The 288,358-nt window shown below is 47.9% G+C and overlaps 7 protein-coding genes and 1 long non-coding RNA gene across 11 annotated transcripts in view; 5 read left to right on the forward strand and 3 right to left on the reverse strand.

The window, feature by feature from the left end:
- The window catches only part of LOC135818203 (eukaryotic translation initiation factor 4 gamma 1-like), a 55,849-nt gene extending 55,001 nt beyond the window's left edge, over nucleotides 1-848 (forward strand). For both annotated transcript variants that reach the window (XM_065331552.1, XM_065331553.1), the window contains exon 26: nucleotides 1-848. This exon is cut by the window's left edge and continues 860 nt beyond it. The gene's annotated coding sequence lies outside the window, so the exon portion shown is untranslated.
- Nucleotides 849-7,663: 6,815 nt separating this feature from the next.
- LOC135816944 (uncharacterized) lies at nucleotides 7,664-9,133 on the reverse strand. The gene has a single exon (XM_065330050.1). The coding sequence runs from the start codon at nucleotides 9,131-9,133 to the stop codon at nucleotides 7,664-7,666; it is 1,470 nt and encodes a 489-aa protein (XP_065186122.1).
- Nucleotides 9,134-14,686: 5,553 nt separating this feature from the next.
- LOC135818204 (uncharacterized) lies at nucleotides 14,687-18,616 on the forward strand. The gene is made up of 4 exons (XR_010553638.1): nucleotides 14,687-14,811; nucleotides 15,561-15,683; nucleotides 16,621-16,721; nucleotides 18,213-18,616. It is a non-coding gene; the product is annotated as an uncharacterized LOC135818204 (long non-coding RNA).
- A 44,660-nt stretch (nucleotides 18,617-63,276) lies between these two features.
- Nucleotides 63,277-193,731, reverse strand: LOC135818206 (protein piccolo-like). 3 transcript variants are annotated; one of them, XM_065331555.1, is made up of 35 exons: nucleotides 193,436-193,731; nucleotides 187,012-187,430; nucleotides 183,149-183,315; nucleotides 179,018-179,225; nucleotides 167,984-168,265; nucleotides 167,330-167,383; nucleotides 162,327-162,926; nucleotides 158,073-158,687; nucleotides 151,813-151,866; nucleotides 149,360-149,974; nucleotides 144,612-145,830; nucleotides 143,732-143,826; nucleotides 138,655-138,925; nucleotides 137,734-137,852; nucleotides 137,464-137,543; nucleotides 134,071-134,203; nucleotides 128,559-128,829; nucleotides 127,654-127,772; nucleotides 119,204-119,354; nucleotides 104,493-104,593; nucleotides 104,098-104,228; nucleotides 102,710-103,076; nucleotides 102,235-102,315; nucleotides 101,781-101,918; nucleotides 99,832-99,888; nucleotides 96,478-96,624; nucleotides 82,742-82,978; nucleotides 75,821-75,937; nucleotides 74,671-74,898; nucleotides 72,580-72,752; nucleotides 71,459-71,666; nucleotides 70,928-71,119; nucleotides 70,701-70,773; nucleotides 64,618-64,764; nucleotides 63,277-63,650 (listed from the first exon to the last, which is right to left on the reverse strand). In XM_065331555.1, exons 2-35 carry the CDS (start codon nucleotides 187,156-187,158, stop codon nucleotides 63,475-63,477), a joined length of 7,773 nt encoding a protein of 2,590 aa, XP_065187627.1. In that variant the 5' UTR covers nucleotides 187,159-187,430; nucleotides 193,436-193,731; the 3' UTR covers nucleotides 63,277-63,474. The 3 variants fall into 3 exon arrangements, with proteins under 3 accessions (XP_065187627.1, XP_065187626.1, XP_065187628.1); XM_065331554.1 differs by lacking the exon at nucleotides 193,436-193,731 and adding an exon at nucleotides 191,912-192,725; XM_065331556.1 differs by lacking the exons at nucleotides 162,327-162,926; nucleotides 193,436-193,731 and adding an exon at nucleotides 191,912-192,723.
- Nucleotides 180,833-181,668, forward strand: LOC135816703 (EEF1A lysine methyltransferase 1-like). The gene is given in 2 exon segments (XM_065329830.1): nucleotides 180,833-181,080; nucleotides 181,082-181,668. Coding segments are annotated over 2 exon segments (618 nt in total). The 5' UTR covers nucleotides 180,833-180,883; the 3' UTR covers nucleotides 181,503-181,668.
- A 6,946-nt stretch (nucleotides 193,732-200,677) lies between the features above and the next one.
- Nucleotides 200,678-201,310, forward strand: LOC135816704 (putative uncharacterized protein DDB_G0271606; the record flags this gene model as incomplete). The annotated part of the gene is made up of 1 exon (XM_065329831.1): nucleotides 200,678-201,310. A coding segment is annotated over one exon (633 nt), but the record flags the coding sequence as incomplete, so codon positions are not given.
- Nucleotides 201,311-216,731: 15,421 nt separating this feature from the next.
- LOC135816705 (eukaryotic translation initiation factor 4 gamma 1-like) lies at nucleotides 216,732-250,705 on the forward strand. The gene is made up of 7 exons (XM_065329832.1): nucleotides 216,732-216,898; nucleotides 230,715-231,133; nucleotides 236,468-236,634; nucleotides 239,570-239,777; nucleotides 241,779-241,955; nucleotides 245,264-245,394; nucleotides 249,718-250,705. Exons 2-7 carry the CDS (start codon nucleotides 230,987-230,989, stop codon nucleotides 249,851-249,853), a joined length of 966 nt encoding a protein of 321 aa, XP_065185904.1. The 5' UTR covers nucleotides 216,732-216,898; nucleotides 230,715-230,986; the 3' UTR covers nucleotides 249,854-250,705.
- A 10,155-nt stretch (nucleotides 250,706-260,860) lies between these two features.
- On the reverse strand, nucleotides 260,861-261,978 carry LOC135816946 (uncharacterized). Its single transcript, XM_065330051.1, has 2 exons — nucleotides 261,478-261,978; nucleotides 260,861-261,341 (listed from the first exon to the last, which is right to left on the reverse strand). Exons 1-2 carry the CDS (start codon nucleotides 261,976-261,978, stop codon nucleotides 261,153-261,155), a joined length of 690 nt encoding a protein of 229 aa, XP_065186123.1. The 3' UTR covers nucleotides 260,861-261,152.
- Between the last annotated feature and the right edge of the window lie 26,380 nt (nucleotides 261,979-288,358).

The following is a 288,358-nucleotide window of genomic DNA, read 5'->3' on the forward strand; positions in this document are numbered from 1 at the left end:
TCCGTTGAGGCCACCGATCATTGTCCTTTTACTTTTTCTTCTGATTGTTCTATAACTTTTTAGATAGGACGACGGTTGCTGAGCTGTTTTAACCCCTGTGTTTTGCGTCTCGCTTGTTGTCAGTCGAATGTTTTCTGAACTTGTTGCTTGTTAGCGAGCAGCACTCTGTGCAGCTAGCGTTCTCTCGTCTCTTTCGTCGATGTCCATTTTCTTTACAATGGCTATGCCGGTTTTTAAATATTTATTCTTTGCTTTGTGTACCCATCTGTTTTCTTAACCCCGTGCGGGGCGCGCACAGAAGAGGATTATTACAACTCGGAACCTAGCCCAGGGAGTTTCCAGTCTTCGCCCCGTGCTACCCCTCGTGTCACATTAGACAAGCTCGTTCATTTTGACAAGGGCACACAGAAGAGGTTTACAACTCCAAGCCTAGCCCGGTGAGTCTGTAGTCTTCGCCCCGTGCTTCCCTTTGCATCGCATCGTTGGACAGTCTAGTTGTGTCAGTGTGTCAAGTCTCCATCTACCGTTTCGTTTCAGTGCCACTGTGCGTTCATACTGGCAGCGTTCCACACAGCGTGACCTCACCGGCTGTGTGCCTGTATACAGCCATGTTCCAATGTACCGACGACAAGTGGCCAATGTTGACTTGTCAGTCGCCTGCTGGTGTTCAGCACAATGTCTCCTCGGTCGGTACAGATACTGCTTAGGAAGTCCTCCCAGCCAAGCCTGTTGGATGGTGCTGAGTAATGATCAGTGGTACTACTGGATCATTCTTCAATATGCAGTGTTGTGTAGTGACTGAAGCAACCGCCAAAGTGTTTCATTGACTGACATTATTGTTTCAAGAACTTGTTGAATGTGCTCTGGCCTGTGTGTGTGTGTGTGTGTGTGTGTGTGTGTGTGTGTGTGTGTGTGTGTGTGTGTGCGCGCGTGCGTGTGTGCGTGTGCGTGTCCAATTTCACTTCAAGGTACCGGTGCATCTATTGTCTGCTTTTATCAAAGCAGCGTGCTGTCTATACTGGTTACCCCAGCAAGTGTAGAATGTGCATAGGTAGCTGTCTTGGCCGTTTTATGCCGATGTACTCCGTGTGATGTAGACCAGGTGTGCATTGGTGGTCGATTCACATGGCTTTGCCAGTATTGTGGATTACTGTAAAAGCTATTATTCTAACGAGGCGCATATATTATAACGATTTCCCAAAATTGACTAGTTTACGTGTACCAAAGGTAACGATTCTCACTCATTCTCAACACTCAATAGGACAGTATACGTATCGATTTCTGTATAACGATTTCTATTCTAACGACAGATTTCTCCTCGTTATCTCGTTAGAGTTAGCACTTCGTTATAATAATTATAGCGAAGTGCTAACGAGAAGCACGCAAATCTGCAAATGCACTGGATGTGAACCCACAGATTTTCTCTTATACTTATAGCAACGATAGTGAACAAGATCTGAATGAGACAGATCAAGACTTGTGCCAGATAACTGTCTACTGTAAAAGCCATATACTGAGGACATGTACAGCTGTACATGTACAGCTGTACATGTCCTCAGTATATGGCTTTTACAGTAGACAGTTATCTGGCACAAGTCTTGATCTGTCTCATTCAGATCTTGTTCACTATCGTTGCTATAAGTATAAGAGAAAATCTGTGGGTTCACATCCAGTGCATTTGCAGATTTGCGTGCTTCTCTTGCGACGGGCGTATACCGTATTTCCTCGATTAATGGACCATGCTCAAATAGTACTATTAGTAGACCCTCCTAGAGGCCTCACGGAAAAATAGTAGACCATGCCCGAATAAAGAGACCCGGTCTCTTATTTGAGTTCATCGCTTTGCGTATGCGCACTAAGAAAGCACGTGGTGGATCAAAAAGGACGCGATTTTAGGTTGCGCAACTACAATTTTTGTAGTGGCTATTGCTTTCTTTCATTATTTGAGCACGGTCCACTATATTTTCATCGGCACATCGCTGGAAATGCTTCAACGCCCCTAGCCTCCTTTCCCGTAGCCTGTATCAATGCACGTTCCCTTAGAAACAAATCTGCTGAGCTACCCGACCTTCTCACGACCAGCTGTCCCCTTGTTGTTTGCATAACTGAAACCTGGTTGTGTCCACAAATTTCCCTCTCCTTCCCAGGCTATGAATGTTTTCGAAGGGATCGACCCACCTCCGAGAATAAAATTAACACCAACGACTTCCTGGCCTATGGCGGTGGTGCTATCTTAGTAAATTCAAGTGCATTTGGTCCTATTACCCACCGTACAGACCTACATCTTCCGCAATTCGAAGCTATCTGGGTAGAGATATCGCCATCCACTGCAACCTGTGCTTGCCCCACGCGCCAGCAGCCCATCCAAATTGCGGCTGTCTACCGCCCACCGTCCACCGACCCGTCGGTGATAGATAACTTTTACGCCTCATTTCAAAGCTGCTTGACTAAAATACGGACCCCTGGCTCGCCAGTCCTCATCATGGGAGATTTCAATGCTTAATGTTCCACCTGGTATGGAACAACAACAGACACTGCAGGCCACCACCTTTCATGTCTTCTTGACATGTTTTCCTTGCAGCAACACGTCACATTCTCGACCCACCGCTCCCACAAAAGCAATGAGGCTGCCCTGGACCTGATGATCACTGACACTGCAGCCAACATCTGCGATCCGCGCACCTCAGCCCCTCTCGGTCAGACGGACCACTCAATTGTTCTCGGCCGTCTGTGCATCCCGACATGTACCGCATCACCACCTGCACCCAACACTACACTGCTCCCATTCCTTCCAGATACCTGACTTCAGTCAGTTTGACATCTCCTCCATTCTTCCCACTCACCTAGTTGCTCTAAATGAATCCATTGCTAATGTGAACTGGCATGCTGCTCTCCAGTTGAAGCTTGGAGATCCAAACCGTACTGCTCCAGCATTTTATGACATCCTTCATGGTCTATGCTCCGCTTTCCTACCCACCCGGTCGCGCTCTTCAGCCCCTAGACGACGTACACCAAGTCCCCCGTGGCTGACACGTGCTGTTAAAGCTCAGCTAAAGAGGAAGCGAGACTCGTACAGCTTGTATCGCAAGTATCCTACCCCTAGCAATCACGAGCATTACAAGTGCGAACGTAACAGAGCACGAATCCTATCTCGAGAGGCTCACCGCCAGTATGTGTCCTCCATTAGCACTAACCCCTCATCCATTATTGCATCCACCCCTAATTTGTTCAAGTTGGTTAAGCAGCTTCGTTCGCCGTCCCCTGTTGGAAACCCTATCATCGCTGAACTCCATGAAAATAACACAGTACACAACGACCCTACCCAGATTGCCAATGCTCTGAATCGCCAATTCATCAGCTTTGGAACACCGGATGATCCTGCATGGTCTCTTCCTGGTTTTCCATACCACGGGCTCCCAGCACTACCCTCTTTTAGCACTACTCCCACCGCCATTGCCCAACACATCCGTCGCCTAAAGCCCAAGAAGGCGGCAGGTGCAGATGGCATATCCAATGAACTCCTAAAACTGTAAAAGCCCTGTCTCCTAGTATAGCTATCCCTCTCAGCCTAGTTTTCAACCAGTCCTTCGTCACCGGAATCTTCCCTGATGTCTGGAAGGCTGCTGTGGTTGTGCCTATTTACAAGAATAAAGGCAGTAAACTGTCTGCATCCAATTACAGGCCGATTTCACTCCTTTCCACCTTTTCAAAGCTCTGTGAACGTGTGGCATTTGGCCACTTATACCAACATGTGAACCCGGTCCTTGACCCGTCACAGTCTGGATTTCGGCGAGGCGATTCGACCGCCTGGCAGTTGCTGAGGCTTGTGCAGAAGCTATAATTATGAATGCAAGGATCAGAAGCAATTTAGCCTCCTATGTTTTTTCGACCTGAGCAAAGCATTTGACACTGTTTGGACAAGGGGTCTCCTCCATAAGTTAGCAGCGTTTGGCGTAGCCGGGACGTGTCTGCAGTGGCTTCTCGGGGCCTTCTATTCGGTACTCTTTGTAGTTGTACTTCTGTACTGTTGAGCTATCCGAATTCAAATAAACACTAAAAAAATAAAAAAATAAAAAAAGCATAAGGCAATGGTGCAGAAAAGAGGTGAGAACTTTACTTCAAGTACAAACCAGTCCGTGCGCCAGTTCAGAAAAAGTCGTCTAAAAGTTGCACTTTTATTTTCCAGATTTGCCAGATTTCGCAGTTTTCTCAAGATATCGCGAGACGAATACTCAATGGCGGCACCTTCGTCGTCCTTTGGTTTACGTCTCCTGTGAGTTCTTCGTCTCAGATCGTTGTCGAAATCCAACCTAATAGTTGTTCTCTGCCCCAAGTTTTGTCCGTGGCGATAACAAATAACGAGAAATTGAGTTCTCGCTCGTCGCTTGCGTTTTCGTTAAGTCGCTGATATTTTGGATGAACATGCTATAATTTCGTACCGTTGGTTTGTACAAGGGTTTCGCTATTTCCTGCTTATTTAATTAGAAAGAGATATTAGCCAACAGTGTATCCTCCAATTTTGGTTTGTGCAAAAAATCCGACAGCGGTGATACCAACCGTTTCGTCAACACTGTATTTTTGACACATTTTGACACACACATGTCTTCAATTGGTGGACTTAAGAACGACCGACAGAATCGTTCAAGGGGTCCTAGTATTCTGCGATGTACCAGCCAGACCATTGTATCCGTAGACCACGAATTTACAAACAACACGAACCCCAACAGGTTGCTGGAGCTCCAAACACAAACCCTCGCAGGTCAATGCATGTGCCTATACTTGTATGTACAACAGCAACAATATCAAGCCAAATACAGTACTGAGGTGGGAAAGAAATTTTAAATAAATAATTCATGCAGAGAGGATGACACTACAAACACAGCACCTGAGCCAATACAATGCAGAATTGAAGTGAAAAAATGGCATCTGCGGATGGCCAGGATACGGTGCTACTATTTACAGAACAACCGCCACAAGCTATGACATAAAGTCTCGTACCTTCATTCACGGCGGACGCATGAAGCAAAGAATACGTTTACTATACACCCGTACATACATGCACACGTGAATTGACACGTGTTCACGCGCTTTTTTCAACAGACCCACACACGTCTGCATGTACATGTACATGTAAACGCACAGACATGTACACGTACGTACGTGCACGAACATACACACCCATAACCATGCACACACATACACACACACACACACACACACACACACGCACATCCGCTAAGTATGGGAGCATATGTGCACGAAGCATCACATGATTGCATTCACAAGTTTATACAAGTCAGCCAGGTAATGAATACATACTTGTAGTTGTGTGGTAGCTGCTACCACAAATGGAGCATTGGCTAGATATTGCAATAAGGAGAGTGTTATGATAGTCATGCAAAGGTTCTGCTGTTATCAACGAAGTGCACGCCTCTCGTGCTAAGTTCAAGATCCATTGTACTCTTCTTTGCAACATACTTCGTGCAGCTTGCATCCAATCGTAGGCATCACGAGTCAAGGCAGCAGCCACATCAGGCACACGGACCAGTAAGATTCACTGATATTGAGGATTCGGACCAGGGTGCTGTTCCGATCAAACTTACAATAACACCTTGTTGAGCTGGGTCTTCCCCACTGGCACAGCCACCTTGTGTGGCCCTACCATTAGTGGTCTCTGCCCGTTGCCTTCATTTCATTGGTAGGGTTGTGTTTGACGAAAAGCCCACTTGACTGCCTTCCAGCATATAGCTTTCAAATGTAAGTGTGATGTATTGATATCACAGACATGCTGACGTTTGGTACATGCCTCAAGGCTAGTCAATAGAAGTGATAGTCATACATCACTTCAAGCTAGGACCACTCCAGTGGGAGAAATGAGGTGATCCACTGTTGTCCGCTGGAAGCGTTTGATCCTGTTCACACACAGACGCACGCACGCACGCACACACACACACACACACACACACACACACACACACACACACACACACACACACACACACCTGTCCTGTCCTGTAGAGTCACTGCCGCAAAAGGGTCACGTGATCCCATCACTGGGAAACTTGAGAAGAGAGAGAGAGAGGACACGACGCTCGATGACGCTCCAGGTGCACGGGTAGTCGCATCCGCTTGCCGCATATGCACACGTGCTGGAAGGCTGAGCGCTCCTCTGCTGTTGGTCTATGCGCCACCCTTGAACAGCGATGCCTTCCCCGTCCCCGGACACCGCGAAAGCAGCGACCACACCTGTCACAATGCGCGGCACAACATCCCTCCGCCGGTGCCGACGCTCCGGTAGTTCCAGGTGGCACTGCGGCATCCACCGTTGAGGCACACACATGCCGGACCAAGCCACCGCGGCTTCTCAGCCACCGCCCACACCGCCCGCACTGACTAACGCCCCGCTGCTCAGACACAGGCCGCGCACGCTCCTCCAGACACTTATGCCGAGCCATGTCTCCTTTCCGTGCAAAATCCCGTCCGCATACCGTACATACCACTCGGGGCGGAGGCTCAGGCACATTGTCAGGCTCTTGGTAGGTGCTGCGCCACTCCGCGCGAGACTCACATGCAACATCATACCATGATGCCTCCACGCCACGGGCACGTAGATCTCGGACAGCACAGTCCTTCCATCTGCGGCGTGGGCCATGTGCTGGGCGACGCTGCAAGAAGGAGCCAAACAGTACCTGTTTTGGGATGCGGTTGTCCGGCATCCGCGCCACATGCCCCAACCACTCCAACCGCCGATGTGCAATTTTGTCTTTAATCGTCTCGGAGTCTCCCCAGCGCACCAGCAGCTCTTCGTTGGTGATGTGTTCGTCCCACATCCGGCTTCGAGAGACCCTGAGGATGGATCGGATGCACCTCATGCTGAAGGTTGAGAGCTTCTGCAGGTCATGCTGAAGGGGCGTCCAGCACTCAGAGCCATACAACAGCAGGGACAGAACGCAAGCATTGAATACGCACCGCTTGGTGTGCATCAGCAGATGTGGATTGGAGAATACAGACCTCCGAAGAGCACCGCAGGCCCTGGAGGCTTGGGCAATCCTTGCGGCGATGTCCCGGGACGAACGGCAACCGCTGTCCACTACAGAACCGAGGTATTTGAAATGCGGTACGCATTCCACCTCCGCTTGACCAAGTTGGAGGGGAGCGCGGTCAGTAAGCGTGATGCCGGGGCCAACAACTACAAACTGAGTCTTCGTTGCACTGATGGTCAAGCCGAATCCCGACGCCACCTCGTGAAGACAGCACAATGCTGCCCCCGCTCCAGACCGAGTCGTAGCGAATAAACAAGAGTCGTCAGCAAACTGGGAATCTGTAAGGCAATGGTGTTGGTCGTCACGGCGGGGTTTACGGTATAAATCGCTGCTGTATGCTGAGCGGAGCTCGAAGCCAACCCCGTCAACTCTCCTGACGCGGTGTTGCCACTGGGTCATCACGGCCCACATAAAGATATTAAAAAGGACCGGCGCCATAGAGCACCCCTGGCGAAGCCCATTGCCAATGCTGAACGGGTCTGATAATATGTTGTTGAACTGCACCGATGCTGACATGGGGTCGTGGAACGACTGGATGATGTTGATAAGCTTTTCTGGTACTCCCGCACGGCCGAGGACCTGCCACAGACACCCCCTGGGCACTGAATCATAGGCCTTCTTCAGGTCGATAAACACAAAAATCCCTTGGCCTGATGTTCGATTGACTTTTCCATGAGCTGTCGGACGGTGAAGATCATGTCAGAGCAGCCACGCCCTCGCCGGAACCCGCACTGGGACTCAGGGAGAAATTCCTCTGCGAATACCTGCAGCCTTCTCTGAAGGACACTCGCCAAGACCTTGCCGACCACATCCAGCAACGCAATGCCCCGCCAATTGTCGCACTGCGACAAATCTCCCTTCTTTGGAATGGGGATGAGGGTAGCATCCGCCCACTCCCGCGGAACGCAGCCATCTCGCCACACATCTCCAAACAGCTCCATGAGCTTGTTGTTGAGCTCCTCGCCACCGAACTTTAGCAACTCTGGCTGTATCCTCGATGAACCAGCAGCGGTGCCATTGCGAAGTCGAGAAATGGCCTTGGAGATCTCATGCATGGTTGGTGGTTCCTCAAGGCTCGACACTACAGGTCGCTGCTCAACGCAAGCCATGATATCGGGGTTGTACGAGCTCTCTGGGTTCAGGACAGATGTGAAATGCCTCTGGAACCGCTTGCATTGATCCTCAGTCGACTGGCACAGGTTTCCATTCTCGTCCTTAATGGCGGAAGTCTTGCACGGAGTTAATCCCTCACATGCAGCGTGGATAGCATGAACGCATTTCCAGACGACTGCCCCGTTGAAGCGCGCCTCTGTTGCCTCCTGTGCCTTATTCAAAATCCAAGCCTCTTTGGCATTTACAACGGCTGCGCGCGCCTGCGATCGAGCAGCCCCGAAGCTGGCCCAATACGTGTCGCCCCTCTGCTGACCGTGGGCAAGCCACTCCGCGTAGCACTCATTGCGGGCGCGCAGAAGGGGCTGTATGGTTGCAGAGTTGTCATCATACCAGTCGGCCTGACGGCGTTCGATCGGGCCCAATACATCAGCGGCTGTGGCAACCACGGTATTGCGCACATGGGTCCACTTCTCCCCAACGCTACCATCGCTGCTCCAGCAATCTCGCAATCCAGCAGATAAAGCGGCACGATACTTGTCCGCGGTGGTCACGCAGCGCGGGGGGCGACGTCCCACATCGTTGACGTCTTGTAACGTGGATGCGCAGGAATCCGATTGATCATGCTCGGCCACCGCCTTACTCCGCAGCTTGCCGACATTAAATCGGCGCCCCCGGCTCGCTCCACGTCGGGCAACCCCCACCGGGCGATGCGGGAACTCAAAGACTATACAAAGCAGCTGGTGGTCACTGCCACACTCAGCACCACGAACAACGCGCACGTCCCTGCAAAATCGCCGATGATCCTGACGCATCAAGATATAGTCGATGCAGTGCCACTGCAGAGAGCCGGGGTGCTGCCACGTCCGCTTGAAGATATCCCGCTTGGGGAACCAGGTGTTGCAGATCCACAAATTATTTATTGCTGCAAACGACAGTAGCTCATCTCCAGAGGAATTCAACTGTCCAAAACCATGCATGCCGCGCACACCACTCCAGCCATCGTCAGCTGTTCCTGAACCCACACGGGCGCTGAAGTCTCCAAGCAGAATACAGCAGTCCCTGTCAGGAACGCCAGCTATTACCTCCTGCAACTGTTCGTAAAACTGATTTTTGCTGGCACGCGGAGCTGCATAAGTCGGAGCATACGCACTGACTACCGTCACCCATGCGACTTCTCCCCCACGCAGGGCGAATTTGAGACGTGCAGTGACAAGACGAGGGCCCACAGCCCGCCAGACCGAACCACCATTCTTCCACGCGTCTGTTGCAAATTTATTGAGTGCCAGGGCGACTCCTTCTCCTCGTCTGTTGCCCGGAGTTCCATCGCCAGGCACGGGGCGACCCGAACACAAGATAGTAAAACCGTCAACGACATAAAATTAATGTCATCGCCGAACCAGTGTGTCTCCTGCAATCCAGCCGCCGCCACGCTCAACCTGCGCAGCTCGGCAGCAACACGACGACATTTCTTGTCCTCTGCTACTCGGCCAGAAACGCTCGCCGTAGCTACGCCGCCACTCCTTTCCACAAGGGAGCGAACATTCCACGACCCAAACGTCAAGCAGCGCCGTCCCTCTCTCCCACTCTTCTCTCTCTCCTTGACGTACTTCATAGCTTTTCGGAGCTGGATGGAGATATTCCACTCGGGGGCTCGTCACACCACCGCGAGTGGCGACTTCGGGCGCAGCAAGAGGTGGCGGTATCAAAAAAACTCGCCTCGTCCTCCTGCTACGTGGCTCCCGTCGTCGGCAGCTCACTGTCTACGCAGTCGATGCGCCAGAGCGAAAAAAAAGCCGTTTTTTATTATCCCGGTCAGCTCATTTTGTACAGAGGTGAAGATGACGATTCCGTGAAGAAGTAATGGCTGACGTTGTCGAACATTTACAGAATGGCTCAGACCACGCAGTGGTCGCCAGCTATTCTGCATTATATGAAGAATGTGATGTCGAACATATCAACGTGTTTGGCCTAATTCTCTAACTACTTGACAGCTAGTTTGTAGTGTATTTTACATGTTTTCTGTGAATTTTGTGTTTTATTTTGTGCGCATGCCCTTTGGCATCTTGGAAAGCGCACATTTTTTTGTTGTCGAAACTGTCCGTTCCACACTTGCTCTTCGGCCTTTGATAGCGAGCCTCTAACAAGTGCATTATCCCAATATCAACGTAGACGGGTGGGAGGGAAGGGACGTTGATATGTTCGACATCACATTCTTCATATAATCCAGAATAGCTGGCGACCACTGCGTGGTCTGAGCCATTCTGTAATTATATTTCAGAATGCTCTGTCTCCATATCAACGTGATTTTGTAGCTTGTCAGTGGTCGACAGCTTGGTAGACAGGACAGCCTTCCCGAAGGTGTTGTTCTTCTGAGGCTTGTAGTAGAACTTTTGGAAGATACTCTCACTGCTCCAATCTGCTGCAGAGAGGATATCGGTCGTTGTGACCCCAGCGTCTGCTGCAGCTGAAGTTGCAGCACTTCGCACCGAGTGCGCTTTGAAGATATCCGTATCGATTCCGGCCTTCGCCAGAACTGTTTTAATCCATCTGGCTACGGTCGATGATGACACCGCTTTGTAGGGTTGTATTGTAGCAATCAGGAGTTGAGCTTGCTTTTCATCATCAGCTCGATTCGCCAAGGTCCTACTTTCGTAGTCCTTCAATGTTTGCACAGGACACAATAGTGCATTGTCCTTAAATGCTGGGAAGAAGAACTCTGTAATCTTCTTGTTCTGCCTGGACTGCTTTGCCAGTTTTGTCGGGTGAAATGTTACGCCCTCCGGGCTAAACTGTCTGAACCTTATATCAAGGTTCACAAGATCCACCGATCTCGATGGCCTAGTGAGGGCCAACAGCATCGTGATTTTGAACGTTATATCCTGGAGGGACATTTGCTCGTTCTGACCTAGTGAGATCAGGTATGTTGTGACCTTTGATACGTCCCACGTTGAGGAGTACCTAGGTTGGGGTGGTCTTTCATGGAAGACGCCCTTCAGTAGTCTGCTTACCATTGGGTGTGATCCCACTTCGTATCCATCAACTTTGTCGTGGATAGATGATATTGCAGATCGATAATTACACAAGGACCTATACTGGTACTTATTCTGATAAAGAGAAGCCAAGAAGTTAACCACGCCGGCTATATCTCCCGAAATGGGATCAATGTCCCTTTCGACACACCAGCATGCCCATTTCTTAAAGAGGGAATCATAAGTTTTTGCAGACTTCTGTCTCCAAGATGCGAGGAGAAGTTTTGAAGCCTCTCCCGAAAGCTTCTCTGCTGAGTATCTTGACCTGAGATATTCCACACGGCTAGGGGTGGGTTTATCTCCGGCTCGTTGACTGGGTGAGTTGGTTGGATCGGGCTTCTGGAGCTCGTTATGAGACAAGGCTCTTGGATCAGCATGTCCAATAGCATTGGGTACCACACTTGGCCCGGCCATACCGGTGCCACGAGCATAATCTCTGCATTCTGTTGTTGGACTTGTTGCAGGACTTTGCCTATCAAGTTCCAAGGTGGGTTGGCATAGCCGTTCGAAACTTTCCAGTTCATTGTGAAGGCATCTGTGGCTATTGCTACTGGGTCGGGTCTCCAACTCACATACTGTGGGAGTTGATGGGACAGTCGAGAGGCAAAGAGGTCCACATCCAGTGGGCCGAATCTCGAGTTTATCCTTTGAAAGATTTTCGGGCATAGCATCCAGTCCGATCTGTCTTTCATCACTCGGGATTCCTCGTCGGCAATCACATTCAACGAACCCGCGAGATGAGAGGCTTTGAGAGTGATATTCCTCTGAAAGCACCACACCCAGAGCTCTTTCGTCAACCGGTTGAGTTCCGGTGATACGGTTCCTCCCAGTTTGTTGATGTAAGTCAGGGCAGTCGTGTTGTCCATCTTTAGATGGATCACAACATCTGTAGCATCCTTGGCATAGCTCTTGATCGCAAGGGATGCCGCCAGTAATTCCAGGCAGTTGATGTGCATGTGTCGTTCCTGTGGGGACCATGGTCCGCCTGTTCGAACATTGTTGAAAGATGCTCCCCAGCCTATTGTGGATGCATCTGTCTCTATCACCATGTCCGGCTTCGCCAACAGGAGTTGTTTCCCGTTCTTGTGAGACAGGTGATCCGTCCACCATGTCAGTTCCTCTCTGGCATCTGGTGACAGATGGCAAGGATGGGAGTACTCTTGATTCCCCTCCTCGAGAGACACTTGTAGACACCTCTGCAGGTGTCTGTAAAACAATGGTGCCGCAGCGATTGCTTGGGCCGCATGGTTCAGTTTGCCCAGAAATCTGGAAACTGCCAACGCCGTCAAGGCATCTGCTTGCAGTAGACTTTTCGCCTCGGACTTGATATTCTTGATCTTGTCTGAGGGTAACTTCAGCTCCATCGTTGCGGAGTTCACTGTCAACCCGAGGAATTCTGTCTCCTGGGTTGGAATCACTTGGGATTTGGTTTGGTTTACTGTGAAACCCAAGTTTTCGAGTAGAAAGATCAGGCACATCGTGTGTTGACGAGCTTTCTCTTCGCTTTCTGCCAGAATCAGAATATCGTCTATGTAGATGATTACTCTCAGTCCGAGTGTCCTGAGAAAAACCATTATTGGCTTCGTGGTCTTGGTAAAGACCCATGGAGCCGACGACAGACCGAAAGGTAGGCAGTTGAACCGGTACGTCTTTCCCATCCACTGAAATTTCAGGTAGGATGTGTGTTCCGGCGTTATCGGGATCGCAAAGTAAGCGTCCTTTAGATCGACTTTCGTCATCCAGTCGCCCTGCTTTAGCAGGTCTTTGAGAGTGTGAATTCCTTCCATCTTGAAGGAAACTTTCCTCACAAAGGTGTTGAGACTCTTCAGATTTATTATTGGTCTCACACCCCCGTCCTTCTTCGGGACTGCAAACAACTGAGAAATGAATTCTTTCTCTTGTTTCTTCATCTGTACTTCCGTAACAGCATGTTTCTCTACCATCTTTTGCACTTCTAGTGAAAGACAGTTCATCTCTTCCCCGGAAAAGACTATTTCGTGGGGCGGTTTCACTTGATGGGGTTGAGCAATCCAATCTATTGCATACCCTTGCACACAATCCTGTACCCAACGGTCGGATGTGAGAACTTTCCAATTATTTTGAATGAAAAGTTGTATCTTCCCTGCAGGGGGAGGACTCTGTAAGGCTATGCTTTGAGCGATGTCCACAAAACCCAAGTCCTTCAGGCACACCATAAGCGGAGATTGAGACATATTTGGAAGAAATTTTATTTCTTTCAAATGATTCATGAGGAGGCACTTCTGGTCCCGCTGATGCTCGTGTGCTGGACTTGGACTTGTTGGAGCTGGATGTCACTTGGCAGAGTCCGAGGACTTCTTGCTGCTGCCGTGGCTGAAGCTCGAATTGCCGGCGTAAGGCTGGTACCGTCCTCGTCCCCTGAATCCTCCACGGGAATTGCGGGAGTCCCGGTGAAAAACCGGCTGGTGGCTCTTGAAACCGCTCGGTTTCTTGGCAGGAGCTGACTGGGTATGGGTCTTGCTGGCTGCAACGCTGTTCAGCACCCGCATCTCGTCATCACGCTCCTTCGCCTTCTTATAAAAGCCGTCGCCAAACAAATGTTGACGGGCTTCGGTAAAAATGGAGTCGTCCTCAGCCATATCCGCAATGCGGGGGTTCAGACTAGAGAGGGCAATTTGACGGCGTTCCCGATTACATTGGGCCGAAAAATTCCCGAGGAGTTTGACTGCTGACTGTACAGCCTCCAATATCTCGCAAGCAGAGATATCCCCACTCTCTGCTCCCTCCAACACTCGAGTTAGGGGACCAACGGCGTCCAGGCCCAAGCTTTGCAGGCGCGCCAATTGTTTGTCTCGAGACTTTGTCTCATTGGACATCCTGGACTTCATGACTTTGTCAAGTCCAGGACAAGCCGAGTGTGGACAGTTTGGGGCACCAAACTTGTCACGAATTTGTCGCCTACTCGGATTCGGCAAGGCGGAACAAAAACTCGACTTCAACAAACCCATGGTTGAATCAGACACAGGAAAAAGTTTGACCCCTTTGGAGTCCAACTCTTCCGTCTCTTTCTCCATTTCCTCCATCACACTGCTATCATCCGGCCATGACTTGGAGCTTTGCTCCTTGTATGGTGTGGACGTGCCGAGGAATGAGACAGTCGAAGGATTTTGTCTTTGACTATCCTCGATTCTCCGGTTACACGATCAGCAATGCTTTGCATGCTGGCTTGGATATTTTCCAGGATTCCAACCATCTCGCTGGACGGTGTAGACGACGTCTCCATACCAGTATCCATAACTAGAAGAAGTACAAAGACTAAGAAATGTTTCAAAACTGAAAAGGTACAAGACGTACAAAAACGCAGCCGTCACTCAAGGCGAGCTAGAAAAAAGGCCGAAGAGCAAGTGTGGAACGGACAGTTTCGACAACAAAAAAATGTGCGCTTTCCAAGATGCCAAAGGGCATGCGCACAAAATAAAACACAAAATTCACATAAAACATGTAAAATACACTACAAACTAGCTGTCAAGTTAGAGAATTAGGCCAAACACGTTGATATGGAGACAGAGCATTCTGAAATATAATCAGACCCACTGGAGGCGTTACACAGCCTGGAGCCCGCCGATAAGGAATTCGATGTGACTTGAGTAAGTACTAAAGTGATCCGTAATATTTTTTGGGGTCAGCTATTGAGCCATTGGGAAGTTTCGTGTTGTCGTTTTCTTACAGTACAGTCGTAGAAATTTCCTCCCTCCTTTGGTGTTCAGCCAGTAATGGACTCCATCACATCTTACACAATATCCGAGATAGCAGAAAGATAGTCCCAACCAACCTGTGTAAAGATCTGGTCATGTCTATGTCCAGACCTAGTCTATGTCCAGACCTACTGCTAACTCAAATGGCACGAAATGAAAGATTTTTTTTGTGATACGTGGAAAATCCACGAAAGTGACATTTCATCACACCTAAGTTTCAATATATCCCAGGTTACAATAGTTTCTCGCCCATATAGCAGCAGATGGATTGTGTTTCCGGTATATCACCATTTTCAGTGGAAGTATTGTGTTCCACGTCTATCCATGCTCATTGAAACTCAGGCAAATGTGTATATTTGTGTATTTCAGGTCAAAATTCGTAGCGCATTCCATGTTTCTAGCATATACGCCATAATTCCAGTAAACAATAACACGCACGCATCACCTGTGTGCACATTGACTCAATCTTGGTCCAATTCGTTGCTGGTTTCTTGCTTTTCAGTCTCCTCAAATGAAACAACCTTTTGCTTACTGGAACTGTCGCTTTCTTCCCTCGCGGAGGTGTTGTTGAAAGTGTGGCATTTTAGCCCTGGCCTGCATAACAGATTTGCCTTTTGCACTCGCATTGTATGATCCTGCAGCCGGACTTGCACCCACAGCCTTTTGTCAGGCCTGTGACAGGCTGTCTGACTGCTGCAAGATGTTTGTCAGAGCCCCACACCATGACTAGGTCATTGGTTCTTCACCATCCCTACCTTGAAGAGGTGGGTAGTTGATAGTGGATTTTGTTGCTTAAATTAAGCAATACTCCAGAGACAACAATTCCAGTTCAGCTGAATTCCACGTGTAGGTTTTACGGCACCGCCATCACCTGACTCCTCGGTGAAAGATCCCCATCAAATTACATGTTTGTTGTACATTTTGAGTCTTGCAGTCGTAGTGTGATTTCGTCACAAATACACGTCAACTGGTTGTACAGCTTCATGTTCCACTACATGTACATGTATTGGCAAGTCAGCATTGCAGTGATACTTCAGTACACTGTATAGCAAACCTCCAATACCTTTCAAATTGGTCTGTACCGATATAGCGTATTGCATGGTGCAAGGTTCTGCATAATAGTACAAGTACTTTATATCCCGTAGTATGTTACATGTATATCCATACTGTCAGGTGTCCGCATAATCCAACCCCACAACCCACAAGCGTGCAACTCTGATTTGCGGACTATGGGCTGATTCCCCAGTTCGTGGATACGTAATGTGGGCCGAGCGCAGTGCCAGAACCCACGTGCAGTCGCATACTCTTGACGTCATGGACTCTTGGTACTACTAGTACTTCATACTGAAGTTTCACTGTGTGGGGAACCCGCCTGTCTGTGTTAGTGTTTTGCTTCGATGTCACTTTGTTTCAGTTTCTTCCCCAGTGCTTGTGATTGGCATGTGGCAGGCAAATGGCCGTGGAACTTCAACAATTGGGCTCTAATGTGACAACTGGATGGTAGTTGATTTACATGTTGGACTGGTGTGCCACGTAGCCTTCTGCTGGCATCCCGGCACTACATTTTGTTGCCAGGGTACCTCTTTGTCGATTTTGTCCACAGACACCACGCTTACACTCGGCATGTATACATGGAGCTGCAGGTCTTGAATGCCTTTCCCTTTTGCTATGTTCACCATTGTCATTCTGTTTGTATTGTAGGTATTATGGCCAGCCGTTACTCCCCATTGAGAAAAGATCCCTGCAAGTGTACTTGACTGGCTGTATGTGTCTAACACGTCTGCAAGCACCAACTGAAGTGGGTGAGTGCGAACTGGATGACTTACTGTAATGTCGTTTATGAAAGCCAGGCGTATTTCTGTAGAAGCCGGTGTGGTGGCTAGGCCTCTATTTACATTATGTTGCATTATGTTTGTAGTCAAACCAAACTTTTTATGGTTGCCGATGCAAAATCCACACTATTGTGCTAATTGCCTATCTTGGAACTCAGGGTTGTGTTCAGAACAGGCTTCTGCATAAGACAGGCTTTTATAGAAAGCAGTGGAGTAAGTGAAGGACTGTTTATACAACTTGTAGACACCACAGGTACTACAGGTATGTGTGTGAAGCTTCATTCCAGGGGAGAAAACGAGAGCGAGGTGGAATTGTCACCATCCAATATTGTCCACCCCCATGACCATAGCTTGGGGTGGATAGTCTGACAAACAGGCAATAAGTCCTTTATTCATAGTTTCTCGGTACTCTCCTCCACTGTACATTGGCCTGCTGTAGGTCAATTTGGTGGATAACTTTGACAGCTGTGTCCATAGACTTGCCCTTTACTACATCGTGTTTTGGGGTTGCATTCGTCCTCCAGGGTTGTGTGTAGGCACCTGGACAGAGCCTGGTGCAGAGCTTGGGTGGTACCCAAACGGCTCACATGAGCATGATGCCACCTTTCTTAGCTTTGGGGTATGCAGTAGGAATGTGTGCCACTAGTCCCTCCTGCATCAGGGACAGTAGAGTTAGTAATGCTTGTAGCGGGAATGTTATGTGTCGGGTATTCGTCAAAGTAATAATATATTTATGCCATTTTAATAGCAAATAATGTTGCTCCATTGTGTAACAGTTTGTCTGCTACTACTTAGGGAGCATCTCATAAGTTCGCATTTTGTTTCTAAACCGTAAACGTAACGCATTTCGAAACGGGGGTAGGGGGTAGCACCCTTTTCGAATAGAAAAATGACTGTTCGCACATTTTCGGGAACTGTACAATCTACTACCATGCTAGATCCCTGCAGCAAATGAGTGTGTTTAGGTGGAGATCTACCTGTGTTTGCAGATCAGCTAACCCTTGCACTGCATGCATGCAGGCTACTCAGAGGTGTCAAATGTCACACCAGCCTGATCAAACCGTGTACCAGCAGTACAGTTGTCATGGTTGTTGTGGAGGAACTATGTTTATGTGCATGTACATGTCATTGATTGTACTTGTACTCAGTAAATGCGGTACTAATGTATGCCATTCACGACCGCTCTAGCAAAACATTCATATCCATATCCATGTACATGTTTATGTACAATCATCTACATAAGCATACCATAGTATGGGGCATGGACGTGTACAGTAGATAAACACAGAAAATGTGCGATAAGACTTTCGAATAGAGGGGGGAGGTAGGGGGGTAAAGTCTATTCGAAATGCGTTACGTTTGCAAAATAAATGCGAACTTATGAGATGCTCCCTTATACTCCGTCAAGCATTTCATCTTCTGCATGGTATTGTACTGCTTTGTCTGGTTTATTGCTGCCAGGTGCTGCACAATGTCAATGATCGATGCACGTAATCATTACCCACAGCAGTGGTGTCGGTCAGTGTGGTGTAACTACCTTCCTCAACAATCACCAGCTGCTGGCTTGTGACAGTTTTGACAAAAAATAGTCGGTCTCTCTCATTCCGTTATCCCTTTGTCGACTCTGAGGAGATGCTCAACAACCACATAATTTGGTACTTCCTGTTTAGCCTAGTATTTGCAGTATTTGCTTCCTACACCAGCCACAGTGCTTTTCTTCCCACGTTCTTTTTTTCCGCTGGTTTGGGATTATCTTTTGTGTTACATTCTTTCGTTTTCTGTTACATCCTTTTCCTGTTCTTGTGTGTTAACGTTTCAGTGGAATGGTGCAATGCATTTCCAAACAATACAGTCATTCTGGTCGAAATTGGATTCAACTGTAAAGGTTTCCAATGCTTATGGCGTACTTCTGATGTATTCTCAGTCGTATTGAGGACACATGGGTGGGTAAACCGCTTATAGGGCGGTTCTCATCGGCAGCAGCAGGTACACTGGGACCCACGTGGAGATTGTGGGTGGTGTCCAGCTAAAGCTTTCGTGCTTTGGCCTATGCCAAGGGCATGATACGTACCCTGTGCATGGAAAGACGATGAAAATCAGCAGCTTTGCAAATGCACCTCTACAGCCCGTTTCCGCAGTGACACACATTGTGGCTGTTTTTGATCCGTTAGTACACTATGTTTGCTGCCGCAGACATGTGTCAGTATTGTCCGGTGCTACTGCTAACTCAAATGGCACGAAATGACAGGTTTCTCGTTGCTCGTCAATGGCTGAAGCCTTTCTTCTTACAAACCCGCCCGCCATGCGAACGGTTTAGCAAAACCACCACCCTCGCTCATGCAAACACTAGGGCACACGTATAGTATCAACGGAAAATGCACAACAATGCCTCTGAATACTCTTCTTCTTGAGAAAATTGGCATTGACTGCCCGACTGTCGATAAAAAATACGTCTCCAAAATGCAGCTGTTTGCATTTGAATTTTCCCGCGCTTTGGCATTTGGGATAATAAAACTACCTCTAAACGTCGACTTTTCGCAAAACGGCGCATCGCCTGTACGTACTGGCCCTGGAGACAACCCTCAAGGGGTCGCTCCAGGCCTCTCTTTCGCCCAAAAGTACTCGAAAAACAAGAAAAAGTCAGGAGCAGAAAAATTTCAAACTGCCTCCTTGGGCAGCTTACTGCACACACACACACACACACGCACGCACACACACACACATACCAAGCAGCATAGCACCACAATTTCCACCATCTAAAGCAGCAAGTATCGCCCCCCCCCCCCCAAGCATGTATGCACAGAGTACATGATATGCCACAGGGGATTTTTTTATATTTGAATGCAGGTGCACAGACCCTGGGTCATTGGCATTGGTTTCATATTCATGTCCTAACTATAAATTGAGAAGTCAATAGTAATTTTGCTCTTCTGTTTCATGCATTGTGTGTAAAATACCAATATACAGGCAAATTGTACTAAAGTACCATACAGCTCTGCATCAATTTTGCCAATGCTGTTGATTGTACATTGTTCACAATCGCTGCAATCGCTGCCATTTCTCATAAATAATATTGTCATGCAGTATAGTTACGAAATACACCGCCAGGATGCCACAATACAAAGATGGCTACATTTTTTCAACCAACATGCAATTATTGCGAAAAAAATAAATATTTCCATAATTTCGTGCCGTTGGTTTGTACACAATTTCAGGGCTAAAATAATCTTACCCTGTCATGGCGATATCTCTGAGGAGTTGAATTCACCTAGTCTCCCTTGTGCAAAACATTCCCTCGTGGTGCTGCCAGCTGCAATGTAATGGCAACCCAGAATAGGGTGAAAATCGAAAACGATAAATTCCTCGCCTCCCGTCCATCCAACTGCGCTGGTTGCATCAAGTACGATGTTTAGAAGACGAGTGGCATCCGACTAACGACTGGCAACATATTTCTTGAAGAAGGAAGCCCTCATTTCACCGACTGGCCTCGAGGTAGGCAACAAATCGACCAACAATTTACTGACCGGCGTCGTCATCTTTCCCTGCATAACGTCTGTGTGTATGGTTCCCGCGCAGAAAATAAAAATCGGGCCAAAACAGGGTCTGGCGCACGGACTGAAACAAGGCAATCGTGCAGAAACAGAGGGAACTGAAGAACTAGCGGTTCTAGAGGCTAAGACACAAAGAGGTAGGGACCAGCGACTCAATACAGTGTCAGATGGTGCTCTTGAATTCATCCTTTTGTGATACACATCTAACTTCAGCCGGCAATTTATTCCAGAGAATGGCACCTTGGAAGCGGATGGAGGACCGTCCAGCAGGACCCGGAAGGAAGGGGACACGTAGGAGCCATGTCACCTGTCCGCGAGTGGCCCTTCGGTCATGATCTTCTTGAGAAGGTGCGGTTGGGGTGAAGAAAGACGAGAACAAGTGGCTTGACAGAGAGTGCAGGCAACGGAATACAAACATGAGGAGCTTTCGCTGAAACAATCTCTCAATGGTGGACAATGAGAGTCTCTCTCGTAGCGGCTGAGTCGCGATCGAGTTTTGCAGTCGTAGGATTGCTCGAACCCCGGACTTCGCCGATCTTTCGTGCCGAGTGAGACCAGCGGCAGACAGCGAGGGGAAGAAGGCGTTTGCGGCGTAGCACAGCTTGGCTTGTATCATGACAACATACCATATCCGGTGGGCCGTGATGCTAAGTGCATCCCCATGTCGCCATAGACGACTTACGGCCTTCCCTGTCTGGCTAGCAAGGTGTTGGATGTGGGACCGCCAGCTCAGGTCGTCGTCGAAAATGACACCAAGGTATTTTGCGGATGACACTGTGGCAAGCTCATCTCCATTGCAGCAGACGCGATCGACTGGATTTTGTTGCCCTCGAGGCTTCAAAAACATTACTTGGGTCTTCTTCTTGTTAAGACCAATGTCTCCAAGCCATTCCGCTAGCGCGGTTACTGCGTTCGAGAGGAACTGCACAACAAGCGTCTACATTTGCGTGTGAAAATTCTATCACGATGTCGTCAGCAAACTCCTGATGGGCGATAGCGGCTGGTAGGATGTCGCTAATGGCTCTAGTATATAACAGAAATAGGAGGGAGCCAAGGACACTCCCTTGCGGCACGCCTCGGCTGCAAGCTGTTTCGGGCGATAACTCGGCTCCAACCGTTATCCACTGATGCCGACCGGACAGGTAGCTCACGAGCCACTCCAGAACCTTGCCGTGAAAACGCAGTGAGTGTAGGTCTATGACGAGACGTTCATGTTGGACTCGGTCGAACGCTATAGTCATGTCGACCATAAAAACACCGACCGTTTTTCGCTGGGACTGTGCGTCTTTCCATCTGTCCACCGCTAAAACCAGCACATCCTCAGTAGAGTGGCTCGGCAAACTGCGTGCTGGGCAATAGACCCTGGTCGCTCAAGTACCGATCCAGCTGGTCCTTGACGAGCTTCTCTAATAAGCGTGAGATGATGGGAAGTAAGGAAATCGGACGATAATTGCTGGCGGCTGTAGGTGATCCCGACTTGAAAAGCGGAGATACATACGAGAGTTTAAATGCTGTTGGAACTTTCCCCGTCTGCAAAGAGTGGTTGAATATTGCGCGCAAGGTCGGTGCCAGTGTGCGGGCAGCCATCTTCAGAACCAATCCGGGAACACCGTCGCTACCAGTAGCCTTACTTGGGTCGATGTTAGTTATTCCTGATGATGGGCCTTGCCCGAAAATTTGAACTAATGTATATCAATAGCAGTGTAGCCTAGAGACCGTTAGAGAGAGTGTGTACAATGTGTGTGTACAGGATGTATGGATTCAAGTATTGGCTACAGTGGAGTCTCCAAACCTTGAGAAAAGATGTTCGTTAAAGGGGAAGTATACCTTAAAATCAAATTTTCACCAGTTGTAGTCTTCTGGGTGCTGAGTCGAATGGTCTTGGTCCGAGGAAGCTGCGACGCTCCCTTCCTACTTGAATCCCAATCGAACTCGCGCACTTCCACCGAAACTGGGTGACTGCGCCCTACTAGATGGGGATTTGTATGCAAAATGTCACTAAAAGCGCCATTTCGTTCTTATAAAAGCACGGATGACCGCGATTGGCCCATATGTTGTAGTCTTTTGGACGCTGAGTCGACTGGTTTTGGTCCGAAAAGGCTGCGATGCAGCGTTCCTCCTTTATTCCCAATCGAACATGGTTGAACAAGCGGTCACGTGCTCCTGGGTGCCCAAATCACCTGGTCACCGCGCCAGCAGGCGACAACTTTCACACCAAGGTTCAACTCGAGTTCAACTCGAGTGACAGGACTGTACCCAAAAAAGGTCAAACAGGCTAGTAAGTTTTACCCTGCAGGCACGGTGTACGCACTGGTGTACGCAGGAGCACGTGACCGCTTGTTCAACCATGTTCGATTGGGAATGAAGGAGGAACGCTGCATCGCAGCCTTTTCGGACCAAAACCAGTCGACTCAGCGTCCAAAAGACTACAACATATGGGCCAATGGCGGTCATCCGTGCTTTTATAAGAACGGAATGGCGTTTTTAGTGACATTTTGCATACAAATCCCCATCTTGTAGGGCGCAGTCACCCAGTTTCGGTGGAAGTGCGCGAGTTCGATTGGGATTCAAGTAGGAAGGGAGCGTCTCAGCTTTCTCGGACCAAGACCATTCGACTCAGCACCCCGAAGACTACAACTGGTGAAAATTTGATTTTAGGGTATACTTCCCCTTTAATTAACAGTTTCACTACTTGCTCTGTGGTGCATGGTTGGAAAGTGAGAAATCCAGGTTCAGTGTGGGGACCGTGAGGGACGGAGAGGACATCAGCACGTCGAGCATCCGTGACCATGGTGACGATTTCACCAAACGTCTTGCTGAGATCATCGAGTGATGCCTGTGGCTCTTGACGCGACTTCGACCTGCCAGTGACTTTATCGATGATAGACCAAAGTTTGTGGGAGGGAGTCGTGCAGCATTTGTTCATGAAATACGCATTTCGAAGCTGTCGGTCCAAGCGCCGAGCATCTCGGCGAGCCAGTTTGTGCTGATTTCGCAGGTCTTCATTTGTTGGATCTCTTACAACTTGCTTGTGAAGCGCGTTACGCCTGCGGACAAGTTGAACTAAGTTGTCAGTTAGCCATGGGCATGGTCGCCGTGTACGATTCTTCGGCAGCATCGGAGCGTGCCTATCGAGGACAGCCCGCAGAATGCGATACCAGGACTCGACTGCTTCATTTATGTTACACGTTATTGTGAAGGACGCAAGGGAGTCAGCGAGTTCGGCGTTGAAGACTAACCAATCCACTTTGTACAGCGAGCGAGATGTCACTCGCCGTTTGGTGGATTTGGGAATCGGAATGGCTAGTCGCGCCAGCAGACCAAAATGATGGCTTATGTCTAAAGGAAGCACCTCGTAAGTTCCGTCCAGCTCAGCAGACGTGAAGAAAAGGTCTATTACCTTCCTGGAGTGACTCGTGATACGCGTAGGCGAATGAACGTAGTTGACCAGATCAATATTATTTGCACATATTATCATGGAGCGGAGTGCCAGTGTAGTTGATTCAGCTGCTGTTTCGGTGACGCGAGCAAGATTGTGCTCCAGCTTCTCCCAATATGTGAGTGCTTCTGATGGAGGTCGATAACCGCAGCCGAGCATATGTTTCCTATGGGAAACGGTCGTTTCCAGCCAGATCACTTCTAGTTCGGTGGACTCCAGGTGTCTACAGCGGCGAACAGCAAGGCTCTCATGGCAGTACACTGCTACACCACCGCCGTGGGTTCCTCTATCCCTGCGGTGAATGCTGAAATGTGGAATGGAGAGTTCACCATCAGGAATTGTTTCATCAAGCCATGTTTCAGCCAGAAACATCAGTATGACGCCCCGGGCAGCAACGAGCTGCTCGATTTCTGGTATCTTACGGCGGAGACTAAAATTAAAAAATAAATAAATAAATTTCACGGTTCGCGTGAGACTCGGCTGAAAGCCGAGTTTTCCGCATCCGCCGTGGGAACGCCACCACCCTCTAGGATCAAAGGCGCAGATGCAGCGCCTAAACGGTGGGAGGTGAGTAGATCAGACCCACCACCAAGTGGTCAAAGACCGAAATCCCATTAGCTGCATCCATGCGGCGGAGACTACATACATTTAAAAAAGATACAGCTAAAGAAATTGTGTTCTGATGACCTATCATTACTAATAAGACATTATAGTTCTAAAAGTTCTTACGGTTTTCATGCTTCTACAGAAAGGTTGCTGAAGCGAGATCCAGAAACACTCTCTTTTCCCCGTTTTCCCTTCTTTCCTCGAGCTGCCACGCAAGGTTTGTGGATTTACTGGTTGGCGATGACTCATGGCGTTTTTCACGACGTAAGGGAGCCACTTCTACAAACTCCTTCATCCAGTGGTGGTCAGCGGCATCACTCAGGAGTTTGTTGATTCGAAGGTCCTGGGAGGCAGACAGGGACTTATGCTCCGATTGGTGAACAGGTTCCTCGGGTGGTGAATAGGCTTGGTCAGAAGCGCACTTGTCCAAGCACTGTTCGGCCGGTTTATTGGCAGGTTCAACAGTCCCATGCTCATCAACTGGAAGGGATTGTGCCAAACAAGGCTTCTGGTTAGTAGGGTTATCATCGTGTTGCTCAATCTGAGAGTTGTTGTCGGTGGATTTCGAAGAAGGCTCCGTGGCAACGGACATACTCGCAGAGCTAGAAGTACTCGCTAGCTGAGAGTCTTTCAAGACCGGTGCCTCAGCGTTGGATTAGAGGTAACACTTGCCGTTGCAATGGCGGACTCCTTCATGGCGACAACCTCCTCTTTCAGTCCTGTTATCTACATGACCAGTTTGTCAATCCGGTTTTGAGACGGACCTCCCGGTTTGCAGATTCCGACACGAGCGCTGACAGCGTCTTGACAATTTCAAAGACGGACGATTCAATTTCAGGGATGGAGCTCAAAAGTTTTATTTCCGATTCCGTCAGGCTGCGAGTGGCAGTTCTGGCCGACATAGCTACCTGTGCCTACCTACTAGTACTACCTAGACTATCAGATTCTACTACTCACCCCTCTGATCTACCCTGTACAGTCGGTATCGGCTATAGCGTACCCTTTTGATTTCCGTGATTTTATCACTATAACCGATGCATCGGTACGATACGATCGATCGGATCGGTACGATACGATCGATTTTTTCTTCTTTTTCGATCGACACGTGAAAGGCAAGGAAATATTTCCAGCATGGTACGTAAACAACCACTCTCCTGGCTGAAATCTTATCTCTCTGGGCGTTATCAGTACGTAACTGTGCTTGGCACATCCTCGGCTGCAGAGCCAGTACTGTCAGGCGTTGTTGTTGTTGTTGTTTATTTATTTTTCATCGCAAGGCAAACGGGCAGTTCTGCCCAATAATTATTATGAAAGCGATGACAACCAGTAAGAAGAGTCAGAAATGAAGAGAAAATAAATGAAAATAAAAATACGAAAACGGAAGTAGCAATGAGGGGAGGCAGGGTCAAGACGAGCAGAAAAAGTGGATCTCAAATTTACAAGTCGGGTCATGGTAGCATGATTCTATCGAGTCTCATCAGCAGGTTTTTTTTTTTTTTTTTTTTTACTAGAAAGCACTGGCCAGCAACATAAAAGGGGAGGTAGACAAAAGTGGACAAGCGAACTTTGACAACACAGAGGAGCGTGGCATGCGTGCCGATGAGGTAGGTCAACCTCCCCCGACCTAGTGGTCTCGGGTTCAACAGTTGGTCTACGCATCAGGAAGGGGAAATGGACAGAGAAAGGGAGAATGAGCATGAGGAGCTTCCCAGGAGAGGCAGAGTGAGAGAGAGAGAGAGAGAGAGAGAGAGAGAGAGAGAGAGAGAGAGAGAGAGAGAGAGAGAGAGAGAGAGCAGTGGCGGATCTAGGGGAGGGCGCGGTGGGCGCGCGCCCTCCCCTCATTGCCTCAAACAGTTCGATTTTTTTTAGTGCATGCACATGGGCAGTTGCGCAAGTGTTTGCACATGCTGTGACAAGTAGTTTCTAGTGTCAGATAAGAAAGTTCTTCTGAACACGGAGTAGTTGTTCTCTTAGACTTTGGTTGACTTTTAGGTTTGAAATTAGTGTTCAGTTGACGAACTTGTACAGCTAAGTCGGTGAAGGGGATGGCGCACCGCCCGCCCAAGCGGCTAGGGAGCCTACAAACTCTCCACGGATTTTTCGCAAAGCGAACTTGCGCTTCGTCAGCTGCTCAGTCGAGCGATCCGTCTTTGGAGGAGAATTCGGACCACCCCGAAGATCCTGAGATCGAGGTCTGCTCAGACTCTGATCTTCCCCAAATGGAATCCGAAGTAGATTCTGACGACGATGGTGGGACTGTCAGTAGTAGTGATGCGAGTCAGGAGCGTTTACCTGTTGAAACTATCGCAGATGACGACGTTGTGACTGTCACGAATGTGGCTGGTGGCACTGCTACGCAGCGAAGTTACTCGGATGCTGTTGATGCAGCTATTGGCGGTGCAACTCTCAGCGATGCAGAAAAGCGCAACATACTTAACTTGGGAACCGGAAGCCTGATAAGCAGACGGTGTTGCCATCTACTATATCTAGGGATTATCCCGACAGCCGCCGAAAGACCGGTACTTCCACTCGCTCGCTGCTACTGAAGTGGTTTGAGTGGCTTGCCTATTCCGGAAAGGCTGGCGAGGAAGGCGTTTTTTGTGCGCCGTGCGTCCCGTTTCCTACATTGCATCGACAAGGATCAACCCGAGGTGAATACCTCATCATCCATTCTTACTGCTGGACATGGCCATCCAAGTAATCGTATATTTTATTATTTTGCCATTGTTCTCGATCTCAGCAGGTCTTGAGCTTTGAAGCACTATCTTTACACAATTCAATGTAGTGCTGCTAACGTTATGTTTTACTACAGCCAGAGTCCTCAATGAAGTGGTTGAAAAAGTGGGAGTGAGTGCATGTGCTAAAATAGTAATTCTACATAACCGCTAAGCCTATGACGTAAAATAGCCGCTATGTTGTAATGTGTACAAAATACAGGTGCCGCATAGGTTCCCTTTCATGAATATTACCCGCGCCCTCCCCTCAGCTGAACTCTGGATCCGCCGCTGGAGAGAGAGAGAGAGAGAGAGAGAGAGAGAGAGAGAGAGAGACAGAAAATGATAATAATAGAGACAACCGGTTATTCTCAGTGCTGGTGGACTTCAGTGGCCCATAGCCAATTGGTCTGGCGGAGGTGATGGTAGGCCTTGGTCTTGAATGTCGGCAATTTCTTGAGAGTTGGGCGTTCGGCGAGGATTGGGGCAGGCAGTGTGTTCCAGCTCTCCAGGACAAAGTATGGGAAGGAGCGGCGGATGAACTCTGGACTGGAGGCTGGCAGAGGAGTTGCGAGTTGGAAAGAGTGGCCACCGAGGGACTGGCGTTGCCGGCGCGTCCGGGGTGCAGCGTTAACTCTTGCTGGGGGAGGTACCATGTTGGTAAGCAGAGCTGGACCTGGTATGCATTGCAGCTTATACAGGTAGCACAGCCCGTAAACATGCCTTCGGATTGCCAGGCTGGGGAGCAATGAGGGGCCAATAACCTTCATGGCTCGACGCTGGACCAGGTCCAGCTGATGGAGGTGACAATGTGCCGCACTTGCCCAGACGAGAGGGGCGTACTCCATTATAGGCCGTACAAATCCTTTGTACACAGTTAGGCGCCCTGCACTGTCCAGGATCCGAGATGCCTTTCGGAGCAGGCCGAGTCGCTGGTTGGCTCTAACGGCAAGGGAACGGATGTGGGCCCGGAAGGAGAGAGTACTGTCAAATAACACTCCTAGCAGCTTGAGCTGAGGGCTCTCAGGCACCTGCATGCCATCAAATGTGAGCTGTGGGACATCCAGGGATGGTCTGTGGCGGTCAAGGAGTATTGCCTGAGATTTTGATGGCTCGAACTTTATCTTCCATTGGGCACCCCAAGTCTGCAGGCGGTCAATCGATTCTTGGAGGCTATTGCAAGCAGCAGCGATGGTATCTGGGTTTCTGATTAGGGCATAGAGTGTTGTATCGTCCGCATAGACAGCTAGACTGGAGCCTGGGGCTAAACACTGTTCTGCATCGTTTACATATAACAGGAAAAGAGTGGGACCTAGGAGGCTACCCTGGGGCACTCCAGCCTTGATCGGGAACAGTGGGGAGGACTGACCGCCAACAACTACAGTCAGTTTTCGGTCATGGAGATACGACCTTAGCCAAGCCAGGAGTTGGCCGTGGATGCCACATTGCTGTGCCTTCGCAAGGACACCTGGGTGGGAAACCTTGTCGAATGCCCCGGCAATATCAACTGCCAGGGCATGCACAAGACCGCCGCCAGCCAGGGTAGTGGCCCAGGAATGCTGGAGAGCCGTCAGTAGGTCACTTGTGCCCAGTCCACGTCGGAAGCCAAACTGGGACGAGGAGAAGAGTTGATGGGTTTCCAGGTGGTTCACAAGCTGCCGATTGATGATACCTTCCATGATCTTAGAGATGATCGTCAGGAGAGATATAGGCCGGTAGTTCTTCATCATGGATTTGGGTCCTTTCTTGTGCACTGGAACGACACGGGCAATTTTCCATGATTGGGGCTGGACTCCATTTGCAAAACACAGGCGAAACAATCTAGCCAGCGGATGTGCTAGTTCAGCTGCACACTCCTTGAGTACTCGTCCTGGGATCTCATCTGGACCAGTGGATTTGGATGTGTTGAGACGCTTCAGGCACTGTTGGACTTCAGAGACACGGAAGCGGATGCGCTGCAGGCCCGGAGTGGTAGTGCGGGGTGTTGCTGGTAACTCAGCATTGTCGATGTCATTATTCCCAAGGCTACATTTTTCAGCAAAGAATCTAGCAAGGCACTCGCTCTTGGCTTTCGATGTACTGTGCTCGTGCCCGTCAGCATCAGTGAGTGTTGGCACGTCTGTAGTCCTACCCAGACGGGGGGCGCTTGACATTCCTCCACCAGTCCTTGTCTCTCATGGAACCACGTGTGAGACGCTCTCGGACTGTCTGCTCTTCAGCTTGTTGTGCACGATGTTGGGTTGTAATAGATTGAGTGACAGTTGTCATGAACGACTGCTTCAGGCATTCGCCGGGCCCCTGGTGACGCCAGGCCTTCCACGCTTTCTCTTTGGCACGTTGAGCCTCAGTGCATTCTGGTGTCCACCAGCTCGGATCGGACGGCCTTGTTTCCAGCATCTTGTGGGGAATAAACTGCAGCATCCCAAACACGATGTGCCTAGTAACAAGGCTGCATGCTTCCTCTGGGTCCTCCGGAAACTCAGCTGCCCAGGCAATGTGACGGTAGTGGGCACGCAGTCTGTTCCAGTCGGCTTGGCCATATCGCCACACACGCCTCCGTGTGCTGGGCTCATTTTCTAGCGGGGCTTGAGCGAGCACAGCGTGGACAACACAATGGTCTGACCTTCCTATCGGCGGCGAGATACCGGTGGTCACAGTACCAGTGAAGTCAGAGAGCACTAAGTCCAGGGTGTTGAGACCTCGGGTTGGTTCTTGGACATGCTGCATGAGGCTGTGGGCAGCGCTTAGTTCCTCCATGTACTCCCCTGCACGGGTGGTCTTAGAGCTGCCGAGCCAAGCCGTGTTGTGGACATTGAAGTCTCCGACCAGCATGGTGTGGGTGCCGTGTTTTCTGACGCTATCCAGGATGCCATCGAGGTGCTCAAGTGTTGAGATATCAGTGTCTGAGGCGGATCCTGGCCTGTATACAGCACCCAGCACTATCTTACCATGATGGGCAGACTGCACTGTGAGCCAAGTTACTTCGTGAACAGATGAGTCGTACTGATCTAGATGATGGTACGCCAATGGGCTGCGTATCCAGATTGCTATGCCACCACCATGTTCAGTCCTGTCACGCCGGAGTGGGCCGGAGTACCCTGGGATGGCTGACTCGTGAAGGGAGAATTTCTCTGCGGTGATCTTGGTTTCAGTAACAACAGCGATATCAGCTTTGGAGGATACAAGCGCGTGTTGAAACTCTCCAAATTTGGACATGATTCCACCGGCATTTGTAAGGAGGATTTTCATAGTTGCTTGCTTGCAGTATCTGCGCTGCTGCTTTTGTTGTTGCTTGCAGTATCTGCGCTGCTGCTTTTGTTGCTACCTGCGCTTTGCAGTGGATTGGGCAGGGATGGGGATGTCTCTGGCGTGTCAGTTGGTGGGCAGCCAGGCTGAGCTGACCCTGGTACTGTCTTGTGAGTGTCGGATGTGTGGAAGGTCCACCTCCTGCAATAAAGTGGCCTTGGCCAGAAGTTGGCAGCCAGCAGGATATGCAGGGAGCTGGCATCCACAAACGCTCTTGCAGACATGCAGCCGCTAGCATTGACATGCATGCTACAGGTGTGGAGCACTACTGGTGTGTCGGAGTTGACGGCCCTGCTACGCAAATCAACAAATTCGCGTAACCGGTCTTCAGTTGTCTCCCTGCTGAGGTTACCAACATATACGACAGCTCTCTTCGCTCTGTGGGGCTCATCTGCAATTAGTTTCCATGCATCGTCGGAGATGGGCTGCAACACCTTTGTGCTCTTGTTGCGCTTTCGTCTCCGTGGCTGCTGAAAACCGTCATCCGCGTCACTCTCGCTCACGCTGTCCACATTGTGGCCAGGGCTGGCTGCTGGGCGAGCATCATTTTCAAATTCAGTACGGGGCGCATCGGATGCTGGACCTTGGTTCAGCGCGCTGCTGTAGCTGGTAGATCTGCTCGTACTCGCACTCATGCTACACTGCCTGCAGGCTGTGCGGGGGTCAGTACGGGTACGGTCAGGGTTCGTAGTACGTCCTGGCTGGCATGGCTGAGGAGCTTTCGCCGCGGCAATGGCGGATTCTTTGAGAGAAGCTACCTCCTCCTTCAGCTCAGATACTTGTCTGGATAGCTCATCGAACCTATTGTTCAGGCGATCCTCGCGATCGGCGGCCTCGGAGACAAGTGCGGCCAGACTTTTTAGCACTGCCGATACATCCGACTCGATACTAGGCAGGGAGCCCAACATTTTCGTCTCAGATTCAGTCAAGGCTGATACACGAGAGTTAGTTCTCGTGGTAGCTCCGGGCATGGCAAGTGTCCGACACTACTCTACTTCTATTTCTAATCACTGATCTAGTCTACTTCCAGTCCGGCCTGATGCCGGCTGGGCTGCAAAAAAGGGGAAAAAAGGAGAGCCCGAAAAACGCGTGCCTCACTTTTCAAAGTAACCCTCAGGTAACGAAAGCCATTACATTTAACCGAAGTAGAATACGCGTAGCATGCGTTTGAATTCACGGACAGATACTATGGACTTCATACAGTCGGGCAGGCCATTCCAGAGTCGGCAGCTGGCTAGAAGCGGTCGGCATGCGCCAGAAGCACTGTGGGCCAGGGGGAGGGGAAGGTTGCGTCCCAATTGACCTCGAGTGGTCATGCCTGTCGGCGGGCCTTGCAATACAATTCGGGACGACAACAGCTCACTGACGATTCCAGAACGGATTCTAAATGTCAGGAGTCGGAGCTTGCATTCCCCTCGTTCCAGCACTGGGCAGACACCCAGCCTTGTGTACAGGGGAAGAGTGTGGGCCAATGGGTGCTCATTGGCCACGCAACGGATGCAACGTTTATCCAGTTTGGCTACTGTGTTCCGCTGCTCAGCGGACAGTCCTGGGAGAAACGCATTCGACGCATATAGAATATCCGGTATGACAAGGGCAGAGTAATACAGCATCGCCGCACTGTTAGGCAGTGCCGGATCTGGCGGAGGATCCGCAGCTTCATAGCCGTGCGTCGGACGATAGAGGTGACTTGCGGTGACCAGCGAAGATTTTCGTCCAGAGTGACTCCGAGGTAGCGAGCCGTACTGGTCTGGGCAAGAGGCGTGCCAGTGCAAGTAATGTGGAGGTCGAGGTGTGCCTGCCGTCTAGCTTTGATTGCAAGCACTTGCGTCTTTCCGGTGTTGAGGATAAGCCCTTTGGCATCGAGTAGCCTGGCGACAGCCGACACTGCTGCGGAAAGGGTGATGTTGGCGTTCCTCAAGGATCAATTCTTGGTCCCCTACTATTTATAATTTACGTAAACGATTTACCTGCAGTCTTCCCTGGAACGTCTCTGTTTGTAGATGTATGTATGTAGAAGTTTATTTAACGTCGCACCACAAACAGGCGATTTCGCCTCCTTTGATACATGTGGACGACAGAAGGAATGAGAGAGAGAGGGGGCGGGGGGGACAGAAGTATGGAGAGAGGAAGGGTAGGAATAAATAAGCAATCAACCTCAGGGCTACACCAAATCAAAAACGGAATGGGAACATACTATACAAAATAGCTTCATACATATATTGCAAAACACGTTTACTATTCTTCAGTCCGCTATACCACAGAAACACACTGGCCGAAAAGCATTTAAACGGAGCCATGATGCGCTTTTAGCAGGGCACAGAACTGAAGGTGGCTGGGCTCGGAACGGAGATCAGGCGGGAGCTGGTTCCACAGGACTGCGCCGATGAACTGCATGGTCGCTTGACCCGCAGGACCGGGCCAAAATGGTACTCGAACGAGGTGATGTGCTGCTCCCCGAGTGCGGTCACCAGTAACTCTCACGAAGAAGCTGGTGAAGATGGAGCTAGCTCGGGAGAACAGACAACGACGGACAAAGATGAGGAGCTTAATGTTAAACATGTCCTCCAGGGTGGTGAGGCGGAGCTGTTCAAAGATCGGGCTCGTGCGCGACCACGGTGGCAGACCGAAGAAGCCGCGGATAGCGCACTTCGTTAGACGTGTGAGGGGCTCCATGTTGCCAAGTTTGCTGACGACACGACCCTTCTCACCTCATCAGCTTCCCTCACTGGCCTGAAAAACAACTTGCGTGCTGGCATTCAGGAAATTCTTTCCTGGATGTCGTCCTGGAGATTGTCCCCAAATCTATCAAAAACAAAGATCATGCTCTTCCCGCCCCAGCCAGAGTTCACAACCCTCATCCATGCCAACTTTCCAAATCCAATTGACATAGTGTCTTCTCACAAACACCTTGGCATTGTGATTGACTCTGAACTCTCTTGGGTACCCCACATCGAATATATCTGTAAAAAATCAAGTAAATCCTTAGGAATTCTCCCCCCCCCCCCCACTGCTCCTACCTCCCACTTTCTTGCAAGCTTCATTTTTATTTAGCCTACCTTCGCCCAATATTCGACTATGCCGATACGTCTTTGGTTGGATTATCCTCTTCCGCTGCTGCAAAGCTTGAAATACACCACAAGAAAATCCTTTTTAAAAAATTCTCCTCCGTCAACCCCACATGCTCTCATCATCCGCCCTTTATAAAATCGCTCACACAACCCCGTTATCACATGGACGCAGTGCACACCTGGCTTCTCTTGTCCATTCTATTAAGCTTGAGTTGTGCCCACCTCATCTCATGTGTTTTAATTGGTTCTCTTCTAGGCCTCGACCAAATATGCTTGCGCATATTTCCGCATATTTTGTGAGACAGTTCATAAATGGCATATTGAGCGACAAAGGGAATATTGGAATGAAGCCAGCATATAATTCAAATATTCTGAAGAAAATGAGGAGAAAACATTCATACTATGGTCAAAATGCGTTCAGAAGTGCCTTTTATGGATGAATTTGGAATGGTTGGGGCGTTTGCTACATTCCCCATGGATGAACACTATCACTACGGTTGCTGCGGCCACACCCCAGCCATACTATTCCGCATGTATTTTGATTTGCACCATAAGCATGATAGCCGTGAAGCCAATGAATATTCCCAGGTTGTAATTTTACTGAAACGATCTACACTTTCTGCTAATGTCGAGCATATTTTGGCATATCTTTTTGCATATTTTGCTAAGCCTTTGGCATATTATGGACGTTTTCCCTGATATGCGACGAGCATAATAGGCTCTTTTTTTTTAGCATATTTGGTCGAGACCTATTCTCTTCTCTAAGAACTAGAAACTCGCTCTTACTCCCTAAGTGTAACTCATCCACTCTTTTGCGCTCCCCTCTCTTTATTGCTTATTCTGTTTGGCTCACTCTACCCAGAGAAGTTAAGGATCTGACCTCACTCCGCCTGTTTAAGATCCTTGCCGCCCCTTATTTACTACGACATAAATAGCTCATTATCTACCTGTCCTTTGCGTCTCTGTGTTTTTCACTGTTTTTATTAGACATTATCTTTCTTTACGGAGTTGTTGTTGCTTCTCATTTTGCTACTCTTTCTTTTTCCCTCCCCTTACCAGGCAGGCACAGTGGGTTGGTCAGAGACCATGATTGAGATACGAGAGGTACCTGGTTCAAGTCCTGCCTGGGAGCGGTTTTTCCAGCCGTGCTGCTACCCACAGTCAACTGGGAACTTGTGGCCAGGCACAAGGGGTACATGGATGCAGCTAATGGGGTCGTTTTCGGCACTTGTGCCAGTGGTTGTGAGGCTTACCCACTCACAGGATCTACCAGCTACAGCAGCGCGCTGAACCAAGGTCCAGCATCCGATGCGCCCCGTACTGAAAATGATGCTCGCCCAGCAGCCAGCCCTGGCCACAATGTGGACAGCGTGAGCGAGAGTGACGCGGATGACGGTTTTCAGCAGCCACGGAGACGAAAGCGCAACAAGAGCACAAAGGTGTTGCAGCCCATCTCCGACGATGCATGGAAACTAATTGCAGATGAGCCCCACAGAGCGAAGAGAGCTGTCGTATATGTTGGTAACCTCAGCAGGGAGACAACTGAAGACCGGTTACGCGAATTTGTTGATTTGCGTAGCAGGGCCGTCAACTCCGACACACCAGTAGTGCTCCACACCTGTAGCATGCATGTCAATGCTAGCGGCTGCATGTCTGCAAGAGCGTTTGTGGATGCCAGCTCCCTGCATATCCTGCTGGCTGCCAACTTCTGGCCAAGGCCACTTTATTGCAGGAGGTGGACCTTCCACACATCCGACACTCACAAGACAGTACCAGGGTCAGCTCAGCCTGGCTGCCCACCAACTGACACGCCAGAGACATCCCCATCCCTGCCCAATCCACTGCAAAGCGCAGGTAGCAACAAAAGCAGCAGCGCAGATACTGCAAGCAACAACAAAATCAACAGCGCAGATACTGCAAGCAACAACAAAAGCAACAGCGCAGATACTGCAAGCAACAACAAAAGCAGCAGCGCAGATACTGCAAGCAAGCAACTATGAAAATCCTCCTTACAAATGCTGGTGGAATCATGTCCAAATTTGGAGAGTTTCAACACGCGCTTGTATCCTCCAAAGCTGATATCGCTGTTGTTACTGAAACCAAGATCACCGCAGAGAAATTCTCCCTTCATGAGTCAGCCATCCCAGGGTACTCCGGCCCACTCCGGCGTGACAGGACTGAAAATGGTGGTGGCATAGCAATCTGGGTACGCAGCCCATTGGCGTACCATCATCTAGATCAGTACGACTCATCTGTTCACGAAGTAACTTGGCTCACAGTGCAGTCTGCCCATCATGGTAAGATAGTGCTGGGTGCTGTATACAGGCCAGGATCCGCCTCAGACACTGATATCTCAACACTTGAGCACCTCGATGGCATCCTGGATAGCGTCAGAAAACACGGCACCCACACCATGCTGGTCGGAGACTTCAATGTCCACAACACGGCTTGGCTCGGCAGCTCTAAGACCACCCGTGCAGGGGAGTACATGGAGGAACTAAGCGCTGCCCACAGCCTCATGCAGCATGTCCAAGAACCAACCCGAGGTCTCAACACCCTGGACTTAGTGCTCTCTGACTTCACTGGTACTGTGACCACCGGTATCTCGCCGCCGATAGGAAGGTCAGACCATTGTGTTGTCCACGCTGTGCTCGCTCAAGCCCCGCTTGAAAATGAGCCCAGCACACGGAGACGTGTGTGGCGATATGGCCAAGCCGACTGGAACAGACTGCGTGCCCACTACCGTCGCATTGCCTGGGCAGCTGAGTTTCCGGAGGACCCAGAGGAAGCATGCAGCCTTGTTACTAGGCACATCGTGTCTGGGATGCTGCAGTTTATTCCCCACAAGATGCTGGAAACAAGGCCGTCCGATCCGAGCTGGTGGACACCAGAATGCACTGAGGCTCAACGTGCCAAAGAGAAAGCGTGGAAGGCCTGGCGTCACCAGGGGCCCAGCGAATGCCTGAAGCAGTCGTTCATGACAACTGTCACTCAATCTATTACAACCCAACATCGTGCACAACAAGCTGAAGAGCAGACAGTCCGAGAGCGTCTCACACGTGGTTCCATGAGAGACAAGGACTGGTGGAGGAATGTCAAGCGCGCCGCCGGTCTGGGTAGGACTACAGACGTGCCAACACTCACTGATGCTGACGGGCACGAGCACAGTACATCGAAAGCCAAGAGCGAGTGCCTTGCTAGATTCTTTGCTGAAAAATGTAGCCTTGGGGATAATGACATCGACAATGCTGAGTTACCAGCAACACCCTGCGCTACCACTCCGGGCCTGCAGCGCGTCCGCTTCCGCGTCTCTGAAGTCCAACAGTGCCTGAAGCGTCTCAACACATCCATATCCACTGGTCCAGATGAGATCCCAGGACGAGTACTCAAGGAGTGTGCAGCTGAACTAGCACATCCGCTGGCTAGATTGTTTCGCCTGTGTTTTGCAAATGGAGTCCAGCCCCAATCATGGAAAATTGCCCGTGTCGTTCCAGTGCACAAGAAAGGACCCAAATCCATGATGAAGAACTACCGGCCTATATCTCTCCTGACGATCATCTCTAAGATCATGGAAGGTATCATCAATCGGCAGCTTGTGAACCACCTGGAAACCCATCAACTCTTCTCCTCGTCCCAGTTTGGCTTCCGACGTGGACTGGGCACAAGTGACCTACTGACGGCTCTCCAGCATTCCTGGGCCACTACCCTGGCTGGCGGCGGTCTTGTGCATGCCCTGGCAGTTGATATTGCCGGGGCATTCGACAAGGTTTCCCACCCAGGTGTCCTTGCGAAGGCACAGCAATGTGGCATCCACGGCCAACTCCTGGCTTGGCTAAGGTCGTATCTCCATGACCGAAAACTGACTGTAGTTGTTGGCGGTCAGTCCTCCCCACTGTTCCCGATCAAGGCTGGAGTGCCCCAGGGTAGCCTCCTAGGTCCCACTCTTTTCCTGTTATATGTAAACGATGCAGAACAGTGTTTAGCCCCAGGCTCCAGTCTAGCTGTCTACGCGGACGATACAACACTCTATGCCCTAATCAGAAACCCAGATACCATCGCTGCTGCTTGCAATAGCCTCCAAGCATCTATTGACCGCCTGCAGACTTGGGGTGCCCAATGGAAGATAAAGTTCGAGCCATCAAAATCTCAGGCAATACTCCTTGACCGCCACAGACCATCCCTGGATGTCCCACAGCTCACATTTGATGGCATGCAGGTGCCTGAGAGCCCTCAGCTCAAGCTGCTAGGAGTGTTATTTGACAGTACTCTCTCCTTCCGGGCCCACATCCGTTCCCTTGCCGTTAGAGCCAACCAGCGACTCGGCCTGCTCCGAAAGGCATCTCGGATCCTGGACAGTGCAGGGCGCCTAACTGTGTACAAAGGATTTGTACGGCCTATAATGGAGTACGCCCCTCTCGTCTGGGCAAGTGCGGCACATTGTCACCTCCATCAGCTGGACCTGGTCCAGCGTCGAGCCATGAAGGTTATTGGCCCCTCATTGCTCCCCAGCCTGGCAATCCGAAGGCATGTTTACGGGCTGTGCTACCTGTATAAGCTGCAATGCATACCAGGTCCAGCTCTGCTTACCAACATGGTACCTCCCCCAGCAAGAGTTAACGCTGCACCCCGGACGCGCCGGCAACGCCAGTCCCTCGGTGGCCACTCTTTCCAACTCGCAACTCCTCTGCCAGCCTCCAGTCCAGAGTTCATCCGCCGCTCCTTCCCATACTTTGTCCTGGAGAGCTGGAACACACTGCCTGCCCCAATCCTCGCCGAACGCCCAACTCTCAAGAAATTGCCGACATTCAAGACCAAGGCCTACCATCACCTCCGCCAGACCAATTGGCTATGGGCCACTGAAGTCCACCAGCACTGAGAATAACCGGTTGTCTCTATTATTATCATTTTCTGTCTCTCTCTCTCTCTCTCTCTCTCTCTCTCTCTCTCTCTCTCTCTCTCTCTCTCTCTCTCTCTCTCTCTCTCTCTCTCTCTCTCTCTCTCTCTCTCTCTCTCACTCTTCCTCTCCTGGGAAGCTCCTCATGCCCATTCTCCCTTTCTCTGTCCATTTCCCCTTCCTGATGCGTAGACCAACTGTTGAACCCGAGACCACTAGGTCGGGGGAGGTTGACCTACCTCATCGGCACGCATGCCACGCTCCTCTGTGTTGTCAAAGTTCGCTTGTCCACTTTTGTCTACCTCCCCTTTTATGTTGCTGGCCAGTGCTTTGTAGTAAAAAAAAAAAAAAAAAAAAAAACCCCACCGTTAGGCGCTGCATCTGCCGCTAGGGTTTATCGGGTGTTAGCGGCCGTCGTGAGTTCCCTTCGGGAACGGATACGATAATTTACTTTTACTTTTACTTTTTACTTTTATTTATCGCCGTGGTTGGCAATCACCCACTCTGTTCACATTGGCCGGTGTTTCCACCGAGTCTTGAGATGTTGTAATAAATATAAAATATAAAAAAATGGTGTTTGGACAAATGAGCATGCTGCATAGTTGACAGTGCCCGCATTTCCATAAAAACATTATGTTATGTACATGTACATGTATCACTATAAAAATAAGCAACGTGAAGAAAGTAAAAAAATAGGGCCTTTTATATTATTGCTACATGTATTTTAGAGTTATCACTATAGGCGATAATAATATGTATCTATTACCACTCTTCTATATCGACCTCCACTAATTCTCGTGATCCTTGACTGGTCCTATATTACCCATATCGCCGTAATATCGACCGCTTGGTTAAGAGGTGCGGGTGCGGCCAATTATCGCGATTCGGCAATAACAATGGACATGAGCGGAGTCTGTCCTCTATTTGTGCTGCTCCTTGTCCTTTGGTACAATGTCATAATGAATGTCTCCAGAAAATTTGACCTAATTCCAAAGAGAATTGGCTGAGATGTTTGTATTTTACGGTGAACTATCCGCGAAGGTAGATCGCCACCTTAACTCCACCTCTCCTTCCATCATGATCGAACATCAACAATACCTCACTTGATATTTTCTAGTTAGGGGCCGTCCGTAAATATCGATGTTTTTTTAGAGACGATATTGGTGCGTCTGGGGGGGAGGGGGTTTGAGCCATGTGCGTCTTTTCGAGCATCAGAAAAATATCGATGTAAATATCTGAAGTTTCGCCGATCCCTGCACGCGGACGTCTAAATGGCTATACAAGAAATGTGAAACCAGCTTCCGTTCGCGGAGCTAAAACTCGCGACACAAGAACAAAATCAAAAATTGGAAGCTGTACGCCCATGGCGAATTTCAAGAGCAAAAGAATGAGCTATTGATTGTGGAAATCGGCCGAACGATGCCTGCAGGAGACCTTTTTCAAGACGTAGAGGCAGTGCGAACAAACACGGACGAACTCCACAAGAGTTTCCAGTCTTCACTGTCTGAACAAGGATTTGAAAAAATTCAAGCCCGAGCGTAGCCGCTTTGGCTACACCAGTACACGATGGCTGTGAGCACTGCAGCGCCAACCCGGTTCGCTCCCCCCAGGCGATGCAGCGGCGGGATTTTCACGCCTACACCGGACCCTCAACATCCTGGGCACTTCATGAGCATCCAAAAATATTGATTCCATGATCTAGATGCACATGTACATGTGCGTCTTCTGGGGGGAGGGAGGGGGGTCAAGGGAGAGAAGCACCAATATCGTCTCTAAAAAAACATCGATATTTACGGACGGCCCCTTATTAGAGCAATATCCATAGCCTGCACGGCCACGGCTGCTAAAATCCCGAGGTCACGACTCACGACTTCATATCATGAATAATGTACATGTACGCAGAGTCCGTTTGCGGACTACCGGTACCCATCACTATCTCGTCCACCTCGGGATACCTCATAAAACCCTGCTTTTCACTGAAAACACTATCTGCATGACCTCCAAACCCTTTAACAAACTCACTAGCGCTGATCAGGTGCATTGTACACAATTCTGTAGCCTACATACTAGAACTGTGGTACAATCATGTAGTTATGCTCCTACCTCCGAAAGGATGCCAAATTATGCTCCAAATTTTCAACCACCCAATTATGCCAATTATTATGCCGGCATAATCCGCCGGTGCCTACTGCACATGCCAGGGGCGTACGCAGGATCCGGAATGAGGGGGGGGGGGGGGGGTGCTCCAATCTTTTTTCCCAAAGAACCGACTAATACATTGTTCTGTGCGTTTGATGCATGAATAGCTCCTGGGAGCGCTCGAGCTTATTTACTCCTGCCAGAAGTTTTTAAAGGGGAAGTGCGTCGATCTTTCAAGTAGGGCTCAGATGAAAGACAATTGGATATCGGTTCCGATGGTATATCTCTCGCTTGCGTACGGCAAGGGAAACTTGCCATATCGCCGATTTCCTGATCCCGTTTCCAGGGCGATTACAGGTGATGACACACATCATTCTGCTTAGCTCCGTGAGAGAGAAGGTCGATCACTGAAAAATTGTGTCATTTTCAGTTGTCTTCTTGTATTCACGAACTGAAAGAAGTACTGTGTTCAAGGCTGTTAGTGCCGTGAACTGTTTATTAGTAGTCCTCTCCGTTGTGTACTGGGACGTGACACCGACAGGGGAAAGCTGGAGTGCGGAGACGTTAGCTGGCAAGCGAAAATCGTGACGAACCAAGTGCTGAAATCTTGGTTGGGACAAATCAAACGTTCAGCATTTACCTCAACCAAGGACCATGCCGTTTGCTCTTTCCACTTCCTGAAGATGGATGCGCTGCCTGCTGGAGACTCTCCTATCTCTCGTAACATCTTCTGAAGCCAGGTGAGACGACGAGTAGCGGAGATTAGCGAACGAAATAATGTCGTATGTTTTGAAATTTTTGCTGAACATATCTCAGGAGAGATGGCATGTATGAACTTAGTCCATGTGAACTCAATCAGCCCATGAACTAACCCATGAACAAATGCTTTCCTTGCAGACGTGCATGTGCCTATCCAATCTACACGTAGAGATCATTCCATGCCCTCAGTGAATGGCCATTATTATTTGTCCATACACTTCATCTGCATGTTGTCTCTATGGAGAAGGGTATTGTTCATTTCAAATGAAGTTCGGGCAATAGATGCTTTCCTCTGGTACAATTCTGTTGACCTAATGTTCTTTCTAGCTTCATGGGTAGCTTACGCGAGGTACCATCACCATCATGTTTACATGAGGGTCAAACACTGCACCGTTCTTTGTTGTGACATGACGTAAGTTATTGTAAGTGCTCGCAGACTCCATACGTTCCAGCAACACCTAGCATGGTTTTCCGTGAACGTTGTGGGTGAACAAATTCCTGTCCAACATATTTATACAAACATGCCAGCACACAAAATGCACCATACACACACTTGCCCTGCCCTGTCGAGTCACTGCCACGTGGGTCCGGAGGGGCAGTGGAGAGAGAAAGGGAGAACGCCGCCCCATGGCGCCCGGGACACAAAAACAAGAGTTTGTCTACGTAGGGAGCAACACACATACATATACATACACCACACACACACACACACACACACATACACATATACACACACACACACAAAATGAGAGTTCGGGTCATCTGCCACGAGACTGACGTACGACCGGGGAGAGCTTCAGCAGCGGTGTCTATTCCTGCCCTGGACCGAACGGAAGCATCGGTCGCAGAACACACAGTATTCACCACAACACGGCTCCACTATCGTTGGGAGCTGAGCCACACACTTGTGACGAGCAAGAACGCCACAGCTAAGAAAGCAACGGCCACAGCGATCACACTGGCATGCTCCACGCTGCTCCTGCACACTCTCTCTCTCTCTCTCTCTCTCTCTCTCTCTCACACACACACACACACACACACACACACACACACACACACACACACACACACGTGCGCACATACTGCAAGAAAGAAAGAGAGAGCGTGAGTGTCAGATTCTTGCATAGGAAGTGTTTATCAGCACACACTTATACATGCACATGCAGGCACTCAACGACCAACTATGCACCATGCCGTATGTTCGTCAAACATAAGATTGCAATACCAAAGAACAACATAAACAAGATCACTTACTTCGTTCTCCTCCAAGTGTGTCCTCCCCAGCCAGGCCATCTCCTGCATTTCCCTAGGCGGAATGTTGCCTACGAAATGGTTTCTCTAGACTTGGAGAAGATGCTTGGTATTCGCCATCTCTCCTGAGAAATATTCAGCAAAAATTTCAAAACATACGACATTATTTCGTTCGCTAATCTCCGCTACTCGTCGTCTCACCTGGCTTCAGAAGATGTTACGAGAGATAGGAGAGTCTCCAGCAGGCAGCGCATCCATCTTCAGGAAGTGGAAAGAGCAAACGGCATGGTCCTTGGTTGAGGTAAATGCTGAACGTTTGATTTGTCCCAACCAAGATTTCAGCACTTGGTTCGTCACGATTTTCGCTTGCCAGCTAACGTCTCCGCACTCCAGCTTTCCCCTGTCGGTGTCACGTCCCAGTACACAACGGAGAGGACTACTAATATACAGTTCACGGCACTAACAGCCTTGAACACAGTACTTCTTTCAGTTCGTGAATACAAGAAGACAACTGAAAATGACACAATTCTTCAGTGATCGACCTTCTCTCTCACGGAGCTAAGCAGAATGTGCGTCATCACCTGTAGTCGCCATGGAAACGGGATCAGGAAATCGGCGATATGGCAAGTTTCCCTTGCCCGTTGCCGTACGCAAGCGAGAGATATACCATGATATACCATCGGAACCGATATCCATCTGATCTGAGCCCTACTTGAAAAATTGATGCACTTCCCCTTTAAAGGGGAAGTTAAGGCAAAAATTAAAATTTCACCAGTTGTAGTCTTCGGGGTGCTGAGTCGAGTGGTCTTGGTCCGAGAAAGCTGAGACGCTCCCTTCCTACTTGAATCCCAATCGAACTCGCGCACTTCCACCGAAACTGGGTGACTGCGCCCTACTAGATGGGGATTTGTATGCAAAATGTCACTAAAAGCGCCGTTTCGTTCTTATAAAAGCACGGATGACCGCGATTGGCCCATATGTTGTAGTCTTTTGGACGCTGAGTCGACTGGTTTTGGTCCGAAAAGGCTGCGATGCAGCGTTCCTCCTTTATTCCCAATCGAACATGGTTGAACAAGTGGTCACGTGCTCCTGGGACCTGGGTGCCCAAATCACCTGGTCACCACGCCAGCAGGCGACAACTTTCACACCAAGGTTCAACTCGAGTTCAACACGAGTGACAGGACTGCACCCAAAAAAGGTTAAACAGGCTAGTAAGTTGTACCCTGCAGGCACGGTGACCAGCTGACTGGTGTACGCAGGAGCACGTGACCGCTTGTTCATCCATGTTCGATTGGGAATATAGGAGGAACGCTGCATTGCAGCCTTTTCGGACCAAAACCAGTCGACTCAGCGTCCAAAAGACTACAACATATGGGCCAATCGCGGTCATCTGTGCTTTTATAAGAACGAAATGGCGCTTTTAGTGACATTTTGCATACACATCCCCATCTAGTAGGGCACAGTCACCCAGTTTCGGTGGAAGTGCGCGAGTTCGATTGGGATTCAAGTAGAAAGGGAGCGTCTCAGCTTTTACTGGACCAAGACCATTTAAAGGGGCACTCCGGCTTCATTTTCGACGCCGAGTTTTCGATGCCAAGACGAAGGTAGGTGAAAGAGAAGACCCCTCGAACAAGAACGAGTCTCCAGAAGTGATCGAGTCGAGCAGGAAGACGACTTTTGAATTTCGCCGAGCGAGCGCTGCTGACGTAATGAGGGATTAGCTTGCCAGTGGAAATGCATCTGCGCACATACATTTCACACACTTTTTGGCCAATTTTCAATCGAAGAGGAGGTTGTTTTCTATGTTCTTTCAACATCGTGAGCGATTCCGTCTTCTATACCCTTCCAGGTACCCTGAAGGTCCTCAAGAGGAGAATTTATCTTCAGCAAAGCGTTGTTGATCCGCTAAATTCGTCTCGAGACATATTCACCCAGTGCAGTGCTGATAAATGTAGAATGTTGAATCAGGCTGTGATAATTGTCGACAATGGAGAGAGAGAGGCTGATAGCCGCTGTCGCAGGGAGAGTGAAGCTGCTGGAAGTAACAACGGGGAGCCCGTTTGTATCACCTGAATAACCAGACTTCAAAGCAGCTGGACCAAATCGGACGGTGCCTCGTTGCTTATCGTGAATATTTATAATACACCGACACAATAGAGAGTTTGGAAGCTTTGTCACAACTCCGAGTTTTACGTATCTCTGCGATCATCAGGCAACTGATGGATCCAAAACGGGCAGCCAGAACATAAGGGGGAGCAAGGTGGAAAATTCCGAGGGGTGTCATAGGCGACGCGTATCATAGCGCAAGAGTCAGGTGCAGGCGTGAAGTTGCCAAGTCTTCAGACTTGGGGCTATGCAGCAGTAGTTCCGGCATGAATGATATAGAATAGAGCTGGGGGCAAATGCCAAATCCACACATGCCCACACCACAATACAAACATACACCCACACTCTCTCCCTTTTCTCACATACACATACACTCACAGGAGCGTCCGCACACACATTCTCTAAATCTCTCTCTCACACACACACACACACATTCATTCTCTATATCTCACACATGCACACGCACACACACATTCATTCTCTATATCACACACACACACACACACACACACACACACACACACACACACACACACACACACACACACACACACACACACACACACACACACACACACGCATTCTCCAAATCTCACACACACATTCTCTAAATCTTACATACACACACACACATTCTCCAAATCTCACACAAACATTCTGTCTCTCTCTCTCTCTCTCTCACACACACACACACACACACACACACACACACACGGCCACAATACTCATCCTTTCATTCTCACACCTACCGCACACATACTTGCACCCGCACTTATCCAATCACCCACACGCACTCTCTTTCTCACGAATGCACACAAACACACACACACACACACACATGCGCGCTCACACTCACACACACACACACACACACACACACGCACACACACACACACACACACACACACACACACTTGGCAGCGGGACTACCAGCTAGATTCACTTGACCTTGCGCGCAAAGTTACAGAGGTAGAACTTGTTTTCATGACGGCACTTGGACACAAGCTCTGACCTCTTGTTGAGGGAGCGGGTCTTGTTGGCCCAGGCAATCTCCAGCTTCTCGGCCAGACACAGGTTGCAGCGCTTCGAGATGTTAGAGTATGGTGCGGCTCTCCTCACAACGGACCACCTGATACTGTAAGGTTTGTTTTCATCCTTCAGTCTCCAGATGTGTCTGGACAGTCTCGTTGAGGTCTCGTGCTTCTTGTGGCGAATAGTATGTTGATGACCATTGAATCGTGTCTTGAATGTCCCTTCCGTTAATCCAGTGTACTCCTTCATGTCGCTGCCGGTTACATGTGCCCTGTACACAATGCTCGATGCTAGACAGTTTCCTTCCAAGGGGCAATCATTTTTGACACGGCAGTTGCAGGTTCGCACATCCTTGGTCTTATTCTGGTGGTCGCTGCGGAGGGTACTACTGTTGTGTTGCTTGATGATGGTGGCGACATTTGGCATGCAACTGTAACTGAACTTTAGCGTGTTCCGGTTAAATATCTTGTATAATTTGCAACCCTTGGGTTTTTTTGTGTTTTTGTATGTTTTGATGTCGTGGAGTTCTACCCGTCTATCTCGGAAGAACTATTATTAACGTCGTTGGAGTTTGCCGGAGGCTTCACGTCGGTGTCTTCGGAGGACCAGGAAGCTATCCTCCATGCACGGAAATCCCTGCTATTCGGCCTCGGGAAAGAGTGGTTGAAGAAGGGAAGCGGAGTATTCGATGTGACGATGGGATGCTATGACGGTGCTGAAGTCTGTGAGTTGGTCGGCACGCTGGCCCTGGCCAAACTATCCGAGGTGTACAACGGCAGTGACATTGGACTCTACCGCGACGATGGGCTGGCAGTGTTCCGGAACGTATCGGGACCGGAAGTGGACAAGATCAAAAAGGACATGACCAAAGTTTTCAACAGCCTAGGACTAAAAATTACCATCCAGGCAAACCTGAAATCAGTCGACTTCCTAGACATCACGCTGGACCTACGTACTGGCAAATACCGTCCATATCGGAAACCCAACGACCGGCCACTGTATGTCCATCACAAATCCAACCACCCACCAATTATCATCCAGAACTTGCCCTCTTCCATCAGCCGACGACTAACGGACATATCAACGGATGAGGAGACATTCCAGGACGCATCTCAAATGTACAACAATGCGCTCAGAGACAGCGGGTACAATGAGACCGTCCAGTTCTTGGAGGAACGGAAGACTCTCTCTCTCTCTCTCTCTCATTCTCTCTCTCTCTCTCTCTCTCTCTCTCTCTCTCTCTCGCTCTCTCGCTCTCTCTCTCTCTCTCTCTCTCTCTCTCTCGCTCTCTCCCGCTCTCTCTCTCTCTCTCTCTCTCTCTCTCTCTCTCTCTCTCTCTCTCTCTCTCTCTCTCTCTCTCTCTCTCTCTCTCTCTCTCTCTCTCTCTCTCTCTCTCTCTCTCTCTCTCTCTCTCTCTCTCTCTCTCTCTCTCTCTCTCTCTCTCTCTCTCTCTCTCTCTCTCTCTCTCTCTCTCTCTCTCTCTCTCTCTCTCTCTCTCTCTCTCTCTCTCTCTCTCTCTCTCTCTCTCTCTCTCTCTCTCTCTCTCTCTCTCTCTCTCTCTCTCGCTCTCCCTCCCCACCCACTCTTGGTGCGTCTAGGTGGCTATGATGTCGAGACCCTAGGTCGGCGGAGCTCCCTAAACCTCACCACCACTGCCACGATTCAGGTTGTGCGTGCTTCCCCTAGCTGCATCTCATGTTTGGCATTAAGTGGTCTTTGTAAAAAAAAAAAAAAAAAAAAAAAAAAAGAGTGGGAAAAGGAAGAGACAAAGGAAGAGACACCGGAATATCACATGGTTTAACCCACCGTTCAGTAAGAATGTGTCCACGAACATCAGCGATTTCTGCAACTCGTCAGCAAGCACTTCCACAAGGGTTGCAAATTATACAAGATATTTAACCGGAACACGCTAAAGTTCAGTTACAGTTGCATGCCAAATGTCGCCACCATCATCAAGCAACACAACAGTAGTACCCTCCGCAGCGACCACCAGAATAAGACCAAGGATGTGAGAACCTGCAACTGCCGTGTCAAAAATGATTGCCCCTTGGAAGGAAACTGTCTAGCATCGAGCATTGTGTACAGGGCACATGTAACCGGCAGCGACATGAAGGAGTACACTGGATTAACGGAAGGGACATTCAAGACACGATTCAATGGTCATCAACATACTATTCGCCACAAGAAGCACGAGACCTCAACGAGACTGTCCAGACACATCTGGAGACTGAAGGATGAAAACAAACCTTACAGTATCAGGTGGTCCGTTGTGAGGAGAGCCGCACCATACTCTAACATCTCGAAGCGCTGCAACCTGTGTCTGGCCGAGAAGCTGGAGATTGCCTGGGCCAACAAGACCCGCTCCCTCAACAAGAGGTCAGAGCTTGTGTCCAAGTGCCGTCATGAAAACAAGTTCTACCTCTGTAACTTTGCGCGCAAGGTCAAGTGAATCTAGCTGGTAGTCCCGCTGCCAAGTGTGTGTGTGTGTGTGTGTGTGTGTGTGTGTGCGTGTGTGTGTGTGTGTGTGTGAGTGTGAGCGCGCATGTGTGTGTGTGTGTGTTTGTGTGCATTCGTGAGAAAGAGAGTGCGTGTGGGTGATTGGATCAGTGCGGGTGCAAGTATGTGTGCGGTAGGTGTGAGAATGAAAGGATGAGTATTGTGGCCGTGTGTGTGTGTGTGTGTGTGTGTGTGTGTGAGTGTGTGTGTGTGAGAGAGAGAGAGAGAGAGAGACAGAATGTTTGTGTGAGATTTGGAGAATGTGTGTGTGTGTATGTAAGATTTAGAGAATGTGTGTGTGTGAGATTTGGAGAATGCGTGTGTGTGTGTGTGTGTGTGTGTGTGTGTGTGTGTGTGTGTGTGTGTGTGTGTGTGTGATATAGAGAATGAATGTGTGTGTGCGTGTGCATGTGTGAGATATAGAGAATGAATGTGTGTGTGTGTGTGTGTGTGTGTGAGAGAGAGAGAGAGATTTAGAGAATGTGTGTGCGGACGCGCGTGTGAGTGTATGTGTATGTGAGAAAGGGGAGAGAGTGTGGGTGTATGTTTGTATTGTGGTGTAGGCATGTGTGGATTTGGCATTTGCCCCCAGCTCTATTCTATATCATTCATGCCGGAACTACTGCTGCATAGCCCCAAGTCTGAAGACTTGGCAACTTCACGCCTGCACCTGACTCTTGCGCTATGATACGCGTCGCCTATGACACCCCTCGGAATTTTCCACCTTGCTCCCCCTTATGTTCTGGCTGCCCGTTTTGGATCTATCAGTTGCCTGATGATCGTAGAGATACGTGAAACTCGGAGTTGTGACAAAGCTTCCAAACTCTCTCTTGTGTACAAGGCTCTGCCCTACATGGGCATTGAGCACTCTTAGGACAGTGAAGCACACCACTTGACTACTAATACACCGACATGAATTACTACAATTACAAGTATACTGGTGAGTTTTTATCTTGTTTTGTTCGTATGCTAGTACCCTGGCTTGGAGTTGTCGTTAGCAAATTCCTATTCCCTGGCGTTTTCTAACCGTTCCGTGTAGTACTGAATACGTGATCAAGTATTCCGATTTGGGTAGATGTGGAATTTGGATATGCATTTTATAAAAAAATTCTATTTTCCAAATAGAGCGTTTGTAGAGAAATGGTTGCCCAAATACAACAAAATTGATTTTGCAGTTCTACAACTTGTAACTTGTACTGAAATCCAGTCAAAGTAAAAAATGATTCTTCATGACAGTTGGGGTCAATGAAATCTGATCCAGGCATAACGAATGGGGAACGAATGCCCATTTGGTGGGGGATACCACACTGTGTCACAGTACTCGAAAGTGGTGCGTGTTTCAATGTGGCATTTGGAAGTTATATATGATCTCTGGTCAATGCAACATACGATAGCCATCATGAATTGCAGGCCTCGAACGCAACTCAGACCAGAATTGGCAGTTCCCTAAATTAGATGCTTTATAATTCCATGGCCCTAGCTGTAGTTATAGAGGTTTTTTGCTCATTATTCTTATACTGTAAATATACAAAATTTCGGCGCTGCAAAATTTCGGCACTTCACGATTTTTGACATTTCGGCGGCGATGTATTTTCGGCGTGGGGTAGAGGGCATGGTATTACGACAGATGCTGTGAAAAATTTCATCGGCGTTTTAATTTAGGCGTTTTGGGTCGGTGCCGAATATAGCCGAAATTAAATAGCTGCCGAAAATTTGTATATTTACAGTAGTCGATAGGTTTATACTGATGGCCACAAACAACGGCAGTTCAAACTTCACTGATGTGTTTATGAGCTGAGAGATTTCTCTCCACTATTTCTGTTGTGCACACAGGTGTGTCCAATATGCATGGGTATGGTATCTGCTCTGAGAAGGGAATCGCTGGAGCCACAGTCCAACTAGACCGGCTTTCAAGAAACAGAGAGGAGCCATCTTTGCAAGCTGACACCTGATGTGTACCGACAGAATTCTCACGAGATACCTTACGGACTACGTCTGGTGTATACTTCATAGTACTCCTTCGACTACTGTCTAGAATCAAGTCGACTGAAACAAGTTCAAACAACTCTGGCTTCAAACGAGCCGTCGATTAGACAAACAAAACATTCTCTCAAAATACTAGAGCACTCTGACAACTCCCGACCTATTCCTAACGATTGCCACCGCTTATAAATATGTAGAGTGCTGATTGGAATGTGCTCATAATCTCAACAATCCAGTGCTATAATTATTTGAACAATGTGTTAGAAATTATTCCACTTTTCCTTCCATAAATGTTGTATCCACATATAATCCACAGTGCTGCACAGTTTCAGAGTTCTCAGGGTATCAAACAAAATTATTTCAAATACAGTGAAATTGTTCGTGGACATTATAGCGTAACTTGTAGTTCCCTGGTCCTTTTCTTTGCAATAAATTAATCCTTTGCTCTCTAGCCGCCGGCGAGTGCAACAGTGAAATTGTTAGTTCATATTTTATAATGTGGGTATGTAGGGGGGGGGGGGTGAACATATTTCTATATAAGGGACCTGCAACTGTAATACCACAGTATAGTAGCCGGCAAAATATGTAGAAAACAGAAATGCATGTTATCATCATTGTACATGGATGGGTGCAGCAGGCTGTAGCTATCAGCCAGAACAGGATTTACAATCACCTAGAGATACTTGAGCTATTCCAGTATTCTCCGTGAGCTGTCCCATTCCACAATGGTTCATGCCACCATTATTTCTGGTAGTATCCATGTGCATAATTCCAAGACCATCTCGGATTCTTCAGCAATTTGTGCCACGGCAAAAGACAACGCTCGACTTGGTCACTGGGGCTGTCAAACTTCCCATCACCAATGAACTTCAATTTCTCATCTGTTTCAAGTATATGTACTGCCATGACTTGACCATGCTTCATCCACAGCTGGGCGAAGATTGTGGCGTTGAATTCCATAGCGCACCTTCTTGCTGCCATGCAGGAGTATGTTGAGAGAAGTGAACATATATTTACTAAAAACAACAGCCACTGAAGAGGATAGAAATAGCCTTGGGTGAATTTCCTGCAGGTACACGTTGTTGGTAGGTCTACTGGTCCGTCTCCATATCGTCAAGTTCAAAAATCACCTGTACTACACTACACATCTTGTAGAAGGGATAGGGAAGGCCTCTTTTACGGGCAAAGCAAAGCACAATCATCACCATGTATCAGTACAGTGAGTAGTTCCCGTAAGAAGACCAGAAGGGATCCTGATCGAATAATTTCTGGTCATAAAATTCACTAAACTGAGGGCGACACAAATAGTCAGTACTCCCCGATTCCGTCAAGCTGTTTTGAAGTCTGGATGCTCATTTGATGCTAACAAGCTCCCCGTCGTTACTTCCAGCAGCTTCACTTTCCCTGCGACAGCGGCTATCAACCTCTCTCTCCATCGTCGACAATTATCACAGATTCAATATTCTACATTTATCAGCACTGCACTGGTTGAATATGTCTCGAGACGAATTTAGCGGATCAACAACGCTTTGCTGGAGATAAATTCTCCTCTGGAGGACCTTCAGGATACCTGGAAGGGTATAAGACGGGATCGCTCACGATGTTGAAAGAACATAGAAAACAACCTCCTCTTCGATTGAAAATTGGCCAAAAAGTATGTGAAATGTATGTGCGCAGATGCATTTCCACTGGCAAGCTAATCCCTCATTACGTCATCAGCGCTCGCTCGGCGAAATTCAAAAGTCGTCTTCCTGCTCGACTCGATCGCTTCTGGAGACTCGTTCTTGTTCGAGGGGTCTTCTCTTTCACCAACCTTCGTCTTGGCATCGAAAACTCGGCGTCGAAAATGAAGCCGGAGTGCCCCTTTAAAGGGGAAGTTAAGGCAAAAATTAAAATTTCACCAGTTGTAGTCTTCAGGGTGCTGAGTCGAATGGTCTTAGTCCGAGAAAGCTGAGACGCTCCCTTCCTACTTGAATCCCAATCGAACTCGCGCACTTCCACCGAAACTGGGTGACTGCGCCCTACTAGATGGGGATTTGTATGCAAAATGTCACTAAAAGCGCCATTTCGTTCTTATAAAAGCATGGATGCAGTGTCTGCTCCAGGATTGTAGGACAGCCGGGTACACGTGTACCTGGCGCAACCATTTCAACCGGGTGGAAGCCCGGTACACATGTACGCCCAATGATCTAAAGGCGAATGGATAAGCCGCATTTAGAAAAGAGAGGACAGGAATTAGAAAATTACGAAAGAAGAAGAAGTATCTGACACATACAAGCCATGTAGTCAGTCCTTTCAAAGTTCGAAAGTGTAAAGTACCAACCGGGTCACAGGTGACCCGGTACTATAATTTCAACCGGGTCCAAGCGCCGCCCAACCGGGTGGATTACCCGGCTCACCCGGCGCTGGAGCAGACACTGGGATGACCGCGATTGGCCCATATGTTGTAGTCTTTTGGACGCTGAGTCGACTGGTTTTGGTCCGAAAAGGCTGCGATGAAGCGTTCCTCCTTTATTCCCAATCGAACATGGTTGAACAAGCGGTCACGTGCTCCTGGGTGCCCAAATCACCGGGTCACCGCGCCAGCAGGCGACAACTTTCACACCAAGGTTCAACTCGAGTGACAGGACTGCACCCAAAAAAGGTCAAACAGGCTAGTAAGTTGTACCCTGCAGGCACGGTGACCAAGTGACTGGTGTACGCAGGAGCACGTGACCCCTTGTTCAACCATGTTCGATTGGGAATAAAGGAGGAACGCTGCATTGCAGCCTTTTCGGACCAAAACCAATCAACCCAGCGTCCAAAAGACTACAACATATGGGCCAATCGCGGTCATCCATACTTTTCTAAGAACAAAATGGCGCTTTTAGTGACATTTTGCATACAAATCCCCATCTAGTAGGGCGCAGTCACCCAGTTTCGGTGGAAGTGCGCGAGTTCGATTGGGATTCAAGTAGGAAGGGAGCGTCGCAGCTTCCTCGGACCAGGACCATTCGACTCAGCACCCCGAAGACTACAACTGGTGAAATTTTAATTTTTGCCTTAAAGGGGAAGTGCATCGATTTTTCAAGTAGGGCTCAGATGAAAGACAATTGGATATCGGTTCCGATGGTATATCTCTCGCTTGCGTACGGCAAGGTAAACTTGCCATATCGCCGATTTCCTGATCCCGTTTCCATGGCGACTACAGGTGATGACGCACATTCTGCTTAGCTCCGTGAGAGAGGAGGTCGATCACTGCAGAATTGTGTCATTTTCAGTTGTCTTCTTGTATTCACGAAGTGAAAGAAGTACTGTGTTCAATGCTGTTAGTGCCGTGAACTGTTTATTAGTAGTCCTATCCGTTGTGTACTGGGACGTGACACCGACAGGGGAAAGCTGGAGTGCGGAGACGTTAGCTGGCAAGCGAAAATCGTGACGAACCAAGTGCTGAAATCTTGGTTGGGACAAATCAAACGTTCAGCATTTACCTCAACCAAGGACCATGCCGTTTGCTCTTTCCACTTCCTGAAGATGGATGCGCTGCCTGCTGGAGACTCTTCTATCTCTCGTAACATCTTCTGAAGCCAGGTGAGACGACGAGTAGCGGAGATTAGCGAACGAAATAATGTCGTATGTTTTGAAATTTTTGCTGAACATTTCTCAGGAGAGATGGCGAATACCAAACATCTTCTCCTAGTCGAGAGAAACCATTTCGTAGGCTACATTCCGCCTAAGGAAATGGCTGGGGAGGACACACTTGGAGGAGAACGAAGTATGTGATCTTGTTTATGTTGTTCTTTGGTATTGCAATCTTATGTTTGACGAACATACGGCATGGTGCATAGTTGGTCGTTAAGTGCCTGCATGTGCATGTATAAGTGTGTGCTGACAAACACTTCCTATGCAAGAATCTGCCACTCATGCTCTCTTTCTTTCTTGCAGTATGTGCGCACGTGTGTGTGTGCGTGTGTGTCTGTGTGTGTGTGTATGAGTGTGTGTGTGTGTGTGTGTGTGTGTGTGAGAGAGAGAGAGAGAGAGTGTGTGTTCAGGAGCAGCGTGGAGCATGCCAGTGTGATCGCTGTGGCGTTCTTGCCCGTCACAAGTGTGTGGCTCAGCCCCCAACGACAGTGGAGCCGTGTTGTGGTGAATACTGTGTGTCCCGCGACCGCTGCTTCCGTTCGGTCCAGGGCAGGAATAGACACCGCTGCTGAAGCTCTCCCCGGTCGTACGTCAGTCTCGTGGCAGATGACCCGAACTCTCATTTTGTGTGTGTGTGTGTGTGTGTGTGTGTGTGTGTGTGTGTGTGTGTGTGTGTGTGTGTGCGTGTGTGGTGTATTTATGTGTGTTGCTCCCTACGTAGCCGGACAAACTCTTGTTTTTGTGTCCCGGGCACCATGGGGCGGCGTTCTCCCATTCTCTCTCCACTGCCCCTCCGGGCCCACGTGGCTGTGACTCGACAGGGCAGGGCAAGTGTGTGTATGGCGCATGGTGTGTGCTGGCATGTCTGTGTAAATATGTTGGACAGGAATTTGTTCACCCACAACGTTGACGGAAAACCATGCTAGGTGTTGCTGGAATGTATGGAGTCTGCGAGCACTTACAATAACTTGCGTCATGTCACAACAAAGAACGGTGCAGTATTTGACCCTCATGTCACTTGTTGAAACATGATGGTGATGGTACCTCACCTAAGCTACCCATGAAGCTAGAAAGAACATCAGGTCAACAGAATTGTACCAGAGGAAAGCATCTATTGCCCGAACTTCTTCATATGAAATGAACAATACCCTTCTCCATAGAGACAACATGCAGATGAAGTGTATGGACAAATAATATATAAATAGGCCATTCACTGAGGGCATGGAATGATCTCTACGTGTAGATTGGATAGACACATGCACGTCTGCAAGGAAAGCATTTGTTCATGGGTTAGTTCATGGGCTGATTGAGTTCACATGGACTAAGTTCATATAATGCCATCTCTCCTGAGCAGCAAAATTTCAAAACATACGACATTATTTCGTTCGCTAATCTCCGCTACTCGTCGTCTCACCTAGCTTCAGAAGATGTTACGAGAGATAGGAGAGTCTCCAGCAGATAGCGCATCCATCTTCAGGAAGTGGAAAGAGCAAACGGCATGGTCCTTGGTTGAGGTAAATGCTGAACGTTTGATTTGTCCCAACCAAGATTTCAGCACTTGGTTCGTCACGATTTTCGCTTGCCAGCTAACGTCTCCGCACTCCAGCTTTCCCCTGTTGGTGTCACGTCCCAGTACACAACGGATAGGACTACTAATAAACAGTTCACGGCACTAACAGCATTGAACACAGTACTTCTTTCACTTCGTGAATACAAGAAGACAACTGAAAATGACACAATTCTGCAGTGATCGACCTTCTCTCTCACGGAGCTAAGCAGAATGTGCGTCATCACCTGCAGTCGCCATGGAAACGGGATCAGGAAATCAGCGATATGGCAAGTTTCCCTTGCCGTACGCAAGCGAGAGATATACCATCGGAACCGATATCCAATTGTCTTTCATCTGAGCCCTACTTGAAAAATCGATGCACTTCCCCTTTAACTTCCCCTTTAATGTAGGTTTGCAACGGGCAAACCAAAGTTATCATGCCACAGAAGCACTCGCGGCCGTAAGCGTGGGACTCGCAGCCTTGCTGGCAAAGAACAGCAGCGAGACCTTTCTATGCAAACAAATTTGTTTGCAATATCAGCAGTGTTGTGCGAATTTTCTGCAGCGTTGTGCGACTAGTGTCTACCGCTAGCCTATCACGAGTCGTTTTCAAACAGCAGCAGCAGGAGGTTCGCGAGCTAATCCGCTCCTCCATCCGAGAAGCCAGCCCGGTTAGCTCAGCTGGTAGAGCATCAGACTTTTCCTTAGCTTGCAATACGAGTACCCTTAGCTTGCAATATCAGCAGTGTTGTGCGAATTTTCTGCAGCGTTGTGCGACTAGTGTCCACCGCTAGCCTATCATAAGTCGTTTCCAAACAGCAGCTCCAGGTGACCCGCGAGCTAATCCGCTCCTCCATCCGAGAAGCCATTTCCGGGGACGACTCTGGCGAGCCGGATGCTGAGATCGACTGCGCACAAGACCTGAACTCGGCAGGTACTACAATGTAGGTAGGCTTGACTCTGACGTGTCTGTACATGCACCTCCGCCACATGCCCACACCCGTCCCCTGTGTGTTGCACATGTGGCCGAGAGAGTGGTGGAGAAAGTGCTGCGAGGGGAGTTCGTAGATTTAGCACTCCTCCTCAGGCTCCTGCGCTCCTCAGCAGTGCCCGCTGAACCCTCAGCCAAACGTTTCAGGCTCGAGAACGACTCGGATGGGTCAGTAGTGCTGGCCCCAGCATAGCAGAAAAAGCGAGAGTCGAGTCTATAGACAGTGGCCTGGGCCGAAGCGTGGGCAGTGTTGTCCATCATTGTAGGCATGCAACGCACACACTGCCTGAACGAACTGTTGGTATACCAGCATCACGTCCTTACCCTATCCACACTATGTAATAAAAACGGCGTTCCGTTTTAGAGTACGTGACGTACACGCGATGCTCTCTCCACACTGCACTCTGTCACCAGTGTACGTCGTGTACGAGGTGATTCGTAGTTTTTTAACATTGCGTCATTTCTTAACAAATCGGTAAAATATCTCATTGCCAGCGCCTGCAAAAGGTCACGTCAAATTTCTTTTTGCCATTGCCATTGTCAATGTTCTGTCAAGTTCGCCTCCAAAATTGAGACTGATATTCCTTCAGGAAGTGACATTGCAAGAGCTTTCAGTCTGCATGTGCGCGATGTTTACGGTAAAATAGAGTATAAGAGAGTCATAGCCGCTGGTTTCAACCTCCAGTGACAATATATTTAGCTGAAAAGGAAGCATATGATAGCTACATACTGGAAACGACGTCTGGGAAGGAGGAATGGGGTGTGTTGGCCCTGGTAATGGCCAAACATTGGCAATTACTGAATTTGCTAACAGATGTTGATCACAATTGCATATAAAATCAGGGTGATACCCCTACTGCTATGCAAGCTTGAATGGCTTGTATTTGGATCAACATGATCTTGATCCAGTCTTGCTGGACCATCCTGGATACGTAGGATCTCTTTCTATTGAAAACTGACTTGAAATTGTGCTGCTAAGGCCTATTTTACCATGATGTTAAGAAATGACCACAACAAATAATATGCGGAAAAATTGCCATTTTTCAACTGCCCCCTGCTTCCCATCACCAAGGATTATGTGCATGAACAACCCACCATTGCAATCTAAGGACATCAGTATTACATTTTTGGAGGAAGAAATGGAAATATTCGCACCTCGAACCCTACGGAAGGCTTTTTTACTTTCGTGTTAAATAATGACGAATCACCTCGTACCTGTTCATATTTTCTCTAGATGCCGCGATTGCACAATGTTTGTAGCGCGTAGACCAGGAAAGGACTCCCTGGCTTGGTCTAGACCTACCCAGCTAGCTACAAAAACAAGTGGCGGCCCAGCGATGGCAGCACTGACGCCGAGCTCAAGGAATATCACCCTGAACTCTGTTCCAGGTGCGGAAATTTGGCCACCGTGTGACTCTCGCGGCATGCGCAGCGCCAAGGTCGAGGCCGGCTGTAGCATCGCTTGACGAACCAGTGTTGGTGGCCGCCGTGTATTTCCAGTAAAAATCCCTGGCTTTGGCCTTCATCTTGTCAATTTTGGTCACAAGAGGGTTCTGCTTCCTCTCCAAACAATTCTTTCAAATCAGTACTAGATCAAATCAGTTTCAGTGAATTCTCGGAGTCTCGCTACAACACCTTCCTCTTCATCAGTAGATTCAGACCCCGGGATTTCTCTGCATGTCCAGCCATGACTGTATCAATGTCGCCTCCGAGTCGTCACTGAAACGGACGTGTGGCAACTCCAAAGCGAAAACAAGCGGCAGCTGGAAACAGCAAGAAAAAACTTCGATCCGCAAACTCCATCGACTCCCACACAACAAACACTGCGAAAACGGCACGTAGATGAGAAACGTGCTTTGTACAGGGGTCCGCGACTCACGTTCCGCGTGAATCCCACGTTCCCCGTTTTCGGCCATTTTTCGTCACTCACCTTGGCAACAAGCATGTTTACGGCGTGTTTACGTGGTTTTCTACCTAGTCTGGACAGGCCCTAAGGGTGTTAAGCATTCTACCCTCAGCAAGAATCTTAGATCAGCTTTTGACTACCCTGATGTTGTGGATGCAAGAGGGCATGTCTTGGTGTCATGCCAAATAAATCGGGTGGGCATCGCTTGATCAAATATCTTTCAGCCCCGGAAGCTGGTCCGACCCGTGCGCATGTGCTAGTCATGTCTCTTGCATTGTCATTGCTGTTATGACTCTCGAGCGTGCAACTTGCGGAACAATTGTTCCCACACAATTTCCTTCCCACTCTCCCACCCGCTACCTCAACTCACGTTTCTGGCGCACACATGACGTTGTATTTCTCGCTCACTGACATGTTTCGGTTGCATATATGGCATCGGGCGTGTTCTTTATCTCTTGCCAATATGTGCTTGCCATGCCTACATGATGCCAAATCGCCATTGGGGTTATACACCCGGTTTTTCCCTCACTACTGCGTCCGTCGGCGCGAGGGTTTTTTCCCGGCTGGCTTGGTCCAGGAAAATTAATCTGACGGTCCCAAGTGGTTCTGCATCATGGCCTATTTCTGTTATCCGCATGCACATCTTTCCCATTTGAGACACACTCTGTTCTCAGTGCTTGCTTTCATGCCTCACTCGTGCTTCGGTTCACATCTGGCTGCGGCCAACTACCCTTCAATTTGTGTGTTGTCACTATTGCTGTTTATAATCTGCGTGTACCAGTATATATGTGGCGCGAGAATGTATTCTAACAATCCATGAGAATATTATGCTCTCAACTGTCATGCATACCTTTATATTTAGCATTAGGTGGCTCTACCCAGAGTCATTGGCGGCTCCATGCGGAGTCATTTGCCGGCTCCATGCGGAGTCATTTGCCGGCTCCATGTGGAATCATTTGCCGGCTCCATGCGGAGTCATTTGCCGGCTCCATGCGGAGTCATTTGCCGGCTCCATGCGGAGTCATTTGCCGGCCCCATGCGGAGTCTTGTGCCGGCTCCATGTGGAGTCATTTGCCGGCTCCATGCGGAGTCATTTGCCAGCTCAGCTCTAGCGGTCCCGAGCAGAGCTATCATACTAGTTGCCCGAATCGGCGCTCCCATGGAATGGCATTGCCCTAATCAGAGACATCAGTTGGTCCAAGTCCCCCAGCCTTCAGCTCTTCACTGACACGCCTGGCGTCGGTTTCGGCGGGCTTTACAACACAGCACGGTTCTATGGCACATGGTCAGCAGACCAGTCGGATGGCCTATTTCGCAGCATTATCTGGCGGGAACTCTACCCAATTGCCATTGCGCTCTCTTTATGGGGAGAACAATGGACGCATCATGCTGCCCAACGCCAACAAACAGTCTACTTCAATAGAGCACATCATCTCCGTCAGACGCTACTGATAAAGGCCGGCGACCTAATTAGGGACTCAGTAGCCCCAAGTTCTGCCCGCACATACCCACTGGGGACTGGGGCGTATCTGAAGCTGTGTACACAACTGGGATACCAGCCGAGTAGGCCGTCGGTAAATGACTTGCTTGCATGCATCACCCACTGCGTATCCGGTCACAGACCTAGCGCAACCATCCGAGTATATGTATCCGCCTTGAGGTATTACCTCCTCTGCATGGTGGGCCGTCACACACAACTCAGCACGATAGAGTTACAGCAGCCCTGAAGGGAGCGGAGCGTCAGAAATGACAGCACCGCCAGCAAGCAGCACCGACACTAGGCTATCACCCAATCAGACCTGCAGCAGCTGTTGACCATGATCCAGCGCTCCCACTACTGCGAATCGGACAGGTGCATGCTCTGGTCCGCCTTCATGACAGCCTTTGCGGGATTGCTCAGAGTGAGCGAGGATACTGCCGCCTCTCCCCGCTCCGCTTCGAATGGCCGCACTCTGACCCTGGGTCAAGTCTCACTCACTGGGACTCAGATCAGCATACGACTCGGGATAACGAAGACCTCCCAACGTGGCACTGGAGGCCAAGTCATCATGCAGCCATGGTCCGGCAGCCAGCTCTGCCCTGTCCAAGCAATGCGCAAGTACCACGCTATTCACCACGCAATGCCAACAACGTCACCGCTGTTCATATTCCGAAGTGGGCAATATCTCACAGCCAAAGATGTGAACTACTGGATGACGAGAGCCCTAGGTCCGGGTGTTAGCAGTCACTCCCTCAGGATCGGCGGGGCTACTGCAATGGCCGGAAGGAATGCCTCAGCTTGGCAGCTCCAGAAAGCCGGCCGCTGGGCTAGTGACACGTACAAAACGTACTTCCGTGTGCCGGCTGGCCTGCCTCTTGGCCAGCAATGAGCCGGCTACGCTGCCATGTGTGCATGCGCGTGCTGCTGGGCACTGTTTTTGTATCAATCCTGCCCAAAATACTCTAAGCACTCTGCACCCCCTTATGTAGGAATATGACCTCTCAGCAGCTTGCCCGATTAAGGATCTCTGCTCCAGCCTGGACCACATACTCAAACTCTTTAACGCATTGTGTTGCGCACTGTCACTGCTAAGCTTATCTGCATGCATGTAGCGCAGCGTTTACTCAACCGCGGAAAGAAAGCAAGAAAGGAAATATGGCTAAGAGCAGTGTGTATAAGCGGGGTTGCCACTAACCACTGACTCTTCTTGGGGAAGCAAGCAAAGCCCCTCAGCTAAATGCATTTTGGAACAATTCTCTGCATGAGCTTTCAAGCACTGGCGGCACTCGCTGCCCAGCAGCAGGACCACATGGTCCCAGCAGGACCAGCTGGTCCCAGCATAGACACATTGTCATTGCTTCGAGCAGCCGGGCCAATTGGCCCCAGCATACAGCAGGACAGTCCGGTCCCAGCAGTCATTTGACTACCTGCGCACAGCCGTGCCCCACAGCATTAGTTAGGACCACATGGTCCCAGCAGACACATTGTGGCCAGCAGCCGGGGCCAATTGGCCCCAGCCGCAGCAGCTCGGCAACCTCAACTTCCACTTGCTTGATGTACGTGTGGGTGATACAGGGGCATAGGAAGCAGTTTAATATTGGTGCGGCGAAATTGTGGGAGGGGGGTCCGGGGGTCCTCCCCTGGGATTTTTTTGAAAATTGGGCCTAAAAGGCCATATTACAGGATAATATGAGAAATAAGAATATGCATGCTGATAATACACCGCATTGTCGATGTAAAACATGGTACCTGTACAAGAGTCGACAAGCCATCAACAAGGTTGAAATGTAAAAAAAAAAAAATCGAAAATTATTATTGGTCCGGCGACCGCCGGGCCTGCCGGACCGGTTCCTACGCCCATGTGATAATGGTAGTTTTGCCTTCTCGCCCATTCAACGTGTGATGTATTGTAAGTAGTTGATACTACAGTGCTGGCAACTGAATTCCGACCCCCTTGCCGGCGCGCCGCGCCGGCAAGGGGGTCGGAATTCAGTTGCCAGCACTGTAGTACTTCAAAGTACAAGTACTTTACGTCAAATTGAAAATGTTTTTGTGATAATAATCATGTCATCTAGCCAGAGTAGTACACTGTTGGATGTAGCTCACAGAGGAAGTACATCTAGCTCACAGAGGAAGTACATTCTGTCCTCCAAAGGGAGAGGAATGTTTGGGATTGGGTACTTCAAGGCCTCATGGTTGCTCCTACAGAACAGGTCCTACATTGATGATTCCCTCCACTTGGTAAATCATGGCAAATTCTTGAACTTAAATAGCGTAAATCATGGTAAATTCTTGAATTTAAATAGCGTAAATCATGGTAAATTCTTGAATTTAAATAGCGTACTAAAAATCAATATTATATACCTACATACTCTTGCTTCTGGCATGGAGAAATAGAATCAGGTAATAGAGGAAGCAAGTGCAAAGGATGGTGGTAGCTTCACAAACAGGATAGTAGCAGAGGGCTGCTACTTTTCTGTTTTGTAAACATCAGAAGCAGTGTCTGAGGTGTTGGCAGCGAGGCAGGGGGCAGTGACCCCTTTAGAAGCCGTAGCATTTTTAGGATTTCAAGGGCCCGAAACAACAGATTACACTTTCGTGAACAATCGTTTTCAGTCGGTTTGTCGGAACAACTGACCGGAATGTTCCCGGCAAATCGGAATAGAACAAGGCAAGGCCCTAACAATATGGATAATCCTCTGTTCAGGCACATGCAAGTACATGTAACATGGTAAACAATGATCGACTACGGTGACAGCGAGTGGAAAGCAAAAAATCCGTTAGAAAAATCTGACTAGTAATTGTGCCACCAAAAATCGCGTTCAGAAGTCTGGTTTATGAACATCACCATTTCTTCTTTCAGAGTTTGGGCACAACGCAGTTTTCTAAATATCAAATTCAATCACATCTCAATAAATACTCACTCAAGGCCTTTCAAATGGCCCGTCATTTGCGTAAATCGGACAATCGGTTCCAAAAATATAGTACTTTTAGTGGCATGGGTACATCAAGTTGGCTTATGTCGAAAATTTTGAGGGGGGGGGGGAGGGTGCTTGAGCACCCAAAGCACCCCCCCCCCCCCTGGGTACGCCACTGCATGCAGAATGAACGGATGGCTCACACCACTATGACTGGATTGGAGCGCTAGTCCTCATTCAGAACATCAGACACAAGCGGCGGTGTTGCGCAACGGGTCTAGAGTGAAAGACTTTTCATGGCTTATTTATGTTGTTCTTTAGTTTTATTGTGTAGTGGTTTAGTCTTGACTTTGTTGCATTGTTTTGGTTGCATGTGCAGTCTTCTGTACATGTATACACCATGCAACGCTTACGTCATCGTCGCGCTTGCAACATTATTTCGTGCGCATGCTCATTATATACTGCCGCAACGTTTGTCCTTTTCTTTAGTTATCAGTTTTGCCTCGTCGTGTCCAGTCTTCTCGTCTGTCCGTCTTCGTCTTGTCAAGATATTATGTAGAACTTTTAGTTCAGTTGCGCTGTTGTGTGTGGCGAGTCGGATGGGCGGGGAGGCTGGGCCCCTGACGCCTGGAGAAGATGTGCTGGTGCACGAAAGGCGGTAAAAGCCAAGAACCATAGAAACGTGTGAATCAAACACGGAGCAGGGTGGCACATGAAGTATGAACGACGGGTGGCTCGCATATTGTTTCAGGAAATGAAGAAATCGGGACTGAGCATGAAAACAGATATCAGCTTGACAGTTACTGGAGATGCTGGCAGCGGATGAGCTGCACAACCTATGGCAGGAACACATAGACGATGGCGAGGAGTTGCGGAAGCTCTTGGTTGACTGACTGCTAGTGATCTAAACCCTAATGGTCAGGGTACGCAGAGTGCAAGAACGCCAAGAATTGCTTGACAGAGTTGAGCGCTACACCGTGGAGGCAATCGTCTCCAGTGGGTGTTGCCATCGCCTCCCACTTGAAGAATGCTTTCGCATCGGATGCATCTCCAGAGTAAAACGCATCAAATAAGGACTGGAGCATACCTGTGGTGCATATGCACAACATGCACACACACACACACACACGCACGCACGCACACGCACACACACACACACACACCAACAGCAGCAGCAACAGCAGCAGCATCAGCATCATCAGCAAAGGGACATGACATATGAGAACAGCACTATTGTGATACCTACTGTAATACCAGATGCTATTAGATACAGGTTTGGAAACGGAAAACGAAAGTTCCGATCGTCTAGCTTTGCAGGGGTACATGACCACGAGTGTGCAAGTCCGCAATCTCTCACACCACGGCAGAATTTTAATGATATCACAGTTTTCGCGGACATATGGCTCATTGACACCATCACGAGTAGCCAGGGATGCAACGTGCAAGGAATTCGCACATCACAGCTATGGAAATCGAAGCAGAACAACGGATGGAAGATCCATGCGTCCTAAAAGCTGGTGAGCCGACACCGTATATCGGATGTTCATTAGAAGCACAGAAAGGGGAGTACGAACCTGATCATACTTTCGCGTTTGCGATGGGTGCGAAGCGGCAAATGAAGCTTGTGCATAATGTACAACTGTTGCAATAAAACTACTAAAATAACTATAATCGCAAACATGTCCAGGTGCAAATTTGTCTGTGCAAGCAAATAATTGCGCACTAAAAGCGGCGCAAACGTTTACCGGTGTACAGTACTCTGCCCGAGCAGGATTTCCTGATTGCATGGTAGCAAGAAGCTCAAGAGTAGAGATGAACCGATTGTCTTCAACTGAACTCAGTGTGTAGATGTGTTGGGATGTAGTACATGCACTGGTCCATGAGGTTCTTGCTTCTATCGACTGGTCGGACTACTTATCAATTTCACTTACCTGCAACGGTGCAGTATTCACTTACTTCAATATGAATATGGCAACAGGCGACTGGCATATGCCCCCCCCCCCCCCCCCCAAGAACCAAGAGAAAACAAAATAAATAGCGACATCATCACTCACCGGGATGGTGATCGTACTGAGCAGCGACTTTCTCCAGGCCCAGGATGACAGCGTACCGGAGATCGGGGTCATGCTCAAAGTATCTGGAAATGCCGAGTATGAGCAAGGTTTCACATTTGGCATTCGCAAACTCTCGAGTGGTTGGGTCTAGAACGACAATGAGCAGAAATGTACCATAGTTAACACAGCAAAACCTGCCATTAACAGACGCCACTTCACACTTCCCTCATATGGCAGGACGCCGCTTGATCCCGGAAATCACATTCGATCCACAACATGCATATGAAATTGATAACTGCGACGTCATCACCAAAGTGTGTGTGTGTGTGTGTGTGTGTGTGTGTGTGTGTGTGTTGTGTGTGTGTGTGTTGTGTGTGTGTGTGTGTGTGCGCGTGTGCGTGTGTGCGTGTACTTGGGATCATTTTCAAGTCCACCCATAGTTTGGGGATTTCAGGGGGTGTCGGCCGTTGGGCGGTTCAATAGCCAATCGAGTCCTCTTTCCAAGATTCCTTTTGAGTTCCTCTCTTCCCTCTCCCGGGGAGACCCATGTGACCAATTTGGGCAGTGAGCAAGTACAGTACAGTACAGTACAGTACACTACAGTGTGTGTGTGTGTGTGAAAAAAATTTCGCGTAGAGGAAGCAGATTTGTTAGCTCCTGGTTTTCTCTTTGTTGGCCTCCTCCACGGGGCGGCCTTGGCCTTCTGGTCAGAGTCGTCCCTGGGTATTGACTGGCAGTAGGCTTTTCATGCCTTGCAGCCGGTTTCGCTCGCGCGGAGGGACATTCAGTGAGCTGACGACCAGGGCGGGTAATTTGTTGCCGTCACCGTCTTCTTGCGTCCTTTCCGCATCCTCCGCAGTGGCGTGGCGAGCCCTCGGATCAATCCCCAGCCTGTAACAATGCAGTGGCGTTCGGCAAAACAAGTGGATTCCTGGATGAGAAAGGATACAGGTCACACTCGCAACAATTTATTCCTGCGAGGTGATACCTGGAATTGTGAACTTGTCGTGTTGTTTGGACCTGAGTGGCCAGTCGTCGTGCGGCGATGGTGTAGTGATGTTAACTTGCTGCGCATACTTCTCGTCGTTTCGTGAAAGGACGTCTTGTGGAGCCCTTGTGGGACGTTCGGTGCCCACCCTCCAGCTCAAGATTGTGCTTTCCTGGTGCATGAAGGCCGAAGCAGTACGCGTACAGACGTTATTGTTGAACAGAACATCATGTTCACATTAATTTTGTTCCTTTTTCAGTCGTTGCATGTTATACTTATAGTGGACCTACAGCAGACTGTTCATCTGGTTTGTGATATTTCCTTCCTCTGTTTGTGAGTCCCTTTCCATCAATATGGCAGCTTGTTTTGATTTCCTTTTTTCAATTCATTTTGCTGTACTTCCTGTTTTGTTTGCGCCACTGCCCCTCACCTTGCGCTCAGTTCTCTGAGTGGAGGGCGGCGTGACCCCAAGGGGTAGCTGATTGATAGCAGTAGTAGTAGTAGTAGTAGTAGTAGTAGTAGTCGTAGTCGTAGTAGTAGTAGTGGTAGTGGTAGTGGTAGTGGTAGTGGTAAGGCAAGCTTGCTGTCGCGTCAGGAAGTCATCAGCCAGCTCCGAACGCATGAACGGATGAAGAAGCGCCAGTACGGAGAGCGGGTGACAGCAGTTGACAGAGGTACGTTTACACCTCTAGTTTTTTCTACCTCAGGCATGATTGGCAGAGAATGTTCAATGGCACTGAAGACACTGGCATGCCTGATTGCAGAGAAGAACGTCGACCTACACGTATCGGTTATCATGGGTCAGCTCCGTTGTAAGCTGTCAGTCTGCCTTATGCGATGGGCAGTCACCTGTTTGCGTGGTTCAAGATCGTCATACCGCCGCAACAGGATGAATTTCACGACGATGTGCAGGTTGCGGGCAGCCTGAGCGTGATAGTACCTCACAGACATTTGCCCAACATTGTCCCATGATAATGAATTCTTGAGTTTTTGGACATTGTATTGCATTGCTGCTCCATCTACATGGCTGTATTTGTGTTTCACATCTCCATTTCAAGTTTCCTAATAAAGATTGTGTCAAGTAGTAGTAGTAGTAGTAGTAGTAGTAGTAGTAGTAGTAGTAGTAGTAGTAGTAGTAGTAGTAGTAGTAGTAGTAGTAGTAGTAGTAGTAGTAGTAGTAGTCCCCCCAGGTGGGGCGGTCGGAGTCGGGACCTGGCAGCAATCGTTCTGGTGGTCGGAGTAGTTGCGGGCCCTGGTCTGTCGGGGACAAGCGGGAGTACGACATTGTCAGGACATTGTTTGACGAAGTTGTTCACTGGAAACGAAACATATTTATGCTTCCACTTGGATCTGCAGGGCGCGAGTTTGTCATGGAGATAGCCAATATTATATCATTCTTCAACTTGGATACACCCTTGAGTGGCATAGCCTGGACAGTACTCACTATTGCCTGCCATTTGCTCCTCCAAAAGCCTCTCGGATCGTCTCGAGGTGGGGAGAACGCTACCATCCTGCGGTCCAGGCTCGAGTTGTGGAAAGCAGGGAAATTGGAGGACCTACTCCTTGACGCCAGGTGTATCCAGGCTCATCTCCGGCCACGACGGGTCACCAGCGCACGCTCCGAGCGGGGTCATACCGACACTGACTTCAGCCGACACGTGTTCAGCGGCAACATCAACTCCGCCATCCGCTGCCTGTCGGAATCTAAGAGTCCGGGTGTTTTGAGACTTGACGACATCGCCGATCCGGCCACGGGGGAAACGGTCGACGATATCCTGCGGCAGAAACATCCAGCTGGGGCAGATCCGGACCCTGATGTGCTCCTGGAAGGCGAGCCCGAGCCCGTCCGTACCGTGCTATTCGCGGCCATCACCGCTGATTTAATCAAGAAGATTGCTCGCTCGATCAAGGGCTCGTCGGGTCCATCCGGGGTGGACGCTGATGGATGGCGAGCGATGCTGACCTGCTACGCGGCTGCCTCTGACCAGCTGTGTAGTGTACTTGCAGAAGCCGCACGCAGGATGTGCACGGACAGTGTCGGCGGGAGGGATCTCGAGGCGTTCACTGCAGCCCGGTTGATTGCCCTCGACAAGCGTCCTGGTGTGCGTCCCATTGCGGTCGGCGAGGTCCATCGCCGCATCATCGCCAGGGCAGTCATGCGAGTGGTGGAGAGCGATGTTATGGACGTTGTTGCACCTTCCCAATTATGCGTTGGAATCCCATCCGCCTGCGAGACTTGTGTCCACGCTATGCGTGAAGGGTTCAATAACCCCAGCACGGAAGGAATCCTGTTAGTTGACGCATCAAATGCGTTCAATTCCGTCAATCGTAAGGCTGCACTCCACAACATTCGGCGTCTTTGCCCAGCACTGGCAACGTTCGCTAGCAATACCCATACGGATCGCGTGCGTTTGTTCGTGACCGGCTCTGGCGAACTACATTCAACAGAGGGCACATGTCAGGGTGACCCTCTCGCCATGGCCATTTACGCCCTGGCCATTACCCCGCTTGTCCGCCGCCTGGCTCATCTGCACCCAGACACCTTCCAGTTGTGGTATGCAGATGATGATGCTGCCCTTGGGAGGCTGCTTCGTCTTCGCGGCTACTGGGACACGATCGCAGCTCTCGGACCACGCTATGGCTACAATCCAAATGCTCAAAAGACTGTGCTGGTGGTCAAGAATCATCTGTTGGAGCAAGCCAATACCGTGTTTGATGGCACGGGTGTCATAATCACTGGTGAGGGGTCCAAGTACCTGGGTGCACCGATCGGAACACCTGAGTACTGCAGCCAACACCTGGCTGCGGAGGTCGGTCGCTTTTCCCGCCAGGTCCGCCGGTGTGGTGATTTTGCGGAGACCCAGCCACATGCTGCGTATACAGCCGCAGTGAGAGGGCTGGTCCCCAAGTAGAGATATCTCATGCGTGCTTCGCTCTGCTCCGGCGAAACCATGGCGCCTCTCGACAGTGCAGTGGATAATCATCTTTTGCCTCCGCTGTTGGGTCAGCCAATTGCCTCCGGGAGCGCCTTGCGCAGATTGATGTCGGCACCTTCCAAGTGTGGCGGCATAGCCATCCCGATGTTGGCGGACACTGCCACGATAATGTACAACGATACAGTTAAGACGACTCGGCCAGTGCGGGGGCTATACAGGTTCCCGGACGTGCCTGAGACTGGTCGTGTGGGATCAGCTGCTGATGGCGGGGCGGATGGTGGTGGTTCGTCTGGCCTACGGGAGATGGCGGAGGCGCTCCAGGAGGCGGAAGGCGCACGGCGGGCTGCTGCACAATCAAGGCGTCGGGCTGGCAAAGCATCTTTGGCCAGTCTGCACGATCACCTATCCGCCACACAGCAGCTTTTGACGGACGTTGCCGGCTCTGCCGGTGTGTCTTCCTGGCTTACGGCGGAGCCTCGTCTGGCGCACGGCACCGTCTTGAATGCCAGTGACTTCCGTGATGCACTTGCTCTACGGTATGGCCTGCAGCTCCCTGGGCTACCGTCCACTTGTGTCTGTGGTGATGCCTCCACGATGGACCATTTGCTAACCTGCCCCGCCGGCGGGTATCCATCTGCCCGGCACGATAATGTGCGTGACATCCTGGCGGAGACGCTCTCCGAAGCTGTTCGCGATGTCGAGACAGAGCCACGTCTCCGGCCGCTGTCTGGCGAGGATCTGCCCTATGCGACGGCTAACCGGACTGATGAGGCTCGGCTGGACATTCGTGCCCGGGGCTTCTGGACAAGGCAGCAAGACGCTTATTTTGATGTTAGGGTAACCCACCCTAAGGCGTCTGTGCTGTCTGGTCCAGAAGTCCTTAACCAACTCAGGGCCCATGAACGGCAAAAGAAGCAGCAGTACGGTGCCAGGGTCACTGAAGTCGAGAGAGGCTCTTTCACCCCTCTTGTGTTCGCCACGAATGGGATGGCGGGGCCGGAGTGCTCACGATTCCTGGCGACACTTGCCGGTCGGCTCGCGGAGCGCAATAAAGACATCCGGTATTCAAGCATCGTCAGTGCATTGCGTGTTCGGCTGGCATTCTGCCTCGTACGGTGGGCAATAACCTGCTTTCGCGGTTGCCGATCATCCTACCAGCGTCGCGTCCGCTCGTCGTTGTTGGTGCAGTGTCGACAGGCTGCCGGCTGAGATTCAGTGTCCATGCGTCAATCTGGACAATATAACAATAGCTCAAAGACCTTAACAATTGATTACTTCTCTTGACATACTAGTGCATTCTCTTTCTTTCTCTCTTTCGTTCTTACTCACTCTTTTCCATCACTTGTGTGCTTACCATGGTATTTTTTGCCCGTAAAAGTGGTTTGGTCAGTAGTAGTAGTAGTAGTAGTAGTAGTAGTGTGTGTGTGTGTGTGTGTGTGTGTGTGTGTGTGTGTGTGTGTGTGTGTGTGTGTGTGCAGGAAGAGCAAACTGCACGTTCACATTATTTGAACAAAATAATCAATTGCAATTTCAAATTTCGACTTCACGGAAAATTTCAAAGTTTTAGGACATTAAAGGCCACATGCCACGTACTGCTCTTTTCTCTCCGAAACTCAACACTTGCAAGCCAGATATGAAAGAAAGAAAAAAATCATCAGTCACACCACCGGGACTCGAACCAGCGAATGGCCGAGGGCCCTCTTGATTGGTGTGAGTTGCCAGAATGATGCAAGCCAGATATGGATTGATCGAAGAAGGATAGATTTACCATCACCGTGGATAAGAGTCATACTGTAGCTCAGTTGGTTAGAGCATTGCTCGCGAATAGCAAGGTCCCTGGTTCGAGTCCCGGTGGTGTGACTGATGATTTTTTCATTCTTTCATATCTGGCTTGCAAGTGTTGAGTTTCGGAGAGAAAAGAGCAGTATGTGGCATGTGGCCTCTAATTTCCTAAAATAATCAATTACTTGCCCATTTTTTTGGAAAAATTATTGTACTCCGGATAAATGAAAGGACTCGTTCCCAAGCATGTGCTCTTGAGTTCTTGTTATTATGTCCCTCCTAGCATCCTCACGTTTACGCTCAGTGCTTTTTCTCTTGGTGTGCAAAAGAAAAGAACCCACCCACACACACACACCCACACACACAATAAGACTTACCAATGAAAGCACAGGCAATTCTGGATGCACAATCTTCAGCAAAGGAAGCAGTGGTTGTATCCTGGTAGGTGCGCTGAATGCATAGAAAGTTAAAACAAGACAAATCCAAGGTATGTGTCAGTGGAACATGTACACCCACATACCCACTTCTCAGTTCCTTACAACACTGAAAAGTCATGCACCCTGGGCGTGGATTTTACCGGGACCTGCAAGCAAACCTGACTCACGTCAATCCAATCCTTGACATCACGTCCGCGAGGTCGGTTATAACTGTCTTCCTGGAAATCTGGAAGGGACGGGCAGTCCAGAAACTGCACACCTTGGTCAGCAAGGAACTGATCAACATTCTGTCCATCTTGCAATAGTGAGCTCCACTTGAGATAGGCTGTTCCACACAATTGACGGGCGACAAACTCTCCCTGGAACAAACGGACAGTAAAAAAGGGTACTTAGTTACCAACATCCATCATTGTGCAAACTTGGCTCATTGACCCCCTCCCCCATGTGCCTATTTCAGGACCAGCAGCAGCATAATAAAAAAGAAATGACCCAGCAATAGCAGCATGAAAACGGGGTGAAATACGACATAGCTGCAGCAGAGAACACAAGGTTTGATCTGCACCATTGCCACTTTGCAGTTCTGGACCTACACACACACACACCACACACACACACACACACACACACACACACGCACGCACGCACGCACAGCGTTACGAAAGCAACAGAAAACTCGTTTGTGATAATTATGTACATACCTTTTTCTCGGCAATAGCCTTCAACACTTTCACCATGAAGACGGCTGCTTTCCCGACATCTCGGAGATGCTTGACGACTAGCTCTGATAGTGTGAAAATTTTTAACTTGCAGTTGAAAACGAGCGGAACAATGACAATCACCAGTAGATCATAGATATGCGGAATATCTAACGCCAAGTCTGGTGTCTCCTCCAGAACTCGATACAGTCTGTGGTAAGAGAACACAGAGCACAAACACACAGCGACTCAATCATTCCGGCAACAAAACGCAGCTGACAGTTTAGCACTATGATGAAAACAATTAAAGATAAACCTGAGTACTACAATGTAAAGTCCATTCGCCAATTCGGACCCATCAGTTTTCACAGTCTCACTTCATTCTTATTCAAGATGGTGAAGTCGGTGACTTATATAGGTCAGACATATGATAGCCGTTGTTTTTTTAAAGCCTAAGATGAAGTGCATGAATCCTGATTGTACACACTCAGACTGCATCACTGTAAAGATGTGATACAGGAATTTTGCCATGACAGCAGCCCATTTGAGTTGAACATTCTTGGTTTCATGTACAGTAAAACTGTCAAGGCGACCACTCGGATAAGGCGACCACCTGTCCCAAAGGCCACTGTAACCAGGACCAAGGGATGCGATTTCCAGTCAAATGACCCTGGATAAGGAGACCACTTGGTAACAGACCACATTTTGAATGTCCCGCGAACGGTGGGTCGTCTTAGACAGGTTTCAGTGCACTATACTTCATACTGCACAGTGCCACATGTGCAAACGCATCAGAAGTCTTTGCAAGAAATAGGATTGTAGTCCACATCAAAGGCACACTGTGCCTCGACACAAACTGCAAATAAAAGTGCACTCTGACTCCAGATCATACTAAAAAGAAAACTTTATCCGCGCAATGAATAGAATGAGTTACGCACTCAGTAGAGATGATCTGATGAGTTGGCCTAGAGTACGTTTAAGGAATATCCATGTACATGACAAGTGGTTTTGCTCATGGTGTTTGTACTGAGTGCGCAACTAACTCTATTCATTGCGTCTACTAGTATGTCCTTCTTATCGTCACGGAAACTTAATAAATTTATCATTAAATTCACTAATTTTACCCAGCCACTATGCACTCCAGCTTGATCGTGCCGTCAGGGACCAGTTCAGTGAATAGATCGGCAACTAGCTTGCACTGTTTGTCCTTCATCTCCAATGCACAGGTGATCATCGTAGAGACAATGGCTGGGTGACTTATGGGCGAATTGATGTCTGCTACACAAAGCCGAACCTCCTGAAAAGAGAGTGCAGCCAAAAAACAACAACACAAGAATAGGGCTGATGATGTCACAGATCCTTCGATACGCATAGAAACGATCCCACTGGGGACAAACAAAAGTAGCGTCCTCTCCACCGAACCAGTTGTCAGTGGCAACACATAAGAATTGTGTATTTGTCTTCTGTTTTTGACACGTTCAGCTGAATTTTATTTTTTCCACACGTGTAGCGTGAGGTTCTCGATCTATGCTTTAGGCTAGTTTAGCTGTATATAAGTTGCTGTATTTGGACATTTTTCCATTATTCCCTGTACTTATGCATGATGAGAAGGGAACAAAAACGATCGGTTACTAAATTGGCTTTACTTGACTATGTGGATTGTGTCGGTACTGACACCTTTCGCTTCGAAATTGGATATGCCTCCAACTTTTTCCTTGTATTTGTCTTTGTTTCTTCTTTGCTGTTTTCAGTGAGTGCACTGTTTTTCTCCTTGATGTCAACGATGTTGTCGTGCTCATTACCTTACAGAGATGTCTCTTGTGACTGTAGCCAGTGTCACGGAGGATTTTATTGGCGGGACGAGGTAGATCGCCGAGATCGAGCGTGAAAAACGCTCTGCATTAGCAGCTCCTGTAGAATGTTTTCTGCGATGGCGCATCCATGGTCAACAAAGCCAAGGTGCAAGGCAGCATGGGAGATCGCGTAAACGATGTGAACTCCAAACGGTAAGCTCCTGAACAAGTGGAAAAATATGTATATTTACAAACTCTCTCTTCATCCATCGATTGCCGCTACGCATTGCATGTTGTCTTCACAGATAATCTGGACAAATAAATTGTAACTGGAGAGTTCAATCGCGCTTGGGAACTGTCCCAATGTCATCACATGGCTGTGGTGACTAGTGTACACCTGGGAGAATATTTTCCTCGACTGATACCGGAGTGCAGGTGGATCGATCATAAGAAATACGAAAATGAGAAGTAAGTTGTGTAGAAGAAATGCGTAATAAAATGAAATTTACTTCGCACTCAAACATACCTTGTACATGCACATGTAACATCATGATACTGATTCCATCAAAATATACACGGAAACAACGGCGTGGAGTGGTCGCGATTTTTTTCCTTCAAGACCGCTTTTTGTGCATGCCAGGGATTTCTCTTTTGCCCAGCGCATGTGTTATGGACATCAAATGAAGAGCGTGGATCTGAGCATAGGAGAGCAGTTTGAATCGTGAAAATCGATTGAATAGGAGCAAGGAGTCGAAAAGGGACGTGTGACTGAGTTGTTGTTTCGTTCCGAGGTATAGTGGGCCAGTTTGGTGAGGTCGTGGAAGTGGCCGTGGTGGGGCTATAGGGCTTGAAAGTGATGACGTCAAAAACGGCCAGGGAGTAGTAAGTTGACATCAGATTTCTATATTTGATCCACTAAGGTGTGACTTTGCTATTGCCTCAGTATGTGGGTGCATAGCAACCTACTCATGCCGTATGCATGTGGGACTTTTACTTCGCCACCAGGTGTCACCCCGCCCTTATTAGCCAAATCAGTCAGTTTCACTGGCTACATCACCTTGCTGTGAGTAAAACCACTTGAAATGTGCTTGGATCCATACAAATTTTTGAAATTGTTGCTATGCTGTGACGTAGCACTTTCAAGCCCTAGTGAGCTGAGAGTTTCCAGGATGGATTCGCTTGGTCCTGATCTTTCCAACAAGCCCAGGATGATGAAATTCCATCCAGGTGACCTGAAATGAGAATAAATTTCGTTTTGGAGCAGTGTGCCCAAACTCCACCAGGAGAATACGTGCGCTGGAGTGCCAGTTTATTGGGGAAAGTAGGCCAGTATGGAAAGGGCTAATTGACCAAAACAGCACCTATGGATGCACAACAGGGCAGTGTACATGTAACACCCCTATGAACAAAAGGTGTACTTACGCCAGCGTCGGGATTGCTAAAGAAATCTTCAGTGAGAACTCGCGCCTTCTTCTCGACCTCTGCCACTGCAGGTGCAGTATCACTATTCATTGCTGCGGCAGCAGCTTGTGAAACTGCTAAGGCACCTCCAGGCATACTGAGAGACCGATCGATATCTGGAATATCTTTGCGAACGTCACGAGGACCTGGTGGCGGCTTGTTATCTTCCCTGCAATACGCCCTGAGACGCTACGGCATAGACAAGCAAAACAAAAGAGGCAGCAACAGAGAGGTTCTAATTTTTGGTCTGCGAACTGTTCTGCAACGCGATAACAATGCTCAGTTTTGTTCTTATCGGGCTTAACCTTATAGACTCTCAAAACGGAGTAGCAGTTCGAAATGAGTGAAGTGTATTAGGAATGCAGACTCTCGCCAGGTGTCCTGCAATAGGCATTCTGTAAAACCAAGAATCCATCCACAAGAGTATGGGTCAGCAGTGAGGCACGCTGCTGCTGCTGCTGCCGCCGCTGCCTCCATCACACCATGCAGCGTCATCATCAGCCAAAGAGTCTGGTAAGAAACCAGAGCACACCTCACATCTAGGTGAAACTGCTTGCTATAGTCTAGGTATTAAAGTGGGGACGGACACTAATGTGTGTGCACAGACGTAGCTGCACGCCTCATAGAGGCGTGCAGGGATTTGTCGTGCAAGCATTTCTGTAGCGACAAACTGAACATGAAAGCAAGCGCCGTAGAATCAAGCAAATGCTTCCCCCTTGTTCATCGCCCTAGAACTACAAGCTGATCATCTCCTCCCACAAAATTGGTGCACAGACCAACATGTATTTTCCTAACTGTTCGTGAACTCAAACGCAGCGTATTGGAAAAGCAAGGATTTATACAGGACCTAAAAATAAATAAAAGAAATTAAAGAAATATCACAACGGAGAGTCCTTTGACAACATGAATCCTGATACAGGAGCAATCATCATCTCACATCACAATTGAACCAGTAACCTGAGGCGCCACACTGATATCAGATAGGCTCGCAGTTCAAATCAAAGAACTGCGTTCCCGTATGCGTATAAGCAAGAAGAAATAAAGGAAAGAGAGATAGATAGACAGGTAGACACGTTCAGCGAGAGAACATTATATCGCACACGGAACATACCTTCAATTTTGAGACCAGCTCCTCGAGCAAGATTCGTGTCCTCGTGGACACGCCCTTTATTCCAGGTTTCTTCTTGATAATTCGTCCAATCTTGTGGACGTATTCAGGAATGCGAGTCTATGGAGGAGAGCAACAGCACACAACACAGTGAGCGTGGAGTTGTATCAAATGTAAAAGTTTCATGATTGGTTCTAAAGTCCATGTTATCCGGCTGTAGTAGTAGTATTTTATTTAACATCGAACAACTCAACAGTGTTGACACACAAATTCAAAGAGCGCCGATGAGGCAAAAAGGAAAAAAGAAAAGTTAAAAGATGAAGCTATAGACAATGTGAAGACCCAGTAAAGGTGAAGAAAGATAATGAAGAACATACAGTGAGTATCGTTTATAAAGTGACCGGGTGTAACGATATACCGGCTATAATGATCGAACTCGCCAAAATCAAAATCAAATCACAAAAAATACAGCTAAAATATCACTATACACAATATTTAAAAAGCTTCCGTGGAGATAAAAATTACATTTTTACCACTAAGCCGATTTTGTGTAGGCAGAAAAAGAATTTGTTTACGTTGAAATTGTTTGTGAATTTAGATCAGTAGTTCTCGTTTGTGGTTGCATGGTAACTTTCTAGTGGTGAATTTATCGCATCTGTTGTCACCTGATATCGTTGAATGGTGTAATGTTTCTTTCAGCTCTCATTTTATCGCGCTAGTTAGGGTCTAAATTATTACTTGCATTGTGCGTATATATATTGAGTTAAGAGCTTTTGTTGATTTGCCAGTAATCCTCTGATGAGATGGCGACGAAAACGTTTAGGAACAAGCTTCTTTATTTACATGAAAACAAGTTTTGCTTATGGTGTTTGTACTGAGTGCGCAGCTTACTCTATTTATTGCGTTGAATACACTATATTATGGTGTTTGTACTGAGTGCGCAGCTTACTCTATTTATTGCGTTGAATACACAATATTATCGGTTATACCGATATATCGCTTATTGTGATGGGTTTCAGGAAGCAAACCATATCAAATGCACAGGAAAATATCGTATATACTGATCAAGAGTGATGATCACAAAACAATTGTTCTTCAAATTTAGTTCATTTCTTCCGAAACTGATCCAGTGTTGCCTGGATGCATCTGGCAGCAGACGTGATTGAGAGAAAGTTCTTCCCTGTATGCTGTACGCAGCCACATGTACACATGGCTGCTTTTCATGCTTTTTCCAGCGTGTACGCATCATTTCATGCACAGTCATGTGCCATGTGTCAGTCATACATGCAAATCGGCTATAGTGATGCACCGGATATAGTGATAAATTATCGAAAATCAAAGGGGCACGTTATATCCACTATTTACTGTACATGGAGTGTGACTTGCACCAAGGAAAAAGAAGTCAATAAGGATATACAACGTTCACTACACATTCTTCTAATTTTGTTTTGATTGCTTCCATCCACAGGAGTGGATGTCTTTTTTTGGTAGGGGATAGTGTTGTACATGTGCCAGCACATGTTGTCTCTTTGTCGTATCTGCTGCTGTATTTGTGTCTCTGTGTGTACATGTAGCTGCACGTGCTGTCTCTTTGTCGTATCTGCTGCTGTATTTGTGTCTCTGTGCTGTTGACCCGTACATGCTGCTGCGCTGCTTTGTTGCTGACACGTGCACCATTTAGTGCTGAGTACACCACTTTTTGTGCTGACGAGGGCACCAATTTCTGATATCATGTTTCCTTTTGCCATGTCAGTCGTTCGTTGTCAGAGTCAGTCGTTCGTTGACAGTTGTCAGTCGTTGGTTGTCAATGGTATTGGTTAGTTATGAGTTCTTCCGTCGCCGCTTGAAGTAAAGTCTAAGAAAAGCTCTCTCTCTAGCTCTAGAGAAAAACCACTTGACTAGTCCGTTTGATGTGTGGCGTGGCGAGGGTAACGTAGAAGAGGCAGCTCGTTCTCCTTCCGAGACGACACATTGGTGACGTGGCCAAAAAGGAAGTTAAGAAAGCGGTTGAACTGCATTGGGTCCTTCAAAAAGTTGTTGAATTTCTGCATGAAATCCTGAGTGTGTGAAGAACTGCGGAGTTCAGAGGGTAGTGCATTGAAGAACAATGCAGCACGGTTAGAAAAAGAATTGACACCATCAGAAGTACAAAATCTGTTCACTGCAATGGATGGGGTGGTTTGGCTCCTCGTACAACGGGCAGCACGAGGCTTAGGGAAGAGGGAGGAGAGCGAAGGTAGAGGGTGAGAGACAAAATGCGATGTAGAAATCTAGCAAAGGACATTAGCACATATTGATCAAAAGGAAACAGCGATAACCTGCATAATAATGTACCAGGGTCATCAAGGTGGTCAGCCCCACATGCTGCGCGAACAGCACGCCGAAACAGGCCGAGATAATAGATTCCGCACAATGTAATTACGTTAGTAAAAAAAACGTACCGTTACGTATTTTCCAGGGTGTTAGCCACACTTTTAAGAGCCTAACATAACTCAAAAAATCGCCCCTGCGGCTTAGACTCCGAATGCTGGCCATGAATCGACCAGTGATACAGCGTGCCATGCAGAGTATGCACGTATGGTGTCATTCAACTACTTTCAGGTGTTTTTCATGCACAGAAATCCATCCCTGCACAGGCATGATCCTTCTATGTTGTCAGTTCAGAGTGAGGGATAAACAAAGAAACTTTGGCTGGAACGTCAGCCGTGCTTTTCAACGTGTTGACCCTTGTTAAATGCCGCGTATGAGTGTACTAGTACCCATCAAGTTTGGATGGCCAAAAATTCAAAATATGACGTGCGGCTTATAGTCCTAATGTCAGAACGAGAGAGCTTGGAAGCTCAGGGCCCTACGCTCTGCTTTTTTTGCCTTGATGACCTATACAAAAAAAGCATAGGGATGTTATAAATGCTTATACATTTCTCCTTTTTTTAAGACATAACCTGGGATTCGAACCCGTACTATCGCGCGCCCTGCATGCATCCCCCGATACACTTCGCATACATACTAATTCTTCCAAGTTGTTTCACGTTATGATCTTGCATTTGAAAGCCCTATTTTAAATATGCATTGTGGCCAACCCGTTACTTCTGGAGTCCCCCAGGGTTCAATCCTTGGGCCACTGCTATTTCTCCTGTATATTAATGACCTCCCCGATATTGCCCCTGGTGTCAGCCTTTTCGCTGACGACACAGCCCTGCTTTGCTCCAATGCTTGCCCTATACGCCTGCACGAAGCCATGCAAGATAGCATTGGGAAAGTTATAACCTGGATGCATGATTGGAAGTTGCAGCCAAACGTTGATAAAACGGCAGCTATGTTCATTTCCCCTTCTCCCCCTTCCCTGCCACTTTGTTTTCCTTCTTCAAGTTTTGCTATTCATATTGTTGAAGAGCATAAGCATCTTGGCGTTATTATTGACTCTAAATTGTCGTGGTCACCCCATGTGCAGTATGTCTGCAAGCGCACAAGCTCCATCCTTGGGGCTCTTCAAGCCCACTGTAGACATCTTCCTCTTTCTTGCAAACGCTTGTTTTATCGTTGCTATATATTGCCCTTACTTGACTACTGTGATACTGCTTGGTGTGGCATAACTACTACTGTATTGAACAAGCTAGAAACCCATAACCGCATGCTCCTTAAAATCTTATTTAGCAAAGATCGTCGCTTTCCCTCCGCTAGTCTTTACGAAATTGCCAAGATCAGTCCCCTTTCCACTCGACATAAGTACCACCTCTGTGTTCTCATACATAAAATATTACTAAATAAAATACCCTTGCATATGCAGGCTTATAATTGGTTCTCCGAAACACGGAATACCCGGAACTCACTCAGTCTCCCACGCGCTGCCTCCACCCTATTCACTAGATCCCCGATCTTTGCTGGCTATGTGTTTTGGGCAACATTACCAACGCAGGCCAAGACCAGCACGTCGATGGATAATTTTGTTGCTAAAATCTCTGCTCAATTATAGGTTTCATGTATATCCTGCTGGTTTGTCTCCTCCTTTGCCTTCTTTGCCTCTTATTTGTATTCTTTTATCTGTTTTACTGCTGTGGTTGGCTTTCACCCTTGTCTCAGTTTTATTGGCCGTCGTCATGATGTGCCATGAGATAATGATATAAATACAAATACAGCCGTCTTTGATGGTACCGTACGGTACGGGATAGGTACGGGACAGGTACGGTCGAGGGTAATACGACACCGTCTACCGCCTTGATGACGGCAAAAAAAGCATAGGAATGCAAATTTTTCAATTCTCCTATTTTTTTTTCAGGCATATCCTGGGATTCGAACCCGCACTATCGCCCTACATGCATTCCCCGATACACTTCGCATTCATACCCATTCTTCCAAGTTGCTTCACATTATGATCTTGCGTTTGAAAGCCCCATTTGAATATTGCGGCCAGCTGTATGTGGCCAGCTGTGTTTGATGGTACGGTACGGTACGGGACAGATACGGGATAGCGCCAGGCGTGACACAAACACACCAACAAACACACAATACCAAATTAAAGCTGTGTGGACCCTGGCTAGCGCCAGACGTCACTGAAGTAACGTCTTCTGCATAGCTACGGGAATAAATACGAATTTTGGGCCCGAAGGGGAGGGGGGGGGGGGGTGGGGGTGGGGCTCAGACCTCGGTGTGGCTAACACACTGGAAAGGAAAATACGCTGGTCAATCTACAGAAAGTCATACGTACACTGCATGTGGATCCATGTTCCGCCATACAACGTTTTTGAATCACATAGCTGCCCTTGACAACTCTGAACGCGTCAGTGTAAGACCTGGGGAGAGAGTCATTCGTACCCCAATCCACTTACGGAGCACCTCCGATAGTAGAGTTCTACTTACCTACTCTACGTAGACAACTTTCTGTAGTGGCGTGCAAACTTGCCAATTCACCGGATTTCCCACCCACTTACGCCAAGTTAGTTGCTCGACTTTACGTAGTGCGGAACCTGTCTAGTGCATTAAAAAAATGACGTTTGAAACCACTGTACAATTTGACACAACGGCTTACAAAGGTTTTAGGCTTGAGGCATTAACAGCAGCAGCCCAAACAAACAAAACGAAGGAATGTCAGCACCAACGTAGCTGCAAACCTCACCAGTGACAGAAGAGAGCAGGGAATTCAGTGCAATGTTAATCTAGCGGCCATATGAAAAAAAGCACAACCCTTGGGAAAAAACGTTAGCTTACCCTTGATGACCGCAAACACTAGTCTATAACCCCCAGACCCCACAGAGTGAGCAAGTCTGCATTGGGTCGTGTGCATAGAGACCTACAATTCCCATGAACTTCAACAGTAAATGAGATTTGAACATCTTAATCCTTTGAGGACGAAGGACGAATATATCCGTTTTTTAAGGTATAGCTGGATTCCAAAAGACGAGTATATCCGTTTTTGAGAAAATTGCGATATCTGGATATTTTTAGGTGCTTGAAGTCGCTCATATCTTGCTCAGATGAGTACGATCTGATTCTTCGTCAAGGTGAGACATGTCGCAGTCGATCCGCGTCGGTCCTGTGGAGAACCGGCCACATTTGAGTACACTCAGAGAATGCGCCGATCGAAAAATTATTTGGAATTTGAAACTAACTTGTTACTTTGTTGAGAGTGCCGATGGCACGTAACGTGTCAAGTGTCTCCTTGTCTGAGGCCCTCGGCATTATCTTTATGAGCAGCGATAGTGAGGATGAACAGTGTGATCCGTTTTTGTTGCCCACTGATGTCAATGTCTCTTTAGAATCAAACTCTCGGACACTATATCAATTTTGAAAATCCCTATTTTTGGAGAAAATCGCAACCTACACCTATTTTGAATAGACCATTCTGACCTCTATAATGGATATATGACTAAATGGATTACGATGTAGAAAACTTGGTTTTTCTTGTCTACTTGTCTATGTCTCTTTAGAACCAAATTTTATGACACTAGATCAATTTTGAGAATACCGATTTTTCGCCTGAAAATGGTAGGAATCCAGGTGGTTTTGGGTAGTCCTCAAAGGGTTAAAACGGATGGACAGGCCATACATTTATCGAGCACGGGTGATCGATAAATTAAACAATTTCTAACGATCGTAACTTGGTCAACTCTCAGTCGTTTGGGAAATTGAAATACCGTACTCGCGCGATTAGAGCCCCCTCTTGAATAGTGCTCCAGTCTTTAAGAGCCAGTGAATAGAACCGAATCTACTATAAACTTTTCTAATTGTCCGCAAACTCCAGCGCAGCCACTTACACATTTAGACTTCACTTCTCAACTCCAAAAACAGTCTCTTCACTGCGATTCGAACCAAAATTAAAATTAACAGTAATGTACCGTATTTTCCGGGGTATAAGCCGCACCGGGGTATAAGCCGCACCCCCCTTTTTGAGGCAAAATATTGACTAAAAGTTGGTATTCGGAGTATAAGCCGCACCCACAAACCAAGATTTTTCAGACTCATTGACAAATGGCCTTTCTACAAATTTATTATGGTTATGGAGCTAAATACCATGTTAGATCAGATTATGAAGTGTTAGTGCACCACAGGTTGCTGCAGAGATGTTAGTGTATTGCTGTGTTGACTACAGATCACTCCATGTCATCTGCACTATCTTCAGTCTCGCTGCCATTGATGTTGATCAGCAACACAGGCGCGAAGCTGAGTCGAATGACATGTCACATGACGTCAGCATGCATACTGATGTATGCTAAGCATTCATTCGCGCAAGCATATTCGGTGTATAAGCCGCAGGGGCGATTTTGGTCCGATTTTTAGCGAAAAAAAGTGCGGCTTATACCCCGGAAAGTACGGTACTAGGAAATTAGAGGCCTTTGAAATTCTCCGTGAAGTCCAAATTTGAAATAGTAATGTAGTACAAGTACTATACTAAAATTAATTATATCAACACCCAACAGGCATACTTACTTTGGCATTTTTGCGGTCGATCCCACCTCCTGTGGTCTCAAACAACTCGCACATCAGTTCCAGAGAGTGTTCGTCTCCAGCCGCCAGCAGCTTCCTCAAGCACCAGTAGATAACGGTCTTAGTCAAGAACCTCAGCATGAACAGCTGCCCAATGAATTTAATGTTGCCGAGTGAGTTCTTCTTGAGTACGCTGACCTCACTTTCGTACTCCGCAGTCTTCTGTTTCAGGTCTTCACTCTGCATACCATCAAAACAAAACAAAATGTCAGACAACAGAAAATTGGAACAACAAGAAATGGCATGGGAGCAGGAAGTTCTCCGATACGAGTCACGTCACAACACATGAAATGCAACACTTCATGCTAGACTAGAACTGGTGTCACTGTACTCAAAGCTCTGAAAATTCACCGAATATTCTAGAACTATTCTCTTGGAGAACAATTCGAAGTTTTGGAAATGAATACTGTGTATTTTGGTTTTAAACATTCCGGCATGTGCATATGCCAGTACTACTGCAGACAAGTACCAGATGTGTGTGCATGTGAAAGTTTGCAATACGAGCATTATGAGCGCAAGTCACACCTTGCGTGCAGAAATTTTCGGTACAGAGAAGGAGTTCCCTGTTGGATTATGTGTGTTAGTGTTTGTTCGGTGTATTGGAATTTTAGGTATGAAACAGATACACCGAAAGTACCGGAAAAAGTATAAAAACTCGGTGGTTGAGCCAATAGTAAGGCTACACGTTTTTATTTCTATGTTCCTCGTCACACGTGCGCATACGATCCAGGAGACTGGAGGGAAAAAACCCTGTGCTGCACTGTGGGGACAAGCACATGCACATGTGCACCCTGGCCTGGCCTGGCCTGGCCTGGCCTGGCGTGAGCGATACATGATGCGATGTCGCTAGCGTCATATGCCGGACTGACTTACCATGTACCGTGACTCAAGGTGCAACTTTCCGCACCCAAGCCTTCCAAGTTGGAAGGTTGTTGGTTTGCACTGCGTAGATGTGTGGAAAACTAGTTGTCAGGTCGTCGAATGTCTCAATATCCTGGTCAGTTTTTGCCTTGTTATCGCACTACCTGGCTGTATATGATCTCGTTACCTTGTAGACTGTTAATCATAACTAGTTATAAAAGAACATTTGTGAAATTATAGTATTCGTTTCACCCCTACTGAAAATTCCCCTAAGGCCGATTCGCAATACAACTTTCTGCTACGCGACACGCGATTTGCGACAAGAAACTGCCTGTCGCGAGCTGTCGCAAGCTGGCGCAAGCTGTCGCAGAAGTTGAAGAAAGTTCAACTTTTGCGACACGGGACATACACAAATGGAGTACAATTTCTACCCTGGGTGCACGTGCAGTGCACGTGCATAGTACTACTAGTGCATAAGGATGTCGCAAACATGAACAAGATTGTGAACCGTGTGTCGCTGTCGCAACTCGTCGCAGGTGTCGCAAGTCGCATGTCGCAAGAAATTGTATTGTGAGCCGGCCTTTCCTTCTCCTCCTCCCACCGACGGTCAAATTCTCCAATAGCATGAGGCATTCACAGTGAAAACCAGCCCTTGTCAAACATAGGCACCGCATTGTAAATTTCAGAGTTATGGAATTACGGCAAGGATACTGTAAACCGCCCAGTATTCGCATCAATAACTTTTTGCGATTTCTTAGAACCAGCGAGTTTGCGATGGCAAAAGTTCGCGAAGCACTGGGGCCACTTACATACACCCACTGTTGAAGTTTGATTTCACGCTGGTTAATATTGGCGATACGCTCTTCTTGCAAAAGTAGCGAACACTAATCCACCGCGAATATTAGGCAGTTTACAGTATCCAATCTGTGGAGTTGCTGGCCTAACCCAAATCATCAAGCCAAGACATGGGTTAGGACTGGAGTCTATCCTTTTGTTACGAAACTGCGCATGCAAAAGGTAGACTCGAAAATGTTCTGTCGCCCATACTACTGAGAGAAGTTCTTGTTGAGTTGTACTGTAATTTCGTTCCGGGTCCGATAAGCTACGACTGGCAAAAGCAATGGGTCGTTCTACACCATCGTCATCAAGCTGTGAAAGAACTGTGCCAAGTCCGGAATTCGATGCGTCAGTGTCTAAAATAAAAGGACGGTTCCAGTTCGGATACGGCAAAACAGGTGCAGTTGCAAGTTCGGATCTCAGTTTCATAAATGCGTCCAACTGTTCTTTACCCCACCGAGAAACTTGACCCTTCTTGGACAATTTCGTCATACCCGAGCAAAGTTACGAATGAAGCGGCGATAATAGTTTGCAAAACCCACAAACCCCTGTACATGTTTGATTGTCTTCGGCATCGGCCACTCAGAAACTTGATCGACTTTCTTTGCACTTGGTGTAACCCCTTTTTCTGAAATACAATGTCCCAGAAAAGAAACATCCGTACGCAGCAAATTGCATTTCCTAGGTTTAATCTTAAGACCTGCGCTCTCGAGAGCTTTCAAAACAGCTAAAAGATTTTCTGCATGCTCTTCTCGTGTGCGACCAAAAACAATGATGTCGTCGAGATAGATTAAACACTTAACATACAAAAGACCTTTAAGAACCGTATACATTAATCGCTGAAACGTGGCGGGTGCGTTAGTGAGTCCGAAAGGCATTCTGCGAAGCTGGTAGAGACCGTGTGGCGTGACGAAAGCAGTTTTTCTCGATCTTCGGGCGCTACCAAAACTTGCCAATAACCAGATTGCAAATCCAAAGTCGAAAAAGTATTTTGCGCCGTGCAATGCGTCAAGCGTGTCATCGATGCGCGGTAAAGGAAAAGCGTCTTTTCGTGTTACGTTATTCAAGTTTCGATAATCAACGCAGAATCGTGTCCCACCTCCGTCCTTCTTCGCTAAAACAATTGGGCTGGCCCACGGTGAAGAACTTGGTTCGATAATTTCCTGCTCTAACATGTCATCTACTAATTTACGCGTCAGTTTCGCTTTATCCGGTGATAATCTACGGGCGTTGTGGCGGATCGGACGATTGTCAGTAAGTGTAATAGTGTGATGTATTTCGTCTGTCTTTCCAACGTCATTATCATCTACCGCAATTACTGATCACACACATGCTTAACAAAAGTCGTTGTAAATGCTTAATCGCAGCGCTATCCCCCACACAACCAGACCAATTAAACTTAAGCAAACTCTTATCTTCTATCGGAACATTATCGTCAAGTTTTGGGAATAGAGGTGATGAGGAGGAGATGGTGTGTTTTGGAATTACGGAACTCTTCGAACGCAACGGAAACGATTTTCGATACGCGGTAAGTGTGTGGTCGGACTCGAATGAAATGCTCATGCCATGGCCAGTCAACGTGTTTACACCAATAATCACCTCCTCCTGTACCCCCTCCACTACCAAAGCTTTAGTCTTCACTACTGTCGAATGGTCGAATGCGATAAAAACCTGCGCGACCCCATGTACTTTAATCGAAGACCCCGTCGCACTTTGGAGTGCATCGATACCAACTGTGGACTGAGGCGCAAGTTTAGACATCGGTGCAAATGTTTCAAATACATCTTTTCGAATAACCGTGAATGCTGCCCCCGTGTCCACCAGAGCTGGTACCACTGCGCCCTTGCCTTTTTGTCGTCTGGAAATTTTTATTTGCAAATGGCAGCCTTTCATCCAACATTGACAAACGCAGTGGGCAGTTCGCGTGAACACAGGGGAAACAAGCCCCCTCACAATAGAAACCACGAACCCCAGTAAGCGTAACATTAAGGCAATGCACAAGAACGGAAATCTCATAATAATCGATGTAACAAATTTAAGGGCGTGAACAAGCATCGTAAAGAACAGGATAGAGTACGGTAATAACAGAGTGACAGTCGACTTAACAGAATTAACGGCATGGAGGAACATCGTGAATAACAGGATCGAGTACGGCAGTAACAAAGTGAAAGGTTTAAATGTTGAGGCAAATGTGTTCGTATCGGTGGTGATTTTCGATATCGGAGTCGAAGTGGTTGGCAGCCTCTCGTCAGCCACTAAAAGCGGTTTAAAGAATTACGTGAGTCCGAGCGGTCGCCAAAATGTTGTGAGTTTTGGGAACGCTTTTTGGTGAAACAGTCACGTTCAATGTGTCCTCGACGCTGGCAAAAGAAACAAACAGGCGGTTCGCGGAAACCAATTCTACGATCGGATCTACGATCCCCCATTTGGCTACGCGATTCCGAGCTGTGCGGACGTTTTAATTCTCGACGCTCAGGCGAAGGTGAGCGAGGTCGACTACTCGCCGGTCTCTGGTGTTCCAACAAAATTTTGCTAACACGCTCAGCTACACGCTCAACAAGTTCGTCTTCGTCAAAAGTTTTCGGTGGTGCGCGTACTTGAGAAACAGATGCAAATTCTGCGGCCGCAGCTGCGAGGACCGTACTCGACTTCTGTCAGTTTGTTTCCACTACCAGGGCTCTACGCTGCGCTGCGTCTAGTGTCTGCGGATCGAAATCAATTACTTTATCTTTAATGGGCGGATCTAAAGCATCAATAAACGCTTCTTTTGCGATGTCGCCGATTACTTCCGACGTCGCAGAAGGATATGCGCGCGCAGTCATTAGTCTTATATCGGTGGCGAGTTTTACCAAACATTTGTTTGGGGATCGTCTACGATGGCGCAATTTGACTCGAAACAAAGACGAGTTCTCTTTTGGCAAAAAATGATCAATCAACACAGTTCTCAATTGTACATAATCTTCGACTATCGATTTATCGCAAGCCAACAAAAATCTCGATGCTTCTTTCCTCAAAGACTTGCGCAAAAATCGGTACCTCAGTGCATCGCGATCATTAATCAAAAGTCTCGACGACAGGTGAGCTACAACTTTGATCAAAATCGGCATCTAACAAATTTTCGCAGTGCTCGACAGGTGGAAAACCATACGCCTCACAAGCCGAATCAAACTCTAAAAAGAATACCTCGATATCTTCGTCAGGCGCGCCAGAAAACACAGGAAAACTACCAGCAGGTATGCGACATGGATCAACAGTGTTCAGGTGATTCTACTCTCTCATGCATTCAGTGTTATAATTACTATCCAGCTCTGTCCGACTTGTGTTCAGTTGCCTGCATGCTCCAGTTTGTGTTTGTCTAGGATCTGCTGTGTGCGTTTCATCTCTCTGTTATGTCGGTAGTGATCTTGTGTCTTGGTGCCTGAGGCGCGCTTGCTGTCACGCATTCATGTATTCATGCTCTGATGTCTAGACTTTCACTTTGCTGCGTGCGCGGCGTACGTGCGCGTGCGCTGCGTGCGTGTGCCGGCTCTTTTTCCCGTGTATCTATGCATTATGTTGCTACACTACAGTTCCGGCTTATAGTTCCGTTTTGACTTTAGTTTTCTCAGCTGTTGCTGTTGTTGTGCTTTTAGTTGTTTTCAAGTCAGATTCCTTTTTCCTTCTCTGTTGTTGCTCATGATTATCAAGACTGTAAAAGTATGGAAGTAAGACAATAACTCCAGTGTGAGTTTATGAGCTATTGTTGGTAGTTTGGGTGCTTGCATCCAAACATCTGGTCCTTCGAGCCGGATCAGTGGATCTGAATCGGTTCGAGAGTTGTCATTTCGTAGATCTACCAGTGCAGTGATTAGAGAAATGGCGGAACCTAGAAAAAGTAGCAGGAGCACGAAAGGTGTTCCCCCAGTAAGGTTCAGAGAGCCTGAGGCAGAGCTAGACGATACGAAGAGTAGTGTCTCTTCCCTGACATCGTCCGCTTCCTCTACTGCTTCCAGGCGTCGCAGAGCGGAGTTGAAGGCGGCGGTGCAGCTAGCAAAGCTGGAGCAGGAGTTTGAAGTCCAGCAGCTCAAGCGACAGAAAAGAATCCTGCAGCTGGAGCTAGACGCCGAGTTGGCTTCCATTGAAGGAGACGAACTAGAGTCAGAGGGACGTCCGGAGGAGACGGAGCCGTCCACTGACGCGTCATTTCAGACCTGCGCTGAGAGCCTGGCGTTGTTTGCGGGGAAGATGGCGGCGTCTGATGATGAGACTGACGATGACGACCAGGCAGTCACGGAGCGAAGCGTCTCCGCTGGTCCTCCCGCTGCAGGTTTTGTAGCTCAAGCGTTCAAAACCGACGACCGGTTGAACGGGGAGCTCAAGTCTGAGACTCTCCAGAGCCGTGGCGTTTCTCGCCTTGATGGAGATGGCTCCACCGCAGACAAAGCGACCGAACAGCAGGACAGCGTTCCTGCTGAAACACAAGTGTCCACCCCTGTCGGTGTTGACAGGACGCCAGCTCCGGTCGCTGTAGGGCTTGACAAGCCTAGTGGTAGTAGTATGGAGATTACTCCAGTAGTACAAGGTCATTTGGGAAGATCGTGGCCTCAGGCAGCTTCAGATACAGCACGTGGAAAAGCTGACAGAGTGAGCAGCTGGGTACAGGGCGTTCAGAGTGCACCCTTCAGTGGTATCAGCCAACATCAGATCCAGCCACTGGAACTACCCAAGTTTGATGGTTCACAGAAGAACTACATCAGGTGGAGGCAGAAGTTTCTGAGGCTGGTGGACGACGACCACATGGTCTCAGAAGATTACAAGATGGCCCGTCTAAGGGAAGCTCTAGAAGGTGGCACGGCAGATGACCTGATTGCGGATCTGCTGGATGGCCCTGGCGCATACAGCGCTGCGCTCAAGGAGCTAGATGAGTGGTATGGGAGTAATGACCGCGAGCTCGAGCGCCAGCAGCAGGAACTTCTAGCACTTCCACGGATCACTTCAGAAAGGGACTCCGACAAGCTGCAGCAGTTGGCCGTCAGGCTGCGGAATGTTCTGTTGAACATGTCAACTGCCAGTTTAACACCAGGCCGTGATCTTTACATCGCAATCACGCAGAAGCTTCCCCGCGGGATGTTGACGAGGTTTGTCGAGTCTCATGACGATTCTTTAACGAACGTGAAGACACTATCCACCTGGTTGATGAAGCGAGTGCACACCCTGCGTCAAGTTGATGCCAGGCTGACCGAGTCTGACCAAGATCAGAAGAAGCCTGCACTGTCCAAGCCACCGCAGCGTCCAGCTCAGAACCGACCATGGAACCCTAGGGGGGCGGAGCGATCGTATGCTGCCGGTCCCCCCAAGCAGAGTGCACAGTGCCTGAAGTGCAGCGGCAGTCACCCCCTGGAGCGGTGTCCTGCCTTTGAGAAGATGTCTGTCCCTGATCGCTGGCAGCTAGTCAAGAGCAGTAGTCTGTGCATCTGCTGTTTCCGGCCCGGGCACAGAGCGTACAAGTGTGACACCGGCAAGTGTACGGTCTGTCAGAAGACGCATCATGCTATGCTGCACATAGAGCAAAAAGGGAGCGCTTCCAACACACGCACCACCGCAGGAGCGTCCGCCAACGGCACGCCTACAAGCGAGAAGGTAACCTACCATGCCAGTGCAGACTCAGTCCTGCACCCGTCTAGCAGCACAACGTTCATCGATGATGGGATCTCATTCATGACTGTGCCAGTATTGCTGAAGAACGAGGACCGAGTGGTCGAGTGTACTGCTCTCTTCGACTCTGGGTCGACAGCCAGCTACATCCAGAAGGACGTTGCAGATCTTCTTGGCATCCAGCCAGCATCGCAACCACTGAAGGTCCAGACGCTAGGAGGGAACAGCGTCAGCACAGATGCAACCCAGTCGACAGTCACCATCTCCAGCATCGACGGGAGCTATGTTTCCTCATTGGACGCTTGGGTCTTGCCACAGGTAACTGGAGACTCCAACATCATCGAGTGGCACGCGCGCAAGAGTAGTTGGGACCACCTACGAGAGATCGACTTCCCAGTCTCCCATAGTAAGAAGATTGGTATCCTCATCGGCCTCAATGCTACGCCGCTCCACAAGGCTCTGGAGGAGAGATGTGGCCCACCCGGCAGTCCAGTGGCATGACTCACCCCGCTCGGTTGGGTGTGCTACGGCCCGACATCAGCTCAGGCTGACCCAGCTCGTGTGGCCACCCATTGTGCTGTCCGTCTACCGAGTGACAGCGTGGAGCAGGCGGACGATCGCTTGGACGACCTGGTGAAAGACTTATGGAATGTCGAGAGTGTCGGTCTCGGAGTCAGCCCAACGTACCGAACGCCAGCCGAACAGGAAGCAGAAGCCATGACGACCGCGACCTTGTCGTATAGCGGTGGGCGGTACTGTGTCGGCATCCCATGGCGCAGCGCGGATGGCCCGAAGGTGCGGAACAACCGGCCAATGGCAGAGCGCCGTCTCCGTAGCCAAGAAAGAAGTCTTGAACAGAAGCCGCACATCGCGGCAGAGTACAACCGCGTCCTTGTATCGCACATGGAAAAAGGGTACATTAGGCAAGTGCCAGCAGAAGAGGTAGCTGCGGATGGAGAAGATCAGTAGTTCGTTCCGCACTTCCCCATCGTTCGCCAAGACAAGGTCACCACCAAGGTGCGGGTGGTGTTCGACGCGGCCGTCTCTTGGAGTGGATGTAACCTCAACGAGGAGATGCACGCAGGCCCACCACTGCAGAGCGACCTTGTACACATCCTGCTACGGTTTTGTATGGAGCCAGTGGCAATCGTCGCCGACATCAGCGAGATGTTCCTTCAAGTTGGCCTCCGGCCAGACGACAGGAAGTACACCAGATTCCTGTGGCGAAAGGACAACAACAGCGAGCCCGAAGTCTTTGAGTTCAACAGACTGGTTTTCGGGATGAAGGCATCGCCCTACCTCGCCACCAGAGCGTTGCGACAAACGGCGGAGGATTTCTCCAGCAGTGACCGAGACGACAGCATCGACATTCCAGCGCTGGTCAACAAGGCTTTCTACGTCGATGATCTTCTACACGCTACCCAGGACGAGTCCCAGGCAGTAGAGATTCAGCAGAAGTTGGACGCAACACTCAGCAAAGGCGGCTTCCACTTGCGCAAGTGGCACAGTAATTCAGCAGCCGTGCTCGACGCTATCCCACCAGCAGACAGAGCACCCCAAGCCCAGGTCATGTTAGAAGACGCGGCTTGCAACGCACCGCCTGTTTCCAAGACTCTTGGAGTGACCTGGATGGCAGACAAGGATCAGTTCACGTTTGTGTATAACGCGCCAGCCGAGGACTATGCCATCACGAAGAGATCGGTCCTGCGGAAGATGGCGACGATCTTTGACCCGCGCGGCCAGCTGCTACCGTTCACCATCAGAGCGCGGATCCTGTTTCAAGAGGCCTGTATTGCCGGCCATGGTTGGGATGACCCTCTCAGCACAACAGAGGTGAAGAAGTGGAAGACGTGGTTCGCGGAGCTACCGGACCTCACCTCAGTGTCAGTTGACCGTTGCTTCAAGCTTGCAGGAGCACTCCCACAACCATGAGCCACTGAGGTTCACACCTTCACGGACGCGTCCGATGCAGCGTTCGCTGCGGCATCGTATGTGTGAGTCACCTACCCAGACGGACAAGTGAAGGTCACGCTGTGCATGGCAAAGAGTCGTCCAACGCCAATCAAGAAGATGCCAATTCCGAAGCTCGAGTTGAAGGCAGCGGCCCTGGGCGTACGTTTGAGCACGGAGGTCGCCACAGCTCTTGACATCCCAGTAGCGCACCACTTCTTCTGGACGGACAACATGAATGTTCTGTTCTGGGTGCGTTCTCACAGTCGCAAGTTCGCCACAGACGTCGGTGTGAAGATAGCGGAGATCCAGACAGTGACCTCTGGTAAGCAGTGGCAGCATGTGCCCGGCAAGTCAAACCCAGCAGACCTCCCAACACGCGGAATGACAGCTTCAAGTCTCGCAGCGTGTGACGAGTGGTGGCAAGGCCCGAGTTTCTTGCAAGCGCCGCCGTCAGAATGGCCGAACCGTGACATCGTTGTACCGACGAATTTGCCTGGAGAAACCAAGCGCCACCAAGCATCGTCCCTGCTAGCCACCGGTCCGAGCATTGACCGCCTCCAACCAGATCGATACAGTTCCTGGATTCGCCTGAAGCATGTCACTGCGTGGTGCAGAAGGTTCTTTCGGCACGCCAGCAAAGGGAAATGCTGCAGGCAGGACACACCACAGACTGGAGGATCGGCAGCGGTGGAAGGCACCATGGTGTCCCTCGAATACCAGCGTACGAGAAAACCGCAGAAGTTTCTCGTGCAGCCCCTCACAGTTACTGAACTGGAGTCAGCTGAAGATGTGTGGTTCGCTAAGGCTCAGCAAGACGAGTTCAATGAGACGATTGAAGCGTGTAGAAGTCAGCGGCCCATCCCGGCGTCAAGTCCACTGCTACGCCTACAACCGGTTCTGGATGACAGCAACCCTCAGCTACTGCGGATGGACGGCAGGTTGAGCACGGCACATCACCTTCCCAGCAGCCTCCGTAGGCCCGTCATTCTGCCAACGAAGCATCCGGTCACAGCCCTTGTAATCGCTCATGAGGATGCGGCTCACAATCACACTGCTGGCGTCAACCACCTGTTGTCGACCCTGAACTCGAAGTTCTGGATTGTACATGGCCCAGCGGCAGTGAAAAGGCACCGGAGCCAGTGCACGGCCTGCAAGAAGATTTGGGCAAAGCCTGCTCAACAGCTGATGGCACCACTACCCGACTTCCGCACCGAGGAGCCTTTCCGAGCTTTCAGTCGGGTGGGCGTGGATTACGTCGGACCCTTTCTGACGAAGCAAGGGAGAGGAAGAAGTCGAGCAAAGCGCTATCTCTGCTTGATGACGTGTCTTCAGAGCAGAGCAGTTCATCTTGAGATGGCGTATGGCTTGGACACGGAGAGCTTTCTGCTGGCATTCACCAGGTTCGCGAAGAGAAGAGGTGTACCGGATCTCGTCGTGTCCGACAATGGTACCAACTTTGTGTCAGCCGAGCGTGAGCTACGAGAAGCCATCGAAAGCCTCAAGAACAGCCAGATTGCCGCTACCATGGCCTGCAAAGGCGTGGAGTGGAGGTTCAATCCGCCACGCTCACCGCATCACGGCGGGGTCTTCGAAGCAATGGTCAAGTGTGCCAAGAGAGCGTTGGTCGGCATCTTGCACAATGCTGTGTGTTCTGATGAGGAGCTCCAGACTGCCTTCACCACTGTTGAGGCTCAGCTCAATCGTCGACCTCTAACGGCCCAGAGTGGAGATGGACAAGACCCGGAGCCGCTAACACCCTCGCACTTTCTAGCGGGATCGACGACCGTGATGACCGCGGTCGAGGAAGATGGCCAGGCGTACCACCTCAAAGCCTGGAGGGTGTTGCAGAGCTGTTTAGCCGCGGTCTGGAAGCGCTGGCTACAAGAGATGGTCCCAAAGTTGAACATACGTCAACGATGGCAGAAGAGCCTTCCCAACATCCGGATTGGAGATGTGGTGCTTGTCCTGGACGCGCACACTCCCCGCGGCCAGTGGCCCCTCGGGAGGATCGAAGCGATCTACCCAGGCACCGACGGAAGAACACGTGTTGTCGACGTGAAGGTGAAAGGGAAGCAATACCGCCGACCTATCACTGTGCTCATCCCGATAGATGCGGTGCGCACTCCCTGAGCAGAAGAGTTACGGCAGTCTGCTATAGAGAAGATTACGCTCTACTTCTTTGTTGCTTGTTCGTGAAGCTACAGACGATTAGTACATTGCGATTTAGAGTGTTTTCGTTCCCATTCTGCTTATGGTCCCTCAAGGAGGGGGTGATGTTCAGGTGATTCTACTCTCTCATGCATTCAGTGTTATAATTACTATCCAGCTCTGTCCGACTTGTGTTCAGTTGCCTGCGTGCTCCAGTTTGTGTTTGTCTAGGATCTGCTGTGTGCGTTTCATCTCTCTGTTATGTCGGTAGTGATCTTGTGTCTTGGTGCCTGAGGCGCGCTTGCTGTCACGCATTCATGTATTCATGCTCTGATGTCTAGACTTTCACTTTGCTGCGTGCGTGGCGTACGTGCGCGTGCGCTGCGTGCGTGTGCCGGCTCTTTTTCCCGTGTATCTATGCATTATGTTGCTACACTACAGTTCCGGCTTATAGTTCCGTTTTGACTTTAGTTTTCTCAGCTGTTGCTGTTGTTGTGCTTTTAGTTGTTTTCAAGTCAGATTCCTTTTTCCTTCTCTGTTGTTGCTCATGATTATCAAGACTGTAAAAGTATGGAAGTAAGACAATAACTCCAGTGTGAGTTTATGAGCTATTGTTGGTAGTTTGGGTGCTTGCATCCAAACAAACAGTCATTTTCGTTTAGAAAGTTTGGAACGGTACAGAAGTTTGGAATGATAGAAAAAAATGGCGCCCAACAGAAGTTTGGTACGATACAAAAATTTGTAAGCTAAAATTGCGAGCAAGGTGCTACAAGAACGAAGTCGAGTTGAAACGAAGCGAGACACAAGTAAAACGCAATGCAGTTAGGAGTACTTACGGTTCTCAGGGTTGTGAGGTTAAGCGAAAAGTTGGGCGCCAATGTTAAAATTAAAAAATAGGAGAAATGATGACTGACAACACATTATCCAGACATTACAACGGGAACAGGTAGGTTGGTGGAACGACATTTATTATAGATGACGAGACAAGAGACCAAGACGAACGAAACGACTACATTCAAGAGTGAGAAAAGAGAAAGAGATAAAGTCGGAACGGCAAGATAAAGGGCCTGGGTAGCTATGGCCATTATGGGCGCGCAAGTAGCTACCCAGGCCAATGGAACAAAAGGAGACAAAAGGTGAGTACGCGAGTGCATGCAGACCAGCTAGAAAAGGTACAGGAGGAGGTACCTAACACTTTAAAAATTCCTGACGCTCAAAATTTCCGATGAACTGAAGAGTGGCATACTGTCATAAAGACCGAAGCACAAAAACACGAGAGAGCCAGCCCAGGACCCTTTGCTATGCCTGTTCATCATTGTAATCATTTTGCAGAGCTTGCTCACTTCATTGCTTACGTGATCAATCATATGCGAAGACAGCCAATCGGTCAGTGATGACACCACACACGCACGCACGCACACACACACGAAAAATAAGCCGTGGACCCTGGCTAGCTACTATTCGCAATATATTTTTATTTTACGTAGCTACGGGAACGAGAGAGCTTGGAAGCTCAGGGCCCTACGCTATGCTTTTTTGCCTTGATGACCTAGACAAAAAAAGCATAGGGATGTTATAAATTCTTTAAAAAATTCCATTTTTTAAAAGACATAACCTGGGATTCGAACCCGCACTATCGCGCGCCCTGCATGCATCCCCCGATACACTTCGCATACATGCTAATTCTTCCAAGTTGCTTCACGTTATGATCTCGCATTTGAAAGCCCTATTTGAATATGCATTGTGGCCAGCCGTCTTTGATGGTACGGTACGGTACGGGGTAGGTACGGGACAGGTACGATCGAGGGTAATACGACACCGTCTACCGCCTTGATGACGGCAAAAAAAGCATAGGAATGTTATAAATTTTTCAATTCTCCTATTTTTTCAGGCATATCCTGGGATTCGAACCCGCACTATCGCCCTACATGCATTCCCCCATACACTTCGCATTCATACCCATTCTTCCAAGTTGCTTCACGTTATGATCTTGCGTTTGAAAGCCCTATTTGAATATTGCGGCCAGCTGTATGTGGCCAGCTGTGTTTGATGGTACGGTACGGTACGGGACAGATACGGGATAGCGCCAGGCGTGACACAAACAAACAAACAAACACACAAATACCAAATTAAAGCTGTGTGGACCCTGGCTAGCGCCAGACGTTACTGAAGTAACGTCTTCTGCATAGCTACGGGAATAATGATAAATTCCATGCATTCACTAAACGCCCGTGTTATCAACGTACCGAGAGCTTGTCCGCATCGCTGAGATGCTTTTTCTCGAGGTCTGCGAAGGCCGAGTCCCTTGAGTAAAACTCTTTTTGGCATTTCGTCAACAGTACCTTGCGGAGCGATAGTGCCTCGCCGCCAGCAATGGCTGGCACTTCTAAATCCTACAATGGAATACAACAAAGAAACAAAAAGCACAGTCCAATGGTTCTCAAGATAGGAAGTGGAGAATGGAGCAGAAGCATGATAACAATACAGTTGCAGATTTCTGGCATATATGATTGACTCAGTAGAGCGTCCAGCCCCTATATGATGTCCAACCCCTATATAGAGTCCATTGGTCCAAAATCCACTGTACAGAGTCCAAACTTGGAATCAACTGTGAGCTCAAACTTTAGATGGGCATCACTCCCTGTATAGAGTCCAGCCAATTGGCTTCACCCCTATATAGAGTCCATTGGTCCAAAATCAACGGTATGGAGTCCAAACTTTGAAATCAACTATAAGGATTCTTTATGTGGACAACACTCCCTGTATAAAGTCCAGCCAATTAGGCATCCCCTATCCAGAGTTCGAAATTAGACATAGGATCTGCTGTAAGCAGTGAATATTAACCAGAAAACGGCCTCTCCCTTTAATCCTTTACATCATTCACTTCTCAAGATAAAAATGAGTATTGAGGCGCCACCGCAGCCACTTCATTACATGAAAAAACCCTACAAACACCATCCTCAAATCAAGTGGTCTCTTTGCAGACGCTGCAAATTACAATATCTCAATCATGTAGTGTTGCCAAATTATTGTGCACGCACACATACACACACATGCACACACCCACACAACGCCAAGAAAATACCTAAAAAAACCAAGAATCGAAAGAGAATAATGGAGAGCCAAGGATTAATTATTTGTTTTCAAATTATTGTGCGCGCGCGCGCACACACACACACACACACACACACACACACAAACTTATACAATGCCAAGAAAACACCAAGAAAAGAGTAGAGACACAATACACACGCAACTCCAACAGCCATGCAAACGTCCACCCATTTACACGTAAAGTCAAGAGGGATAACAAATAATTATACGAAACGAATGCATACGTGGACGGGTGCACGCACATTTACATACATGTAGTAGTGTAAGACTAAGAGAGTAACATAGTGCAGTAGTCAGCATAATGCTAGCACATGCTGAGAGTGCAATAGCAAGCTTCACCATTGCTCATGGCCGTGCAAATGTTTAGCAGCACTCAGTTCCGCAAGCTTCTGAAGATCAGCACACCTGCAACAAATAGATAACACAAGGATACGCTTATTACCGTAATGATGCATGGGAGCACACAACTACCAAGTTCTCAACGAATGTGATGCTCAATGAAAATCCATCCACTCAAAGACCTGTGAACAGGTGACGGTGGGGACAATAATCTATTAGTAATACGAGGAATAAGATCGTTTGTGCACACTCAAGACGCACAGACACACCACCATACATGTAGTGTACACAGTGTTTCACTTCACTGCAACTAAATTGAAATTCGATGATTTGAACAATCTTTACAGCGTTGCCGTCAGTCAACCTTCCCCAAGATGGAAATGCACTGATTTGTTGTCAGGAGGCAGTTTCACTGACACAATGTCATGTTTGTGACATCAAAAAACGGTTACTTCATGGAATACGAGTACATGTATTAGCTTGAGAAGCTTTTTCTTGTCATCGGCATACAAGAAATCCTCCTCCTACAACTACTAGCACACTGGCACTGCGTTTGTGGATCCCATTGTATTTGACATCATACTAGAGCCTAGTAGAGGAAGAGTGTTGTGGAGTTCACATAATTATCACAGGGATAAAAATACATTTCTCATGCAATAAAATAATAATTGATGATAGCTAGACGATCGTAAACAATTGATGCAAAGTCCTTGCAGTCCTTGAGGACTATTACGAAGTGGTTGATTACTTTTAGGGCATTCATTCAAGCAACATCAAACAAACGCGATACGATCCTTGCAAATGGAAAAAAAGTCAAGCATAACGACAGAACAGCAGACCAATCGAAACGAGCAAAAGCTTCCTTACCTCAGTCATCGTCCTGCCATGTAGTTGGACAGCCTTTTGACACGGTGGTACAGGCAGCTCTTGTCCAGTCAAACAGGGTATCCTTGTGGCGTCGAACGAAAGAGAGTGTCAGTGTATCCAACTCGTCAGATTGGAACTGTGCTGAACTTTTCTCGTTCTCCGCTTTCTGCTTTCATCCCTCGCTCTGATGAAACCGTTCAAACGCCTTACTGGCAGCAATAGCCAGCCAAACAGGGGATCCTTGTGGCGTCGAACGAAAGAGAGTGTCAGTGTACCTGATTCGTCAGATTTGAACTGTGCTGAACTTTTCTCGTTCTGCAATTTCTGCTTTCATCCCGCGCACTGATGAAACGTCTTCAGAGAACCACAAGACGCTTTCCAGATTTGATTTTGAACGTCTCCTTATCCTTCTTGGTTACCTCGAGACAGATTACTGTCAGCAACTGCACAGCAGAACTGGCAGCCATGGCTGAAGTGAAGAAAGGAATGCGCTGCCACGAGGCAAGCAAAACTGAAAAGTTGTTTGTTCTCTTTCGGGCACAACACACAGGACGTCGAGGACGGCGTGACTGGATAAACTGGACTCCTGGACCGTGAATAGGGGACTTGTAGAAAAAGTGTACTCCTTATAGGGGATTGCGCGGCAGGATGAAGCTGATCAAAACTGAGCGGACTCCTGGACTCTGTATAGTGGATTTTGGACCAATGGACTCCATATAGGGTGCTGGACATCATATAGTGCATGGACTCTATACTGAGTCCTACATATATATTAGCAATATCAAGAGCCCATAACCCCCCAAGAGTGTGCAACTCCTGATACCCTTTCTATGGGGTACACCGACAGCAAAAACTCACATAACGTGGTGCAGTGTCGCAGTTGTACATTTCCAGCCTGTTTTTAGCGAGCAGCGGAGTAATAAAAAATGCACTCTGACAGAAACTCACTCCGGGTATGCAAATCCCCAGGATGATCATGGCAGATATTCGGATTGCGCGCACACTGTCCTTCGTTTATACGTACAGTCAACTTTGTGTATAACGACACTCGGCGGGGCATCAGAAAAGTGTCCTTATTCACGAAGTGTCGTTATAACGAAGTCTCATTGTATGCATTACAGTTAGATGTGACATTGCGTCGTTATTAGCGAAGTTGACTGTGGTACGAACGTATCTTAGACACGTGATGTGAGTTTTTGCCGTCAGAGAAAGTTGCACACTCTTGGGGGGGGGGGGGGGGGTTATATACTCTTGACAATATGCGTAGCTGAGAAACTTACCGCTATACGCAAGCAAATGCGAGCGTAGAGTTCACAATAAGTTGGCTCCGATAATGACTGCATTGAACAAACACCGACGAGAGAGAGAGAGAGAGAGAGAGAGAGAGAGAGGGCGCGAGAGAGAGAGCGCGCGAGAGAGAGCACGAGAGAGAGAAAGAGCGCGAGAGAGAGCGAGAGAGACAGAGACAGAGAGCGAGAGAGAGCGCGAGAGAGAGAGTGCAAGAGAGAGCACGAGAGAGAGAACGCGAGAGAGAGAGAGCGCACGAGAGAGAGAGAATAAAAATTATGAGGCACAGAAAGCAAAGCGTAGGTAATAGCAACCACAGTAACGAGAGACCATCTCTCCTGAAAGACCAGTTGTCTCACTCCCATTAACTTTACCATGAGCACAACATATTGGTAGACAGAGGAAGAGAATCATCAGTGTGAGTAGTACCGTAAAGCCCACTTTGCAGCAAACGCCCACCCCAGCGGGTCCATACTATTTTCGTCTTTTTCAGGTCAATATAGTTGTAGAAAACTGGCATGAAGATCGAATGCGTACGAAAACGGCTGTGATGCCTACAAACTGCCTATGTCTTACCAGGAGGCTCTGCAAAAGCGATTGTCATTATTTAACTGCAAAGAAAAACCTCTGTGGGGATTTCCTTTCATTCAATAAATGAGTCGTCTTTGTGGTAGTTTGCTCTCCATGTGGTATTGCCGTAGAATCCATCTGGCTTTCATGAAATTTCTACAGTGCCACGATGTCGCACTTTCAGAACGGAACAGTGATTGTTCTGACGAAGCGTCAAAAAGACTCATGCAACGACTTGACTGGTTGCAGTATTGCTGTTGCAAATCGAACAGGGTATGTCACAGAAGCTACACCTACAAAGTTGCTGCTAACTTGTTGAAAACTTTGAAGTGCCCGAGAAAAACACTTGCCATTGAGCGCTGTGTGATTTGGAATTGATGGCTTGAAACACCGTCAGAAGTGTATTTTGGTTCCTGCAATACTCTGTTCTTCGCTACCTTGTTATTCAGAAGAAACTCCTGTTTGGATTTGCGAAATAAAACAACCATCATTATAACATCACTACGAGCTAGCTCGTGGCTAGTGCCGAAAGAGATTTTGAAACCAGGAAAGTGGACAAAGTTTACCGTCGCAAAGCGCTCTTCGCGCTACGGTGTGAGATGCACTTTCGTACAGTAGTGGTGACAGTGCATGGGGTCAGTGTGTACAGGCCAGCAGATCTTGCAAAAATGGGGTGGGCGTTTGCAGCGTACTTTACGGTAATGGCAATACGTACCGTTTCCACCCAGGTATAAGCAACACTGGGAGTGTAAGCTGCACCCAGATTTTTCCCGAAATACAGACATCCACCTTATTTATCACCGTTTACTGGACCATTGCAGTATAAGCCGTACCGACTCTTTTATTACCGTAAAGTACCGTTGATCCCCACGCCATGTCGCTTCCCAGCTGGGTTTTTGGCAGGGGGCGGGGGGATTAGATCAAGGCTATCAAGTGCAGTACGATGTACAACAACGCAGAGGATCAGACTAGATGTGCTGGATTGTGCACATTTTCATCCTGCTCTGGCACGTATTCTGTACAGCAGTGCACATTTTCATCCTGCTCTGGCACGTATTCTGTACAGCAGTGCATGCGTCGGTTCAACATCGTATTGCGTTGTATACGCCAAAGTCGCTTCACTGGCAGAAAGTCGACAGGGGGCGGCTCAACGGTACTTTACGGTACTGGTAAAGTGCGCATTGTACTCCGGTAAGCCAGCGTACACGAAAAACTTAATTCAAAATGCGTACAAATCATACTGAGAAGGACGCACGTTAGCCTCTTGAACAACATCTCGAATCGCATTATTGTATCCGAGGAGACTGGCCGCACACAAACTATCTCGGGTTTACTCCTGTGCCTACATTGTAGTGCGACTACGTCACCCTACCTTCTTGCAGATGAGCTCTACCACACCGCGCAACCTCTCTTCAGAGTTTATTTCCAACTCATCAAACGCCATGGCGAGCTTCTCGAACTTCTCCGGTGTCAATTCGTTAAGGATCGTCATCATTCGGCTAAGTACCGCCTGTGAAACGAAACAAAAAGATCAAAAATGAGGTGGTTGGAATAAGTTACAGAAAAGGAAAAGGATTGAATCACATCGAGCATTCGGAGTCCATTGTTCAAAATCGAACAATGCACATCTCGATGCATGTGGGTTCGGTCAAACTTTCGTAATCCGGCCAAATCTTGACCAAATTCAAAAGGTGCAGGTGATAAATCAGACTATCAGCTATCCTCTTCCTTTACACAACTTGGTATGACACGGCAAGCCACATGAACCCTGCCGCATGTGTTTGCGCATGTGTGTATAAGTGGGTACCAACAATTGTTACACTTACTTGCGTCTCGGCATCGCTGGAACCCTCCGTCTTTTTCTCGCAGGTTGGCTTCCAACGATTAGAGCTTTTCTGCAACGGCTCCTGAAAAGAGAAAACAATGAAACGCACAAGGTCAGGATCAACTGAAACATTAAAAAAAGAGTCACCACCGAGCGACGAGTGCTCAACACCGTAAGGTGGACCAAGGGTGGAGTCCGTGCACACAGTATGGAGAGAGGAAACTTGTAGTTACAACCCTGAGTTTGGCGTATTGGGCGATCATTTGGGGTAAGGGGTGCGTTGTGTCGCCCAGCACAGCAAACTGTATTGATTTCCGAGTAGGGGAGGGGGTCGGAGTAAGAAATGAACAATGTTCGTTTCAGGGCAGACGAAAACTTTGGCAATAACCCCGAAGTGCTTACTCAGATGGTGAGCCAAGGAAAGTATTAAATTGAAACAGCAACACCCCTACTGTATTAACAAAAGGTGTACTCACGCCAGCGTCGGGCACATTCACTTCAGTGAGAGCGCGCGCCTTCTTCTCGACCTCTGCCACTGCGGGTGCAGTATCACTATTCATTGCTGCGGCAGCAGGTTGTGAAACTGCTAAGGCACCTCCAGGCATACTGAGAGAGCGATCGAGATCTGGAATCTCTTTGCGAACGTCACGAGGAGAACCTGGTGGCGGCGGACCTCCGCGCACAACTTGGTCCGTGCAGCTAGTGCGGTTTGCGCTGGGGTGTGGCGCGGCTGAGCCGTGCGACAAGGATGTTGATCCTGTCCTGCGTGATGATGCAGTGGAGCTATCGTTTACACGCTGCTCTGGAGAGCGAACTGGATCAGCTGCTGCCAAGCTTGCATAACTGAGAATAGGAGAGAGAGAGAGAGAGAGAGAGAGAGAGAGAGTGTGTGTGTGTGTGTGAGAGAGAGAGAGAGAGAGAGAGAGAGAGAGAGAGATAGAGAGAGAGGCAAAGAGAAAGAGAGAGAGAGAGAGAGAGAGAGAAAGAGAGAGAGAGAGAGAGAGAGAGAGAGAAAGAGTGAGAGCGAGAAAGTAAGAGCGAGAAAGTGAGAGAGAGAAAGAGCGAGCGAGAAAGTGTGAGATAGAGAGACAAACACACACAGACACACCAATGCACCCACACCCACACACACATACACAAACATACACCTGTACACACACACACACCATGTACCATGTATACGCCCGTTGCAAGAGAAGCAAGCAAATCTGCAAATGCACTTGTTGAGCACCCACAGATTTTCTCTTAGGGGTCGTCCACAAAATATCGATATTTTTTTAGAGAAGACATTCGTTCGTTGGGGGGGGGGGGGGGGAGGGGGTTTGGGCCCTGTTTGTCTTTCCGAAAAAAATATCGAACTCTATCTTTCGACGGGTACTGTTCGAACATGTAGTTTATGACCTACACAAAGTGAAAGTCAACCTCGTGAACATAGCCATGGCAAGGTTGTGCGACCGTGGCAACGCAAACCTAGGTCACAGTAGGTGTATGGTGAAATTGCAGTTGCAGCTGGTCACGTGTCATGAGGAAATTGCACTTCGTTAAAAAATATTGATCCTCTGCATAAACATGTGTATGTTCGTTTCAGGGGGGGGGGGGGGGAGGGAGGGGTCTGGGGAGAAATGAATAAATAACGTCTTCAAAAAAATATCGATATTTACGAACGGCCCCTTATAGCAACGATAGCGAACAAGATCTGAATGAGACAGATCAAGACATGTGCCAGATAACTGTCTAATCCACACAACTGGCGAAGCCATGTGAATCGACCACCAATGCACACCTGGTCTACACCAGACGGAGTACATCAGCATAAAACGGCCAAGACAGTTATCTATGCACGCCCTATACTAGGAGTACTTACCGGTTGCCCCGCTCCACATCAAGAGGAGCACTGCCAGAGGTGCCGCCCATGCTACCCTGTCCCCCGAAAGAGAGACCACTCGGGCCCAAGCTCATTGTGTCATCTGTGCGATGCGAGAGTGCCGCACATTGCTGCAATCAATACGTACCAAACAAGATGAATTACGTGATGAGAGAAAGTGAAAGAAAAGGAGAGAGAGGGGGTCGGGGAGACAGGGGTTGAAATCCAGCTAGATGAACAAACTACCATGATATGATCTGTTTCTGAGGGATGGTCTTTCTGGTACAATGTACCTCTGCCAATGACCGTAAGGACAACAGAGTGACACAGAGGTTCCAGTGAATTGTGTTCACTGTCTGCAAGCACACAAGGCAGTCGAACCGCCATCTACTTACACTGGTGCCCCTTAGCCTATCAGGCTCAGAGCGCTGGCGTGGTAGCGCTGTCTGCCAGCCATCGCCCTCAGCGTTGGTGTTACGGCCTGAGTGGCTGCGACCTAAATCCACATTTAAGAGAGAGGTGAATGATGGGGGAAAGAGGCAGAATCAGAGGCAATGCTGACCGGTGTGAATATGTTGGCAGAAAGAACATCCCAGATCAGGGGCGTGCGCAGGATCCGGAATGGGGGGGGGGGGGGGGTGCTCCTACCTTTTCCCAAGGAACCGAAAAATGCACTATTCCTGTGCATGCGATGCATTGATGGTTGGTATCTTGATTCTTAGTGCGCTATTTACCACGATTTACCAAGTTGAGGGAAAATGTAGGATGTGTTTCGTAGGATGGAGCAAAATTGAAGCAAAAATCCCAAACATACCCCTCCCTTTGGAGGACAAAATGTACTTCCTTTTTAACCCTTTCAGCCCTTGAACCAATTTCAGGAAACGCGAAATCGCCGTTCTTGCTCATATTTCTCCGACACTGATAGGCTGAAAGTCCATCATTTTGATTCTCACAATCCTGGGCCTCCTGGAAAGCTCTATCCATAAGGAATACATTTGCAGTAGATTATGACGAGCAGCAACGTAAATATACAATGAGCGAAGCAAGGGTACCCGCCAGGGTCATGGCAATTGCGAGCAAAATACTCACCGCGATGTGATTCCCTCAAATTTTATCGCAGAGCGCTGGGATTTTTGCAAAGAAGTCGGGATGCCCGTAGCCTGATTGCGTCATAGCACCTGACTGGTTAGGTACGTGCGAAAATGGGGAAATCTCCAGCTGAAGTGCATTTTACAAGCTCAAAAAACCCAGCTTGAGACGTGATTTTTTCGATCGAGCGCCATAACTCCAGTCCAGGACATAGGATCGCGTTTGGGTTTCTTCGAGACGACAGCTGAGAGTCTTCTAATGCCGATAGACCTTTAAATAAGGCGAAGTTTGAAGTCACCCGGTACTAGTATTGAATGGCAAACTACCATTACCACTTCTGGCAAGAGTAAATAAGCTCCCAGGAGCTTACACTCTTGCTTCTGGTAAGTGGAGAAATAGAATCAGGTAATAGAGGAAGCAAGTGTAATGGATGATGGTAGCTTGACAAACACGGTACACTGTAGTAGCAGAGGCCTGCCACTTTCTGTTGGTAGAAATCATAAGCAGTGTCAGAGGTGTTCAATGATAGGGAGTCGAGGGGCAGCAACCCCTTTAGAAAATGTAGCCTTTTTAGGATTTCGAGGGCCCGAAACCGATTACTGTAAAAGTCATTATTCTAACGAGGCGCATATAATTATAACGATTTCCCAAAATTGACTAGTTTACGTGTACCAAAGGTCACGATTCTCACTCATTCTCAACGCTCAATAGGACAGTATATGTATCGATTTCAATATAACTATTTCTATTTTAACGACAGATTTCTCCTCGTTAACTCGTTAGAGTTAGCACTTCGTTATACAATATTATATGGCAACAACAGACTACACTTTCGTGAACAATCGTTTTCAGTCGGTTTGTCGGAACAACTGATCGGAATAGAAGAAGTCGAGGCCCTGACAATATGGACAACCCTCGGTCCTGGCACATGAAAGTACATGTAACACGGTGAACTATGATAAACTACAAGCAGTGACAGCGAGTTGAAAGCCAAAAAAATCAGTTAGAAAAATCTGACAGTTCTGCAACCAAAACAAGAATGATCGCATTCAAAAGTCTGGTTGAGGCCCTCTTCAGACTTGGCGTGTGTTTGATTGGTACAATATAGAACAGGATCGAACAGCTGGTGCACATGGAGTAGCCTCATGCCAACCAAACGGTACTCCAGAAACAGAGCACATTTTTGCGAAAACTGAAAAGTGTGCCAAACCTGGTGCATTCTTCAAAATGTGCACAGGTCACCATGGTCACTTTGTACGGTACAACGAGTCCAACTCAAAGGCGTATGCACATGATCATTTGGGACCAAAATCGATGTTCCCATGTATACATTCGCACTGCTATGATTACGCTTGGCCTCAGAGATTGTTCATTGGTAGTCATTAAACCAGCTATAGCCGACATTTTCACAACCAAAAACCATTATTCATCAGGCAACGACAAAAAGAACCCTACCTACCCCACCTCACAACACACACACACACACACACACACACACACACACACACACACACACACACACACACACACACACACCTCAGACCTCAGACATGCCCATCGCGGAAGCGATGATAGCGAACAGCTATGTTAAACATAGCAACTTGTGCTGGGATTACACCATTCAACAGCTTGCAAGGCTGATGAATTGACCGCCACTATTTTTAGCCTGTTATCCACCAAACAGCTGTTTGAAGTGACTTTTTCTGGCCAGTGAATCCCTATTTTTCATTTTTCCATTTTTTCTACACACACACACCACACCACATACTCCGGCATACACTGGCTGTTGGTAACCACCCAGGAGAAAGAAAGGAAAGTCAGGAAGAGTCCGAGAAAGAGAAGAAAGACGTGTGCGACCATAATCGTCGGGAATTGAACCCGCAACCTCTCGATTGGAAATCGACTGCACATACCACTGCACCATATGGGACACACACACACACACACACACACACACACACACACACACACACAAACACACACACACACTGTACTGTACTTGTTGCTCACTGCCAAAACATACCACTGCACCATATGGGACACACACACATACACACACACACACACACACACACACACACACACACAAACACACAAACACACACACACACTGTACTGTACTTGTTGCTCACTGCCAAAACTGGTCACGTGAGTCCCCCCCCCCCCCCCCCCCCCGGGAGAGGGGAGAGAGACTCAAAAGGAATCTTACTTCCTCCGCCCAGGCAAAGTTTTCGCTTATCTCCTTCAGCCCAATGACAGGTGTCTGACAGCCATTTTTGCATCTTGTGCACTTCACCATCACACATATCTGCTGGTTCAGGCGTACCAGTTCCAAACAAGTCGGCGAAGTCGGCAAAGAGTAAAGAAACACCTGGAGAAGAGCGCGTTGAACGCGAGTGAACTGGTAAAAAAGACACGAAGTCAGTCACTGGTCAACAAAACGGTGGGTGCTGCTAGAGTACCACTGGAGTACAGAGCAGAGCTAAGGTGTCATGTTGCGAAAAGCCAGCGTGTTCGATTGCATCCGGCACAGGATGTGTGTACGGTAAAAAATGCACGTCAGCTTGAAGCTGAGAAAGCCACTCAGCGACGCTCGCCCACATACTGCAAAAATGAACCAGAATCGGTACTGGGCAAAACAAGTAGGGGGAAAAGAAAGGCTTCGATGAGTCACTCACCCAGCTCATTCGCCTGATGCCAACGTGAACGATCCTGCAAAGTGACGCTGAGCTCGTCCGCTTCGGCTGGTAAGAAACACGACTGATCGTACTCATGAAGGAGATGAAGCGCTTGGAAAATTGTCGATACGAAGTATTTGCGCTTCTGGAAAGTTCGAAGTACTACCCGACAACAAGTACTGCGTCGGCTGATGACAAAGGACGACTTCTAGATTTTTCGACTTGGAGAGATTCTCTTGATGTTCAACGACTCCTTAACTCATTCTGAGTCGTCAGGAGCCATTCTGAGTACCTGGAATGTATCAGTAAAAAGTGTAAAGACAAAGCGAAAATTTTGCTTGGGCGGAGGAAGTAGAAAGATGACTCAATTGGTTATTGAACCGCCCAACGGCCGACACCCCCTGAAGTCCCCAAAACTCTGGGTGGACTTGAAAATGATCCCACTTATGGGCTCACCACACCTCAGTAAGTGGGTGGGGACAAGGTGCAGAAAAATGATTGACAGCATCAGGTATCCGTCCCGGGATCCAACTGCAGTTACCCCTGCCCCCAGTGAAGGTAATATTTGCTACTAGTGTGAGTGGCTAAATCAGAGTGGACCTGATAAAAGCTTCACTAGCACCATTGATCACACAAGAGTTAATCTAGCCAGAAGCAGTCCATGGTTAACAGGTGTGTATACTTCAAATAGAAAGTACTTGTATATGAACCCTGGAACCAACAAAGGTGTCAGGTACAACATTACACCTTCAAGCAGCCGAGCCTGTTGGCAACAGACCCAGCACAATCAGGCATAAGTGTACCTACCAGCCGAACTAGCACACACACACACACACACACACACACACACACACACACACACACACACACACACACACACACACACACACACAGGCACACACACACACGCACATACATGTACACATACACACACATACACACACATACACACACACACACACACCACGCACACACACACACACACACACACACACACACACGCAAACACACACGTACATCCTTCCTTCCTTCCTTCGCTCACTGCCACGATGGGCTGTGTCCCCAAACGGGGCGACTTGAAGGAGTGCTGTCTTCAGGACGCGGGATGAGGCCCTGCGAGTCCGGCGGGACGTGAACGGCTGTTTCACTATTTGCTTTTTTGCTTTTGTGGAGCGACGGGAGGTGCAACTATGTCTAGCGATGTCTTGAGAGGTCGGCTGAAACGGCGTGTGCAGACCATACACAGGAGTGGTTTCACGGCAGGTTGTACACGAGAGCATACCATGCTGTAGACTCCATCCTGACACCTGGTTCTCCACTCAGACTTATCATCTGCTGTCTCAAGCCACTCATTCATGCCAATGGACACCGCCGCCAGGTCATGTTTGACTGGGTCTTTCCACCTCTTCCGGGGGCCATGTGGAGGTCGTTTAGACGGCAAGGCACCAAAGAGCAATTGGCGGGAATACGGTCATCCATGCGAGCCAGGTGGCCCAGCCATTGGAGACGACGGCGCCGGACCTTGTCAGAGACCTTCTCCATGTCTCCCCACCACTGCCATACCTGAAGGGTTGTCACGTGCTCGTCCATCTGGTGCACCCGACTGATGCCCAGGACTATGCGTATAGATCGCAGGTGAAACGACTCCAGACGCTAGAGATCCCGTTGCCTCGGTGTCCAGTTCTCAGTACCATAGAGGAGTACCTCCAACACAGTGACTCTGTACACAACATGCTTGAGACCGATAGGAAACTTGGGGTTCGCAAACACAGCCTTTTTCAAGGCGCCAAATGCATCCGAAGCAGCGGCGATCCTGCGAGAGACATCAAAGCTACTGCTAGCATCAGGAGTGATCTGGCAGCCAAGATAGTGAAAGCTGTCCACGCATTCGACGGTTCCACTCAAAGGCAACATATCCGACGCTACCACACCAACGCCCATAGGCATGAACTTAGTTTTGCCCAGATTGGCTGACAGGCCAAAAGATGCTGCAACCTCCCGAAACGAGGCCAGGGCCCTTTCAGCACCGCCGTAGGTTTTGGCGAACAGCGACGAATCGTCCGCAAACTGACACTCCGTTATAGTCATTTTGAGACACTCTCTGAGGCGAGTCTTGAACAAGCAGTCTCTGCGGAACTGCGACACCTGAATACTGATATCCCCGTCATTGGCGATGGTAGCATGCCACTTTTCCACAACCGCACCCATGAATAAGTTGAACAGGATCGGGGCCATAGTGCATCCCTGACGTAGGCCATTTCCCACCGGGAAAGGGTCCAGCAGATCTGCGCCGAGGCAGATGGATGCAGACATGCCTTCATGGAACGACCAACTGATGGAGATCAGTTTATCCGGCACGCCGAGCCTGGAGAGAACCCTCCACATGGCTGCTCTAGGTACTGAATCGTATGCTTTGCGCAAGTCGATCAACACTGCAAAGCCCTTTGATGAATGTTCATGCAATTTCTCGGCAAACTGGCGTACTGAGAACACCATGTCTGAGCATCCCCTACCACGGTGAAAACCACACTGGAAGTCAGGCACGTATTCCTCTCCAACCAGCTGCAGGCTATTATTCTTGCCACCAGCTTGCCGACCACGTCTAGAAGCGCAATGCCTCGCCAGTTACCACACTCACTAAGATCACCTTTCTTGGGAATTGGGATTAAGATGGCGTCTGCCCAATCCTGAGGAACCCTTTCCGTCCGCCAGACTTCAGCCAACAACATCTCCAACCTAGGCACCAGTTCAGAGCCGCACTTGAGCATCTCCGCTGTTACCTCTGCTCGACCACATGCTTTGCCATTTTGAAGAGCTCCCATAGCACGGTGTATCTCGCTGCAGGCTGGGGCGTTCTCAAGGTCAAGCCGAATCGGTAGCTGCCCAATGGAATCAATGGCATCTGGGACAAAATCACTGATCACGTTTAAGAAACCGTCAAAATGCTCCCGCCATTGCGTACCCGTTGCCTCTGGCGTCTCGCACACAACACCCTGTGCATTATTGATAGCAGCTGTCTTGCGGGCTGCAATCCATCAAGTGCAGTCTGGATCCTCTTGATGCACTCCCAGCCTGCCTTAGATGTTAGACTAAAGCGCTCGCAGTCCCGAGCCTGCTTTCTCAGCCAGTCCTGCTTTGCTTGACGAACGATACGGCGAGCTGAACTTCGGGCCTTCTTATACAGCTTCTGATCGCTTGCCCTGTTGGTCGACATCCAGGCTCGGTAGCAATCATCTTGCTCACGGAGGGCAGCCTCAATCTTCGGTCGATTGTCCAGGAACCAGTCTGGTTGTTAGCCGCTCTCTGCCAAGGCATTTCTGAGCGACGTCCGCCACCATAGTTTTCAACGCAGCCCAGCACCCGTCCACAGATAGCTCATCTGGCCAGTTCTGAACCAAGGCAGCATCAAGACTAGTGGAATATTTTGCTCGCACTTCATCATTGGAGGCAGCCGTTAGGGCTGCGAAAGCGATGGGTTTGTTAGCTGGTTGACTTTGCCTGCGGAAGCTGGGCACCGCCGCCAAGCGGTATCTCATGGCAAGGAACTTATGGTCGGTGTTGTGAACCCTCTGGTTCTCTAAAGTATCAGGAACGAACGACCCCACACGGCACGAGGACAACTATTTATTCTCAACAATATCTTTCACTTCCATCGACTAATAATGATGAACAATGAATGAACAACTGAAACAACTGAACACTAATAACACCAGCTATTTATAGCATGCAAAAACAGCGTACATGCAAAACATAAGCAGATAAAACTGGACATAACAGCGTATACAGCAAAACGCACACAACGCATATAGCGTATGCCATGCAGCAACATCAGCGGTACGGCGGAGTCGAAATACAACATTTCAACGAATACAATGCCATAAGCGCGAAGGCCTTTCCCAATTGAGAACTGGTGGTTTACAACATTCTCCCCACCAAAGGGCTTCTCACCGCCGTACAACAATGCACACAAGTCAAAAACGATCCGGGGCTCTGACTACGCGCCCAGAACGCGTTATCTCCTGCTGCCGTGGTGGTGGTAACGGTGCTGACGGCTCATACGCTGGCTGCTGAGGGACGATAGCAGGTTGAGCGGTATCTGCAAGCCCAGGAGCCACGTCCTGTGACGATACTTCTAACGGCACTAACCTTTGGATCGGCCTCAACAGGGTACTGGTACTCAACTTAACCTTGGCAACACGACGCTTACCATCTCGACCAGGGAATAACTCGATGATCCGTCCCAAACGCCAGAACTGTTTGCGCTTGGTATCATCGAGAACAAAGACAACATCACCCACAGCTAAAGGGCGCGACATGGTCTGTTGGTGTTTGTTCAGCTGACTTAGGTACTCCACCTCCCAACGATTCTTGACATGCTCCAGTGTCCGACTGAGGTAACGCAATCTCGATGACATCTGCGCAGCGTCCAGGGTACCTGCTGGCTTCTCTGACGACATCCAGATGTCACCCATCATCATTGCAGGGGTTACTGGTGGCTCATCCAGGCTATCAGACACATAAGTTAGCGGACGACTATTCACCACTGCTTCAACCTCATACAAGAGGGTCTCAAGCTCCTGGACCTTCAGAAACGCTGTTCCCATTACCTTTTTCAAGGCACTCTTCACTGTACCAACCATTCTCTCATAGAAGCCTCCATGCCATGGTGCAGCTGGAGGATTGAACATCCATGGCACACTCAGTTTGTCAGATGCCGCCTTGAACGTTGTAGCGTTGTCAGACCTGATCCGAGAGGGCAAACTACGTCTCGCGACAAACTTCCGAAATGCCATCAAGAATGACTCGGTACTTAAACTATCGACCACCTCCAAGTGAACTGCTCTGGTGGTGGCACACACAAACAATGCTATCCATACCTTCGGAGATGACTCACCACGGCGCACGTACAACGGACCAGCATAGTCGATGCCGGTAGTTGCGAACGGCCTCTCGTGAACAACTCGGTCTTCCGGCAGCGGCGGGCAGACTTCTGAGGCAGCCTTAGCCTTGTAGCGGCGGCATGTAACACATCGCTGAGTAATGTTGCGTAGCGCCCGTCGACCACCGATAATCCAGAATTTCTGACGGATGAACGACAAGACTCCTTCTACACCTTGGTGCATCCTTTCAACATGCATTTTCTCCAACAGCAACTCGGTCAGATGATGTTTGCCTAACAGGACTGGGTGCTTGGCTCCATACGCCAACTCGCTGTGCTGAAGTCGTCCCCCGGCTCTGAGCACTCCATGCTCATCCAGAAACGGTGCAAGCTGATACACCTTTGACCCAGGCTTCACTGGTTGACCTTGCTTGATCAGCTCAAGATCCTCAGCGAAACATGCGACTTGAACGATGCGGTACAATACGTTGTCTGCTGCAAAATAGAGTTCAGCACGAGGCTCAGTGTGCTTCCACTGCAACATCCGAGTCACCATGCCCTGTGCCCTCGACCATTTACTGAATCGGAGCCACCATTCCTTATCAGATTCTCGACTACAGGTGGTGGCTGACACTCGTACTTCTACACTGGACTCATCTGTAGCTGCGGTTGAGGATGCGGTGGGCCAGTCATTGGGCTCCGTGATCCAGGTTGGTCCGCCCCTCCAGAACGGACTACGGATCTGCTGTGCACTACTCCCACGCGACGGTAAATCTGCTGGGTTGTGAAGGCCTGGGCAATGGTTCCACACAATGCCGACCTTCTTCGATATCTCTTGGACTTGACTGACGCGGTTAGCCACAAATGTTTTCCATTTGTACGATGGATTACTGATCCAATGAACGGTAGTGAGACTGTCAGTCCAGCCATAGACTTGCGTGACGGTCACACGCAGCTCCTTCACCACAAACTCAGCGTAGCGAGCCGCTAGACATACTGCTTGTAACTCAAGGCGGGCTAACGTGGGTGGAGACACGGGTACCACTTTGGCCTTGGCAAATACCAAGTGCGACTGTCCATTGACGACTGCATACAAACAACATCCAAACGCTTTCTCACTGGCATCGGCGAAGGCATGAAGCGCAATCGGCGTGTCAAGATTGCAGCAAATCCAACGTGGTATGTCAATGCTCACAACTTCGGCCAACTCTCCCCACCATTGCGCGCATGCGGCTGCGATGCCATCAAGCAACTTATCATCCCAGTCGCCTCCGACTTTCCAGGCTTGCTGTAGCAGTATCTTTCCGGGCACAACTGCCGGTGCTGCTAGACCTAGCGGATCAAACACTGACGCAACACACTTGAGGAGGGATCGCCGGGTCCAAACAGACGGCCTATCGGACTCGCCTAGCGCTGCTATGCTGAGCAAGTCATCACTGGTTTTCCATTTCAGACCGAGAACTTTATCTCCGGCCTCTGGATCGCACGGGATTTCGTTGCCTCGCCACTTGCGTAACTCCATGCCAGCATCCGTAAGCACACGCACGCTGAACTCTTGCATCTCCTTAGCTTCCGAGGCATTTGAGACACTAGAGACCAAATCGTCAACGTAGAAACTCGTGAGCAAGAGATCAATACGATCTCGCTCTTTGGGTGCAGACAACGCCCGTAGCTCCTTCAAGTGATGCTGAATCACCGCAGTAAGCATGTATGGCGAGCAGTTTGGCAGTTTCGTTAGCCTCCAGGTTAACAGTTCATCGCTGTCGCTTCGACCGGGCCACAAGAAACGCAGGTACGGACGGTCTTCGGGATTAACCGCGACCATGAAGAAAGCCTTGCGGATGTCCGCTTGCAGCGCGCTCTTATATTCACGGAACCGAAAAAGCATACCTGCGAGACTCGGCAATAGCGACGGTCCAGGGTCAACCATGTCGTTCAACGACTTGCCATCTGGCGCCGTCGCCGAGGCATTGAACACCACTCTTAACTTCGTGGTTGCAGCGTGCTCGCGGAACACACCATGATGCGGTACATAGTACCCGGCATCGCTCTCACATGGCTCCAGCTCAATTGCTCCAAGCTCGCGGTACTCCCTGATCAGCACATCATCATAGAGCGCACGCTTCCCATTCCTCTTCAGCTTTTCAAGAAGCCGCGTTGCGATGACTCTAGCTTGAGCAAAGTTATCCGTTGGCCGACGCTCATTTCGCCACAAGAGACCCACTTGGTACCCGCTGCCCTGGCGACATAGCGGGAAAGATGGCAGGTGCTGATGTTGTTCTGGAGGTTCATCCAACTGCCATAGTTTGTCGATGTGGGCTGTGACACATGACACAGTCACCGGCTGACTGTTTCGACTTGGTGCAGACGCTGGACCAGATAATACATTACCTATCTCTGTGTTCCACACCGTCTCACCATTAACTTCCTTCTTGCTGTGCAGTACCGCGTTGATATAGTCTGCACCAATCAGCATATGTATTTCGTCTGATGTCCCTTGTTGAGGCTTGTCACTCAGCTCTATTCCCCAACTGTGCCACTGCGCAATGGTCTGCGGACTTGCGCACTTCAGGTCCAGCTCAAGCGTTGGTTTCACGAACGCGCGTACCCGCCGGCAACGCCAGTCCCTCGGTGGCCACTCTTTCCAACTCGCAACTCCTCTGCCAGCCTCCAGTCCAGAGTTCATCCGCCGCTCCTTCCCATACTTTGTCCTGGAGAGCTGGAACACACTGCCTGCCCCAATCCTCGCCGAACGCCCAACTCTCAAGAAATTGCCGACATTCAAGACCAAGGCCTACCATCACCTCCGCCAGACCAATTGGCTATGGGCCACTGAAGTCCACCAGCACTGAGAATAACCGGTTGTCTCTATTATGATCATTTTCTGTCTCTCTCTCTCTCTCTCTCTCTCTCTCTCTCTCTCTCTCTCTTTCTCTCTCTCTCTCACTCTTCCTCTCCTGGGAAGCTCCTCATGCTCATTCTCCCTTTCTCTGTCCATTTCCCCTTCCTGATGCGTAGACCAACTGTTGAACCCGAGACCACTAGGTCGGGGGAGGTTGACCTACCTCATCGGCACGCATGCCACGCTCCTCTGTGTTGTCAAAGTTCGCTTGTCCACTTTTGTCTACCTCCCCTTTTATGTTGCTGGCCAGTGCTTTGTAGTAAAAAAAAAATTAAAAAAAAACCCGAATGCTAGCGGAGCTACCCTGGATCGTGATGGCGTACTTATCCATGCGCTGTTGGGTTGGTTCCGCGCCGAACGGCTTCACCTCTACATTTTCAACCCCAACGTGTTCTGCATCGATTGCTGACACCAACGCTGCAGTCAGGAATGACGCCTCAGCACCCGAGTCCAGGAACACTCGAACCTTCGCGTTTCGAGTTCTTCCCTCAACTCGTGCCACTCCGGTCATCAGCCGCACACTTGGCGAGTGTAGACAGCACGACCCAACATTCTTCTCCGTAACTATCTCAGTCGGTTTTTCCCGGCTGTAACCTGCTCTATCCAACACATCATGTATTAGCAGGTGGTGTTTCCTCTGGTATTTCGTGCATCTTGAGCCTGACCGACATTCTCTGGCCATATGGCCATACTTAAGGCAGTTCCAGCAGAGTCTCTCTCGCTGCAGAAAACCCTTTCTCCCTTCCTGTGGCAGCGACTTTAGCTGCTTCTCTGCATCTGCGACCGATATCGCCATGCACTGTGCCGACGCCGTGGGCCTTGGCATGGATCGTTCTACTGGCTTCCTGGCAGTATCACCCTGTCGTCCGTGCGCGACCTGGTAAGACGCGCCGTGCTCCTGTACCTGGCGCAGTGACATCCCGTAGCACTGCCGTTCGACCAGGTACGTCTTCATCTCAGGTCCGCATTGCTCCAAGATTACCTGCTTTGCCATTGCTTGCAGCACCGGGGACATTTTTCCTATATCGGCGCTATACTTGGTGTCCACCTCGCCATCTTCTGTCATAGCGAGTGTGGCCCACACCTCTACCTCTCGGCAAACACGGACAACGTATTGATGAAACGACTCATCTGACCGCTGCTTGCCTGTCAGCAATGTCTTGCACGTTTTATCCGGAGTCTTTCCGAGCGAGGCAAGCAACTCTCGTTTTGCTTCCTCGTAATTATTGCATCCAATACATATCCTCTCCGCTTTGCTACCCGCTAGCGCGATGCGCAGTCGCAGCAGCCATTCGCTTTCTTCGAACTCGTTCTTGGAACAGATGTCCTCGAACAGGTCAAGATAACGCTCCAATGGCTGCGTTCCATCATATGAGGGGATTTTCATAACCGGTTGACGCCCACCGCTGTGACTGGGAGATTCCTCTGTACCTCCCATCGTGGCTTTACCCTCACCCTCCTGCGCATTGGCGATGCGCTCGTTAATCTCCTTTAGTGTTTTGGCAAACTCGGTGCGGAGCGCCTCCTCTCGCCGTCTGGCACTGCGCTCCTCACGCTCCGCGTACTGTTGGAGCCTCTGCTCCACATGTACCTTCAACAACTCGCCTTCTAATCCTAACCGCTCTCCATTGTCGATAAAGCTGGCTTCCAAATTGTTCCATAGTTCCTCTGCCATGCTCGCTCCTATCCTGGCGTGGTCGCCAAATGTTGTGAACCCTCTGGTTCTCTAAAGTATCAGGAACGAACGACCCCACACGGCACGAGGACAACTATTTATTCTCAACAATATCTTTCACTTCCATCGACTAATAATGATGAACAATGAATGAACAACTGAAACAACTGAACACTAATAACACCAGCTATTTATAGCATGCAAAAACAGCGTACATGCAAAACATAAGCAGATAAAACTGGACATAACAGCGTATACAGCAAAACGCACACAACGCATATAGCGTATGCCATGCAGCAACATCAGCGGTACGGCGGAGTCGAAATACAACATTTCAACGAATACAATGCCATAAGCGCGAAGGCTTTTCCCAATTGAGAACTGGTGGTTTACAACAGTCGGTATCACACTCCGCAGAGCGGAGAACTTGACAATCCAGACATTGATGCTGACATGACTCCGGAATAATGCAGTAGTCGATACAATGAGGCTGCCCATACCTTGGGGGTGGTGCCACGTGTGCTTGTGGATGTCCTTCTTCCTGAACCAGGTGTTGCAGATGAGCGCACTGTTTCTGGCCAGGAGGTTTAGTAAATCCTCTCCAGCAGAATTCATGACGCCATATCCATGTGTACCCCTTACGTAGCTCTACTCGTCTCCAGCAGTACCAACACCAACACCAGCATTGAAATCGCCGAGTATGATTTACTGGTCACTCCTGGGTACACTATCAAGGAAGGACTGCAAATTTTCATAGAACGCAGCTTTCTCCGAACGTGATCTACTGAATGTTGGTGCATACGCAACAGCGATGTGAATGCAAGACACTGAACGATTACGACCACATTCGAACTTTACTTTCGTGGAGACAAGTCGCGAGCTGTGTCCTTTCCATTCCGAACCTCTGCTGACAAAGGCGTCTCTGCACTTTCCGCGCAGCACTATCGCCACACCTTCACCACGACGGCCAGAATCATCCGCCGTCGGAGTAGGGCATCCACCCGCCAAAACGAGAGTCGCCAACACTGTACTGAGCCGTGCCGAACCAAAGGGTCTCCTGCAGACCTGCGATATCCACTCCGAAACGTCCAAGCTGCCGACAAACCAGGTCAATTTTCATCTCCTCCCGCAACAAATGTTTTGATTTTTTTAATTTTGAAGCCGTATTTACGTCGCCGTCGGACTCAACAAGAGTCCTCACATTCCAGGTTCCCAGAGACAGCACGAACCTCCGAGCGGCTGGTGCATGCTGCGAGCTAAGCTCTGAGCGGGGGTTTGCAACTCCTCCGCGCTCAGGCGGACGAGGGTCAGCACGAGTGGTCATATCCGAGGTGACCACACGTACATGTACACACACACACACACACACACACACACACACACACACACACACACACACACACACATACACACACACACACACATGCAAACACACACACACACACACACACACTTGTACTTGTACTTTTTGCTCACTGCCAAACTGGTCAAGTGGGACTCCCCGGGAGAGGGGGGGGGGGGGGGGGGGAGACTCACAAGGAATCTTGGAAAGATAACTCAACTGGCTATTGAACCGCCCAACGGCCAACACCCCCTGAAACCCCAAAACTCTGGGTGGACTTGAAAATGATCCCATTTATGGGCTCACCACACCTCCGTAAGTGGGTGAGGACAAGGTGCAGAAAAAAGGATTGACGGCATCAGGGTATCCGTCCTGGGACACACACACACACACACACACACACACATGCACACACACACACACACACACACACACACACACACACAAACACACACACACACACACATACACACACACACACACACACACACACACACACACACACACACAAACAAACACACACACACACACGAGGTCTTACTTCCTCCATGCGAAGAATTCCTCTCAGAATGCGAGGAGCTGGAGCGTGGCATGGCAGCTGCTGCCGCACCCGCATTCTCCGCTGCCTTGGCCTCCTGATGAACTTCATTCAGTTTCTTCGGCTTATCTTCCCCGTGAGCCGCCCCGCCACGCTACGGCATAGACAAGCAAAACAAAAGAGACGGTAACAGAGAGGTTCTAATTTTTGGTCTGCGACCTGTTCTGCAACGCGATAACAATGCTCAGTTTGTTCTTATCGGGCTTAACCTTATTGACTCTCAAAACGGAGTAGCAGTTCGAAATGAGTGAAGTGTATTAGGAATGCAGACTCTCGCCAGGTGTCCTGCAATAGGCATTCTGTAAAACCAAGAATCCATCCACAAGAGTATGGGTCAGCAGTGAGGCACGCTGCTGCTGCTGCTGCCGCCGCTGCCTCCATCACACCATGCAGCGTCATCATCAGCCAAAGAGTCTGGTAAGAAACCAGAGCACACCTCACATCTAGGTGAAACTGCTTGCTATAGTCTAGGTAGTAAAGTGGCGACGGGACACTAATGTGTGTGCACAGACGTAGCTGCACGTCTCACTTACATTTACTAGCACTGTGTAGCGTGGTCGCGGGTGGGTGGTGGTCGTCGGTCGCGTTGAGCGAGCGGTCGCCTTATCCGAGCTGTTTTGAATGTGAATGCATCCGTGACAAGGAAAAGTGGTCGCCATGGTCGATTGGTCGCCATATCCGAGTGGTCGCCATTACAGGTTTAACTATATGAGCCGCAATCAGCGAAAACGACCCTTAGAGATTTCGTAATTTTTTCGAGAAAAGGTCGATTTGTGACGTTCAACGATTGTTTTGATCGCGATGCGAACAGCGCGACGACTTCTTGAACTCCTTGCTTGAACTAATTTATTTTGAAGTAATTAGTTAGTTGAAGTGGTGTCGAGTGGTGACTCCAGTGTTCCTTGATCTTGCTGCGATGGATGCGGACGCCAGAGCTGTTCGCAGCGCACACACGGCAGTCATTGTCTACAGCTAGCTCGAGCCTGGTGGGGATCCGGGAGTGGATGCAGAAGTAGCCGCTGAAGTTCAGCCCTCACCAACGCTGTACAAAGCGTCACTGGCCCGTTTCTCAACGGTCGCGCTAATCGACCAATCAGCGTACAGCTAATGTACCAAAATTCTCAAACTTACCGTAATTCCTTGGTTCATACGGTGTAGTTTCCAAAGATTTTTTATGGACCAACGTCTTCTTTCGATAGATACCAACAGATCGTCCGCTTCGAATTTTTCGATTTGATTGCCGCTTGGCCGAAAATTACCTCCGAAACCGGCCTCCACTCGTTTCACTTCAAGGCTTTCCAGGTGGACGGCATCGCAATTCGGAAGCGGAGAAAGGATAGCCAGTGAAAAAAGAAAAACAACGACGTATTGGTTGTCAAAATCGACCAAGAAATGAATTCAATAGACCTGTTTCCGTGCTGCGCCCTCGCGGCCCGCGCGAGTGCGAAAGGGATTCTTTCTCGACAAAACAAACAACAACTACGCGCAGTACACAGGTACATGCAGGTGCTTTTTGCAGTGCAGTACACTGACATCACTGCACTGGCACTGTTCTTTTCCAAGGCATGATTGTCGCTAGTGGGAGAACTCAGCCACCTGAAGCTTTCATAAAGGAAGAAGTAGTAGGTGAATGAGTTCGCCAGAAAATGGAACGACAAGAACTGAATAGATACTGTTGCTTTCCGGGCCCGGGGGGCGCTCATGAGACGACGGCAAGATAGGACTGAAGCGATCGACAGTCTGCCTCGACGCAAAAGAAACTCTTCTAGGAGAAGCTCGACGTGCTGTAGAGTTTGCAGTATTCTGCTGGAAGAAGACAAGAGAACTAAACTCAGACTACAGCGTGGAGCTGAAGCACGAGCGAAGCAAAAGCTGAGCGAGTTCGAAGAAATGGGGAAACACAGAAAAATGAGTGGGCGACATGATCTTTAGCTCGAAGCTCGCGCTAAGACACGCGGTGGGCACGTGCGCCTACGGGTAGCGCGGCCAGCCACCATGTTTTCAAAATGGAGGTCGACGCTTTTGAAATCCGTGTAGACGATGGTGAGGGCTGAAGTTCAGAATAAGGATGAGACGTTCTTTGGTTCCGACATCCGCATGTCGACAGCGAGGCGGAATCGCAGCCGTCATCTCCTGCTGCGATGCGGCTCAAGGTGGCCGATGACTCGTCAGAGTCGGAAGATGAGGAGTCGTCACCTGAGATAAATTCTGAGTTTGGGGCTAGTGACGGCAGCGACGTCGTGTCTTCAGCTGCGGAGGAAGACATGGAAGACGAGATTGCGGAACGCCTCCACGCAGGATGCAGCTGCGAATATGTCGACCATTTCTCCGCACTCATCAGCTATTCTTTGTCATTATAGCTGCTTACTGCACTATTTCAAAAGTATTCAAGCTGCCCACTCACCTTCGAATGCTGAATATTCATTGTACACATACATCGTATACATACATTGCACCAATTAATTTGGAGTACATATTGTATATTGGTGTACACACCCGTTTTGAATCGGAATATTGAACTTTTTCTTGGCTGAGGTCCTTCAGTAGATATGGTTCAACAAATTTCTAACCAAAAAGGAATTTTGAAAATGTTGACCCTAAGGGCTGTTTTCGCTGGTTGAGGCCCATATGTTGAGTCACAGAAGGACTTACCATCCCAGACACAAAGGAACAACTGGGGACAGGTACTAATAGTGGGAAGACATGTATCATAGACGGAGAGACGGAGAGAAAGAGGAACTAAACGACTACATTGTGAAAGAGAGAGAGATTTGTTGAAGAGAGTTGAGAGAGAGAGAGAGAGATCTGAAGAGAGTTGACGCAATATATAGGGCCTGGGTAGCTATGGCAAACATGGGTGCGCAAGTAGCTACCCAGGCCAACGGAACGAAAGGTGAGAATGACGTAGGTGAGAATGACGGAGGTACCTAACATACCACCCCTCCATGAAAAAAAATCCCGCGTCCTCGCGGAGAGAAAAAAAGAGAGAAAAAGATTTAAAAAATGACTGAGGGAGAAAAAGCACACACACACACACACACACATATTGCACGTGCGCACGTATCTCACAAAAGTGTGTACTAAAAATGCACTACAGATCATTACAACATTCCTGTACTACTTATAGTGTGTAATAACTATTGGAGTTTGACGAGGAACGTGAATTACTAGTATTTTGCACGGCTAATACAGCCTAGTTACACTTTTGCTAAACATCCAAAACTTAGAGCGTGGCTCACCATGATCGGACCCCTAACTTGGTAATGTTTTATGAACACACGCGCGCACACACACTACAAAAAATATTCACGAAACAAATAAACCGAAAATAAATTTGAGGAAGAAGGAACGCATACAAAAAAATAAAAGAGAGAAAGGTAGCTGACCTGCATGACGAGACGAGGTGGACATAGGCGAAACGAGGTTGACAGAGACGAGACGCAGTTGGCGTAGGAGAGACGAGGTTGACATGGACGAGACGAGGTTGGCGTAGGAGAGACGAGGTTGACACGGACGAGACGAGGTTGGCGTAGGAGAGACGAGGTTGACACGGACGAGTCGAAGTTGGCGTAGGAGAGACGAGGTTGATATAGACGAGACGAATTATGCGGCCAGTCGGTAGAGCAGGAGAATCCCAGGGTCGCGGGCTTCGGCAAAAGCCGGGCGCCAATGTTGAGTCACAAAAGGACTCACCATCCCAGACACAAAGGAACAACTGGGGACAGATACTAATAGTGGGAAGACATTTATCATAAACGGAGAGACGGAGAGAAAGAGGAACTAAACGACTACACTGTGAAAGAGAGAGAGATTTGTTGAAGAGAGTTGAGAGAGAGAGAGAGATCTGGAGAGAGTTGACGCAATATATAGGGCCTGGGTAGCTATGGCAAACATGGGTGCGCAAGTTGTACAGTCACCTACCTGTGCCTATATATTTGGCATAGTGCATCCATATGTAATTTGACCCCGCTTCCTATTTCACACCTTCGCGTACGCACATGCACCTCGCATGCACCAGCGGTTACTGTTGCGTGCCTGTGCTGTTTACATGCCAACTCTGTTCCCTGTGTTCTCGACTTCTCCTTCTGTCTTCATCAAGTATAGTTTGTAATTTCTACCAGAGTGTGATGGTCGTGTTGGACTGAGAGAGTGTGCATGGGCATTTACCCTTAGTGCTGTTGCAGTAACGCAACACTTGGTCTCAGAACTGGTACCCCGAACCCTCGCCACCGGACCCGCTCGCCATGGCGAAATTTCAGCCCCCTGAAAGCTTCGACTTTTCCGCACCTGAGAATTGGCCCCGCTGGAAAAGCTGATTCTCACGCTTCCAGATTGCTACCAAACTCTCTTCCGAATCTGCAGACGTCCAAATATCCACTCTCATCTACTCTCTGGGCCCAACTGCGGATGATATCTTCCAGCGTGAGTTGTCCTTCGCCCAAGATTCCGACAAGGACGACTTCGATAAAGTGGTCGATGCTTTCGACAAATACTTTGCACCTGCGGACAATGTTATCCACGAACGGACGCAGTTCGCTCGTCTCCGCCAGCTCCCCGGTGAGTCCGTAGCCACGTTCTCAAGCCGACTCCACTCTGTCGCGGCGAGATGCCATTTCGACAAGCCGTCAGAACGGATCCGCGATCACCTCGTCGCCCACATGGCTGATTCTGAAGTGAGTAAGGCGATGCAGAAAAAGGACATAGGCTCCCTCACCCTCGCCGATGTTTTCAAGGAGGCCAAGGCAGCTGAGACCCTCGAAATCCAGCTAGCCACTCAGCGCTCCGCAGCCACTCAGCCCTCCGTCGCAGCCGCTGTCGCTCGCGGACATCACAAACAATCTCGTGGAACTGGCAGACCGAAGAATGCTCCCGCTGCATCTCGCCAGTCCGCGCCTAGCTACTCAACACGTGGCCCTCCAGCAACCTCTGCTCCGCGCGCTCCCTGCTCCGGCTGTGGCTCATCCAGTAGTCACTCGCGCCGTGAGTGTCCTGCTTGGTCCGTCGAGTGCCGTAAGTGCCAGCGTCGTGGTCACTTTGCCAAAGTGTGTCGTAGCTCTCATCAAGTGGGCGCGAGCGAGATGTCTGACCATCCGGTGAGTGATTCTGCTAGTGCTAGTGCGAGTTGTTTTATGGGTAGTGCTTCATCCGAGTCACAGGAACCCAGTATCTGTGTTTTGAGTTCAGTATCCATTCCTGACTCAACTGAACCCTGGCTTGTTGAGCTCCCCATCAATGGCCAGTCAGTGTTGTTCAAGCTGGACTCTGGCGCAGACTGCACACTCCTGTCACTGCCTTCCTACAATAGCCTCAGTCCTCAACCTAAGCTCACGCCGATCTCCACTAAGGTCACTGGACCTGACGGCCAACCTCTACCCATACACGGCGCATTTGTTGCTGCCAGCTCCTGGAAGGACCGCAACGTTACTTTCCGTGTTATTGTTGTTGATGGCCCCAGCAACCTCCTGAGCCGCAGTGTGTGCCAGGACCTGAACCTCCTGTCTTGCGATGTATCCGAGGCATCCTCAAGCCCTCCGTCCGCTCCTCCTGTCATTGGTCGCATGTCCGGTCCTGCAGCTACCATCGAGCTGCAAGACAATGCCCAACCATATCACTGCCAGACTGCACGACGAGTTCCCATCCACCTGCAAGCCAAGGTCAAAACGGAACTTGACCGGATGGTCCAGATGGGAGTCATCTCTCCAGTCACTGATCCGACCGACTGGTGCGCGCCCATGGTGCCCGTGCTCAAGAAGAATGGCTCCGTCCGCATCTGCGTGGATCTCAAACGCCTGACCCAGTCCGTAAAGCGTTCACACTTCACTCTGCCGACCATCGAACACACCCTGGGCAAGCTGTCCGGAGCCAAGGTCTTCTCGTCGCTTGACACGGCGTCTGGGTTCTGGCAAGTGCCACTTGCTGACGACAGTGCGACACTCACTACGCTCATGACACCGTTTGGCCGGTTTCACTTCAACCGTCTACCCTTTGGTATCACCAGTGCGCCAGAGGTTTTCCAGCGTCACCTACTGGAAATCGTTGGGCACATTCCCAACGTGGTCGTCTTCATGGATGACATTCTCATGTTCGGTGCCACTCTAGCTGAGCACGATGCTGCCCTCACTGCTGTCCACGCAGCTCTCGCTTCTGCAGGCGTACTCCTCAACCCCGCCATGAGTCGCCTCCGTATGAAGTCCCTGACGTTCCTGGGTCACCTCATCGGTGCTGACGGTGTCCGCCCAGACCCAGCCAAGGTGTCTGCCATCCAAGCTCTGAAGTCACCGACCAACATGCCCGAGTTACGCCGTGCTCTGGGCATGTTCACGTTTCTGTCGAAGTTTGTGCCAGATATGGCCAATGTCAGTGCCCCGCTCCGTGCTCTCCTGAAGGCCGACACCGCCTGGCAGTGGGACACCCAGCAAGAAACTGCCTTCTGTCGCCTCAAGGAACTCGCTACTACTGCTCTCTGCTTGGCACTGTTCTCGCCCGACCAGCCCGTCCGTATTAGTGCTGATGCCAGCAGCTACGGACTGGGTGCTGTCCTCCTGCAGCCTGATGGCTCGCGCTGGCGCCCTGTTGCCTATGCGTCCCGCTCTCTATCTCCTACTGAGCAGCGCTATGCCCAGATTGAGAAAGAGTGTCTCGCCATCGTTTGGGCATGCGAGCATTTCCACCACTACATCTACGGCGGTCCTCAGTTCACCGTCGAGACTGACCACAAGCCTCTCGTGCCTCTCATCAACTCCGCTGATCTCGCCCGCTCTCCTCTGCGATGCCAGAGACTCCTGATGCGGCTGATGAGGTACAACCCAACCGCTCTCCATGTGCCTGGCAAATCACTCGTCATTGCCGACACCCTATCCTGTGCTCCGCAAGAGTCCTTGCCTACTAGTGATCTTGCTGATGAGGTACAGCTGCATGTGTCTGCCGTCACATCGCATTGCTCCACCGACCCGCTCTTGGTCGACGTTCGGAACGCGACCAACGCTGATGCCGACATGTGTCGCCTCCGTGCCCTCATCCTCAACGGGTGGCCAGCCAAGCCCACCTCGGTCCCCGCTAGCCTCCGCCCGTACTTCGCTGTTCGCGATGAGCTCTCAATTGCTGATGGTCTCATATTCCGTGGCCAACGTGCCATCATCCCTGCATCCCAGCGCAACGCCGCGCTTGCCAGTGGTCACGAGGGTCACCAAGGTGTTGGCAAGTGTCGTGCTCGTGCGCGCGCTGTGATGTGTTGGCCTGGTATGTCTACGGACATTGAGTCGTATGTGATGTCTTGTGCCACCTGTGCCAAGGCTCGTCCTAACCCAGCCGAGCCGCTCATCTCGTCCGAGTTCCCATCTCTTCCATGGTCAAAGATCGCGTGTGATCTGTGTGCAGCCAAAGGATCCGCTTACCTAGTTGTTGTCGACTATTTCACTCCTGGGTCATCTGTCCGCCGAAATCGTCGCCACATGCGTGCGTTGCCATCCACGTCAGCTAAACACCCTGATCCCTCCCGCTCACCCTCCTCCATTGAGCCCCTGTATGAGGTTGAGTATGGTGTTCCTATTCCTGTGCATGTTGCCCTGCACCCACCAGCTCACTCTACTCTGCCGCCTCTTCTGCCTGTGCCGCAGTGTCCTCGAGTTGCTAAGCCTCTGCCACCCGGTCGCAGACCACCATCCATCCGTGTTCGCCATGTGCCGCAACGCTATGCTGCCAATACCTGAACACAGTAACACTGTTTACTCCATGTGTTCCAGTTGAACTATGACTGTGTTCTTTTCATGTTTGTTTTTTTCTTCTCTCTATCATTCTGAGTAATGCTCACGTTGGTACCCGCTCCAGAACTGCTATCGTTCCTTTTCCTCTCTTCTTTGCTCCACACTTTCTCGTGTCCCTCCGTTCGCATTTTTTTCGGGGGGAGATGTACAGTCACCTACCTGTGCCTATATATTTGGCATAGTGCATCCATATGTAATTTGACCCCGCTTCCTATTTCACACCTTCGCGTACGCACATGCACCTCGCATGCACCAGCGGTAACTGTTGCGTGCCTGTGCTGTTTACATGCCAACTCTGTTCCCTGTGTTCTCGACTTCTCCTCCTGTCTTCATCAAGTATAGTTTGTAATTCCTACCTGAGTGTGATGGTCGTGTTGGACTGAGAGAGTGTGCATGGGCATTTACCCTTAGTGCTGTTGCAGTAACGCAACACAAGTAACTACCCAGGCCAACGGAACGAAAGGTGAGAATGACGGAGGTACCTAACAATATGATCTGGACAACAATCGATACGAATCGATAAGAATTGACAAAAACAAACAGAAATCAGTGTCGATATCAACACCAAACACAGGCATAACTGGAGTGGTGCTAGCTTCCGAAAATAGCCAGAAAGCGCAGCCAACTCACCTGAATATTCTCAACCCCCCGTGGCAAGTTACCAGGCAGGTCGACACGGCCAGAAATTTGCCTTACAAAGCTCCTGTTGTAGGACTCCCTACCCTCGGGATTATCAGGACGCCACATGTCTACAGCAAGAAAAGGACAACAGTCCAGATATGCTGATGCGATCAACAATGGCAAAAACAAAAAATAACAGTGGCAACGATACCGTCATATGCACAGTGTTGACATACACATAATGTCTCAGAGGAAACATCCATGGTATAGTTGGTAGTAAATAATATTACTTGAGAGCGGTTCTGCATTTCGAAATGGTTCCCGACTATTGCGAGTCAAAATCGGAGGTTCCAAATTTCAATTGCTTATTACTTCCGTCAAGAGTACATAAACCAGAGTGTGCAACTCGGGATGGTTCCTGTGGGAGCGTAATTTGTGCAGTACGTCATTTCTGATGACATCATCGGGTATGCCACAGGTACGGTGAAAGGTTGCGTAACCAGTCACGGTGGTGCAGGTCACTGAGTTTGTCCTGATTTCGGATAGCCTGGTGACTTTACTTGTCGGTGGATGTACGCAGCTTACACAGTCACACAAAAACACCGAAATCCTGAAACAGGATGTCTAAAATCAAGCAAACTTGGCTGATTTCCGGGCTATGAAACACGAAAATTTGAGCTGTACGCAATGCGCGGCTTGGCTGGCCTCATCAGGGTGACGTAGTGCACGAACTACGCTGTTTCAGATCTGATATGCACAGTTGCACACTCTGGTTTATGTACTCTTGCTTCCATTCATCAAAATCCGACTTAAAAGAGTCAACTCTCGAAACCAGTGGCCGAAAGATATTTCCATAATCGAAATATGGGGCCTCTTCATTATTTCATTTTCCAGTCATTTCTGCCAGCACCTACCTTCATCCGGACAACGGATACCCGGGACGACGGTCTTCAAGATCTTTTCTTCGTCGGATGGCGTTCCAGGCTTTGCAGTTTTCGAATCTGATTGGACTGGTTCAGGGCCGGCCACATTGCCAGGCAAAGACGTTGGGAGGTCAGCGACCAGCTCACGATCATCCTTCTCATCCCATGTCGGCTCTGGAGCTGCGCCAGTTTGCTGTTGCTCTGGAGCTGGCTTTTGCTGTTGCTTGGCCTTCTTGGCACCCTTCTTACTCTCTAGCTTAGCCTTCAATAGAGAACAGACAAGAAAAATGCAATGGAAAGGAGTGCTGGAACAGAGCCAAACAGCTGGGAAAGGCAGCCATGGGTCTACTTCCACACAAGACATCTACTGTCAACTGCATCCACTCGCCCGCATCACAAACCAGAGGCAACCCATTCTACCAAGGCTAGCAAGAGTACATAACCCGAGAGGAAATAGGTCTCGACAGCAAGGCATGCACACACACTAAGTGTGTGCCAGTCGTACTTTTTACTGCGTGCCAGCAGTACAGTGCCAGATCGCAACGAAAGTAATTCTCGTTGTTCAGCTATTTTTCTGTGAAAGGTTGACGTAAGTTCATACAACTTCCGTTAGGTCAGGCCGTTACAACCAAATCTTACGGATTTTCGTTGTGCACGATCTCTCTAGTACAATGTCTCAAACTGTCAAATCTTATAATTTTTTCTCTCTTCAGACTTTTCCCATTTGTGTCTTTCCCTCAAACTAGTCGAGATTTTAATATTTTACAAATATAATAGGATTTGTTGAGTATCACCTCCACCACTACATATATAGGATTCTTGATTTTTTTCCAATAATCATGACCATACTGACGCCCGGGAAAAGTTGTGTGCCTATATTGTATTGTAAGGCCGTCATCACACTATGTTTTCTGACTACCGTTTACGTCTACGGTGACAAAATCCAAAACGGGATAATATTCATTATGACAGCCGATCAAACGTGTGTAGACCCATACAAAAACTGGACCTAAGTGGATCCAAAGGTTGTTATTTTACGTTAGATTTTGACTTCTGACGTCATCACTTTCAAGCCCTACTGATTCGGACAGCTCCAAACACCTCAGGAAATTCATTTCGTCAATTTGCATAGGTTGTTTATCGAAATCCTTTAGGCTGCGTTTGTTTTTAGCTACCTGGTAGAATAGAGTAGAGTCACTCTACCGATAGAGGTAGATGGTAGAGGTAAGGGGTCATCCGTAAATATAGATATTTATTTAGAAATGAAAACTAGTCGTTTAGGGGGGGGTTGAGCGCCTGTTCGTATCTCGAAAAATATCGATGTTCATTTTGCACGCATGAGCATGCCCAGAAAAAAAAGATCAAATTATATCGATGCTATGTACAATTAGTACGTGTTCGTTTCTCAGGGAGGGGGAGGCGGTAATATCGGTATTTACGGAAGGCCCCTAAGTGCACGAACGCTGTTCTACCGGATTAGTAGTTTTTCACGTTCTGTACGTGAAATATTTCTCTTCTGTATGGGGTTGTGTACAATTCCTTGATCTGGAAATCCCGTACATCTACCAACTTCTACCGGCTTCTACCAACTTTTCCCTGGTAGAGCCGGTAGAGGAAAGTAGAAATCTACCCTTTTGAGTTGAAAAAAACCGAACACCTCTACCGAAAGAAGTAGTTTCTACCCAAACCTGTAGATCAAAAACGAACGCCCCCTTAGCCTTTAATGGTACGGTACGGGACAGGTACGGGTTAGCTCCAGGCGTGACACAAATAAACAAACAAACAAACAAATACCAAACTAAAGCTGTGTGGACCCTGGCTAGCGCCAGACGTTACTGAAGTAACGTCTTCTGCATAGCTACGGGAATAAAATCGAGATACCCCGGCAGGACCCATGTGAAATTGGTGCGGGCGGGCGAATTTTTATTTACTTATTTATTTTTCCTATGTATGTATGTATGTATGTATGCGCATGCCATGCTGAGATTCTTTTTTACAATATTTTCCAGTAATTTTAATTTTTTATTCATTATTTTACAGACAACAGATACATGGTTTACCACGATTCAATTTTTCTGTATAACTTTTCGGCCAACGATGGTCCTGATCTGTACATCAGGGAGTCGTACACGCCCGGGTTTGTGTGACTGCACATCACAGATCTAGTCACATGACCAGTACTGTACATGTAAATGTTTGTATATGAACTGTTAAGAAATAAAAATAAATTGGCTTTGTAAGGAAAAAAATTGGAGGCGTATCCAATTTCGAAAGAAAAGGTGACAGCACCGACGCAATCCACACAGTCAAGTAAGCCAATTTGGTAACCGAAAGTTTTCGCTCCCTTCTCATCATGGGTAAGTACAGGGAATACTGGAAAAAATGTCAAAATACAGCAACTTATAGAGCTACAGCAAAAGCATAGATAGAGAACCTCACGCTGAACGTGTGGACAAAAATAACATTCAGCAGAACAGGTCAAACACAGGGTGAAGGTGAAGAAATATGTGGGCTTTGCGCAGCAAAGCCTAGTTAGCCCATGCACACGCATGCTGGTGATGGAGCGCTGCGAGTGCGTGTCACGTGACCATCTCGTGATTAAACCACGGGCGCCGCGTGTGGCCTGGCAAAATTTTATGGACAATCGTGGATCCGGCGTCTAATCCGCGATATTCATGTTAAAACAAAATGGCGTCATGATTTATTGAAAGTGGTATAGTTGGTGGTACGAGTGTTCAAAACCATTTGAACTTCATACTGTTAGTCTTCTTTTTGACATGCTCTCTTTCCATCGTCCTTAGCTTTTGTTTGTTGAGAGCTGTTTTGGCTTTCTCCTATACCTCTGGGGGATGCCAAGTGATGGTTTTGAGAGGCTGGTGATGGCTGTGAGCGAGAGTTTGCCGATCGGCGTCGTCCTCGCTATAGCGATGAAAATACTAGTTACTGCGCACCTGGCAGATATCACAACACGTTGGAGCGTCCAGGAGCAAAGAAATCTTGGGTTTTCACTGGAATCTAGCTCCTCCAGCATCGTGTAGCCCACCGTCGGTGAATGGCGGTCCAGAAAGGTCGAACCTGGTCTTCTGAAGCATCTCGCAGTCCTGCGAGGCACACTGAATACGCCTGTCATGTATTCTACAAATAAAAATCACGAAGTAGTGGACTTTACAGTGATAAGTCTATCCTGGCAATTTGCGCACCCTCGATGGGTTGTCTGCTGGTTTAGCCCTCGACGGGCGGTTTGCTGGCCGCGGCGGCCATTTGAGCGCCCTCGGTGGGCAGTATACTAGTTTACCCCTCGGCGGGCGGTTTGCTGGCCTCGGCGGCCATGTGTGCGCCCTCGGTGGGCAGTATGCTAGTTTAGCCCTCGGCGGGCGGTTTGCTGGCCTCGGCGGCCATTTGCGCACCCTCGGTGGGCAGTATGCTAATTTAGCCATGCCACCGCTGACGGCATTGCCTGGCTCCACTGGTGCGCATCGGTTTCGCGTCTGACGTGGAAGCAACTGTAGCGGCTGCAGTGACAGCTATGCCACCGCTGACGGCATGGCCTGGTGCCATGTGCGCAATAAAGCCTTGGTGGAAATTCGCAGGCATTGCACTCTGAGCGCCGGTAGGCTGGTGAGGCACCTGTGGCTTCGATGAGGGCATTAGAGCCTGCAGCACGCAAAAACATCATCAAGGCACGTGCATGAATAAACCATCGCACAAAACATGCCAATCCTACATACAGCGTAGTGTGAAAAGGCCAAGACGCCCAGGCCAGCCCGAGTATGTTACCAAAACTAAGGAGGTGTTCGAGTTACCCAGTCAAGTTCGGAGAAACATCTAAGAAAGAAAAGAGGAGTTCAAATGTCCAACAAACGGTTGCTGTTAGTCTTGTCATTTTCATTAGAATTGTCGTAGCAATGCGATACTCTCAAAGTGAAAAAACAAAAATCAAAAAAATGAGTACAAAGCTGGTACACTAGACCAGCTCGGATCAGTACTAGATCCACTCCCTAGACTAGCGGATATTTGCTTTCGGAAGATCGTCACAAGAAAGAAAAAAACAAACATCCAGCAGGGTTTGCATCATTTCCAGGGCCAGTGCAGGACGGGCAGCGCAAGTCCATGCTGCCATTTCAGAAGCACTTGCGGTCGGAATTCACCTAACACGATCACACAACTGGTAGCTTCACTGAGTCAAAGGCTGGTGTCAAAGGCTGGTAGTGTGCAGCTCATAAGGCTGCACGCCTCATTTACATGTACTAGCACTGTGCAACGTGGTCGCGGGCGGGTGGTCGTCGGTCGCGTTGAGCGAGTGGTCGCCTTTGTACTTATGTACAGCTTGGTGTCCTTTCCTACAGAAAAGCGTCACCAGGCAGTTAGTCATGCTCAGCGCTTGGTCGTACCAGTAACAACGCTCAGGCAAGGGATTGAATGAGAGCACAACTAACACCAAGAGTACATACCCCCCCCCCCCCCCCAGAGTGTGCAACGCCTGATCCAACTCTGCATAGGGTCTTTGTCGAGAGGAATCGGATCTTTGCGTCATAATACCAAGAGTTCATAACCCCCAAGAGTGTGCAACTCCTGATCAGTCCCTGTATGGAAGCCCGCTCGGCGGAATTCCTTCATTGCGTCATTTTTGGTGCAGTGCGATGAGTCACGTCGATGAATTATTCTAAAATTTACAGTCAAACCAGGATGCTTCCCCAGCGCAAACTGCCTAAACTGTGATTCTAGTCTGAGCCTCAAGAAGCAAAAGTAAAACAAAGCACACCCTAAAGACAAAACTATTTATTTTTTCGATGCAATGGTGACTCTTCATCGCATTCTTCTTTCCCCAGTGCAGGCAGTCTCTTCAAGAACAATTTCTTCCCCAGGCCATCGGCATATTTCCGGTGCTTTCCTCGAAGATGATTTCAAATGGTTGAGGAACTTGAGAGAATACGTCGAAGGAGCAGTTTTCGGCTGAGTTGCACAGCTATCAGAATGATTGTCCTCGACGGCAATGCAATATTTTTAACAGCCTCCTCACTTCTTCCTGTCGCGATGTCCATGGATTCTTGGAGAAAGAGTTTGTTTTTGAGAAAGTACGACTTGGACGTACGTCCGAAATGTCTTCAAATAAAGCTTCAAAAAGTCGAGGCTACAGCCTTGAGTTAGGAGCAGTTCAGGGCATAGTTTCCAGAAATCGCAAAGAACCCAAATTTACCTCGGACGACAAGCTGCGCATGACATCATGTAGGAATTTCGCCGAGCGCTGGGTCTATGCCCGTTGCACACTCTTGGGGGTTATGAACTCTTGATAATACCGTACACATCTGAGGGGAACCCGGGGAGTCGCGGGTACTCTTCGATCAAAAACAACGGTGCCCTGCCTCAAGACCGGCCTTGCGCTAGTGTGGTGTGTACGCATGACATCAGAAGATCCGACTATGCTCGACAAAGACCCTATGCAGAGCTGGATCAGGCGGTGCACACTCTGGGGGGTTATGTACTCTTGCTAACACCTACTCACCGCTGCTGTCGTGTCCATCTGGAGTGTGACCGTTTTGCGCGAAGACTGTGACGAGACGCTGCTTCGGCTGGTCCGGCCTTGCCGGCCACCAGACGAGCCTCGGCCACCTTGCGACGGAGGCGGGGGAACGGATCTAAAGAGAACAAAAGAGAAAGATGACCGCGGTAAGTGGAGACTCCCCGGCGGCTGTATTGATGATTGAAATGATAATTGATAATGATACAGTGCTAAAGATACACAAGGCGATTTGATGTTCGACACTGTAATCATCTCATCTTCGGAACAGTGGAGCTTCAGTATAATGTGTCATCAGTGCTTCAGGGCCTCTCTTGTGACGGGTGTACATGGTAGAACTATGGTACTTGTACATGTCTCAACAACATGGTAGAACTAGTATTATGATCCGGATGTTTGTGTTTGCATGTGTCGGTGCACGAATGGGAGGGAGGGACGGAGAGAGAAAGAAAAAAGAGGGAGAGAGTGAGAGAGAGAGAGAGAGAGAGAGTGTGAGAGAGAGAGAGAGAGAGAGAGAGAGAGACAGCGAGAGCGTGAGAGAGAACGAGACAGCGAGAGCGCGCGCGCGCGCGCGCGAGAGAGAGAGAGAGAGAGAGAGAGAGAGAGAGAGAGAGAGAGAGACAGAGAGAGAGACAGAGACAGAGAGAGAGAGAGAGAGAGAGAGAGAGTAAGTTACATTTTAAAAGACAGGTAAGTCTAACAAATGAGGACTGAGACCTCTACAACAGGGTTTTCACGCTTGAAAGCAGGTGCATGATTTAACAAGCAGGTTGTCAGTCTAGATTTTATGCGCAGATGGAGAAAAAGCGCAGAATTTTTGTAATGAGATGAAAAGCAGAAATAATAAGAAATAATAAGAAAAGATGAAATGAAAGCCTGCTCACAACCCCGCCCAGCCTTGCGAACTGGGTATGGTGGGTTAAGAACCTGGTTCAACGCTCCAGCAAGCGCTCTCCACTCAAGGTGTTCACAGCAACTGATAGGAACTCATATGGGGAAATTATAGAAAAGAAATAAAAAGATAAAGAGATTAAATTTCAACGCACCCTCAATAAACGGAGCCCCACATACAGTACCTCAGAAAAGTGGATCTTCCGACCAGTGTTTTTGTTGACGTCGCAACCAGATGATGTAGCTGCTTCGCAGAGACGTCTTACTGCACAAATTACAAATAAATTTTATTCTTCGATTAGAAAACCCAAGCGCTTTCAGAGCCCTCCGAAGAGAGTCCGGGATGAAACCATGCACACCTACCTCAACCGAAAAAGAAACGACCTGCCACCCGTTTGCTCGGCATTGATCGGCCAGATCCGCATACCGCATGTCCTTCCGCGAGTTACTGACACTGAATCTGTCCTCAGCACAAACTGTCAACTCCATCCAGAATACAATCCTACGACTCGTAGAGTACAGAACTATATCTGGTCTTAGGGTGGTAAGTGCAACACAGCTAGGAAAGAAATCTTTGCACTAACTGTGTCGACAAGAAGTTTCCAGTCTGAGGCCGCTGCCAGGAGATCAGGCTTAACCAACTTCCGTCTGGGCTGAACGCGAACTGGCTTCTCTCCCGCCTTGCAAAACGAGATGAAGTCAAGCTCATTTGAATTTTCGGTTTGTACGGTGTTTGCAGCAGTGCGGATTTGAATCTCCTCACGCATGTTCCTGACGATGACCCCGAGAACGTTGTCGTGCCTCCAGGTGTAACGTCCCTGGTCCAGCGCTACGCGACAAGCGCCAAGCACGTGGCGCGTAGTACAGGCCCAGGCACGGCACAATTTACAGTACGGATCCACTACGGCGTTTCCCCAACGGCGTAGGTTCGTCGGAGAAGGTAGCACGTCGAGGGTTGATGCGAGAAGAAATTTCAAATCCTTACCAGTACCACCATACAAAAGGGATCTCCACGAGAGGTCCTGCCACATCACCGATGTCCACTCCAACCACTTGCCTTGCACCTGAAGAGTCTTCAGCCTCAAAATCTGCTCCTGCGCGTTGATCTCCTCAAATGTTTGAAGGAGATCCTTCCTCGGGGGTTTGGAATGCTGTTTCGGAGCACGAGCACCCAACCCTGCACGATGACTTGAAGATGACGGTGGATGGAGAGTCCCTGAACCTACTGATGCCTCTGCACACTCCAGCTCTATTGTCGCCGCATGTCGCTTTGTCAGCTTCGCATCCTTACTCCGACGCAGAGTGTACAGCGCCCTCATGCGCGCGTCAGAGTGTACAGCGCCCTCATGCGCGCGTCCCCACTCGATCGAAGAATGTGCCATTTGATGGACTGGCACTTTTTCCACACCGTAGGAAGGTAGTGGAGGCGTAAGCCAAAGCGTTTGCGACTGCCAATAAAAAGAATGGCAGAGTTTGCGCATCGAGGTAGGCCTGACCATTTCTTCAGAAATGGCAAACACATAAAGTGCAGTTCACGTACAAAACCTTGTGTGAGTTCAAGAACCTGGAAAGACCAAGAAAGCTTGGGCACTACAAGATGGTGGTAAAGCCATAGCTTGTGGTGGTCTTGAAGCCAAGAGCCATCTACTTTTTGCATGAGAGATACAGTGAGTTGACGGATGTCTTCCCGCTGGGTCTGCTCAGAGCAATCAGCATGCAGCCTTCGCCCCAGGAACTTGAACTCTGCAGTGTCAATGAAAGCGATCTTCCTCCCTGACATCGTCAGGCAGGGATCGTAAGGTTTGTACCGGCCATCTACAAGCTTTGCTGCACTGCTTTTGCATTTGTGCGGCGCCGCCTGCATACATTGGGTCCACGAGAGAAAGTCCTCCGTGACCGCAATGAGTTTTTGACAACCTGCACTAGATTTGCTATAGAGGCCTAAGTCATCAGCAAAAGCTGTTTGGGACACTTGCAAAGGGGCAGATTTAAAATCATAGGAGAGGCAACTTAATTCAGGGGCTGCAAGTGAGTCCAGCAGAAGCTGGAAACAAATATTGAAAAGGACCGGGGACAAGGAGAGAGAGAGAGAGAGAGAGAGAGAGAGAGAGAGAGAGAGAGAGAGAAGAGAAGAGGAGAGAGAGAGACAGACAGACAGAGAGAGACAGACGGAGGAGAGAGAGAGAGAGAGAGAGAGAGAGAGAGAGAGAGAGAGAGACAGAGAGAGAGAGAGAGACAGAGAGAGAGAGAGACAGAGAGACAGAGAGACAGAGAGAGAGAGAGACAGAGAGAGAGAGAGAGAGAGAGAGAGAGAGAGAGAGAGAGAGAGAGAGAGAGAGAGAGAGAGAGAGAGAGAGAGAGAGAGAGGAGAAGAGAGACAGAGAGACAGAGAGAGACAGAGAGACAGAGAGACAGAGAGAGAGAGGAGAGAGAGAGAGAGAGAGAGAGAGAGGCACAGAGAGACAGACAGAGCATACTCATACTCACGATTCTCCACTCTGATCTTGATGGGATTTGGGATTCGGAGACTGCAGAGAAACTGCAGAAGCTGCAGCAAATGAAAGACGCTGCAGAGAAAGCAGTGGGAAAAAGGAATACTACGTCTAAATGGAACATATGAACTGGACAACAATCGATACGAATCAATAAGAATTGACGAAAAACAAGCAAAAGTCAGTGTCGATATCAACACCAAACACAGGCATAACTGGAGTGGTGCTAGCTTCAGAAAATAGCCAGAAAGCGCAGCCAACTCACCCGACTAATCTCAACCTCCACTGGCAAGTTAGCAGGCAGGTCGGCGTAACCAGAAAATTGCCTTAAATAGATCCCGTCGTAGGACTTCCTACCCTCGGGATTATCAGGACGCCACATGTCTACAGCAAGAAAAAGACAACAGTCCAGATATGCTTATGCAATCAACAATGACAAAAACAAAATGACAGTGGCAACGATGCCATCATATGCACAGTGTTGACATACACATAATGTCTCAGAGGAAACATCCATGGTATAGTTGGTAGTAAATCAAGTTAATCAACTTGAGAGCGGTTCTGCATTTCGAAATGGTTCCCGACTATTGCGAGTCAAATTCGGAGGTTCCGAATTTCAATTGCTTATTACTTCCGTCAAGAGTAGATAAACCAGAGTGTGCAACTCGTGATGGTTCCTGTGGGAGCGTAATTTGTGCAGTACGTCATTTCTGACGACATCATCGGGTACGCCACAGGTACGGTGAAAAGTTGTGTAACCAGTCACGGTGGTGCAGGTCACTGAGTTTGTCCTGATTTCGGTTTTTTGAGACGGATAGCCTGGTGACTTTACTTGTCGGTGGATGTACGCAGCGTACACAGTCACACAAAAACACCGAAATCCTGAAACTGGACGTCTAAAATCAAGCAAACTTGGCTGATTTCCGGGCTATGAAACACGAAAATTTGAGCTGAACGCAATTCGTGGCTTGGCTGACCTCATCACGGTGACGTAGTGCACGAACTACGCTGTTTCAGATCTGATATTCACAGTTGCACACTTTGGTTTATGTACTCTTGCTTCCATTCATCAAAATCCGACTTAAAGGAATCAACTCTTGAAACCAGTGGGCGAAAGATATTTCCAAAATCGCAATATAGGGCCTCTTCATTATTTCATTTTCCAGTCATTTCTGGCAGCACCTACCTTCATCTGGATAACGGATGCCCGGGACGACGGTCTTCAAGATCTTTTTTTCGTCGGATGGCGTTCCAGGCTTTGCAGTTTTCGAATCTGATTGGACTGGTTCAGGGCCGGCCACATTGCCAAGCAAAGACGTTGGGAGGTCAGCGACCAGCTCACGATCATCCTTCTCATCCCATGTCGGCTCTGGAGCTGGCTCAGTTTGCTGTTGCTCTGGAGCTGGCTTTTGCTGTTGCTTGGTCTTCTTGGCACCCTTCTTACTCTCTGGCTTAGCCTTCAATAGAGAACAGACAAGAAAAATGCAATGGAAAGGAGTGCTGGAACAGAGCCAAACAGCTGGGAAAGCCAGTCATGGGTCTACTTCCACACAAGACATCTACTGTCAACTGCATCCACTCGCCCGCATCACAAACCAGAGGCAACCCATTCTACCAAGAGTACATAACCCGACAGGAAACAGGTCTCGACAGCAAAGGCATGCACACACACTAAGTGTGTGCCAGTCGTACTTTTTACTGCGTGCCAGTACAGTGCCGGATCGCAACGAAAGTAATTCTCGTTGTTCAGCTATTTTTCTGTCAAAGGTTGACGTAAGTTCATACAACTTCCGTTAGGTCAGGCCGTTACAACCAAATCTTACGGATTTTCGTTGTGCACGACCTCTCTAGTACAATGTCTCAAACTGTCAAACCTTATAATTTTTATAAATATAGGATTTGTTGAGTATCACCTCCACCACTACCGTATTTTTATTTTTGCAAAGGTGGTCAGACCTGTACTACTATAGGAGACTGTTCTAGTATTGGAGACATGTACTTTTATTGTTTCTGGAAAGATTGATTGCCTGGGTTGGGTGGCAAACAACTCGTGATAATGATGCTGTAAGGCTGCAAATACACCCAACCATGGTAAGAATCAGTGTACAAAGACACAATGACGATGAACGGGTAAGAAAAACGAAGTAAGGCGGACCCTGGTATCTGTACCCCACTAATGCCCATCACATCATTCCGGCATGTACTATTATTAGAGACGTGTCCTTTTATATTTTCGATCCACACCCAACATGTACTACAATTGGGGACGTACTAGTAATGGAGACAGACAGACGTGGGGAAAATACGGTACATTTTAAGATTTTTGAACTTTTTCCAATAATCATGACCATACTTCCGCCCGGGAAAAGTTGTGTGCCTAACTTGTCTTGTAGGGCCGTCATCACACTATGTTTTCTGACTACCGTTTACGTCTATGGTGACAAATCCAAAACGGGATACTATTCATTATGACAGCCTATCAAACGTGTATGGACTCATACAAAAACTGGACCTAAGTGGATCCGAAGGTTGTTATTTGTCGTTAGATTTTGACTTCTGACGTCATCACTTTCGAGTCCTACTGATTCGGACAGCTCCAAACACCTCATGAAACTCATTTCATCAACTTGCATAGGTTGTTTATCGAAATCCTTTAGGCTGCGTTTGTTTTTAGCTACCTGGTAGAGAAGAGTAGAGTTACTCTACCGATAAAGGTAGATGGTAGAGGTAAGGGGCCATCCGTAAATATAGATATTAATATACACTCAATCTGCGGACAGCATGCTGTTTCGTTCTTTTTGAACTCATCAGCCCAGCACAGAGGAAATGAGGCCGAACCTATTAATATTAATATTAATAATTAAACCAGTCAATATTTTATGACTTGGGGCTCCCCGCGTACTAGTTTGTACGTGAAGTGTGTGGGTTACAGTGAGGGCTGCGTCCCACCCGCCTGTGTGGATTCACAAGAAGTGTGAGTTACGAAGTCTGAAGAAAATGTTGAACGGCCTCTGCTGGGATGACGACTACACCATAGCTCAGTGGTTAGAGCATCGCTGGCTACAAGCGAAGGTCCCTGGTTCGAGTCCTGGTGGTGACAGTCAATTTTTCTTCAGACTTTTCCCGTTTGTCTCTTTCCCTCAAACCAGTCAATATTTTATGACTTGGGGCTCCCCGCGTACTAGTTTGTACGTGAAGTGTGTGGGTTACAGTGAGGGCTGCGTCCCACCCGCCTGTGTGGATTCACAGGAAGTGTGAGTTACGAAGTCTGAAGAAAATGTTGAACGGCCTCTGCTGGGATGACGACTACACCATAGCTCAGTGGTTAGAGCATCGCTGGCTACAAGAGAGGGTCCCTGGTTCGAGTCCTGGTGGTGACAGTCAATTTTTCTTCAGACTTTTCCCGTTTGCCTCTTTCCCTCAAACCAGTCAATATTAATAATTAACCTATTAATATTAATATACAGGTAGACTCCCTTTAATTCGAACCTCAAATTGCCAGGCCCTAACTTCGAATTATCCAGAACTTCTAATTATCCAAATGCAGCGCAGCGCCATGCACTGATATGTATGTCAAAATGCTTGAAATCGCAGGCTGAATATTGTTTGCACATTTTTATTTTTACATATAGGTACGGGTCATGTACAACGGTCCACGGATCATCAAAACACTGGATCGACACAAAATCATTTTGACATTATCTTCATCTCCTAGTGAAGAAGTTGTCAGTCACTGCAGCTTTCCTGAAACAATTTCAACGGAAAAGAACTGCGCTGCCTAATCCGCGTCATGAAAGGCCGTTGGACAGCAGCACGTCGTTCTGAAGAACGGAAGTGGAGCAAAGGCATAGACAATATTTACGACAATAGTGTTGTTGTGCGCCAAAATCTCCGCGCACGAGCTGGCGCGGTAAGAAAGGCCATCGAGATCCGCGAAGAGAGTCACCCACCTGGAAGAAGTTGTCTTCAATCAAACCTTTGCAATTTGCCTCGCACGGGCTTGAATCAAATTTCGAGAGAAGGTGGGTTTCTTGAACGCTATTGTCGATTCTGCAGCGGACCATCGATCGATTTTTGAGCTACTCTTGGCTAGAGAAGGAGAAAAGAATGAACTTCGAATTACAAGGATAGCAACTCAATCTCACTTCGAAATAAGCGTTCAAAGGACATAGCCAATGTACTGTAAACAGCTCTTCTGTACGAAGACTGGGTTCGAATTATCCAACCGGCGCACTTTTCGTACTTCGAATTATGCATTCGATTTCGACTTGAAGTGACTTGTAGAAGATCGGTACGACGAAAAAGTTCGAATTACACGGAATGTTCGAATTACAGTGGTCCCTCTATAATCCGGCACCATTTGTGCCACGAAAATCTGCTGGATTAGGGAGGGTGCTGGATTAACAAATCTGATTTACTGCTGCAATGTACATGAAGAGGACATTTTGGCTACTGAAAATTGTGCTGGTTTGTCGAGGGTGCTGGATTATAAAGTGCCGGATTAGAGAGGGACGACTGTATACCGTATTTGAATTAGAGGGAGTCTACCTGTATTTAGGCGACCAAAATAAAATCGAGATTCCCGGGCAGGACCCATGTGAAATTGGTGCGGGCGAATTTTTATTTATTCATTTATTTTTCCTATGTATGTATGTGCATGCCATGCTGAGATTCTTTTTTAAAATATTTTCTAGTAATTTTAATTTTTTTATTCATTATTTTACAGACAACAGATACACGGTTTACCACGATTCAATTTTTCTGTATAACTTTTAGGCCAACGATGGTCCTGATCTGTACATCAGGGAGTTGTACAAGCCTGGGTTTGACTGCACGTCACAGATCTACTCACATGACCAGTACTGTACTGTAAGTGTTTGTATATGAACTGTTAAAAAATAAAAATAAATTGGCTTTGGCTCGATTTTGGTGCGGGAGGGCCCGGGAATCTCTAGTTTTTTGTGGTCTTGCCTTTGAAACGAAAACTAGTCGTTTAGAGGGGGGGGGGGTTGAGCGCCTGTTCGTTTCTCGAAAAATATTGATGTACATTTCGCACGCGTGAGCATGCCTAGAAAGGAGAGGGAGAGGGGTTGAAGAAAAGCGACTAGTTTTCGTTTCTAAATAAATATCGGCATTTACGGAAGGCACCGAAGGGGGCATTTGTTTTTGATCTACAGGTTTGGGTAGAAACTACTTCTTTCGATAGATGTGTTTGTTTTTTGAAAAACTTTCTACTCCAAACCGTAGATTCTACTTTCCTCTACCGGCTCTACCAGGAAAAAGTTGGTAGAAGCCAGTAGAAGTTGGTAGAGCTACGGGATTTCCAGCAAGATCAAGGATTCGTACACAACTCCATACAGAAGAGAAACATTTCACGTAGATATCGTGTAAACTACTAAATCTGGTAAAACAGCGTTCGTGCACTTACCTCCACCATCTACCTCTATCGGTAGAGTAACTCTACTCTACCAGGTAGTTAAAACGAACGCAGCCTTGGTGCATGAACGCTGTTCTACCGGATTAAGTAGTTTTTCACGTTATGCACGTGAAATGTTTCTCTTCTGCATGGGGTTGTGGACAATTCCTTGATCTGGAATTCCCGCACATCTACCAACTTCTACCGGCTTCAACCAACGTTTTCCTGGTAGAGCCGGTAGAGGAAAGTAGAATCTATCCTTCAGAGTAGAAAAAACGAACACCTCTACCGAAAGAAGTAGTTTCTACCCAAACCTGTAGATGAAAATCGAACGCCGACTTAGCCAAAAACTAGTGGTGAACGAATATCAAAACTCCTCTCAGTCATTTGATTGGATATTGTCACTATTGTAAGGCATGACAAACGAAGGCACATATTTCTCCATCATTTCTAGGTCAACTTTCACAAAGTCCGCAGCTGAAGAGCATTTTACATGTTCAAAAACGCTTGAGACGTGATTTTTCGTTCGATCGCCATAACTGCTTTCCAGGACCTCAGATCGCGTTCGGGTTGGTCGAGACGGTAGCTGAGAGTTTTCTAATGCCGATAGACTTTCGATGAAGCGATTCGGTCAAGTATTCGCGAAGTTACGGAAGTTTTGAAGTCGCCCGGTAAACTCTGCATACCGGGTTAACGAATTTTAGCCATGAGAAATATTCGTTCAAATGTGACAAGCCGAACGAATATTCGAATATTCGGTATATTCGTTTCACCACTACCAGAAACCAAATCCTACAGTTTTTGCTGGTGACAATGTTAACAGATACATGTAATGGCACCTCCTAACCTCCTCTCGGGCTGGCTTGTCCTTATAGCCAGTCAACGGGTCAGAATCAGGAAGTTCCCGGTGGCGGAAGCTCTTGGCACTTTTGCCCTTGGACACTTCACACACACACACACACACACACACACACACACACACACACACACACACACACACACACACACACACACACACACACACACACACACACACACACACACACACACACACACACACACACACACACACACACACACACACACACACACACACACACACACACACACACACACACACACACACACACACACACACACACACAAACGCACACACAAACACGCACACACACACACACGCGGTAAGGAAAAATGAACATTCAAGTGCCAGTAATAGCCATACGAATACATACACACATCCACCGGAAACAAACTCTCTGACAGCTAGGCAAAGTTAACATGTGCCGTATTCCAGTACTGCCTGGTGCCAAAGAACAGACTTGTAGATTAGGCTGTTCTCATTTTTCATGTACATATCTATACTCAGTAGATGGCTGAGCCACCATGTACAGACAAGTATCCTGTGCCTGGTAAAATTCTAGCCAGTCCGCTCTGTACGGTCTGTACATACTGGTACAAGCATCGAACCAATGGGACCGACGGGATAGGCATTTACAATTTACCAGAACTTTGCCAAATCTTGGTCTTTTGGAGATCGAAATGTGTAGGTCGAAGAGAAAACCTGCGTATGTTTGCGAAGTGTATTGGGGGAATGAAGGCAGTTGTTTAGTTTCATTGAGAACTGCTGCGCTGACAACTCCAGTGAATTTGGTCTCAATCTAGATTGACCTAACAAGCCAACTTCCTAGGTAAAACATACTGGGCCACACAGCCAAATATGTCCTTACCTCTAACCATCGGCTCCGGGGAATCAGCCGGAGAACCAGGCGGAGAGCCAGCCGGGGATTGGTCCGGTGACTGCTGTGTACTCCTCTCCTCATGCGTGGCAGCGTCCGACATTGTGGCACAGGCAGTGGCCGGAGAACAATCCTTCAGAAAGACAGTAGTCCGTGGTAGAAAACCAGGCTTCACATCCGATTGCATGTTTTTCTTGCCTGCCACAACTGCACGAGGTGCCCCACGGGCATACAGTGCAGCGCCACCGATTGGACTGGACATTTGGCGAGGATCAGTGGACGTAGTCTGTGTTGTGGCACGACGCTCCCTAGTCTTGGCACCCATTGCTTCGTCAGACTTTGACTTTGACACCTCGGCCGACTTCGCAATCGGCGCCTTGCTAGGCTTTGAAGCCGGCGCCTTGCTAGGCTTTGAAGCCGGCGCCTTGCTAGGCTTTGAAGCCGGCGCCTTGCTAGGCTTTGAAGCCGGCGCCTTGGCAGACTTCACAGCCGGTACCACAGCATCATACACAACCGACGCATAAGAAGGCTTCGCATTTGCCACCCCAGCAGACTTTACAGCCAGTGTCTCAGTGGACTTCTCAGCTGGTGCCTCGGCAGACTTCGAGGCCGGCGCCTCAGCAGATGTTACAGCTGGCGCCTCAGTGGACTTCCCAGCCGGCGCCTCAGCAGACTTTGCAATCGGTACCTCTGCAGATTTCGCAACCCACTCATTACCGGTAGGCTTCTCAGCAGACTTCGCAGCTGGCGCCTCAGCAGACTTCGCAGCCGACGCCTCGGCAGACTTTGCAGTCGACACCTCTGCAGGCTTTGCAGCTGAAACCTCGGCCGACTTTCCAGCCGATGCCTCTGTGGATGGCTTGTCCGACACCACAGATGCCGCTGTGATGGACTTGGCGGCAGAGCCCTCAGCGGATTCAGAGGTCCATACCACTGTAGCCTTGGCTGCAGGAGCATTGCTGCTGCTGCTACTGCTACGCCTCATACCGGTGGCGGGTGGATCCGTTTTGGATCTGGCTCCACTGGTGCGCATCGGTTTCGCGTCTGACGTGGAAGCAACTGCAGCGGCTGCAGTGACAGCGATGCCACCGCTGACGGCATTGCCTGGTGCCATGTGCACAGTAAAGCCTTGGTGGAAATTCGCAGGCATTGCACTCTGAGCGCCGGTAGGCTGGTGAGGCACCTGTGGCTTCGTTGAGGGCCTTTGAGCCTGCAGCACGCAAAAACATCATCAAGGCACGTGCATGAATAAACCATCGCACAAAACATGCCAAACCTACATACAGCGTAGTGTGAAAAGGCCAAGACGCCCAGGCCAGCCAAAGTACATTACCAAAACTAAGGAGGTGTTTGAGTTACCCCTGTCAAGTTTGGAGAAACATCTAAGAAAGAAAAGAGGAGTTGAAGTGTCCAACAAACGGTTGCTGTTAGTCTTGCCATTTTCATTAGAAATGTCATCGCAATGGGATATTCTGCCATGCAACTCAAAGTGAAAAAAAAACAAAAATCCAAAAATGAGTACAAAGCTGGTACACTGGACCAGCTCCGATCAGTACTACATCCACTCCCTAGACTAGCGTCTATTTGCTTTTTTGGAAGATCGTCACAAGAAAGAAAAAAACAAACATCCAGCAGGGTTCGCATCACTTCCAGGGCCAGTGCAGCACGGGCAGCGCAAGTCCATGCTGCCATTTCAGAAGCACTTGCGGTCGGAATTCACCTAACACGATCACACAACTGGTAGCTTCACTGAGTCAAAGGCTGGTGTCAAAGGCTGGTAGTGTGCAGCTCATAACCAAGAAGTAAACATTTCAGTAGGTGGACTCCCCACATCTGAGCACTCATATGTACCTACCAAGCGCCTTTCTCACCCCTCTGTGCGTCATTAAAATCGGCATCTCAACGAAAAACACCAAGAAATATTGATCGGCACCCAAATAGTAAGGAGCCGTCCATAAATATCGATATCTTATTAGGATTGAAGAAATTACTTCCTCCGCGTCATCGAAATTGTCGCAATTTGACTTTTGATATAAAACGGGGTATTTACTCACCAGCACTCGCACCAGATGCAAGGAATCGGACATAGGCGATAGTCATCAGTATAGGGTGACGGCAAAGTTCTATTTTCTGTTATTGGAAGCTGAAATCTTTGAACTAGACGCAATTTCTTCGCTGATGTCGCTGCGATGGTAATTTCGACTCGCTGAGATCATTCAGGCATTGCAGCCTGCACATTTCTCGTGCTTATGGCCATTCACTCAAAGCCTCATCACTGTTTTACCTTAGCTGGGTGAGAATGACTTCGTGAAACAAGTGGCAGCGCTTGGACACACTTGGAGAAACATCAAGGGGTCAGCAAACTAAATGCATGCAACAGCGATAAAATCTGTCGCTCTGGCTGAGACACTCAGTACATGATTGTACCATTAAGAGCCGTGTAGAGTCTACACGTAGTGCTAGTGATGCACGCGCAGGTGCCGTACCAGTGATGCTGAAAAAGAGGGTGCGCTGGACGTGATAGTACACTTACCTGCATGAGCTGTGACCACACAGCTAAAATAATTGGGCATGCCACGGCTAAAAACAGTTCATTTCAAGATCGAGGTGATTCCGCCGACCGTAATCAACCGACCTCGCAACGATCGTGTGTATTCTTACTTCGTTGGTGGTGAAGTAGAAATCATCCAGGGCTAGCAGATGACAAGCATAGCAGCTCGTGTCCTGTGGAGAAAGTCAAAGCGTTTGAGATGAGGCGCGACCAACTTACAGCCTTCCTTGAAATATTTCGGAACGATATTTTTTGCGTCCATTGACATCAGCGACGACGAGGCCTTCATCTCTGCGTGAAAACTCTCAGTCCAACTGTCCTGGAACGTTACTCTAGCCTTCAGACTATCATACTGTGTAATAAGTTTTGAATGGTTTAGCTTATGGAGTTGTCAGTAACAAGTGACAAGTCACTAGTCAAACTGCAACAATTTCGATGACGCGGAGGAAGTACGTGGAAACAGAAAAAAATACGCGCTCTGGGGCGAAATAGTGCGGAGCGCGATGAATTTGTTTGGTGCGGACGAGAGCTCCGAGACCACCACAGATTCCGTAGCAAATAGACATTGTGTAGGAAGGGTCGGAGCAATGTTCAAACACAGAAAACAGCGATTCCGACACACCGACTAAGACAAGCAAGTCACAAACACTGCGATGTGCGAAGCGACAATTTTAATGACGCTGAGGAAGTAATATTTGTGGTATGGAGCATGCATGCATTCCATTATGACAAGAACTGTGCACAATAAGAACAGGAAATCTTCGAGGAGACAAAATGTTTATTAATCGGTCACCAGTGGAATTTACAGAAGTTAAAGGGTAAACGGTGAACAAACACCGGCTAAGTAGTCGTGCGGTGACACAATAGACATATAAGGGCTGCTGATCAACGTGATGAAACAATTTGAAAAGAAAAGGCACGTAAACGAAGTCGTGATCATACACGGCAAGGTGTAGAAGAACAAGAAGAGCGAGTTTACGAATATAAGCGTAATGCAATAACGTGTTCCTTCTGTTTGAACAAATCAGGCTTGTGCATACGAACACAAACCGCTTCAAGAACTGATTGACATAGCAGGCACGACTAAGTACAGGGAAACACAAGTCCTCCTACACGCTAAAACAGGATGGGACACCAAATGCAAGTGTACAGCTGACTTCTTAGTGACAATACACTCATCTGGCTCCTCCTGCTCCTTCCCGCCCGACTCGTGATCAACCATCTCACCGCCACCTGCATCCTCCGTTTTTCCTTCATCCGTCTCCTCGTCCGTCTCCACATCAATAACTGCGCTCTCATCCGCATGCCTTGTGCATGTAGATCTGCCTCCTTGTCATCATCTCCGCTATGGAAATCAGTCCAACATCCTTGAAGCTGCTTGTATTCGTAAGCTCTTTCCCGCCAGACTCTTGTTCATCCATCTCACCGCCGCCTTCATCACACTGTCACTTTAATCCTCTGCTTCTTCTTCTTCATCCGTTTACTCTTCTGTCTCCACATCATTAACTGCATTCTCATCCGCTTCCTCATCGTCTTGTGCGTGTAGATCCTCCTATTTTAAGACCTTTACAAAATAAAGCCGGTATAACATGTACATAGCATGCTCCATCAACAGCTCGATCAGACCGCCTGGAACAGTGAAACTGGTCATACTCGGACACCGAGCAGAGCTCCAAGACGTTGTGCGTCAACACATCGTTCAGCGATCGTCGCGGGCCATGAACTACAGCTTCCTGTTGCTTCAACGTAAAGAAAAGGAATCGGCATTCGAACTCCAAATGAAGTACAACACTATCACTCTTGTCAGCACCGTTGCGGCTTGACCCGGTTTCGGTGGAGAAAGCAAACACTGTCTTGAAGCGAGTGACGCCTTCTGGATGAAGAGTTTCCAAAAAGGGTACAATCCTCCGCGACTCTAACAACGCAGTTGTTGACGACGGTTCAGCCGCCGTCAACTATAGCAAGGGAAACTATAGGCATAAATTGTTTTTCCACTAGAGTTTCTAAACTAAAACATGTCGCAGTCTAGAACGTTCCACTGGTGCCCATTGCATTAGGTTGGCAAAAAAATCAAGTCTGACGTGCAGTATAGTGTGCATGCTGGACTGCATAAAAGGGTGGTGCGGCTTAGACCCCAAATATTGACCTTCTAAAGACACGTACCCCAGAGTGATCACAAGTAACTTACTTCATCTGTGAGGTCCTTGCCAGTGTTCGGGTTTTTCAAGGTGACCGCATGACTCAGACGACGGTGTTGGACAGTAGAGCGTCCAGGCGTCGGCTGTGCGCTGGACTCACCGGAATACGGCGGCTGCGGTGTCTTTTGCTGCTGCTGCTGCTGGTGGTGCTGTTGGTGCTGCTGAGGTGGTGATGGCTGACAATGACCAGTGGCACCCTGTGGCTGATGCTGATGTTGCAGCTGCTGAGGTGGTGATGGACAAAGATGACCAGTGGCAGTGGCACCCTGTGACTGATGCTGATGTTGCAGCTGCTGCTGGAGTGCTGCCTGCTGCTGCCACGCTGCTTGCTGCTGGTGGTGAGGCAACGGCGGCTGCTGCTGGTGATGATGCGCGACACCACTGGCCTGCGGGGTTGGAATACCAGCAGTGGCGACGGCAGCTGGCTGCTGCCGTGTCATATATTGCAGCTGGTGTTGCTGTGAATAGTGTGTTGGTGGCTGCTGGCCAGGCAGCAGTGTAGCAGGCATCGCGTGCTGGGTTGGGTGGATTTGCGGCACATCACCATACTGTGGTGAAGTGCCAGGGAACTGGACATACCCCGGCGGCGTAGCTCCAAGAATGTGCTGAGCCGAACATCACAGCAGACCACAATACAGACACAGCACATGGTTGGAAAGTAAATATAAATAAGCTGAATATCCTAGTCAAGTTCTTATCCGTTACCATCCAGGTGTTCCGAGCATCCAGATAAACACTGCGTGCGCTAGAGTATTGCGAATGGATTGTTTGGAACTGCGCAACGCTTTATCCACCATTTTCCAGCTATCACTAAGCATGCTTTCACTAAATCCTCTTCTTCATTCAGGCACTGTCGGGCGTTCTAAAGTCCCTCCGTCCCAATAATGTATCTCTTAATTTGCTGGCCCAAAATCCTATATATAGGATTTGAAAATGTGTGCCTTTTATGGCGTTGTTATTGGTCATCACGACCAATAATAACGACATTGTGGTTTTCATGGAAGTTGTAAATATGTTTGAGGCATGAATGCTTACATTTTAGATTCATAGGGCGAAAATATTTCTGATGAATACCCATTTTCAGCAATAATTGGAAATTTGAGCATAATTGTTCAGCTGCTGTCATGGAAAGAACTGAAGCAGTGAATGTGCAAAAGAACATTGCAGGTGTGGCACGGGGTGGTTTCATGACGACATATCGCACATGCCGTCATGAAACTACCAGTTTTAAGGATAAAACAAGGTCCAATAAAATCTCAAATCCTATATATAGGATTCGAAAAATAGGGCACAGGCCTTAGTAATATTGGGCAAGGAGATGAGCCTGAGATGTTAGTGTTTGAAAAAATTATCTTATTCAACTCTCGATATCTACAAAGACCTAGCAAGGAAGAATTGGTCACATACGTTTTGCTATTCTCATGCCACACCCATTTTGAGTTGAAAAATATGACCAAAATCATTATAGGATTTAGCAAATTAAGAGATACATGAATTGCAGATACATATATAATTCTGACATGACCAGCAAGGAGAATGCCCAGTACATGAATTTAGATCAAAAGAACCATTTGATCTCTTCACAGGACCACATGTCGATATACTGTACAGGCAAAAAATTAGTCAGTGAATAATTGCGTCAGCTCCAAAGAAAGGAAGTTCATTCGGTTGAAGATTTAGTTCATGGACCAAACAATTGTATTAAAAAGCTAGACAAATCGGCGTTAATCCGAAAACTCCTTGGAAAAAACAAATCCAGACAAATATATTTCTGCTCGTACAGTAGACATTTCTGAGCATCATGGAGCGGTCGCACACAAAAGGTACTGTAAAACATGTCATTTTAGGTGTACTAAAATGTCGGTGTCAGGGACCTGATGGGTTTCAGGTGTAACTTAGAATTAGGTACAAACATGACCCTCATATACAGTATACACTCTTGTGCCATTTAGGTGTCATCAAGAGTACATACCCCCCAGAGTGTGCAACGCCTGATCCAGCTCTGCATAGGGTCTTGGTCGAGCGGAATCGGATCTTTGCGTCATAATACCGTACAAATCTGAGGGGAACCCGGGGAGTCGCGGGTACTCTTGGATCAAAAACAATGGTGCCCTGCCTCGAGACCGGCCTTGCACTGGTGTGGAGTGTACGCATGACATCAGAAGGTCCGATTCCGCTCGACCAAGACCCTATGGAGAGCTGGATCGGCGTTGCACACTCTGGGGGGTTATGTACTCTTGGTGTCATCTATATTTAGGTGCCTGGTATTTCCACCGAAATCACCGAAATTAAAGTAATTAGTTTAATACAGTGCTCGTGCCATGAACTAAACTTCTCATGCTTTCTGTACGAAAACCAATCACAAGAAGCCAAGCTTTAGTTGATGAAGGAAGTACATGACTGTATTCATCTGTACGTGCACAAGCAGAGGTTGATTGCTCACCGGCGGTCCGTAGGCGCTACCCAATATCAGCGTGGCCGCAGCCGGTGAAACGATCTATCATAGGAAAGGCAAAAAGCAAAGCAGAAAAATAGCATCAGACACCTTACCAAAAGGTAACGATGATGTGCGTGTAAGTGCACACTCCCATGCTCACCTGCACGCTTGTCCCTTTCGGCAAGGGCACGTAACCCCCAAGAGTGTGCAGTTCCTGTATACTGTAATTTCACAATTTTTCGGTGTACTTTTTTTCGGTACTTTCGGTGTGTCTGTTTCACACCTAAAATTTCAACACACCGAACAAACACTAACACACATAATCCAATAGGGAACTGCTTCTCCGTACCGAAAATTTATGTTCACCTAACCTAGCCTGTTGCCCTCACACGGCTGTCAAGAAGCGGCAACTTAGAAAGATGGCGTCGGTTCGAGATGGCATGGTAACCGCGCACGTGCCGTGGTCCGTGACTTGCTCATGTATGCACGCAAATGCAAGTCACAAACTTACAAAGATCGTCTTTGCATTTTGGAGAAAATATCTTCGACTCTCTTTGGAGGTTGGCGAGGTTTGCCTAAGCTTTACCTGATTGCGATGCCGGTATGTCCTCTCAATAATTAGAACAAAGAGAGCTGATGATCGCTTCATTGCTGAGCAGAAGTAACAATCAACTCTCCTCATGTCCTCAGTGCCAAAGGCAGACGACTGCAATTCCTCAACGCTCATTTCACGATGATGGAAACAATAATCGTGTACTAGTACACACTAGGACCATTTGGTCATTCCTATTCTAGCCGCTAGTCCGTCCAGCAAGCAGATATTGACTATTACGATAAGGACAACTGCGTGAACGAGGGCTCGCCCAGCAAATACAATTCAAGTCGTGACTCCAGTCAAGAATTAGGGTCTTTACTCGAGAACTTCACAAATACAGGCCAAGGCACCCCACAAAACTGATAGATGGCACGAACGAAAGACAAATAGGCTAGACAAAGTGTCTCAAGTGATTGAAAACAGCAGATCTACCAAATAAGACAGCTACATGTGCCTAAACAACGATTCCCATACAGTAGAGAGTAGTATCAGGCAGAATGAAAGCCTTGGAAGTGCAAAAATACAGCGACGACCGCCACAAAAATTGGACGACCGCCACAAAAAAATTCTCATTGCTCTACCTCCTTGAAGGGCGAAAGTTACCAGTTATCCTATAGCGATGTCAGTTTATGCCTGTTGGAACCCCCCATAGCCCGCACGAAATACCTTTCAAATAATTCCAGGATGCAATTGCAGCTCCAGACAGGAGGAAGAAGAACACCGTGAAAAATAACGGCAACGATGCCCAAACTCTCGGGAAACGGCTGAAGTCTTCCTGAAGATGTTAACATTGAATAGCCATCGATTACCAGCGTGGTTTGGTGACTTTAGAACTGTTTTGAGACTTAGAACGAAGCGATATCTCAAATTTGATGGAATTGTTACCTGTCAAATGCGTGGGCGAGCAGGCCAGCTGACTGGTTATGCATGAGCATGCATTGGTTTTTCATGGTTCACGTGCAGAAAACTAAGTTGCCGCGATCCAAGTGCAGCTAACAGCCGTGCTCAGGCAGCAGTGTAGCAGGCATCGCGTGCTGGGTTGGGTGGATTTGCGGCACAACACCATACTGTGGTGAAGTGCCAGGGAACTGGACATACCCCGGCGGCGTAGCTCCAAGAATGTGCTGAGCCGAACATCACAGCAGACCAAAATACAGACACAGCACATGGTTGGAATGTAAATATAAATAAGCTGAATATCCTAGTCAAGTTCTTATCCGTTACCATCCAGGTGTTCCGAGCATCCAGATAAACATCATCAAGGCACGTGCATGAATAAACCATCGCACAAAACATGCCAAACCTACATACAGCGTAGTGTGAAAAGGCCAAGACGCCCAGGCCAGTTAAAGTACATTACCAAAACTAAGGAGGTGTTTGAGTTACCCCTGTCAAGTTTGGAGAAACATCTAAGAAAGAAAAGAGGAGTTGAACTGTCCAACAAACGGTTGCTGTTAGTCTTGCCATTTTCATTAGAAATGTCATAGCAATGCGATATTCTGCCATGCAACTCAAAGTGAAAAAAAACAAAAATCAAAAAATGAGTACAAAGCTGGTACACTGGACCAGCTCCGATCAGTACTACATCCACTCCCTAGACTAGCGTCTATTTGCTTTTTTGGAAGATCGTCACAAGAAAGAAAAAACAAACATCCAGCAGGGTTCGCATCACTTCCAGGGCCAGTGCAGCACGGGCAGCGCAAGTCCATGCTGCCATTTCAGAAGCACTTGCGGTCGGAATTCACCTAACACGATCACACAACTGGTAGCTTCACTGAGTCAAAGGCTGGTGTCAAAGGCTGGTAGTGTGCAGCTCATAACCAAGAAGTAAACATTTCAGTAGGTGGACTCCCCACATCTGAGCACTCATATGTACCTACCAAGCGCCTTTCTCACCCCTCTGTGCGTCATTAAAATCGGCATCTCAACGAAAAACACCAAGAAATATTGATCGGCACCCAAATAGTAAGGAGCCGTCCATAAATATCGATATCTTATTAGGATTGAAGAAATTACTTCCTCCGCGTCATCGAAATTGTCGCAATTTGACTTTTGATATAAAACGGGGTATTTACTCACCAGCACTCGCACCAGATGCAAGGAATCGGACATAGGCGATAGTCATCAGTATAGGGTGACGGCAAAGTTCTATTTTCTGTTATTGGAAGCTGAAATCTTTGAACTAGACGCAATTTCTTCGCTGATGTCGCTGCGATGGTAATTTCGACTCGCTGAGATCATTCAGGCATTGCAGCCTGCACATTTCTCGTGCTTATGGCCATTCACTCAAAGCCTCATCACTGTTTTACCTTAGCTGGGTGAGAATGACTTCTTGAAACAAGTGGCAGCGCTTGGACACACTTGGAGAAACATCAAGGGGTCAGCAAACTAAATGCATGCAACAGCGATAAAATCTGTCGCTCTGGCTGAGACACTCAGTACATGATTGTACCATTAAGAGCCGTGTAGAGTCTACACGTAGTGCTAGTGATGCACGCGCAGGTGCCGTACCAGTGATGCTGAAAAAGAGGGTGCGCTGGACGTGATAGTACACTTACCTGCATGAGCTGTGACCACACAGCTAAAATAATTGGGCATGCCACGGCTAAAAACAGTTCATTTCAAGATCGAGGTGATTCCGCCGACCGTAATCAACCGATCTCGCAACGATCGTGTGTATTCTTACTTCGTTGGTGGTGAAGTAGAAATCATCCAGGGCTAGCAGACGACAAGCATAGCAGCTCGTGTCCTGTGGAGAAAGTCAAAGCGTTTGAGATGAGGCGCGACCAACTTACAGCCTTCCTTGAAATATTTCGGAACGATATTTTTTGCGTCCATTGACATCAGCGACGACGAGGCCTTCATCTCTGCGTGAAAACTCTCAGTCCAACTGTCCTGGAACGTTACTCTAGCCTTCAGACTATCATACTGTGTAATAAGTTTTGAATGGTTTAGCTTATGGAGTTGTCAGTAACAAGTGACAAGTCACTAGTCAAACTGCAACAATTTCGATGACGCGGAGGAAGTACGTGGAAACAGAAAAAAATACGCGCTCTGGGGCGAAATAGTGCGGAGCGCGATGAATTTGTTTGGTGCGGACGAGAGCTCCGAGACCACCACAGATTCCGTAGCAAATAGACATTGTGTAGGAAGGGTCGGAGCAATGTTCAAACACAGAAAACAGCGATTCCGACACACCGACTAAGACAAGCAAGTCACAAACACTGCGATGTGCGAGGCGACAATTTTAATGACGCGGAGGAAGTAATATTTGTGGTATGGAGCATGCATGCATTCCATTATGACAAGAACTGTGCACAATAAGAACAGGAAATCTTCGAGGCGACAAAATGTTTATTAATCGGTCACCAGTGGAATTTACAGAAGTTAAAGGGTAAACGGTGAACAAACACCGGCTAAGTAGTCGTGCGGTGACACAATAGACATATAAGGGCTGCTGATCAACGTGATGAAACAATTTGAAAAGAAAAGGCACGTAAACGAAGTCGTGATCATACACGGCAAGGTGTAGAAGAACAAGAAGAGCGAGTTTACGAATATAAGCGTAATGCAATAACGTGTTCCTTCTGTTTGAACAAATCAGGCTTGTGCATACGAACACAAACCGCTTCAAGAACTGATTGACATAGCAGGCACGACTAAGTACAGGGAAACACAAGTCCTCCTACACGCTAAAACAGGATGGGACACCAAATGCAAGTGTACAGCTGACTTCTTAGTAGTGCTGAAACGATTACGTTTTTTCCTTAGTGGCTTAGCTGATACCATAACGATCGGCTTATCGGCTAAACGATTATTATTGTAACTACATCAGTACATGTACATTCTGTGAATTTCAAAAAAATTACGAGTCCAACATCGCCAACGACGGAAAGCGGGCGCATAGATCTGATGATCTCGCAACAAGTCCGTCAGCTGTTCGGACTGACCAGACGAATACAGACAAGACAGAGGCAATTCACTGGTTGCAACCCAAGAGCTGATGGTGCCCTTCGCCTGTGACCGCTTTCTCCGACGATGAAGTCATAGAAGCCGGCCAGGGGTGCAGATTGGCGGATTTCGACGGTTGAGCTGACTTGAGGCGCACCAAGGCAACCAGTAACTAGTTGCTTTTGCTGTCTATGCTCAAAATAGGCCCAGACGCCAGGCCTAGCTCGTCGTCAAGCAAACTGGTTCGGGAACCGTCGACAGAATGGAAAACATGAACTGAAGACCACTTTACTGTCTTTAGCTCAAGACTACTTGCACGTGGAGGGAACTCCAGCCCCTGCAGCTAGTGTAGACACATACTGAGCCTGCCCGTCCTGCATGCTCTATGTAAGAAAAGTACGAGCTCATAGTCAGCTCAAAAGACGGTGACGGTGATCGTGTTGCTGTTTCTCAGATCGCGCTTGTACTTTACACGTACATCGATGTTGCAAGTGTACAGTCAGGTACATATTCGTGTCGTAATCGCAACACTTTCGATGCATGCACGCTTTGTGCGACCCCCAAAAGGGGGAAATCCCGTACCGAGCGTAAGTACCATTCTACTCGTTTAGCCGATAAAATCGAAATAACCGTTCGATCTATTTCTTATCGAGTAAGTAACGAGTAATCGATATAATCGTTTCAGCACTACTTCTTAGTGACAATACACTCATGTGGCTCCTCCTGCTCCTTCCCGCCCGACTCGTGATCATCCATCTCACCGCCACCTGCATCCTCCGTTTTTCCTTCATCCGTCTCCTCGTCCGTCTCCACATCAATAACTGCGCTCTCATCCGCATGCCTTGTGCATGTAGATCTGCCTCCTTGTCATCATCTCCGCTATGGAAATCAGTCCAACATCCTTGAAGCTGCTTGTATTCGTAAGCTCTTTCCCGCCAGACTCTTGCTCATCCATCTCACCGCCGCCTTCATCACACTGTCACTTTCATCCTCTGCTTCTTCTTCTTCATCCGTTTACTCTTCTGTCTCCACATCATTAACTGCATTCTCATCCGCTTCCTCATCGTCTTGTGCGTGTAGATCCTCCTATTTTAAGACCTTTACAAAATAAAGCCGGTATAACATGTACATAGCATGCTCCATCAACAGCTCGATCAGACCGCCTGGAACAGTGAAACTGGTCATACTCGGACACCGAGCAGAGCTCCAAGACGTTGTGGGTCAACACTTCGTTCAGCGATCGTCGCGGGCCATGAACTACAGCTTCCTGTTGCTTCAACGTAAAGAAAAGGAATCGGCATTCGAACTCCAAATATAGTACAACACTATCACTCCTGTCAGCACCGTTGCGGCTTGACCCGGTTTCGTTGGAAAAAGCAAACACTGTCTTGAAGCGAGTGACGCCTTCTGGATGAAGAGTTTCCAAAAAGGGTACAATCCTCCGCGACTCTAACAACGCAGTTGTTGACGACGGTTCAGCCGCCGTCAACTATAGCAAGGGAAACTATAGGCATAAATTGTTTTTCCACTAGAGTTTCTAAACTAAAACATGTCGCTGTCTAGAACGTTCCACTGGTGCCCATTGCATTAGGTTGGCAAAAAAATCAAGTCTGACATGCAGTATAGTGTGCATGCTGTACCATAAAAGGGTGGTGCGGCTTAGACCCCAAATATTGACCTTCTAAAGACACGTACCCCAGAGTGATCACAAGTAACTTACTTCATCTGTGAGGTCCTTGCCAGTGTTCGGGTTTTTCAAGGTGACCGCATGACTCAGACGACGGTGTTGGACAGTAGAGCGTCCAGGCGTCGGCTGTGCGCTGGACTCACCGGAAGACGGCGGCTGCGGTGTCTTTTGCTGCTGCTGCTGCTGGTGGTGCTGTTGGTGCTGCTGAGGTGGTGATGGCTGACAATGACCAGTGGCACCCTGTGGCTGATGCTGATGTTGCAGCTGCTGAGGTGGTGATGGACAAAGATGACCAGTGGCAGTGGCACCCTGTGACTGATGCTGATGTTGCAGCTGCTGCTGGAGTGCTGCCTGCTGCTGCCACGCTGCTTGCTGCTGGTGGTGAGGCAACGGTGGCTGCTGCTGGTGATGATGCGCGACACCACTGGCCTGCGGGGTTGGAATACCAGCAGTGGCGACGGCAGCTGGCTGCTGCTGTGTCATATATTGCAGCTGGTGTAGCTGTGAATAGTGTGTTGGTGGCTGCTGGCCAGGCAGCAGTGTAGCAGGCATCGCGTGCTGGGTTGGGTGGATTTGCGGCACAACACCATACTGTGGTGAAGTGCCAGGGAACTGGACATACCCCGGCGGCGTAGCTCCAAGAATGTGCTGAGCCGAACATCACAGCAGACCAAAATACAGACACAGCACATGGTTGGAATGTAAATATAAATAAGCTGAATATCCTAGTCAAGTTCTTATCCGTTACCATCCAGGTGTTCCGAGCATCCAGATAAACATCATCAAGGCACGTGCATGAATAAACCATCGCACAAAACATGCCAAACCTACATACAGCGTAGTGTGAAAAGGCCAAGACGCCCAGGCCAGCCAAAGTACATTACCAAAACTAAGGAGGTGTTTGAGTTACCCCTGTCAAGTTTGGAGAAACATCTAAGAAAGAAAAGAGGAGTTGAAGTGTCCAACAAACGGTTGCTGTTAGTCTTGCCATTTTCATTAGAAATGTCATAGCAATGCGATATTCTGCCATGCAACTCAAAGTGAAAAGAAACAAAATCAAAAAATGAGTACAAAGCTGGTACACTGGACCAGCTCCGATCAGTACTACATCCATTCCCTAGACTAGCGTCTATTTGCTTTTTTGGAAGATCGTCACAAGAAAGAAAAAAACAAACATCCAGCAGGGTTCGCATCACTTCCAGGGCCAGTGCAGCACGGGCAGCGCAAGTCCATGCTGCCATTTCAGAAGCACTTGCGGTCGGAATTCACCTAACACGATCACACAACTGGTAGCTTCGCTGAGTCAAAAGGCTGGTGTCAAAGGCTGGTAGTGTGCAGCTCATAACCAAGAAGTAAACATTTCAGTAGGTGGACTCCCCACATCTGAGCACTCATATGTACCTACCAAGCGCCTTTCTCACCCCTCTGTGCGTCATTAAAATCGGCATCTCAACGAAAAACACCAAGAAATATTGATCGGCACCCAAATAGTAAGGAGCCGTCCATAAATATCGATATCTTATTAGGATTGAAGAAATTACTTCCTCCGCGTCATCGAAATTGTCGCAATTTGACTTTTGATATAAAACGGGGTATTTACTCACCAGCACTCGCACCGGATGCAAGGAATCGGACATAGGCGATAGTCATCAGTATAGGGTGACGGCAAAGTTCTATTTTCTGTTATTGGAAGCTGAAATCTTTGAACTAGACGCAATTTCTTCGATGATGTCGCTGCGATGGTAATTTCGACTCGCTGAGATCATTCAGGCATTGCAGCCTGCACATTTCTCGTGCTTATGGCCATTCACTCAAAGCCTCATCACTGTTTTACCTTAGCTGGGTGAGAATGACTTCGTGAAACAAGTGGCAGCGCTTGGACACACTTGGAGAAACATCAAGGGGTCAGCAAACTAAATGCATGCAACAGCGATAAAATCTGTCGCTCTGGCTGAGACACTCAGTACATGATTGTACCATTAAGAGCGGTGTAGAGTCTACACGTAGTGCTAGTGATGCACGCGCAGGTGCCGTACCAGTGATGCTGAAAAAGAGGGTGCGCTGGACGTGATAGTACACTTACCTGCATGAGCTGTGACCACACAGCTAAAATAATTGGGCATGCCACGGCTAAAAACAGTTCATTTCAAGATCGAGGTGATTCCGCCGACCGTAATCAACCGACCTCGCAACGATTGTGTGTATTCTTACTTCGTTGGTGGTGAAGTAGAAATCATCCAGGGCTAGCAGACGACAAGCATAGCAGCTCGTGTCCTGTGGAGAAAGTCAAAGCGTTTGAGATGAGGCGCGACCAACTTACAGCCTTCCTTGAAATATTTCGGAACGATATTTTTTGCGTCCATTGACATCAGCGACGACGAGGCCTTCATCTCTGCGTGAAAACTCTCAGTCCAACTGTCCTGGAACGTTACTCTAGCCTTCAGACTATCATACTGTGTAATAAGTTTTGAATGGTTTAGCTTATGGAGTTGTCAGTAACAAGTGACAAGTCACTAGTCAAACTGCAACAATTTCGATGACGCGGAGGAAGTACGTGGAAACAGAAAAAAATACGCGCTCTGGGGCGAAATAGTGCGGAGCGCGATGAATTTGTTTGGTGCGGACGAGAGCTCCGAGACCACCACAGATTCCGTAGCAAATAGACATTGTGTAGGAAGGGTCGGAGCAATGTTAAAACACAGAAAACAGCGATTCCGACACACCGACTAAGACAAGCAAGTCACAAACACTGCGATGTGCGAAGCGACAATTTTAATGACGCGGAGGGAGTAATATTTGTGGTATGGAGCATGCATGCATTCCATTATGACAAGAACTGTGCACAATAAGAACAGGAAATCTTCGAGGAGACAAAATGTTTATTAATCGGTCACCAGTGGAATTTACAGAAGTTAAAGGGTAAACGGTGAACAAACACCGGCTAAGTAGTCGTGCGGTGACACAATAGACATATAAGGGCTGCTGATCAACGTGATGAAACAATTTGAAAAGAAAAGGCAGGTAAACGAAGTCGTGATCATACACGGCAAGGTGTAGAAGAACAAGAAGAGCGAGTTTACGAATATAAGCGTAATGCAACAACGTGTTCCTTCTGTTTGCACAAATCAGGCTTGTGCATACGAACACAAACCGCTTCAAGAACTGATTGACATAGCAGGCACGACTAAGTACAGGGAAACACAAGTCCTCCTACACGCTAAAACAGGATGGGACACCAAATGCAAGTGCACAGCTGACTTCTTAGTGACAATACACTCATCTGGCTCCTCCTGCTCCTTCCCGCCCGACTCGTGATCATCCATCTCACCGCCACCTGCATCCTCCGTTTTTCCTTCATCCGTCTCCTCGTCCGTCTCCACATCAATAACTGCGCTCTCATCCGCATGCCTTGTGCATGTAGATCTGCCTCCTTGTCATCATCTCCGCTATGGAAATCAGTCCAACATCCTTGAAGCTGCTTGTATTCGTTAGCTCTTTCCCGCCAGACTCTTGTTCATCCATCTGACCGCCGCCTTCATCACACTGTCACTTTCATCCTCTGCTTCTTCTTCTTCATCCGTTTACTCTTCTGTCTCCACATCATAAACTGCATTCTCATCCGCTTCCTCATCGTCTTGTGCGTGTAGATCCTCCTATTTTAAGACCTTTACAAAATAAAGCCGGTATAACATGTACATAGCATGCTCCATCAACAGCTCGATCAGACCGCCTGGAACAGTGAAACTGGTCATACTCAGACACCGAGCAGAGCTCCAAGACGTTGTGGGTCAACACATCGTTCAGCGATCGTCGCGGGCCATGAACTACAGCTTCCTGTTGCTTCAACGTAAAGAAAAGGAATCGGCATTCGAACTCCAAATGAAGTACAACACTATCACTTCTGTCAGCACCGTTGCGGCTTGACCCGGTTTCGGTGGAAAAAGCAAACACTGTCTTGAAGCGATTGACGCCTTTTGGATGAAGAGTTTCCAAAAAGGGTACAATCCTCCGCGACTCTAACAACGCAGTTGTTGACGACGGTTCAGCCGCCGTCAACTATAGCAAGGGAAACTATAGGCATAAATTGTTTTTCCACTAGAGTTTCTAAACTAAAACATGTCGCTGTCTAGAACGTTCCACTGGTGCCCATTGCATTAGGTTGCCAAAAAAATCCAGTCTGACGTGCAGTATAGTGTGCATGCTGGACCATAAAAGGGTGGTGCGGCTTAGACCCCAAATATTGACCTTCTAAAGACACGTACCCCAGAGTGATCACAAGTAACTTACTTCATCTGTGAGGTCCTTGCCAGTGTTCGGGTTTTTCAAGGTGACCGCATGACTCAGACGACGGTGTTGGACAGTAGAGCGTCCAGGCGTCGGCTGTGCGCTGGACTCACCGGAAGACGGCGGCTGCGGTGTCTTTTGCTGCTGCTGCTGCTGGTGGTGCTGTTGGTGCTGCTGAGGTGGTGATGGCTGACAATGACCAGTGGCACCCTGTGGCTGATGCTGATGTTGCAGCTGCTGAGGTGGTGATGGCCAAAGATGACCAGTGGCAGTGGCACCCTGTGACTGATGCTGATGTTGCAGCTGCTGCTGCTGCCACGCTGCTTGCTGCTGGTGGTGAGGCAACGGCGGCTGCTGCTGGTGATGATGCGCGACACCACTGGCCTGCGGGGTTGGAATACCAGCAGTGGCGACGGCAGCTGGCTGCTGCCGTGTCATATATTGCAGCTGGTGTTGCTGTGAATAGTGTGTTGGTGGCTGCTGGCCAGGCAGCAGTGTAGCAGGCATCGCGTGCTGGGTTGGGTGGATTTGCGGCACAACACCATACTGTGGTGAAGTGCCAGGGAACTGGACATACCCCGCCGGCGTAGCTCCAAGAATGTGCTGAGCCGAACATCACAGCAGACCACAATACAGACACAGCACATGGTTGGAAAGTAAATATAAATAAGCTGAATATCCTAGTCAAGTTCTTATCCGTTACCATCCAGGTGTTCCGAGCATCCAGATAAACACTGCGTGCGCTAGAGTATTGCGAATGGATTGTTTGGAACTGCGCAACGCTTTATCCACCATTTTCCAGCTATCACTAAGCATGCTTTCACTAAATCCTCTTCTTCATTCAGGCACTGTCGGGCGTTCTAAAGTCCCTCCGTCCCAATAATGTATCTCTTAATTTGCTGGCCCAAAATCCTATATATAGGATTTGAAAATGTGTGCCTTTTATGGCGTTGTTATTGGTCATCACGACCAATAATAACGACATTGTGGTTTTCATGGAAGTTGTAAATATGTTTGAGGCATGAATGCTTACATTTTAGATTCATAGGGCGAAAATATTTCTGATGAATACCCATTTTCAGCAATAATTGGAAATTTGAGCATAATTGTTCAGCTGCTGTCATGGAAAGAACTGAAGCAGTGAATGTGCAAAAGAACATTGCAGGTGTGGCACGGGGTGGTTTCATGACGACATATCGCACATGCCGTCATGAAACTACCAGTTTTAAGGATAAAACAAGGTCCAATAAAATCTCAAATCCTATATATATGTTGGACTCAGTAGAGCGTCCAGCCCCTATATGATGTCCAACCCCTATATAGAGTCCATTGGTCCAAAATCCACTGTACAGAGTCCAAACTTGGAATCAACTGTGAGCTCAAAGTTTAGATGGACATCACTCCCTGTATAGAGTCCAGCCAATTGGCTTCACCCCTATATAGAGTCCATCGGTCCAAAATCAACTGTACGGAGTCCAAACTTTGAAATCAACTATAAAGATTAAAGAGTCTTTTATGTGGACAACACTCCTTGTATAAAGTCCAGCCAACTAGGCATCCCCTATCGAGTTCGAAATTAGACATAGGATCTGCTGTAAGCAGTGAATATTAACCAGAAAACGGCCTCTCCCTTTAATCCTTTACATCATTCACTTCTCAAGGTAAAAAATATGTATTGAGGCGCCACTGCAGCCACTTCATTACATGAAAAAGCCTACAAACACCATCCTCAAATCAAGTGGTCTCTTCGCAGACGCTGCAAATTACAATATCTCAATCATGTAGTGTTGCCAAATAATTGTGCACGCACACACACACATGCACACACCCACACGTCAAGAAAATACCTAGAAAAAAAACAAGAATCGAAAGAGAATAATGGAGAGCCCAGGATTAATTATTTGTTTTCAAATTATTGCGCACACACACACACACACACACACACACACACACACACACACACACACACACACACACACACACACTCACACACACACAAACTTATACAACGCCAAGAAAACACCAAGAAAAGAGTAGAGACACAATACACACACAACTCCACCAGCCATGCAAACGTCCACCCATTTACAAGTAAAGTCAAGAGGGATAACAAATAATTATACGAAACGAATGCATACAGGCACGTTTACATACATGTATTAGTGTAAGAGAGTAACATAGTGCAGTGGTCAGCATAATACTAGCACATGCTGAGAGTGCAATAGCAAGCTTCACCATTGCTCATGGCCATGCAAATGTTCAGCAGCACTCAGTTCCGCAAGCTTCTGAAGATCAGCACACCTGCAACAAAATAAACAAGGATACGCTTATTACCGTAATGATGCATAGGAGCACACAACTACCAAGTTCTCAACGAATGTGATGCTCAATGAAAATCAATCCACTCAAAGACCTGTGAACAGGTGACGGTGGGGACAATAATCTATTAGTAATACGAGGAATAAGATCGTTTGTGCACACTCAAGACGCACAAACACACCACCATACATGTAGTGTACACAGCGTTTCACTTCACTGCAACTAAATTGAAATGAGATGATTTGAACAATCTGTACAGCGTTGCCGTCAGTCAGTCTTCCCCAAGATGGAAATGCAATGATTTGTTGTCACGAGGCAGTTTCACTGACACAATGTCATGTTCGTGACATCAAAACGGTTACTTCAGGGAATACGAGTATTAGCTTGAGAAGCTTTTTCTTGTCATTGGCATACAAGCAATCCTCCTACTACTACTAGTACACTGGCATTGCGTTTGTGGATCCCATTGTATTTGACATCATACTAGAGGAAGAGTGTCGTGGAGTTTCACATAATTATCACAGGGATAAAAATACATTTCTCATGAAATAATTATAATAATTGATGATAGCTAGACGATCGTATACGATTGATGCAAAGTCCTTGCAGTCCTTGAGGACTATTACGAAGTGGTTGATTACTTTTAGGGTATTCATTCAAGCAACATCAAACAAACGCGATACGCTCCTTGAAAAATGGAAAAAAATTCAAGCATAACGACAGAACAGCAGACCAATCGAAACGAGTACAGCTTCCTTACCTCAGTCAATATCGTCCTGCCATGTAGTTGGACAGCCTTTTGACACGGTGGTACAGGCAGCTCTTGCCCAGTCAAACAGGGGTATCCTTGTGGCGTCGAACGAAAGAGAGTGTCAGTGTATCCGACTCGTCAGATTGGAACTGTGCTGAACTTTTCTCTTTCTCCGGTTTCTGCTTTCATCCCTCGCTCTGATGAAACCGTTCAAACGTCTTACTGGCAGCAATGGCCAGCCAAACAGGGGATCCTTGTGGCGTCGAACGAAAGAGACTGTCAGTGTACCTGACTCGTCAGATGTGAACTGTGCTGAACTTTTCTCGTTCTGCAATTTCTGCTTTCATCCCGCGCACTGTTGAAACGACTTCAGAGAATCACAAGACGCTTTCCAGATTTGATTTTGAACGTCTCCTTATCCTCCTTGGTTACCTCGTGACAGATTACTGTCAGCAACTTCATAGCAGAACTGGCAGCCATGGCTGAAGTGAAGAAAGGAATGCGCTGCCACGAGGCAAGCAAAACTGAAAATGTGTTTGTTCTTTTTCGGGCACAACACACAGGACGGCGTGACTGGACTCCTGGACTGTGAATAGGGGACTGGTAGAAAAAGTGTACTCCTTATAGGGGATTGCGCGTCAGGATGAAGCTGATCAAAACTGAGTGGACTCCTGGACTCTGTATAGTGGATTTTGGACCAATGGACTCTATATAGGGTGCTGGACATCATATAGTGCATGGACTCTATACTGAGTCCTACATATAGGATTCGAAAAATAGGGCACAGGCCTTAGTAATATTGGGCAAGGAGATGAGCCTGAGATGTTAGTGTTTGAAAAAATTATCTTATTCAACTCTCGATATCTACAAAGACCTAGCAAGGAAGAATTGGTCACATACGTTTTGCTATTCTCATGCCACACCCATTTTGAGTTGAAAAATATGACCAAAATCATTATAGGATTTAGCAAATTAAGAGATACATGAATTGCAGATACATATATAATTCTGACATGACCAGCAAGGAGAATGCCCAGTACATGAATTTAGATCAAAAGAACCATTTGATCTCTTCACAGGACCACATGTCGATATACTGTACAGGCAAAAAATTAGTCAGTGAATAATTGCGTCAGCTCCAAAGAAAGGAAGTTCATTCGGTTGAAGATTTAGTTCATGGACCAAACAATTGTATTAAAAAGCTAGACAAATCGGCGTTAATCCGAAAACTCCTTGGAAAAAACAAATCCAGACAAATATATTTCTGCTCGTACAGTAGACATTTCTGAGCATCATGGAGCGGTCGCACACAAAAGGTACTGTAAAACATGTCATTTTAGGTGTACTAAAATGTCGGTGTCAGGGACCTGATGGGTTTCAGGTGTAACTTAGAATTAGGTACAAACATGACCCTCATATACAGTATACACTCTTGTGCCATTTAGGTGTCATCAAGAGTACATACCCCCCAGAGTGTGCAACGCCTGATCCAGCTCTGCATAGGGTCTTGGTCGAGCGGAATCGGATCTTTGCGTCATAATACCGTACAAATCTGAGGGGAACCCGGGGAGTCGCGGGTACTCTTGGATCAAAAACAATGGTGCCCTGCCTCGAGACCGGCCTTGCACTGGTGTGGAGTGTACGCATGACATCAGAAGGTCCGATTCCGCTCGACCAAGACCCTATGGAGAGCTGGATCGGCGTTGCACACTCTGGGGGGTTATGTACTCTTGGTGTCATCTATATTTAGGTGCCTGGTATTTCCACCGAAATCACCGAAATTAAAGTAATTAGTTTAATACAGTGCTCGTGCCATGAACTAAACTTCTCATGCTTTCTGTACGAAAACCAATCACAAGAAGCCAAGCTTTAGTTGATGAAGGAAGTACATGACTGTATTCATCTGTACGTGCACAAGCAGAGGTTGATTGCTCACCGGCGGTCCGTAGGCGCTACCCAATATCAGCGTGGCCGCAGCCGGTGAAACGATCTATCATAGGAAAGGCAAAAAGCAAAGCAGAAAAATAGCATCAGACACCTTACCAAAAGGTAACGATGATGTGCGTGTAAGTGCACACTCCCATGCTCACCTGCACGCTTGTCCCTTTCGGCAAGGGCACGTAACCCCCAAGAGTGTGCAGTTCCTGTATACTGTAATTTCACAATTTTTCGGTGTACTTTTTTTCGGTACTTTCGGTGTGTCTGTTTCACACCTAAAATTTCAACACACCGAACAAACACTAACACACATAATCCAATAGGGAACTGCTTCTCCGTACCGAAAATTTATGTTCACCTAACCTAGCCTGTTGCCCTCATACCGAAAATATTGAGCACCGAAAATCTCTGAAATTAGAGTACCCTGCTGCCCCGATAGAATTTCAAGGTGACATCATTCTTAGGATGCAATGCCCCTCGCAGGAAAGATTTGCAGTGTTTGTACAGGGTGTCAACACATTACAAGCGTATTCCTTGAACTAATTTGTACAACATTTCCAGCCGATGCCTCTGTAGATGGCTTGTCCGACACCACAGATGCCGCTGTGATGGACTTGGCGGCAGAGCCCTCAGCGGATTCAGAGGTCCGTACCACTGTAGCCTTGGCTGTAGGAGCATCGCTGCTGCTGCTGCTACTGCTACGCCTCATACCGGTGGCGGGTGGATCCGTTTCGGATCTGGCTCCACTGGTGCGCATCGGTTTCACGCCTGACAGGCAAGCAACTGTAGGGGCTGCGACAGCCACGCCCCAGCTGAAGGCATAATTGCTTGGTGCCACGTACGCAGGAAAGCCTGGGTAGTAATCCGCAGGCATTGCACTCTGAGCGCCGGTTGGCTGGTGAGGCATCTGTGGCTTCGCTGAGGGCCTTAGAACCTACAGCACGCAAAAACATCATCAAGGCACGTGCATGAATAAACCATCGCACAAAACATGCCAAACCTACATACAGCGTAGTGTGAAAAGGCCAAGACGCCCAGGCCAGCCAAAGTACATTACCAAAACTAAGGAGGTGTTTGAGTTACCCCTGTCAAGTTTGGAGAAACATCTAAGAAAGAAAAGAGGAGTTGAAGTGTCCAACAAACGGTTGCTGTTAGTCTTACCATTTTCATGAGAAATGTCATAACAATGGGATATTCTGCCATGCAACTCAAAGTGAGAAAAAACCAAAAATCCAAAAATGAGTACAAAGCTGGTACACTGGAAATATCGGTATTTACGGAAGGCCCCTAACCAAGAAGTAGACATTTCAGTAGGTGGACTCCCCACATCTGAGCACTCCTATTTACCTACCAAGCGTCTTTCTCACCTCTCTGAGTCATTAAAATTGGCATCTCAACGAAAAACAACACCAAGAAATATTGATCGTGTTAGGTATGCTATGGAACTTCAGTCACGCAGGCATGCACGCCAACTCGATCAACAGGCAGTACGAAAGTAATTATCTGTTATTCAGAGAAGAACATTTCAGAGAGAGAGAGAGAGAGAGAGAGAGAGAGAGAGAGAGAGAAAACAAGTCTAGAGCAAAACGACAACTTATAACAAGAACTACTAATGAACTCATGGCAAAGAGTTCCCAAAAGGCAACTGAGTACAGCCAACTCAGATGCATATGGACTATCGGGCTAGAGCAATAATGAGTGCGGTGGTACGACTTCTACGCACAGCACGCAAGACTCGCAACAACGCACTGTACCGGAACTAGTAACGATAGCATGATAAGACTGAAAGCGTGCATACAGCAAGCAATGCAAAACAAAGGAAACACATCCATGCATCGTGTGCAGCAGACCACGATGATTGATGAAAGGGCAAACTGTCATACTGGGTGAAACACTACCCATGTAGGCTTACAGCATGATCAATGAATAGTGAAGCAATAGACAGATAGGTTCAGTTATATATACATTACACCTCTCCCCTTGATGACATTAGCCACGGACCCGCTGAGGAGGACGGATAGCAGCCCGGCGACAAAGTCCGTAGGCTTGGTCAAGCTGCGGATCCATGTCGATTTGGATGATAGCAGGGATGTCATCACGATCATCAGCAGAGTCAACATCTGCATCTGCGGCAACGGGGTGAGGGTCAAGCTTGATCAGGTAGACATTCACTACTTTCTCAGCATTGCAACCACGTACAGGTTCACACCGCCGAATCACCACAGTCGAGGGGGACAGAACACGAATGACTTGCCAACCAGGTTCATACATCGGTAGACGCTTCTGGTGACGGTCAGGACGGCGGAGGAGAACGTGATCACCAGTGTGATAGACAGGCACAGTCTCCTCTTCGATGCGATCAGCGTCAGATAACTCGGATTCCACGAGGTCGCGCAGTCGAGCACACCGAGCAGGGTGATCCCGAGACCAGTTGCTGCCGTCATTCACAGTTCGATCTGGATCAGCGATCAACTGGTGTGGTGTCCAACCACAGATGGCTTCCATCTGTGAAATCTTGGTTGCGGAATGAGGTCGGTTACGATAGAAGTACAGCAGCGTGTTCAGATCAGCATTCCAGTCAGACGATTCGGATAGGACCTTCCTCATCAGAGTCAGCAGTGTCCTGTTGAATCTTTCAACACAGCCCTGCGATTGGGGATGGCGTACTGCTCCAGTTTGGATGGTGACTCCAAACATAGCAAAAACTGAGCGGACGATAGTGTTGATAAACTCAGTGCCATTGTCGAGACGGATTATATCAGGGGGATCCCAGCGAGTGCAAATCTGCACGGATGCATCAGCCACGGATTGCGCATCGTGACGGCGTAGCGGAGCAACTTCCACCCATTTCGAGAACATGTCGATGCAAACCAGAACGGAATGGAACTCACCATATCTACTTGCACCAAGTTCCAGGGTGTCCAGCTGGATGACACTCTAGGGTCGGTCCGGCAGTACAGTGCGAGTCGGAGGAGGAATCTGACCACGGCGAGGGTTAGCACAGCAGCACTGCGCGCAGCAGCTTACGATTTCTTGGCAGCGTTCAGCCATTCTCGGGAAATAGCAGTGTTGGCGGAGAGTGCAATACATGGACTCCCATGCGCCATGCCCAGTGTTGTTGTGCGCACTGTCCAGTAGCTCATCAGTCAGAGATTCGGGAACCACCGGCACTTCAGCGATGTCACCATCGGGCAATTTCACACTTCGGCGAAGCAGGCCAGCCTTCACGACCAGCTGAGCAGCAACTCTCCGGTAGCATGCAGCCGACACAGGAAGCCCATTGGATACCTCGTGAATGGCAGCCAGAATCGGTCCATCATTCTGCTGCGCTGCGCGGATGGTGGCAACAGCCATGGGCGGGGCCACGGCGGGGTTAGTGATATCACCAGCAACAGCACACATATCAGACTTGGCACGGCAGAGCTTCAACCATGGAGTGGGTACTCTTGTCAGCCGATCAGCCAAGTTGCGTTGAAGGCACCCATTCGACCACGACAGACAGGCCGGTGAGGCAGACAAGCTCTAGGATAGCTTGCAAGCGACGTTGGACAAGCACATCATACAGACAGCTGGTCTTGACACGGCAGATGTCGTGCAGCAGGTTATACAGCCAACCATGCACGGTCTTGGAGTCGGTCAGGAGGCGCACACTCGTGAGGCCGTAGGCGGTGGCACGCTGAAGGCCACTCATCACCGAATCAAATTCGGCGAAATTGATGTGCGTACGATCATCCTTCGGACGCAGCCAGCACGCATCCTCGATCACGTCTGCACTGCATTGCACCACAATTCCGGTGGCAATGTTGGATGCATCGCACCATACTGACCATTGTGCGGCAGGTGGGGCGGACCAGGCACCGTGTACCGGATCTTCTCCTTCAACGCGACCAGACAGCTCTTTGCAGAGGCTTACTACTTCTGCCTGGTGGTTCCTTGGCGTCCCAGCCTCCAGGAGTGAGCGAGTCAGCCAACCTCTTCAGGTAGCTAGTGTATGGCCTGAGCCAGGAGCACACAGGGTTGTGACCAAGCAGGCAACCACACCAGCGGAACACATCGCGCTTCGTTGGGCTCGCTGGGCAGCAGAGGTCGACATCTGTGCGTCGTCGCCACTGCAGGACGTCGTTCGAGCTGTGGAGCTGGAGACCAAGGACGCGTGCTGATCGCAAGCATTCAGCAGGTTTGGTGGGTAGGCCAAACTTCACCATCTCAACTTCCACCGTGGTGACGAGATCCTCCCGTACGTTTTACAACCTTATCCAAGCTGGCCTGCATGCACTCTCGTACTCACCTTTTTTGTTTCCTTTTGTTCCGTTGGCCTGGGTAGCTACTTGCGCGCCCATAATTGCCATAGCTACCCAGGCCCTTCATCTTGCCGTTCACACTTGATCTCCCTCTCTGGTCTCTCTCTCTTCCACAATGTCTTCGTTTCGTTCATCTTTGTCTCAGTCTCTTCGTCTCCCTAATAAATGTTGTTCGACCTAACCTGTTCCCGTTGTCCGTTGCAATGTCTGGAGAATATGTCGTCGTCCTTTTTGTGTTCAAAATTGGCTAAAAAGTGTTCACCCAAATAGTAAAGAGCCGTCCATAAATATCGATATCTTATCAGGATTGAAGAAATTACGTGTGTGATATCTGAGCAAGCGTTGTACAAACGCGTCATAAGTTGTTATCTTATTACTTACGTTGCCTGCATGCATATGCGCATGCCTGTTGTTTTGTTGTCTTGTCTTGCTCTGAACGAGTGATAAACAAGTCTTGAGTTTTTCCCTATCTGACAAGTTTGTCTTGGTCTTGTGTAGTGCCTGGGTTGCATGTAACAATTTGGCGACGAAGACAACGTCCTGCGCGATGGAGGGAGATCGTGACCGTCTTCCACCATTCGACACGTCCGGACCCCCATCTCAAGTGGCTCTGAGGTGGACAAAATGGGTTCGAGCCTTTGACTATTATCTGATGGGAAAGGACATTACAAACAAGAAGCGTTCAAAAGCACTGCTCTTGCACTTCGCGGGTCTAGAAGTTCAGGATTTATTCGAGGACCTATCCGACCCAGATGACAGCCTTCCACCAGATCAGAGAACACAGAATGACAATGAGTTCCTCAAGTGCAAGCGTACCTTGCAAGCTCATTTCGGTGCTCCTGCAAACCCTACGTATGAGAGGCACGTCTTCCGTCAACTCACTCGCCGGCAGGGTGAGTCCACAGTGCAGTACTGCACCAAGCTTCGGCAGCAAGCTCGGCTTTGTTCTTTCGAGAATGAAGGACAAACTGCGGAAGCTATTCGTGACCAGATCGTAGCCACAGTCGACAGCAGTGAGCTGAAGAAGAAGCTCCTGTCAGAACCAGCCCTGACTCTGCCACGAGCGTTGGAAATGTGCAGAATTTGGGAGGACGCCCAGTCCCAGTCGGAAGGAATGTCCTCAACCACTTCTACTTCGTCTGGTACCGGTTATACCGGGAGTAGTAGTATGCTTGTCAATGCCGTGCACCACCGAGACCAGAGTCACAGGCAAGCTGGACGGGGTGGATTTGTGCAGTCATCGCGTGGCCAGTCACGTAAATGCGGTGGATGTGGAGACCAGTGGCACGAGAAGCGCGAGTCATGCCCAGCTTGGGGCAAGTCGTGACGGAAGTGTAGGAAGCCAAACCACTTCGCCAAAGTTTGCCGTTCACAGCAGTCCAGCACTGGTGGCAGTGTACACATGGTTGGCCAGTCTCAAGAAGTACATGGAACGTCGCCAGTCGACCCTGCTCTTGCTCCAAGTCATAGTGCAAGTGCTGGTACTGGTGCGAGTGTTGCATCCGGTCCTACAACTGCAAGTCCGTACAGCAGCGGCCTGGACGAGTACTATTCGTTGTACCGCACGCAGAGTGACAAGGACCGCGTGGACCCGTACTGTTGTACCCTCCAGTTATGTAAACAGCCAGTCGTGTTTGAAATCGACACGGGTGCAGCCGTGACGGTGATGTCTGAAAACGAATTTCATCGGCTGGCATCCAAGGTCAATTTGTCGCTCGACACAAGTGATCTGCCGAAGCTGCGTACTTACTCCGGCGGAATTCTGAATGTCGTCGGTCGCTTTAGTGCTTCTGCGACCCATGCTTCTCGTAAATCAGCAGAATTGTCGATCGTCGTTGTCCAAGGAAACGGACCAAATCTCCTGGGTCGAGACGCGTTGCAACTGCTGAGGTTGAATTGGAACTTCGTGTTCAACGTGTCACGCGAGCACTCGATATTGTCAGAGTTCCCGCAGCTCTTCCAACGTAGCATGGGCACCTGGAAACATGGAAAAGTCAAATTGTCCGTGGCAGACAGCGCCAGACCCCGGTTCCTGAAGGCACGCTCTGTTCCTTATGCGTTACAAGCAGCAGTGGAAAAAGAGCTGAGTCGACTGGAGGAAGCTGGCATCATTAGTCCTGTCCAGTATTCGGAGTGGGCAGCTCCAATCGTACCCGTTCTCAAGCGGAACGGTAGCATACGAATCTGTGGCGATTATAAATGTACTATCAACCAGTCGGCAAGAGTAGACAAGTACCCCTTGCCCAACATCGACGACTTGTATCAGAAGTTATCGCAAGGCGCATTCTTCTCCAAGCTTGACCTGAAACATGCTTATCAACAACTGTTGCTCGACGACGAGTCTAAGCTGCTGACGACAATCAACACCTCCAAAGGATTGTTCGTCTACAACCGCCTACCCTTTGGCGTGTCGGCGGCCCCGGCAATATTTCAGCGCACGATGGAACAATTGTTAGCAGGTCTGTCCTTTGTCGTAGTGTATCTCGACGACATTGTTGTTTCTGGAAAGACTCGTGCGGAGCATGATGAGAATCTGAGGCTGGTCCTGGATCGTCTAGCGTCCGCGGGTCTCAGGTTGAATCGTGAGAAGTGTCTCGTGGCTCAGCAGTCTATTGAGTTCCTGGGCCATGTTATTGATTCAGTCGGCATTAGGCCGTCGGCTGAGAAAGTGGATGACCTTGTGAAGGCCCCACAGCCCAAGAATGTCCCTGAACTGAGAAGCTTTCTGGGACTCATAAACTATTACCACAAGTTCATCGAGAATCTAAGCTCAGTGTTAGCTCCATTGTATGAATTGTTATCATCAAAGTCGTGGTGTTGGTCTGATAGTCACCAGAAAGCGTTTGATACAGGCAAGTCTCTGCTGCTTTCTGAGCCGATACGTATTCATTATGATCCTAGTTTACCTATTGTCGTGTCCTGTGACGCTTCCCCGTATGGTGTTGGCGCAGTTCTGTCGCATGTTCTGCCAGATGGGTCTGATCGGCCAGTAGCCTTTGCATCTAGAACGCTGTCGTCTTGTGACAAGAATTACTCGCAGCTTGACCGTGAGGCCTTGGCAATGGTATTTGGCGTCTCCAAGTTCCACAAGTACATCTTCGGTCGCAACTTTACACTACAAACAGATCATAAGCCACTGCTGGGATTGTTTGATCCTGATAGACCCATTCCTGTTCAGTCTAGTGGTTGTATTCAGCGATGGGCACTCAAACTAGCCAATTATGAATTTGTTCTGGAGTACAAGCCTGGGAAACAGAACGGTTGCGCTGATGGGTTGAGTCGCCTCCCCAATCCGGCGCTGGTACCGGAACCGCCGCAGCCAGCCGAGGCTGTACTATCGCTATCCGTCTTGAACACTACACCGGTTACGTCTGCATCGGTTGCTCGCTGGACGAGCAAAGATCCGTCCCTGGCATTAGTATACAAGTTCGTGTCTGAGGGCTGGCCCCAAGACATTCCAGAGGGATTAGAGCCATATTCCCGTCGTCGTAGTGAGCTGTCTGTCTTGAATAACTGTATCCTAATTGGTTCCAGGGTAGTTATTCCTTCACCGGGTCGTGCACCATTGCTGGACGAGTTGCACGCCGGTCATCCCGGTATCGCTAGAATGAAAGCCCTGGCACGCAGCTATGTCTGGTGGCCGTCTCTCGATGCAGAAATCGAACAGACCGTCCGTGGTTGCACGCAGTGCCAGACCGTCACCAAGTCGCCGCATCGCCAGCAAGTCCACCCATGGGAATGGCCTGGTAAGCCTTGGTTACGTGTCCATGTCGACTTTGCTGGACCCATCGCTGGTAAGATGCTCTTCATTATTGTCGATAGTCATAGTAAATTTATTGAAGCACATGTTTGCTCTGGCTCATCTGCTGCTGTCGCAATTCGCAAGCTGGAGCAGACCTTTGCTCAGCTTGGCTTACCTTATAATATTGTTTCTGACAATGGCCCTGCTTTTGCAAGTAGTGAATTTCGTGAGTTTTGCTCATCTAATGGCATACGTCATACTCTCGTTTCACCATATCATCCGTCTAGTAATGGCTTAGCCGAGCGCGCAGTACAGACGGTGAAGTCTGGCTTGGCCAAGATGTCTGGCCCTGATTTGGAAACCCGCCTTGCTAGGTTCCTGTTCCAATACAGAATGACGCCGCAGTCAACAACGGGTCGTTCTCCGTTTGAGCTACTTTGGAAGGAACATCGTCCCCGCTCACGTCTGGATCTCGTGTTCCCGGACAGCGGCAAGAAAGTCTTGGACAAACAGTGCACTGCCCATGATCGTGGTGGTGCAAATGCATACCAGTTCTATTGTGGTGATGCCGTCTGGGCAATGAATTTCAACTCTTCACCGAAGTGGATAGCTGGCACCGTGGAAGAACAGCTTGGTCCTCTAACATTCACGGTTCGTCTTGTTGATAACAGAGTCTGTGTAGTAACTGGCCTTTCTCCACCTGCTCCCAGCCCCGTGCCATCTCCACACTTATTCCAAGGGACGACGATAACTACATTTAGAAGACTGTTTATTGACACGACGAAGAAACACAACTAGACAAGACGAACTCAAGACGAAGACTACTTTTTACACTACAGCAACACGCGCATGCGCAAACATGATTGTACACGCGACGTACACAAAATAACGTACTATACGGTAGAAAGTCCGTCTACTACACTGCTCCCCTCTCAAATAATTTTCCGTCCTCGGAAAACAAACAAGAACATGACACAAAAATTAATGTATACACTGCTGCCTCCTCAAAAGGCTGAATCGTTCCTGATTCAAAAAATAATAACAGAAGAAAAATAGATCACACTAGCCACGCAAGCATACCACACCATCACCCAAAAATGTATCGCAGCAAAACACAGCAGCCAGAGACCATCTGCCATTCACGCAGGACCTGATAACACAAAACCCTGTCTGCCCACCAACCAGACCTTCAGCTCACGCGCTGGAACACAATCGTGGGAAATGCATACAACATCACACTCGCGCTACCTCACCAATCACGTAAAAATTCTAAAATGGAAGAGGACAAAATAATAAGAAAGAGCAAATAAGAAAATGACCCTCGTCCTCGAGGAGAGCAACTGATAAATAAAAGAAAAAATTGAGGAGAACAGCAAATACAAAACTCACGCCGTCTACCATGTCGTCCGCCATCTCACGGAATGCTGCTCAGCGTCGACATCCTCACTTCTGGGCACAGTTTTACGTCGTGTCCGGGACCATCCATTCTTCTTTTTCTTTTCCTTTTCTTCTGGGCACAGTTTTACGTCGTGTCCGGGACCACCAGTGACGACGATTGACAAGAGACGGGCGAGACGAATGATGCAGGACGAAGACGACGGACGAACTTCTTGAAGACTGACGAAACTGTTACGATAGGACGACCGGAGATGACATCGGAAACTGGGAGCGAAGGCCACGCAGGACGAATCCAGAAGTTGATTTTGACAACAGTTTCCATCACCGCTGCCACCAATGTAGTAACTGGCCTTTCTCCACCTGCTCCCAGCCCCGTGCCATCTCCACACTTATTCCAAGGGACGACGATAACTACATTTAGAAGACTGTTTATTGACACGACGAAGAAATACAACTAGACAAGACGAACTCAAGACGAAGACTACTTTTTACACTACAGCAACACGCGCATGCGCAAACATGATTGTACACGCGACGTACACAAAATAACGTACTATACGGTAGAAAGTCCGTCTACTACATCTGGAAGCGTCACTCTGACCACCTGAAGAAACGCCTTCCTGCTGAGTCGGTGCAAGATGCTTCAACTGCTACGTCAGCACCACAGCTTCCATATTCCAGAGCTTTACCTTCTACCACAGCTCTACCGTCTTCAACTGCTCTACCTAGTGTTCCGCCGAATGAGTCTATGTCACTGCCTGGCTCAATTGTACATGATGAGATCCGTGAGAATGCTGATTTATCTGTTCCTGAATCTACTCCTAACCAGTCTAGTGGTTCTAGTCCTGTCGTGTCTATGCGCAGTTCTTCTCGTTCTGTAAAGGCTCCTGTCCGCCTTGATCTGTAGTTCGTCTTATCAGATTATTTGCTGCCACGACACAGTCTATGTATTTCTGTTATTCTGGTCGTTTCCATCTGATGGTGGAGGGATGTGATATCTGAGCAAGCGTTGTATAAACGCGCGTCATAAGTTGTTATCTTATTACTTACGTTGCCTGCATGCATATGCGCATGCCTGTTGTTTTGTTGTCTTGTCTTGCTCTGAACGAGTGATAAACAAGTCTTGAGTTTTTCCCTATCTGACAAGTTTGTCTTGGTCTTGTGTAGTGCCTGGGTTGCATGTAACAACGTGGAAACGAGTTACCGTATGTCAGGGCCTTTAAAACCATGGCCTTTTATTTGAAACACCGCTGCTTCCCCAGGTATTTTGATGCAAAATGACTCACACACTACACCATGCCATCAAGGTCAATGTCTACACAGAAATTTCACTCTAAATCCACTTGTTCACCCTTCCTGCTGGGTTGTAACGCAGCTCTGACACCACAAACGCACGGCCCCTTTTGCACGTGCGCGCGCGCACACACACACACACACACACACACACACACAAACACACCATGTACCATGTACCATGTATACGCCCGTCGCAAGAGAAGCACGCAAATCTGCAAATGCACTGGATATGCACCCACAGATTTTCTCTTATAGCAACGAGTGCGAAAACACACACACACGCGCGCGCGCGCGCACACACACACACACACACACACACACACACACACACACACAAGATGACTCAATTGTCTATTGAACCACCCAACGACCAACACTCCCTGAAATCCCCAAACCTTTGGGCGGACTTGAAATTGATCCCACTTATGGGCTCACCACACCTCAGTAAGTGGGTGAGGACAAGGTGCAGGAAAAGATTGACAGCATCAGGGTATTCGTCCCGGGATCCAACTGCAGTTACCCCTGCCCACAGTGAAGGTAATACTTGCTACTAGTGTGAGTGGCTAAATCAGAGTAGATCTGATATAGGCGTCACTAGCACTATTGATTACACAAGGGTTAATCCAGCCAGAAGCAGTCCGTGGTTAACTATAAATGATTCAAATTGAAAGTATGAACCCTGAAACCAACAAAGGTGACAGATACAACAGTACACCTTCAAGCAACCGAGCCTGTTGGCAACAAACCGAACACAATCAGGCATAAGTGTACCAACCAACCGAACTAGCTGGCACACACACACACACACACACACACACACACACACACACACTCACACACACACACACACACACACACACACACACACACACACACACACACACACACACACAGACACAAAACGTTACGAAAGCAACAGAAAACTCGTTTGTGATAATTTTGTACATACCTTTTTCTCGGCAATAGCCTTATACACTTTCACCATGAAGATGTCTGCCTGCCCGGCATCTCGAAGATGCTTGAAGGCCAGCACTGACAGTGTAGGAATTCTTAAATTGCAGGTGAAAACTATTGCGCCAATTACACTCGCCAGTAGATCATAGATATGCGGAATATCGGACTCTAAGTCTGGTGTCTCCTCCAGAACCAGATCCAGTCTGTGGTAAGAGAACACAGTGCAGAAACACACAGCGACTCAACCATTCAGGCAACAAAACGCAGCTGACAGTTTAGCACTATGATGAAAACAATCAAAAGATTAACAGCCCTGAGAAAATTCCAGGGAACCCAGAGTGTGCAGGTTTTGACTTTTTCGGCATGGGTGTTTATCACGGCGAAATTCCGGACTACACCATGTAGTTAGTGCAGACATGCGACGGGAAGCATTGTAGTATTTACAGTACTCTTGAGCTGTACCTGTGAAGTACGAGACCTGCCTGAATCCTGATTGTACACACTCAGACTGCATCACTGTAATGATGTGATACAGGAATTTCGCCATGACAGCAGCCCATTTGAGTTGAACATTCTTGGTTTCATGTACAGTAAAACTGTCAAGGCGACCACTCGGATAAGGCGACCACCTGTCCCAAAGGCCACTGTAACCAGGACCAAGGGATACAATTTCAAGTTAAATGACCCTGGATAAGGAGACCACCTGGTAACAGAGACCACATTTTGAATGCCCCATGAACGGTGGGTCGTCTTAGACAGGTTTCAGTGCACTATACTTCATACTGCACAGTGCCACATGTGCAAACGTATCAGAATTCTTTGCAAGAAATAGGATAGTAGTCCACGTCGAAGGCACACTGCGCCTCGAAACGAACAAGAAATAAAAGTCCATGCTGACGCCAGATCAGACTAAAAAAGAAACCTCAGTATCCACGCAATTAAACAGGATTGAAAGCCCAAGACCCTTGCCATGCTTAGTTTCCTAGGTCATCATGTGTGTTATTCGAACTGATAGAAACGTCTTTGCAATACAATTGTCGTGCACATGTTTTCGTACTACAAAGACGGTACCCGGTTTTACCAGAACAGAATTGAGCAATCGAAAGGTTCAGCTCATAAATGACTGGATGCCTGCATGCTCAGCGGCTCGGCTCGGCGATGCCGAAGCAGAAGCCATAAACACCTCTACCAAACATGAGGCTCTTGGGCCGGTCATGGAGCCATTCGTGGCAACTGGCATACTAGATGCTTGTGGGCCGGTCACGGAACTATTCGTGTCAACTGGCATACTAGACGCATTTTGGACCGGTCACAACGCCATTCGTGTCAACTGGCATACTAGAGGCTTTTTGAACCGGTCACAACGACATTCGTGTCAACTGGCAAACTAGATGCCAGATCAAACGTACCTGATAAATCATGATCAGGACGGACACTGACAGAAAGTACTGGAAGCTCACGCCTGACCGAAACGGGACACGAAACTCTCGCTGGAAGCAAACATCTGGCCTACTGATGGCACCAGCTTTGTCGTGAATGATGTCGTTACCATGACGTCTTGGAAGCTCTCAGTGCATCTTCACGAAAAAAATTGGGCGTCCTGGGATAATGGAGATGGAAATGGCGAGCGATTTTCGTGTGACGGCGCAAGTCCAGCGCTGAAACGATGTCTGCAGCTTGTTACGCTGGTGCTGTGCTTTATTTGCTATTGGATTTGGGCCCAACAGGTTGCTCGTCGCCAGAGCTTTCCAGAAAGCCCACGTTTGTGGAAATCGGTCAAAGGAAAAAGGAAATATTCTCCAAACTTTGGCGAACCAAGGATCGAGTCGAAACAGCAACAGCCGTTCTCACTCGATTCGAGATGTCTTCTGACTCGGACGATGAGCCACAGCTGTCTGCGCACGCGCTAGCAGCTCTCAAGGAGTTTTATACTGAAAATCAGGCGTCAGCTGAGAGTAATGCAGAGCAGATGCCTTCTGAGAATTGGCAACTTAGCCAGTTCTGGTACGACGAAGAAACTGCAACCGCATTAGCCGAGGAAGCGATATGCGAAGCAGGACTCAGGACGAATTGCTTGCATATCTTGTCCAACTACATACTACAAGCTGCAATCCATCAAACCAGAAGGCTGCCGGGCAGTCCTGCTGGAATTCGATGAGCGGTTCCAGCAGAATGGCGAAGACTTTGTTTTCTACGACTACAACAAAACACTGGAGTTGCCCGCGGATGCCGCTGAGCAGGGATCCTTTGATATTGTGCTGGCTGATCCTCCCTTCCTGTCAGACGAATGCTTAGAGAAGACGAGTCAAACTGTAAAGTACTTGAGCCGTGGAAAAGTGCTCTTGTGCACGGGAAAGATCATGGGAGAGGCAGCAGCACGGTTATTACAGGTGCGTGAATGTCAATTCCAACCGCATCAATCGAAGGGCCTGGCCAACGAGTTCCGCTGCTTTGTGAACTACGACTCTCAACTCAGTTGAGGAGAGCGCTGGCACCCCAACATCATCTCCTTCAATCTATGGCCTGGTATCCAATGCCGATCGTTCCTCTCTGGAAGGACACGAGACTCATACTTTCCTGGACTGCACCTAGACCAGCTGAAGACGGCGCGTAGTACTGCGGTCATCCCCGGAATTGTGCAGTCGTGCTCTGTGGGAGTGCGCACATGCACGTAAGTGCAACTAGAAGGCTGTTGCCCGCAGATCAGCACATCACAGCCGTGTTGCGCATTGTCCACATCGCAATACACTTGCTGTCTTGGGGAGCAGCACATGTAGCAGACCGGCTGTATGGACGCTTGGTTGAGATCGTTTACTGGATCAGCTCCGGAGCATTCCGCAAGTGCTTATTACTTGTTACTTCAAGAAGTACCAGCCAATACAAACCTAGAGTAAATGCAGTAGTACTGATCAAAGAGGAGAAAGTCGGAAGAGGCTCATGGAAACTAGCACGAGTAACTGAATTGACGGAGAGCAGTGACGGTGAGATTAGAACAGCAAGGCTGAGGTTTAGTAATGGTGATAACGTCACAAGACCGTTGTGTAAGCTGTATCCAATTGAGTGTCAGTGTGAGTGTGAGTCTGAGTCAAGTATGCCTGACGAGTGTTGTAAAATGATGTGTTGTTTTCCTGTTTGATGGCGTTCCCCAAACTGTCTCGTCTAGTCGCGTGCATGTGTGATATGAGCATGCGCGATTTTGCAGTCGAGAGTCATTTTGTCAGTCTTCTTGTTCGTCCCTTTGAGTGTTGTCTCCATTTCCGTCTTGTCAATATAAATAATGTAACAAACCAGTCTTGTCCTTTGTGTCCTGCGTCCCGGGGAACGGAATGGCTGAGGTTCCGTTACACGAGCCAGTCGTTGCACCAGTAGCAGTCAGGCTACCATCTCGCAGAGCGGCAGCTACCAGGGGTAGAGAAGCTCTCAGGAACCTTATCCAGGATGGACAGTTGTAAATATTGCGAACTAGGTTCGTATTCCATGTTTAAATTTCATTGTTGTTAGATAAGTGCCTTTGTACATTGAGAGCATTCAGCCAGGGTAGTTTATAAACTTTGCCGCACCGTTAAGTAACCTAAGTTGGACAGATAGATAATTCACAAATTACGGTAGAACCTTTTCAAACCGAAACATTCGGTCGGTTACTTGCAATTGTACAGTTCAACAGTATATATTTTAATTTATTTATTGCAACACCTATTAAAGGAATCTACTAGATTAGTTTTATTAATCTCTGAACTCACTCCAGAGCAATCTAGTTAATTGGAACAGTAAGCTCAGTAGCAGCAAGTCAATAGACTATCGCAAACGTTCTATTTAGCAGAATTCAAGTATTGCATGCACTTCACACACATAATAATTATGTTACTGGAGTAACGCCTTTCGCATAACTACGGGAATGAATAGAATGAGGTGCGCACTCAGTAGAGATGATCTGATGAGTTGGCCTCGAGTACGTTTAAGGAATATCCATGTACATGACAAGTGGTTTTGCTCATGGTGTTTGTACTGAGTGCGCAACTAACTCTATTCATTACGTCTACTAGTATGTCCTTCTTATCGTCACGGAAACTTAATAAATTTATCATTAAATTCACTTCATCAATCAACGTCATCATTTTAAACTCACCCAGCTACTATGTACTCCAGACTGGCCGTGCCAATCCGGGCCAGCTCAGCGAGTAGATCAATTCCTTTGCAATGCTCGTCCTGCTTCAACTCCGATATTATCATCCTAGCGACAATTGTTGGAAGGTATCTGGAGGAGGGAGGTTCCGGGACACAATGCGGAATCTCCTGAAAAGAGAGTGCAGCCAAAAAAACAACAACACAAGGATTATTGCCGTGATCAGCAGGACAAGCCGAGTCGACATGTACATACTGTATTCGTGCGGTCTCAAATGGCAGTGAAGAGAATAATGAGGATTCGAACAAGTTTCGTACAACATTCATCAGTAATCTTTGTTGTGCTAATGGACAAAGAAAGCAACTCACATGAACTCTTAAAAGTTATTGAAAGCCTAAGTAAGATACTTAATATTATATAAGTTTCAACCACTTCTGAAGCTCAGCGACCTTTGGAGAATATCCATGAAGTCAGACAGGATAGAGCACTTCTCCAACTAGACTCGGATGGAGAGGCCAGGATTAATTTATAGGAAGAAAAGATGACCAAAGAGCTACACGTTACGCTGGTCAGTGTCATGCAATGTTATCGCATGAGCTGATTGTAAAGTAACTGCAGTGGTCTTACTGCATATTATAGCTTAACATGTAGCTCATTGGTCCTCTTTTCTTCTTTTTAACTTCTCCAACTTCTCAAATTGTTTTTTAACACACTCTGAGCATCAGTCACTGTTGTGCCAAATGTCGCATGCCAGTAATTAATGTTTCAGCCCTAGAACACACTTGGGCACAATAGCAGAACCTCACTGATGATAACTCCTATCAAGTGTCGAATGACTGTTCAAAATCCGTCCCTGCACTACTTGAGCACTTTCTATTCAAAAGCAAGAGAGTGTACCAACCAAACCTGTACTAGTCATGTATAACACACACACACTAGCGTGCCGGTGAGCATGGCTTCTTTATGTACGCTACTAGTGACTCAACTTGCTCAACAAAGGCTATCATTCTATCTTTCCCCGTCTCATTTCCCATTTTCGCTTGTGCAGTTGGTCGAGTAGCTTGCTAGCTGTAGTACGCCGCACCCCAGGTACAGTGTTACAACTGACATCCTAACTAAAGTCATCAAGCAGGCTCCTTGCAGAACAACTGGTTGAAAGCACTAGCCCACCACATCTGGAAAGTATCGTAGTTGTGCCACAGCTGGAAAGTGTCATACATTGGGCCAAAAACTTCTCTCCCCCCCCCCCCCCCACAGCAAAAAAACACTGGAAAATACGGAAAACCAGTCCCAGTATGCGAACCGTGAGTCAGGCCAGCATTGAGCTAAATGCGCCTACATTTTTTCACAAGTGCATCCTTACTGTTCGCTTGTGTATTGACAAGTCTGAATTCTCGCCGGACAATTGCTGTCCCCTTAGCTTCGGCATTGACCATACTAACGCACATTGGTGATTGTGATACTAGCTTTTGGCATTGGACCATAATATTGCATATCGTTCACGGCAATTGTTGCCTATGCCCTGATAACACACCGCGTATTTGCTGGAGTATAATGCGCACCTGAGCGTTATGCACATCCCCCTTTTTTTAGCAACGTTTCAGCAATTCAAGGTACATCCGGAGTATAATGCGCAGCCCAGATTTCAGAGCATAATCGATCATAAAGACAGTACTATAGTGCAATCATTGTTAGGCCATCATTTTTTATAGCTATGTTTCGCGTCGTCCGCACGCATACGTTTTGATTTTTTTCGGAAAAATATAAAAAAATCTTAAAAGCACAGTGAGCGATCGTGCGAGTCATCGATGCATCAGTGTGGACTGGTTGCATACAGCGAAACTGGGATTCAGAAATGGCCTCGAGGTCAGCATTGGTGAATCGTTTGTTCGGCATCTGGAAGCAATATTCTATGAGCTAACACCAGACAGCCTCAAGCTGAGAGGATGCGTCATTCCGGAGGTCTTCGCACCGCTGCTGAAGTCTGAGTACAATAATCCAGCGAAGCATAGGCACCAACGGTTGCCTCCTCTGTCCAAAGTGAATATTTACTCATGCTGATAACCCAGATGTTGTGCTTCGATGTACGATTTTTCTTTCGAATATACACCATGCACGAGCTATTGTGCTATGTACAGGGAATACACCTCTGATGATGAGCCTTTTTTTATTATTTTGCCACTTTTATTTTTTTCCACCTCTCGCATATGATTCTGGAAGTTGAACTGACGCGAAACATAGATATAAAAAATGATGGCCTTAGAAGTTATCAAAACAAAATTAATATTGACGTGTACATGTACATTCGTATAATGCACGTTGTGTGAGTGCGGCATGCAGATGCTTGTGGTAATGTGTACATGTACATGTGTATAATGCACGTGCTACGAATGCGACCTCATACTCCTCATGCATTAGTACTAGTGTAGCTGGCAGTAGACACTTGAAATGCATACGTTTGACCTGAGAAGTGTGAGAGGTGACAGACTTCGCAACAATTTGATGCATTGCACTACTTATCGAAGTACCTGCATTTTCGTATTCGGAGTATAGTGCGCACCTGCGATTTAGGACTTGAAATAGCACATTTAAAGTGCGCACTATACTCCGATTTATACGGTAGCTCCCAAACAGGTCTGCTTGTTGGGTGGTTAGTAACTGAAGTTATACTTTATCTTCCATTAATTTTAGTTATTTGAATTCGATTGACACTTGCTGAAGTCATGATAACATTTTAATTAAAGGGGAAGTTAAGCCTAAAATCATATGTTCACCAGTTGTAGTCTTCGGGGGTGCCGAGTCGAATGGTCTTGGTCCGAGAAAGCTGAGGCGCTCCGTTCCCCCTTTAATCCCAATTGAACTCGCGCACTTCCACCGGAACTAGGTGACTGTGCCCTACTAGATGGGGATGTGTGTCATTGAAAGCGCCATTTCATTCTTATAAAAGCACGGATGATCGCGATTGGCTGATATGTTGGCGTCTTTCGGACGCTGAGTCCACTCGTTTTGGTCCGAGAAAGCCGCGATGCAGCGTTCGGCCCGTATTCCCCATCGAACATAGTTGCTTAATTAAGCGGTCATGTGTTCCTGCATGCACAAGTCACCTGGTCACCGTGCCTGCAAGCTACAACTTTCACACAATCAACTCGAGTGACAGAAATGCGCCCAAACAGGCTGTAAAAGCTGTACCCTCCAGGCACGGTGACCAGGTGACCAGATTCACTCTCGCTCAGATGAGTACTCGGGCGCGAGCTTACGCATGCCGCGTTTTTCACGACCAGGAAAATCACCTGATCACACTTCACGAGTCCTTGTCAGAGTTGCTGTTGCCGTGTCGGCAGCAAGAAGACTTCCTCTCTGGAGAATTTTGTTTCTTCATTCGTGGATGATATATTTTGAACTAGCAGGACTCAACGGAGCTCTTCCTCTTAACACACTGAACTGCGAAACCTCCCGGGAGATCCAGCCTGGACTGGTGATGCTGCTGCTGCTCTCAGAACGCTCGTCAAACACGGCCCCGAGACATGCACTCGCATTCTTGAAATGCGCGCATGGTGGATGGTCGTGTTTTCCAATTTCAACAAATTTCAGTCGATCGATAAGGCAAAAATGTGTATGGTAAGTATGGTTGTTTCGTACACTGTCAGAAAGCCTTAGATCTCAGCTATGCGCAGAGCACCATTCTAGCTGTCTCCTAGCAACAAGACTCTAAAAAACGAGGGCCAAACGTACCGATACTATAGTATCGGTTTGCTTATGGTAGACCGGTAAAGGATTAACTTCCCCTTTAATAGAGCAACGTATTGATCCACAACAGCAGAGTGTACATGTTTAGAAACGACCATATCAACGAAAAGTGTACTTACGCCATCGTAGAAACTACTCAAGAATTCTTCAGTGCAAGCGTTGGCCTTCTCCTCGACCTCACATTCTGGCAGTGCCACTGCGGGTGCAGTATCCCCATTTGTTGCCGCGGCAGCAGATGGTGGAACTGCTGAGGCACCTGCAGACATACTGACGGAGCGATTGAGGGGCGGAGGGCCAGAAAACGATCCACTGACACTTGCAAGCGCTTCGGTACGGTCGCACCTAGCATCCAACGCACTTGGATATCCACGCAGCGGTCGGTCCCTGGAGCTATTGCAACTTGTGCTGGGGCGTGTTGCGGCTGAGGCGGGCACAATGTTGTTGATCCTGTCCTGCCTGACGCTGGAAAAGAGCTACCGTCTACACGCTGCGTGGAGACGACACTGGATCCGCTGTTGCCAAACTTGAACAACTAGGGCTGAAAGACAACACCAATCAACAATATCAGGTGACAAAAAAAATCAGCTCTCATTCTTTGCGCCAAATAAGGCTAAGTTTCTACTTGCACTGTGCGTATTTATACTGAGATATTGGATTGATTTAGATTTGCCAGTAATCCTTCTGATGAGATGGTCTCGCAAACGTTAAAAAGAAATACTTATCCATGAACTCGGATAATCGCATTGTTATCGCACGTCTCGACTGCTTATTATCTTGTTACAGTCGTGGATAGTTCTTTCATAACTCGTTCCTATGTGATCTCTTCTTCTAATTATACATGACAACAAGATTTGCTTATGGTGTTTGTACTGACTGCGCAGCTTGCTCTATTTATTGCGCTAATAACATTCTTATCTCCACAGAAGCATTTCAATAATAATAATAATAACAAGAGAGCTTGAAAGCTGAGGGGCCTACGCTATGCTTTTTTTGCCTAGCTAGCTCATCATACATGTTATTCAAACTGATGGAAATGGTTTTTTTTCCATTGATTGGCTACATCAAACTTTCTCTTTGCATTCGAGGGATATACGACACCGTCTACCACCTTGATGACCTTGGCAAAAAATGAATAGGGATGTTACAATTTTTTTCATTTCTCCTATTTTTTCAAGACAACCTGGGATTCGAACCCACACTGTCGCCCTACATGCATTCCCCAGATACACTTCGCATACATATTCATTCTTCCAAGTTGCTTCACGTTATCATATATCGGAACTTGCATTTGAAAGCCCTATTCGAATATTGTGACCAGCTGTCTTTGATGGTACGGTACGGGACAGGTGCGGGATAGCGCCAGGCATGCCGATGGCACAAACAAACAATCACGGAATTAAAGCTGTGTGGACCCTGGCTAGCGCCAGACGTTACTGAAGTAACGTCTTTTGCATAGCTACGGGAATAATAGCCAATGCTGTAGACAGCAAGTTGTGTGGGCCATAAAAGCTTCATCATTACATCTACAAGCTTAAAGTAAGCCGAAATGCCAGCCATGGCAAAAAACTGCTTTGAATGGGGGGGGGGGGGGGGTGAACTTCTTTTTGTATGCACAATTGCTTATTTGTCACTGCCAACCTGTGAAATCCACACATTTTTATCTATGGATTCTTTCTGTAACCTGAACATGTGCAATACGTGCCAAATTAACTTCTTCAAAAAATGATATGATACATGGTAGATGAGTTATCCTGAGATACGGGCAGTGCCCGGTCCCAAGGTGCCCGGACAAGAGACGTCTGAGTGTACATAATAACAACACCCACACATCTTCACGACACTCTCCGAACGATCTCTGGGCTACACCAATCACTAAAAGAAAAAAGATAATCATTCGAATTTTCTGGCAAAGCTCATCTTCAGGAATTCATTTCTTTCTTTTAGTGATTGGTGTATCCCAGAGACCGTTTGGAGAGTGTCGTGACAATGTAAGGGTATAGTGGGTGGCTACATTGGAGTCTTCGCATTTTTGAGAAATAATAACAAAAAATAATGGAATAGTGGATGCTATCCTATGACGGCTATGATGCTCAGTATGACAGCTACACCATAGCTCAGTGGTTAGAGCATCACTGGCCTCAAGCGAGGGTCCCTGCTTCGAGTCCTAGTGGTGACAGTCAATTTTTTTTCTTCAGAATTTTCCCGTTTGCATCTTTCCCCCAAACATTATATGCATATGTTATGGCTTTGGGCTTGCCGCGCGCTAGTTTGCATGTGAAGTGTGTGGGTTACAGTGAGGGCTGCGTCCTACCTGCCTGTATGGATTCACAGGAAGCGCGAGTTTCGAAGTCCGAAGAAAATGTTGAACGGTCTCTGCTGTAAAATCTCGTGCGATTTGTACGACACGACAGGCAGCAGTTGTAGCGATGTTCAACATCGAACGGTACGAGTCATAAGGCACTGTCTGATGATTGCGAAAGCATGAAACTTTAAGTAGCAGCAAACAAGCCTTGATTACCCATGTTGTTCTGTCTTTCTACGATTACCTGATTACTATACAGGATTTGGGGGCTCCGCCAGCCTGACTTCTCTATGTGCTTTAGGTCTGAGTTACGCCTGGCCCTGAGTGAAACTACTGTCGTGGACATGGAAATCCGGTCGCACGTCTAGCGGGCCCAGTGTGCTGGCCATGCATGCCGTGGGTAAGCAGTACACACATGCTGCTGCGCGTTGGTCGCATCGGATCAAGCGCTGTTCTGTACGCGCTGAGGGCGCCGGGCCCCCGCCAAACGACTGGATTTTCCATCCACGACAGTTACAAGACTACAGTACGTTTTTTTATAATAGACTCTGAAATCCTTGAGAACGTACTCAAGGCCACTTTTGAGAAAATGTCATGCGAGTTGCGTCACGAAAATCTGCGCGCGAAATTCGAAAACCAGGTGTGACTCGTGGCATTTCGCCATTTTGTTCAGAGTGTCCTTCGAGCTAGCTCCTCGTGGCTGGAGGAATCATTATGGAGGATTAGCAAGACGAAATTCGCGTTCGCGTTCGCAAACATTTTTCAGTTCGCGAACTGCATTGCGAACTTTCGCATTTTTCGTTCGGAAAAGTAGTCGGAACACGAATCGCGGATTCGTGTCAGGGCAGTCATAAATTTACCATGCTGTACTGTCTGTAGACAATGTACGTCGTGTCAACGTCATGCATGTGCGAATTCTGTTTGCTAATCCTTCTCATAACGCGAATTCCGTCACTGAGTTCGACTTTCCTTGGAGAGCGAACGCGAACGCGAATTTCGTCTTGCTAATCCTCCGTATTTTGTTGCTGACTGCTCTGTGGCCCTATTTAGCTTTTTCTCGAGTGTCTTTTCGTTCGTGGCAACTTGTTCTCTCGACATGCCAAAGCGCGAACGGGCCATGGTAGAATCTACATGGTGGTGTCTGTTTTACAATTTTTGCGAAGACGAGGAGTACAATGGCTGGGCATCGAATTGGTCCCAAGTATTCCATTCGTCATGCTGCTGTTGCGTGTGGCGTCAGCATTTCCACCATGAACAGATGTACCAGGGATGCTGACGGCGAAAATCAGCGTGCTGCGCTGGCCTTGTCTGTCTCTAGTGATGAAGGTAACGAGAGTGACAATCCCCAATGTGAGACTCGTGCCATAAAATCACTCAACCCTGACGGATTTGCTTTGGACTGTATAAGAAGTAATTTACGGATTCTATGCTGCGAAGGAGCACCCAACACTGGACAAAGTTCCTGCTTGCTGCATAGAAAGCATCGATGATTTTCCAGATATGAGCAAAACTAGCTCTTGGAAAATGTTGGGTTCCATGGGATTCCAGTGTGGCAAGACCAGAGGTATCACACACATGATGATGGAACGGCACGGGATTGTGTCATGGCGGCATCCCTACCTGTGAGACATACCTGGATGACACGTGGGTCAATGCGCGTCACACAGTTTCTAGGAGGTGGTCCGACAATGGTGACAGGAGTGTATAGGCAAGCAACCAAATGAAGCTCCATCAGGTAAAGGCAAGCGCTTTATTGTTCTGCATACTGATGGACGGGACGGATTCGTGAAAAAACTGCGCCGATGTGTTCGTGACTGGAGACCGACGAGGCCGACGCCAACGATGATATACGAGCACATCTGTTCACTGTGTAATACTGTCGTCACAAGTGCAACACAAAACACGGAATTATTGGGGCCGTTTCGACGCTCGCTCGTCTTCTACTATTCGCAGATGTTGAACCAGACACAACTGTGACCTATTTGCATTGTGTGTTTGTGTGTGTGTGTGTGTGTGTGTGTGTGTGTGTGTGTGTGTGTGTGTGTGTGTTTGTGTGTTTGTAAAACCGCTCATGTATTGCTTCCTTTTAGTCTCTTTATGGGTGCTGTGTGAACAGCCCTTGTGATTTGTTGTGGTGTTTGAATTATTGCAATACAGCATTTGAATTATTCAGTACAGTTTGCCACAGTAAGTCGTGAAAAGCCACGACTCACTGGTTTCCTACAAAGGTTAGGAGAACTGCAGACAGCAGTGCACAACTGCACAGTCATGTACATGTACATGCATGCGTTGTACCGAAAAAGAAGAGAAAAAAAGAATTAAGATGAACTGTACTGGATTCGAACTCTGGCGGACACCATGCACGTGATGAGCTTTCCTGGCTAAAACTTTCGTTTTAAAATCAAAATCCACTGAAAATCATTTAAAACCGGATTTTCAGCCAAAACCCGTCCGAACATCTAACTTCGACAATTATTATTATGCCGATTCCCAAACTTAAGTTTCTTCGATCCAAGACCCACACAAACGCAGCTAGCTGTGAAGAAAAAATTCAAATTTGGAATGAGAACAAACTAAAAAATCAAAATCGACAAATGTCTTTAAAAAAAACCGCACTGTAGAGGCGCACAGTCATAATTATGACTGACTATACGTTGTGCAAACAGGCTTGAGATAACTGGGACGCTCAGCCAGTCAAGACAATAATAGTCACTAACCGTTCAAGTCTTCCTCTCGCATTCATGGTATTCGCTCACCTGAACTCGACCGGCGGTCACTACACACACTACACACACTAGAAAGGCCATACTATTGCCGTTATGGGCCATAGTCCATAGATACCTACACTGCTACAGTACGTAGGAGGCCAACGACAGCACACAATCCAGCGCACTTTTGACAACAGCATGCACCCGCACTTGTTGCAACGTAACGTTGGGCGCGCGGATCCGACAGTTCACTGAAAAAACAATACTACGAGCTACGATGTTGTTGCGACATCGGCGGTAAAGTGTCTGCTCCAAACGTCGGAGCTCGCGCTTCCTACCGACTGACTTGACACTTGACTGACTCACGACTGCGTCTGGAGAACACGAGAAGCCCTTCGAACCCTTGGCCTTCCACTCCGCAAGCCTTCAAAAAAGCACCACTCCCCGCTCAATACACAGTGTTTTGGGGGAATTCATCCCTCATCAGTTGAGCTTGAGCACCAGTAGTAGGCTGAGGAAGATTGACTGATTGTGTCTGATGAGCACCGCCAAGAGTAGATAAACAAAAAACTATAAATAGAGTAACTATAATCTATGCTTGCACCACTGCCTAATATAAGTAGTATTGGTCTCCAGGCCAAACCATCACCCAGAGATACAAACTGATAGTGATACTGACTGTGACAGAGACGCGCGGTACCCAGCGCGACAAACATCTCAGCACCGGCCAGCAGCGTGAGTCAGTGTCGCACACGGACGCTGAGTGAGTCAAGTGTTGAGTCAGTCGCAGGAAGGGCGAGCTCCGACGTTTGGAGGAGACACTTACTTCATCAATTATATTCTCTTACTCGTAGATCTACGTCTTCACAACACTCTCCCCGAACGCCTTGGTCTCGAGTCTAGATATCTCTGCACCAATCACTAAAAGGAAAACTATACTAGTGAGTAGTGTTGTGGTACTATAGTAGTACTGTTCTGGTACTATAGTAGTACTGTTCTGGTACTATAGTAGTACTGTTCTGGTACTATAGTAGTACTTCGAAGTACAGTACTGCTCAATGAAATCCAGTCACGTGACTCAAGTACACGCCGGGCGTTGCGCAGCTCTAGACCTGCGAACACTGGGCTGCAAAATGGTGCAAGGTGCAAACTTGAGTGACGCGGCTGGATTTCATTGAGCGGGACTGTAGTAGTAGTAGTAGTAGTAGTACAAAGTTTGACTTTGGATTTTTCTTCAATCCTCTTTCTGATCACATTATCATGGATTTTCAATAAGTTTCTTTGAATAGTATACCTGTGTAGGCTGTAGTACTAGTGGTAGTAAAAGAAATAGGCCGCACCGAAAAAGACTTGGGTAACCCGACCAACAATGCGCCGACCGAAATGTTTTACATACACCGCATCATACCCAAGAAAACCTTAGCTGATTTATGTTTGTACATGTACTGACTGTGGAAATGTTAGTTTACTGTTTAGGGAGCCCTTTTTTGGGGGGGGGGGGGGGAGTGAACAACCGTACTAGTCACTGCTTACCTCTGAGTGATGTTGAAATCAGCTTCGGTTTACTAGTACTAGTAGTAGTTTCACAGGCAGGTTCCTCCTATCTGTCGCTTACTGTGTACCACTGTTACAGTAGGTCGGTGCTTCGGGCGTTAGGCAGGCTGCGTGGTGTTTGCCTTTCTTAGTCTAACCCCCTATAACGCAATTCCCAGCCAGTGGAGAACAGACTTTAGCAATCAAACGGAACAATTATCGCTCCAACTATACACTTGTGAAGAAGAGGTTGGTACGACTTCGGCGTAAGGGAGCAACACAAACTATACTCTTGAACAAGAAAGGCAAAAACGCAATCTGCAGCGAGAGCACGAGCTGGTGCTGGTTTTGTAAGCTAGGTTTGACCTACATCAGTACAGTCATGAACGTGACAACATTGTGTGTGGGTGTTTATCAAAAAGTCTAGAAGCGTCTAGAAGCGTTTAGAACTGCTGCCAATTTTACAGTATTACGTGATAGAGAGAAGGTTTGAGAGCCTGGAAGCGTGCGTAGGTGATCATGGTGATACGCACTGCACTTGAACCCAACACATGACTCGCAAGACCGGGGATTTGTCAACAGTGGAAGGTGGTAATTGGTACTAGATAATGCAATACTCGTACAGTACTAGCACCAGATATTTATTTTTATTGGGTTAAAATCCAGCACTAGATAAACCTTGTTGGTTTGACAGCATGAAACAAGGTACCGGGTTCAACACCCATGGTTCAGATGGTCCCAACGGACGGGGCTCTACCAACTGCGGATGGGTTGTACTTCAGTAAGGTCACTGTTTCCGAACACGGTGTCCTCCACCTTTACTTGTACCATGCTGTCAAACCAACAACAAGGTTTCCGAACACAGTCAGTCACATGGTCACAGTGGTCCTCCGCCACATGCAGTCAATCATCATACCTGTATGACGTGTAGAACTAACAATCACGTGATGTACTACTGAACCCTACGTGTACGTGATACTGAGGACAACATCCTTCTGCCAGTGCAGTGCAGCGGGCTCAACACAATGATGTGGAGCACTATTTGTATTGCACGCAAAGGGCACAATGGAGGATGTCTACAGATTTGTCGCAACTCACTCCGGAGCTGCCACAAATCTGTAAACCCCCGGTGTGCCCTTTTTGTGTACGTGGTACTTCTGTACCTCCCAGACCCTGATTGAGGTCACGCGGACAGTCATGCCCTGACGGTTGAGTAATAAAATGACTATGTTCCTACTCTGCAATTCCTTATCAGTTCACTTCTTTCTACTTACTGGTATTATTCCATTCACCAAGGCTGGCTCTGTCCTCCTCCAAAGGTCTCTGTTTGTTTCTTTTATCATTATACATTTAGATAGTGTTGCTATCCCTTCCCACGTTCTGTTTAGACGGACCCTACAGATGTCTTGCCTTTATCCTGACGCATGGCGTCATGCAGAATCTCCTTCATTTTTGCCCTATAAAAGCGCCAGTGCTTTACTGATTTCTTCATAACAGAACCGAGCAGACAGAGCAGTTCTGACCTCCAGGTGTGTGCCCGAGTAAGATCGTCTCTTACCTTCACTTTATTGCCTTACCTCCAGAAGAGTCACCAAAACGCGTGTTCTCGGGCGGGCGAGACTTGTCACCTACAACAAAGGGTATTTTGTCCCTGCAACAGTCAACACTGGCTTTGTTATGCCATTATAATACAATGTAGGTAGCTGATTAATTAAGGAGGTACAACGCGAGTCAGGCAAGGAAATAACTGTATTCGATCGGTCTCCGGTACACATCTGGAGTTTGAAGGCAATGGGGGAACGGAAAGAAGTGAGCTTACTCCGCCTTCGCGACAACAGCAACAACAACAAGGTTAAAGTAAAACAGGTTCCATTGACATTGTAGTTGAAACATGAGCTACCACTAGTATCAGTGTAAGTGTTCACGCTATCATGGATTTTCAATTCAATAAACATCTCTGTCTAGCATCAGTGTAACTACAAATTGCAATTTCAAATTTGGACTTCACGGAGAATTTCAAAGTTTTAGGAGATTAGAGGCCAGTGTAAAACTGTTAAAACAATTAAATTACTTCAGAAGTATCGTGTCCGTTCCCGAAAGTAACTCACGACGGCCGCTAACACCCACCCGGTAAACCCTGCTGTAACTGTAAGCTCACCTTGAATACCTTGAACGACGCTCTGGGATGGCCAGGCGCCGGAAGTCGCTTGGGTAGCGGGTTGGTTCCGCGTCTCGCTACACCGCGTGTCGTCTCGATACTCTGCCAAGTACCAGCCTGTGGACCACAGTCAGGTACTTGGCAGAGACTGAGTTATGACTGGTGTACGATTCATTAATGCACTAATGCCATTGATGGCAATACTGACACGAAATTTACAACGTTAGATGAATGCAGACAGCGGCAGTACTAAAACTAGGCACATGTAGAAGAACAGCTCGCATATTATGCTTACAATTGAGCTCTCCGCATCTGTGAGTGAAAAAAGGTTCCAAGTGTCGAAGTGATGTCGGTTTTCGGCTAAGACAAAGGCTTCAGGGACAGTGATGTTGGTTTTCTTCAGGTCTTGCTTTATAGTGTCGGTCCATCTGGTTGGTGGATGTCTGCGTGGCGTTTTAACATCTTCGATGTTGAAGGCGATGCCCAAGGCTCGGTATGACGGGGCCTCCGGTCCCGCTCTGACGACGGGTCCAAACCAAAGTAGTCGCTACTGACGGCAGATGTCAAAGTCCAGTACATGTACTCGCGGTACTACTAACAACCAGGAGAAAGCCAGGAAGAGGAAAGGTCAAAAGGGTTACGTCATTGGCGGACAATTACATGTACTTACCGTATACCCCGGTGCGGCTTATACCCCGGAAAATACGGTAGTAGGTCCAAGAGTACATAACCCCCACTGGCCCCAGAGTGTGCAACGCCGATCCAGCTCTGCATAGGGTCTTGGTCGAGCGGAATCGGATCTTCTGATGTCATGCGTACACTCCACACCAGCGCAAGGCCGGTCTCGAGGCAGGGTACCATTGTTTTTGATCCAAGAGCACCCGCGACTCCCCGGGTTCCCCTCAGATGTGTACGGTATTATGACGCAAAGATTCGATCCGCTCGACCAAGACCCTATGCAGAGCTGGATCAGGCGTTGCACACTCTGGGGGGTTATGTACTCTTGGTAGGTCTTATTACATAACCCAATACTAGCACACTACTAGTATTAGATAAACCTTGTTATAGTTCACGCATATTGTTAGTTTGACAGCATGAAACAAGGTGGAGGACACTGTGTTCGGAAACAGTGACCTTACTACAACCATCCACGGTTGGCAGAGCCCCGGTCCGTTGGGACCATCTGAACCATATGCCATATGGGTGTTGAACCCGGTTCTGACCCTCATTATGCTGGGGGAGTTTTAGACTTACCTAACGTCAGTCGTGTACTCCTTGATCGCTCCTGGATGTCGTCCTGATAGTTATGTAGCTACTTAAACCTGACTTATTTTTTTAAATATTTTTGTCTTCCAACTTTTGCCCATGGCGTCCCTCTCTCAGCTCGTCAGCTGTCAACAGTCACTGTCACCACCATGAGACTGTCGTGAGAAGGTGATCTCTGCAGACGAGGTTGGTGATGTCCCGACGCGGCCATGGGTAGGCCTTCACCATTCAAGTTTTTTGACCAGTACTAGTTTGCGTGTTCACGTGACAACTTCAACAACAAACAAGTAATTTCCCAGCGCCAGCGGTACTTGTGGACATAACCAACGCGTAGCCAGTGTGTTCCGACGTGGTGAAGGCCTACCCATGGCCTCTCTTGCCGTCGGACAGGATGCGTATTATAGGTGACTGTAAAGTAATGTAATGTGCTCCACAGGCAACCATTAATTCGGCCGTCAGCAACAGGTAAGCACAAGCACACTATCAAGGCAAGGAAATTTGTGTATGATTGTATTGTATCGTATTGTATGGAATATAATTTTACCTCATTGGCTCAACAGATCAATTTATTACTACAAAAAGGCCGGAAAATCCGATTATATGGAGATAAAAAAGAAGGAGCAAACCAAAATGGATGATTTATTATTATTATTATTATTATGCTCTATTCGCGTTAGCATCAGTGAGCTTATAAAGCTCACATATAGCCTTCGCTTAAGCCGCAAGAAGGAGCAAGTGAGCGCGAGGAAGCGCAATGCACACAGAGCGTCAAAACAAAACAAAAAACAAAAAAACAGAAAAAAAAGAGACAAGCTGCAAGAAGGAGCAAGTGAATGCGAGAAAATGGATGAAGTGGAAGAAAATAACAATCCCCAATAAATTCTGCAATTACTTTTGCCTAACTCATATTCAAACTGATTGAAAAGTTTTTGCAATACAATGATATAGCCAATCAATGGAAAAATCTTTCCATCAGTTCTAATAACATGCATGATGAGCTAGGCAAAAAAAGCATAGCGTAGGGACCTGAGCTTCCAAGCTCTCTCGTTTGACGTCGCACCACAAACAGGCGGTTTGGCCTCCTTTGATACATGTGGCCGACAGGGGGAATGAGAGAGAGAGAAGGGGGGGGGGGGCAGAAATACGGAGAGAGGAAGGGTGGAAAATAAATAAGTGAGTCGACCTCAGGGCTACAGCAAAAAACGGAACGGGAATACTATATACAAAATAGCATCAAACAATCAATATTGCGAAGCACGATTCCTTTTCTTCAGTCCGCTATACCAAAGAAACACCTTAGCCGAAAAGCATTTAAACGCAGCCAAGATACGCTTTCAGCAGGGCACAGAACTGAAGGTGGCTGGGCTCGGAACGGAGGCAAGTCGGGAGCTGGTTCCACACTCCACAGGACTGCACCGATGAACTGTATGGTCGCTCGACCCGCAGGACCCGGCCAAAATGGTACTTGGAAGGTGATGTGCTGCCCCCCCCCCCCCCCCCCCCCCGAGATGCAGGATTTCCTTCAGTCTTCTGAAATAATGTATCATGTGTATTCACGTTGTAGCCTTGCAGGCGTATAGATTTTGGTTTGAAATTTGCCGTGACCCTCCGCTGCCTTGGCAGTGGCGGACGCTCCCTTGCCGACGTAACCGTCGGAGACTATCATGAACAATGGACTGACTAACTATCCACTTGTCCTATCTTTCTAAGGGCCGGTGCGAATTGTCACTCTTGGACCTTTCGAGTAGTTTCGTTTTTCTGAAGAGGTGGCTTATTGGCCTCTGCAGAAAAATGAAACTCATCCAAACTCCACAACCTCATCCGATGGGAGAAGTGGATTAGTTCCGAAGAGTTTGGAATAGCTATGTCGAGATTGTCGATCTGATCTGACGTCATTATTGCCATGACAATTCCACTGAAAAACTCTAGAATGATAGAAACTGTTTCATTGGGACACTTCAACTAATCTCTTCTACAAATTTGTTCGAAAAGTTGATGAAGACGGGGCGAAGGTCTAGTGAGAAGGCATTCTACTGCCTGTAATTCTGGTGAAGTAAAATAAAGTAACAACAACAACAACAACAACAACAACAACAACAACAACAACAACAACAACAACAACAACAACAACAAGACAATTCGAACAACTCCTAAATAACATGAGTTTAGTGCACATGCTCTTGGTTTAGTTTTTGGCTTTTCTTTTGTGCTTTGGAGTTACATGTACTTGTTATGTTTGGAGAGTTGCTTCCTCTCCACCGAAAAAAGACAAGACATCAGCATGACACATGATGTACACATAAACAAAGACAAAGAAAAACAATCCTGAACGGCAACCGAGCGTGTCGCGTTGGCAGATCTCGGTGGTGAGTCTCGCCTCGCCTGCACACGAGGGACATTGCACCATCATCTCACCGTGAACAACATGCTTTCGGAAGTTTCCAGTGGCACCACTATCTTCGCTTTATTTCACTGAGTTGTATAGTCATTTCCGCGTAAGGTATGCGTCGCCTGTATGGTGTGTTCCTCCACCAATCTGCCAACGTGACATGCCCGGTTGCCGTTCAGGATTCACACCGACCTGTCCCGGTCCCTGTTAGCAGGATTTTTTTGTTTTTATTTATGTGTACATCATGTGTACGTCATGTGCACGTCATGTGTACGTCATGCTGATGTCTTGTTTTTTTAGGTGGAGAGGACGCGACTCTCCAAACTAACATTATTAAGTACATTGTACATGTAACTTCAAAACGAACAAATTTGTAAAAGAAAGAAGTTGAAGTGTCCCAATGAAACAGTTTTTATCATTCTAGAGTTTTTCAGTGGAATTGTCATGGCAATAATGACGTCCGATCAGATCAACCATCTCGACGTAGCTATTCCAAACTCTTCGGAACTAATCCACTTCTCCCATCGGATGAGGTTGTGGAGTTTGGATGAGTTTCATTTTTCTGTAGAGGCCAATAAGCCACCTCTTCAGAAAAACGAAACTACTCGAAAGGTCCAAGAGTGACAATTCGAACCGGTCCTTAGAAAGATAGGACAAGTGAATAGTTAGTCAGTCCATTGTTCATGATAGTCTCCGACGGTTACGTCGGCAAGGGAGCGTCCGCCACTGCCAAGGCAGCGGAGGGTGCAAATTTCAAACCAAAATTGTTTACGCGTACAAGGCTACAACCGCGAATGCGCATGATACATGATCTCAGAAGACTGAAGGAAATCCTGTATCTCGGGGGTGGGGGGCAGCACATCACCTTCTCCAAGTACCATTTTGGCCGGGTCCTGCGGGTCGAGCGACCATACAGTTCATCGGCTCAGTCCTGTGGAACCTGCTCCCGCCTTGTCTCCGTTCCGAGCCCAGCCACCTTCAGTTCTGTGCCCTGCTGAAAGCGCATCATGGCTCCGTTTAAATGCTTTTCGGCTAGTGTGTTTCTTTGGTATAGCGGACTGAAGAAAAGGAATCGTGCTTCGCAATATTGATTGTTTGATGCTATTTTGTATATAGTATTCCCGTTCCGTTTTTTTGCTTTAGTGTAGCCCTGTGGTCGACTCACTTATTTATTTTCTACCCTTCCTCTCTCCGTATTTCTGTCCCCCCCCTTCTCTCTCTCTCTCTCATTCCCCCTGTCGGCCACATGTATCAAAGGAGGCGAAAGCGCCTGTTTGTGGTGCGACGTCAAATAAACTTCTACAACAACTACATGTGTGTACAACAACATCAACAACAACAACAACAACAACAACAACAACAACAACAACAACAACAACAACAACAACAACAACAACAACAACAACAACAACAACAACAACAACAACAACAACAACAACAACAACAACAACAACAACAACAACAACAACAACAACAACAACAACAACAACAACAACAACAACAACAACAACAACAACAACAACAACAACATCAACATCAACATCAACATCAACAACAACAACAACAACAACAACAACAACAACAACAACAACAACAACAACAACAACAACAACAACAACAACAACAACAACAACAACAACAACAGCAACAGCAACAGCAACAGCAACAGCAACAGCAACAGCAACAGCAACAGCAACAGCAACAGCAACAGCAACAGCAACAGCAACAGCAACAGCAACAGCAACAGCAACAACAACAACAACAACAACAACAACAACAACAACAACAACAACAACAACAACAACAACAACAACAACAACAACAACAACAACAACAACAACAACAACAACAACAACAACATCATCAACAACAACATCATCAACAACAACATCATCAACAACAACAACAACAACAACAACAACAACAACAACAACAACAACAACAACAACAACAACAACAACAACAACAACAACAACAACAACAACAACAACAACAGCAACAGCAACAGCAACAGCAACAGCAACAGCAACAACAACAACAACAACAACAACAACAACAACAACAACAACAACAACAACAACAACAACAACAACAACAACAACAACAACAACAACAACAACAACAACAACAACAACAACAACAACAACAACAACAACAACAACAACAACAACAACAACAACAACAACAACAACAACAACAACAACAACAACAACAACAACAACAACAACAACAACAACAACAACAACAACAACAACAACAACAACAACAACAACAACAACAACAACAACAACAACAACAACAACAACAACAACAACAACAACAACAACAACAACAACAACAACAACAACAACAACAACAACAACAACAACAACAACAACAACAACAACGACATCTAACGAAGGCCATGACAAGTGAGTAGTACTCGCCCCTCTTCTCAGCCAACAGATGAGCAATGCCCGTCAGCAGGATCGACAGCGGGAGTCCTGGACTCCTGGATGATGCCGATGTCGATGTTGGTTGGTTGGTTTTTATTTCACTTCGCACATTCAAACGGGATGACGACCCAATAAAATGACGGCGAAGGCTTATGGAAGAACATAGTAAGAGCTATGGAAGCACATAGTAAGAGAATAGGATACTAATAACTGCGAGTAAACGGGGGGAGAGAGAGAGAGAATACGATGTATCTGTGATATTACGTGAGGATTACTGAACTGCACGGGGAGGGAGAGCAGAGCGATCAGCAGCAACTCGAACTACTCCCTACAGGCGTATGGTACACATGCATGCTTAAACTCAGGTAGCCGGGTAATTGTGCGGACCTCACCAGGGAGAGCGTTCCACAGCAGAGCACCAGCAACAGAAAATCTCCGCTGACCGCGGCGGCTACGGTTTGCCTGGCTTAGTAGGCCATTTGACTGCTGATGGCGGGTAGGGGTGCCTTGTGCCGGGGTCAGAAGCTGGGTGAGCACAGGGCTGGTGCGGGCGTGGATGCACCGCGATGTGCAACACGAAACTTGTACTCATGAGTGTGGCACTAGCAGGTCTAGTAGCAGCATATACCAAGTATGTATTTAATTTTTAATTAAATTATTAATGTTCTTTGTGGAAAACGCGCACTTGAGCCATTTTTCAACCGTCATGTATTGCCCCACACAGCGGTCGCCGCAACCGCAGTGCCGGATAAGTGACATCTGCCGCCAGCGGCATACTACTGCTTACGCGCTCTGAGGCTCCCACAGTTTCTCGCCAGGAAACCGGCATCAGGCCGGCCTGGTTTCAAACATTAGGTATAGTAGTAGTAGTAGGAAACTAGGTAGACATCGGATAGCTTTGGCCTACCTCCGCCATGCCTCCAGCAAAAGCTGCCGTTCGCGGGCTGACGGATTCGGAGGTAAAATTGTTGTGCTCCCTCCCCGGGATCGAGTCTTCGATTTTAGACGTAGTAAAGACGCTGGCAACATTTGTGACGGAGTCCGCAGACCGCGAGACACGACTAAAGAATAGGATTGATGATTTATCGAGGCAAATTGCAGGCCTGAACGAGGAGGTTGTCGCCCTCAGGGAGTCCGCCATTGTCGCAGCAGGTGCTTCTCCCCTGACTCCTCCAGCAGTTGCCCACAACCAGCACAGCCAGCGTACGATGGAGAGTACAGCGGGAAGAACCAGCAAGCGTACCCGTACTCGCGCAGGCCAGGCTGCCACGTGTACCACTGATGCAGACGAACACCGTAGCACTTCCCGTAGCGTGGGTGACCCTGCCAGTGACCATGAAACGTCAACGGAGGATGAGAACAAGTCCCAGGCAATTGAGCGGCCCACTGTCAAGCCCAAGCCACTGAAGCTAGAGCCAATCACGGATGACACGTGGAAACTGGTATCAAACGAACCTCACAGAGTGAAGAAAGCCGTAATCTATGTGGGCAATTTGAACTCACATAGCAGTGAAGAAAGTGTCAAGGAATTCACTGAGCAACGCTCTGCAGCAGTAAACAAACCGGTGAAGGTTCACCAGTGCAGCATACACACCACAGAAGATGGGAAAGTGTCTGCCCGCTTGATGATCGATGCGACTGACCTTGAAATCGCCACTGCGCCAAACTTTTGGCCTCGCCCACTGTACGCGCGGGTTTGGCGCCACCGTGAGCGTCCGAAGGGGGACACCTTGTCCGGCTCACACAGTGACACTCTCAGTGATGCTCCAAAGGGGGACACCTTGTCCGGCTCACACAGTGACGCTCTCTCCGAGTCCTCCGACACTCAAGCTCAAAGCTCCAATTAGATCCTTTCGGATCCTGCTGACGAACACATTTGGACTACTGAGTAAACTTGGTGACTTTCACCATGCTGTACACGTTCACCAACCTGACATTGCCATTGTCACAGAGAGCAAGCTAACCCCTGAGAAGGCTACTGATTCCGAACTGTCCTTGCCTGGGTACTACTCCCCACTGCGGAAGGATCGAACAGCTCATGGAGGAGGAGTTGCGGTTTGGGTCAAAGCCAGTCTGGCCCTCCGAGAACTCGATGACATCCAGGTCGGTAATGAGGAGCTAATCTGGCTGAGTGTCAGAACTGTGGATAAGAAGTCAGTGGCTGTGTGTGCTGCATATCGCTCTGGCTCCTGCCACGACAATGACATCAGTACCCTTGAAGCCATCAGTGCTGGCATTGACCTGGCCCGTAAATCTTGTCAATATGTGGTATTGGCTGGAGATTTTAACGTACACAACGTGGATTGGCTCGGCAGCACCAAGACAACTCATGCAGGTGTGTACACTGAAGACATGTGTGCTTTTCACTGCTTGGAGCAGCACGTGCATGAGCCCACCAGGGGCCTTAACCCACTCGACTTAATAATGACTGACCTACCGGGAGATGCGACCGTCAATACCTTAGCACCTCTGGGAAACTCTGACCATGCCTGTGTCCTAGCTGACTTTCATGTAAGTACAGCAGAGGAACCACCAGTGACCAGAACTGTCTGGCGTTACCAACGCGCAGACTGGGACAGACTCCGCCACTTCTTTAGAACAACAGATTGGCAGTCCACTGTCAGTGATGATCCTGATGCAATGTGTATGCACTTGACCCAGAATATTCTGGAAGGAATGCGCCGATACATACCGTCTAAGCAGTTGTGCATGAAACCATCTAACCCCTCTTGGTGGACACCGGAATGCACTGAGGCTGTAGCACAGAAACAAAGAGCATGGAGGAGACTCTGCGCCGACCGGTCAAGTGCCCAGCTGCAAGCCCGTTACAATTCCGCCAAGCACTCGGCTAACCATTGCCTGGCAACTGCCAAGCAGGCATTCACAGCAAGCCTGGCGCAGAAGTTAGCCTCTGGGTGTATGGCGTCTGGTGAATGGTGGCGAACCATCAAGAAGGCCTCTGGCCACGGAAACAGCCCATCCATGATACCTACTCTCCGCAGCACCGATGGTACGGAGCACGACACCAACCGCAGCAAAGCAGAGTGCATGGCCGAACACTTCGCCAACAAATGCAGTCTAGGGGCAGACGACCTATCCGCTCCATTTCCTTACGTCCGACCACGTACTGACCGCAACCTCTGCACCGTCCGGTTTCGCGAAACCACAGTCGAGCGAACTCTCCGCCAGCTCAACCCCACCAAGGCCACTGGTCCAGATGGGATACCTGCCCGCGTCTTGAAAGCTTGCGCTGCAGAATTGGCACGGCCGCTTTCAAAACTATTTACATGCTGTCTTCGCTCCGGTATCCAGCCACAACAGTGGAAGGTTGCAAACGTGGTTCCAGTCCACAAGCGCAAGTCTAAATCGTCGCCATCAAACTATCGACCAGTGTCGTTACTGAGCATCCTCTCCAAGGTCATGGAGACCATAGTCAACAGGGCAATGAGCAACTTCATGGAGACAAATCACGTCCTGTCAGAACGGCAATTTGGATTCCGTCGCGGCCACAGTGCAGCAGACCTGCTGACTGCTCTCCACCACCAGTGGGTGCACACCGCCGGAGATAAAGGAGCTTCTCGAGTGCTGGCCATCGACATTGCTGGAGCATTTGACCGGGTGTCTCACACTGGTGTGTTGCACAAGGCTAGAGTGTATGGCATCTCGGGAGACCTGCATCGGTGGCTCCAAGACTACCTCTGCAACCGCACACTTCAAGTCCTCATCTCCGGCCAGACATCAGCCAGACGCCCAGTTAAGGCTGGGGTGCCACAGGGCAGTATCCTGGGGCCCACCTTATTCTTGGTCTACGTCAACGACCTTGAAGACCACCTCCCAATCGGCTCCAACCTTGCCTCATTCGCCGATGACACAACCCTATACGCCGAAATTGCAACGCTCGCTGCTGTTCCTGACAACGCTAGAGTACTCCAGGCTGCTGTCGACCTAGTATCCAGTTGGGGCTCGGATTGGAAAGTGCAGTTCGAGCCAGCCAAATCTCAGGCCCTTACAATTTCCCATCGTCGGGACTGGCCAATACCCCCCATTGTCTTCAATGGAACTCCTGTCGAGGAGCAGCCCTCCATCAAAGTACTCGGCGTCACGTTTGACCATCAGCTAAAATTCAGCCAGCATATCCGAACTGTTGTAGTCCGAGCAACGCAGAGACTTGGAGCCTTGCGCAAGGCATTTCACTTGCTGACTATTCCTGCCCGGCTTCGAGCCTACAAAGCCTTTGTCCGGCCGGTTATGGAGTACTGCCCAATCGTCTGGATGGGGGCAGCTCCTTCCCACTTGAATCGGCTGGACTGGGTGCAGGAGCGAGCCATCAAGGCAATACATCCGCAATGCTGGCTTCCTAGCCTCATAATTCGCCGCACCATCGCTGCCCTCTGCCTCCTGTATAAAGCCCTTTGCGATAATTCTCCCGCTCTTCTCTCGAGAATGGCTCCACCCCCGACACACCAACCCAGGACCACACGCCTCACCCGCCAGGCTGTACGACTGTCCACCGCGCATCCCCATCAGTTACAGAATGTTCTTCCTGCCAATTCCCGGAACAATGTGAGCCGAGCCTTTCCCCACTCCGTCATCCCAATTTGGAACCAGCTGCCTACCTCTATCATTCCCCACCCATTTCACCCAAAGAACATCCAAAAGTTCAAGACAGCAGCTTATCACCATCTCCTCAGAACGAACTGGCACTGGGCCACTCATAGCATACGCGAGTAAGAGGGTACAGTGTCCTACCCTGCTTGGACATACATGTAATCTCTCCTCACGGACAGTCTCCTCTTGAATTTTATAAGTCTAACAGCGTTCACATCAATATTCAACTTATTCTTTTGCTCACTGAGCAATACAATCTTTCCATTTTCTTTCTTCTGTTTTCTTTTACAATTTAATCCTCCCCACCCAATATCCCTTTGGTGCGTCCATGGAGCTGTGAAGCCGAGACCTCTGGTCGGTGGAGCTTAATGGGCCCCACCACCACACTCCATCATTCACCCCAGTGTCTGGAGATATGTGGATTTTGTAGAAAAAAAAAAAAAAAAAAAAAACTACTGCGTTCGTACCCAATGTCAGAGAGGGACCCGGGAGGCTCCATCATGCCAAGCCATGAGAGGGACCAAAGGCTTCGTTATGCCAAGCCATGCGCATGGCCTTCAACACCGAATATATTAAAATCCCACGCTGACATTCACCAACCAGATGGACCGACAGTGTAATATAACGCAAGACCTGAAGAAAACCAACATCACTTGGAACCTTTTTACTCACAGATGCGGAGAGCACAATTTTGAGTATATAATTATACGAGCTGTTCTTCTTCCTAGTTTTAGTACTGCCGCTGTCTGCATCTAACATTGTACTCGTCGCAGAATGCGCATGTGAATAAACTGTTTGTTTTCTTCTTCACTGAATTCGTTGTTACGTGTGCAGTCGGTGCTGGTCAACATACAGCTGCTAGACCAGTCCGTACTCAGGGAGAATCCCAAGGAGCCTGTCAAGACAGCCATTGCAGACCGTTTCCGGAACAAAAGGTGCTTTAAATAGCGTGTCAGTATTGCCATTCAGTGCATTAGATGAGTGCATCGTACACCAGTCAGAATTCACCAGACTGCGGAGACGAACCGGCGGTGTAGCGAGATGCGGAACCAACCCACTACCCAAGCGACTTCCGGCGCCTGGCCATCGCAGGGCGTCGTTCAAGGTATCCAAGGTACATATTCAAGGTGAGCTTACAGGTGCACTAGTCTAGTGTTTACCGGGTGGGTGTTAGCAGCCATCGTGAGTTACCTTCGGGAACGGACACGATAATTTACTTTTTTTAAATTTTTAACAGTTACACTGATGCTAGACAAAAAAGTTTATTGAAATTCCATGATAGCGTGAACTCTTACACTGATACTAGTGGTGGCTCGTGTTTCTTTAATCCCGAGACTGACTTAAGAGCATGGCGGACTTACTGTGCGAGTCGCTTTCATACCCATTTAACAAGAGTCTGTCAATGTCTTCCTTCCCATTAGCCTGGGGGAAATCTGCTACTGTAAAACCCATGTATAAACGTAGAGGTAGTGCCCACCTACCTACCAACTATCGACCCATCTCCCTTCTTCACCCCATTAGCCGCATCTTTGAACATCGTAACGCCTTATGCCTAAGTAATTTTCTAGTCCAAACCAGCATCTTATCTACATGCCAGTTCGCATACGTTCCCGAAAGATCTGCCACTGACCAACTACTTCTCCTAACTCACCAGATGGCACTCGTCGCAGATAAAAACATGAAGTTTGATTGTGTATTCTTGGACTTCACCAAGGCGTTTGATAAAGTACACCACGCTAGCCTGATCAGCCATCTGAGCGATTTCGTGGAACAGGAAGCAATTCCCTGGTTTGAGAGCTATCTATGCGACAGAAGTCTATCAGTTACTGAGTACGCCTAGAGGATGCAGTATCTGAACGCTATGACTAGTTTGAGTTGTTCTGTGGAGTACCTTAAGGGTCCCATCTAGCACCCTTTCTCTTCCTTATAATATCAACTCTCTCCCTACAATTGTAAAGCATACTTCCTCCTATCTGTTTGCAGATGATGTCACCCTCCTCAACGACGTTCACACACGTACTAATTCCCTGGCTGGTAACCTAGCCAACGTCCAAGCCGATTTAGCGAGCTGTGGGCAAGAAACATCCACGGCACGTTCTCTGCAGACAAGACAAGTATAATGTCCAATTACGACCTTCCTCCTGGACACTCTGTGCAGATGGACAGTGCAGACTTAAACTTCAAGCAAGCTTTCCTTCAAAAAAGTCGTAGGAGTAGGAAGCAAGTTTTTAGCTCCTGCCTTTCCATCTATGGAATAGCCTTTCGGCCACTTTTGTAAGTATTAGGTGGACCTGGAACTAGTCCCAGCCCTAATATGGTGGAGAACTCAAATATGGACCTGGCCTTGCTGCTGGATGGGGAGATTCGTGACTTGGCCAAAAAGTCAAGACTTGCAGGTGTGGACTCGTTGGCCCGACCGGACCTTGTACTTCAACTTCGCGCCATGGACATCGGCAAATCAGGTATGCCAGCGCTAGTGAGCTCTATCAGTGCACTGTCCTCGACTATCACTGCATTAACTGTGGAAATGGTCTCCCTCAGGGAGGACAGGGATAGGGAAGTTAGAGAAATGAAAGCAACCATTGATGGCCTCGTGGCGAAGATGATACACCTTGAGGAAGGCGGGAGTCCAAACCTGATTGCACAATCTACAACCCCGAGTACAACGTACAGTAGTGTAGCTAGTTCAGGTAGTACAGGGGCTGGGGTGAGGGAAACCGTCACTCGGACTCCCCCCAACGCACACTCTACCAACCGTACCCGCACTTCCCAAACATCGACACATGTACACCAGACCTCATCACGCACTGAAACACCACCGGCTGCACCAACCAGATCAACATTGGCTACAACTAGTACAAGTGAATATACGGGAAGCAGTTCGGATGGCTGGGCCGAAGTTGTACGGCGTCGGGTCACGTCCCGGTACGTGAAGCCTGTGGCCCCAGCTAACCCCAACATCCTTACAGGCGTAGAAAAAGTCGCGAAATCTGTGTTCTACGTGGGCAATGTCCACATGGAGTGTAGCGCTAACGCAATTACTGACTGGTGCAAGGACCGTGAGGTTGAGGTGCTCAATTGCAGTATTAGCGAATCCCGGACCTTTGGCACAGCATATGCACGACTGACTGTCCTAGCGACGGATGAAGGCAAAATACTCAGTGCAGGATTTTGGCCGGCAACAATTAGCCACACCGTCCGTAAGTGGCGCTTTGCCGACGGTACCAACGTGACTGAACGTGGTGGTGATAGTTCCTCGTCATGATCATGTTGTCTATGTCTTCCCTCAACTTGCATGCTACCCCATTCTACCCCAGATCAGAATTCGACCTAACGCTGATAACCATGAATTGTTGGTCTCTCGTCAATAAATTAGCTGAACTTTCGATTGTTCTGGAGAGCACTAAGCCAAGTATTGTTTGCCTCACGGAGACCTGGCTGTGCCCATCTGTTTCCGTGCATGTACCGGGCTATTCCTGTTTCAGAAGAGACAGACCAGCACACGAGAACAGAAATGCACACTCTTTCACTAGAGGATATGGTGGTGTCGCCGTGCTTGTCCGGACTGATGCTTTTCAACATATTCTCCACAGACCCGACCTGCAGCGTCAGGGCTGTGAATCTACCTGGGTGGAAGTTAAGTCTCAATGCACCCCTAACCCTATTCTTGTATGTTGCATGTATCGACCCCCTTCCCAAACGGCGGAACAATTGTCCTTCTTCTCGGATATGCTGGTCGATGCTATACAGTCCTCTTGCTATGACGAGTGTGACTTCTTCCTGACGGGGGATTTTAATGCCAAACATAATGATTGGTGCTCTTCTGACTCCACCTCTACAGCCGGTACCAACCTACAGACAGTTTTCTCAATGCTTGGGCTCCAACAACTAGTGAGTTTCCCAACATACACTTCATCAGCGGGTGCCAACTCATGTCTTGACTTGTTGGTAACCAACAAACCCCGACATGTCCTCTCAGTCGACCACGCAACTCCTCTTGGCACATCTGATCATCTGCAGGTTGTTTGTACGCTCAACTATGCATCGTGCTCGACACCACAAGCGACTGCTAAATCGTCCCTCCATCCCCAGGCTCAGTACAGGTATAAACAAGTGCCTACCCGTGTCTGGCAGGTTGTGAATGAAGACTTGTCTAGGTTGGACTGGTCATTACTTCATCGGCATTCTGATGTTGATGATGCCATTGTCCTGTTTGATGCTTTACTACAGTCAGCATTCCATCGTCATCTGTTGCCTTACAAAGTTATTCCGCGGACAGGAGACTACATTAGGCCTCGTCCTACTATGCGGGATGCATCCCGACCCTGGATCACTCCGGACCTCAAGTGTGCTGTGAAACTGAAGCGAGATTTGTATAGCATTTATAGGAAGTATCCAACCAGTGAAAACTTCATTGCCTTTAAGCGCAAGCGTAACGAAGTGAAGTGTTTGTCACGTACCCTCCATCGTCAGTATGTACAGTCGGTTCATGCCACCCTGTCTTCCCATGATCGCCCTAGTCTCCATCAATTTCTCCGCCATCTCCGTAAGAACTGTAGTCGGGAGCCGATCCGATCAATGACAGCTTCAGACGGCACGGTAGCAACAGATCCCGCAGACATAGCAGACATATTGAACACGCAGTTTACGTCGTTTGGACTTCCTGACGACCCTACGTGGCCTATACCACCACTCACCCCTTCACCCTCAATACCTGCGTCCCTCCTATCATTGTCGACTGGTACAGCCCAAGTGAGGAAATATCTCCGTAATCTGAAAACTGGCAAGTCCCCTGGTCAAGACGGAATTACCAACGAAGTTTGGAGAGCTCTTGCTCCGTCTGTTGCCTATCCTGTGTCAATTATCTTGAATATGTCATTTCGTGAAGGGAAATTCCCAGCCATGTGGAAAACTGCGGTCGTCGTGGCCACCTACAAAAATAGAGGACCACGCACCACCCCCAGCAACTATCGCCCTATCTCATTGCTCTCTACTTTATCAAAAGTGTGCGAACGTGTTGTATATGACATCATTTATGATCATGTTCGCATTTCACTTTCGCCAGCACAGTCGGGCTTTTGTCGGGGTGACTCCACCAGGTACCAGGTTACCCGCCTCGTGCAAGACATCCACACCGCCCGGAACGCCCATAACCATGTTGGTTTAGTTTTCTTCGATCTCGCAAAGGCCTTCGACACTGTTTGGCACAGGGGTCTCTTAGCTAAGCTGCGAACAGTATATCGCACTGATGGCAAGGCTATCGGCTGGCTCTCATCGTATCTCTCTAACCGACATCAGCTTGTACGCCTCTCAACTGTGTTATCGGAGCCTTTACCCGTTACTTCTGGAGTCCCCCAGGGTTCAATCCTTGGGCCACTGCTATTTCTCCTGTATATTAATGACCTCCCCGATATTGCCCCTGGTGTCAGCCTTTTCGCTGACGACACAGCTCTGCTTTGCTCCAATGCTTGCCCTATACGCCTGCACGAAGCCATGCAAGATAGCATTGGGAAAGTTATAACCTGGATGCATGATTGGAAGTTGCAGCCAAACGTTGATAAAACGGCAGCTATGTACATTTCCCCTTCTCCCCCTTCCCTGCCACTTTGTTTTCCTTCTTCAAGTGTTGCTATTCGTATTGTTGAAGAGCATAAGCATCTTGGCGTTATCATTGACTCTAAATTGTCGTGGTCACCCCATGTGCAGTATGTCTGCAAGCGCACAAGCTCCATCCTTGGGGCTCTTCAAGCCCACTGTAGACATCTTCCTCTTTCTTGCAAACGCTTGTTTTATCGTTGCTATATATTGCCCTTACTTGACTACTGTGAAACTGCTTGGTCTGGCATAACTACTACTGTATTGAACAAGCTAGAAACCCATAACCGCATGCTCCTTAAAATCTTATTTAGCAAAGATCGTCGCTTTCCCTCTGCTAGTCTTTACGAAATTGCCAAGATCAGTCCCCTTTCCACTCGACATAAGTACCACCTCTGTGTTCTCATACATAAAATATTACTAAATAAAATACCCTTGCATATGCAGGCTTATAATTGGTTCTCCGAAACACGGAATACCCGGAACTCACTCAGTCTCCCACGCGCTGCCTCCACCCTATTCACTAGATCCCCGATCTTTGCTGGCTATGTGTTTTGGGCAACATTACCAACGCAGGCCAAGACCAGCACGTCGATGGATAATTTTGTTGCTAAAATCTCTGCTCAATTATAGGTTTCATGTATATCCTGCTGGTTTGTCTCCTCCTTTGCCTTCTTTGCCTCTTATTTGTATTCTTTTATCTGTTTTACTGCTGTGGTTGGCTTTCACCCTTGTCTCAGTTTTATTGGCCGTCATCATGATGTGCCATGAGATAATGATATAAATACAAATACAAATACAAGCAGGATTGTAAACATTTAGGAGTGCAGCTCAGCAGTAATCTTAAGACAAGTATAATGTCCAATTACGACCTTCCTCCTGGACACTCTGTGCAGATGGACAGTGCAGACTTAAACTTCAAGCAGGATTGTAAACATTTAGGAGTGCAGCTCAGCAGTAATCTTAATAAGTTCGATCATCATTTCAATACCATATCCAAGAAATTTCAGCAAAGAGTAAATCTATTGTGCTATATCATAGTATATGGGTCGCTATCTACCTTACCCCAACATTGCCTTGCTCTACAAATCATATGTACGCCCCACAATAGAATATGCCTGTTGTGAACCCTCTGGTTCTCTAAAGTGTCAGGAACGAACGACCCCACACGGCACGAGGACAACTATTTATTCTCAACAGTATAATTATTTCACTTCCATCGACTACCAATAATGAACAATGAATGAATGAATGAATGAATTACTAACACTGACACCACCAGGTAGTTATAGCGTGAAAATGACAGCGTATATGAGAAAAGCATACACATACCACATACAACTACAGCGCACACAGCAAACCGCACATAGCGCATGTAGCGTATTACGTCGTAAACATCAGCGGTACGGCGGTGTCGGGATACAACTGCATTGAAACGAACACAATGTCACAAGCGAGAAGGCCGTTCACCCTCGAGAACTTGTGGTTTCACAACATTCTCCCCACCAAAGGGCTTCTCACCGCCGTACAACAACTCACACGTCAAATGATTTGGGGCTTACTACGCGTCATTTGCTGCTGCGGTGGTGGCCATGGTAGAATATCACTAATGCCCACCACTTCGGCCAACTCGATTTCGCGAAGCTTGCCGCTGTAGGCTGTCGCACACGACACTGTCACCGATCCACTTCGACATGGGGCGGACGCTGGACCAGACAACACACAACCGATAATTTCACCAAGCTCGCCGATTCGGACTGTCACACACGACACGGTCACCGGTACACTGCTTCGACCCGGGGCGGGCGAGGAACCCGAGGACACACATCCGATCTCTGTGTTCCACGCAGTCTCGCCGTTGACCTCTTCCGTGCTAACCAGTATCGCCCTTCTCGTTATCCTCTACGCCTTGCGCTTCTACGTCTTGCGCCTCTACGTCTTGCGCCTCTACGTCTTGCGCCTCTACGTCCTTCGGCCGAGACTCCAGCTGCTTCTGAGCGTCTCCGACCGATGTCGCCATGCACTGCACCGACGCAGTGGGCCTTGGATCTGATCCTCCCACTGGCTTCGAATACTCCTCTGACCGCTGCTTGTCTGTAAGCAAAGTCTTCCACGCCTTGTCCGGCGTCCTTTCGCGTGAGGCAAGCAAATCTCAATTTGCTCCCTCATATTTACTGCTGGCGATGCGCTCGTTCATCTTCTTGAGCTTTTCGTCAAACTCTGTGCGGAGCGCACCCTCTTGCCGTCTAGCACTGCACTCTTCAAACTCCTCGCTCTGTCGGAGCCTCTTCTCCACGTATTCTCTCAACCTATCGCCTTCAAATCCATACCGAATTCCGCTAGCGATAAAGCTGGCTTCAATGATCCATAGTTCCTGTGCCATGCTCGCTTCGTATCCTGGCGTTGTTTGTTTGTTTGTTTGTATTTATTTTGATTCGCAAGTTCAAACGGGCATAAAACCCAATAACATGAAAGCGAATATGAAAATCATAATGAGAATGAGAATTCAAATACTTTGATCTTCAACGTAGAGTCAGCGGTACATCAGAGGGAGATCGGGTACAACAGAAAGAGAACAGAAAAAATCAGGCGTGGTCGCCAAATGTTGTGAACCCTCTGGTTCTCTAAAGTGTCAGGAACGAACGACCCCGCACGGCACGAGGACAACTATTTATTCTCAACAGTATATTTCACTTCCATCGACTAACAATAATGAACAATTAATGAATGAATGAATGAATAACTAACACTAAAACCACCAGGTAGTTACATGTATAGCGTGAAAATGACAGCGTATAATTATGAGAAAAGCATACACATACAACATACAACTACAGCGCACACAGCAAACCGCACATAGCGCATGTAGCGTATACTACGTCGTAAACATCAGCGGTACGGCGGAGTCGGGATACAACTGCATTGAAACAAACACAATGTCACAAGCGAGAAGGCCTTTCACTCTCGAGAACTTGTGGTTTCACAACAATGCCCCACAGTCTGGAGCCTCACCCTAACTACTGCACAGCTAGCTATGTTTGATGTCCTGTAGGCTAAGGTGTGTAGACGGTTACTCAGCCAAGGTAGAATGTGACAGATATGAATCAAAAGATAGTTTAAAAAATAGTATGTGTATCTTAGAATCCCTCCATTTCAGCCGTACCCTCATCGCTATTAAATTTTATACAAATCTTTTCAAACACATCCACTTTCAACCTCATGTCTTATCCATTTTTGATATCAATATTTCTCGTAGTGAACGCAGACCGAACAAGCCTGTTTTCAACTCTCATGGGAAATTTTCATCTTCCCTTTTCTTATAAAATCGGCAAATTATGGAATTGTCTTCCACCCAAGATTATCGCTATAGATTCTGTTTCAGAATTTCGGACACAATTTCGCGCTCATTATAAACCGCATATTTTGCCTGCACAAGTCGCTTCACTAGTATATAATTAAAGGATCATTTTCATTGTTAGGAGACCCCCTCGATAGGCTATGCCTTTGGGAAATCCTTTAAATCATAAAATTTACATAATTACATTCAACTACAATCAGTCAATGGAACCTGTTTTACTCTAAACTTGTTGTTGTTGCTGTTGTCGCGAAGGCGGAGTAAGCTCACTTCTTTCCGTTCCCTCATTGCCTTCAAACTCCACGTGTGTACCGGATACCGATCGAATACAGTTATTTCCTTGCCTCACTCGCGTTGTACCTCCTTAATCAGCTACCTACATTGTATGACAATGGCAGAAAAACGCCAGTGTTGACTGTTGCAGTGACAAAATACCCTTTGTTGTAGGTGACAAGCCTCGCCAGCCCCGTAACACGCGTTTTGGTGACTCTTCTGGAGGTAAGGCAATAAAGTGAAGGTAAGAGGCGAGCTTACTCGGGCACACACCTGGACTCGAGGTCAGAACTGCATGCTCTGTCTGCTCGGTTCTGTTATGAAGAAATCAGTAAAGCACTGCCGCTTTTATAGGGCGAAAATGAAGGAGATTCTGCATGACGCCATGCGTCAGGAAAAAGGGAAGAAGTCTGTTGCGCCCGTCGAAACAGAACGTGGGAAGTGATGGCAACAGTAATAGCGTGTTATAGTGCACCACATTATTGTGTTGAGCCCGCGTCGCTGGCAGAAGGATGTTGTCCTCCTTGATTTGCTTCAAGTATCGCGTACACGTAGGATACAGTGCATTACGAGATTGTCAGTTCTCCATACAGGCATGATGATTGACAGCATGTTCTAATTCTTTGTTGCCATCTTCAATAGGTCCGTCAAATAGTAGTAATAGGTTTTTGCATTTGACCCGACGCGCTTGTCAGGAGTACTACTACTACTTGCTTTCGTGGAGTGTGGCTGGTGAACTGTTCGTGCTGTGATCTGCAAGCGTCGTACCGTGTGGGTCAAATGAAAAACACCTATCACTACATCATACATGTAGCATATTCTAAGACTAAGACTAAGGGCCTTTAAGGCGGAGGACCAAGGTGTTCGCAGTGCGCCTTACCATGCTTATAAAGGTACAAGTCTAACCGTCCACAGACTGTCAGTAGACAAAGCCCCGGTACTGCGGTAGGCGGTCTTGCCAGTCTTGCCAGTCCCCTTCGGTTCAAGTACAGTAGTAGCACCTACGCATGGTCGCCCGCTCTCTAGCCTTCTCTATTAAAGTATTATCACGTAATGCTATAACATTACTGTTGAGTGTTGTTCTCTGATCAACACCCTGCACCTACACCCAGCACCTACACCTACACCTACACCTACACACAATCATCGTGACAATGTCGTTACTAACACGTACATGTAGGCCAACTGAGCAACTCTTTCTGCCACAACTTGCTTATACAAAACCAGCTCTCGCTCTCGCGGCAGATTGCATTTTACTTTCCTTGTTCAAGAGTACAGTTTGAGCGATATTTGCTCCGTTTGATTTGGTACGCCGTCAGAGACAGAGAGGAGGAACCTGCCTGTGAAACCGAAGCTGATTTCAACATCAGAGGTACTACAGTAGGTAAGCAGTGACGTGTTGTTGTTGTTACTTTTTTTATACTTCACCAGAATTACAGGCAGTAGAATGCTTTTCACTAGACCAGGTCTTATTCAAAATTTTGAAGGACGCTTCACGCAGCTTCATTATACTTGAATTGTTTGCAGGCAACCTGCCTACACTCAAGAGAGCACTGCATTTCACACAAATCCATTGGTATCGTTACAACGTTTCGGTCTTTATGACCATCATCAGGAATGAAGTGGACATGGAAAGAACAGCAGTATAAAAGAAGAAGGCAAGCAAGCAAGGTCTTATTATTATTATTATTACTACAAACCCTCAAACCAGTTAGTATTATTATTATTATTATTTTATTGACGACTACACCATAGCTCAGTGGTTAGAGCATCGTTGGCTACAAGCGAGGGTCTCTGGTTCGAGTCCTGGTGGTGACAGTCAATTTTTTCTTCAGACTTTTCCCGTTTGTCTCTTTCCCTCAAACCAGTTAATATTTTATGACTTGGGGCTCCCCGCGTGCTAGTTTGTACGTGAGGTGTGTGGGTTACAGTGAGGGCTGCGTCCCACCCGCCTGTGTGGATTAACAGGAAGTGTGAGTTACGAAGTCTGAAGAAAATGTTGAACGGCCTCTGCTGAGATGACGACTACACCATAGCTCAGTGGTTAGAGCATCGTTGGCTACAAGCGAGGGTCCCTGGTTCGAGTCCTGGTGGTGACAGTCAATTTTTTCTTCAGACTTTTCCCGTTTGTCTCTTTCCCTCAAACCAGTTAATATTTTATGACTTGGGGCTCCCGCGTGCTAGTTTGTACGTGAGGTGTGTGGGTTACAGTGAGGGCTGCGTCCCACCCGCCTGTGTGGATTCACAGGAAGTGTGAGTTACGAAGTCTGAAGAAAATGTTGAACGGCCTCTGCTGAGATGACGACTACACCATAGCTTAGTGGTTAGAGCATCGTTGGCTACAAGCGAGGGTCCCTGGTTCGAGTCCTGGTGGTGACAGTCAATTTTTTCTTCAGACTTTTCCCGTTTGTCTCTTTCCCTCAAACCAGTTAATATTTTATGACTTGGGGCTCCCGCGTGCTAGTTTGTACGTGAGGTGTGTGGGTTACAGTGAGGGCTGCGTCCCACCCGCCTGTGTGGATTCACAGGAAGTGTGAGTTACGAAGTCTGAAGAAAATGTTGAACGGCCTCTGCTGAGATGACGACTACACCATAGCTTAGTGGTTAGAGCATCGTTGGCTACAAGCGAGGGTCCCTGGTTCGAGTCCTGGTGGTGACAGTCAATTTTTTCTTCAGACTTTTCCCGTTTGTCTCTTTCCCTCAAACCAGTTAATATTTTATGACTTGGGGCTCCCGCGTGCTAGTTTGTACGTGAGGTGTGTGGGTTACAGTGAGGGCTGCGTCCCACCCGCCTGTGTGGATTCACAGGAAGTGTGAGTTACGAAGTCTGAAGAAAATGTTGAACGGCCTCTGCTGGGATGACGACTACACCATAGCTCAGTGGTTAGAGCATCGTTGGCTACAAGCGAGGGTCCCTGGTTCGAGTCCTGGTGGTGACAGTCAATTTTTTCTTCAGACTTTCCCCGTTTGTCTCTTTCCCTCAAACCAGTTAATATTATTATTATTATTATTTGAACAAACGGCGAGGAGACAACAATTTGATAACCGCAATCAGTAATACAAGCTGGATCGACATTTGTGTACACTGTATTCATGTACAGTTTTACATTACATGAATACAGTGTACACAAATGTCGATCCAGCTTGTATTACTGATTGCGGTTATCAAATTATTATTATTATTATTATTATAGGCTTTTCCGCGTTGGCATAGCCAAGCAAGCTTGGCTAGCCTTCGCATAAGCTGCTCCATAATGATGAGACGAAACAATGAATGCATGTATATACGATCTAGGACAGAACCAAGGTTGAGGATATTTTTGAAGAAAGCTGCAAGTTGTGTTGAGGAACACAAAGTTGCAAACTCTACGAAAGTAAACTGCAAGAAATGTTTTGGGGTTGATCTCATGATTATTGTAGTCACAGGTTGTGTTAGTAGCATTAAAGGTTGTGTTTTCACAGGTATATTGTTTACATTCCTATTCTTTTACAGGATAATATTTTCATAAAATATGTTAGTCAATGAGTTATGTTATGGTACACCGTACGGCCATGTAGCTGCCACAGGTGGAAGCAGTATTAGGCTTTGGTGTATGCTTTTATCACATTGCTGCATAGGTCTTTCCAGTCTTGTCGTGACTGGGAGATGGCATGGAGGTTCTCAAGTTCCTCGCGTTTCTTGAACGACCCCCCGATACGCTGCAGGTCCTGGTGCAGACTCAGTGGCAGAGTGGTACGTGGCCGGCCCCGCCAGGTGGCAGCGGAACTTGGATTTTCGAAGTATGCTGCCATCATAACGCGTGCTGGTACATCGTCGTTTAGTCTCAGGACATGGCCAAAGAGCCGCCACCTCGCTCTCACAATGGTTTCCCCAAGGGGCTGGGAGTTGGTGCGTTTATACAGGTCGATATTTTTGATCCTCCCGACGACTGTTCGTCAGGTCTAGTTCCCACAAATGACTTTACCCCTCTCGCCACCCCCCCCCCCCAAAAAAAGGGCTCCCTAAACTAAAATTTAAACTAACACAGTACAACACATAACAATGTAATGTACTCAGCTAAGGTACGTATCAAAGATCTCAATAAACTCAACATATGTTTAGTAAAATTAGGTGAAAAGAATAGGCGTCCGAACTCCAAATGAAGTCCAACGTTATCAGTCTTGTCAGCACTGTTGCAGCTTGACCCTGTTTCCGTGGAGGAAGCAAACACTGCTTTGAGGCGAGTGACTATAGTGACGCCTTCTGGATGAAGAGTTTCTAACAGCTGTTCACAACTAGGCCACCGTCAACTATAGTGACGGAAACTGCTGGCATAATCGTTTCGCCACTACAATGTGTATAGAGTTTCTAAACTGAAACATGTCTGGAGAAGGGCTGAGGACTGATATGAGGTTTCCTGCAGCTTCATCGTGTCGCGGTCGAAAACGTTACACTTGGCAACTACAACCACCCTGCAACAAATCCGACCCGATCGACTCAACTCGAAACCAAGGAGGTCCAAGCCCAAGGACTGAAATGTCTAGCCAGAGCCAGGGTCAGGGATGAGCTTTGGTTTGGGCCTGGCATGGCATGTACTGCGAAGTGTGCGCACGCGCACGTACATGTACTGTAGTATGCAATGTATTAGGGCTGAAACGGTTACACATTTGTGCTTAAAGGGGAAGTTAAGGCAAAAATTAAAATTTCACCAGTTGTAGTCTTCGGGGTGCTGAGTCGAATGGTCTTGGTCCGAGGAAGCTGAGACGCTCCCTTCCTACTTGAATCCCAATCGAACTCGCGCACTTCCACCGAAACTGGGTGACTGCGCCCTACGAGATGGGGATTTGTATGCAAACTGTCACTAAAAGCGCCATTTCGTTCTTATAAAAGCACGGATGACCGCGATTGGCCCATATGTTGTAGTCTTTTGGACGCTGAGTCGACTGGTTTTGGTCCGAAAAGGCTGCGATGCAGCGTTCCTCCTTTATTCCCAATCGAACATGGCTGAACAAGCGGTCACGTGCTCCTGGGTGCCCAAATCACCTGGTCACCACGCCAGCAGGCGACAAATTTCACACCAAGGTTCAACTCGAGTGACAGGAGTGCATCCAAAAAAGGTCAAACAGGCTAGTAAGTTGTACCCTGCAGGCACGGTGACCAGGTGACTGGTGTACGCAGGAGCACGTGACCGCTTGTTCAACCATGTTCGATTGGGAATAAAGGAGGAACGCTACATCGCAGCCTTTTCGGACCAAAACCAGTCGACTCAGCGTCCAAAAGACTACAACATATGGGCCAATCGCGGTCATCCGTGCTTTTATAAGAACGAAATGGCGCTTTTAGTGACATTTTGCATACAAATCCCCATCTCGTAGGGCGCAGTCACCCAGTTTCGGTGGAAGTGCGCGAGTTCGATTGGGATTCAAGTAGGAAGGGAGCGTCTCAGCTTCCTCGGACCAAGACCATTCGACTCAGCACCCCGAAGACTACAACTGGTGAAATTTTAATTTTTGCCTTAACTTCCCCTTTAAGGGGGCAGCCTACCCATAAATTTCATATGGCATTCAATTGACCGTAACTTTGGTGTTTCTCAGTGGATTTGAGTGAAATTTTGACCACACACTCCTGCCACTATGCTGGCCCTCAGGACATGATTTACAAGTTCTTGCGCCTCACTGACAGGCTTTCCAGGCCGGAAAAACTCAAATTTCCGGCATAGTGCCACGGTGTGCGAGCCACCCAGGAGCCAAACAAATGCATTTACATTTTTTTCACATTTTCGTGCCCATTCTGTCCGTGCGCGGGACCCAAACCTAAAACAAGTCCAGAAGCAGCCATGGGTGGTGGGGTAGGGCCCCTCAACGTGGCCCTGGAATCTGTCACAACGGAACGAGTGGGCGTTCTCTCGCGGACTCCCACAGACCCAAGTCAATTTTTGAATTTTTTAGGTTTAGGGTGTGCTACGAGGTCGTACCTTTGATACAACATCCAGTGCTGGGACCTCCACAGCAAGCCATTTCCACAGCGCTGCACACCAAATCCAGGATGCCCTCAGAAACCGGCAAAGACTGCCACTCACGTTTCACTACTGCCTAGTACTGAATCCTACCTGACTTCTTGACACGACTCAAACTTGCCAAAGTCACTAAATCAACGTCAACTACAATAATCAAGCCACATATCTGCAACGTCACGAGGGTGCTGGCAAAAGTCCTGCTGCACGGCGGCGGGCTTCGCCCGCCGCCGTGCAGCCCAATACGTGTTTTTTTAACGTGATTTTTTGGACTTTTTTGGACTTGGGGCAAAATTCTGCACACTTTCGCGTGTTTCCATGATACGACAAGTTGCGCACGGTCTGCTCACATTCAAATACAGTGCTGCCAACAAATGACAGCATGCAACAAAAAAATCTTTCCTTGCAAGGGCACATTTTCGGCCATAACTCTTGAACGGCTGGTCAGATAGGGACACAATTTTCAGAGAATTTGCAGCTATTCATGCTCTTTCAACTGACGTAGCACTCAATATGAATTTACAAATTCGATTTTTCAGCGAATTTTTGGGTAGTCTGCCACCTTAACGGTTAGCTGCTACTTGTTAGCATAACGGTCGGTTAACCGGTTATAACCTATAAGACTGCAACATGGAAACTTCATTGATTTTGACGCCATTTTCATGCCTTGTCTGAAGAATTTTCATGGTTCTGTACGAAATAATCGAAAATAGGTAACATCCGCTGGGTAGCTAAAAAGTGGAGTGCACAATTTTCACCTTACACCTGAGGTTATAACTTTGGTGTCCTTCACTTGATTTTCACAATCTTGGGCTCCTTGGAAAGCTCCTGGTGAGAGCAAAGCGATGATACTAGGTTCCATCAAGCAACCTCCACATATCAGGCGCAGGAACACAGCGAAATCGTTTCCAAGCCCGATATGCAAGCAAATCCGTCCCATCAACGCCATTTCACTTTCTTCCATCGCAGAACGCACAAATATTTTGAGACGATTGAACTTCAGGCCGCTACGTCACTACCAGGGAGTCGTCAAATACAAATACAGTAGGTATTTGACGACTCCATGGTCACAAGTTTGTGCTCAGTCGCTCCAAAGGCACGCAAAAAAGGATTTGTTTCACAAAAGGTGGTGATGAGTATCGATCGAAAATTTGAATTTGCAGAGATAAAAATTCGGCATGCGATATCTCTGGAGTCAGACATCGCAGATCTTCGGCGATTGTTGCAATGCAGAGCTCAGAGTTTCCGCTACCACCACCACGTAGAGCCTTCGATTGTTGAATCTTTACATATAAAGAAGAGGCACCTGTGACGTGTGTGTGTGTGTGTGTGTGTGTGTCACGCTCAGGCCATGCTGCGGAGCAGCGCTGCCCTGAGCACGCGAAGTGTGCGAACAGTGTAGCACATGCACAGTGTAGCTAGCGGCCGCAGAAGCACTGAGCACGCGAAGCGTGCGAATCGTGTAGCTAGCGGAAGCAGCCACAGAAGCACTGAGCACGCGAAGCGTGCGAATCGTGTAGCGACCACCACGTGCTGAGCACGCGAAGCGTGCGAACAACGATTACGTAGGTAGCAGACACGTACGATCATTACGAGTAGCAGTAGCAGCCGCGCGCAGAAGCACTGAGCACGCGAAGCGTGCGAATCATGTAGCCACCTAGCCTAGGCCATAGGTCTAGGTAGCACTAGCAGCCGCACAAGCGCTGCTGACCACGTGAACCGTTCTCTGCAAATAGAAACATCTGCAACAAAAGGATACAAAAGATCTGCACTGACTGCACTCTGCATCTGATCTGCAGTGAAGAGCGCATCGCACTTTTGTTCGTATTTAAAGTTTATGAATTTTTTGAGCCGCTTCATCCGCCACCAGGTGATGGACAACCCTGACCAGCCTCCCGAAGGCGTAACAGACGTCCCTCCTTCTCCTTCTCTAAGAACCTCCCTCACCAGGACTTCAGCGGTCTGGCCACCACCACGTGCTGAGCACGTGTGCTGTTCATGTACTTGCTTCACCCGCATGCCACATTCGGCCAGGCAACGCTGGCCGGGGGTGCTGCTAGTTTGAACAAGAAATGACGGAGTTATGAAGGTTCCTATTTTTCGAAAAATGTTCGAAAAAATCGCTGCATAACCGGTCCGTCGATCAAACGGTTATCCGTTTGTTTGGCCCTAACGGTTGGGAGTTCAATAGGGCTTGAAAGTGCTACGTCACTCCATAGCAATGGCATAGCAACAATTTGAAAAATTCGAAAACTGGATCCACCTGGATCCAGTTTTTGTATGGATCCAAGCACATTTCAAGCGGTCTCACTCACAGCAAGGTGATGTTGCCAGTGAAACTGACTGATTCGGCTAGTGGGGGCGGGGTGACAACTGGTGGCGAAGCAAAAGTTGCACCTGCATACGACATGAGTGGGTTGCTATGCACCCACATACTGAGGCAATAGCAAAGTCACACCTTAGTGGATCCAAAATAGAAATCTGATGTCAATTTACTACTCCCAGGCCGTTTTTGACGTCATCACTTTCAAGCCCTATAGGGCTTGAAAGTGCTACGTCACAGCATAGCAACAATTTCAAAAATTCAAAAATTGGATCCACTTGGATCCAGTTTTTGTATGGATCCAAGCACATTTCAAGCGGTCTTACCCACAGCATGGTGATGTAGCCAGTGAAACTGACTGATTTGGCTACTGGGGGCGGGGTTACAACTGGTGGCGAAATAAAAGTCACACCTGCATGCGACATGAGTGGGTTGCTATGCACCCACATACTTAGGCAATAGCAAAGTCACACCTTAGTGGATCCAAAAGTAGAAATCTGATGTCAACTTACTACTCCCTGGCCGTTTTGACGTCATCACTTTCAAGCCCTATTCCGGTCACTGAAAACAGTGAAACTGAAAAGCGAAAACTGCAGTCACAGCTCGCCTGTACAAAGTGAATGGGCGCCTTGTGACCATGGTGACTAGTCGACTGCTGTTCGAGATGCAGTTCGAGGCCCGAGTATCTTCTCCCGCGGCCTTTTCGGCCTTGTCGATGCTATTTTTAGGTAGTTGAGGTCATTACCTTTCCGATGGTGCCACTAGCACTGCCACGCATGCCATGCTTCCAAAAAATAATGCCTCGGCGCTTGGCGCGGATGCACTTCGAAGTACTAATTTCGACCAGATCCGTACTCGACCCCGCGAGGAACACCTGATTTTCGTGTTCAGCGGCCTCGAATTAGCCTAAACCAAGAGGATTCTAGAACATTGCGCTTTATCGCAGTAGGAGGAAGATGATCACAGAAACCAGCCCACGGCGATTTCCTGGTGGTAGACGAAAAAAATCGAGTGAACTGCGCACACACTGTAGAAGCAGTGACGGTGAAAACGTGTGACTTGTGCAAATAGGCGCGCACGGCATGCGTGCACACTGCATGCATGCACACATCCTGTATCGTCATTGTATGCACCAGATAGTGCAGTGCTGGACGGAAACCACACGGCTCACATCCTACTTGCATACTTCTGTGACTACTTTCTCCCCCGTTTTCCTATCTTCAATCGACTATACTGTAACTCTAGATTGCCTTGGAATTTTGGGTTCAAATTTTCACAGATTGTTTCTCACATCTTCCCGGTTTAGAAAAACTAGCGTTTTATGCGAAACTCGCGAATTTGGTTTTTCGATTGAAGTCCCAACTAACCATGCTAACGGTTACATAACCGGTTATTCGTAATAACCGTTTCAGCCCTACAATGTATGCATTATTATCAAGACAAGAGTCCATATTTTAATTTATGCACTCTTGATGACTGGTGATTGTAGTCTTGTTGTAGATCCATGATGACCGGGTGACCATGATGACCAAGGGCGCCGGGCATGGTTATGATGCGCATTGTATGCACGGTGCATGTGAAAAAATCGGTCGGCGCAATGTTGGTCGGGTTACCCGAGTCTTTTTCGGTGCGGCCTATTTCTTTTACTACATGCCATGATGGCATTGTAGTTTTAGTGATTGGTGCAGAGATCTAGACTCGAGACCGTTTCGATAGCAAGGCGTTTAGGGAGAGTGTTGTGAAGACGTATGGGTAAGAGAATAATAATAATGATAATTGATGAAGAAAGTGTCTCCTCCAAACGTCGGAGCTCGCCCCTCCTGCCCACTGACTCAACACTTGACTCACTCACCGTCCGTGTGCGACACTGACTCACGCTGCTGCCTGGTGCTGAGATGTTTGTCGCGCTGGATACCGCGCGTCTCTGTCAGTTTGTATCTCTGGGTGATGGTTTGGCCTGGAGAGCAGTGTAAGTGGTGCAAGCATAGATTTAGGTTTTTGGTTGTTCATGTCTTGGTGATGCTCATCAGAGACAATCTTCCTCAGCCTACTCAAGCTCAACTGATGAGGGCCCCCAAACACTGTGTACATGTGTATTGAGCGGGGGGGGGGGGGGGGGGGGGTGCTTTTTGAAGGCTTGCGGAGTGGAAGGCCAAGGGTTCGAAGGGCTTCTCGTGGTATCCAGACACAGTCGTGAGTCAGTCAAGTGTCAAGTCAGTCGGCAGGAAGCGCGAGCTCCGACGTTTGGAGCAGACACTTTACCGCCGATGTCGCAACATCTTAGCTCGTGAAAAAATAATAATTATTGATTTTTCAGTAAACTGTCGGATCCCATATGCATGCCCAACGTTGCAACAAGTGCGCTGGATTGTTTGCTGTCCTCGGCCTCCTAAGTATGGACTTTCCAGTGGCCGCCAGTCGAGTTCAGGTGAGCGATTACGAGAGGAAAACTTGAACCGTTAGTGATCATTATTGTCTTGACTGGCTGAGCGTCCCAGTTATCTCAAGCCCGTTTGCACAAAGTATTATTATGACTGTGCACGTCTTGGTACTGTCGTGAACATGGAAATCCAGTCGATGTGAACATGGAAATCCAGTCGATTGGCCGGGGCCGGCGCCCTCAGCGCGTACAGAACAGCGCTTGATCCGATGCGACCAGCACGCTGCAGCACGTGCGTACTGCTTTACCCGCGGCTGCATGACCCGCCCCCTGGGCCCGCTAGACGTGCGACCGGATTTCCATGTCCACGACAGTACTTTCACTCAGGCGTAACTCAGACCCAAAGCACAAAGAGAGGTCAGGCTGGCAGAGCCCCCAAGTCCAGTGTCTGTATAGTAATCGTAGAAACACAGAAACCACAAGGGTAGTCAAGGCTTGTTTGCTGCTACTTAAAAGTTTCATGCTTTCGCAATCATCAGACAACCCGAGGATGGGGTGCCGACCATGCCGGTATATAAAGCCTAGTTCACATTCGATGGTGCGCGACGGGACGCGACATAAGGATCGACAGGACTGTCTACGGCGTCCAATGTGAACACCAGGAACGGAAACACAACCGTACTACCGCACAGATCGGGAAGCAACGGGAAGAGTTGGATCGATTCAACTTTTCATACCGTCGATGGGCGTAGACGGGGACGCAAGTGTACAAAAAGTCTGCAGTTCGAGTGTGAACAGGAGACGGCGTCGTGCGCCGACTGCTCCCGATTCGTGCTTGGAAATATTTAGCATGTTGAACACTGCGCTTCCCATGATAACTCACAGAATGGCTAGCACGACTTGAGTTGAATTTTAGCAAGATAAGATCTCATGTCACTTATAGTATTTAGGGATAGTTCAGGAGCGTGACAGACAAACTATTGTATCATTTCCTGGGCCTATTATATGAATGCCACAACTTCGAGGGCTAACGTTTTGGTCTTCATGAAAAACTGGTATAGTGAAGTTGATTCCGCTTCTTTCAAGGAGAGATAATTGAAAAGAAGTCCGGCCCGAAAAACTAGAAAATTAGGTCCTAAAGTCACACCGTCACGGACCGTGCCATTAACACTCGTACCGCTCGATGTTCAACATCACAACGACTGCTGCATGTTGTGCCGTACAAATCGTACAAGATTTTACAGCTCACCGCAGCTCACCACAACCGTCCCAGGACCTTACGTCCTGTGCCGTCAGCGTTGCGTCGAATGTGAACTAGGCCTAAGCCGGGAGACGGTGGGTCTTGTAGCGCTGAACGAAATGCTGTGTGAGAATGTGAGGGCTGTATAGGTTTCAGGGCTAGCGGTGTTATTTTAGGCAGAAGGCTGTGTGCAGAGTGTGTGGTTGTCGTAGGCAGGGGGCTGTAGGAGCGCTCCGGGTAGTCATAAAAAGCCAAAGGAAAATTAGGAAACTACAAAGGCCAAACGGCTCAAGCAGACAAGTCCACTTGAGTGGTGGTGGCACTTCTATAAACAACGTTGATTCAAGAAAGCTAAAGACAACTCAAGAGAATCTCCTCGATATATCTAGCCAAGTCAGCAAGCTCATCAGCTGAAGTCTAGGCGAGCGGCTTGGAAGAGAAGGATCGAGCAGGCAGCAGCAAGTAGAGAGCCAGAAGTTTTCTGTGCTAAAGTCAGCAAAGAGTAAAGTAATGAAGTGTGGAAGGTAGCGCTATTGCCAGTAATGGTGAATGGATGCAACAAAGCGGAACAGCAGACCTGCACCAGCAGCAATACTAGTAGCTGACAGCTCTGTGGTAGTGAATAGTCTAGGTGTTACAATTAAAAGGGCGACAGCAGAGGTTGGCATATCGTACTTCGGTGATCAAAAGGAAGAGCAGTACACTAAAAGCAGTACACTGGTTGCTAATGAAAATTGATGGAAAACTGTGATAGAGGCAAGCAAGTGACTGGTTGGTACTGCACTGCATGTGATAGAGAATGTGTACTTGAAGTACAGTACTAGAGTGGCATTAGGGACCAGTAGTACTATGATCTATACAGGGTCACCACATTATTATCATTATTATTCTGATTATTCGTCGCGGTTATCGATGGCACTTCGGTCTCGCGCCTTCTGGGTTCGGCCTGGCCCCATAGCTCAGTTGGTTAGAGCATTGCTCATGACAAGCAAGGTCCCGGGTTCGAGTCCTCACTCAACAATCAGCGCATGCGATAATAGTGCACTACACTGACGGACGGCACTGATGTTCTACAAATAACTGGCTATCAGCGCTAGCACATCTTGTATGCGCACTCCAACAGCCTTCCAACTTGGAAGGTTCTAAGGTATATTATTTTTAACAACATAGGAGGAGAAGGTGAGCGCAACCAAGACAAGCACGAGCTGAAAGTCTCAACTTTGAAGATCCAAGATGTGCTAGAGTTGTTAGCCGGTTTGTGTAGAACCTCAGCACCGTTGGTCAATGTCGTGCAATGTTATCGCATGAGCTGATTGTTCGGTAACTGGTGGTGTTAGCGGACTTTAGAGCGTAACTTGTAGTTCCTTGGCCCTTTTCCTTTTTATAAATTAATCGGCTTGGCTCTCCATCCGAGACCACTGAGCTATGGTGTAGCTGTCATCCCAGCAGAGACCGTTCAACATTTCCTTCGGACTTCGAAACTCGCGCTTCCTGTGAATCCATACAGGCGGGTGGGACGCAGCCCTCACTGTAACCCACACACTTCACGTGCAAACTAGCACGCGGCGAGCCCAAAACCATAAAAGATGCATATGTTTGAGGGAAAGATGCAAACGGGAAAATTCTGAAGAAAAAAATTGACTGCCACCACTAGGACTCGAGCCAGGGACCCTCGTTTGCAGCCAGCGATGCTCTAACCACTGAGCTATGGTGTAGCTGTCATACTGAGCATCATAGCTGTCATAGCATAGCATCCACTATTCCATTATTTTTGTTATTATTTCTCAAAAGTGCGAAGACTCCAATGTAGCCACCCACTATACCCTTACATTGTCACGACACTCTCCAAACGGTCTCTGGGATACACCAATCGCTAAAAGAAAGAAATGAATTCCTGAAGATGAGCCTTACCAGAAAATTCGAATGAGGCCACCTAGAATTAATTCGTTGTTTCGGGTCACTTCACTCATCGGTACCAGGATCGGTCGGTCGGGTTTATTTTATATTTTATTTTATTTTGGTTACTGGCATGTACGTGCATACTGCCATGTGCATATCGAATAGCTTTTGTCTGTCAACATGGTCAAGCCAGTCGATCAAATCTGACTGTAAACGATCCAGCGAAGCCATTGCCCCATCAGATGATTCAGATCTAGGTCCCGTCCAGGAACAGATCTTGGCCTTGCTGGCAAACAAGTCTGACGAGCAGCTCTCACCAAAACATCTGTCTATGAGCGAGGCGGTGTCGGAGCTGATGTTGTTTCAGGACCGATTGCGGATCAGAGAAAACAACGTCGTCACCGAGCGCTGCATCCTGTCGTTTGGCTGCTTCAGAGGTCGATGTCTGAACTAGGGTCATGTGTGTACATAGTCTAGTCACGTACATTTGCATGCACAATAAAAAAAAACATTTTGCGGTCGGGTCAAAAAAGACGGTCGGTCGGGTGACCCGACACAACGAATTAATTCTGGTTGGCCTGATAATCTTTTTTCTTTTAGTGATTGGTGTAGCCCAGAGATCGTTTGGAGAGTGTCGTGAAGATGTATTGCTATTGTTATTATATATTATGTATATACTGCTGCATTGCGCTTCGCTCGCTACCTCTCGTAGTCTGAGCACTCTGGCGCTAGAGCAACGAGTCTGTGTCTGTGGTGCCATCTTTACACCATGGCTGCCAACTAGGGTTACTAGGAGCTCGTAGCTGTACAGATGAGGCGTTTATGGCCGAAACAGCTTGCTGTCTACAGCATTGGGTATTATTATTGTTATTATTATTATTTTTTTGAAAGGATTGGGAGAACGTCAAATTCAAAGTATGCAGTTCACTTCCCTGACTGATACTTTGAATTATTATTATTATTATTATTATGAAAAACTTCCGTGGAGATAAGAATGTTATTAACGCAATGAATAGAGCGAGCTGCGCACTCAGTACAAACACCATAAGCAAATCTTGTTGTCATGGATAATTAGAAGAAGAAATCACATGGGAACGAGTTATGAAGCAACTATCCACGACTGTAACAAGATAATAAGCAGTCAAGACGTGCGATAACAATGTGATTATCCGAGTTCATGGATAATTATTTCTTTTTAACATTTGCGGGACCATCTCATCAGAAGGATTACTGGCAAATCTAAATCAATCCAATATCTCAGTATAAATACGCACAGTGCAAGTAGAAACTTAGCCTTATTTGGCGCAAGCAATGAGAGCTGAATTTGTTTGTCACCTGATATTGTTGATTGGTGTTGTCTTTCAGCCCTAGTTGTTCAAGTTTGGCAACAGCGGATCCAGTGACGTCTCCAAGCAGTGTGTAGACGGTAGCTCTTTTCCAGCATCACGCAGGACAGGATCAACAACATTGTGCCCGCCTCAGCCGCAACACGCCCCAGCAGAAGCTGCAATAGCTCCAGGGACCGACCGCTGCGTGGATATCCAAGTGCATTGGATGCTAGGTGCGACCGTACCGAAGCGCTTGCAAGTGTCAGTGGATCGTTTTCTGGCCCTCCGCCCCTCAATCGCTCCGTCAGTATGTCTGCAGGTTCCTCAGCAGTTCCACCATCTGCTGCCGCAGCAACGAATGGGGATACTGCACCCGCAGTGGCACTGCTAGAATGTGAGGTCGGTGAGAAGGCCAATGCTTGCACTGAAGAATACTTGAGTAGTTTCTACGATGGCGTAAGTACACCTTTCGTTCATATGGTCGTTTCTAAACATGTACACTCTGCTGTTGTGGATCAATACGTGTGGTGTTGCTCTATTAAAGGGGAAGTTAACCCTTTACCGGTCTACCATAAGCAAACCGATACTATAGTATCGGTACGTTTGGCCCTCGCTTTTTAGGGTCTTGTTGCTAGGAGACAGCTAGAATGGGGCTCTGCGCATAGCTGAGATCTGAGGCTTTCTGACAGTGTACGAAACAACCATACTTACCATACACATTTTTGCCGTATCGATCGACTGAAAATTGTTGAAATTGGAAAACACGACCATCCGCCATGCGCGCATTTCGAGAATGCGAGTGCATGTCTCGGGGCCGTGTTTGACGAGCGTTCTAAGAGCAGCAGCAGCATCACCAGTCCAGGCTGGATCTCCCGGGAGGTTTCGCAGTTCAGTGTGTTGAGAGAAAGAGCTCCGTTGAGTCCTGCTAGACAGCTTTTACAGCCTGTTTGGGTGCATTTCTGTCACTCGAGTTGATTGTGTGAAAGTTGTAGCTTGCAGGCACGGTGACCAGGTGACTTGTGCATGCAGGAACACATGACCGCTTACTTAAGCAACTATGTTCGATTGGGAATACGGGCCGAACGCTGCATCGCAGCTTTCTCGGACCAAAACGAGTGGACTCAGCGTCCGAAAGACGACAACATATCAGCCAATCACGATCATCCGTGCTTTTATGAGAATGAAATGGCGCTTTCAGTGACACACATCCCCATCCAGTAGGGCACAGTCACCTAGTTTCGGTGGAAGTGCGCGAATTCGATTGGGAATAAAGGGGGAACGGAGCGCCTCAGCTTTCTCGGACCAAGACCATTCGACTCGGCACCCCCGAAGACTACAACTGGTGAAAATTTGATTTTAGGCTTAACTTCCCCTAAGGTGGCAGACATATGGACGACATATGCAAACCACGGGTCACACTTCCATTACGCATATCTTCAGAACAAGTGCTCCAATCATGGAGAAATTTTGCACACAGACACTATAAGGGATATCATCCCTGGAAATATTATCTTCTGGGGTGAACCAGGCACACATATGACGCAGCTGAACAAAGAAAATGAAAATGCGGTGCTTGTACGAACACAATTCCGTTCCTCTAATGGTAGGCCATGAGGAGATTGAAACCACACCACAGGATTTTGGACGGAGACCTATGTGTTCACGCCACAATCTGAACCTAAATTTGAGGTGACCAGCTACTCACAGCATCTAGAAGACACCGTTCAGTTACCATCCCAAACCGCACGCAAATAAACTACAATAAATGTAAGGAATTATCAAACAGCAGAATAGGAATATGAGCAAACACATAGGTTCAGATTGTAGCCAGGAGATTGTAGATGCGAAAAGACCCTACTTTTATGGGGCTAGGACAAACAAGACCAAAGTTATGCCCGGAACACTGCCGGGAGTATCCAGAAAAAGGCCAAATAAACTGTATTATTTCACAACTCAGAATGCACCAGAGCTGTACGTGACGCCTTCTTTCTCAGTCTCAGCATCAACGAGACCCTTTTTGACTGCTCTTCTGCGTTTCCTGGCCTTCTTCTCTGTATCTTGCGACTTCCTGGCAGAGTGATACATCCGTGTGGTGTCTGCTTTGTCCAAACCCACATGGACAAAGGACCCGACATCACAGTGCATGCCACGCATTACGGACTTGACCGTAGCTGTCCCATGGTTGAACAGGCCAACTGCCAAGTAGGTCGATGTCTCAACAGTCAATGGGCCCTAGAACGATGTTTTGGGGCAGAGGCTCCACAACACAGCATTGAAAGCTTCATTGACATTCTGCGTTGCACCCCGCACACATCTTGCTAGCAGCTCCCGGTCAGTGAGGCGGACATACAACGGCTTCAGCTCATTTACGACAGCTTTGGGCAGCACGTGCGACTGGTTGTAGATGATGTTGGCACCAGCTTTCTGTTGTTGGTACTTGCACCATGAGTCTTTGCCAGGAGGACACATGTCATGGGACCCTCCGTGGTGATGCAGGGAAGCCCAGATGGCTCGATATGTGCCGTCGACATCTCCAACATGGCCACGAACGGCAATGCCATAATAGTTCTGAAGCTTGTCCATCATCTTCTCAGTCAAACGGCCCTTTCCTGTCAAGGCCTTGCCATCGCTAAGCTTTGTGGAGCCAAGTTTCGTCTTCAGGTCACGCAGCCCCTTCCCAACTCTCTTCTGCACATGTCCTATGCATTCATCCTTGACAATGGCCGTGTCACTGTAAGGCTTTGCAACCGAAACACGCTTGTGGCCTTTACTGTCTCCGTCCCCGATGTACGTCACGTAACGAAGGTTGTTCTTGGCTTCAGACCTGCTCCAAAGCTTCTCAACTGCCTCGGCTTCCATGCCGGGTGCAGAAGAGGTGGTGTTCTTGGCACAAGAATCAGTGTGAGCCTGGTGCCATTCCTGGTATCGGTCCGCGGATATTTGGCCTTTCCTTCTCTTTACTTCCCAGCTCACGCACTCTGGGCAATGCTTGGACAGTACCTCCACATCAAGGATTTGCTGCATGTCGAATGATATTGCAGACTGTACGCCGTACAATGATGAGTAGCCTCTTCGCATCCATGTACCATCGGTTGAAACTGCAATATCGCCAGGCTTTTCCTCACCGGAACGGAGAGCCACAACGTCTGCTGCTGCTTTCTGCATACATTTCTCCGCCGTTTTCTTTGCGCTCTTATGCAGGGCACGGCAATGGGCGGCATATGCAGGCTTCCCCATGGGGGAGGGCATATCCAAAATAGTGGTAATGGTATTGAGAGCTTCAAGACCACGTCCAATCATGCGCATTGCCAGCACAGCCTTCCGGTTAACGTCATAAAAATTGCTGCGACCATGCTTCTGCTGTTTGGCCAAGACAGATGTTGCTGAGGAAGAACAAGAATCACAAACCAGCTCTACCACTGGTGCTAGGCCCTTCTTGTTCACTTGAGACAGCGTCAGGCTGCCCTCCTTGCAGGTCTAACAGACAGCTGTGGCCTCAAGCATGTCAACTAGCGCAGGCAAATACATAATTCTGTTTCCTGACAGATCCTGGGCTGAGTGTTCTTCTTCATCATCACTACGATCGCCATCCTTATCACTGTCCTCCAGAGTAGCCTCACCGTCATCGTCCCAGAAGGCAAACTCTCGCAGCTTGGAGTAGGATGCGCTCTGAGGAGTGCTGTCCAGTTCCTCACCTGTGTTTGTGGCACTGACATCGTCGTGCTCAGGATCCTGTGACTCGGTTGGAAGTGGATCAGAAGACTCAAACTGATTCCCCAAGAATTTTCGCTTTCGGCTGCGATACTCTGCCTTGGACTTGCGCTTACCCATGCTAAGACTTAGAAGACCAACAACAGATGCAATGGCAGAACAGGAAATTGAAGAAGAACAAAGAAAAATAATGTCGACGTGTGCTTGTCACCTAAAAACAATTTGAATTTTTTTGAATTTTTCCAGCCCACGCACGCACGTACAGCTAGCTAGCCAGCTGGCTTTGAGCTGGAGCGTGCCGCGACGAAGCGCTGAGTCTTTGTAGATTCTGCTGGGTTTACAAGAGACTATCTCCTAGATTCGTACGTCTCAGCTCGATCTGTCGCCGCAAGGGCTGCCAGAATCGTTCGGGTGAAGTCAAACTCGTGCGTATTCGTGGATTATTTCAACTGAGTTTGCGATTTTTCAGTTGAGGGCGCACTTCAAACGCCCGTACCTCTGTTATGGATTGCTCCCTGGGCCTCACACTTTAGGAGATGAGAGCTGAAAGCATTCGCTTTCTTCTGATACCACACGCCATACCACTTTCTGAAATTCGATTTTTTCGATATTTTGGCTATGTCTGCCACCCTTAATTAAAATGTTATCATGACTTCAGCAAGTGTCAATCGAATTCAAATAACTAAAATTAATGGAAGATAAAGTATAACTTCCGTTACTAACCACACAACAAGCAGACCTGTTTGGTAGCTGCCGTATATTCCGGAGTATAGTGCGTACTTTAGATGTGCTATTTCAGGCCCTAAATCGCAGGTGTGCACTATACTCCGAATACGAAAATGTAGGTACTTCGATAAGTAGTGCAATGCATCAAATTGTTGCGAAGTCTGTCACCTCTCACACTTCTCAGGTCAAATGTATGCATTTCAAGTGTCTACTGCCAGCTTCACTACTAATGCATGAGGAGTATGAGATCCCAGCGGTAGCACGTGCATTATACACTTGGGAGAGATACGTTTTCGGCCCAATGTATGACACTTTCCAGCTATGGCAAAACTACGATACTTTCCAGATGTGGTGGGCTAGTGCCTTCAACCAGTTGTTCTGCAAGGAGCCTGCTTGCTGACTTTAGTTAGGATGTCAGTTGGAACACTGTACATGGGGTGCGGCGTACTACAGCTAGCAAGCTACTCGACCAACTGCACAAGCGAAAATGGGAAATGAGACGGGGAAAGATAGAATGATAGCCTTTGTTGAGCAAGTTGAGTCACTAGTAGCGTACATAAAGAAGCCATGCTCACCACCACGCTAGTGTGTGTGTGTTATCCATGACTTGTGCAGGTTTGGTTGGTACACTCTCTTGCTGTTGAATAGAAAGTGCTCAAGTAGTGGACGGATTTTGAACAGTCATTCGACACTTGATAGGAGTAATCATCAGTGAGGTTCTGCTATTGTGCCCAAGTGTGTTCTAGGGCTGAAACATTAATTACTGGCATGCGACATTTGGCACAACAGTGACTGATGCTCAGGGTGTGTTAAAAAACAATTTGAGAAGTTGGAGAAGTTTAAAGAAGAAAAGAGGACCAATGAGCTACATGTTAAGCTATAATATCCAGTAAGACCACTGCAGTTACTTTACAATCAGCTCATGCGATAACATTGCATGACACTGACGCGTAATGTGTAGCTCTTTGGTCCTCTTTTCTTCCTATAAATTAATCCTGGCCTCTCCATCCGAGTCTAGTTGGAGAAGTGCTCTAGCTATCCTGTCTGAATTTATGCGTATTCTCCAAAGGTCGCTGAGCTTCAAACCTGGTTGAAACTTAAAATAATAATAAGTATTACTTTGGCTTTCAATAACTTTTAAGAGTTCAGTTGAGTTGCTTTCTTTTTCCATTAGCTCAACAATGATTACTGATGAATGTTGTACGAAACTTGTTCAAATCCTTATTATTCTCTTCGCTGTCAGTAATTTTGAGCCCGCACGAATACAGTATGTACATGTCGACTCGGCTTGTCCTGCTGATCGCGGCAATAATCCTTGTGTTGTTGTTTTTTTGGCTGCACTCTCACTTTCAGGAGATTCCGCATTGGGTCCCGGAACCTCCCTCCTCCAGATACCTTCCAACAATTGTCGCTAGGATGATAATATCGGAGTTGAAGCAGGACGAGCATTGCAAAGGAGTTGATCTACTCGCTGAGCTGGCCCGGATTGGCACGGCCAGTCTGGAGTACATAGTAGCTGGGTGAGTTTAAAATGATGACGTTGATTGATGAAGTGAATTTAATGATAAATTTATTAAGTTTCCGTGACGATAAGAAGGACATACTAGTGGACGCAATGAATAGAGTTAGTTGCGCACTCAGTACAAACACCATGAGCAAAACCACTTGTCATGTACATGGATATTCCTTGAACGTACTCGAGGCCAACTCATCAGATCATCTCTACTGAGCGCACAACTCACTCTATTCATTCCCGTAGCGATGAGAAACACGCTACTCCAGTAGTGTCTGGTGCTAGCCAGGGTCTACACTGCTTTTATTCTGTATCTGTTTGTGTCCGCGTTGGGGCCTTTCACGCACGTGCCGCGCCATGGTTGGTGGTATTCCGTATGTGTCCCGTACCGTAAAAGAAATAGGGCCACATATTCGAATAGTGCTTTCAGAGATATTCTGTAGAATATTAATAGTAGTCTCAGTTTGTTCTTTGCGCTACAGTCCATTCAGAGAAGGATGAGCGCTGGCTCTGGAGAGCTCCCGTGTTTGGTGATTTTTCGTGATTTTGTGGTACACTGCGCAGTGCCGCGAGATTCAAAACTTGAAAAAGGGTCCAAAACAAGTGCCTCAACTGGGGTTCGAACCGCAAGTGTACTGTTGTGCAAGTGGAGTGAACGGCCTGGATTTTCATGGTTTTTCGCCAATTCAGTGCTTTGGGGGCAAAACCTGACCAAAATGCTAGTCTCGTTATGGCTTGCTCTTCGGAGAATTTAGACTTCAAAAACACAATTGGAAGAGCATTCCATGGGAGATTGCCAAAAAATTGTGACAAAAACTCAAAATTTGACCCATTTATGGCCAAAAGCTAGGATATCATCTCTTACTGAACGAACTGTAGTAGTTTTCAATAAAGTCCTTCCACTTCCACCAAACTCCAGCAACATGACTCCAAGTTGTAGATACATGTACTGACAAAACAGTGTTTTCCTCCATACAGCGCTGTTTCGACTGCTATAGGTCTCATCAGTGAAGGTTGGGAATGGTAATGAATGGCCGGAATTTATTTGAAAGCACCGTTTTATACGTGAACATAGAATGAAATGAAGAATCGCGATCCCGCGCTTAGAGGTAACAGACATGCTATGTGCTATCACGCGGAGAAAAGGTTCAAAATGACACTGCTACGCGCCAGAAGTGTACTGAGGACATCCTTGATACTTGCGCAACAGATTCTAGTACTCTAGTAGTTTTAAGTCCGTGTGTTTCTTCATCGTGTTTTCGGTCAATGTCGAGATGTCTTCAAGTTCTCCTCTCGATTCTGAGGGAGCTGATCCTGTGCTGGTGACGGACAACGAATGAGTATAGCGGCTTCGAATGTCGGGTTCTAGTCAAATGTTAGTAAGAAATCGGCACGCAGATCGGTCGGTAGACCCAGATCTGTTTCACTAGAGCGTTTCCAGAAGCTGGTGTCATCAGTAGGCCAGATGTTTGCTTCCAGCGAGAGTTTCGTGTCCCGTTTCGATCAGGCGTGTGCTTCCAGTACTTCTTGTCAGCGTCCTGATCAGGATTTATCAGTTAAGTTTCATCATGATTTATCAGTTACGTTTCATCTGGCTTTTAGTATGCCGGTTGACACGAATGGCGTTGTGACCGGTCCAAAACGGGTCTAGTATGCCAGTTGCCACGAATGGCTCCATGACCGGCCCAAGAGCCTCATGTTTGGTAGAGGCGTTTATGGCTTCTGCTTCGGCATCGCCGAGCCGAGCCGCTGAACATGCAGGCATCCAGTCAGTTATGAGCTAAACCTTTCGATTGCTCAATTCTGTTCTGGGAAAACCGGGTACTGTGGAACGGGTAATTTTAGCGACGTAAAAACCCTAGCGAATTTAGCGATCAACACATTTTTGCTTAAGTTTCAAGTCGCTAATCCGTTGAGATGTATTGTATACGTCTTTACAATACAATTGTCGTGCACATGTTTTCGTATTGCAAAGACGTTACTGTAGAAGGGGTTATTTAGCGACTGTTAATTCAGGGGTTTTCCCATTGTCAACCGGTTAGCGACGTTTTATTTTAGCGATTTTCAGCGATTTTACTCACGGATCACCATTGCACAACAATACAATTGTATTGCAAAGACGTTTCTATCAGTTCGAATAATACACATGATGACCTAGGCAAATAAGCATGGCAAGGGTCTTGGGCTTTCAATCCCTCTTGCTCAATGGCGTGGATAACGTTTTCTTTTTAGTCTGATCTGGCGTCAGCATGGACTTTTATTTGTAGTTCATTTCGAGGGACAGTGTGCCTTTGATGTGGACAATTATTCTATTTCTTGCAAAGAATTCTGATGCGTTTGCACATGTGGCACTGTGCAGTATGAAGTATAGTGCACTGAAACCTGTCTAAGACGACCCACCGTTCGCGGGACATTCAAAATGTGGTCTGTTACCACTTGCCAGGTGGTCCCCTTATCCGGGGTCATTTGACTGCAAATAGCATCCCTTGGTCCTGGTTGCAGTGGCCTTTGGGACAGGTGGTCGCCTTATCCGAGTGGTCGCCTTGACAGTTTTACTGTACATGAAACCAAGAATGTTCAACTCAAATGGGCTGCTGTCATGGCAAAATTCCTGTATCACATCATTGCAGTGATGCAGTCTGAGTGTGTACAATCAGGATTCAGGCAGGTCTCGTACTTCACAGGTACAGCTCAAAAGTACTGTAAATACTACAATGCTTCCCGTCGCATGTCTGCACTAACTACATGGTGTGGTCCGGAATTTCGCCGTGATAAACACCCATGCCGAAAAAGTCAAAACCTGCACACTCTGGGTTCCCTGGAATTTTCCCAGGGCTGTTAAACTTTGATTGTTTTCATCACAGTGCTAAACTGTCAGCTGCGTTTTGTTGCCGGAATGATTGAGTCACTGTGTGTTTGTGCTCTGTGTTCTCTTACCACAGACTGGATCTGGTTCTGGAGGAGACACCAGACTTAGAGTCCGATATTCCGCGTATCTATGATCTACTGGTGATTGTCGTTGTCCCACTCATTTTCACCTGCAGTATAGAAATGTCTACACTGTCAGAGCTAGCCAGCAAGCATCTTCGAGATGGCGGGAAGGCAGCCATATTCATGGCGAAAGTCTTGAAGGATATTGCCGAGAAAAATGTATGTGCATATCACAACCGAGTTTTCCGTTCCTTTCGTAACGTTTTGTTTGTGTGTGTGTGTGTTTGTGCTGTGTGTGTGTGTTTGTGTCCCATATGGTGCAGTGGTATGTGCAGCGATTTCCAATCTATAGGTTGCGGGTTCGATTCCCGACGACTATGGTCACACACGTCTTTCTTCTCTGTCTCAGACTCCTCCTCGCTTTTCTTTCATTCTCCTGGGTGGTTACCAACAGCCAGTGCATACCGGAGTACTGTAAATATACAAAAATTCGGCGCTGCAAAATTTCGGCACTTCACGATTTTTGACATTTCGGCGGCGATCTATTTTCGGCGTGGGGTAGAGAGCATGGTATAGTGCGACAGATGCTGTGAAAAATTTCATCGGCGTTTTAATTTAGGCGTTTTGGGTCGGTGCCGAATATAGCCGAAATTAAATAGCTGCCGAAAATTTGTATATTTACAGTATGTGGTGTGATGTGTGCGTGGGAAAAAAATGAAAATGACCAAAAAGTAGGGATTCGCTGGCCAGAAAAAGCCACTTCATAGCTGTGTGGCATAGACCAGACTGAATAGTGGTGGTCAATTCTTCAGCCTTGCAAGCAGGGAATGGTGCAATCCCAGCACAAGTTGCTACGGCTCCTGCTGTAGTATCGCTATCATTGCCTCCGGCGATGGGCGTCAAATGGTCAAATGGTGGTTGTGTGTGTGTGTGTGTGTTTGTGCGTGTGTGTGTGTGTGTGTGTGTGTGTGTGTGTGTGTGTGTGTGTGTGTGTGTGCGCGTGTGTGTATGTCCCATATGGTGCAGTGATATGTGCAGCCATTTCCAATCGATAGGTTGTGGGTTCGATTCCCAACGATTATGGTCACACACGTCTTTCTTCTCTTTCTCAGACTCCTCCTGACTTTTCTTTCATTCTCCTTGGTGGTTACCAACAGCCAGTGCATGCCGGAGTATGTGGTGTGATGTGTGTGCGGGAAAAAGTGACAAAGACCAAAAAGTAGGGATTCACTGGCCAGAAAAAGCCACTTCATAGCTGTGTGGTGTAGACCAGGCTGAATAGTTGCGGTCAATTCTTCAGCCTTGCAATCTGTTGAATAGTGCAATCCCAGCACAAGCTGCTATGACTTCTGCTGTAGCGTCGCTATCATCGCCTCCTGCGATGGGCGTGCAATGGTCCAATGGTGTGTGTATGTGCGCACGTGCATGTGTGCGTTTGTGGTGTCAGAGCTGCCAAGTATATTTGTTCTTTGGTTGGGGTATCTCCCTACAAGGGGAGTAGCTAGGCGGGAGGTCGGTAGGCCTTTAAGAGTCAATGTCTGTAACGGCCAAATATCACCCGACATGGCCAAATTTCCGAATTCGCTCAAAGTTGGCGCTTTTTATCCCTAGGTGGACCTCATTCACCTTCTATGAAAGTTGGGTCCAGAACTCTCCGGTCTTTAGATATTGACCAAAATCAAAAATCGATAAAAATACGAACTGAAACACCTTCAAACAAGGTACAAGAACGTGGGCTCACTGCTGCTCACAACAACGCAACGCAGCCAAACCAACTATGTTCGCACACCGATCCAAGTTACCTAGTAATGCTTAGCCCTCCAACTTTCGATTGGCGACTTGTTGAGCCCCTTGAACGAATCGATCAATTCAGCCTGTCTAATGGCGGCCATTACGACGGCCATCTTCAGGGGCTAGTAGCAGCGGGGTTACGTCCTGAAATTGGGGGTAGACCACCACTATAGTCTGCTACAACATGTCCCCAAGCGCCAACAAGTGATAGTCTTGAATACAGTTATCCACTAAAAATCACTTTTGAGAAATATTCAAATTTCGAACTCTCCAACGGCCATGCACTAGCCGAATCCAACCTCGTGGCAGGAAAACAAACATGGATCTGGAGCGCCTTCATATCCCTTTTCGCTACGTGCAATGAGCCAAGTTTGCACAATGATGGATGTTGGTAACTAAGTACCCTTTTTTACTGTCCGTTTGTTTCAGGGAGAGTGTTTCGCCCGACACTTGTGTCAAACAGCCCGTCTCGAGTGGAGCTCACTATTGCAAGATGGACGAAATGTTGATCAGTTCCTTGCTGACCAAGGTCTGCAGTTTCTGGATAGCCTCCTGTCCATTCCAGATGTCCTGGACGAGCGTAACCAAACTTGCCCAGAGGATGTGGTACGTTTGTAACGTAATTACATTGTAATTTCAAATTTGGACTTCACGGAGAATTTCAAAGTACAGGTCGTCCCCCGTTAATACGAGTCCGGTTAGTACATAAACCCCGTTAGTACATAAGAAATCTCAAGTCCCGGACGAAACGTGGTCACTTCCATACAAATGTTGTCGGTTAGTACATAATCCGTTAGTACATAAACCCCGTTAGTACATAACATTTCTCCGTACCCGCATGTCACCTACCTCAATAGTACATAATTATTTGTTGGTCTTTTGGCCTTCCAGTGGAGGCACACCGTGTTCTAGTTTCTACTTTCTTTCATATCTGGCGTGCAAGTGTTGTCTTTCAGAGAGAAAAGAGCAGTATGTGGCATGTGGCCTCTAATTTCCAAATAGAAAGTAATTACATTGTGCGGAATCTATTTTCTCAGCCGGAAAACATGGACTTTCGAACCAATTGTTGTACATGTGGCTGCGCTTGTGTCTCCTCGTTGTACATGCGGTTGCACGTGTAGCTCTTTGTTGTACATGCTGCTGCTTTTGTGTCTCTTTGTTGTACGTGTTGCTGAGTCGTGGTACATGCTGCTGCGCTGTTTTTGACCCCTGCGTACATGCGGCTGCACCGTCTTCTGTCCCCGTTGTGTACACACTTGCTCGTCTTGTCCCCGTTGCACACCTTCACTATTATATTCTGTTGTCTCGTCTTTTCTGAGTGTCAGTCGTCAGTCGTTAGTTGTTAGTTATGAGTTCTCCCGTCGGCTCCTGAAGTGAGGTTTAGGAAAAGATATCTCTCCAACAGAGAACTAACCAATGTACCAGTCTTCTTGCATTTATGGCGTGGCGAGAGCATAGAAGGGGCAGATTGTCTCTTGCACGACGACATTGTGGAAGAGAGAGAGAGAGACGAGTGAGAGAGATCAAGTGTGAACGGGATGATAAAGGGCCTGGGTAGCCATGGCAATTATGGGTGCGCAAGTAGCTACCCAGGCCAACGGAACAAAAGGAGGCAAAAGGTGAGTACGAGAGTGCATGCAGGCCAGCTTGGATAAGGTTGTAGAAAGTACGGGAGGAGGTACCTAACACAATCATGAAACTTTTACATTTGATACAACTCCACGCTCACTGCGTTGTGTGCTGTTGTTCTCCTCCCAGGCGCGTACGCAGGGGGGGGGGGGGGGTTCCCGTTGCCCGCCCCCCCCCCCCCCATATTCCAAACGAGCAACGTTTTTGCCTTTCTGGGCATATTTTGGTCAGGCGCATGATCGATCTGGCAAGAATGCAAAACTTCAACAGATCGTACGTAACTCAGTCAAATCTCGCTCATATCCAACGATCCAAATATCCGGGTCGAATAGCAAACTCTCAGCTGTCGGTTGAAACAATTTGCAACACGCTGCGAGTAATGTCTCTTGAGATAAATCGTTCGTAAGTTTAGCCGCGATCTCGCAATTTCAAAAGCGTGCACTGCGACTCGAGTATCGAGAATTTGAGACTTTTGTCACGCTGACTTGCTCAATTTGCAGGGGCTTCACTTGTGATATTTCAAGAGTACACAGCAAAAAATCGAAACTCTGCGATCAAGAAAAACGAAATCGCTGTAGCAGGACGCGTTTGTAATTTGGGCCTTTGCCAGTTTGGGGCATTTTTTTCGCACCGTCGCTGCACTCTACCGTACATGGCTGTACTGAGTCCTGGCTATCATGGTCGACCTCATTCTCTCCCTGGTAGGTCTACCTTTCCACTTCCAGAAAGCCTAAGATAATAAAGATTGAGTGAGTAGAACTGAAGTTATGATCCAAAGAACACGAAAAATTCCTAATTTTGAAAACATTCCTAGGGCTCTTTAGAAAGGGTTAAAACGAGTCATTAGACATGGTTAGCATTTTACCGTTCACGCTATTTTCGACGGTACGGTTGTGGTTGGCATGTAGACCTAGAGGGCGAGTCTACTGTTTTTTTGTGTGTTTTCGAGACACGGTGAGCAGTTCGCCTTCTGAGTCCTGACTCCTGACGTGACGATCGACTTGTGACCTAACCCTAGTTGGAGTCTAACCATTTCGTTCTCCCGCTAAACAGAGCTTTCTATCGTCGAAACGGTACCAAACCGACGGTATTTGAGGTGTTGGGTACGAGTACCGTTGGATCTAGCGCGTGAACGGTGAAATGCCATGTCTACACGCACAAAAAACGGTACAGGCGGACCGTCGAAAATAGCGTGAACGGTAAAATGCTAACCATGTCTATTGTTTGAGATTCGGTTGGAACCCCCCCCCCCCCTAGAGGTGACCCTGCGTACGCGCCTGCCAGGCGCGTGCACCGTGTGAGGTTTTTGGTGTCCGGAAACCACCTTTTTTTAACACTTTCACGTGGATCATGGACGCACATTTTTGCGTCTTCCAGTCGACAACGTTTTTGACAAACATCTATGCTGCCCAGCTAACTTAGTCGGTAGAGCATGAGACTCTTAATCTCAGGGTCGTGGGTTCGAGCCCCACGTTGGGCGCCAATGAAAGAGTGTTCTCCCCCTGGTCGCCGCCACACAACAACGCAAACTCTTGATTGTATCTTCAATACTTATAATTATTATATCAACAAATGACGAGGGCGCAGGAGGAGAGAGACAGAAAGACTAGACTGAAAACGACGACGGGAAAAGACACCCGGGAAAAGACTCAAAGAAACAACCAAGAACAAAGCAGTAATAGTACGACGACAAATCTGGATGACCAATCAGGGACTAGTACGTACAGAACACATGACCAAGACCAAGACAACCAGACCACGGACGAATCATACATGACTCTCATTCCCAGACCGAACTAGCACTGCGCATGTACAGCATTCACTTGACAGTCACTCTCACACAGACGGCAGCAGATCCTCACACTCTGACAACGCGTGCTCTTGCATGCATCACATACCATAAACGTCACACATCACACCATACTCGCACGTACGCTTAGACCATATGACATCAGACACTGGACTCTACAAGACAAGAACAAAATACAACAACATGCGTAAATCATAGTCGTAATACAATTTCGCAACACACATGCGCTGCTTCAGAACGAAGCGCTGCCCCGCCGCGAATCAAGGACGCGGGGCCTCGGTTTTCTTCCGCATGTTTACATCGAAGCCAGGTCCATTATGTTGCGTTACGGCAACAGCACGCGAAGGTGTGAAATAGGAATCGGGCTCCAAGAAAACCACGCGGTGCACGGGCCACCCCCCCCCCCCCCCTCTCTCCTTTTCTTTCATTTTCTCTCATCACCTATTTCGTCTTGTTTGGTACTTGGTGATTGCAGCAACGAGCGGCACTCTCGCATCGCACAGATGACACCAGGAGCTCGGGCTCGAGTGGTCGCTCTTCCGGGGGACAGGTTAGCATGGGAGGCACCTCTCGCAGTGCTCCTCGTGATGTGGAGCGGGGCAACCGGTAAGTGCCCTTAGTACTGTGGCTGTGAGTGTGACCAGACATTATTTCCTGCATTGCTGGCAAGTTGACTCAGTTCACCAATATCTAGCCTGACTTGTATCAAGGGATGGATTCATTCAGGACTAGGAATACTGTATGTCAGGCATGACCTTATATTCAAAACACCGCTGCTGCTTTCCTAGTTATTTTAGATGCAAAATGACCCACCCACGACGCCATATAGGGTCCAGCGGATAATGGTCCGAAAATGTTCGTATAATGCTAACCATAATGCTCCAAAAACTGCCTTATAATTCTGATTATAATGCTTCAGCAAGGGATATAATGCTCTTGGTTTGGGACAAAAATGGAAGAAAGTCTGCACGTTGTCAAATTTCCAGGAAATTATGCATATCGTCGATCTGCATCTGAAGTTGCCACCTTATCTCTCACGAGCTCCACCACTTCTTAGCACTATAAGACATGATCACTTCTCCATTGATTGCTCTCCATTCCAACTTTTGATGCAGGGTTGTGGCAGAATAGTCGGTGTATCAAATCTTTCCCCTAATTGTCCATGTAGTGAGAGATGAAACCATTATTGCAGGTAGTCATTCATTGTTGGGATGACGTTAATCTTGGCAAATAGTATTCCTGCCTGCAGACAAGCTGTCACTGCATCCACTCTGTGAATAATGCCTTCATCTGAAACACCAGACGTGAGGCCAGCTCCTGAGATCCGATCTCAGATGGAGAGCCCTCCTATTTGCGGAAATCCTGAAAACACGCGGTCAGAAGTTATTTTCCCACTCTACATCCTTTGCTTGTGCTCTCATCTTCTCCTTGAGATGGTGTGTAGACGTATGGCTTGCCACAGTACTCTTCCTTTTTGATAGCATTTGACTGTAGGCCTGGCATTACAACCGTCCACAACTAACTGTACGTGCTTCATCTGGAAAGTAAGACAGGCGCTGCTGAGCAATCGACTTGGTACTGAGTCCATGACAAATTCTAGTTCTTTTCGAGCCTCCTGAGCTGGACTCAGCAAAGGCAGTTCTTTTGGAACGAGCTCTTTCTGTTTATAGCCGCTCCTTCATCCTGGTCCAAATTTAGCAATGCATCAGTGTCTACTTCAGTATCGCTAGAGATGCTATCGCCAGAGCCTCTGGCACAACTAGAAAACTCTTCTTCGTCTTTATTGATATGCACTTCGCGTATGTCTCCTCCTCAGCTCTCCATTATTCTAAAATAAAAGGAACTCGAAAACACCGCCATTCCGGCAACAGGCTCTCAGCTGCACCAAATAAATAACTTTGCCAATATTTCACCCATTGGGCATCATCAGGGCATTGAGGAAGGGGAGGCCAAATTACGAAATATAAAGACGAATAATGCAGGCAGATGAATGTTCTAGAACTAACACATCATGGTGACACAATTGGCAAGGCCAGCAAACTAAACAATCATCACTTGTAAGGTGACCTAAACAAAACGAAAGATGAGAAAACTCACACATACACACAGACACAATTTGGCAAGAAAACTAACACTAACACTAACACTAAAGTTTACAATCATCACCTGTAAGGTGACCTAAACAGAAGAAAGAAGACTAGTAAGACTATCACAGCACGTACAAGAACACTTTCAAGTGTGGGAATGCTAAAGGCGATCTATGTATATAACAGCGGTGTATGTGCAAAGTATGTGTATGTGTATGTGTATGTGCTGTGTCAGGTGGTAAAGTCCAGTGGTAGTTCGAGGAGATGGGTGTCGATTCCAGTGACGATCCGGTGACATCCAATCAGTCAATTAGGCGCCAGCCGTCATCGCAATTGACTGCTGGTTTGCGCTTCCTTATCTCGATAGCTTCAAGCAGTTTCCTTGATGGTAGCGAAGCGTCCCTGCCGAGAATCTTTGCCTGGTGGAAGGGCAGAAAGTTGGAAGACTTTAAAGATTCTCGATGCTGGGTACGATAGTGGAAGCCCCAGGGAGCCTTCGCCACCATCGCCCTTGCCTCTCGGTAGTGCTCAGCGAATCGGTCCCTCACCGGCCGCTCGGTCTCACCAACGTACAATTCCGCACACAACGTGCAAGACATACAATAGACAACACCTTTGACTAAACACTGACTATCCACCATACTCGCATCACATGCACGACACTCCATTGGTCGACCTCTCCCTCTCTTCACCTCCGATCGCTGCTTCTCACGGGGACACACGTACAGCACTCGACGATCGGACCAACATATCCTTCAAAGAAGGACCAGACACAAAGACAACACGAACATGCGGACTGAAGTTTCGAACACGTCGTGAGACACGAGCGGCAAGTGAGTCGTTGATGAAGGGCAGTTTGATGACTGACTTGAATTGGTTGTGTCTGCGCTTGCTGTCACGCTGCTGTTGTTGAGACGGGTGTGTATCTTGTCTCTTCCCCTTGGCTGCTCGTCGTGCTGCGTTTATCTCGGTGCGTGGATAGTCATTTCTCTCGAGCAACTCTTCAATTATGGACATGCTCCTGTCTTCCGCTTCCGGTGTTGACGAGTTACGGATAGCTCGAGAGAATTGGTTCGTTGCAACAGCTCTTTTACACGACCAGAGGAGACATGATTCATAAGACAGGTGGACACCACTGTGGGAAGGCATAACATAGAGCTCCCACTCTATGCTGTTTCCACGCACAGACAGCGCTAGATCCAGGAAGTTCACTGACTGAGTTTCGTTGACCGAGTGTTCCATTGTGAATTTGATAGTAGTGTGCTGTCCGTTGAAGTGATCTAGAAGTGCTGTTAAACCTTTCCAGCCATGTCTCCACAGTAGTATGCAGTCGTCGATATATCGCTTGTAGAGATCTGGCTTCAATTGACTGATTGGATGTCACCGGATCGTCACTGGAATCGACACCCATCTCCTCGAACTACCACTGGACTTTACCACCTGACACAGCACATACACATACACATACACATACTTTGCACATACACCGCTGTCATATACATAGATCGCCTTTAGCATTCCCACACTTGAAAGTGTTCTTGTACGTGCTGTGATAGTCTTACTAGTCTTCTTTCTTCTGTTTAGGTCACCTTACAGGTGATGATTGTAAACTTTAGTGTTAGTGTTAGTGTTAGTTTTCTTGCCAAATTGTGTCTGTGTGTATGTGTGAGTTTTCTCATCTTTCGTTTTGTTTAGGTCACCTTACAAGTGATGATTGTTTAGTTTGCTGGCCTTGCCAATTGTGTCACCATGATGTGTTAGTTCTAGAACATTCATCTGCCTGCATTATTCGTCTTTATATTTCGTAATTTGGCCTCCCCTTCCTCAATGCCCTGATGATGCCCAATGGGCGAAATATTGGCAAAGTTATTTATTTGGTGCAGCTGAGAGCCTGTTGCCGGAATGGCGGTGTTTTCGAGTGCAAGGAATGCGCTGCAATGGAGTTTGGGAATTCTGAAGTAAAAGGAACCTCGTAAATAATTTCTCCTGATTTGTGTCACTTGAACTGCCTCGGCCTCGGTTGGGCATGCTTCACAAATGGCTTGTATACATTTACCTGACCACACGGCTACAATCATAACGTTTTTATGTAGCAATAGTAGTGTAGCGTTAGTGCTAAAGGTGTTACGTATCTACACGATCACAAAGTCATGCAATGCATAGTGCTCAAATGCCCGGAATGGGAGGAGCGTAGTACGCAAGAGGTACACAAAAGGAGTAAAATAGGGTTATTTCGTTGTTACTCAAAGTTTCATGGCAAAAACCAATCATCAGACAACATCTCATGATCATAATTGTAGCCGATTGTTGCCAAAAACCTGAGATTTCCCGATATTATCCACTATGAAACTCGTTATGCCGCTCAAACCTCACATAATGCTCGTTTTGTTCCTTTCTATTGCTCCATAATGCTCTGATGCTCGGATAGTCGTATAATGCTGAATATAATGCCGGCATTATCCGCTGGACCCTAACGCCATACCATAAAAGTCAAAGTCCACACAGAATTTTCGATCTAAATCCACTTGTTCACCCTTCCTGCTGGCCTGTAAGTTTGTTTCTATAATACTGATTCCTTCATTTTTACAAAACATACTTCAAATGTCATTTCATTTCTGAAGCCCACGACTTTATTGAGACTGGCTTTATATTCGAATATACCGCCATGGCTTTAAAGGTGCGGACATACGGTATATGTTCTTCTCTCAGATACTTCTTATGTCACTCGTGTGTGTGTGTGTGTGTGTGTGTGTGTGTGTGTGTGTGTGTGTGTGTGTGTGTGTGTGTGTGTGTGTGTGTGTGTGTGTGTGTGCTGATATTCCTGCGTGGAATGTTCTTCCAGTGGCGTCCAGGATGGACTTCGGGTGCCCACACTCCATCACCTGGTTGATGGTTTCGGAACTGCAATAATACAGGTGCAAATAATTATTGTTTCCTTTTTGTGCGTATCTCTTGTCATCTCTCTTTTCTATACGTAGCACACCAGATGTACTACTATCGCTGTCTTTCTCCTGCTATCTCTCTCTCTCTGCTTGCTGTTTTTGTTTTTGTTGCCACTGCCCCTCATCATACCCATGCTTGGGTGGAGGGCGGCGTGACCCGTTAGGGTAGCTGTCAATACAGTACAGTGTGTGTGTGTGTGTGTGTGTGTGTGTGTGTGTGTGTGTGTGTGTGTGTGTGTGTGTGTGTGTGTGTGTGTGCACAAGTAACTAGTTAGTTGCTGCGTCTTACATAGCTGTTCGCTATCATCGCTTCCACGATGGGCAGGTCTGAGGTGTGTGTGTGTGTAGCATTATAGTAATAATGCAGATTAATGCTTGCACGCGTCTGCTTCGTGCTACCACTCAAACTATGCTGCTATGATTGCGAGCGCTTTTACTGCATGCTCATGCTTTGCTGCTGGCTACAGTCACGTGCACTGTACATCACGGTATCCATGTCGGTCACACGCCTTGGTGCATGCTCACTTGGTACTCTATGCGTCGTGGCATCCTATGTGTCATTCAACGTGGCATTCATTCATGCGCGACGCTCAACGTAGGCGGCATGCGTGTGGGCACTCAACGTGGCATGCTAAAGTTTGCCTACCGGTAGTTATATATTATTTTCGATCCGTTCTGTGTGTGGATCACTCTTTTCAGATCGTTGTGTTTCACCCACCCCCTCCCATTTCTCATCTCTCATTTACTTTGATAAAGTAAATAAAGGGGTGTTGGCCATGCTCATTTCCGACTACTCAGGGCTCTCGGTCTTCATCCCTCGGACGTGACTATCCTCTTGGCTCCGCCAAGATCCTGCTCTCTCCGTAGCCTCTCACTTCGCTGGCCAGCACCCTCCTAACCGCAAACTGCTGTGTGTTGTAGTTAATGTGTGTGTGGGGGGGGGGGGGGGCGCGCGCGCGCGCGTGCGTGCGTGTGTGTGTGTGTTCCCCATATGGTGCAGTGGTATGTGCAGTCGATTTCCAATCGAGAAGTTGCGGGTTCAATTCCCGACAATTATGGTTGCACACGTCTTTCTTCTCTTTCTCATTCTCCTAGCTCTTCTTTCATTCTCCTGGGTGGTTAGGCTGCAACCACACTAGGTACAAAACTGCGTAAACGCAACTTTTCTGCTTATGTCGTCAAGGAAACGCGTGCGAAACGCAAAACGTACTGCGTTTCGTTTCAGCAAACCGGGTACCCCTGTAGGAAGCAACTTTTCGCCTTTTCCTTGCGTTTCGCTCGCTTCTTCATACGGCCGGGTAGATGTTTCTTAGAATTCTTGTTGAGGCTTGCACTGTGTCGGTAGTAGACGGCTTCCTTGTCAGTTTGCAGTATTTGAGATTTCATCTGCCAGGGCTTTGCTTTCAGTATAATTCCCGGACAGTCCTGTTGCCTGCTGTTGTTAGTTCGAGATGCCGCGCAACTACAAATTAAGTAGAATGTACATTGTATTTCGCTGATAATCTCGAGCTGAGAAGCTCATGCAGCTTGCGGCAGCGTACCAGAAGACGAAGCAGGGCCAGATGACAGCCTGGAGCGGACCATCCGAGAGAAGGAGATGACCGAGGCCTTGAACCATGTGAACGTGTATGTCAAGGCGCTCGCGACTCTTTTTTACTGAGTACTACTACAGTCATGTAGTACACGTACATATACATACATTTTCACAGCGCGATTTTTCTGGGACCCAGAAATGTAGACAAAACGCAAGGATTCCTTGCGCATGAAATGGCAGTGTGGATGCGACTTTATATTATTTATTATGTGCTTGTTCGCGTAGACATCAGCATGGCCTGCAGCTGCATTAATGGGCATGCAAATCATGCAAACCAGCCAAAAATGTTCGCATAAGCCACTTCGAATAGATACAAAAGACCATAACAGTTTCAGAAAAGAAGAAATATGCGAAAAGAAGACAAAAACTAGGGTGCCGACACCACTCGGGCACAGATGCCCACCCAACCGCTTCGGTCAGCAGCAAGGGCACGGAACGCCTCCAGATCGACTTTGCTTGACAAGGAAAGTCCAATCCGCTTGGCATCATCTTGTAGTAGCGTTGGTAGTGTGTGTCTTGGTCGTCCCCTCCAGCCCGCTGGGCGAGGCTCTGCGAAGTACGCTCCCATGGCCAGTGATGGTGGGGAGTCAGCCGGGAGCCGGAGGACGTGCTCAAAGAGCCTCCACCTAGCTCTCAAGATGATAATGCCGAGAGGAACCGCGCCGGTACGCTCATAGAGCCTCTCGTTCCTAATCCGATTCGGGAACACAATGCCGATTAGCGCCCGCAGCTGTTTTCGGTGGAAGGCCTCAATACGGCTCAGCTGCTGTTTCGTTGGTGCCCATGTTGCACAATTGTAGCAGAGTACAGGGAGTACAAAGGCATTATAGAGCCGGATGCGGAGATCCTCCGAAACTAGCGACCTACGGATCCACAGCGTCCAGAGTTTACCAAAGGCAACAGTTGCCAGTTGCTGTCGCCGTAGCATATCCTCGGCATCACCTAATAGGGACCCGAGTTTCTTGGTGGTTCGCCACTCCTCCTCGATGCGATCAGTGTGCCGTTCGATGTGCGTGTGCTCTGTTTTGGTCTCATTCACTTTCAAATCCCATTCGAGGAGCTTGTTGGATATGGTTGGAAGGAGGGTCCTCAGCCTCTCACCATCAGTAGTCACGAAATCCGACTTTGCGTTATCTAAAAGCTAAACGCAAACGCGTACTTGATTTTGTACGTAGTGTGGTTGCAGCCCAACAGCCAGTGTATGCCGGAGTATGTGGTGTGGCGTGTGTGTAAAAAAATGAAAAATGAAAAATAGGGATTCACTGGCCAGAAAAAGCCACTTCAATCAGCTGTGTGGTGGATAGGCCTGGGCGGATAATGCTAGCATTATAAGTAGCATTATAGTGTGCGATTTGCAACGAGCATTATGCTAGCATTAGAACACTATATTTCCACAAAAGTGGCATTATACTCAAATGGCCTAACTAGACTAATACTTCTGCGAAAACCAGGCTTAGGGTGAAAAAATGAGAAAAATGATGTTTTGTAAAAAGGTTGTGTCGTGGGGTCGCTCGAGTGCAGTGAATAGAGTCTAGCGGGTAATGCTCCAAAAATGTTCGTATAATGCTCACCATAATGCTCAAAAACTGCCTCATAATGCTAATTATAATGCTTCAGCAAGGGATATAATGCTCTTGGTTTGGGACAAAAATGGAAGAAAGTCTGCACATTGTCAAACTTCTAGAAAATTATGCATGTCGTCGATCTGCATCTGAAGTTGCCACCTTATCTCTCACGAGCTCCACTACTTCTTGGCACTATAAGATATGATCGCTTCTCCATTGATTGCTCTCCATTCCAACTTCGATGCAGGGTTGTGGCAGAATAGTCGGTGTATCAAATCTTTCCCCTAATCATCCATGTAGTGAGAGATGAAACCATTATTGCAGGTAGTCATTCATTGTTGGGATGAAGTTAATCTTGGCAAATAGTATTCCTGCCTGCAGACAAGCTGTCACTGCATCCACTCTGTGAATAATGTCTTCATCTGAAACACCAGACGTGAGGCCAGCTCCTGAGATCCGGTCTCAGATAGAGAGCCCGCCCATTTGCGGTAATCCTGAAAACACGCGGTCAGAAGTTATTTTGCCACTCTACATCCTTTGCTTGTGCTCTCATCTTCTCCTTGAGATGGTGTGTAGACGTATGGCTTGCCACAAAACTCTTCCTTTTTGATAGCATTTGACTGTAGGCCTGGCATTACAACCGTCCACAACTAACTGTACGTGCTTCATCAGGAAAGTAAGACAGGCGCTGCTGAGCAATCGACTTGGTACTGAGTCCATGACAAATTCTAGTTCTTTTCGAGCCTCCTGAGCTGGACTCGGCAAAGGCAGTTCTTTTGGAACGAGCTCTTTCTGTTTATAGCCGCTCCATCCTGGTCCAAATTTAGCAATGCATCAGTGTCTACTTCAGTATCGCTAGAGGTGCTATCGCCAGAGCCTCTCGCACAACTAGAAAACTCTTCTTCGTCTGTTTGATATTCACTTCGCGTATGTCTCCTCCGTAGTTCTCCATCTTTACTTATAAAGAAGAGGCACATGTGACGTGTGTGTGTGTGTGTGTGTGTGTGTGTGTGTGTGTGTGTGTGTGTGTGTGTGTGTGTGTGTGTGTCACGCTCAGGCCATGCTGCGGAGCAGCGCTGCCCTGAGCACGCGAAGCGTGCGAACAGTGTAGCACAGTGTAGCTAGCGGCCGCAGAAGCACTGAGCACGCGAAGCGTGCGAATCGTGTAGCTAGCGGAAGCAGCCACAGAAGCATGCAGTGAGCACGCGAAGCGTGCGAATCGTGTAGCCACCACCACGTGCTGAGCACGCGAAGCGTGCGAACAGTGTAGGTAGCAGACACGATCAGTACGATCACGAGTAGCAGTAGCATGCACGGTGAACGTAGGCTTACGATACACAGAAGTCAACATTTCACAGCCAGTCTTCTCTACAAGCACGTCTAGAAATGACAACTTACTAGACTGCTCGTGCTCACAAGTAAAGCGGAGGGAAGGATGTAGGCTGTTGAGCACATCGAGAAACAATTCACTGCTCTCAACACTGTCAAAATGCGTGAACGAATCGTCAACAAAACGCACGTAGAACGCGGGCCAAAGCGACTCATCAATCTTGCACTCACAATAACCAACGAATATATTGGCGAGGACGGGACCAAGAGGAGATCCCATCGCCACACCATCCACTTGCTTGTACATCACATCGTTGAACGAAAATTCGACACCAGTTGTAACTGACAGCATCAAATGACGAAACGCCGCTTCCGATACCCATGGAGTATCAACATCATCGTTACGGTACAATACATCCATACAGATGTCAACAGTCTCATCAATAGGAACATTCGTAAAGAGACTTACAACATCGAAGGAACACATGTGTGCATTGAGAGGGACCGGACTATCACGAAGCCTCGCAACAAAGTCGAAGCTATCCTTCACAGTGCGTTTGCAATAGTAATCTTGAACAGGCTGTAGGTAGATGCACAGCCATTTCGAGATAGAGTATTGAGGGGAGGCGGTCATGAATACTATTGGTCTAACAGGGCATGTAGGTTTATGGATTTTAGGAAGGCCATAGAGTCTAGGACGAAGGGTACCAGTCGGTTTGATGCGATCGAATTCATGTTTTGATATTTGTTCTTCATTCTTTAGCTTCTTTTAAAAGATAAGTTACACGATCCTTTTCTACGTTTTCAGTTCGATCACAGGTCTTGTCCGGACCAAGTGTACGGAACTTTGATGTGTCATTTAGGATAACGGACATCTTCTCGATGTAGTCAGTTTTATTCATTAAAACAGTTGCACGACCCTTGTCAGGGCGCGTGACAATAATGTCTTTGTTATTCCGTAGCTCATGCAGGGCTTTGAGATGTTCGCGTTTCAATGAAAACGTTCTTCTATCCGGTAATGCATCAGCGTGTTCCTCGGCCTCTGCCCGGATCTTTGCGGCGCAAATGGACTGTTGTGACTCGGACACCGGTCTGAAGCGTAATAACTTACGGTAAAAGAGCTCAAACTCGGTCATGATGACTTCCTTCTTGTTTGATTTTGGTGGAATCCCGAAATCGGTTCCACGACAGAGGAGCTCTTTCTGAAGAGTGGTCAACTCTAGTGATGTCATATTAATTATGGTGGTATCAGGATCGATGGTGACATGTCCATAATTATCTTTTCTGTCTTAGCCAATTGCAGGTCTTGTCATGTTTTGTGATTATAGTCAACTTCGCATATCAAAATCAAGCTCTTTTCTTGCTCTATGTCAATGTGTACTTTATTTTCATATTGCAGTTCAAAGGAACTAAAAATTCAAAATGCAAGGGAAATAAATTGAAAAATATGCCTTTTTGAGCCATCTACAGGGCCAGGGACATGTACATGTATGATGATCACCGTAAAATCATGTACAACTACATGCATACATGTATGTAGGTGTGCATGTGCTGGTAAATCCAACACTTTTGAAACAAAATAAAAAAGGAAGACCCCCCCCCCCCCCCCCCCCCCTGGCTGCATTCTTTTCTTTATCCATCACCACCATAGTTATACAATGATTGTGTACATGTAGGCTAGGTTCTGGTGTACTTTTCTGCATGACAGGTACATGTACATGTACTTGACTGACAGGTACTTGAAATAGCTGTCAAAAGCCCAGAAAGTCGTTATTCAAGCAGTGAATATGACTTCGGGGCACTAAAAGCATGTCGCTATTCGCGAATTGTCGTTACTCAGATAGTCGGTATATCCGAAGTTAAATGTATACAGTTAGATGGGACTTTGCTCCGGGCATGGAAATTCGGTCGTTATTCGCGAGTTGTCGTTATATCCGCAGTCGTTATTAGCGAAGTTGACTGTAGATGGATACGTTGTTTCTGGTCATTTTCCGAAAGGAGCATAGAGAATCTCAAGAAGTCGTGAGAGGAGAGAAAGCAGCGTGCACGATCATACAAATACCTAAACCGCGAACGTGACTTTGACAAAGTGTCGCAGGACCGGGCAATCTCGTCTTTCATGAATACGCGTTCGATGTTTAACGTGTGGTAAGCTTTGGTCCTGCGGACACGGTTCTCTACACCACCTGGACAAACACCATTGTCCAGACAACGTCTAAGGAACACTACGTTCAATGCAACACTACGATAATGAAATCGTGACTTCAGCGCATTTTCCTTACCTTTTAGGTTGTTTCTTGCATCGTCTCCATCGCTTACATTGTTAATAAAGTAGTCCACATGTCGCTTCAGCTCGTCCTACTTATTGCCATATTAAAATTATTACTTGTATTATTATTAAACTCGGATGTTGAGCCATAAATAAATGTAGAAGAGAAAAGGACATATGGATACGAGTTAAGAGTAACTCTCCATCACTGTAACATGATACTTTATACAGTCAGAAAGTGCAATAACTAGGCACAAAACTGACAGAGTACTGAAACATTCGACGTCCTGACACCTAGCTTCAACACATCTCCGTAGCGCTAACCGACAGCCTTCCAACTTGAAAGGTTCAAGGTTATGGAAAGACCAAAGAGGGGAAGGCAAGCGCAAGGAAAACGAGCAAAAGCTACAGTCCCAACGGAACAAAGAATGTCGATTGTTACTGGACGATGACGAGACCAGTACGATATTTGACAAAGCGGTCTAACTACAATTCGAAGCAGCAAAGCAGCACACCACTCAACTTGGGTGGGTCATAAATATCAAAGATAAGTAAAGAAAGGGAAGCTTTGCGAAAACGAATTGTACAAGCCGAAAGCCAAACTCCTACAGTACTCCTCATGCATGACATTGTGATGGACTAGTTGACTACAAAACAAGTTGTTTCACACGACGTACGTTTCGCCGTATGGTTCGTGACGGCTCATCAGGTGTGCAGTATGAAACTCGGATGTTGAGCCATAAATAAATGTAGAAGAGAAAAGGACATATGGATACGAGTTAAGAGTAACTCTCCATCACTGTAACATGATACTTTATACAGTCAGAAAGTGCAATAACTAGGCACAAAACTGACAGAGTACTGAAACATTCGACGTCCTGACACCTAGCTTCAACACATCTCCGTAGCGCTAACCGACAGCCTTCCAACTTGGAAGGTTCAAGGTTATGGAAAGACCAAAGAGGGGAAGGCAAGCGCAACGAAAACGAGCAAAAGCTACTGTGTCAGGACGTCGAATGTTTCAGTACTCTGTCAGTTTTGTGCCTAGTTATTGCACTTTCTGACTGTATAAAGTATCATGTTACAGTGATGGAGAGTTACTCTTAACTCGTATCCATATGTCCTTTTCTCTTCTACATGTATTATTTTCACTAGTTTGAGGGAAAGAGACTGTGACAAACGGGAAAAGTCTGAAGAAAAAATTGACTGTCACCACCAGGACTCGAACCAGGGACCTTCGCTTGTAGCTAGCGATGCTCTAACCACTGAGCTATGGTGTAGTCGTCATCCCAGCAGAGACTGTTCAACATTTTCTTCAGACTTCGTAACTCACACTTCCTGTGAATCCACACAGGCGGGTGGGACGCAGCCCTCACTGTACCCACACACTTCACGTACACTCTAGCACGCGGGGAGCCCCAAGTCATAAAATCTTCACTAGTTTGAGGGAAAGAGACAAACGGGAAAAGTCTGAAGAAAAAATTGACTGTCACCACCAGGACTCGAACCAGGTATGTATTATTATTATTATTATTAGCTGCTCGGAACGAAGCTCTCCACCAAGCTCTCGCAGCCTTATCCCCTCGTGATGGGAAAGCTGCGGACGGACCTGGCTTTCAGCCTTGTCCGCGACTCCGTCCTGATGGTTCGTGGGAGTCGCCGTGCATTCCGTGCACCTGGTCTGGCGGCGGATGTGGATGCTGTTTCTGTGGAGGCCCGCATTCCCGCCACTACGTGACGCTAAGTCCTCCTGGGGTTTGCCGCTCTCCGGTCCTCTTTCATCCCGTTCTCCCCTCTTTTTTTTGGGGATTCTTTGTACTTCGTCTTTCTTGTTTTTCTTGTTCCTTTGTTTTTGTAGGACAGATTTTTGGTGTACTGATTTCGGTTGTTGTTGTGTCTGACTCTATTCCCAATATCTAATTCTGTGGTTGGTTTTCCAACTCATTGGGTTGTAGTTTCCATCATGAGTTTGATTCCATCGTGAGTTTGATTCCATCGTGAGTTTTGATTCTACGGACCTTTCGCTAACGATTTTCGTTAATTTTCCTTTGGTCTGGATTACGTACCGAAGTTTCGTAAATTTTTCGTTTCGCTCGCATGTCCACATTTCGTTGCGTTGTTGTCGTAGCAACATATTTCTCACCGGCGGTGCGCAGTTCATGACCTGAACTTTGCACCCTTCTATTCCCCACGCTGGTTTTTTGATTTCCTCCTATCTCCACTCCATGATCACTCAAGCTACGACCGGTCTGTAATTGTATGCTATAGCCAGGATCTGACTCAATCATCAAAAATTCAAAATGCTTTTATCTCTGTTCCTTCTTGAGCACGAGAATGGAATGTTGGATGAAGAGGAGCTCCTACTTCTCATCCATTGCATAACTGAAGATACCTGTGCGAATCTCCCTCAGCATGTGGGTAATCGATTAAACTTTGAAAAAATTGATGAGGAGACATGTTCTCGCAGATATCGCTTCACGAAAGCACAGGTTATGGAGTTGCTTGAACGGCTCAGCCTCCCAGCGAGGTTTCGTGCTCCGTCACGACACTGTTGGACAGGATTGGAAGGGCTGCTGGTGGTTTTGAGGCGTCTTTCGTATCCTAACACTCTTGGTGATATGTGCGAAGAATTTGAGAGGTCCAAACCATCACTGAGCATCGTGTTCAATATCACCCTGCAATGGATTTTCAGGAATTGGGATGGTTTGTTGACTGATCCGTTTACCCACCAGTTCCTGACACCTGCCAGATTTGCCAAGTATTGCCAGGCAGTCCGACGAAAGACAAGTGTGCCACTGGATGGATGGGGCTTCATTGATGGCACAGTTAGGAGTGTTTGCAAGCCGTCTATTCACCAGCGCATGTTCTACAATGGACATAAACGGGTTCATGCCCTCAAATACCAGTCCTGTGTCACACCAGATGGCTTGATTTGCCATTTATTCCCGTAGCTATGCAGAAGACGTTACTTCAGTAACGTCTGGCGCTAGCCAGGGTCCACACAGCTTTAATTTGGTGTTTGTTTGTGTGTTTGTTTGTTTGTGTCACGCCTGGCGCTATTTTGTATCTATCCCGTACTGTACCGTACCAGCAAAGACAGCTGGCCACAATATTTTTGTTTGTTTGTGCCATCGACATGCCTGGCGCTATCCCGTACCTGTCCCGTATCATCAAGAGTACGGTACCATCAAGAGAATGAGTATATATGCGAAGTGTATGGGGGGAATGCATTCAGTGCAGTAACATTAAATTTTGTGTGGATTTGTGTGCGAGGCCGAGATCCCACTAGCAGGCTGGCTGGGCCGCCTGTCGACCAGCCCGGAAATCGCATGTAGGCCGATAGCATAATAATTATAACGTATGTACAGTCATGTAGATGTATAGCAGGGAGTCATATTATGTAAACGACTCCCTGCTGTATGGGGAGATTTTCTGGAAAGAAATACGAAGTAGGGAGACGAGTAAATGCAATCAGAATGGATGTTAGTTGCCGTCAGTATAATAATAATAAGAAGAAGAAGAAGAAGAAGAACGCCCGTGATCGGCAGAGTCAGCGCCGGTCCCAGGAAACGTCAGGACAGACATCCCGTCGACTCCAGAACGCCCGTCATCGGCAGAGTCAGCGCCGGTCCCATAGCTATGCAGAAGACGTTACTTGTACTTCAGTATCTCATTGAAACGTTTTTGCAAAACAATGATTTAGCTAATCAAAGGAAAAAGCATTTCCATCAGTTCTAACAACATGCACGATGAGCTAGGCAACAAAGCATAGCGCAGGGCCCTGAGCTTCCAAGCTCTCTCGTTTGGTCCCGTTGAAGGCAGACGGCACGATTCAGGTGTTCTCTTGGAAAGTGGTTTGCTGCCTAGGCTGCAACAGTTTGCCAGGAAACCAAATGGTCAGCCATGTGCACTGTATGGAGATCCCGCATACCCACTGTCGCCGTTTCTTATGAAGGGCTATCAAGGAGCTGCGTTAACAGCTGAGCAACAGGAATTCAATACAGCTATGAATTCTGCACGTATGGTGGTGGAATGGAGCTTTGGTGATGTCGTTGCACAGTGGGCGTTCAATGATTTCAAGAAGCAGCAGAAGATCATGCTTCAGCCCGTTGCTGCCTACTACAAGGTGTCTGCACTCCTCACAAATTGCCGTACCATCTGCCGAGAAGGCAACAAGACATCAAAGTATTTCAACTTATCTCCACCTACCTTAGCAGAGTATCTACAATGATGTCAGCACTACATCATTCTGTTGCTGTGCCATCTCTCCATTTTACAACAAACACTTAGACCATGAAAGAACTGTAAACATCTTGGCTGTGGATATTCCCTCTACTTAGCAGTTTTAAAAACAGACTACGTTTAGTCATTCATTCAATTATGGAATGGTGAAGACTCTGTTATATCTGTTCAATGAAATTCCATGGTGAAATTGGTCAAAAGGCATTGATAACACTGGTTAGAATGACGTTAACATTGGAATGGTTACAGGTATACAACTGTGAAGTGCTGGGTGAAAGCGGGACTAGTGGATAAGCTACAAAGCAAGGGCTGTTCCTTCGTGAAGAAGTGAAAAAGCTATTGCATTTTCTTGACAGTGGCTGCCATTAGCTGCAGAAACATACTGCGTTCCTCGCGGTCCTGTTCTGCCTTTTGCTTGCGATCTTGACGGTCATCTTCTGCTTTCTTGCTCTCTTCTTGTTCCTTTTTCTTTTTTGACGCAAGCTCGTCCCGTTGAGCCTCTTCCTTCAGGGCCATCTCCCTCTCCTGGGTAACATGAACAGAATCACCAACAGAAATCAGAAAATTCAATAAACAAAAAAACAATTGAACACATGAACAATTTGAAGCATTTTCTCTTGAAATTTATTCTATACAGCATGAAAGTAAAAATGGGTCATACCTGCAGCGCGAGTCTTCGCTCCTCCAGTGCGACTGCATTTGCACCATGAGAAGCAGCAAACTTCTCCTCCTCCAAATACACTTTTCTCTCCTCAATCTTGAGAAGAGCATCATTTTTCTTCTCGAGGTACGTAATAATAGGATCCGCTTGATCGTACGTGCTGCTCCGCTTGGTTTTCTGGGGCCGGTCTTCCGCTGAAGATTTCTCCGAAAGGGTCCTACAAGCATCGGCTCGCATCTGCTCGGCCACAGCCTTTTCCGCATGCTTGGCTGTCACCACTGCCACTGCGGCTTGCTCCTTCTCGGCCTTCAGCTCCTGTAGCTCGGTTAGAAGCACGTCTGCTTCGGAGAAGTCCTCTACAATACCAGAGGCCGATTTGCTTTTGCTATCTTTGGATTTCTGCTTCGACATCAGCAGGTGCAGCCTATCTGAAGCGCCTTTCTTTTTTAAATTGCCGAATCGCCGGTCTTGTGAGGATAGTTTATCCACGACATCATCCATTACCGACGAACCACGGACAAAAGGATTTCCTGATCCACGAATCTGTCTGAGCAGGACCAAGTCCATGCCTGAGTCCCAAACTATCCGTTGCCTATCCGGTGTAATAGGTGTCGGAGGAACAGGTGCAGGTAAATTTGAAGCCATAGTACACTGACACGTTTACGGTTAGGGATAAGAGAAAGAGTAGAGGGAAAAGTCTGAAAAATCTGAAACAAATCCCGCCAAACAAGAACGAAAGCAATATTCGTTGAAAGTGGCTTTTTCCGTCCAGATCAGACGAACTTCCGTAAGATCTTCGTAACCTCGTTCCCGCACTACGAAAATGGTGTACGAAAATCGTTAGCGAAAGGTCTCTTCTATTTGCTATTTTTCGTTCCATTTTTGAGCTCACATCTATCGGCTTTTTTGGATAATAATAAAGTTTGAATGATATTAACTGGTTTGAGGGAAAGAGACAATGATAATAATAATAAAAAAATTAGGAAATTTGAGGCCACATGCCACGTAATGCTCTTTTCTCTCCGAAACTCAACACTTGCAAGCCAGATATGAAAGAAAGAAAAATCATCAGTCACACCACCGGGACTCGAACCAGGGACCTTGCTATTCGCGAGCAATGCTCTAACCAACTGAGCTACAGTATGACTCTTATCCACAGTGATGGTAAATCTATCCTTCTTCGATCAATCAAATTTCCTAACACTTTGAAAATTCTCCGTGAAGTCCAAAATTGAAATTAAAAATTATTATTATTATTATCGTAAAAGAGAAAAGGACATATGGATACGAGTTTAGAGTAACTCTCCATCACTGTAACATGATACAATATACAGTCAGAAAGTGCAATAACAGTGATGGAGAGTTACTCTAAACTCGTATCCATATGTCCTTTTCTCTTTTACATTTATTTATGGCTCAACATCCGAGTTTCAAATTATTATTATCATCAAGGATTATACAGGGAATGGCTCAAGTTCGAAAGACTAAAACTTATATAGCGTAAAGATTATTATTATGTGAGCTCAAAAATGGAACGAAAAATAGCAAATAGAATCAAAACTCACAATGGAATCAAACTCACGATGGAATCAAACTCATGATGGAAACTACAACCCAATTATTATTTCAATATAGCTATGAATAGGATGAAGGCCGTAGACATCACGCAACTACGTTACTTGTTTGACATGTATTACTGTGTATTTTATAACAAAAATATTATTGAAAACCCAGAATCGATTTTCTTGTTCCTATCATCAGTGGGAAAAAACGGAACTAAGGATACAACCAAAGAAACTGAAGTTAAGTACTGTAAATAGAAAGGTGTTAGAAATAACATCAAGATACAAGTGCAATAAAACCACTAGAGGAAACGCAAAAAAGGGTAACAAGATTACATAACCAAAGGCGAGAAGGCACTGAACGAAGTGTCAACCTACGAATACAACTTCAGTGCAACAATGTGCTCTTTTTGCTTACACAAAACAGGCTTATGAATACGTATACAAACTGCCTCTAGGACTTTCAACTGTTGGACATAACGCGCACGACACAGTACAGAAAAATGAGAGTCATCATACACACCAAGACAGTCAGGACGAGATAACAAGTGTAGATACACAGCTGACTTCTTACGATCAACACATTCATCCGCCTCATCTCGCTCCTTCCCACCCGACTCCTCCTCGTCCATCTCATCGTCCTCTTCCTCGTTCCGCTCGTCATCCTCACGATCATCATCACCACCATCATCTGCCTCGTCCTCTGTCTCCTCACCAACCGTTTCGTATCCAATTCCTCTTCCATCCTCTGATCATCCGTCTCATCCTCCGTTTCATTCCAGACCACTTGTCTCCCATTTGCTAGCTTCTCGTCCCGTGAGCGGAGTTGTTCCTCCAGATCCAATTATTATTATTATTTTTTTGCGGTTATCAAATTATTATTATTATTATTTGTTGATCTTCAAACTGGTTTATTATGTACTATTATGTGAGATGAAATAAAACAGGAAAGGGCACAGGCCCTGATACGTGCAAGGGATAGCAATCAACCTTGCACATGAATTGAGCATGTGTTCTAAATACATGTAAATGTAAATGCAAAACAATAAAAAACAAAAACACAAACAATGAGCAATAACTTCAGGACTGGGCACAAGTCCTAAACCAGTAAAAGGTGCAAGAGATAATAATCAACCTTGCGAGTTCGAGTCAAAGCATGCGGACTCACAACAAAATGGCATCAATGTGAGCAAAGAGGAAGAAGAGAAAGGAAACAGCAAAACAAAAAGCAAAGACGGAGGATAATCGGCAACAGAACCAAAACTGGCAAACAAACCTGTGACATCATCATGCACAGACACAAAAGACAAATTGAACCGAGTCAAACTGGCATGAGCGACTCATGCTGCAGGACATCGCTGGGGTGATGGCTGAAATTCACCTTCCTCCGACTACCACGCAACATCATGACGGAGTCACGGACTAGAGTGAAGCCAAGCTCACAGCGGATCCGTCCCATGAGGACGCTGTACGAGTCTCCGGTTGCCGCTGCCAGGCGAATGGCGAGACGTTTCAACACATTCCGGGCCTCACCGCCAGCTCCCCCGACAGAGGAGAACACCAATGGAGAGAAGCTGCCCCTCTCCACCCGCCGTATCCGCTCACCATAAGCCGCTTTCTTCTGCTCCTCATGCCATCTGTAGGTCGCAGAGAGGGACTTAGTCATGTAAGAGGACGCGCAGGGATAGAAAACCCTTATGTCAAAAAATGCATCCTCTTGCATGGACCAGAGGCCCCTCCCCTTGACGTCCAGTCTGGCCTGAGGGTCAGTGTTGGCGGCAAGGGGTTGAAGAACAGGCTCCGTCTCCACGGCATTGTACACTCTGCCAAGAAGGCCGGCAATGTAGTCCCGACATGGTTGTGGCGGATGATGGGGAAGCCGCCACGTCTGCATATCATGGCATGGTCGGTGGTGAAAGGCACACCACATAAGCAGGTGTCAGGGATACCAAGAACAGGCCACCCGTAGCGTGCAGCAAGAGCATCCTGGAATGACCTCCTGTCGAGGCTGAAGCCGTGTGCAGCGATGGGCAGGCACGATAGCCACGAGCTGGCACCACAGTCGCAACTAGCCTCCAAGGAGCGCTGCTCATGGTCGCTGAGGTCTGCACTGATGGTGGCAGTAGTGTCGGACCACAGGGTACGGAGTTTGGCACGGCCCTGGAGCTTAGCATTGCGCACGGTGTCCTCGTCAGTATTATTATTATTATTAATTCAACATCTCCTGGCTCGTCAGAAGACAGCCAATATTATATGAGAATTCGGGTGGTAGCCAACCACGGCGAACTGAATAATTAGGAGAGAAACAAAGAGTGTACTGCAAGGGGAGGCATGACGAAAATGGTGAGATTATTTAGGACGAAGAAGCTGAAGCTTGAACTCCTTAATGTCTGTGCATGCTTTAAGGCTAGTTGGCAGGGAAGACCAGAGAGTGTACGCAGAGAAGATATGAGATTTCAGAAACAGGGAGGTATTGGCACGGGGTAATGAGAAGGAATGACGTGTTGATCTGGTGGACACAAACCAGTTATACTTAGCAAAGTGTTTTGGAGCCAGGTCTAATAAGATCATGTGTACAAGGATGCAAAGATGTTGCTGGTGTCGCTCTAAGAGGGGAGATACTGAAGCTAAACTGTAGAGACGTTGGGAGGAGAATGTTTGATTTTTGCGAAACAGGATTTTTAGAAGCAGACGCTGGTGTATTTCCAGAGTTTGAACAAGGGCCTGAGACAGACCGCACCACGCTGTGTCACAGTAATCAAATATAGGTAGGATATACGACGTAAATAACAATTTTCGGCAATGGTCATTTAAATGGTGGCAGTGAGGTTGCAACAAGCCAAGGGAGGAGCTAGCTCGCTTGCATACTGACTGGACCTGTGGGGACCAGGACATATGGCTGTCGAATATAACACCAAGGTGTTTGTGTTCATGAACAATTTTAACGTTAGCATTGGCTCCTGGAAAGTGCAACGGCTGAGTAGGCGGCGATGGGCTGATGAACATTGCTTCGGTCTTCGCGATGTTGGGCCTCAGCTTCCAAGCTTCCATCCATGCTATGGTGGAGTTAATGCCGGTCTGCATGGAAGTAACGAGGTTGGACGGCGAGCTGTCAGAGCACAACAGTGCAGTGTCATCAGCAAAAAGGCTGACGTCTGGAACTAGAGAGGGCAGATCGTTCACATAAGTTAGGAAAAGGAGTGGACCCAGTATGGACCCCTGTGGAACACCAGACACTACAGGTAAAGGATCGGACAAGGAAGCAGAGACACGGACAGTTTGATGACGGGACGACAAATATGACGACAGCCACTGCAGAGCTGTACCACGTACTAGAAAAATGGACTCAAGCTTAGCAAGTAGGCCTCGATGCCAGACTGTATCGAACGCTTTTGATAGATCAAAAAAGACAAGACCTACATGCTTCTTCAGGTTACGATGTCCGTAAATATCCTGGATTAAGCGTGTCAGTTGCAAAGTAGTTGAGTCGCCACGACAGAAGCCGGATTGTGCAGAGGAGAGGGCAGGGGTGACATGGTGGTAGAGAGATTCATAGAAGATGCGTTCACAGACCTCGGATATAGTTGGTAGGAGGGAGATGGGCCTGTAATTAACAGCTTGGGAGCGTTGTCCTTTCTTAAATATCGGGACAACAATAGCAGATTTCCACGCTGATGGGAAGACTCCTGCACGATATGACAAGTTGAAGAGCAAGCACAGGGGATACGACAAGGAAGGCACCAGCAGTTTAAGGGGGCAGCCTACCCATAAATTTCATATGGCATTCAATTGACCGTAACTTTGGTGTTTCTCAATGGATTTGAGTGAAATTTTGACCACACACTCCTGCCACTATGCTGGCCCTCAGGACATGATTTACAAGTTCTTGCGCTTCACTGACAGGCTTTCCAGGCCGAAAAACTCAAATTTCCGGCATAGTGCCACGGTGTGCGAGCCACCCAGGAGCCAAACAAATGCATTTACAATTTTTTCACATTTTCGTGCTCATTCTGTTCGTGCGCGGGACTCAAACCTAGAACAAGTCCAGAAGCAGCCATGGGTGATGGGGTAGGGCCCCTCAACGAGGCCCTGGAATCTGTCACAACGGAACGAGTGGGCGTTCTCTCACACACTCACACAGACCCAAGTCAATTTTTGAATTTTTTTAGGTTTAGCACGTGCTACGAGGTCGTACCTTTGATACAACATCCAGTGCTGGGACCTCCACAGCAAGCCATTTCCACAGCGCTGCACACCAAATCCAGGATACCCTCAGAAACCGGCAAAGACTACCACTCACGTTTCACTACTGCCTAGTACTGAATCCTACCTGACTTCTTGACACGACTCAAACTTGCCAAAGTCACTAAATCAACGTCAACTACAATAATCAAGCCACATATCTGCAACGTCACGAGGGTGCTGGCAAAAGTCCTGCTGCACGGCGGCGGGCTTTGCCCGCCGCCGTGCAGCCCAATACGTGGCTCAAAAACCTGATTTTTTGGACTTGGAGCAAAAGTCTGCACACTTTCACGTGTTTCCATGATACGACAAGTTGCGCACGGTCTGCTCACATTCAAATACAGTGCTGCCAACAAATGACAGCGTGCAACAAAAAATCTTTCCTTGCAAGGGCACATTTTCGGCCATAACTCTTGAACGGCCGGTCAGATCGGGACACAATTTTCAGAGAATTTGCAGCTATTCATGCTCTTTCAACTGACGTAGCACTCAATATGAACTTACAAATTCGATTTTCAGCGAATTTTTGGGTAGTCTGCCACCTTAAGGACTTCATTTGGAATACGGTCTTTTCCAGGAGACTTGCAGCTCTTAAGACGTTTCAGTTGTTTGCGGACCACACCAGTTGTTGTAAAGACCTCCAGAAGTGGAGCGCGCAGCTCTGGAGCTGGGTGCAGGGGCGGGATAACCCAGTTCGGATCGTCGGGAAGGCCGGGAGAGACAAACTGTTTGTTCAGAGTGTCCGCAATGGACTTTGCCTCAGACTGACGGTTGCCATCAGGATCAATCAAGCACTGGATTGGGGCGCGAGAGACACTGGGGCGCTGGGTGCGAATGAACTGACAGAGAGAAGGACGATTGGGTGATGAGATTGTTGCAGAGAGGGAGCTGATGTAAGAGTGGTAAGTTTTTCGGGATAGGTATTTGACAAAGTTGCGTTGAACTCGGTAGGCCTCCATATTGACAGGTGTTGGAAATTTTCGGCGGCTGACACTGAAGAGGTCTCGTTTACGTTTCACCGCAGATACGAGGGAAGTCGACACCCAGGGTGGATTGGATGTCACAGACGATGTGCGTGTGTTTGACCGACAAGAATGGGTGGAAAAATCAGCGAGGTGGTGCTGGAAGGTTAGTTCCAGGACGATTGAAAATCGATCGACTGCGTCATCAACAGTTGGGGAGTTGCCTGGGCGTAGAAATGACCTATTTCTAACACCTTTCTATTTACAGTACTTAACTTCCGTTTCTTTGGTTGTATCCTTAGTTCCGTATTTTTCCCACTGATGATAGGAACAAGAAAATCGATTATGGGTTTTCAATAATATTTTTGTTATAAAATACACAGTAAATACATGTCAAACAAGTAACGTAGTTGCGTGATGTCTACGGCCTTCATCCTATTCATAGCTATATTAAAAATTATTATCTCCACGTAGATTATTTGCATGTGATAAACGATAATATTAATAAATAATACATGTACATCACTAATACAAGAATTTTTGTCCAGCACGTGCGCCAAGAGTGAATGGAAACTAAATAAAAATGAGGGTTTTTCGCGAAGTGAAAGTAGGGTGCGGTTTGACATTTTGTGTTCCGAGGATTAGCCTCTAGGTGCGTCTCTCTACAGAACTACCCCTCCCCATTATTGCTTAGAACTAATAGAAGAGACCAACAGTACCAATGGCGACAAACGAAGGCATGGACCTGGCTTTGGTTGGCTATGAGGAGCTCATCAAGATCGGCGAGCAAATGTCTGTGGATAAAGCCTCGGCGAGCCTCTCCCGGCCGGATCTGGTGAGCGAGCTGAGGAAGCGTGGAGTGGGCGTGTTGGCGCAGAGTTCGCTACCCACATCGGAGCTCCAACTTGCAATTGTAAGCCTTACTGACTCAATTAGCTGCATGTCACAGGAAATTGTCTCCTCTTGAGACAGGATAGAGCCGACAAAATCCTGGGTCTGGAATTAGAAGTGCAACAACGAGGCGGGAAGTTCAGGGGCTCCAACAACCGGAACTCTGTATACCAGGTGTACACCCTCTCGTACAGGAAGCACAGCAAAATTTGGCAATGTCCGGCGGGAAGTTGTACAGCACCGCCGTAGGAGACTTGAATCCCCCACGTGCACGCACCCATATTTCCTCTGGTCCTATGCAGTACACACAGGGTAGTACGGGTTCTAGTACTCACCATATGACCCCCGCTCACACCACCTCCAGCCATTTGTCGCAGCCTGTTTTGTCAATGCATGGCACCAGACCACACCCACCTGAGCAATCCAACCCAGGGTCGAGTGCTGCAGGTGCAGAGTGGTCGGAAGTCACACGCCGTAGGGTTACGTCACGCTACGTGAAACCACAGCCCAGGGCAGCCGACCCGCGTGTGCTAACAGGGCCTGAACGTACAAAGAAGCTTGTTCTGTACGTTGGAAATAACAGTCCGGGTTGCAGGGCAGAGTCAATAACAGCATGGTGCAAGGCCCGCCAAGTTGACGTACTGAACTGTTCGATTTCAGAAAACACGTACCTGGGTACTTGCCATGCTCGCGTAACCGTGGCAGCATCGGACGAGGACAAAGTTCTCGACTCCAAATTCTGGCCGGCCACCATCCAGCACACAGTGCGAAAGTGGCGCATTGCTGATGCCCAAGGTAACAAGTCGTCTTCTACTTCGCGGCGAGGCAGTGATGATCAATCCTGAACTGTCATGCTAACAAGCTAACATACACAACGATGCAGCAACAACGACTAAATCCCAACGCCCCTGTATTCACCCCACGATCGAAACTAGCCCACCCGCTCTACCCCGCTCAGCCCTCCTCTGGCCGACCCGCACACATTGCATGTCCAGCGCTAAATCCATCAGCGTTTGGAGCCACCCACACTGTGACATCTCCACGACCCCGCATGCAATCTCCACCATGGGTTACTGCTGAGCTCAGGTCTGCTGTAAAACGCAAGCGTGATCTATATAGTGTGTACAAAAAATATCCGACAGCAGTAAATCATGCAGCTTATAACCGACAAAGGAATGCTGTAAAGCACCTGTCTCGGCAAGCACATTGTCAATATAATTATACGCTCCATCCAAGCATCACTAACGTCACCGAATCGACCTACACTCTTTCAGTTTGTGCGCGCACAGCGGCACACTTCCGGCCGTGTCATGCCCCAAACGATGATAGCATCCGACGGTACGGTCGCCACGTCCCCCAAGAGCAAAGCTGATGTTCTGAACACTCAGTTCACCTCATTTGGGCTACCTGATGATCCTTCGTGGCGCATTCCCCCTTTGTCCCAGTCGCCTTTCATATCTGTTCCGTTCCGTACAATCACTGTCACTAGATATCCTTAGCTAAAAAAACGCTAACGTAAACGCAAACCTTTCCGTACTTCGGATCGTTCAAGCTGACTTTTCCCTTAGCACAAAGTACGTTATAGTTGAGACGAAGTAGTCGTGACAACCATGGCGATATGAATTTTCGTGGAAACAGATGCGGGAAATTCAAAATTTTGAACCAGGGATTAGTTTGCTGTCGTTCCGAAAGAATACCTTGGCGAGGTCTTTTACTCTGGAATAGCAAAAGCACGGCGAAAATGAGTTTTCGCTGTTCCCAGGTCCTTGGAAACCCTTTCCTAAACGCAGCACCGAAGACTGTAAGGGTTCTCCAGCTCCAGCACGTCTGGGAGAGGCCGATGAATTTCTTCCTCAGGAGTGCCGTGGAACTGGTCCTTTGTTTCCCAGATGGGATAGAGGGGAAAGGCACGAAGCAGAGGACGCAGAAATTGTCAACTGAAAGGCAAAACTCGCCAAAAAAGCTAAATGTCACAAGAGGAAGCAATCTCGACTCTCGATCTCATCTCGATCTGCACGACGTGCTTTTCATCTCCCGCCAGTTACAAAACAATGCGAGTTTTTGCATTTTTTGCAGAATTTCCATAACGAACGTAGGCCCGTTATTTTGAGCTCTGTAACGTTTTTCCGTTATCCGATAACGTCTTTTGTCACGGCTGGGAGTGAGTACCGTAAAGGTTAGCGTTATCGTACTTTTGCTAAGGATGTCTACTACGTTTCAAGTTCGGAAATATCTGAAGTGCCTGAAATGTGGAAAGTCTCCCGGCTCAGATGGGATCCCGAATGAAGTGCTGCAGTCTCTTGCACCATCAATAGCCTATCCTCTCGCCATTATTTTTAATATGTCATTTCGAACTGGTACATTCCCACAGGATTGGAAATCCGCCATCGTGACACCGCTTTACAAGAATAAAGGCTCCCGTGCTTGCCCGGCAAACTACCGACCCATCTCTCTGCTGCGCACAGTTTCCAAACTTTGTGAGCGTATTGTATTCGATCCCCTCTACCTGCACATCGCTCCGGCTCTCTCACCAGCTCAGTCGGGATTCTGCCGTGGTGACTCAACTCAATACCAGGTGACTCGACTCGTCCAAGACATAGCGACAAAGAGGAACTGTGGGGAGCACGTGGGAATGGTGTTTTTCGACTTGGCTAAGGCATTCGACACCGTTTGGCATCGTGGCTTACTTGCCAAGTTGGAGGTCACCTTCCGGGTGGAGGATGCTGCCTTGCGTTGGATATCCTCGTATCTGTCTGCTCGTTCTCAGGCTGTTCGCTTGTCCTATTTCTTGTCTGATCCCCTCCCTGTAACGTCTGGAGTGCCCCAAGGTTCCATTCTGGGTCCTTTGTTATTCTTGCTTTGCGTTAATGACCTACCTTCAGTTGTCCCCGATGTTAGTTTGTATGCGGATGACACTGGCCTTATCTGTTTGGTCTTGGGTATACTCACAGTGAGGCCAAATGCAGCAGAAACATCCTGGAACGTCGTCAAGGCCGACACAGCATGCTCCCGCGAACCAACTACAAAGTTTGCATCGTCCGCATACTCAACATCAACAACAGCGGTCTGCTGATAGTTACGGGTTCGTCGTGTCGGGTTGAATAACTGGCCATCCAAGCAATAGTGAAATTGGATGCCAGTGACTGGGTCACGATCAGCGAGAACAGACCGCTAACGTTCAACCACCAGAGCCAGATAGAGGTTAAAGGGAATTAGGGCCATTACACACCCCTGCCTCAGGCCGTTCTCCACACAAATGTCATCCGTGACACCTCCAGGCACACGCACCTCCGCCACCATGCCATCATGAAATGACTCAATGACCTTGAGGAAAGTCGGAGGAATACCAAGGACAGAAAGAGCACGATACAGCGCAGCCCTAGGCAAGGAATCATAATTATGCCTTTCTCAAGTCCACTAAGATACAAAATATTTTAGTACGATGCACGTATGCCTTTTCCACTAGTTGCCGGACAGTGAACACAGCGTCAGTACAGCCACGGTTAGGTCGAAATCCGCACTGAGACTCTGGGAGGAGATGCTCGGCTCTAGATTCAAAGCGATTCTGTATCAATTGACCAGCCATCTTGCCCACCACCTCCAAAAGAGAGATCCCACGCCAATTGTCACAGAGCGATAGATCTCCACGCTTTGGGATTGGCACCAACTGGGCATTCCGCCACTCCTGAGGAACCCCACCAGAGGACCAGACAGTCAAAAGCAAGGCTAGCAAACATTCATGCAGCTCAGCGGAGCCATATTTCACAAGTTCGGGCAGGATCCCTGATGCGCCAGCTGTCTTGCCATTAGCCATTGCACGCATCGCTCGACCAACTTCCTCAGGAGATGGAGGGATGGCGAGCTCCTCGTCGACGGGCCTGACCCAGCGTACCGAAAACGTCCAAGTCATAGAGGCTCCTGATATTAAGGACGTTTAAAAAGTGCTCATACCACCTGGACGAGATGGCCTCCAACGACGTGCATACAATGCCATCAGTGTCACGGATGGATTGCACCTTCATGGGTGCGATGCCCCAGAAGCATCGCTGAATCGCCCGAATGGCAGCCCAGGCACTCTTGGTATTAAACCGCTCATCCTCCACGATGTCAGCTTGTTTACTGAGCCAGCTCTCCTTTGCGGAACGAACAGCCACACGGACCTCCCTGTAGGCAACCAAATCTGACCGGGAACCAGAGAGACACTTACGATACAACTCATTCCGAGTCTTGAGAATGGGCTCCAATGTGGCCGCACTCTGGACAAACCAGTCAGGACTGCTACGTCTCTCATGCCCGATTGCAGCTTTAGCTGATGACATTATAGCCGTCTTAATTCAGGACCACTGCTCCTCGATGAGTCCGCCAGCATCAAAGCTCTCCAAGCTACCAGATAGACAGTGGCCATACTCCGCTCGGGTGCACACACACACACACACACACCTCGGACCTCGAACATGCCCATCGCGGAAGCGATGATAGCGAACATAGCAACTTGTGCTGGGATTACACCATTCAACAGCTTGCAAGGCTGATGAATTGACCGCCACTAATTTTAGCCTGGTATCCACCACTAGGCCTGGGCGGATAATGCTAGCTATTTTGCGGGATAATGCTAATGGCAATGCCAGAAAAACTGTATCATAATGCTACCTATCATGCTGCTGTTCCTCTGTAATGCCAGCAATTCACCAGTAGTAAGTATGGAAAAATGGCTTGGTTTGGGCAGTATTGTGCAGGTTTCGTAGTTCTACGTAGACGGCATGGAAAATGCTAGAAAATCATGATCATAATGCTAATTTTATGCTGCTATTGCTCCATACAATCCCTTGCAGCTAGCTGTCCAGCGAGGAAAGTCTCGAGAGGAGGCCTCTTGATCTGTTCGCTCATTTGCCTGGCATTCAGTAGCACTTCATCGCCAAGGACTTCAATTCAAAACAGTGTTCACACTGCCCTTGAAGCCTTTTTCCTCGTGAACTTGCTGCAAACGTATGAGCTCTGCTGCGCGTGTTCCCTTTGTGTGAGGCCCAGAAACAGCTAGTATCTCCGCACTTCGATTGGCTTGATCGATGTCGTCCAGGTTCTCCTCGCTATCGCCATCACGACTCTAACTGGAGACGATTTCTTCACCATTTTCCGCAAGCAGCAGCTAGCGCAGAAATTTCGCCATCCCTGAGTGTAGGAGATGGAATCCGTTCGATCAGCTCAAAAACTCTTCGTTGTGACTAGAGTAGAGGAGGGAGTAGCAGGGAATATTCTACCGGAAGCCCTTTGACTTCCCTGATTGCTGAAACCCTTCCTGCCATGACTGCTACTTCTTCAACAAGCGAGATTTTCTTTGGTTCCACTTCACTGCTAGGGTCCAGCGGATAATGCCGGCATTATATTCGGCATTATCATGATTGTACGACTATCCGAGCATCAGAGCATTATGGAGCATTAGAAAGGCATAAATCGAGCATTATGTGAGGTTTGAGCGGCATAACGAGTTTCATAGTGGATAATATCGGGAAATCCCAGGTTTTTGGCAACAATCGGCTACAATCATGATCATGAGATGTTGTCTGATGATTGGTTTTTGCCATGAAACTCTGAGTAACAACGAAACAACCCTATTTTACTCCTTTTGTGTACCTCTTGCGTGCTACGCTCCGCCCAGTCCGGGCGTTTGAGCACTATGCACTGTACCGGCGCATGACTTTGTGCTTGTGTAGACACATAACACCTATGGCACTAACGCTGCATTACTATTGCTACATAAAAACGTTATGATTGTAGCGATGTGGTCAGGTAAATGCATACAAGCCATTTGTGAAGCATGCCCAACCGAGGCCGAGGCAGTTCAAGTGACACAAATCCGGAGAACATATTTACCAGGTTTCTTTTACTTTTAGAATAACTAGCAGCACCCCCGGCCAGCGTTGCCTGGCCGAATGTGGCATGCGGGTGAAGCAAGTACATGAACAGCACACGTGCTCAGCACGTGGTGGTGGCCAGACCGCTGAAGTCCTGGTGAGGGAGGTTCTTCATCGTTGGAAAGAGAAGTAGGGACGTCTGTTACGCCTTCGGGAGGCTGGTCAGGGTTGTCCATCACCTGGTGGCGGATGAAGCGGCTCAAAAAATTCATAAACTAATACTTACGAACAAAAGTGCGATGCGCTCTTCACTGCAGATCAGATGCAGAGTGCAGTCAGTGCAGATCTTTTGTATCCTTTTGTTGCAGATGTTTCTATTTGCAGAGAACAGTTCACGTGGTCCGCAGCGCTTGTGCGGCTGCTAGCGCTACCTATGGCCTATAGGCCTAGGCTAGGCTAGGTGGCTACATGATTCGCACGCTTCGCGTGCTCAGTGCTTCTGCGCGCGGCTGCTATAATACGCGGTCAGTACATTGCCTTCGATTCATATTGTTCGTCTCAATACAAGGTCAACTTAGTTCGTAACCTCGTGGACCGTGCGAAACGTATTTGTTCGCCCAGTAAGCTGCAGGCCGAGCTCGATTTTCTTCGATCTGTTTTCTTGAAGAATGGCTATCCGGAATTCTTGTTGCGTAAGTTTCTGTCCATGGAGCAGAAACCGAAATCGGTGCTGATTGGTCCACCTCGCTGTCCCGTCTATCTATGTTTGCCATGGAAGGGGCAGGAATCGATCAAAGTGTGTCGCGAAGTCAAGTCTATCGTCCGTCGTACTTATTATGCAGTACATTTTGTGCCAGTCTTCACAACAATGCGTGCGTTCACGGTGCGGAAGGACGTCCTACCAACCCTCCACCTCAGTCATGTTATCTACAACTCCGAGTGCCGACATTGTGCTAGTCGGTATGTTGGTAGGACTGTTCAGCACCTGAACGCACGTCTCAAACAACACACTCCACTTCACATCCTTCCACCCAGTGCGCAATCTGAGAGGCCCAAACGCTGGAGACCTAGGAAAAACCCATCACCTACACGGCAGGATAGTTCCCTGCCGCTGTCTGCCGCTCCCCCTCTGACATCTGTGTTGGACGGGCTTGAGCTTGGCAGCTCTTTGGAGGTGCGTGCGGAACCGCCATTGGTGCAGCCCTCGGGTGTGCCTAAGTCTGTGCCTCTGGGTGCTTTGCATGGGGCTGTGCCTCGAGTGGTGACAGCACCTCTGCCTACCCCTGACCCTCCTCCTTCGAGGTCTGTGTTGGTGGAGAGCACCCGCGGCGGTCGATTTGTCCCACCGGAACTAGAGCTGGATTCAACAGAAAGACCAACAACCATGCCTGCAACAACAACACCAGCTTCACATCCAACAACAACACCTGGTTCACATCCAACAACAACAACAACTAATCCACAAAACAAAGCAGCAAATGACAGACCACGGAGATCTACAGCAGATTACAACCGGACCTATGAATTCACGGTAAAAATACAAAGGAAACAATCGGAAAGGACGACGACTGACATGAAGGCAACAGCATTCACGGTTGGCGTGGGTGGTGAAGGTGAGACGCAGGACGATGCAAGTGAGGAGGAGAGTCGAACCGCTGTGGATGACGGAGCAGGTTCTGATTCGGACAGTGAGGGAGAAGGTGAGCTGAGTGAGGGTGAGAGTGAGTGTGAGGGTGTGCGCGTGAGTCGAGATTGTGTGCGTCCGTCTCGTAATAACAAGTCTTCAGTATACAATCATTTGATTTCTAGTACTGACTGTTGTCGTACTTATTCTGATTCCTGTTTTTCTGTTTTGTGCCGTGCTCGTCATGGTTATCTTTTGCAGTTACAAGTTTTGGAAGCTGTTTGTCAGCGCATTCATAAGCCGAATTTGTGTGTCCAGAAAGATAGTGTTATTACCCTAAAATTGTTCAAATAATGTTCTTTTGTGTAGTGTGGCAACGTTGTTGCCACTTGTGCCTAAATGTGTTTTGTCACCTTCTTGTTTATTATTGTTATTATTATCATTCGTTCTCACTTTTTTGTTTTTGTTGCTGATACACACTTGTCACGCTTAGTTCTTACTTGTATACCCTTGTTTTCTGCACACTTTTGTGAGAAATCGCACCTCGATATTCCAGTGCTGTCATTGTATCGTGTCAACCTACCTTGATTGCTATAATTATTTCCTTTGTTCTCATTTTTTTCTTTAGTACAACAGTGATTCCTGAAGAGTGTTGTACGAAAACTTGTTCGAATCATCTTTTTTTCCATTGCCCTTTTTTTCATTGCCCTTTTTCTTCTTACATGTATTTTTCCTTACCCTTTAGGTTGTTTCTTGCATCGTCTCCATCGCTTACATTGTTAATAAAGTAGTCCACATGTCGCTTCAGCTCGTCCTAGGCCTTGACGGATTATGCTAATATTTTCGTGAAATTATGCTTTTCGCATTGCTGAAAAAATTGCAGAATTATGCTATTTTTATGCTAAAAGTTATCATATTATGCTGCATTACGCACCGTCCGACCTACAATTGTAGCTACGACCATCACTGATTGTAATGGACTGGACATGTTATCAAGGGAGTAGTAAACCTACGACTTCCTGGTGTATCTACTTGTACTTGTAGAACATGTACAACTCTATGGAATTTGATGCGAACAGGCGGATTATTCCATTATTTATGCGATTCGTATGCAATTTGCCTCGAATTATGCGATTATTCGATTTTGGTAGGAATTATGCGAAAAATTATGCTAGCATAATCCGTCAAGGCCTAGCTCGTCCTACTTATTGCCATATTAAAATTATTGTCTCCTGTTGTTGTTGTTGTTTCTTTATTTTACTTCACCAGAATTACAGGCAGTAGAATGCCTTCTCACTAGACCAGGTCTAGTTCTCACAAATGATGAAGAATGTGAATGAACATGCTAAAGCTAATGAAAAACAAGAAATAGAAAAAGATGAGAACATCTTGTGTTTTATATTTTATGACGGTATTTGTATGTGAGTGACAGTGATTAAATGACAAGGGAAAGAAAAGAAAAAGATAGAAAGAAAAGAGTAAGGAATAAACGAAGCAGATGCATGAAATAGAAATAGAGAAGTTGAGGTATTTGAGGAGAAAAGTCAGTTTGTCGATTAGAGACCAAACCAAAAGATCAAAATGCACATGTCTGACGAATGAGTCAAGACAGAGAAAGCGTGTCAAGAACATCTGGGCACAGCAGGGCTTTGAAACCCAGAATATCTTCATGGCAACGAATATTTGCCGGAAGCCTGTTCCAATACACGCTGCCCACGAATTGCATGGACGCTCGAGATGCTGGTCCACGAACGAATGGAATTTGGAGAAGACATGAGATCTGACCACGTGTAACACGGCGTGTGCTTTGCTCAAGACCAGGTTCAGCGATCAACAGAAAGAAAGGCGAAAATAGCATGCTTGCATTGAAGGCAAGACATCTATGGACAAAAACAACAATCTTGAGCTTAAAATGGTGGATCAGTGGGGAAATATTTAATCTAGAAATAAGAGGTGCGGTCGGTGTTTGACGAGGGAGCTGAAACACAGCTCTGACTCCAGCCTTGCTGATCTTGCCCAAACGGTCGAGAAGCTGAGCTGTGAGGCTTGGGTAGAATGCTGCTGAAGCATAACACAGCTGGCTGTTTACCATACTGGTGTACCACGACCGTCGAGCTCTAAGTGTTAGTGAACGCCCGTGTCTCCACAATTGCCCTATGGTTTGTGCAGTTCTACGTGACACATAGTCGACATGTGGCCTCCATGACAATTGGTCGTCAACGATCACACCAAGGTATTTTGCGGTGGCCGTCACCTCCAGTTGCTCGTTGTTGCAGAAAACATCGGGTGTGGCAATGGCTGCGCCACGAGGCTGAACGAACATGACCTGAGTCTTGCTGGCATTCATGACGAGGCCGATGTCTTCAAGCCATCGGGAGATATCAGTTACTGCTCTCGTCAGAGTTCTGCCAACAAAATCTAAGTCAGGATGGGAGAAATCAAGGATTATATCGTCAGCAAATTCTTGGTGATTGACAGTTGCAGGAAGTGCTGTGTGCAGATTACGGGTGTACAACACAAAGAGAATGGGTCCAAGAACGCTCCCTTGCGGAACACCACGCGTACAGCCAACAGAGCAAGACAAACTGTCCAGCACCCTCACTTGCTGTGACCTGCCACTGAGGTAGTCACAGAACCAGTGTAGGGGTGCTCCTCCAATGCCTAGGGTGTACAGTTCATTAACCAGCCTCTCATGTTGTACACGATCAAACGCCTTCGACATATCAATCATAACCAAGCCGGTGTACTTGCGCTCGGATTTCGCTAATAGCCAACGATTCACTGCTAGTACCAATGCATCTTCTGTTGAATGGCGGGGTCGATATTCAAATTGAGTCATCGGGTATAAATCATTGCTGTACAGATATTCTGTCAGCTGTCTCTTCACAAACTGCTCTAGGATACGCGAAACGATAGGGAGTAAGGATACAGGTCTGTAGTTGCGGGCTGATGAGCGGTCTCCGGCTTTATGCAGGGGACTGATGTGGGAGTGCTTGAACGTGGTGGGCACAACACTACTCTGTAGTGAACTATTAATGATACAGGAAAGTGGAGGAGCAAGCACATTTGCACATTGCCGCAGGACAATTCCAGGTACAGAGTCACTGCCGGCAGCTTTGAATGGATCCACAGCTCTAAGACACTTTTCAACATCTGCAACACTTACAGGTTTGAAGACGTGAAGACTGTTGGCTGGCATTGGCCCAAGTGGCGGGTGCAGATTCTGTGGTCTGCTTGGGTCATTGACAATTTCACCGAAGACCTGGCCGAGATCCTCAACAGAAACCTGAGGTATTTGACATTCCTTCCGTCGCCCTGTGACTGTGTTCATTGCTGACCAAAGTTTCCGCTGATCAGGTGTGTTGCACTGGTTTACGAAGTACAGGTTACGAAGCTTTCGGTCAAGCTTCCTGGCAAAAGCTCTGGCGAGCCGATGTTGCTCACGAAGCACCTCGTTCGCTTGATCCTTCATGAGTCGATGGTGTAGCCTGTTGCGGTGCCGTACTGCAGATACCAACTCCTCAGTTAACCAAGGACAGATACGGCGACCACGCTTGCGCCTCGCCACCAAGGGGGCGTGCTCATCTAGTGTTTCCATAATAGCAGACGTGAATGCACCTGTCATGTCATTTATCGTGCCGTTCCGAGGGAACTGATGAAAGTGGACACATAGATCAGTCTGAAACTTCTCCCAGTCGATGGTGTGGATACGGCGACTCTGTCCGGGTTGTGATGTTCGGTTTACCCCTGTCTGGTTTACAGGCAAGTGTGCAAGGATGGCGAAATGGTCGCTAATATCTCCGTAAATCGTTTCACAGGCACCAGAAATGGGTGTATTTGACAGAAACAGATCTATGGTTGAAGCCGTGTGGCTCGTGACACGAGTTGGTGAGGTGACATAATTCCGAAGATTACTACTGGATAGTACTCGGTGCAGATGTTGTGCGTTCGGAGAGTTCTCACAGCTGTAATCAATGTTGAAGTCTCCAATGAGAACGGTAGATGCCTGAGGGCCTTCCATAGCAGTTTCTATGTTCTCTTGAAGAGAGTCCCAGTACGGCACTGGCTTGTCTGGAGGACGGTATCCACACCCGACAAGGAGAGTATCACCAGGACATCTGACTTCCAGCCATACAATCTCTAGCTCAGCAGCTTCCAAATCCATTCGTCTTCGGACAACCACAGACTCATGGCAGTAAATGCCGACGCCACCACCTTGCTGGATGGGGCGGTCCTTCCTGAAAAGTTTGTAATGAGGAATCGCCAATTCTCCATCACCAACATCGGGTTTCAGCCAGGTTTCTGACATACCAAAGATGTGCACTCCTCTGGCTGACAGGAACTCCTTCACCTCATCCACTTTCCGTCTGATGCTGCAAACATTCAGAAATGAGATTGTCAGCATTGACCTTTAGATTTGCTGCGGGTAAGCACTCCATCGTTGAGATCGCTGGTCGCTGACTGATCTTTTGGTCCGTCAGGCTTCTGCATATCCACTGAGTTCCCAGATCCAGGGTACTTGTCGAAGTTCCATTTTCGACTGTAGTGCGGAGATGGCCAAAATTCCTTTGTATTTACAAGTTCAATACTCGTTCTGTTGAGAATGAGTCGGGCTGAGTGACCTTTCTCCTTGGGAAATAGTGTGCAATCATGGATTTGCACCTTCACGCCAACCTCTTGCGCCCTTTGTTGTACGTATTGACAAAGGGTATCTGCATCGCAATCCTTCCGGAGGTTGCCCACAAACAGAACAGCCTTCCTTCCTGTTGGCTTCTTGGTGCAGATCAGCTGCCATAAATTGCTGCCTTCCGCATCCTCTTCAAAAGTAGGGAGCATTCTGGAAAGTCCTTGTTTGCCAGGTTTTGCATCAGTTGGAGCATCTGGGTCCATTTGATGCACCCTGGACGCTTCAGTCACGCTGGTATCTTGTTGTTCGGTACGTACAACTGAGGAGCATGGTTCAACCGAATCTCGTACTAGTTCCTTTTGAGGACAGCCAGCTACGGGTACGGGTACGCCAGGGCTGGAAGCTGCAGCTCGCTTCTGTTTCTTCTGGGATGATTTTTGCACCGAGGGAGATACTTGGCGTCTTTGGCCACCATTGTCGTCTTGAGCAGACTGCAAAGCCGTCATCTCGTTTGTGAGCGCTTCTACCTTCCGCGTAAGGTGGTCGATACGATTTAGAAGTCGTTTCTCCCTATCCTCAGCTGCACTGCGGTCTAGCTCCAGTATCTCAACGATCTTCAGAAAGTAAGATTTCTCCATACTAGTACTCTGGTTTGAACTTGCCGATTCGAAGGTGGGGGACACCAGATCTGCCGGACACTCGACATCTACTGGCACGCCTGTCGCCATAGCCCAGGACAGTGTTGTACCTGGCAAGGCGACGGTCTCTTCACAGCTAAAAAAGCCCAAAAACACAGGAGCGTGGGAAACTGCTTCCGACCTACACTGTAAAAACAAGTCACAGTCCTCGTCGAATTTTTACAAGTAATAATAATAATAATAATAATAAAATAGCAACAAGATACAAGTGCAATAAAACCACTAGAGGAAACGCAAAAGGTAACAAGATTACGTAACCAAAGGCGAGAAGGCGCTAAACGAAGTGTCAACCAGGGAGTAGTACAATAGGTATTGTACTACTCCCTGGTGTCAACCTACGAATACAACTTCAGTGCAACAACGTGCTCCTTCTGCTTACACAAAACAGGCTTATGAATACGTATACAAACTGCCTCAAGGACTTTCAACTGTTGAGACAGAGCAGCTTCAGTTGTCTGATGATTGCCTTATTATTATTATTATTATTATTGAAGTCTGAAGAAAATGTTGAACAGTCTCTGCTGGGATGACGACTACACCATAGCTCAGTGGTTAGAGCATCGCTGGCTACAACTTAAGCGAGGGTCCCTGGTTCGAGTCCTGGTGGTGACAGTCAATTTTTTCTTCAGACCTTTCCCGTGTGTCTCTTTCCCTCAAACCAGTTAATCACAGGAAGTGTGAGTTACGAAGTCTGAAGAAAATGTTGAACAGTCTCTGCTGGGATGACGACTACACCATAGCTCAGTGGTTAGAGCATCGCTGGCTACAAGCGAGGGTCCCTGGTTCGAGTCCTGGTGGTGACAGTCAATTTTTTCTTCAGACCTTTCCCGTGTGGCTCTTTCCCTCAAACCAGTTAATATGTTGTGACTTGGGGCTCCCCGCGTGCTAGTTTGTAGGTGAAGTGTGTGGGTTACAGTGAGGGCTGCGTCCCACCAGCCTGTGTGGATTCACAGGAAGTGTGAGTTACGAAGTCTGAAGAAAATGTTGAACAGTCTCTGCTGGGATGACGACTACACCATAGCTCAGTGGTTAGAGCATCGCTGGCTACAACTTAAGCGAGGGTCCCTGGTTCGAGTCCTGGTGGTGACAGTCAATTTTTTCTTCAGACCTTTCCCGTGTGTCTCTTTCCCTCAAACCAGTTAATATGTTGTGACTTGGGGCTCCCCGCGTGCTAGTTTGTAGGTGAAGTGTGTGGGTTACAGTGAGGGCTGCGTCCCACCAGCCTGTGTGGATTCACAGGAAGTGTGAGTTACGAAGTCTGAAGAAAATGTTGAACAGTCTCTGCTGGGATGACGACTACACCATAGCTCAGTGGTTAGAGCATCGCTGGCTACAAGCGAGGGTCCCTGGTTCGAGTCCTGGTGGTGACAGTCAATTTTTTCTTCAGACCTTTCTCGTGTGTCTCTTTCCCTCAAACCAGTTAATATTTTGTGACTTGGGGCTCCCCGCGTGCTAGTTTGTAGGTGAAGTGTGTGGGTTACAGTGAGGGCTGCGTCCCACCAGCCTGTGTGGATTCACAGGAAGTGTGAGTTACGAAGTCTGAAGAAAATGTTGAACAGTCTCTGCTGGGATGACGACTACACCATAGCTCAGTGGTTAGAGCATCGCTGGCTACAAGCGAGGGTCCCTGGTTCGAGTCCTGGTGGTGACAGTCAATTTTTTCTTCAGACCTTTCCCGTGTGTCTCTTTCCCTCAAACCAGTTAATTATTATTATTATTATTATTTCTTTCCCTCAAAACCAGTACAAAAACTCGCGAGTGCCGCAGCCGAACCTGTCTCACTCTGATCGTGAGCAGCTCATGAAGGTCGGCAAGGACGAGTCGGTCATCATAAAAAAATCTGATAAAAGCAACAAATTTGTAGCAATGAAAATGACCACTTACCTGGAGAAGGCAGAATCCCTGTTGTCGGACGAGTCCCGGTTTGAGAAAGTTGAGCTTACTATCGACCAGTGGGAGGAGGAGACCCGAAAGATACTCCGCCGAGTTTGCGAGGGATCCTTGGAAAAGGATTTATACACAGCCGTGATGCCGGGTGACAACAGCTTCCCTGAAATGTACGGTCTTCCAAAAGACCACAAGTCCAATATTCCTCTCAGACCAGTCGTTGCGGCCTGCGGCAGCCCAGTTACAAACATCTCCATAGTCCTCGAACGCATCCTCAATCAATGTCTCCAGTTCGTGCCAGCACACCTGGAGAACACTGTTGAAGCACTCCAGTGTATGAGGAGCGCGTTTCCCAACCTCAAGGCCCCGCCCGGCACCATCATTGTGACTATGGATGTGGTGGCCCTTTACCCTAGCATCCCGATTAACGATGGCATTGCAGCAGTCGACCCGCCGAGTACCCCAGGTATCAGCTGACCAGCTGGGCGACTTCTTTGCAGATGTTGTTCATGACCCCAGTCGACCTACGCACCTACAGATGCCAGTTGGCCCTACGAAATCTGATGCCCTTACAGCCTTCCAACCTGTGTCGTTGTATGATGTCGCTAAGCGTTTGCAATGTGTGGATCCACATAAAGCTACAGGAAGTGATGGAATCCCAGGTATTGTGTTGAAACGTTGCTCGGACACCCTCTCCCCATACCTGATGAAGATCGTCAACTTATCTCTTGCGTCTGGTATAGTGCCATCAACTTTCAAACATTCTCTTATCAGCCCATTGTATAAAAATGGCGACCCACTGTCAGCTCGTAACTATCGGCCCGTCTCGCTACTGCCTATTGTTTCTCGCATACTGGAACACTTTGTCAAGAAACAGCTGACAACTTTCCTAGATGATCACTCCTTGTTACCTTCAAGTCAATTTGCATACCGAAGAAATCACTCAACCGAAGATGCTCTTATCCTTGCCTCCAACCGCTGGAAATTGGCCAAATCGGAACGAAAACACACCGGGGTAGTAATGGTAGATCTATCGAAGGCATTTGATAGAGTCCAGCATGCCAGGCTTGTGCAAGTGCTGTTTGACCTTGGCATTTGTGACACACCACTGGAATGGTTCCTCAGTTATCTCTCGGAGCGGCAGCAGTGTGTACGGGTGGAACACTCAGTTTCGCAATATGTTGGATGCTCCCGAGGAGTGCCTCAAGGCAGCGTTCTGGGCCCTCTTCTTTTTGTACTGTACACCAGTGATATGTCGTCAGTTCTACCAGGTAGTGTATGCCACCAGGAATTCGCTGATGATGTGGCTCTGGACTACTCCGACTATCAGCCTGATTTAGTGTGCTCTGTTCTCTCTAACGCTGTAACACGACTCGCTGAGTACTTGGACAACATTGGTCTGCTATTAAATGCCAGTAAAACCCAAGTTATGTTTGTGAGACCCCGTGGGTGTCTGGATGGACCATCTGAAGTGAAGTGTGGTACCACAGTGCTTGATGTTACTCCAGTCACGAAGTATCTCGGTGTCATGCTTGATGACCAACTGTCCTGGAAGCCCCAAGTGGACTTTATTGCCAGCAAGACTGCTACTACAATCAGGCAGCTCTGGCGCCATGGACGGTGCCTTTCACTCAATGCCCGCCGGGCCTGGTACATGAGTATGATCCAGTCTGTTCTCTGCTATGCCTCAAACTGTTTCTTTCCTGCTCTATCCAAACTGCTGCTACATCGACTGCTACGCATTGCTAAGTCTGGCATACGAGCCATCTTCCAACTCCCCAGAAGGACCCCCACTGCTCCCCTATTTGCCAGACTATCAATGCCTCAGCTCCACCAGCTGTACGTGCAACGTCTGCTTCTCTTCGTCTTCCGCTGCCTTCATGGCAGAGCCAGCTCACTGTTCCAATCCTACTACTCCCTCATTGCCACGGATGTGGACAGAAGTTGTGTCACGCGTGGTCAGGTCAGCCAGCTGCTCAGAGTGCCGTTCCTACCTGGTCCCTCAGGCCGTAGCTCTATCGCCTTTGTTGGCAGTACCACATGGAACTCTCTCCCTGCTGATATTCGCGCTTGCGACGTACGCCACACGTTTCAAGCATTGCTGTCTGGCTATGACCTCATCTCCCTCGTCAACTAGCTCTCCGATGTTGTGCCTACTATGTCTTCTTCACAGATTCTGCCTGAACAGATGCTCATCAATTATGTTCTTGTCCTCTATCCTAGTCCAAATCCTGCCTTGCCCATGCATGACTCTCATGAAATGCCCGTACTAAATAGTCTATAGAACAAGAATATTGTATATCATACTTCTCTCATCAACTATGATAATACCCATTTCATACCCCCCCCCCCCCCCCTTCATAAAATTAATACCTACTGTTTTCTTTCCTTTCATTTCATCTTCTTTTCCGTTCCTTTCTTCTTCATACACATTTTAAACATTTTCATCATATTGTGAGAGCCGTGGGCCAACAGCCCCGGTGAGAAGGCAGTCTTGCCTGTTCATATGGTGAAGTAAAATAAAGAAACAACAACAACAACAACAGTCATGAGAGTCCTCCGACAACACGAGGGCAGCATCGATCTGTTCGGTTTCCGAATTGGGCAGGTCAAGGAGCTCCTCGCACATGTGCTGAGCTCCAACTACTTCCGGTTTGGAGCGCAGGTGTACCACCAGAAGGATGGTGTGGCTATGGGCAATAACCTAGCGCCCCCCTTTGCCATCCTGTACATGCATGACCTAGAGAGTTCGCTCTTGCGTAGTGCACCTGCCAGCCCAGTTCTGTACAAGCGCTACATCGATGATGTTTTCATTGTGTGGAACCTCGGTCCGGAACTTCTGCAGAGTTTCCTAGATCACTTCAATAATGCCGATCCTAATATTAAATTCACTCACCAATCCACGGAGTTGACTGGCTCAATCAATTTCATGGACACGACCGTCCATGTCTCACCAGATGGATCTATATCCTATGAACTATACCGCAAGCCATGTCACAGCGGACTGGTATCAGACTACAACTCGTCAGTTCCCAACCAGCAAAAGAAAGCAATTGCTTCCTCTGAGTTCCTGCGTGCCGTCCGCCTATCCTCCGATGCCGACACCCTAAAAGTGAAGAAAAAGTAACCAACATCCTAAAATTCAACAACTTCCCAGAGTCAGTTATAGTTTCGGCACGTGAACGAGCTATGCGCCCCCGACGTGTCAGAGTGCAGAATGAATACCATGTCACCCTCAACCTACCGTTTCACACCGAGTATATCCACAACAAAATTCATAAATTACTCCGGAAGTACAAGATAAATGCCCAGCTGATTTACAGGAACCGCCGTCTAAGTTCTATGATTTGCACGTCTGCCCTCCGCAAACCACCATGCCGCAGGTATGTAGACCCGTCCAGGCCCCGTAAACGGGGGCGGCCCAAAGCTGCTTGTGTCGCCTGCATGTCCGGTTCAGGGGCATGCACGGAGCGAAATGTTGTATACCACCTCGAGTGCAAATGTGGTGATAAATATGTCGGAGAGACGTACCGCAGCCTCGCTACCAGGACAAAAGAACACAACGACGACGCACGCAACACAGTGAGCGGCACCGCGCTGGGTGAGCATTTCGCGGCCAAGCATGCATCTGACCCATTGCCATTGGGAGCAACGGCTTTCTCAGGTACAGTCAACTTTGCGAATAACGACATTCGGCGGGGCATCAGAAAAGTGTCCTTATTCGCGAAGTGTCCTTATATCCGAAGTCCCATTTGAATGTACATGTATGTGAACCCATATTTTGTATAGTATGACATGCATATCGAAATGAAGCTCTTTTCATGCTCTACGTCAATTTGTACTTTATTTTCGTATTGCAATTGAAAGGAACAATAAAGTCAATATCCAAGGGAAATAAATTGAACAATTAACCTTTTGGAGCCATCTTCAGTAGGGAGGGCCCGAATATGCTTGCGTATATTTTCGCATATTTTGGTCCTTTGACACAAGGTCGCATAAAGTAGCAAATCTAGCATATTGTACCAAATGTAGCATATTTTTCTGCTTTTGTGTGATTTCGAAGCATATTTTGAAGCAAGTGGCCAATATGCGAAAAGCATAATACGCGAATATTTTGAGCATATTTGGGCCCTCCCTAATCTACAGGGACATGTTCATGTACATGTATGAAGATTAATGTGCAATCATGTACAACTACATGTACAATAGGTGTGCTGATCATTCCAACTATTTTGAAGAAAAGAAAAAAGGAAAAGCACCCCCCTGGCTGTATCTTCTTGTATGTGTGCCTTATCCATCGCCACGGGTTCTGGTACTTCTGCATGACAGGTACTTGAAATAGCTGTCAAAAAGCCAGAAAGTCGTTATTCAAGCAGTGAATATGACCTCGGGGCACTAAAATCATGTCGCTATTCGCGAATTGTCGTTATTCATATAGTCGTTATATCCGAAGTTAAATGGATACAGTCAGATGGGACTTTGCTCTGGGCATGGAAATTCTGTCGTTATTCGCGAATTGTCGTTATATCAGAAGTC

Source organism: Sycon ciliatum, chromosome 5, assembly GCF_964019385.1.
Source record: "Sycon ciliatum chromosome 5, ocSycCili1.1, whole genome shotgun sequence".
In the NCBI taxonomy this organism is placed as follows: domain Eukaryota; kingdom Metazoa; phylum Porifera; class Calcarea; order Leucosolenida; family Sycettidae; genus Sycon; species Sycon ciliatum.

Excerpts from the sequence above, each read along its gene's own strand:
- LOC135816944 (XM_065330050.1), bottom strand. The coding sequence starts at position 9,133 with ATGCATGGTTTTGGACAGTTGAATTCCTCTGGAGATGAGCTACTGTCG.
- LOC135816946 (XM_065330051.1), bottom strand. The coding sequence starts at position 261,978 with ATGGATGATGTCGTGGATAAACTATCCTCACAAGACCGGCGATTCGGC. Across the intron at positions 261,342-261,477 it reads AGCGAAGACTCGCGCTGCAG|GAGAGGGAGATGGCCCTGAA; the intron begins GTATGACCCATT and ends CATGTTACCCAG.
- LOC135816705 (XM_065329832.1), top strand. The coding sequence starts at position 230,987 with ATGTCTGCAGGTTCCTCAGCAGTTCCACCATCTGCTGCCGCAGCAACG. Across the intron at positions 231,134-236,467 it reads TGAGTAGTTTCTACGATGGC|GAGATTCCGCATTGGGTCCC; the intron begins GTAAGTACACCT and ends TCTCACTTTCAG. Across the intron at positions 241,956-245,263 it reads AAACTTGCCCAGAGGATGTG|CAACGAGCGGCACTCTCGCA; the intron begins GTACGTTTGTAA and ends TGGTGATTGCAG.
- LOC135818206 (XM_065331555.1), bottom strand. The coding sequence starts at position 187,158 with ATGTCTGCAGGTGCCTCAGCAGTTCCACCATCTGCTGCCGCGGCAACA. Across the intron at positions 137,853-138,654 it reads CATCCGTTATCCAGATGAAG|ACATGTGGCGTCCTGATAAT; the intron begins GTAGGTGCTGCC and ends TTCTTGCTGTAG. Across the intron at positions 70,774-70,927 it reads ATGTCAAGGATTGGATTGAC|CGCACCTACCAGGATACAAC; the intron begins GTGAGTCAGGTT and ends CTATGCATTCAG.